Raw genomic sequence first — 253,074 nt, 5'->3', positions numbered from 1 at the left:
TTTGGCTGTAAAGCAAAAATATTAGTGTGTGACATCAAATTATGAATGTCAACTGCAAACTTTAATCAGACCAGACTGATTTAACATTTTTTTCTTCATGTTAGGTTTGCATATCAAATGCATGTTTTATCATTGTTTTTAATTTTGACTTTTTTTTTCAGGATGGTCTGATTGCCCTCTTTGTCAAGTCAATTGTTAAGGCAGCATTGCAGATCCAAGGTCAGTAAAGATTTTACATCCACATATGTTTTAAACGATTTTAAATCTATCAGAACACATTATTTTAATCCTTGTTCTCACACTTGCCCAGTTCATCAAATAAAAGAACACTTTTGCAAAACTGACCCGTAAAACAAAACCAAATTAAACTTTGTATGTTTAAACACATAATTGAAGCTAATGAGTCATTTAAAAAAATAATAATAATTTTCAAATAGCTGCCATTTTGACATACATGGAACAGCACAACATCCAAACAGAACAGAGAATACAATGACAAATGGAGCTTAGTTGGGGATCTTCTCTGCCTCTGCTGCTGCGGCACAACATGCTACTAAACAATGCAACTCTAAAATCAGACTGGTCTGCATGCTATTCAAACCCCAATAAAAAACTTCCCAAATTGAGCTATAGTAGGGGCGTGAACGATGAACCACACTACACTTTAGATATCATTATTTAAGAGTTATTACCGTTTATAACTAACAAAGCGGTGAATCCACAGAGATAAATCCAGGCTCATTATTCAGCGAGGAGTAACTCACTTTGCTTATTTAAAAATGTGTATAAGATTTTACAAGGTGTGTATAAAAAAAATTAACACATTTCTAAACCATTAATAAAAAAGGAGAGTAAAAAATTATAAAGGCTAAAAGGGACACCAAAACACACATGGAGGCTTAAGAATGAACACATGGATTTAAAAAGAGAAAAGAATGGAAAGATAGAGCCAAGCTGCGTGAGTTCTTGTGAGGGAGGGTGCCGCAGAAGGAACAGCCTTGCAGTGACTCAGCACGAAAATCTCTCTCTCTTTCTCTCTCTCTTTTTTTCTGTCTGTCTGTCTGTCTGTCTGTCTGTCTGTCTGTCTGTCTATCTGTCTGTCTGTCTGTCTGTCTGTCTGTCTGTCTGTCTGTTTCTCTCAACAACAAAAACAACAAAACCGAATGCTGTGATTCTAAGCACATTAGAAATATATATAATGTACAGTATATACAAAATTGATTAATTAAGGTGACACTATTCTTGTTATTTTAAGCCAATATATCATCATTTTTTATTTTATTTTTTATTTGCAAATTCTTTGGGTTTAAGATGTCCAAGGACAGAAATGATTGTAAAGCGTTAATTGGGTTTGCTAAAATGAGGCTATTTAAAAACATTTTTGTAACATGATGGACACTAAAATGCTAAGTAGGAAAATATTTTCATTGTTTTCGCAATTTTTTAATTGTAATTTAAGATGCTACTTTCACAAGAAAAAAAAATCATACAAATAGTTAAAATTCTAACAAATAAAAATAATAGACTTTATTTTTCTACTTTGGTTTTCAATATCTTAAAATCTTTTTTAAATACGTCTTAAATTATTTGACCTTTAAATGTGCGTTTTGTGTCCTGCTGTTAAATGTTTTTGTTTTGTCTGTAAAAAAATATTATTATAGCCTAAATAAAAGTGTCCAAGCAACTAAATACCTGCACCAACAAGACCTGAGACCTACATTTGTGTGCCGAAACAGTTTGCCTTCATCCCTCCTGTCACAATTGTGCACGTCACCGTCCATTCACCTCCAGGCCAATTGTGTTGTTTAGTCTTCTCAGGCTGAATTGCGTGAAGAATAACTTTGAATAAGCATATTCAATGCAATAATTGCAGTATTGAAAGATTCAGAATGAGTGACAACATCGATAAATTTGCCAATGACGCTTTGGCGTGATGACAGAAGGAACATTGCTCCATCTTTGCTTTCATTCTCACTTTTTGGTTCACTCATGGGTGTAAACCTGTTGGATAATTAGCAACTCACAGGTAACACTTCATTTAATTCTACATGTAACAGCGAGGAGGAGCTAAAGAGAATTTGTAACGGTGCACTGGCCCAGAATCTAACAACCCTCTTGGGCCAGCGCACATTACTGCTGACTGAACTCAAAATGTGCATACTCTCCAGCTCCCATATGTGCACACATGCGTGTTTAAAATTCTTCATAAACATGTGTCTGTTTGAACGTTTGAGCAGCTGAGATTTGCCTACCGCATGACTAGAATAAAGCCTCCTCAGAATAAACAAAAAGAAATTGAGTGAAGTTCATTTTTATTGCTCGGAGGGGTACAGAAGAGTAGAATGCACCCTGCCTTCAGGAAAATATATGAATGAATAGACTTGATAAGAAAATCGGGATCGCTACTACTGCAACTGTAATGATGTCTAAGCTGATAAAAACCTCCATTTTTTTTTGTTCTCCTCCCCACAACATTTTTTTTTTTTTTACCCTGTCCTCTTTCATCTCCTCCATCATAGATCACACCCCAGGTTGTCCTCCAACTCCCCTTCCCTACTCCTCTTGTCTCATTCTATTGCCCTCCTTTTCCCAAATCATAATCTTCCTCCTTTTAGCTTTTTTTTCTTTCCATGATACATTTCATCAGATTGTACGTCCTCCATATATCATATAGTCCTCCCCTGCTTTTGGATGTGTGCGCACGCCGCCATGTGCATGTAAATGCTTCACCTCCGCAAATCCAAAGCAAGAGCGACTCCCAATGCACCTGCCTGTTGCTATGGAAACTGGGGATCCTCTGTGCGTCACCTGTGCCCATGTTTGGTTCGGTTTCCGGCCGCCGTCTCTCAGTCTCACGCTCGCTCCCTGCTCTACGCTTACACAGTCACTTAATATCATCTCCTGACTATGCGTTGTGAATTAATGAGCATTTCTATATGTCAACACTAAACAGCATAATTAATTTTGCACACACACAGAATTTACAATACATTAACATTAATCGCCAGACTGACCTTATTTCGAATAAACTATATTTGTATGACGGGCTTACATGAGTTCATCGGGGGGAATGTTATATTACACTCCATATTATATAATATGCTGTACGCTAGTTTCTGGACTTACGCCCATTTACAGAGCGCCATAACATCAATTTCTCTTAAAATATGGATGAGTACAACTTGCATTTGCTTCCTCAGTCACCTTGCCTTGGACATGTATAATAAATCTTGTTGCTAAACACGTTTAAACACAAATACAAAGAAGGACGAAGGTCAACCTTCTTTTTGAGATTGTTAAAGGGTTTTTATTACCCAACTAAATCACTGAGGTTATTTACTCCTCGGTAAATATTTAACTATATTCACGTTTGTCTTTTTGGGGATAATATTTGAGTTCTCATTGAAAAATTTTTTTTTTCCTGTGAATTTGTTTATAATATGGATAAAAAAATATTTTAAATGGAGTAACACACAGTTAACATAAGGATCCACACCTTGTGCAAGTCATTTTTGAGGACCCCCCCTTGAAAAAAAAAAAAAAAATCAGATTTATTGTTTTTGATCAACTGCTATGTGCATCTCTATCCTAAGTACATCCTGGCTCAACATTGAACTGAACTGAACTTTCCTCATCAGGACAAAAAAATGCATGCTCCATTGGGTTAAGCTCTGGTTACTGACTTAGTCCAGTTTAAGTTGATTTAATCATGTCAATTCCAATATTTTTTTTTCACTTGAAAATAGGATGACTTCACATAAAAGGTGCTCTGGTCTAGATGTAAATAGTAGATGAAAAACTGAAACAAATTGAAATTTGGTCTCATATTCATCTTTTGATCCAAAATCCAAATACATACAATGGTGCAAAATGTATTCATGACAGACATTTCTAAAACCCAGCATTTCCACACAAAAAAAAAAAAAAAATCACAGACAGCTGTAATGTATCCAGCACAATATTTATTGCCTCTGTTTTTGGACGCAGGAATTGGTCTGCTCATCTGAGCCAAGAGCCAGCCGCCTGTGTTTACCACCCAACGTTATTGGTCTCGCTATGAAATTCAAATCGATATCCTCATAATAAAAGTCTCAGACCTGCAGCAAATTGGAATCTGTGGCATGGCGAGCTAAAGAAATCTATGAAGGTGCCATGGCTGCTCTAATGAATGATAAATCGCCGCAGCAAACAAACACACACAGAGGATGCACATTTCGGAACGTGTCCCTGAAACTTTAAGATTCTGAAAATGATAATATATTTTTAATGAATAAATAATAAATATCTTGCTACAGAGAGGAGCGGTTTAATCTACTTGTTGATAGGTAGGATTATATGGCCCTGTATTTACTCACGTAACAGTTGATGTGTTGTTCACATGAACAAATAAAGCCCTCACTTTAATTAAATTCCTTTTCTTCCCCTCAGGAAAATTACAGGGTAGCTGTAATTAACTTTTCATCAGGTGATTTGGTTGGCGTTTCCATTATGGTGCATTGGCGAGATGCTGATAACTGCGTGAGTTTACAAAATAGTGTGACAATGCAGCAGCAGGACACCAAGGAACTCACTTGCTGCTTGTTTGCAAAGTTGTAATTTAAGTCATGCTTCAAAAAAAAAATCCAGATACAGGGAAATTTGTAAAAACATTTTTATCAACATCTTCTCATATGAAAATATTATTTCAAATACCCTGACTAGTAGACCGGTTGCTATTTGAGGAAATATACAAGTGTGAGAGCTATCGGTATATAAAACCAATATAATGCAAGAAAACATCAATATTGTGAAAAGCATAAAACACACACACATATATTGTTCACAAGATCCAGTGAGCAGTTTTAGGATGGAATGCTGAGTAAGCGGTGCAGGGTGAGTGCTGGGAGACTGCAGTGCTTTTAGCAGCAACACACACTGATAGGCGCTCACACCGATACTCAGCAGAGAGAGAGAGAGAGAGAGAGAGAGAGAGAGAGAGGGGGGGGGGGGGGGGGGAACGAGGGAGGAGAGGAAGATGCGGTTTCATTTTTAACACAACATGAGCGCCCACTCATCCAGATAAACATGACAGTCACGTCATCTTTTCACCAAATGAAGCAGGCCTACATTTGGTGTTGACAAGGAAAAAAACATGACACATCAGGATATATATGGACAAGGAGACACACACACACACATTGCATGACTGTGTAAAATCCAAGGCCACGCCCTGACAGACACACTGCGTCACAGCCAGCCACAGGCCCCGGCAGTCTCGCTCTGACCTGTGCGCTACAAAAAGCCCTCACGCTCTCCAGCCCACCCACCCACCCACTTCTCCATCCCCACCATTTCCTCTGAGTCACCCTCCGATGCTTCATCATCGCCCCCCCCCCCCTCATCCATCTCCTCCTCTCGTGTCCTGTTCACTCCTTGTCGTTTCTCACTCCCTAAATTTCCGTACCTGTCATCAATGATATTGTGAGGATGTATTTTTAAAAAGCCAAGGGCTTGTATCACAAACCTCAACCCCCCCCCCCCCCCCCCCCCCACACACTTTAGATTTGATTATATAACTGCGTCCCCATGGACCTTGAGGACACTGCAATCTAATTTTATCTGGCGATAGTGATGATAGGAGCGTGTGTAGATGCTGCATTTTATAAAAAGAAATATCAGATTATCTCTGATGCTTTCCGATAGGGACATGGCCGACTAAAATGTCCTCATAAATTTTGTCGGTCGCACTGACACAATTCATTAAAAATAAATGATCATTTCATATTTTAGCATGCTACTTCAAAATTTACTGTCAATATTATTATTATCATTATTATTAATAATTATTATTGTATAGTGCTTGGTCATTTGTCTTTCTGTGCCAGAGAAATACCAGCAAACCCCTCCAAGTTTTTTAGCTGAATAACTGAATCGTAATTGGACGTTCGTCTAACAGCGCCACCCGTTGGTCAAAAAGTAGTACTGCTGCTCCTGTTCTTTCTTGCAAAATTGGTGCAGTCAGGTCAATGCCGACAGAATATATGAATTGCGTTTTGTTTTTTTTGGGCACTTAACCAGGAATTGTTTTAGTCTGTCTAAATATATAATCAGCTATAAAAAAAAGTATGTTTATTTTCATAAAATACAAACTCTGCTGAAGGAAATAAATTGTGCAACACACAGCTGGCCGTGACCCAAGACGAAGGGAAACACGGGTACAGAATGCCTTCCAAGACTGGCAGATGGAGAGTTATTTCTGTCACACAAACAAAAAACAGAAAAATATTTCAAGTTTTGTCACTTCAGACATCAATTTAGGAGTTGAACAGGGTACCTTTTTTTTGGGTTTTGCTTTCTCCTTTCCTTTGGTTTTGGGCTTAGGCGCAGCTTCATACTGTTCTTTGACAAACGTATATACTTCACCGTCACCAAACGCCGTGGCTACGTCAAGACAGTTTTGTTCTAGAAGGGAAAGAAATATTTAGTTCATTATTTTATCGAAATCTTTCATAATACTAAATTCATAAAGAATTCTGAAATGCAACTCAACCTGAAAACACAACTTATTTCACTCTACTTATAATTAAAAGTGAGAGTCACACCGTTCTTGTTCTCCGATAAGATATCGGCACCAGCCGTAAAGAAGAACTCGACACAAGGGAGATGAAGGTTCTGGATAGCCACCATAAGGGGTGTGGTCCCAGTGATGGTCTGAGCGTTTATGTTGGCACCGGCCGCAACCAGGAGTTTCAATATTTCCACATTGCCAGCTTGAGCAGCATGGTGAAGCGGCGTCCACAAGAACTGGTCACGTATATCCACAGCCGCGCTGTTTGGAATACAACCGTACCATGATTTCATTGTAGAAAAAAGTATTAGGGTCTTCAATTATCCGTTTGCCAAGTGATAGAAGACGAATGATCCTCACCTTTTTTTGAGAAGGTACTGAGCCACTTCGTAGTTTCCGATTGAGCAGGCCACCATCAGCGGGGTCTTGTAATACGGATCTTGAATATCGACAGGGATCCTTTGACTAAAAGCCTGTTCCAAAGCCTCGATGTCGCCATTTTTCACATGGTAGTTGATATTAACGTATATCTTGTCAGGCTTCTCTGTGTACCATGAAGTGTCATCAACTACGGGATGTTCTGGTGGAAGATCTTGGTCCAGTTGTCGGGTGTCTTCGGTATTGTAGGTCTCCATCATGTATTCCGGTGGGCCTCCATCCTCTCGCCGGAGCTTGAACTCCGGTGGGAGGGTACAAATAGGTATAGGGAGGACAAATTTTGGCTTCTTCTTCCCTTTACCTCGCTTCCTATCCTTTTTCTTTTTGGGGATATAGGAGAGGAGGAGGAACGGTTTCTTTATGTACTTGATACCTTTGATAAAGTCACTGATGTTAACTGTACGATCTCTCCCGGCCCCATGTAATGAAATGATTAACTCAAGTTGCTCTTCGGTGACTGGAGCACCTAATGATCTTAAAACTAAGGCAAATTCTTCTGCGGTAACCTTCGCAGAACCTTCAAAGGCTTCCATTAGTTCGGGTTCATATTCGTTCGACCAGTCATGGAGAGTCAGAGCCCATAAGTCTGTCAGGATAGTCGCATCAGCGGCGTCTTTGGGCTTCGGTTTCTCAGCTTTCTTCAGCTCCTTGACAGCTGCTTTGTGACCAGCATCTTTGGCAATCTGTCGTGGAAGTAAACCGTTCAGGTTCTTTATTTTGCCGTTGCAACCTGAACATAAAACATAGCATTACGTGTTTTTTTTTGTTTTTTTTTGTATCATTATTGTGAAATACCTCAGACAATTAGCTTCATTTTTTTTCTTGTCTTTATTTGGAATATATTTAAAACATAAAAGGAGGAAGAAAAAATTCAATTTAAACTGCCATATTTAATATTTAATAAACAAAAAAAATAAAATAATAATTGATTAATTAATTAATATCTGCATCGCAATGTGGAACACAAAATGATCAAATCTGTGACGTGTGTCTCTATACCTCTTTGAGCCAGGAACCTGCAGCAATTGACGTTGCCCGTCGCGGCGACAAGGTGGAGGGCCGTGCACTCATCCACATTAATCACACTCATGTCTGCTGAGAATGCAGACAGCAACACAATCACCTAGGAGACACACAACACCACACACAAACAAAAGAGCATGATTTAAATTAGAGTCTAACTACAGTAGAAGTTGACATTCACCTCAAAAAAGCCTCCCATGGCAGCATAGTGCACCGCTGACATGCGTTTCAGATCCAGGACGTTGGGGTTTGCCCCTCTTTTTAGAATTTCCCTGACAAGCTCCAAGGATCCAGATTTGCAAGCCTCCATCAATGCTGTCACGCCGGTTTTCTAAGGAAAGGAGATTATTAATGCAAACACCCCAAAACCCTCTAAATCTATGTTGTAGATTTTTAAGCAAGCCTTCTTATATGTTTGTACAGTCCAGTTAAGTCTAAATTTAGTTCCAATTTTCACTGTCGCATATTTGGTGGTTTTCCATGAGTTTTCACATGGCTTGATAAAAATTGGGAAATGCTGTTTTGAAAGTTTTTTGCCGGAACGTCCATGCTAATTTATTTGAGCCTCTCTATGCTGTTTTGAATTATGTTAGGATTAAGATAGCATACATTTTTGTTCAGATAAAATAACATGGCTTGGTTGAACAAATTGGTTTTAAAAATTACACTTCTTTTTTTGTGTCAATTTTACAAAAACAAACATGTAAAAGTGACATGTTTGAATATTTGTTCAAGAAAGCGGGAGAACAATTGCGAATGAAGACTTAAAAATGTGTTTCACTGTGATATGTTTAAGTGTGTTCTAAGAAGTTCAAATGTGTTATCAGCATGTCGGAAGAATATAACTATTAAAACCTGTTGATTTTTTTTGCAGATTTCAGCTATTGTTTGATTGTCTGGAACATATTCCTGAGCTAAACAAGAGAGTGCCGTCAACAATTAATGGTGAGTACAAAAAACATTTTTTTATGAATCCTGTGACTCCATCTAAATATGAACCTTATCTGTTGCGTTGGGATCGGCCCCTTTCTCCAACATCATTTGACACATGTGAGCGCAGTCTTCGGCATGTTGACACATCAGTTGAAAAACGTGATTCCCTTGCGAGGACACATTGTTGACGTCTGCCTGATACTCGAGCACCGTCTGGAGGCAACGTGTGTGGCGCTTTGTTGGGTACATGCAGTAGAACAGAACCCCTAAAGTAGAGGGCGAACGACAAACAGGTTCAGAAATGGACTTTTCACCTTTGGTAAATTGTCACTCACAAATCATTCACTGCCATTGACGGCTATAGCCGTCAATAACTAATTTACCGTATTTTCCGGACTATAAGGCACATCTAAAAACCTTAAATTTTCTCAAAAGCCTTATAGTCTGGTGCGCCCTATATATGAACGAAATTCCTAAATTTAAACTGGCCCGAAGCATTGTGTCATGAAATCAATCATAAATGGCCCGCTGAAGACTATGAATCATGAATCAAAAAGACTATGGATCATTATTTTGTGATTATATAGTAATTTGTTGCATCTGAAGTTGAAATAAAAAAAATAAAATGGAGAATGATTTGATTTGGATTAAAAATCTGACATGATGCTTTAATGGTGCGCCCCTTATAGTCCGGTGCGGCTTATATAAGGACAAAGTTTTAAAATGGGCCATTCATTGAAGGTGCGCCTTATAGTCCGGTGCACCTTTTAGTCCAGAAAATACGGTATTGTTCAACTATTAAAGTTTCGCAATACATGTAGATTTTCATGTTCATGTAGTCTCAGTGAAAACTGTAATACAATGCGACAAATAGAGGACATTCATTTTAGAAAAGAACAGGCCTAGCGATCAGGTTACTCCATGAGATTGATCTGTAATTACCTCTACCGATACTCATACGCTTACTCTGGATTTGATTCTGTTCTTCATCAGACACTTCAATAAAGTGTAATTTTCAGTCGTCATTAATAACACCAATGCTATTTTGATTCATCAAAGTGACAGATTATAAATGGTCCCAAAGATGAGCTTTAGGCTCTCTTACTGAAACCGTCTGGGTTGCCGCAGCCTCATCAATATCTAAAGCGACTCGGCATGCATTTTGATGAGCTGAATAGCCGGGAAGAGCCTTCAAATTAACCTATTGATCTCAGAAGATGGAAAATGCATCCATTTAGGAAACCGATCCTTTGTGATCAACCTCGAATTTAAATGCCGTGGCCTAATCCCAAACCAATTTATTAAATTTTGGTGTTAAAGACTAGCATTACAGGCCAGTTCATTAGGTACGCTAACAGTCTAATCGTGCACATATTTAGTACATTTTATTCAACTCCATCAGTTCGACCACTCAACCTTACTAGAAAGATTGAAGTAGTAAAAACAAATGTTAATCCAGCATTCCAAAGAAAAATCATTTATATCAATAAATTCATTGGAAGATAATTTTTATTAGTTTAAAAAAGAAGTTTTGACTGTCCAGTTGTGGAATTAACAGACTTTGAAAGCTACTGTACAAAAAAAGCTTTTTAGTGGACTGGACATTTTATATTTGTCAAATCTAGAGTCCATCTGTTGAGGTCCGTTAAATTGAGATTCTACTATTTGAGTATATTACTCACCTTGTCCTTCTTCATCTTGGAGGCTCATATCAGCATCGTGGTCTGCCAACATTTTCACGATGCCATCATTGCCCAGCTGCATTGCTAACATGACCGGCGTGTGACCCTTCTTATTCTGGATGTCAGGGTGCGCTCTCAGGGAGAGAAGAAACCTGGTCAAATCTGGGAAAATATTGGCGATATAAATTTGCCATGTGACATTTTGTAATGAAGTATGGATTTTGTTCAGATTATTCCAATATCAGAATAGAAAGTGTTACAGAATAATCCCAAAGTGTTAAAAGTGGTATAGTGAAATGCCAAGGTTGTAATGTGACAGAGCAAGAAATCATCACCTTGATTGTTGGATTCGACCGCCATGTGAAGTGCCCCAGTTCCATTCTGTGGCTCTGTGAGATTAATGAGGTTTTCCACCCCAAGGCTGACCATCTCCTCAATTTGTGCCTCATTATTTTCATGGATGTATTGCAACAAGCGATAGATCTGCAGCACCTGCAGGCGGTTGTCTACCTCACTTCCAGTCATGCTTGCGTTGAACACAAACGACCAGAAATGACAAGAGCCTCAAAACCTGTTGACGAGATGCAGAAAAGTAATGAGTTATTATCAAGCGACAATAATCAAGAGAAGGAAACATATCGTGATGCATTGTGGGGGGTTTAAATTGCTCTCTAATAGATCTGTCTTGGTACTACAACAGAAATGTGGTTTGGGGCAAAAGAATCGTGACTCTTACGTCGAGAAATATTGATCAAATAATCAAAAATTGAGTACTAATACCGCTATTGGTACCTAGACTTCCTCTAGTGGTAAACAAAAGAATTAAAAGCTCAATTAGCGTATAGTCGCTTAAATTTGTACTTTATATCTAGTACAGTATATTTTTAAGTACACTGCAGTCATATTTAACTTTTTACTTGGGTATGAATTGTATTATAGTCATCCACAATTATTTTTTTTAGGATTAAAATGTTTTCCTTATTTTTGACTAATGCTAACTAAGCTACTGTATTTTAATGTTGGCCATTGTGGTTAGTATTTTTAGTTTTATTTTATTAGGTGTAAAAAAAAAAAGGTTTGGGAACTACTGACTTATTATTATGTGCTGATTATGTAGTCTTACATAAAATAAATGACTGCTTTTAGAAATGCATATATGATCAGGTCATATAAAAAAAGCATTACACACATATAATGCACATAGTATAACTCAACTTTGACCTGCTGAAGTGGCAGTGATCAACTTGTTTAGAGGTAAAAGGGTCATTTCATTTTCTTTTCTGCATAATGAGTATATTTAAATCTAGCGGTATGAGGATCATTTTTATAGTGGAATTTAGACTAGAATTGTTTACTGGCCGAATAGACATTTCTGCACAATTGTTGTACGGAGAAATCGACGCAAGTCCGTGATACATTAGAAGGTGACGTCATGTTCATAAAACTCTATAACACAACTTTACTCTGCCGTAAATAACAGCGTGACGTCACCAACACGAGGCGAAGAAAATCCAGGGCAGTAATTTTAAATTTAGCGTCAATACAAATCAACTACCCATTTATTTGAACTTGTCTGCATGGGGCATATGCATCCCTTCAAATGGAACGCATTAACGAATAAAACAAAACAATATTGACATGTAATTTTAATAATAAGAACAGGTAAGCCTCAATCACGACTGCACTCACCTGCACTATGAACGCGCGAGTCCACACAACATAATCGACCACTCTTGACATTCGGACATTCCTTTAAAACCTTTCGCTGCTATAGACATGATAAACATGTTATATAACAAACACTGGGCTTTTGCTTATGTTTCAAACCGCCGTCTCTTTGTTTTCACGGGCGTAACTTGGCTCCATGGCAACGAAACGCGGCAAATCCAACAGTGCAATGTGGGACGTACTTTTAAAAGGTCATATTAAGTTGCAAAAATACTCACACCCTGAGAAGCATTTGTGTAAAAAAAAAAAAAGACAATTGTAAATTGATTCAACTCTATAATAAAATAATATTTCTGCACGGTTAAGACCTGTTAACATAATACGTATTTCTAAAACTTCTAAAACTTTCAACATAATGCTTTTAGAGAAATACCCCTTCACATATGTCTCATCTTACATGGTCAAGCAATTTAGGTAGGATTACAGGTTCTAAGCATGGTCGCAATGTGATCACTTTACCCGCTCAAGATGTGACTTGTTTCCACTACAGTGCCGACTTGAGACGGATCTGTCATTTATTATTGAAAGCGTGAAGTACCTCTTGACCCCAATACAATACATTGTCCCGTAGAACCTCTATGTAATAGGTGCAGTACAGAAGAGTATGTTCATTTGATTCACAGAAGAGCAGACAACCTGTACTTCTATTTTTGACCGCAGGGTGTCACTGTTGTATGAAGAAAGACCCGTTACATTGTAACCCCGTTGATACGACTCCTAGATAGGATAGGACAAACTGAAAGTCTTGTTGGATTCATTTGAACTTGCTTTAGAGCCCCTTCGAGGTTATAGATATAAAAAAACTGAAGTAGCTTGAGAAGTTTGATGACGTTCTTATAACCGCTGTGCAAAATAGTGAACAGAACAGACAGTAACTCATTGGTCATTTGTGACTTTGACACGCATGTCCAAAATAATAATTGTACAATCAAAGCGGCAAAATCTGAAAAAAAAAAACATATTATCAGAGCCTCTGTAGTTTGTATCTTGTATTCAGAACACATATTACAAAACATACAAAAACATACAGTACCTTGCAAGGTGAAGTGGTAGCGCATAAAAATATTCCATGATAAATTGTTTTGAAAAATATTTACATTCCTTCAAGAGTGTACAATTCTTTGGAAAAAGATGCCATTCTCGTCAATGACATGGGGATGTGTCTATTAAATCATTCATTGGTAACAGAATAATGCATTGATTGAAATGAATATTTGTACAGCATTTTACCCAACTTATTTATGAAAAACAATTATGAAGGCATTGCTGATCGTTCTCAATAGAACGCAAAAACTCTTTCCTTTGTCTCATCCTGCAGCCTCCGACACATGAATTGTGGACATTACTTTTGCTTTTCCTGCAAAGAATAGTGGTCTTAATCTGTCACACTCCCACTTATTTCCCTCCGCATTTTTCCAGGACAGTTGGCTTCTTGCATCGTGGTTCTCGGAATCTATTTGTGGTCAAATCGAAAACGTCAGCACAAAAACAATAGCGATCATTTGATAGAAAAATGTCTGAACATGGCAAAAACCTGCGCAAATTTTATTGTGGGGATGGATAACAGACACAAAGAACCACCATGTTGTTATTGATTCTCCCCCCGCCCTTTCATTAATAAGGCACCTGAGGGCTATAATACCACAAATTAATATTGCAGTTTTGGCAAGAAATATGAATTTAACCAAGAAGCTACTTTTGTAATTGATAACAAGATATCAATTGAAAAAAAAAAAAAGTGTCTCAAAGCTGTGAAGCAGGAATAATTGGTTCAAAAGTGAAAGCATTTTTATTTATGTTTGATGACTCAAGTTCAAATAATGCAATTCCCTGAAAGAACCTTTTGTATGCTCTCAAGAGACCCAATTCAGTCTCCATAACTGCCTGGTTGCGTTGTCTTTACACAAACAAACAAAAAGAGTCCATGCTCTAAAAAATGTCACCAGTGTTCATCCAATCAGATGTTCTCATAGAGTAACATCCCACTGAAGATGGTCAAAGGTTCTGATGAGTATGCCAGCTTGCCGGTGACCAGGTCGATACAGACCGTATCCCCCGCCTCCATAGGCAGGATGATGTTAAAGACTGCCAGAGCTCCTGGGATGTGTTTTGCTTCCGCCATGGGCTTTTCAAGGCCTTCAGGCTGATATCCTGCTGAGTCAACTCGAGCCACACCAGTGTTGGATTTGGACAATACTGCCTCAATCTTCACATTCTTATGGCCGGTTAGGATTCCACTGAAAAAGTACCTCCCTCTCACTGGAGCTGTGAAATAACCTGCGGGACAAAACAAAAATGATATCCAACACCATTTTCTAAATTTTAAAGCATTTTTTGATTTTATTTGGGTTGACTTTAGATGTTCCACTGTAGTGGAGTCCCCTTCAAAATGAAACAATTATTCAAACCTGTTCTGGGGTTATAGACGTTCTTTTCATTGACAAATACTTCGTTGAACACGATGGTTCCGACACCTCTCATCGGCCTGGTGAGTGCTGCAGAGAACGAAAGTCGTGGCACATGGGCATCAGACCCTGCGAGACCTGATGGTGGGCAGACAGGAATCAGGAGTTAAAACAGATGAAACAGTAATGGGAGCTTTCATGTGATGTTTACTTAGAACGACACGAACCCTGTTCACCTCTGAGACCTGGAAAATGAGATGAAAAACAAAAACAGCGAGTTACTACTTCAGGCTCCTATTAACGCAAACCATTTAACTTACAAATTATTGTATGTGTAGTCTACTGCACAAAGGATCATGACAATTTGGTTATCTACCTGGGGGTCCAGCTGGTCCTTGTTTGCCCTGTTCACCCTGAGCCCCCACCTTTCCTTGGGGTCCCATAACTCCCTGGGGTCCAGGCTGCCCTCGCTCACCTTTGGGGCCCGGTAGACCAGGTGGACCTAGGGCGGAAGAGCAAGTACTATACTAAAATGGTGGCATGGCAGCACAAAATACCTTAATAGAGAACCTTCAAATTGCTAACATTTAGTGTAATAATCAGTAATACTCCCTTGCAAATAATGATTGCTAGCAACATAGCAACCGTGGCTAGCTTTGGCAATTCATACTACCAATGGAGCAACTGTGGCTAACTTCTACACTTCTAGTGCTAGCTTAATATTGCTAGCGCTGCTTATTTGTTGAAGCAGGATATGCATTCTGGGGGACCTTATCACAAATATGCACTTTCGCATCCCATTATGAATCGCCCGTTAGTCACAGGCGCCTCTTTGGCCAGAGAATCAAGGCGGGGAGGAAATAGTAAAGTCTACATTTAAAATCTTGCTACACCCACTTGAAGTGAAAGAAGACAATCCCTCCTCTGAACATCTTTACTGATAAACGATGGCTCCAAGGAGATTTTTGAAACTGTCTACTATGAAACTATGCAAAATAAATTGTGAGCTTTGACCTGATGGGCTTAAGTAGTTACCCTGATGTTTACTAAACTCCTATTTAACACACTGCAGACTTTATAGCCTCTTAAGTGAATGCTTGACAGGCCAGATTCTTTCTTTGGTGTATTTCTTTTTATATTCTGACTTCCTCCCATTAACCAGGCTTTATATCTTGTCCAAATGTCACATCCCATGCTCTGCATTCTTTTGAGTCTTACCCATGAAATCCTGTCGTATGAAATCATGAAACTCCTTCGCCAAATCTAGCAGAGATGAGTTCAGCCTGTGGATTTTGGAGTGGACCTTCTCAAGCTGGACATTCTGGATATTGTCAATTACATGTCCTTGAGATCTGACTGTTACATTGAGTCCATTGACACAGCTCCACAATCCAGACACATGTTGGTTCAAGCCCTCCTTGATCCTCTGCAAACTATCCGAAAAAGAGTCGAAGCGTCCGCACAGTCCTTCAAGTTTGGCAAAACGACGTTCGAGGCCATCGTTTGCCCGTCGACACTCCCCGACTTCCGTCACATAGTTACTCCTGATGACTTCGATGTCTTTTCCAAGGTTGCCGAATCGACTGCTTGAGTCATCCTCATGCTCGGCCAGATCATCCTTTAAATTGTCCACCTTTAATAGAGAACAGACATACTAAGACTGTGGCTTCTGGATGATACATAGTCCATTATTTGATGATACCTTCGAGACGAATCTCAAAGCCAAAACAACTGTTACAGTTCATAAAGAAAAACATGTTTCAGTCCATACTCTTCAATTAAATAACACATAAAACATCCTTGCAGCTTTAGCCATAAATGGTAGCCGTGTGGCCCATTCTCAAAGGCTATTTAAAGTTTAATAAAACAGTGGTTCATCACAAGAATGATTTAGGTCTTACAGTACAAATTCTGACTCAGCAATGCTTTGCCAGTCCATAAGATTTAGTCCAAACTTAAGTAACAGCAGATTGTTTTAATGCTTTGAATTGGTCCTTGGCATTAACTTAAATTATATTTTGATCCTGTAATAATCGACAAGTATAGTCAAACTGTCAGTTTATTACCAATTCTTACCTCTGTATGGATCCTGTTGTTATTATCCGTCAGATCATCTAGTGTGTACCCATGTGTCCGTATGCTCGTATCCATGTTCTTCAGAGTGTCATTAATAGAGTGGAATGTGTCCATGACCTTAGATAGCTCTCCTTGGATAGACTTCAGATCCCCTCCTAATCTTCCATTGTGGTCAGTGTGACCGTCTAAACGATTCCTCACATCATTGATGTTGATTTGACACTGTTCACTGCGCTTCTCTACTTCCTCTCTGAGTCGCCCTACTTCTTCTTGGAGGTTTGAGCACACCTGAGAGCACATTGCTTCTCCCGAATCCATTTTCCTGCGTAGATCGTTCAGTTCTTTCTGACACGTGTTGAGGCCCGTTGTGGTGGAGTTGGCCAGCAAACGTAAATCTTCCTCCACACTGCTGCAAACAAAACAGTCTTCCCAATCCTGGCTTAGTGTTTCAACTTGCGAGACTATCTTGTTGAAGTTAGCACCATCCTTGCCTGTCACGGCAATTATCTTTTTGACATCATCTGTTAAATTAATAATCCTGTCTACCAGTGAGTCACCTGACACAGACAAATCATTTAATCTTGTGTTAAACTTCTGGATTTCCCCTTGGTTAGCCACAACTCTCCATTCTAAGGTTTTTACCGTGTCTTCAGTTTTATGGTCTTTTCCGTTGCTCCCGCAAGTGTCATTGCACATTTTTTTAGTTTCTATTAAACTTCTGTCCAAAAATGTTGTGACATTCTCTATCTGGCTTAAACGCCGACTGTGGTCAGTTACGGTGTCTCCAAGAACGGCCACATCGAGCTCTAGTTTTCCGATTTTGAAGCTATGATCATCCAACTGAGTCAGGACCATGTTCCGGAGCTGCGTGACATCTCTTTGGACACTGTCCTTTAGATTGTTGTTTGTGTTTGTACACCTTTGTTCTGTTTTTCTCACGGTGTTGTTCACCCTCTTCTCTAACTCTCTGAGTCTGACATTCATCCTGTCTTCTGTCACCCTTCCCTTTCCTCCTACACTTCCAGACAACTCCTTATCCAGTCGCCCTTTAATGGTGTCGCACTTGCTGGAAGTGGAGGTGACGTGGACATCCAGATCTGTCAATCTCTTCTCCAGCTCAGTTACTGTGTTGCAGCACGTCTGGGACTGTTCAGCCTCACTTTTAACGATTTGAAGGCTCTGTCGAAAATGTTGGTCCATGGAATTGATCAACTTCTCCAGGGATCGAATTCTTTCTCTGTCCTGTTCTTGCTGCTTTCTCAGATCTTCCACGCCAGTCTGAATACAAGAAAATGAGAGGATCTGTTATTTCTGTTGTCACTGTTTTGACTTTCATCATTTTTTCTTTAGGGAATTCTGCTTCATGTCACACTGTACAATATATAAAAAGAGCTAAATTACAGTAAGGGCAAGCTAACCTTAGCACTGGTTTCACTAAGCACCAAGAAGACTGCGGAACTATTCCAAAAATAGCTCTCGAGTGATAAGACATTGTGGTTTCCTAGGAATGTTGTAGGAGGGATAATTTGAACATTTATATTCTGTACTTGCAAAGATTTATCAAAATAAAGTGTTGATGACTCTGCCAGAATAAAGAATGGCCAACAGTGATTTATGTCACACATATGGTCTGTATAGTTTTCCACAGGAAACGCAATAATAGTGATAGAACTGTGCTATTCACTAAAAGAAATTCTGTTACTTTTTTAGGGTCAAATTGATTTCATTACCTCTAAAACTCAAACTTGCGAGTGGCACTCACAGGCAATTAACAGGCCTTTCGGTGAAGAACCGTGAAAGGTGAATGAGGGCAAAAGTGACTCAATGTTTATGGAAAGGAAAGTTATGACTTTAAATGGGTTTTTGCAGTCATCCTCACCCTCTGGGGAAAATGATAGCAGATCTTGATAATAGTTCTAAACACTACCTGATACCAGAACAAGTACTAATACTGCAGCAGAGAGGCACCTGGATCAATAAGCAGGTTCTAAAAAAAAAACCCATCTGATGTTAATCTGATCCTGGCATTTATTTATGTAGAGTCCATCAGGCTTCACCTGGCAGGAAGAGCAGGACAGAGTCACCCTTCTCTCCAGCTCTGTCAGGATTTGTTCCTTGAGTGTGTTCAGCTGGTTCCCCCGATGTCCTCCTCCTACAGCAGTTCCATCCAGGTCGTTACCCCCTCCGTTCTCTAAGTGGTTGTTGATGTTAAGCAGGGTCTGATCATGGACCTGAACAAACATAGCAAATCATCAAGTTTATGCTTTGCATTAAATATTCAGTGTCCTCTGCTCCCCGCCAAAAGCTTTGACATGATTTCAGACATCTTGACAATGACATCTATAAAGCTGAAGTATATAGTGGAGTTTGAAGGTATTTCAATTTTCCAGACTTTGAAATATTCCAACATTTTTTTTTTTTTTTACTACCTGTGTCCTATTATACAGATGATCCAGCTTGGTGTGGATGTTGTTGATGGTTTCCTTCATGTGTGGTTGGGCAGAATCGGCTGGCACAATCGCTCCGTTTAGAACTGAACTATACAGGACAACAGTTGACATTACTTCCCTTTACATGAATGAAATGGATAAAAAAAAAAACATTTACATACAATTTTTTGTTTAGATCATTAATGGAGGTCTGTAGGTTGTGAAGGTCTCTGGTAAGGCCATTGATTGTTTCTTCCAGCTGTTTGACTTTTTCATTGTCACCTGCGTACAAAGAAAAAGTAAAACAGATATTTGAAGTCTGGTTACATATTACTCCAAAAAATGTTTGTAAGATCATGGTGAGCCAGGACGTAATTTTGAACTTGAGATTGTGTGGTTTTGGCTGCGTCCAAATGTTGTTTGGCTATGTGTGATGGTTTCCAGTGGTTTTGATAATAGGCCAGAGGAAATGGAAAGTATTTCATCATGTCTATGCAAAACAAAAGGGTGCGTCATAAACCACAGCACTAAATTCACAATTATACTACTTGATTACTGATTTTTAAAGGACACTTAACCCTTGCTATCCATCCATCCCTCCCTATCCAAATAACGTTACATATTTGCCGTGATTTGTTTTGATGACTGATTTTACACAAGTGTGACATCATGCAGCTCATTACCATTTCCACTCTGTCCGCCGCCATGTGTGTGGCCTGTCTGTGTGACATGAGGTCGGCCGCCGTTGCCTGGCCCCTCGTGACAGTCCTCCCCCGAGTATCCATGGCAACATTTCCACTCCATTTCTGTCACCATCTTATAAGCCACCTTGTACCTTGGCCTCCTGTATGTCCGGTACCTGAGAAAAAAAATGCATGTGAAATGTTAATATTGTTGCCAATGTGCTTTAAAGGGAGAGATTTTGTTACACCTGTAGTTAAGTCATGGTATTCTGATTAATATTAGGTTTGTGGAGTAAGATTTGACTTTGCGGGCCACATTAAATAAAGTGCCGGGCCGTATCTGGCCCCTGGGCCTTGAGTTTGAAACCTATGCATTAGGTTGTGATTGGACCTTAAAGAAGAAAACATCAGCAATCCATTTGAACCTTTAAGAGGATGACATCATTTTTAACAAGGAAATCATCCTCTTGCTCACCTTTGTTTTTCCCGATCCCTTCTTAGGGGAACCGATAAGTGTTTGGGTTGTGGCTAATAACAGCTCACTCCACCCATTTAAGCTACACATTGCATTTGAATAAGTTGAACTATGACTGTTGTTCCACATCATTAAACCAGACTGAATAATAAAAATAGCCAAGGTTATCTGGAGCAGAACAGTTCTGCGTTCTCCATAAAGATAACAAGTGGCACTGTTCCGAGTTCAGAGTTGTAAACATTGCCTGCTATTCCTGTTCTACTCTCCCCCAAAAAAATCTGCTATATTTAGCCATTACGAAAACTCAACGTCTCGCTATTAGGAGTAAGTCGAATGCTTATCTTGGCAAGTTCTCCCCCTCATTAATGTGTCATTCCAATTTGTGATTCAGGGTCATACATGTGTAAATAACCAGAGGCCATAATGAGCCCAGATTTGGACAGAAGTCACAAAAAAGATTTATGACACATCTTTCACTGTAATTGTTTAGCAGGTTGCTCCCTTTTTATACCTCTTCATAGGCGGCACTCAATGCATAGCACTTTGGAAAAGATCTTCATCTTCCAACTCTCTGCACCAAGAGCGTGAGAAAAAGGCATACGCTGTGCTCTCAGAGGAAATATAAAAAGAACTAGAGAGGTGGCGGGTGGAAGAACAATTACAAAACGAATAAGTTAGGAAGATTGTTTTCCAGTGTGCTCGACAAGATGGTGATGGTCGAATGGATGAAGCCCCTGTCTGCTCCATTCTTGTCATAGCTCAGGGTTAGGCAGATGATTTAGGCAGGCACAAAGATCAACTTACGAAGCCAGTGTCCATAGCAACGTGGTTATTACTTTAATAGAACAAAAACATCAGGAGAGTTTGCCTAACATCCGTATTTGGAGAATATCATCAAATCCATCCCATCTATAGTCAATTTGTTCCTCGACTGAGGTCACCGGATATTCCCTGGTCAACACAGTAATGCATGTGTGGCTTTGAATACAGCACTTCATCAGTGAAATCAAACCCTTGTGGTATGAGCATGCACATTTTGGCAACATACCAGAATAACCACAAGTGAGCACCTCTCTAACCAGACGTTCTTGAAAGATGGCTCGGGAATAAAACAACGCTGAGTGAAATGAGTATCCTCAGACAGGAAGCGAGATGGAGCCAATAGACAAAATACAAGCCAGTGCAATAAAATCCAGGAAGTTAATGAGGAGATAGATAGTTGTTTGAGTGTGCTGAGAATACAGCGGAACACCCTTAAAGTCACACAAGTTGGAATTTTCAGGAAAAATGAGACTCTAAAGCAAACATTCCATTCACGCCTAAAGGTGAATGTGAAAACTAGAAATTCCCCCATGAAAGCTCAAAATCAGGAGTTTTTTTTCAGACAACTGAACAAAATATTCATTATTTTCTATATGTTCAAATCCTGCTTTTAAGATGGGAACAATTTTGTCTCTTGAAAAGACAATTTCTTGGTCTTATCATAAATTCCAATGCGAAAAAATTGGCATCTGTAATTACAGTCTTGACTACACGGCAAACTGATGAATAATTACTTTTGAAATCAGAGACTTGTCAAACTGTTCAACTTGTTTAAAAAGATGAAGAGTAGAAAAAAATGCTAGCAATATTTCTGTTTTTGAAAAGTAAAGACAATTTATAATTTTAGTAATGACACAAAGTCAATGCAAAATTTTTCTTAGCGGGCCATATAAAATGATGTGGCGGGCCGTATCTGGCCCCCTGGGCCTTGCGTTTGACACCGATGCTGTAATAGATGACTTGTTTGACTTTAAAGGTACCACTGTGTGCGCATGAGTGCGTTTGTGTGTCTTGTGTGTGTATGAGTAATAGGTACTCACGCCACTCGAGGACACTGGCCCCAGGTACAGCGTTGGTAGTCTGGTTTGATATATGTCTCCACGCCGTCCTCCATCACGCAGCTAACAGTGCGGGTCACCACATAAGCACACCAGTTCCTGTGATGTCACATACATAAACACACAAAAACACGTAGGCTGAAGGAAATGACAAATGATGAGTGGTCCTATTTACCATAAACGCAGTCAGACCTGATGACAAGGCAAATGGTTGTTTTCTAACAAAACAAGAATAAATTGAGATCAAATCTCAACCGTGATTATAATTTTCTACATTCAAGTCGACAACTAGTGAAAATGCCAGATCATATCACGATAACATCACAAATGTAACAATGGATTTCATTGTACGCTTTCTTCAGCAGACACAGGCGCAGAAGGGAACCTTAAGCATATTTTGGCTTCAGATGAGACTGGATTGGTTACATTCATTTCGCAACTCACTGGAACGCTATTCAATTCTTAGAACTACAGTCTGGCTTCGACCATCTTGCAAATCCATGCTGGTTTTGTAATATGAAGAGAAATATTGGGACACCTTGCCATAGCAAAACTATTCAAATGCTATTTTGAATTTGATTGAAGTAGTGCACTTACTATTTATTTTCTGTTGTATCAAATTTTCATTTCACTCACCTCCAGCTACGTTTTTTCTGAGCCAGCAATCTGCCACTTTGATTCTGGAATAATCAACGTTTGTCGCCTACCACAAACACAGCTGCCGCTCAACTTTGTTATCATGTTCTGTGGTTGGATTCTTTGTGTGTTTTTTGGACTTTCTTTGAGAGGGAGAAATTTCTCCATCAGGAGTTGAAATGGAACACAGACAAATGGAATAGGGAACATCTAAAATAAGACAGCTGTAATAAATCTCAAGTACTCTGTCTGGTCCCTCTGTAGTTCCACTGTGTTTTGGTCGTTGTGATTCAGTGAGCTGCCTCTGGCAATGTATTATCCCGTATTACGGACGCAGAAGCTCAGAGGCAGAAGATAAGCATCAAGTTTGCACCGTTATCCCGCTTGATGGAGAACAGACACTGACGTTCGTATAAATAATCACCTTTCCTTTCTCATTTTACAGATACGTGTCCATATATATGTATATATATATATAAACAGTCATGCAACTTTATCCATCTTTGGAGCGTTTACTATAGCACTGTTTTTGCTGACATTTATTTTTCCATCTTTCCATCAAGGCCCTTTAGAGCACAGGTGTCAAACATCTGGCCCGGGGGCCAGATATGGCCCGCCACATCATTTTATGTGGCCCGGGAAGACAAATTGTGCATCAAATTCGCATGTCATTACTAGAATTGCAAATTGTCTTCACTTTTAATATATATATTGTTTTAAATATTTGACCAGTTTTTACTCGTCTGATTTGTCAGTTTGTTTTGTAGCTTTTACTGTATATAATATGAGGTGACACCTCTGCTTTAGTGCAACCAAATTCACAAGAGGAGTATTTATTTGTAGGACGGTGATGAATGAATGCATTAAACTGGTGTGTCTGGCTTTGTGCACGTGTGTGTGTGTTTGTGTTGTGTGTGTCCTAGAAAGAACGTTTGTTTACGTGCACCCATGCAACTGTACTGGTTTGCTGCTTAACACCTTTGGCCTTATTCTCACTCTTAGAAGAGTGAGGTCAAGCATTCCGTACAGTAATCCACTAAAGCAACATTAATGCAAAAAGCTGGGAAAGAAAATCTGTCTGATGAAAGTCCTTGCAAAAAATCTTGGCGTCTATTCCACAAGTGTAAAAACGGAAAGTGGAAAGACGGTGAGGGCCAGCAAGGCCTTTTCTGCTGGCCTTAAGTATCGCAAGCACTGCCAGACTACATTTGCAGGTAAAACCTAAAAGTTTTGCATTTGCTCCATAAAACTGCACTAATTTATATCAAACAATCAATTCTCTTTATTTTGTAACATTATTCTTGGCTGCCAAAATTAATGGACAACAAATCGATTATCAAATTAATCGCCTTGTATTTTAATAATCAAGTAATCGTTTCTTAGTAATCCATTTCTTAACTAATAATTGTTCAAATCCTCAGTTTTTAGGCTCTCTAAACTAATAATTATCTTATTTCTCTGGTCCTTCATGAAATCAGAATGATTTATCTTTTGGATTAATCAAAATAAGACACTAGCAAACATCTGCTTTTAATTTAGAAAACAATGACCATCAAATCCTTCCTGTGTGATATTACTTAGCTGTTGTTTAGTTGTTTTGTTAACAAATAAATATGACCAAATATTCAAAAATAATTGGTTAATAAATAATAATGGGGGAGAAGTATTTTTTCAATGCACTTTAATGCAAATAAAATTGTATCTGATTACTTGATTGATCGACAGACTAATCAGTTCTGAAAATATTTGATAGTGACAGCCCTAATCTCATCAGGGTCATACATCTCCAAGATTTGTAACAATGACTGTTGATTTAGACAAACAAAACTCACAGTCTGAAGATACATTCTTTTAATTGGACAGTGAGAATATTTATACCTTTCATTAAAAAGTCTTGTCTCCTTTTTATGCATTCAAACAGCTCAATTGTGATCTGCGAAATGTCTCTCAGACAGACATCTTTTTTTATATTCACAAGGTCATAACTCAGCATGTGTCAAACAATTGCACCTGTCTGAGTATCTATAAAATCCACCTAGCTTGTTAAACAGCAGCCCGGCACTTTGACTGAGCACACCATGGCGCAGTCACAGTCTGACAAATCAACCCACACATAGCAGTCTCTCTTTTGGCGCCCCTTTTGCATGAAGAATTGTGGGTAAAGCCGAAACAGAGACACTGAAGGCAAGTGGGAGCGTAAATGAAATAGGAAAAAAAAACGGGAATGAGGCTTAATACTTAAACAAAGAAACGCCTAAGCGGTCCCTTTTGTTATAAGACCTTTCATTTGCCTTCAAGGAACGGCCTTGGAAAGCAACTTCAATGAACTCCTTTGGACCCTTGTGCCTCTATGGTTGAACTCTGACCTCAGGTCAAGCATCCCTCCAGTGTCGTTGTAAAGGTATATCCCTATACACACCGACATATACTCTTGAATGCACTCACTCATGCTTGAGCGATTGCATACGGGCGAACATAAAGGCAGAACACACATTCTTCCGATGTGACTGCAGTTCAAGAGTGCACAAACACACACGCACCATTCTCTGTTTGGATTTGTTCCAAAATGTAGGGACAGCGTGACTGAGTAAACGTTTCTTCGATTGTTTAGCCTGGCGGTCACTAAGATATACGGAGACGATCTATGATACCGTTATTTGCTTTAGCATTGTCCACACATGTATTGGGACATCTGTGGGGGAGGGGGGTAACTTTAACTTTAACCATTTATGGAAAAACTTACTTATAAATGCTAGTTTTGGTTGGGATGGTTCACTTTTTTGCAGAGGTCATATGACTTGGACTCGAGTCACTGATTTGATGACTTCCGGCTATTTGGTAAGGTAGTCTACGCTTGTAGAAATGAACTTTGTCGTGATGAACCAACGGTTAAGTTTGTGAATTTGTCAGATGAGCTATGCCTTACAGTGTATTTCCACCTCTCCCCTCAAAACTTGGTTTTAAAAAGTAGATGAGATTTTAGATTAACAAAAACAGGTCAAACTTATAGCGCAGGTGGTCTAACATGACTTTGGTAAAGTAGCTTGAGACTTGAAGGTTATGACTTGAGACTTGCCATATTTGTGACTTACTTTCAGTTACTTTCGTAAAGATAATCCAAACAACAACCCATATTGGAGTGATTGCTGGAAGCTTCTCCAATTCATTTACAATAGATGGAGCTGTAATGGATGCTTTTCCCACATTCGTACTCTCATACATAAGTGGATTTGTTAACTGACTTTATTTGCACAAAATCAAAGAGACTAAATTTGGATACTTTCCAAGGTTTGGCCAAGAACAGGAAAATCCTATTACACTCAAATTGCCTGGTAACATTGCAGTGCCTCCTGGTATGCTGTCCCTCTTGTCCAGTGGTCAGTAAAATAGCACACAACATTACACCGCGGTATTTATAGGTCGCGATTCAGAGATTAAAGCACTAACGCTTACAATGGTGAAGACTTCCGATACGTGAGCCCACTCACAGAGCAAAACGTTCGACACCAGTCGAATCAATCCACATCCAGTTCGAGAACTGTGTCAAATTGTCAATCAGCGTGCAAAATCTATACAGATTGTTGCTGTTGATTATTATCAGCTCCTTACTGGCCTCTAGTGGTACTCTAATGAGTCTACAAATTAAGCAGGCCTCCTCCAGATGGATTCAACCAGCCCCCCACAGTTCCACCCACACACTTCATCACCGTGACACTAACAAGAAGATGTCCAGTCCGACGCCTGCTGGACATCTTCACTTGATTCAAGCACCTAGTAGACGCAACTGTCAAAACACATCTTTTGAGTTCAAACAGATGTCAGCGGGTCAGTCTACATTGCATTCTTCTCTCTCATCTAAGTGTGCAAGTGGGTGTATTTTGTTCATAGTGACTCAGCCATGCAGATCCCCTCATGGCCTATTGGTTTCATGAAGAGGGGGCTGGCTAGTCTTTTCTGTGTCTCCTCCTTCCTTTTAGAACTTTTTTAACATCATGCCTACTTGTCTTCTACTAAATATTTTCCCAGACATTCTCCTTGCTTTTTTTCCAGTCTTCCTTTGGTCCTATCATAACCCCCCCACCCCTTCGGTTCTGCTTGGACTTCTGTATTCTGACTCACTCAGAATCAATGTTTATTTCGGCTTTGCTCATCTTTCAGGCGTCTCTATTTTAGTGCTTTACTTCCTTGGGCCGTATGCTAAACACTAACCACAGAAATGTTGTGTTTTCCAGATCTGATTTGGTTGATTTGAACTTTTCCTCCTGAAATACGATAACAGTTCAGATATTTTGCATTGTGACCGCAATTGGAATTCATCACAAAAGCAAATGCATGTGTTTTTACAATCCTAAAATTACGATTGGGCACTTGTCAACATTTTCATGTCTTGCTTGATTGATTGTGGAAAAGGAATCAATGTTTTTTTTTAATCTCTCTGGGAGCTCATGTGTCCTGTGAGATATATATATATATATCTATATCCCAACTGCTGTTCTTTAAATGCCACTGTCACACAAAGAAGAATAATACTGTCCAACATTAAGACTCACAGTGTGAGTGGGCAACTGGTGTCAGTTTCCCTTTCCATTCTCCATCTCCATTGTTTTCTCATTACATCACAAACATTTTACTCACCCTTTCAAGATCAATCCACACAGATTACTACGGACACTCAAAATGCAAGTTTGAGTCACAACATCGCCTGAAATACATATTTTGCAATTATGAAAGAAACTTCGAAGAGGCCAGAAAACTAACTAGCATCACTCAATGAATCAAAACAGAAGCAGTTGACTCCTGTGATGTTGAGAAAGAAACCTAATAGAAGCTCATATTGCAGGAGCACTTGTACACACAACACACACACACACATATACTAAGTGCAAACATATGGCAAGCATGAACACAGCTGTATGCCACATGTAACTCTGTAAACTGTCAGTCTTTTCGTTGCGGTTCATGTATACATTTTGTATGCACAAATACATACTTAGAGTGTAGCAGAATCCATGACCGCTTCAGCTAAAACCAATCAAGCCATTCATTCCATCTACAGACAAACACACAACAGGCTCCCGTCAGTCCCAAAACTTGAAGTCCTCACACAGAGCCTTTGGGAAACATGCTGATAAGTTACTACTGAACGGCAACAGCAAAACAAAAAGCATACGAGAGAGCTTAATGACGTGCCACAAGCGGGGGATTTGGTAGCCATTCGAAAATTGTAATGATTCTTGTCAAATTTAAACTGGAACTGTTAAGATAAACATTGAACTGAGTTGTTAGAAATCCAAACTATATTTGTGAACCCAGCAAACAGAAACAAAGCCATTCTTGAATAGTTCCCACTCACCCATACTTGTCGGTGTCTGTGGTGGGAGTTTCCAAATATACAAAGTAGATTTAACACGTGTGAAATATAAGCTAACCACAGTTAAATGTCAGGACTCTATTTTCATGATCAGCATGAATCCAAGCGACACGCAACATAAATCTGCAGAGGCGCTAGAGCAGGTGTTAGAAATTTTGTAGATGCATGGAAGTTAAACTAATATTTCTTTTTTTTTTTAAAGGGTGGTTTGCGCCATTGTGGGTGTAAACATTGGCTGGAAATCTAAGTGGGTCTTCTTATTCTGTTTCCACACACTCACATCTTCCATCCATCCATCCATCCATCCATCCATCCATCCATCCATCCATCCATCCATCCATCCATCCATCCATCCACTGCACACTCCATTTCATATAATCCATGTTTGAATTTCACCTTTCACCTCTTTGTAGCGTGTCATGTGCTTGTGTGGATTCACTCTTGGTACTCAATCAAAAAAAGAATACATATATCAATTTGAAGGCTACTCTCCATACCCCCGTCACATCAACAGGATAAGCAGTATAGAAAATTGATGATGTATTCATCAGCCCTGGAGATGAGTGATATAGTGATCTGTCTCACTTTTTACCTTAAGTCAGCAGGGTCAGACTCCAGCTTGCCCATAGTCCTGAACAGGATAAGCAATATTCACAATGGAGGGGAGATGGATGAATGGATGAATATTTCCTGAGAAAGTGACCCAGTCTGCTGGGTCATTTATACTCAACACAACTTTATCTCTAGATCACAAAAACCAAAGCTGTATCAAATAATAATAATAATAATTTTAGCCTCTGAAGTGGCACACATCGTGTGCAACTGATGAGAGAGAGAAGCAAGCTTGAAGTCTCCAATGACAATATGAGGGCGCCAGTATGGCCGGGAAGTTGAAATTGTAATCTCACAATCGCAGCGTGAATAATGACACTCACGTTTACTGTAAGCCAAGTATGAAAGTAAACAAACGAGGCAACTGTAGTTTTCTAACAGCTGATAGTTTGTGCAGTCACTCTAACAAAGGGGTCACTAATGTGACGCTGGCGGTCCCTCAAGAAATACATAAGTAGCCCACGTGCCTGTTCTAAAATTAGCACACCAGTCATAAAATGTTAATTGAATAATTAAGATTTTATTAGCACAGTCAGAAAGATAAATTGAATAATATTTTTGTTACTACATTTTAAATAGCTCAGTGATTCCCAACCACAATGCCACAGCTATGTCATGGGAAGTTTAACTTCATTGGTTCGAAAATAATTATTCATCTATTATTAAAAAAAATAAAAATCTTCCATGATAGTGATTTATAGTGAAAAACAATTAAATCCTCTTCCACAGGATAGAAAAAATAAATAACCTGGAGCCACCTGTTGCTATTGTATTGACAATAAATATTGATACAGCTTCAAGAGAGGGACAAACGATTAGGAACATATCTAAAATAAATACCAATACAAAACTTCATCAACATTTTAGTCATCATTTTATGGTAATCTCTATGAGAAATTTCTCATGATAATGATGGTGACGCAACTTCTTGCAGGTAACGCGCTTGTGAAACCGTCCAGCCACGCACATGCAATCGTTCTCAAGTACAACAAAACAATTTTAGGGTACACACACATTTTGCATGAATCTGATCCTACCTGTGTCTACTCGCCGCCCTCTGGCCACTAAGGACCCCCGGCTCCGCGTATCCAAGACCCCAAGAAATCCGTGCCAAAGCGAGCGCGATCAGGTAAAACAACATCTCCATCCTTGAGTCCAGTGTAGCAGCCTGTCAGTCTCTCTTCCTTGTAAAGTTAATCCAAAACAAAAACAAAAAAACACTCTGTCGTTATCGACAGCGGAATAACGATGACGTCATAAAATGAGAAGCGCTTCTGAAAATAGTCAAGTGCATTTTAAAACTTCTAACTGCTGTTCAATAGGTAGGATTGTTATAGTGTGGCGACTACTGCTCAGGCGCAGGGAAGCAAGAGGAAACTTTTGTGCGTCACTCTCTCTCTCTCTCTCTCTCTCTATCTCTCTATCTCTCTCTCTCTCTTTTTTTTTCTCTCCGTGGTCACGTGGGGTGTTTGACTGCGATCAGATTCATTAGCAGCATCACTTTCTATAAAATGTTGCCAAAACAACCCCCTCCTTCCATCAACAGAAAAATTATTTATGTTAAAGGCAAACACCAGGAGCACTGTACACGCAGTTCTACTAAATATTTGGCTATGTTTTAAACCCCCCCTCCCCCAGTCCCTTGCCAGCTACTCCAAGTCATTAAGGCTCACTCATTCACCACAACTGTTTTTACTGCATATGGAATTTATTTGCGTATACTTTGTTAATTTTGACATTGGAGTGTTTTTCTTCCCATTACATTACGAACTAAGAAATTCATTCAGTTGTAATTTTTTCTACAAGAGATAAATTACATGGAGTTTATTTGCCTATACGTTTAAGTACATTTATATCGGGAATTAATGCATCATGTCAGATTTTTCATCCAAATCAAATCATTCTCCATTTTATCTTTTTTATTTCAACTTCATATGCAACAAATTACTTTATAATCACAAAATAATGATCCATATTCTTTTTGATTCATGATTCATAGTCTTCAGCGGGCCACTCACGATTGATTTTATGACACAATGCTTCGAGCCAGTTTAAATTTAGGAATGTGGTCCATATATAAGGCGCACCGGACTATAAGGCGCACTGTCGGCCTTTGAGAAAATTTTAGGTTTTTAGGTGCGCCTTATAGTCCGGAAAATACGGTAATCATTTTTTTTGTTTGAAATCGCAAGTTTTTTCTGCTCTCTTTCATTGCTTATCTAAAATCTATTACTCATAAAAACAGTTTCCCTGCCTTTTGCACTGCATTTCAGTCTAAAAAAAGGAGGAGGACACATGCAAGCATAAACACATGCACGTAGTAGCACCTCCTTATCTTGCGGATAAGAAAGCTGTCTTCCGAGTGTGATTGATGCGGTTGTCCTTGCTGAAGCCGTGAGAGACTTTGGCTAAACCGTGGTTAACTCTTCATTTTATCCCACTGTCCACCTCCTTACTTTCATTATCAGAGTCCAAATTTAATACATATTCTCGAAACAACTTCCTCGGTTCCCTTCATAAAATAAACCACATGAGACCATTTCCCACTGCTGTTTCCCATTCATCTACCACGTTCCAATTTACGAGATGAATTACACTACCCTCACACTTAGTTCATCTCCCTGAGAACTTTATCTTTGACTCAGTTTTCCTTTGCTTTGTCAGTAATCCATGCTTATTCTATTTCTTTATAACTATCTTTGGTGAGAATCTTTGTAGGCAGTTGTTTACTCTGAGTACAGTTACGTAACGCGTTGCAAACTGCGCAACCTTCTGCGATTAAGGAGGAACGACCTGCTCGGCAGTCCTCCCCGTCGACCCGCTAATGAGATCAGTTGCTCTGTCACAGACACAGTGACTCCCCTCTCGGAGTTTTGCCAGGTTCGCTGAGGAGGATGAGGCCTTTTTTACACAAACATGTAGCAGGTAGCCCGGGTGATGTAAAGCAGAAGCGGTTAAAACTCGAGTCGGTTCTATAAATTGAACGGTGCGGAGATGTCAAGCCGTCAGGTTGTCCTGTTCTATGCAAATAGAATCGAACTGGCGGCTGAAAACAAAACCTGCATTTCAAGGGCTCATATAAAATGGTGCTTTAGTATTCAGTAAATCCTGCCAGATATGAAATTGTCCAACCCAACAGAGATAATTCACCCAAGTTTAGAGTTAAAAATGGTTTGTTGTTCTTTTTAAAAAAATATATACACGCAGATCGAGATAAAAAATATATGACTCGTGTACAGATATGAACTTTAAGGCCTGCTAACTCAAACATCATAAATTTGGTTAACAATATTAATAGGGCCTTCAAAACTGACACAGGCGGAGCACTGGTAAGAAACATTTATCTGGTAATTTGACCTCACTTGTTTGACAATCTTTGGTCACACATTTACTAAAAGCTTTTGGACTGTCATAGAAGAATAATTCCTGAAGGTTTGAAGAACATTGTTTGACATTTGTGATCTCTCGAGCACTGTCAAGAAAACTTCTATCTTGTATAAATAAAACCTCAATTCCAATGAAGTTCTGACATTGTGTAATATGTAAAAACAGAATACAATGTTGTGCGTATAAGAGTTTCTAATGTATATAAATAATTAAGAATTAAAATAAAAAATAAATAAAAATAAATGAAAAATAATTTCACAAATAGATTCCCCGCTACTCATTGCACTCAATAGTTAAAAAACAATTCTGCACAACTTGTGTGATCTGTTGGATGCCGGTGGCGCCAAAGTTCATTTGAAGTAACAAAAAAAAAAGAACTCTGATAAGGGCAGACAAAACAACAAAAACCTGAAACTCAGGAGGTGTCGGGGATGTTTGAAGATAAAGAGCAAAATCAGACGATCCAACAAGATTGGGCAGAAGACTAAATACTGTGTATTTAAGAGACTAGTTAATATCTGGGTAGAATATGGGGGCAATATGAAATACACAAAAACAGGTGAAACTCCTAATCCTAAAAAATAATTTTGCAAAATAAAACCCAATGCAAAGTCATATAACATCTCTGTGCCATGCTAGCATCAAAATACCTAAAGATCAAAATGATTGGCACACTTCACACCCGCATTTACTTCTTTGGTTGAAATTACTCTTTTTGAGAGTGCAACACTGACAGCCAGCCGGGCCAGAATTTTCTTACTGCGATGACCGAAGCAATGTTGTCTGATTCGTAGCCTCGTCTTAATCGTGTCTCAATTTCCTTGAATCTCGCAGCACTATGATTTTACACACATGGGTAATATTTACTTAAGAATGACATTTTTTCCCGATTAGCAGTTTGTGCTTTTGGACTTGTCAACTACATAACATTCATTGGCTTGTGTTTCTGGACTCTTGACCAAAGCCCCTTGGGAAGATTAACATTCCTCTGGGAGGGGACCACTGTATCTGTGTGCTTATAAATAGGCGGATTATACGATACACAATCAAACAGCAAGTCGCCATGCTATCGCTACATAATATTTGTTGTTGACGGCTTTATTTATCTTTTCTCTTGAATTTTATCATACGACTATTGTTCCCATTGTACCCCATTCCTTTCTCTATCCACTCCCACCGTTTCCGTTGCAACCTTTATCTCGACCTTTTGTGTCTGAGTGTCGTGTTTGAGCGGCGCATGTTTCCGATGCTTTGCATCTGCCGTGTTGACATTCTTGTGAGGCCTGGCCCGCATTTCACATTTGCACAGGTCAGGCCGTTTTGTTTGCGTTAACTATTATGGGAGACCCCCAGTTGTTATTTCGCACTTTGGAGGAACTTTTCAAAATGCCTATGCTGGTGTGGTATGCTGTGTTGTTCAAAAAAAAAAAAAAAGACTGCAAGTTCATGGGAGGTATCTTTGCTGTGTAGTTAAGCCAAGCTTCTGTCAAGCTTTTGGACTCATTTGACTGGTTCTTCTGAAGCTCGGCATACTTAGAAGACAACCTGCATTCATTAGTCTTAGTACAATGTGTGTAAACAAACAGTAGTGTTAAACAAACACAGACATCTTGTGTTTTCCTAGACTTAACACACACAGGAGTCACTTATTGTGAAATTTATCTTGAAATCATCAAACGAAAAAAAAAATGTCTGGCATAGAACAAACCGGAAGTAAAATGAGACAGTTTTATCGGAGCCAGTGTTAATCGGCATGGGTCATAAAGTGGTTGTGTTAATTAACAAACTGGGAGTACAACATTCTCAAAAAATGTAAATTAATTCTTGCTGTGACCCTCCTCCCGCTGAGTTCAATATCTTCAGTTATGAGAATCTTTGAGCTTCAGCATTTTGCCTCTGTCTTGCCACTGGATATATTCATGAAGCAGAAGGAATGTACAAAGCCCAAATACAGAAGTAAAAATGCACTCAAGCAAATGCCGAAAAGGTGCCAATGGGTACTAGTTAGCCCCAATGACTTGAGTCGCCCATTACTCTTAAAATACCTCACCAGTGATGGGACACTATGACTTACTAAGAAGAATTAACACTATGATATGCACAGTATTTATTTATTTATTTATTTATTTATTTATTTATTTATTATTATTTTTATTCATTTATTTATATTAAGATATACTACACGCGGTACGCATTTCTTCTGTACAGAATATTCTATATTTAGTTTACAAATAAATTACAGCAGATTGGGTTCGATGGGGAATATATTTTTATTCAACCGTTTTTAAAAGTCATTTTAATTATTAAACTCGCTCGCTCACTCACTCACTCACTCACTCACTCACTCACTCACTCACTCACTCACTCACTCACTCACTCACTCACTCACTCACTAAAAGTCGGCAAAAACTTAAGTCGGAAAAGCTCCTTTGGGGACATTATGTCAGTACGTCATGGTTCTGATAATGCAATATTGACTTTTACACATTATTAAGATCTGAATAATTGAATGTGAAAAGCTCTATAGGGCCCAACGGCTTGGAGCTAACTTTTCACTGCTGAGCAGGTATTGAGCTGACTGCTGCTTCAAGAAACACTTCTTAAGACATTATTGGCCGTCACCCAGAACAGTAAAGTTACAGGCAATGAAAAGGAAAGAATGGGCAAATAAAACACGAAAGCACTGCGGGAAATGTCAGAGATAATTTCTGTGCATCCATTACAAACAACATCGCACATAAATATGAAACCAAAGCTACTTGAAAAACATTTTACACTCGTTTCTTATACAACCGAATAGAATTTTGGCTAAAAACTTGAAAGCATGCATGATCTGATAGCCTCAAAAACTAACACAGGCACACTCGTGTTTATTTCCCCAAGATAATGTCCCCCTCCCTATCACACATGGAAATAAATAGACTGGCTCTTGCTATCTATTCTGCTTTCGTGAGGCTGATGTCCCAGTGATGCGGGCGGGGCACAGGACAAAACAATTTCTCTATCATTATAGTCATTATCCTTATCACCATACATTTTTTTCCAATCCTCCATTAGTACACTCCATTTTGTGTTTTGTGTTTCTCCATGAATGATTTGGGACACCATGGAAGGATTTTGTATGCAAGCCACCGTCTTATGCCAAGTTGAAAGCAATAAGCATTCTTCTCTTTTTTTATTGTCGCTCCTTCCTGAACCCTCTTTTGTTAATTGGATTTAGTGGCACTTAGTTTACAGTGAAAGATGCAAAACTGCTGTCGTCATCCAAGATGAAACCCGCCTCATGTGTGGGCTTTGTTTGAAGAGCCTGCGCCCTATAAAGAAACCACGCGATCTGGCAGCAGGAAGTTTATGGGGCAATGCACAAGCTTTCGCCACACAGCGATGTGCAGTAAAAGTGGAAAGCTATGCCCATCAAGACTCGTGGCACCACTAAAACACGGTCACTAAAACTCTATTATAATGACTCTGCATGATATAGTGAGTCAGTATTGTTTTTTGTTTTTTTTTTTCAATGAGGCATGTACAATATGCAGTAAATGAACCCGTACAGTGAGGAAAAGTGGTACAGAAAATTAATGAACTGTATTGTAGGTTCTGAAAGAAATTCGGCTAGAATATAATTTTTCATCAAAGCTGAGGTTCAGTACTCAATTTTTTTCTTGATTTTAATGTCTTTTTTATTATACCTCATTATGACTTCATTTTCTTCACTCATTGTTATTATTTGTTTGCATGCGTCATCCATTGTGCAAAAGAAAAAAAAAAAAAAGTCATTAAAAGTAGACATGGAATTTTTCACAATTTGAAATAGTTCCCAGGTTTCCTCGTTGGTCAAAATAGAAAAAAAAATAACAGATTAAAGCATCACTTTTAATAAATAAAGCTACATAATTTAATAGGGGGTGGCTTTCATTTCCATGACGACCGAGTTATTGAAGAAATGTTCGGATTCTCTCCTAATTATAGTGCATACATTTTTAACCATTATCAACAGCTTGTGAGTAACCAGTGACCTTGTTGCCTTGGGTTTCTGAGGTCAAAGCAAGAGCTGAAAGGTGTTTGTTTTTACTATCGTCAATAACATGCTTAAAGCGACAGCATTTTTATTTTTCTTATAATACATCGACAGCATCCTGCTCATGTGTTGCCGTCTGATAATACAAATCTGCAATTCCACCAAAACCCATTTTGGTGGAAAAACATTGACACAGTTGTATCTAAATGTAATGTCAGGTAGGTCCATCTCTGTGAAAATCCCCACAGGAAGTCATATGTTTCATGTTCCCAGCAGTAACAACAGTAGCCAGGACTGGATTACTGATTTTATTATGGCTGCCACTGCCAAAGAAAAAAAAAAAAAAAGAAATTAAATAAGAGTGAGATTCATTGTCACTAAATTGAGTTAATCCACTAATCCCACTTTTATAAGCGATCCCAAAATTGACCTTTCTCCCTAGAAGGGAATGTCCAGTATTGAAAATTTGCTTGACTGAATTCTGCTCAAGGTTTGCCAATCACCAGCCTCTCCTCTTGCTGCCGTATAATCCTGGCAGGAGGGAGCAGCTTTAATGAGAGTTAAAAAAGCAACAGGGAAGAAAGACCTTCTTTGTGTGTGTGTTCTGCTTCTAATAAAAAAAAAAAAAAAGAGGCAAAGACACAGAAGTATATTTGAATGTGCTGGTTGGAGGGAGGAGCGGACCGTCCCGGAAACCGCTAGCGGTGCCGCCCCGCGCTTGTAGCAATGAGCTCAGCCGGACCATGATAGTGAAACTTCATCCAAAGGCAACACAGCTACTGTATACACGTCAGCGTGTTGGATTTCCAAAGTCCGACAGGTTCTTGGATATGACAAAAACTTTACAGTCAAAATGGAATTGTTTGGAATTCCATGTGTTTTGAAGCACGTTCTTTCCTTTACCGGTGATGGCGTCCCACACATGGCAGTGCACAAAGCCCAGCATTCATCTTTAGGTCCTTCACGCCCACTGCCCTGACTGCATGGAGTGCAGCAGCCAACATGACGGAGCACGACATAGAACTGATATTTCATGGAATGGAAACATAAGTCCTGAATGAACAGTGCTACGAACACACCTAGACAGTTTTTTAGTATCTGAAAGGTTAGTATTTGCAGACAACATGCCAGTGTTCGGAACTTGTCCGTCTCAATGGGTCTACAGAAGCAAAATGACCAATACAGTGACCCTCCGTGAGGGCATAATACAAGTGACAAACGTGTATGCACTGAGAGGAAAAACGGAAAAAAACAAAATGGATTTTGGCTTGATACAGTTCCTGATATATTTTTTTAATAACAACTATTCTTAATTGTCACAAAAGTATGGAATCTTATTCTAGGATGGTCTATTTCAGTTTTATTTGCATGCAGCTTTAAAACTATATTCCACAATTTTCTTGCTGATAGTGTTTTTTATTTGATATTTAGTTTTAAAAAGTGTTGTAAACTTTACTTCCAATTCTTCTCTGTAGGTGGCAGTGATGTGTTTTACAAACTGATTAACAGTCAAATAACCGAGATGAAGAATAAGCAGCCATGTTATTTGCATAATATATATGTATACATATATACATATAATTTTATATTATTTTTATAATATAATATATTATATTTTTATTGATATAATTTTATATATTTTTTTTTTATTAAAAAACTTGACCAAGTACAGTAAGGCTTTTTACTATTAAAAAAAAAAATTTTAGTAGCAAACAAAAAACAAACATTTCTACAGTTATTCTAAATCTTGCTCTCACAGGCAAAATAAGATTGTTATTGAGTCATGATGATGATGATGATGATGATGGGATTTTCCATGAGTGAACGTGCCGGGAACATTGGCGAATGGTGAGCTCCGTGGTTGCCAACTGTGTGGGAAGAGCAGTCATCATTGACGGGAGCAAAAGTATCAGATACAGTGGGTGTTCTTTCTTTTATCCCTGAGAACTGGCGAACAAAGCTGTCAGAGTTATCACGGGCAGTGCTCGTTCGATGACATCACCTCCTTCGAATGATCAAACGCCAGTTCAAATAAATCTCCCGGCACGAGTGAATTTATCAGTGCTTCATTAAAATTGTTACAATAAAATGTTCCCTTTTAAGTCACACTATACATCATTCAATTATCTTTATTTCATTTCCTGCTTCACTGATTTTGTAAAATAATCCCAATACATCATTTACCCTTAACTTTTGTTAGGTCAAACATAATTTTAAAATATATTTGACACTATTAAGCTCTGTATTGTGGGTAGACCACCAAGTGTGGGTGGATGATAAAAACAACAACAAAGCAACATTGTGGAAGGTTTCGGAGTATCAGACACACATTTTCCTCTCCTCTGATAAACGTCAGCAAAGGTTTGATTATCGACACAGAACGTCATGGTTTTACATTTTCTCTTAGGCGTGTCTCTCCATGAATGTCTTAACCATTGTAGCATTTGAAGTTAAGATACCAGCAGGCACCTCGAGCAAGCCAGACATCACTTGGATCATCAAATGCTGTTTTTTTTTTTCGCTCTTTCTCATTCACTGTTATGTCTTCCTCATGCTTTTTAATAAATGCAGCAGCTGTGCAAAGTTTTTAAGATCTTCCGATTCCGACTTGCTTTCATTCGTTAGCTTCCTTTCAGATTGCGTTTGATTATTCTCACTTTGTTGTGTTGTCTGAGACTTCAACTTTATCTTTAGAAAATTCCTCTGCTCCGAAATTGGTACTTTACAGAAAAAGCTGACTGCTTGTTCTATCATGAGGGAAGGGCTCAAAGCAGCATCGTAGATAATAGTTTCCCTTGGAGGGCCATTTTGAATGTCAACATCTTCTATATACAGTATAGGCTACAAAACAAACTGATGAATAACTAGTTTTGAGATGAGAGACGAGTAAAAACTGTTCAAATATTTTAAAAAGACAAATGGTAATAAAAATTGCTAGCAAAGTCTCAATTTTTTTTCAAAAGTGGAGACAATTCGTAATTTTATTAATGACACAAACTCAATGCAAAATGTGTCTAAAATAAAAATAAAATAAAAAATCTGTATAAAATGATATGGCGGGCCGTATCTGGCCCCGGGGCCTCGGATTTGACACCCATGATTCTAGATTCTAAAGAGTACAGGAATAAATAAAGATTAGGAATAGCAGTAAAATTGAACCACAATATGTTAAATGACTTGCAAAATGTTACTCAACAAGAATGCACAGTTACGGGCTCGGGTTGCTCAGGGTTACCCGCAATCGTAGCTCACAGTGTGAGACTTGGCGAGTTAACAATTGACTTGATGACATGGAGCGACAACTGAGCAGGACCTCTTCACATTGGCTATTAAAACTTTGTGAGCACGACCTCGCCAGCTTCTCCTGCTGTGCACAGGAGAGGAACCCTGCTGGTTTGAGAACTTAGTGCTTAGAGCTGCCACTGAAATGTTATCGTGTATGTTTAGCTGGATACCTGACACTAAATAAATACAGACAGAAATTAAGTTACCAAACATGTCAGTGTTTATATCAAGATGCTGACCTTCCCCAAATGGTTGACGTCCACATAATGCAGTACAATCATGCTACACTTCCTCAATGCTGCTCTTGTGACATTTTGACAAACATTCACAAGGTATTTACGGGTTCTGTGAAGTGAAAACCTGGAATCTTCCATAATAAATATTTCAAGACCTTTTTTTGCTACCATGTAACATGAGATCATGGAAAAAAAATCAAAGAGGTCATTATTCATATGATTTAGGGCATCTGTGTCAAACTCAAGGCCCGGGGGCCAGATACGGCCCGCCACGTAATTTTATGTGGCCCACGAAGACAAATTGTGCATTGAATTTATATGTCAATACTAAAATAACACATTGTTTTCACTCTTATAAAATAGAGATATTGCGATAGCAATTTTTATTACGATTAATATTTTTTAAATATTTGAACAGTTTTTATTAGTCTCTGTTTTGAAAACTATCAGTTTGTTGTGTAGGCGATACTATCAAGAGTATGAGACATTCATATATTTATTTGGGTTGACAATTTTAATGGCCCCCCCCCGAAGGAAACTATGACTACAATGCGTCCCGCGTCAAAAATAAGTTAAATAATTAAAATAATTAGTGCCTCCAGAATTCATTCATATTTAGAAGTTTGCAATTGTAACAAATTGATAGTGTTTAAAAATTGACTTCTAAGATATAAATATCGGGGTACATATGCTTGTTTCTTGATTTTAATATAGGTTTAATAATAATAATAATATATGTCCCCCATAATAGCAAATGATACCAACTTTGGTGTTTTTTTTTTTTACTGGACTGAAAGTAGTTGTGCCACTACAACTCCTCTGTATTCTCATCCGCGACATGACCTTTTTGCCCACATAAATCAGACAGACTTAATATGTCTGGAAATATATTTCATGCTACACATTTGGAAAATGTGCAGCGCTCACTTTTGCCCTTTTCTTCCTTGCACGTGACTGAGTCTGTCTTCAGGGGTGGATGTTTGGAAAAAGGCTATACTGTATGTCTCCACATCATGCATCAATCAGTTTATCTGTGTGTTTTTACAGAGTAGTTTTGACACTTGTGTCATATTTCATGTCCCCCCCCTACGGCACCCCTGCAGATCCAGCTGCTGTGATGTAGAGCCAGAGGAGAAAGAGGCAGAGAGGTGTGTCATTACTAGAATTGCAAATTGTTTTCACTTTTAAAATCTTATTTTGAAAATATTTGACCAGTTTTTACTCATCTGATTTGAAAACCAGTTATTTGTCAGTTTGTTTTGTAGAAGCTATGACTACAATGCGGCCCGCGAAAAAAACGAGTTTGACACCCCTGATCTAGAGTAAATAAATAATAATAATTCAATGATGTAATATTAAATTCAAAGTACTTAAAATACCTCTGAAATTATCTTTTGTAAGTAATGATCACGATTTTCCAGCTTTAACATATTAGTTCCAATACATGTGTCCCAAATTTATATGGCACATGTGAGGAATGTAGCGCATCAGCTGAACTACCGAGCGTCTCTTTAAAGCGATGATTCATGGGACGCACTCTTTTAAGGTGTAAGATGATCAAAGCTGTGCAAGAGGTCTGCTTTTGTTTTATGAGTCTGCGTACGAGTGTGTGTGCACCCCGTGTGTGTTGGTCGATTGGCATGTTCCGATAGTGGGATTCTATTTTCCACAAGCTCACATCTGTGTTTGTTAATGACCCGAACCCATGCAAAATACTTTTTTCTGTATGCTTTACCCAATATATGTGGAGCAGAAGGAATAATATCGTTGTCAGTGACGTATGTAATTACTTTCACTACGGTCAAATAATTTTATTGCTGTTCTGTTCAGTCTAAATATGCCAAAATGTTAAATGTTACCTGGCTTGATGCCCGGGCAAGAAATCTGTTCTTATTTTAGAAGCTCAGTTACACAACAATTGAATTTGTAGCTCTTGTGTTTTTATTTATTTAGTTGTCCTTTTAGGATACAAGCACATGTTTTTTTTTTTTGTTGTTGCCAGAAGCCTTACTAATGGAAGATACATTTGGTTAAATGGACCATGACGGTTCCACCAAACAAATGTTGATCCGGGGAGGGAAACAAAAAAGGAAGCCCTTATGTATTCCCTGGAGAAAATATTCACCTTTTCTGGCACAGGGGTCAGAGGTCAGTTCATTGGTACCTAGGCTCCTGTTTGTTCAGTAGGTCACCACCTGGATCTGTTTTTAATGCTGAGGTTGACGTCACTTGTCAAAGATGTGACTGGAAAACAGAATCAGTTTTGTTTCTTTCTACATTCGTCATTTCAAATGTATTTTTTTTTTTTTTTTATTTCTTTATTTTAGTGTTGACGCTACATAGAACAATTTTCGTTATTGGTCTCTTGTTGCATTGATATTAATGGTGGGTAATCTGAGTCCAATAATATCTAATATGTTTTTCAAAATGCTCTTGAGAAGTTCAAGTAGCACTTTTTTTGTTATTACGCCAAATGCACTCTTGACTCATGGTCATAAACAGTAACTGAATAGTCGTCACCTTTCAGCAAAGTTTGCAGCTGACTCAGACATCTGCTATGAATTGATCCCTCTGTATTTCCTACTTTGCACTTGGAAGAGGATAAGCGTTCCTGAAAATGAAACTAAGTGCAGTCCAGCGGCTTTGGTACACAATTTGATCAAACAAGGGCTCGCTAGTCATAGCTTAGTTGACAGTGGCTGCTGAAACGGCAGAACATTGAAAGGAACCAAAAAAGTGTCAAGGGCACATTTGTATTCTGACCATCAGAGGGCGACTGAGAAAAAAAATATTATAATAATAATAATAATAATAATAATAATAATAGTAATAATAAATATAAATATATAAATTACAAAATATCTAACATAAATATATAATAATGATAATAATATATTATTATTATATAAATATAATATATATTAATATGTATTAATTATATTTATTATATATAATATGTTTTATATATAATATATATTAGTGGCCAAATAATTACAGATTTTTATGTCCAACCAAAACACTAAGGATGTGTACATTTACTCCATCTCTCCACATAACAGCATTGAAGACAATCAATCCAACCCCCAGTGGGAGTCTCGAGCAATACTTTGTCATGTAGGGAGGAAACCATATATATGTCTTTAAAGAATGCCTCGTCCTCGCTGACCTGTACATCCTGTTCTTGGCACCGGGAGACTCGTAACTGTCCTAACGTCACGTCACCGCGAAAGACCCCTGACACCTGCTGCAAACACTTTTTGTGTCTTTGCATATGTGGGTGGTGGCATCTGTACCACATTAGGATTCATGTTGTTAAATAGCACCACAAAGCTCATGGAAAAGTTAGAAAGTACAAAAATAAATTGATAGGTATAATCCATCATTGGTGTGTGTTTTAAATTCAACCAATCAGAGGATGAAAAAAAGTTTACTTGATTAGAAGTTGGTGAACTTGTCTCCCCTTGAAACTAGAACTTGATGCTCCAAATCAATTCCGGTAAAAGCCTTTCAGTTTCAATTAGGTCACACCAGTTTCTGACCAATAATCTGATTTGACTTCAATACTAGCCTAAACGCTTTGGATAGACTCTAGCTAGAACCAGATTTATTATACTATTAAAAGAAGTCATAACCTTAACATGATATTTGTTAAAATGAACTAAAGCGGATTCACACGGTGTACTGCACAAAAAAAAAAAAAAAAAAAAATAAGCACACACTTTCTGCGCATGGACACACGCTGATGTAACGCCTGGGATGATCTCATTTTAAGAGATGATGTCAGACTTCAGATTAAGACTTTTGCTACTGTAACTGTGTTTGCTAATTTAAAAGCCAGGAGGGCTTTGAGTGCGTGTGGGTCGATATCCAGTTTGATTTTTCTTACGTCAGCTCACAAAATCATTCAAGCATATCTATGCAGTCATTTATCTCTTTTCAAAATAACTGCTTTTGCTTTCTTCAAACACCACTTTGCTCCTCAAGGCTTTTTTTTCTTTATCCTTTCAAAATTCATCTCCTTGCATTTTCTATAAAGTGTGATTTTTTTTTATTATATTCTGCAACTCTGGGGCTTTTTTGGATGGGGGTGGGAGGGGTTATTCCCTCTCCCCCGAGAATCTTTTGTCTTCTGGGTGTTCCCTGACTAGCTTGCCTGCTTCACTGGGTCTTCCCCTCCTTTCGCTTTCATCTCAGCTCACTCCGAATCACTGAGACAATCATCTTGATCTTACTTCCTCCTACCCCCCCGCCCCCTCCATCCTATTCTCTCCTCTCACTCAGTATTCACTCTGTCATTGGTGGTAGTGAGCTCATTTCCAGGACATGCACACATGCACTTCCCATCAGTGACAGCGACGAGGGGGAGAGAAGAGAAGGGAGGCGGCGACGCGACACACCCTTATGTGACCTGGTGCCTCTCTCTCTTGCTCTCCCCCCCCCTCTCATTCTCTTGCAGCTCTTTCATCGTGTGTGTCAGTGCATGTTGTGGTGACATCATTTAGCTTGTGAGCGGAATACAGCATCAAAGGGTGTGACCTGCTTTCCTTTTCCTACACACACATTTTATTTGTTTGCAATTTTATATTTGCACATAAGGCCTAATTATTCGATATGAATTTTGCATTTGGAGTAGTGCAATTTAGTGGTAGTTGCATCATTATTGGAGGTGCAAACTGGTGTGGTGCAAAAATGTATTATCCAGATGTGATGAGACCAACAATGATAATGAAATAATGAGAGAGAGAAAAATAATTGCTTGTTGAGTGAAAAATATATTTTAATAGGTCCTTTATCTATTGTGCATTTGAAACAAGGGATCTTTGATTAATACAGTGAATTCTCCTTCAGGTGACTTTTTCACACTGCACTTAGTTTGCTGTTCACAATGATGCCCTTTGGTAAGCTAACTCATATTTGAAAGTAGGGCGAGAGGGCCTATCAGGAAGTAGAACTGTGCAAAACTTTAATAGTTGAATGCCTGCATCTTTGCACGCTGCAGTACATGCATCTTTTTTGTCGACTTTACTACTGCCCAACCTGAAAAGAAAGATCTTTTCTAAGTATTCTAAGGTCGCCAAGGTAATAACAAATGCTATTTTCTTTCTTTTAAAAATGACTATCAAAACTATTTCAAAGTTTGAAGCGAAACTTTTTTTTGAAATATGTAAGTTAATGTAGTATGTTGCAAGAACATCTTTAGGAGAATTACCCAACAGTAGTATTTATTTCTCTCTATAAACGCCTCCAAATTATTTCACTGTTTACAATTAGGAGTTGAATAATTGAGCATCCTGTGTGCATCTTCCTTACTGACCCACGTCCACGCTTGTCCATTTCCCGACATGCCGCCACCCATCTCCTGCATCCACGCAGCCTTGAAAATGCACACACCCCTGCGCTAGATGATAAAACACTGATTGTGCCACCCACCCATCATGACGACACAAAGAGCCGAGAGCCCTCCCTCTTGCATCCATATTCTCCTCTCTGATTGGCCGAGGACACTGGATGCTGGCAGAGTCTCTGACCAATAAGACTTCTCCAAGGTGATGTCATGGAAGCAGCAGTGAGGCTGTTGCTGATGCTGTTGCCCGGTGCCTGAATCTGTGCTGCCAGACGGGGGGGAAACCAAAGTCGCCAGTCCAGCATCAGCAAAGACTCAGCCAGCAAAGGGGGTGAGTCTCAAATCTTATATCATAAATGATTACATCTCTATTTTCATGAAGGATTTTTATTGAAGATTTTTTCATATAATGACTAAATATTGCAATTTCATTCATCAGTGCGATTGAATCGGGGTGTGGGTGATGGGGAGAATGATGAGAGCTCAATGTGCCCACAAAGTGTGTATGTCATTTATTATTGATAATCCATATGTGAGGATGTGGCTTTGTGTCTGATTTGGGGGAGTAAACGTAGAATGAGGGCGAACAACAGGAATGTGTGTGATGTATGTGTATGCAGCAAAAAGGGTGTGTGTATGTGTCTGTGGTCATGGTGGTTAAAAAGTTCACTCATTTGATATTTAATTTTGCTATTAAATTATGCAAACGTCTGTGATGGGAGTATATTTAATGAGAAAGGGGACATTTTTTGGTCAAATTAAAAAAATAAGAGCTGCACTCTAATTTGTCCCACTTTATGAGTGTCATGGGTTGTTTCTTCATAAAGGTTCACAATGGCTGGATTCTGTGCACTTAGGAACATATTGTAATTAAGTCATTGTGAAAATGATTTTTTTACACCAATAGACTATTAAATATAATATTTTTGTAGGCTTGATAGTAGGCTTTCAGTGTATATTAAATGTATACTTTCTTTTTGATTGTGAAAGGTTGAGCAAAATATTTAATTTCATCATTTTGTAATATTCATGAATAATTTGTTCTGAAGGAACTATACGTGGAAATGCTAAAAAGTATTTATTTAAAGGGACAATGCACAAACCTTTAGTATAAGGAACTCATGTGCTGCACACATCTGTATGGTTCACTTAAGGAATCTTTTACAACAGGAGCCAACTGTTCTTGAAAAACAAAATGGGAATTTTAAAAAGTTGCTTCAGTTGCCTGACTTCCATGCAGTCTGCTAGGTTTATTTCTCAAACAGTGATAATCTAAATATTAATGATATATAACAGTCACAAGAATGCAATACTGATTCCCGCTGCCAATCCAAGTGCTGCATCATAAATGTTCCCCTTTACATGTTTTTGATTCAATTGTCCAGGGTGTACCCCGCCTTAAATCCGCTGGGTATAACAAACGAATGGGTGATTATTATGGCTAGATTACATTGTCAAGGTGTACCTAATGAAGTGCCTTTTGTATTTATTGACAAACAAAAGATGAATGGTTTCCTTCTTGTCCACCAGGAAAGCAAGGCATTGATCTGAAACCTTGGATCTTATATCAGAGAGAAGCGGCTGTGTGATTCATGTCGACATGTGATAAAAAAATGTCGTTTTAGTTATTCCGGAAAATTACAGTCGCTTTGTTGTTTTCCTGAAGATTGGAGATATTGAAGCAGTAAATAACAAGTAATGATAGGAATAAAATTAGAATAAAACTATGGTCACTATCGTATGTGTTGTGATCATGGCAAATTGATCTGACAATTTATTTATTTTTCTTTCAAATTACAGTTCATTGTTTGTTGTTATGATAATTGTGAACAGACAATTGTGATCTAACAATTTTTTCTTTTCATTACATCATAATTTGTTAAGATTGAGAGTTGTGAACAGGTCATCATCTTCCTGTTACCTACTTTAAAAAGTCTCCAGGAAGTTCCCGGATGATGATTATTCAACATTTCTCCTAAAAACTCTCCTGCCAATAATTAGGAGTGGGTGTGTGAGTGAGTGTGTGTCTGTGTGTGTAAATGCAATTCATTATTCATTCTCACTTTCTCGGTTGGCTTCTCTCTGTCTTTAATTAAACTGTCAGAAGCTCCCTGGCAGGAGAACTAATATATCTCCCAGTTCTTCATCGACTTATCCTTTCCTTTACACTTTCTTTTATTGTTCAGATGAATCTTGTGGAACTGGAGAAAGTTGCAAAAAAATTTTTTAATTTTATGTTATAATTTGTTCCTCTGCAGACTGAAAAGGATCTCAGACATCCTTCAGAAATAACATAAGCACTGAGAAGATGACTCTTGCAGGTAAATTTGTTATACCCATCCAATCTGTTGGCATTACTGTAAAAAAAATAAAATAATGTGTTTGTTTCTGTGTATTCACCAGCCTACAAAGAGAAAGTGAAAGAGCTCCCCCTGGTGTCTCTGTTTTGCGCCTGCTTTAGACCACAGAATCTAGAGAAGGCCACATACAAGGCAGAAGGTAAAGCACATCTTCAACATAATCTGACATTAAATAAAGAATAAAATAAAAATCAAGAATCTATACATCTCAGATGCAGTGGATCTGGGATGGAGTGCCATTAAGGAGGTGGAGGTCAAAGAGTTGAACAAGAGGGCATCGGGTCAGGCCTTCGAGGTCATCCTGAAGCCGCCGTCATTTGACGGCTTACCAGAGCTCAACGCATCTATGCCTCAGCGCAGAGACCCATCCCTGGAGGAGATCCAGAAGAAGCTAGAAGCAGCCGAAGAGAGGCGAAAGGTGGGAAAGGCAAATTATACACATTGACATCTGTGTCAATGTGTATAAATACAACCATATACACATCAAAATAACAAAGTTTGCACAACTATTTACTATTTATTTTAGATTGACTTTGGTATGGCCACCCCTGGCCACCACGTAGCTCCGCCCCTGGCAGTATACTGGACAGCTGTTAATTTTATTTATTTTAAGTTTTCCATTCCACTGTCAGATGAAATAGGCTTTTAAATGTTTTTTTTATTTATTTATATATTATTATTTGAAACAAGTACAGCAATATTATGAAGTAAAATGAAAATTAGAATTATTTGATTACAAAAAAGGTTTGTCTGTGACAACAGCATTAACAAAGCCAGATGGACAAACTCAAACACTCAAGCGTAACCTTGGCATTGAACTGGCCTCTGTGTGTTGACTGATTTATAAAGGGAAACGGTTGGCAAGAGATAAGAGGAAATAGGGAGGGTGTGCTCAGGCGGATGGAAATAAAGGGAGGAAGAGGGAGAAAGGAATGATGAAGACAGACATAAAAAGGCCAGTGATACAATGAGACACACACACAGGTGCACAATGGTGGCACATTTCAATGAGCATTTTGGAAAGAGGAGGGGAAGGTGAGATAAATTATAGCCCCTTCCATTTTTATGTTTATGCGTTATGCAGCAAGACATTCATTGTTCTGTTTTGACGGTCACGGATAAATTGTACCAGTCACCATCAGTATGAATATTTTGTGACATGATCTGTTGGCTACATCTCATAAATTGTTCTTGCATCTGTAGTGTCAGGAAGCTGAGCTGCTGAAGCACCTGGCGGAGAAGCGGGAGCACGAACGAGAGGTGATCCAGAAGGCCTTTGAGGAGAATAACAATTTCATCAAGAATGCCAAGGAGAAGTTGGAGCAGAAGATGGAGGCAAACAAGGAGAACAGGGAGGCCTTGTTGGCTGCCATGTTGGAGAGGCTGCAGGAGAAGGTACGAGTGACTTCATTATTTGAATTGACTTTCTTTTCCTCAACAGTCAGTTTTATCTTGACATATTCATGAAGACATTTGCTCTTCTTTAATGTATTAATGAATGCAAAAGGTCTGATAATGTCACCAACCGGCTCTCTGTTTGCTCTGCAGGACAAACATGCGGAGGAGGTGAGGAAGAACAAGGAACTGAAGGAGGAGGCCTGCCGATAGAGAAGCGCAGAGAAAGACAGGCTGATGAGAGGAGGTCCACAAAAAGCAGATAGAGATGGTTTGTGTTTGATTTTTTTTCAAAATCAGCCGTGAAAAAGCGATCCAGGAGGGGGGAAAAAAAAGAACTCGTAAAGTGACTCAAAAGAAGAGAGAAGTAAGACTTTCATATTTGATGTATGTCAGAATGAGCTGTACAAAGAAGCTTAACTAACGCTTGATGTTGAACAAAATTCTCATTTTTTTTTCTCAAGATGATGGTGGATGGGGGCATTTTAAGCAACATCCAAAGGATTGCTGACTATTTGCATTTTTTAAAGAAGTCGCATCATCATTCATGATACACCAATTTTTTGCAGGCCTCGTGTGAACTGACATGAATCAGTAAAAAAAAAAAAAATTTGAATAATTAAATAAGAATAGAAATTAATCTACTTAATTCTTTGTTTTTTTTCATACCGCAGACTAACTAGCCAAGCTTGGGGCTAACTGCCTATTTAGTGAGTAGCAGGGTAAAGGAAATTAGCGAGCACACACGTTTAGCTTTTGCGCCTTCTGTATATAAAGTAAAAACATTCTTACCAGGGATATAAATGTGAAAATCAGAATTTGTCACCGTTTGGGATTTATCACGCTGTTTAGAATTTGGGAGTTTAAACTGCTGTATTTTGCAATTTTCAGGGTCTTCTAGCTGATTCAATGTAGTGTAGTTGCTAATTAGTCTCAAACATATACAGCACGGATTGCACTCTTATTTTATCAAGCACAACTCAGAAGCACACATACATACACGACAGATAAAATAAACACGTATTTGGATGCAAAGTTTGAGGGGCAGTTTTGTTGGCATTCCTCTTTGGCATGTGTCGCTGTGCTCTGTGAGTTTGTGAACGATACAAGAAAAAAAAAAGATCAGAAATGATTGATGTCATTTGCTTAAGTTGTCGAGTTATATGGCTTTTCTTGAAATGCTGAAAATGTTTGCACAGTAATTTGGAAAAACTGTGTTGATTTGCGTGTATCCATTTGGCATGGTCAGTAAAAAAATCAGCTTGACTAAATGCTATTTGGTGGTTGTCGTTATTTTTAGTTATATCATGTGATATGTGGAGTAAATTTTCATCTATATCATGATCATGCTAGAATATAAATATATATAAAAACTAATGAACAAATGGATGAATGAATTTTAAAAAATATCTATTTGTTTCAATTTTTTTATTTGATTTTTTGTTGTTGTTCTATCTCCTCCATTTTTTTGGACTGTTTAACCTGTCTAGGATCAACTTAGGTTAATTAGAGCAAGATTTAATAAAAGAAAATAAACACATGAAAGAGTGCCGTTAAAACCCTGTAAAATTTGGGTTAGGGTTAGTTCAAAGAATTGCAAACTAAGGAAAAAACTTCACCAAACCAAAGCAAAACAATTTCCAACTCAAAAAAACTTTTCATACGAGTATTTTTATTTTTGATTAAAAAAAATTTTTTTTCAAATTTCAAGTTCAACGCGTTTATTTTCAGGTTCAAGTTTTTCATCTTAAACAACTGGAGGGGAACACAACACATGCACACAGACATATGAACAAAATCACCCAATTTGATAACAATTTACAGATATCACCAATGATCTCTTACTAGTAGGTAGTCAAATGAAGGCTTTCTAGCAATATACTTACATTCATATAGGCTCGTTAACATTGCAAGAAAAGAGTACACAAAAAGTATCAAATAGACAAAATGTTTACAGCTTAGTAACAATGAAAGTGACAAGCAAGTCAAACAGCGCGCCTTATGCATGTACAACCCACTGTGATCGTTTCTATTTCTAGTCTGAACTTCATTTTCTTTCTCTTCTTCTTTGTCAAGTTGCTATTTGACTTTCGGTTTGGAACTCTGCAGTGAGATGGAGAAAAATGTGGGTCAAGTTAATATAACTAGAATTTTTTTTTGATAGCTGCCGGTAATATAAAGCCTCCATTACATCACATGGGCACTGTGTATGCAATACATGTAATATTTTAAATGAATGAATGAATGAATGAATAAATAAATAAATAAATAAATAAATAAATAAATAAATAAATAAAGAGGTTCCCACCTGTGCAGAACCAAGACCTGGTAGTCGATGGGTTTAACCTCCAAGGTCGCATCCTCCTCTCCACTGTCTTGGTTGAGACAAGCGGAAGTTAGACAATGCGCATTGGAGAGCACCCGAGGGAGACGGGATGGCACAAGGGACTCTCTGGAGAAAAAGATTGGTTGGAATAGCGCCATGAGAAAATAACCACGATCCAGAACTGGTAAGCAGAGCTGGCTCGTAGCATAAGCTGTTCAGCCATCATATATACAAAGATATAAGTGCTCTCCAAAGAACCAAACTATTCAAGTTGATTTATTTTAGAGAAACAACAAATCAGCCTGGCGATTTAGATGCACACTTTGACTATGACTATCTCATCGTATTGTATAGCATTTATATAATTTAAAAATGTATTTACAAAAAAACATCAGTTTTAACTTTAAATCCACCTGTTGCTGAACATTAATTAATTGCCATTAATTCAAAAATATTACTAAAGATATTATTATATTAGACGTTGTATTATTTATAATATTATTTGAAAATCCGATGTGCTAGAGAAAATAAATCTGCAGAATCTAGGCAAAATATTTTGAAAATTACGAGTAATTATATTTTTGAATTAAAAAAAATGCAATGTGTTGATCTGTGTTATTTATATTGAGTCGTGTCTTGCTCACTTGTAAGTCCAGGGTGAGAGAGAGATGTTGGCAAAATTCGGGACAGAATCAGCGACCATCAAATCGCTTGATTCATGCAGCAAATTTTCCACCACCAGTTTCACTGTCCTTCTCTTATGTCCACCTTTACGACCCAGCCGAACTTTGTTTGGTGGGCCTTCGTCGGTGGCGTGCAGTGCAGTAGCCAGACCCAGAAACAAGACAACTCTCAGCTAAAAAAAAAAATGTAAAAAATAAAATCTCAGGAACAATACTTACAAAAATGAACACAATAGTTGATAATCGAAAACAAAAAGACTTGACTTACTGCAATCATCATCGCACGGTCCAACTTCACAGAAAGCTTTTTTTATTGTCTTCTACAGTACTTTTATTGGCTCTTTTTTTTTTTTTTTTGTAATTTTAAAACCACTTGCTAGATGAGCAAACTAGATTAAACTTTGTTTGTTCTTCCCCCATCACAACGCTGCCAACACCCCACCTTATAATGTTTGTTGTGGTTGTGGTCATGAATTAGCCAAACAAGTTCAAAGACCATGTGACATATCAACGTGCATCTCGAAACAGAGGAAGCTGTAAAATGGAGCACTGCACCTTGCAACCTTTTAACAAGCGGCTGAGTCATAAAGTATTCAAATGTTTAAGATAATGAAAGTAGATAAGCGAGATTTTGGTGGAATGGCATGAGATTATTATTTTAGCAGGGATGAATATTTTTTAACAAATTAAAATAAGCAAATTCAAAATGGATATTTTTAACAAATTAAAATAAGATAATTCAAAACGGAGGACAGAATAATCTTACATTTCTAACCGAAATATAGTGTATGAAAAAAAAAAAAGGAAAAAAATATTTTTTTAATCTCCTAATTTATATTTTATAGTTCCTGGGAGATGCTACGTAGGTGTGACATGACATACACTTTCATATCCCACACACTTTATGACTCACGCGATAATTCTACATGACCTAGAAAAAACATTCATGTCATCTCAGGGGTTACAGAAATGACAGCAACACATTTAGATGGAAAAAAAAAAAAAAAAAGGGTTAGAGCTAGGTTTAGGGTTGGTTAGGGTTAGAGCTAGGGTTAGGGTTAGAGCTCATTGGGTCACCTTTATTTTATAACTTACAGTAGTTTTTTAATAACATGTATGCATATACACGCCTGTTATCCAATATATCTACTGCAATTTCACATTAGATTGGTGGTTTGAAATTTACTTTTATTATAGTTATTATTGTTGTTTTAATAAACATTTATGTTAAAACTTGTCTGGTGTTTTATTCCTTGTTTTACATCTCCTTCGTCATCTTCGTTTTCTCCATCCTCCTTCCCAGCGCCGTGTGGTACATGTTACATTCACGTAAACAATGATGAGCAGATCTCCGTTTGCTCATATCATTACAACTCGGTCATAAATTTGTAAGAAAGTCAGTCTATATGACAGAATATTATTTTTTGATAAGGCTGGTCTTTTTACAAGTGTTTGAGCATCTTGTTTACTTCATGATCCGAACTAGTGTTGTGTGCATAATGTGGTAGTGTCTTTAGTGCAATTTGCCAAAGAGGCGCTTTTGTGTGACTTGAATTGAGCTTTCTCGGCCACCGTACAAATCCACTTCAGCGAGCAGCTAGCTCTTCAGGTTGTTACCATTTGGGCCCAAATTTTACGCTGGGTTACAGACAAGAGAATGATTTTACTGATTGGCTGTTTGATCTGTGACGTCACTCAGACACTCCATTAGGTACATTGCCATTTTCAGGTGGAGTCATTCTCTCTACATATTTTTTAAAATATAAAATTTTGAGACTTCTATATTTGTGAGCAGGGATATATTTCATCTTACAGCCCTGATGACAAATAAGTGGTACTGTAAACAAATGAAAACAAAATCTCTAAAATTAGAAACAACTATGCAGAGTAGCAATTGAAATTAAAAAATAAACAATCACGGTGTACAAATGTATTTTTATTCTTTTTTTCTTTTCAAATTGCTTCCACTCTATTTACAGGATTCAAAGGGGGACATGTAAATGATTGTGTAAATATGAAAAATACGGAAGGAACAAACTGGTGAAACCCCAGAGATTCTTTTGAAGTCCATGGAACATAATTGACAGATTCAGAATTGACCTGTTCTCAGATGAGGAAGATGATGTCATCAGCCACCATGACCTGGTTATCATCCTGCATGCGAGTCAAAGCGGCCCGGACCTCCGCTTCCGTGAAGCGCACCTGACGCTCTTTGTTGATGCCGTCCATCAGCACCTGCATCTTTACCGACTGAGCGTGGCCAGACTGGAACACAGCCAACAGGGAGGACTTGAACTCCTTCAGCCTAGCGGGTGGAAACAAAAAAAGAATATTCTGTTGGAGTTCATGTTATTTTTCATAATTTCAAATTTAAGCCACTCACCTTTCAGTAGAGAGCTCAGCGACCTCAGCCGGTGAGGCGGTATCCATTTGTCCCTCCTGCTCCTGCGTCCGCTTGGCTTTTTTTCCTGCTTGAACTGAACAGCACAATGACAATGTGAGACTTCCCAGATCAAATAAAATTTAGAAAGTAAAGATAACAATTGAATATAAATTAATTCATAAAAATGGCTCCGGTATTAATTGAACTTCAGTTTGTGCACTTGTCATTTTATGTGAAGAAAATAAAAAAAAAACTAAGAATGTCCTTTGTGTCACCTTTGTTAATTAATTTAATACATTACTGTTACATATATCACAGATAATAGAATCGAGAGAGGATCAAAAGCATACACTTACTCTCAGGGACATCCTGGTCTTCACTGAAGTCATATGGACTGTAGGGCTCGCTGCCCTGTGACCCATGGCGCACCCTTCAGGACAAATTAGGTTATTGCTAGCGGCTGAAAAAAACAGATTGCAAAAAAACCCACTGGATTTTATGTGTACCTCTTTCTCTGAGATCTCTGTGACTGCTGAGTAGATGCCTCCTCTTCCGCTTCCTCTTCATCTGAGCCAGAAGCATGTTGCTTTCTGGAACGCTTCTTTTCTTTCTCGAGAACCTGCATAAAAGCATACATTTGTTACCTGCTGGTAAAAAAAAAAATAACACATTTCAACTTTGAGCTAACTTGATCTGCACAAACCTTCTTGAAGTAAGCGAACTGGACGAGCTCAACCGCAACTTCAGAGTCTTCAATCTCAACCACTTTGCTTATGCGGGCCTTGGCGTGAGCTGTGGACAGACGGATCAGGGTCTCCAACGTACGAGCTGTCACTGGGGACGTCTAAACAGAAAACAGGACATTTGAAAATTGCATTCACTTACTTTGGAATGCCAAATAGATGATGACTCAGCCTGACTGCTCACTCTGGCAATATCAGCACCCAGCTGCTCTTGGCTCCTCAGCCTCGAGTACTCTTCTGCGATATGATTGGCCGCCTCTTCCGTCAACACCGGCGTCACTCCCTTGGCGATGTGGATGTACTTCCTCATGAATTCCTTGCTGACAATCTTCTCTCTGAAAGATTCCATATCTGTCACATGAAGCCATTCAACAACTTGAGACAGAAATGAGAATGCTGAAAGACGATTCGATCCAATTGTCCGTCATCATCAATGGAAGCAAAATCAGCAATGGGCTCTTCTATAGTTACACCATGGCGGTAAATGAATATTATTGTTCTATTTTTCTTTTCCTGCAAAAAACGAGATGATTCTACCTCTTTTTTTTATTTCCATGCAGCAGGTTGTTGTGTTTCTCATAGACCTGCAGCTCTTCATGTTCCTGCGCCACAATATCCGGGTCGTCTGTGGCCAGGACGTCAACTGAGCCGCCTAGAGCCATTGCTATAAAAAGAAATAAATATATAAACGGAACCTTCATGTCAAAATGTTTCTTTTCTGGATGAAGCTGAGTCACAGTACCTGCACCCTCCTGCTCACGGGGGTCACGATAACGGTGCATCCTGAGGACGTGGTCAGAAATCTCCCGGTCCTGTTCCGGGTCCATCTGATCCAGCACGATGAAGAGGAGGTCGAAACGTGACAGCAAAGAGTCCTGCAGTCCGATATTCTCCATGGGGGTCTTATACTGGTCATACTACGAGAACAAAAAGAGGCACAAGGTGAGCGTGTACTGTTCAGGAGGTGACGTGGGATTCTTTTTCGAACTCACTCTCCCGTAGACGGGGTTGGCGGCCGCCAGAACAGAGCAACGGGCATTAAGGCGGGCGTGGATGCCGGCTTTAGCAATGGTGACTCGACCCTGCTCCATGACCTCGTGGATGGCCGTGCGGTCCATGTCGGACATCTTGTCAAACTCATCGATGCACACTACGCCGCGGTCAGCCAGCACCATGGCGCCGGCCTCCAGACGCCTCTCCCCTTTAAGCGGATTGAAAGATTCAATCAATCTGATTGGACAAACAGAAAATCAACTTGTGTATGATTGCCTACCGGTTTCCTGGTCAGTGGTGACAGCGGCGGTCAAGCCCACCCCAGAAGAGCCCCGTCCGGTGGTGGCGATTGCTCTCGGTGCGGTGTGCAGAACGTAACGCAGAAGCTGAGATTTGGCAACAGAAGGATCACCTGAAATAGATCAAAGCGCAACAATATATTATTTTTACTTAAAGGGTGAAAAAGTGGAAAAAAAAAATAATAATTTGCGGTAATTTGTTCTATGTGGCTCCAAAAGTGTAAACACAGTAATGTCTAATATTGTGTGTATGGAATTAATATTAATCCTCCTCTGAAGAAAGGCAACTTCTCGTACCAATGAGCAGGATGTTGATGTCTCCTCTGAGTCGCGAGCCATTTTCCAGGACCTTCTCGACCCCACCAAGCAACATGCAGAGAATTGCCTTCTTGATGTATTCGTGACCGTGGATGCTGGGGGCCAGTGAGCGAGCCAGCTGATCAAAAACATTCTGGAAGAAAGCAGAAAAGCAAGCCTGTTAATTGAAGACCACGAAAGAATGTAAAGTTGTCGATATTAATCGATTAGCAAATTCATCTACAACTACTTTAATGATCGAGGAATCATTTTACGTGTTGATCTATTTTCAGTTCATAAGAATAATTAAATGGAGTAATTATAAACGGCAGGATTGACATGTCAGTGACAGACTTACGGCAGAGCGACCGCGACTGAAGTTTCGAATTTTGCTGATGTCGTCAGCACTGAAGGTTGGGGACAATTCCTTAATCATCTGTTTGACATGACAGGCGATCATGATAGTCCTGGGCCCGGGGGGGAAAAAAAAAAAAAAAAGTAAACTTATGTGCACATTTACATGGAAAAAAAATAATAAAATAAATCAAATCAGAAGTGTTAGCAAGAAATATTAGATAAGATTTCACCTGAATGTCCCAGATGTGAAGCCTCCCTTCTTTCCAGGCAGGCAGCGGTACGTTCCAATGACCTGGACTCTGTCTCCTGGTTTGACCACGTCCACTAAGTCATTGTCCAGAATGATGTCCACAGAGCGAGGCAACTGGCCCGCCGGGGCTTTCTCCGGCATCTCCTGAACCGTGATGGTCTGGTGGTCCTTGTAGACAGACAGTCCGAACTCTGTTTCAAGAGGGTTGTTCTCTTCGTCCTATTAGGAAGAACCCGAGAGGGAAGATTGAGGATTGATACGAGTGTGTCCCACTGAGAGAAGAGAGCAAAAGTTAGCATGTGTTTATATACCTTGGTGGGGTAGATGGAATTTGAAGGGAAAGCATCCAAAGAAGTCATATCTGTGTACTTCCTCTCCATGGTCTTGTTGGTGGCGGGGCAATAGTGGACGCTGCGCACCACTTTGGGACGCACAAGAGAACCTAAGACAAATTGTGGGAGAACTTAGATGGGATGCTTCAAATTTGACAGGTATCAAAAAGACACTCACATTTAGTGATGATGCCCTCCACACAAACCATGCTGCCCAGCAGCCTGGAGGTGAGCGTCCTAGGGGTCACGTGCTTGGTGCCGAAGCTTCCCTCCAAGCCGATGTTGAACTCCTCGTACTGTTTGGCGTAGGTGGCATCCACCGAGGCCACCACGTCCTTCAGGGCCAGCTGGAAGGCCATTAACTCTTCAAAAGCATTGTTCATCAACCTGAAAGAAAAAGTCAAACACTGAGCAAGCTGCACGAGTCAATGAGCAAAAGTATTGGGACTGTTCTATTCCATGCACATTAATATTACAATTGCAATTTGATATACAAATATTTTATTAGTCTTCTAATTGTGTATCATTGGATTAACATGTATTACAATAAACAATGTCAATTAGATTTTATGAAATTGTTCAGCCTTAACAGAATTGTCCCATCAAGGGCCATTTGTGGATTAAGAATTTTGTGGAGAACATTTAAACTAACAAGGTTCCAACTGCTCTATATGACAACCATCAACCCATAATTCTGTCAGATACATACTTGACCAAAAAAAAATTATGTCACGTATGTTTTTTTATACTCACTTTGCAGCCCGTGCTTCATTGCGTCTCCTCAGGTCATTAATGTTGACGATGAGACGAGACTTGTTCTCGCTGATCATGTTATGGACTTTGCTTTGGTAAACGGCCTGGTCTTGCTAAATTACAAAAAAACAAAATGCACGTTTAAGTTTCCTCTTAAATATTGAAAAACAACCAAGACAGTTCGGACAGTCTAAAATGGGTCAATTATTTCTTAAACGGGGACCAATTGTCGATAACTTAATTTGAACATCTCGATTTATCTTAAGTCGACCTGTGAAAATATAACAACGTGAGCAACATTATGGTGATCGGGCTAATATAATGAAACTTACATCATCGTCCAGAAAGTCCAAATAATCTCTCTGTGCCTCCCTCATCGAAAGGTCATTTATAACATCGGTAGCCATGATGTGAGAATTTGAGTTTATTTAGCTGAGGGAGAGAAAACGCGATTAAATGCTACACAAATCCGACCGATGTGCAGCTTTCTAAAGTTTGTTCGCACAATGAAGAATTTTCGCGCCACGACGTCATGACGCAAGAAGAACGTAACATGGGATTGGTCGATACAGTTCCGTGTTCGCTTACGGGTTCATTACAGATGTCCAATGACAGTCCTTTGTGTGTCCATGTGACCCAGCCCGACAAAAAACTCCCGCGAAAATAAAACAGGAAGTGACTCCCGATGAGGAAAGAACCGTAAACTAGAAAATGTCCAGAATAGAGTGACCTGCTTAATTTCCTTATTGTTTACTTTTTACTGCATTGCAATGTCGATTTCGAAACTTTTGTTTGCGAAGATAATAATGCACGTACTTTAACTACACAACCACACACGCACTACTCTAAATCCCCGTCCCCACTGAGATTTATTCTTTCTAAATAAATATTATTCCTTTATATTGCATAATTATTTTTATTACTTTATATTATGCATGTGTTTTTTCTGATGCAAAATATCTGCCGTGGCTGAAGCACTTTTGGAGAAACACCTTATGATCTCCGCCTCCACGGGATTTCTGGGTAATGTAGTCAATATTTTTATTTGTTTGAGAATAAGCGACTCAGAAAATGTATGGATGGGTGGCTGGATGGATGTTTTTTTTTCTCATGTTCATTATTGTTGTTGTTTTTTTTAGCTGGAGTTGTGTTTAACTTCAATGTATTAACGTGGGACGTGTTTCTATTATTTCTGCTCATTCAGCAACACATTATTGCAAGCATCTCATATCCACATTCATAAATTTCTCCACTGATTCACGTTAATAATAAAATAATATTAATAAAAAAATTCAAACACTACAAAAGATGTCGCCATACATTAGAAGTCAGCATGCATTTGACATTTATGACAAAAAACTTTTTTTTTTTTTTTTTTAACTCTTAAACATGAACGCACAATTCTGATGATTCGTGGGAAGCTCAGGGGCGTTTCTGCATAGTCACTTTAACACCGCCTACAAACTTCCAGGTCAGCTGTTGTTATCCCTTTTCCTTCTCGAGCTTCATGAATAAAACCTCCACAGTCCACATGTCATGTTCCAGACTGTGGGACTTCTGCGTTAGGCGAGTAAAGTGTCGCTTCATTTGTGTTGACTAACTAACTTCCAGAGACGCGCATCTCCAGAAGGACAACAGGTTCGATCGTGACATTCAGGTGAGATACTCCGAGCTCACGTTTGAATTAGTGAAGTAAATTCTAGCGCATCTAACTTGTTTTGAAAAGCTTCATAGTTACTTGATGTTGCATAACCTTGGTTATTAGAGAACTCCATGAGATCACAGGGAGTTTAAACTAAGGCATGTGAAATGTTTGTCAAGCCAACAATTGTTTCCCAGGTACATATTTACCTTGCTGACAGCAGTAGATGAAATTATTGTGTGCATATATACCTTGCGTGATATTTAACTGTATATCTTTTGTCCTGTAGACATTTGTGAAGGAATGTATGTCACTGCAAATGACCTTACCTACAATGTGCCTCTCCAGTATTTGTTCATTGTTGGAATAAGCAAAGTTTTTTGGGAGAGGTTTAAGAAATACCACGTGCTGCGGATTCACTGGCCAACCTTTCTTTGCGCACTAATCTCATGAATAAGTTCCTTGTGGGGAAAAAAAAAATGTTTTGAGTTGAAGAGAAAAGCAAGTGTGATTTCAATTGTGGGGTAACTTTGCCATCCTTTAATTCGTTTCCTTCAACTTTTATCCTCAATTCTACTCGCCTTGTGTCAGTTTTTTTACTTGTACTACAGAAAACTGCAAGAAAAAAAAAAAGAATATTTTATGTCAACAAACAGAAGAAGAGAAATAAGCAGGTTTCTTTGAAGGGGACAAAAAAGATTGTCTCCTTAATACAGAGACTAGTCTGCATGACTACTGAACATTTATGTCAAATAAATCTGGGTTGATTTAAACACCTTCAATTCACAATTGATTTTTTATTTTTTTTTTCCCAGCGTTATCCACATTGTCCAGTTCCGTGTCTTCCATCCGCAAGACCCAGCGATGTCAGGAGAGTTTCTCCAGCGACTGAGAACCATCATCCCAAGCGTAAAGCAGATCGGCCAACTCCTTCACGACCTGGTAGCTTCTTCCTTGCAACTACCCAGCCCCACTGTCTCTTCCAGTCAAGTCCCCAGCTTGTTTCGGGAACCTTACATCTTGTCAGGATACCGTCCTATCCATCAAAAATGGCACTGTTACCTCTTCAGCCTCTTCCAGAGACACAACGAATCTCTCAACGTGTGGACTCACTTGCTAACAGCCCTTGTGCTCCTACATCAGTGGTGGGCTAAGATAGGAGCCGTGGGGTACACCTTTACGGCAGCATCTCTGCCATTATGCCTCTTCTTTGTGTCTTCGCTGACGTATTTGTTTTTCAGCGCAGCAGCTCATCTTTTTCAGTCTCACTCTGAGCATGCACATTATTTATTGTTCTTCCTGGACTATGTGGGTGTGGCTGTTTATCAGTACGGATGCTCCCTTGGACATTATTTTTATACATCTGAGCCAGCGTGGAGAGAAAGCTCCATTGGCTCTCTATTCTTGCCCGGCGCAGCTTTCTTAGGATGGCTTTCTTGCGCCAGCAGCTGTTTTGCCAAATCTAGATATCGGCGGCCATATCCCGTAGGTCGTAAAATATGTCAGCTGATCCCCGCCACCTTAGCATATTTGCTGGACATCAGTCCTGTGATGCACCGACTTTCAACTGCGACCTGGTTAGAGGAACCCTCACTGCCATTCCACGCCCTCCAGGTAGCTTCTTTCCTTTTGAGCGCCGTCTTCTTCTCCTGCCCCATACCTGAGCGCTTCTTCCCAGGCCGCTGTGACTTTCTGGGCCAAGGTCACCAAATTTTTCATATGTTTTTGTCCCTATGTACACTGTTTCAACTGGAGGCTCTCTTTTGGGACTATGTCAGGCGGAGGGATACAGTAGTGGAGACATTTGGGGAGACACAGCTGTGGTGTGCCTGTATATCCTTCCCCGCCCTGTTCCTGTTTTGCATTTTGACAGCACTTGTAACATTGAAGCACAAACAAAAACAACTAAAGGGTCAAAAACAGAGAGACAATTAAGAAATTTATGTGTAGAAATGAAGTCAGAAAAGCAGCAATAAAATGCAAATTAAATGTTAAGTATTCCAAATGACAGGTTATGGTTATTTTCAAGTATGCAAAATATTTCACAGCTGATCCACGGAAGAAATATTTGGAACATTGTGCAACACTTTCCTCGATGAATCATTGCTATTGCTGCTGCTGAAGGAATCTCAGCCGAGTTGCAAATAACAGTTTGTTGCTTTACAACGGCCATTTTTTTTTTTAAATCATGTATCATTAAAAAAAAATCCCCCTCTGTTGATAAAGATGGCATTTTAGGCCAAGAGATAGTACACAAGCATCTGATCGGACTAGTCAGGCCAAATGTGAGCCAGAATGCGGGTCTGGGTTCGTTTTTTTTTTTTTTTTTCCTTCAACCAATACGCTTCTCAAGCATGTAACCCTTCTATGTAGTCATGCAGACAAGCTGGCTTTGCAGAGTCATAGGGATGCCAGAGAACAATACCGCTAAACATTGGAAAAATGACAACAGCGTGACCGAAGCTGATTATTTCCAATGTGTCCTCCGCTGCAGTTGATTATTTGCATAAATTGTCCTGCTGTATTTTGTTAAGTTATACACCACAAGAGAATTGAGAGCAATACTGGTCACCCTTGAAATACTTTATTGTCTAAAATCGGCCTCTAAACAAATTGATTTGGGCAGATGTCTGCCCACTATATATTTTTTTCCTGATGTGCAACTTTTGATGCATAGAAACAATGAACTGAAGTTTAGTATGGTGTAGAGTATTATTAATGTGTATATATATATTTTAACAGTGTAGCGTTTAACATGTTTTACACATTTTGATTATTGGGACTAGGCCAGATGACCAAACAGGAAATAGCATTTTTATTTTTAAAACGTTAGCATTTTTTTTCCTTTATAATGTGTTATAAATTTACGATAATAAAGAAAGTTAATTAAATTATAATCCAACTCGCTATTGATAAGTTTGAATATCATTTTATTGACCCCCCCCCCCCCCCCCCCCAATATTGTAGCACCAGTTACCTTAGCATTATGTAATGGATGAACCTGCTTTGACATCTAGCAAAACACGCAGTCAGCGCAAATAAAACTGAAACAATGTAAAACTATGCTTGTGCGTCAGCTGTCTTCATCCTGTTTAATAAAGATTAACGTCACAATGCTATCTCTTAGTCAGGAACTCCTTATAAACCCATGAAAGTAGGATCCATTGCATTGTTTACCTATTCTACCTTTATCTTGGCTGCACCTAAAACATGCAAGGGTGTGTCTGCTCATTATCATATGACACGACAAATGAAAAATATTTAAGATTCTTCTTAGGAGTAAAACCATACATAAAGAATATGTAGCTTTAAGTGTTTTATGGTTGTTTTCACCTCATCATACAAGTCAAAGCACATGAGATGATACGTAGGTGGAAAAATGGACAAGTTATGCTCAATATAATTCATTCGTATAATTCTGAAGGTCCATCAAAAATGAGTTTTTATTTGTTGCAATTTGCAACCGTTTGTTCCATAAATGGACTGATAAAGCATGTTTATGGCAAACCTCTGAGAATGGTTCCAATTCTATCTAACTAGCAATGTTAAACTACTACTCCACTGTTACATTCTATTAGAATAAGAGATGAGTGTTGCAATGACCAAAAACAACCAGCAGATGTCGTTTCACCTACAGAAAAGAATGGAAATAAGATTTGGGAGTTTTTAAATGTTTTGCCTATGATGAGGTCAATACTATAATACAGGAACGAATACTTCTGTTTTGTGGTTTTGGAAAATTTGAAAAGAAATAGAAGAACAAAAGTAAAAATATAGAAAATAATAACTCCATAGTAACATTGAACACAAAAAAGAACAATATTGCATTATAATTTTCCCTTTATAATAAATTCATATTTGTTCGAAAGAGAGTAGAAGGAAGCCTACCTAAGCTTATCTGACTCTACCCCTTGTAACTACATGTTTCTGGTTAATTCTGTCAAACTTTGACCAATATATTTAAAAAAAAATTTTGGAAATAAACGCAAAAGCAACTTAAACAACTCCACAGCATATTACGGTATCCTGTCAATATTTTGTCCTTCTACATTTATTTAAACTTAGGTAAGGTACTATAGTTCTTTAGTTCTTCACTGCTGTTGTTCCATAATTCCACACCTTTGACTTTTATACAATCTAACTTTAAGTTTGTTCTTACCAAATCTCTTTGAAACATAAGTGTTCCTCTTAAATAATAGGTATTTTCCCACCCATTCAAACAACCTCTGGATACTGTTTGGCAATTGATCAATTTAATGATACACACGTTTACTTAAGTGATCATACTATTCAAATACCAGTTTAAGAAAACGCATGCAGCAGGTGCACAGGCGTTGCTCTGAGGTTGAGCTTAAGTACAATGGGCTGGTTATCAAGCTTGTGTGAGCACCTCCTTCAAGACAAGCAGGACACCAATGAAAATGAATCCCTCCTTCAAGAACCTGCCTGTTGCAACGCATAATACTGTGACATGAGCTGAATGACTGGCAGCAGTTGGTGACACACGGCAAGTGAGTCAAGCAGCGCACACTGGTAAGTGATATGTATTGTACTCGTGACACGTCATTTATGTGAGAGAAATGATCTTCCTGATTCATTTTCTCAATTGGTGATAAATCTTTTTTTTTTTGTTTGATTATATCAGAGCACGTCCACAATGGCTCCGATTCCAATGTTCGACATGATATCGTCTTTTTCGTCTGCTGAGGTGGGCATCGTCTCCCTCGTCATCTTTCTTATCGTCAGCATTAGTCTGGTGGCCCTCTGCACAAACTGTCAGAAGTAAGTCAAATCGTCAATGGTGATACCTCCATACATTGCCACACCATTTGAAGGATCATTGTATATAGAGGATTAATCATTATCAACAAATTTAAACTTTACTTGTGCTGTAATATGTTTAATTTTCGTCCATTCGCAAATGCAAGACTCTACATGTCTATTAATCTCCTTCCCATGACAAAGCTTAGACTTGTCAGACTTGATGGGTGGATTTTGTGGAAAGGTGTTGGCCTTTTCAAAAAGAGGAAATAAGGGGTTTAAAGTATTAAAATTGCCAAATGCCACAACACGGACCAATATAGGAACATCTTTACGGACGGACAAATGACCCAATTGTAGAAAAATATTTCGGACGCACCTTTTTGCGTGTTTCCACACCCACCACTGCCAAACATACCAGTGACGGAGGCCCGCTCTGACTGAGTCAATGAAAATGCACTCTTATCTGCTGTTGACGACATTCCTGGAGTTGTTTGTCACTCAAAAGAATGAAATTGCAACAGTGGCAGTAGAGATACATCAGAATCATTTTAGTTGTTACCTAATAAAAGAAGCAAAATGGCTTTGATTTGTTAACAAGATCACTGTGTATTTTATTTTATAACATCGTATTTGGTAGCTAATTCTTATAAGTTAATAGTAGAAGTGGTTGAACCATGTGATTTCAACCAACCAATCAGCAAATGAAGTGAATGATTTTACACATTTGCTGGTTTCTGTCTGCATGGTAGAATTCTTGCATCCCCAAAATCATTACTTTTCCAGAAAAAAAAAGTTGACCCATTAACATTGCGTTAGAGAGCAAACAATTTTCAACATTTTAGACGATATGAGCCGATGTATTTTAGACAATTTATTTGAATAGCAGATTCGAGTGAGGTCTGACAATTAAAATTGATTTGTGAAAAAAATTGGACTTTATGCCTAACATTGTTGATATATTTCTAATGATTGTCATTATTTATATGATTTTATATTATGATTATAGCATTTATATTTGTATAATATTTTTAATATTATTTTTTTACATCATTTTATACAGTGTCCACTTAATCAGAATGACACACACACACATCACATCACACATCACACATTCGGTCACACTCTTGGAACAAGCCCTAACTTTGTTTGTTGCCATCTTCAGGAAATCCAACACCGCATACGATGTGAACGGAGGAGGCACGGCGGTATGAACTTACTCGTTCTTCCTCTTCCTCTCGCGTGTCACTCTGAATTCCATTCATGATGCAGCGCCCTTTAAAGAGCAAGTTGTTACTCTGGAATTGCAACTATAGCCTAAATAGGTCCAGGGAAGCCATGAAACTTTGTGCAAATCAAGGCTCTAAATAATGTATTTTTAAGGGGCAAATTTATTGTTCAGTGACTACTTTTGAGACGCAAATTTGTAATTATGAATGAATGAATGTTATTTGTTTCAAATGAAGTGCATTCATTATGAAATTTTGAAGAGCAGGTAGCAGTAATTATTTTGCAGGGCCACATTTCTTTTTTAAAGCAATACAAAATATGACAAGGGAGGTTGAATGTAGGTCTGCAGATGTCAAATATGTCAGTACAAGAGTGTACTATGCTAACAATTATATGCTTTCAGCTAAACTACTTTTTTTCCTTTTTAATATATTTCACTTCATAGCAAACAATGTTTAAATAATTCACTTGTTAGATCACCCTCAAGATAGATTTTTAGGACTTTAGCTCAGGAAAAATGAGAATTCTTTTCAAATTTACCCTTTTTAAATAATGCGAAACAGTCATAATAAAGCTCTTTGGTCATAAAACAAAAGAAGATAAATGTGTGACATATTATGCTTTTCATATTACCGTACTTTTCGGACAATAAGGTGCACTTAAAATCTTTTCATTTTTGAATTTTGAAATTAACTTTCGAGTTGAATTTGTGAATAGGGAGATTTTGGTTGGATTGTAAATAGGAAAACATAATGGATGTTTGACTTCAGAGGTTCTACTCTCATGTGACCGTGTTCGTGGGAACACAATATTTTCATTGTGCATTTATTGTTCTTCTTTATCTTTATGACAGGTTGATGGCAGAGGTAAGTTAGTATCTCATGAAATCCAACATATTGTAAATTGTTCAAGTTTTTTTTTTAACTTGCTTGCATTTCCTTGCCAATTTACAGACTCAAATTATACAGCATGGAGAGATCATAAAAGCATGCCAAAGAGTACACTGGAAAGATCAGTCAACACAGCCAGCTAAGGCCCCTGCTTACCACACTCCTTTAAAGTTAAAGCAGCATTTGTTTTCAAGAGGCAGATATGAGGACAAATTAACACTTAACATTCCTTTCCAATGAAATCCAGTTTTCCACTGTTGGCTTTGTCCCGAATGGACGAATGGACACAAAGAGGGAGGCAGGTTACAGGGCAGCTTCATCTTACTGTACTGACTTCACCATGTCAGGGCTTAATGGCAGAAAACACATCAAATAGTCAAACAAAATGTTTTGTCAAAAAAAAAAAAAAAAGGAAAAAAAAGATCACATTGAAATAACATTAATATATTTGGACCTTATTGTGAATTGAGAAAACAATGAAGTAAAAATAATGTTGGAAGTAAATGTCATTAAAAATCCAGAGACAATCCAAAGTCGTCTATATGTTTGTTCTTGAGCGTAAAACAGATTTTACAGTGACCAATAAGGCAATCAAAATATTTTTTTTGCTGGAGTTAATTATCGCCATACACTCAGGAAACCGCAAAGATTCATGTATGACGATTTTTCACATAAAGCTTTTTGTTGTTTTTGTTTTTCCGTTTTCTATAACTTCTTTTGTGCGCACGTGTGCGAGTGAATGTGTTTGTGCGGAAAAGACATCAGCCGATAGCCATGCAATAATTCTGTGTCTTTTCCCCACAATGTTGGACTAGATTTTAAGGTGCATACTGACCAGCAAATTAAATGCACACATGGCAATTCATTTAACTTAAGCATTTTATGTTAATCGACTTTGTGTTTAGCGTGTGTAGAACAAATCATCCATAAAATAGTGCCTCAAATTTGATGACTAAAGAAGATTTGATCTCGAGGGGATCTGTTTTTATTTTTATTTAGTTCTAATATGAGTGTTTGGTGTTGTTTCATAAAATAATTTGTTTTTTTTATATATATGTTATGCCTGTGTGCAATTGTCTTAAGAGGGCATATTGTAAATTTTGGTGCAGGGTTGCTTTCTTTTAAGGGATACATCTGTTTGCATTTGTATTCTTTTTGTTATCATCTATCTAATATAATAAATTCCAATTTGATATTCACGTGTCTTTTGATGATTAGTTTGTTTTATTTGTCTTTTCAGGTTCTGAAAAATCTAGACAGTGCAGTTGATGGCCTCAGTTTAATTGTGAAAACTCGGGAGTGGCAACTTGGCTTGATGAGAATTTAAAGTGAGGGTGGGGTTGCAATTCTTGCAATGCCAGTTTTCATACCATGTGTGGTAGAGACACTCGTTTTACTCTCGTGTCGTAATACTACTACACACCCAAATGACAATCCTGAGGGCGTTGGTATGCCGAACAATGCTGACTCCTGCAATGTTGTTTTAGGCCGTTAGAGGGCAGCAAAAACAAGCATCACAAATAGGATGCAGCTCACCAGCAAATATGGAATGAAAATGCATAGAAATGTTTGAGTTTAAAGGATCTATAATTTGTGAAATTGTCTTTTGAATGTGTTTATGCAAAGTTGGGTCACTTGGGTGATTTTTTTTTTTTTTGTGAGATGACTGCGTGTAAGGCTCCATATTTCCAAAAATATGTCTGTCTGAACCACCTGGGCAAAGAGGCTGCCATTTTAAAGCAAAGACTAGTCTGCAAATAAATACGATGATGACGCACAGTACATCCGTCCCATTATTTTATTGCGAGACCAAAACCAATAGCCTACTTTTCTGCAAGAAAGTCAATGATGAAAAAAAGTTCGACCTTCGGTTATTTATTTTAGACTTATCTAGCTTTCCCGCTATCTATCTTGCTGGATTGCTAGCAAGCCATTTAACAAGGCTCTCCATATTACTCTTTTTTTTTGTGGCTGTCTTGGTTGACACACCTATGCAACATTTAGTTTATGATGCTTCTGAGTTGGCAGATCAGGAAGGTAGTTTTTTTTTTTAAAGTAGCGAACAGAGGGTGCGATACAACTATAGAGTCTCTTCAGTCTTTCCGTTAAGGTCTATGTGAGTGTAATGGAGTAGAAGGTCTGTCTTTAAATTGTACCTCTGATTCAGAAAGAGAAATGTGATTATTGTCCTAGTCATGGAATAGTGGACCTGCTCTACACTGTCAGCAGGGTCTTAAAATGTGCCTGTGTGCTCAAGCAATCTATATGTGCTATGTAGATTTGGACAAGGCGTTCAACTGTATCTGTGGGTTGAAATACACCATTTGTCCCAGATTCTGTTCATGAACCTTATGAATAGAATTTCCAGCCATATGCAAGACATTGAGACCTTGAGGGGTCAGAATTGGCCACCTGAGAGGTCCTTCTCTGCTTTTTTGCAGATAATAGGCTTCTGTTGGTTTCATCAAGTCGCAAACATCAATGCTCACTAAAGTTGTTTGCAGCCAAGTATGAAATGAAAATGATGTAACACAATCGACAAAAGACAACACCATAGAATGAGATTGTGTTAGTCTTTATTGTGTCTAATAAAGTAAGTATGTATGTTATTTCCTCACTTTATGTATATGGATATTCCAAATATAATGGCACCATTAATTTATATGGGGGGGGCATCACGGGATAAAAACAGATTTCCATTTCCCCCATTCAATAATTGATACTAAAATTGATGCTTACTTTATTACTCTATGTTGTTGAAATTATAACATCACTCTCAACCAAGTTTAATGTTGGTGGGTGTCATGATGGTGGCACTGAACCAAAGGAATTGTGTCTGGTTTAGGGATGAGATTGGGACTAGGATTGGTTTCCTCTACTACTTCTTTGTGAGAGCAGTGCTCAGACCAGAAAATCCCTGCTGACTGCATGTCTGGCAGAGAGGGTGCAGACAGTCGACACTAATCTGCTCTCTCTCTCTCTCTCTCTCTCTCTCTCTCTCTCTCTCTCTCTCTCTCTCTCTCTCTCTCTCTCTCTCTCTCTCTCTCTCTCTCTCTCTCTCTCTCTCTCTCCCTCTCTCACACACATACACACTCAGGTCAGTGTCGCATTTGATCTCCCTGTGGGCAACTCAGCATGCTGGGGTGAATAACGGGTCAGACAAAATACTTAATGTTCATTTAAAATGTGTACATTTGTTAACCTATTTGATCAAAATATGTCGCTGCGGAAAAATTCACAGTTTCCTTAAAATAAAGCTAAAAGGAAATGCTTTTTTAGATTAGCATTGATTTTAGAGGCATAAATAATCCTCATTGTTGCTGACATGCCACATTTCACTGACCACAACATAAATGCCATACAATTGGCTGCCAAGTAGTCCAGCATGTAGTCCAACCTCCAGCTCACTGACCATAAAAAGGATATAGAAAATGAATAGATGAATGGACCACAATACGTATATAAATAAAGATGTATTGTATTGTAGAAAGTACACCTTCACAGTCTAATGCAGGAATTCCCAAACACTGGACCATGAAAGAACACCAATGTGCCACAGAACATGATAAAAACAAATGTAAAAGTGTGATTAGTTGCAACATTACACTTTGATTAACTTTTTTTAATTGAATTTATTTTGATTGTTATAATATGGATGGGCCATCAAAAAAACTGCAGCTGGCTGCAAATGGCCCATAGACCAGACTTTGGACACCACTTTTCGTAAATGTAAATAGTTTGTACTATGTGTCCTCTCTGCATCCATTGTAGCCTGGTCATCCTGGACGAGGGACCCTCCCATCTTCTCAAGATTTCTCATTTCCCCTAGTTGGAGTTTTGAGTTTTTTCTTGAACTCCTGGGAGTTGAAGAATATTTGTCATTTTTCACATGTCCCGAGTGTTGTTCGTCACCTAAATGTTGAACAGAGGTTGTGATGTACCGAAGTCAAATTCCTTGTTTGGCACACTCAAACTCTTAAATCTTGAATAATATGTTTACATGGAAATTAAATTACCACTACTACTATACTACTATGGTGATAATAACAATTAAGTATTATAATGGTTTGTAGGTCCTGAATTAAATCATGTCTGATATGTAATGATGCCGGCTAAGCCCTCACGGCCATACTTTGTATGTTGCTATGAGGGCTGCGTGGCCGGCCAGCTGTCAGCCCGGCATTGCTCCAGCAATCAGACACACGTAGACGCACGTACCACGACAGACCAACCCCCTTCTTCCTTTCCTTCTCCCGGCACTCTGACGGCCGGCGAGCGGTGGGACAGGCACCGATCGCCGCTTCAGCAACAAAGGGGACGGTTATACTGTCCGCTTCGACCACGTAAGTACAAGAATGTTTTGTTTTCCCCCAATGCATACGCTTGATTGAACGCAGTGCATGCAAAATATTGTTTTGCTTAAGCAGTGCGTGGACGGAGAGGGGGTTGGGGTTGCGTCGCCCGGCGGAGATCAGTGATGTAGTACAACTTTGCTTCGCCTAATGCTAAATATTGTATAGTCATCGATTAGGCGTCGACTCGAGAAAACAACCGATGTAAACAAGGAAGGGTTGCAGGTAGTTGAACTTGCATTCGACATGATGATCCGATTTTTGCAACTGCGACGAAGGTGCCGCAGAATGTCAACAAACATGCACGTTTTTCGATAAGAATATTTATGCATTTTCTTTGAACTCATTTCTTGCGTATTTATAATTCCAGCCCCATTTGATCAGCCTAACCGTGTTTTTGACTGATGACGTTGACCCCATTCCGGTCAAAATATTGACACACACACTCGTTTGCTTTGTTATTTTATTCATGGTTTATTTGCTACCCTGTTGATTTAATGTGATGGGTCCCTTTTTATAAATGTGTTACTGTGAAAAAAACATTTATTTTCGGCATTACCCCCTCGTTCAGCACAGCGCCTCCCGGCGAAACTCGTGTCCGAACACGTTGTCAGAAAGGGGGTGTGTGCCGAAAAAGGAGCTGCCAGCCAATCAGCGGAGGCGCCCGCCCATATTTATGGCACTTGTTTACTACACAAACTCGAATGTGATTGGTGGAACGGCTTGGCAGGCTCGGGTTTAACGCTGCATTCAAGACCTCCCAGAGGGTGGGAAATTTGACCTGAAAGGTAGAAAGTAAACGACAAGCGTAAGATCTCCCCATGCTATTCAGTAGATTTTCGAGTCACAATTTCTTACAAATTTATAGAATCGACGAGTGATGATGATGAAACATGATCTATGACGTAGACTGACCATATTGGCTTTCTCTTCATAGAATTCCTTTGAGACTATTAGTTGCATGCAATGCATAATAAATAAAACGGTGCAGTGCACTGCAGATTACTTTATTGATTTTGATGTTGAGCTCCAAATAACAGGCATGCAAATTAACACTAACTTGGTCAGAAATTAATTCAAATACACGTTGTTTATTGTTTCTTACTTGTTGATTTGGAGCATGATTATGTAATAGCATCATAGAGTCTGTGTAGGGATGAAGCATGTTCTATGAAAAAAAAAAAAAAAAATTGGCTGGGAAAAATGTACTTTGTAAATGTAGTCAACCGCCACTATTCACGTGGTACATTTGATAAAAATAAAGAGATTGAGCATTTGAGCCCCCATATTGTACATATTGAACGGTGTACAACCCATTCAAAACAGAAAAGAAAATCACAGTTTTTAAATGGCTCTCATTAAACCTTCGATTATTCCTACTTCAGTAAATGCACCATTAGATACATTTTACCCTTGCACTGGTAGGTCATAATGAATCATCAGATGACATAAACTCATCATGCTGTCTGTCACGTATTTGGAGAAAGAACTACCCAAAGCTATTATTACATTTGGCCATGACATCTGAATAGTGGTTTTCTTCAGATTCGTGCAATAAAGTTACAATTTTGATGGAACGAGTGCTTTGGAAAATTTCACAAGGCCAAAGAAGCCAATTGTTTAGGTCAATAAACTTCAGCAGACCAAACTTAATACAATATTTATTAGATCATTCCAATAAAATCATATTCATTGCAGAAGGTTTTTGAGGACAATGAGGCCCGTATTTCCACAAATGTTTTATTACAAAACATTTGTGAATATAAGCTCAGCCAGAAAGAGCACACCATAAATCTTACACACGAATTTCTCATTATTTTTTTACACTACCTTTTGCCTTTTGTTGCTCGCAGCAGAACTTGAGTCAACCACTGAATTGTCGCACAACACAAAACGATTTGCCGTAGCAACTGTAAAAACTGATATATCAATTCAATAAATGTTGCCAGGATAAAACCTTCAATAACTGTACACTTAAGATAAGTTACATTTGAGCATTCTTAATACCCGTATGAATTAAAAAAAAAAGAAAAAAACAGACAATAAGTCCTAAAAACAAAAACTGTACAAGTACAGTATTAATGTTCAAAGCATGTGGTGGTGGTGGCGCAAGTCACTTTGCTTAATGATTACACACATCTCACTTAGCATTGTACATTCCGTTCTTTTAATATCGATGTGAATTTATTGTTCCATCAGCCACCCGAGCAAGAGACTTGTGTGCTAATTTAGATAAAGGGCATTGAAAGCGGCAAGTTGCGTTCGCAATTGAGGAATGTAGTTCTCAAATCTTGGCACATTTTCTTTTTTAATAACCATGTATAATCAAGGCTTTTTTTTTTTTTAAAGTAATTCTCATTGGTCTGCTTGGCTTAATCTATGTAATCATTCATGAAGATATTTTGTACATGAAAACAATTTTAACGTTCATCTTTTAAATGATAAATAACCTCTGAACCATTTTGATTGAAGCATAATCTGTGAAAGGTAATTCAGTAAATATTGATTAAAATGATTTATAATGGAGTTAATTGTGAGATAAAAACGTTTGGGGGTTTTCTGACACTGACTCTGAGTCTTGAGAAACAAACATAACGAGAGCGTTAATGCCTATAAATAAATGAGTGCCATAATTGTTTGGCTTCATAGTTAATGAGCTTTCTAAAATTAATGGGGACATTAGTGTAGACATTAAATTAACATGATGAGATATTTTCAATGTTCTGTATAAATCATTGTTCTTTGGGGTCAGTTTGACCCTTATGTCTTAAAAATCTACTTGGGTGGTCAGTAATCAAAGTACTCACTGGATGAACTGAAAAAAAATCAATTTACTTTGAAATTGGAAATATTTGATCTTATGCTTTCCATCACCCACAGGGAAGTTTGTGCTTGACTGCTGAGTCCCCACACTGCACAGCAGCAGCACCATGGCAGCTATGAGATCCAAGGACAGAGCACAATCCGAGCCAGGCGGGTCGGCAGCGGGACTGCAGGCGTGCGTCTCCAACTCGCAAACCGTCGGTAGACCTGAAATGCTGCACAGCAGTGTGGTGAGGAGACAGATTGAGATCAGTTTTCCATTTCAGTTAATGACAAACAATGTTAAATGGGACACATTATGAGTAAATGACTTTTTTATTGCTTGTATGCAAATAAATGGGTCTTTGGGGTGCCTAGCCATCCATCAAGTATAGATTTAAATAACCAACTAAAGCATTTCAGACTGTTTTTGAAAATATATCTATGAGCAGGTGTTTTGAAATTTAAATTAAATTGGCCCGTGCATAGAATTTTTTTTTTAATTAATAATGAACAGGTATATATTTTTCAATGCTGAGCCATTTTGTGGTTGTAGTTTTCCAGAGTGTTTAAATGCACATATGAGAAGCACCAAAAAAAAAAAAAAAAAATGCAATTGTATTGGCTTTCATTAGAGTGTGCGAGTGTGCAATAATTTTCTCTCTTTATTGCCTTCACGACATTATATTGGCAGTTATGATTCCTCTTATACAGAACGGAAGTGATCCCACACAAATGGGATCATCCTATCTAGGTCTTCTGTTAGAGGTTGGCACTCATTGCCCTTTTCATACTGCCTCCATTGTAAGCCATATTGTCCGCAGGCAGGATACCACAGATGGACAGGAACTATTTTCTCAACAGCTTTATTTGTGGCTATAGCAAAAACTCCACTTCTGACGTTTATGTAATCAGCTTAACTGAAATAACCGGTGTACGGCTCAGCTCATAGACGAGTTTAATAATTTTCTTCGCTGCTGGCATATATGCGTAGTGAATCGACATTAAAACAATAGCTCATCTGGAATTTAACCTTTGAACCTCCTATGAAGATATTCACACAGAACTGCATCCAGGATCCATTTGTGGACAGAAATGAGAATAAGATGGTTCAACTGCAGAATGAGCCGGAGAGAGGCTGGAGCATCGGGCCCGGTCCCCTGCAAACAAGGGCCCCTGCAATGGACCCACTCGTGGTATCAGCTAGAGAGCCTGCATACAGGTGAGAGATATGTTGCACTCGAAGAATGAGTGAGAGTAAGACTGCAACCTAAGCTCTGTCTATTGTCTCTAGTTTCCGTAGCCCAGAGTCAGTGGAGATGGATGAGATCATGGCGGCCATGGTCCTGACCAGTCTATCTTGTAACCCTGTGGTCCAGAGTCCTCCACAGACAGAAACTGGAACAGGTCTGTGTCACTTGATTTTTCAAAGTTGGAAATTGATGTCCATCGATCCATTTTTTATTACGCTTGTGCTCATTGGTGAGGAATTTAGAGACTTTTTTTTAATTCGCTGGTTTTGAAAGCAAGATGCATGGAGAACACGTAAATTGGGAAACATTGACATTACTTTTAATAATTTACATTAAAAAAATCTGGAGTGGAACAATAGCTAATTTGCATGGTTTTATAGACTACTATATAAAATCAGCTACTTACTGCTAGCTCAAGCATTTAACTAACTCACTTTGGGCTGAATTATTGCCACATTTGTATCAAATTACTTCAGTATAGGTTTATGACCCTGATCAAAGGGGAAGTCAACTAAAAAATTATTTTTAATAATATCCTCTATGCCGCCCCACTAGCCTAAACATGACGTTCTGATTAATATTGTGGATAATCAATTAAACAGGGTGGATTTTGCTGCTTAATTCATATTCCACAAATACAATAAAAATCAAAATACAATGATTAGAGTAGTGGAGCTGCATAGAACATATTGGAGAAAAAAAAAGTCCTTTTTAAATATTATTAAAGTAAAGTAAAAATAGATGTTGGCTATGTGGTGAATAAATTATAAATATTCAAGGAACAGTGGGACCAAAGAGAGAAAAATATAATCTTTTTGGACAAAGAGAAGAACATCAGAACCTTGGCGCCCATGTGGGACACCTGCTGTTCTCTGTAGGATGGGCAGAGAAGAAAGAGCATTTCCACAAGTGCAAATTTAACGTGGAGGATGTATTCTACATCCATAATAAGCTAAATTGTGAATTTTTTTCTCTTCTAGTTGGCCCCTCATCATCAGTTGACATGGAGTGCGGTGGCGGCGAGCTTTCAGACAGCGGCAGCAGCGGCTACTGGAGCTGGGATCACGGCAATGTGAGCCCGTCGCCTTCACCATCCGTCCCGGAGATGGATAGCAGCCCAGATGAGGGCTTGAACATGGAGCTGGATCAGGGGGAGGAGCTTAATGCCAAAAAGCCAAAGGTATGCACTTGTGCAGCAGCAATGATGCATATGATTCCATCCTGTACCTTTACTTAATTTCCATTTCCATGCTTTCTGTTCCAGAACTCTTTTAAAGGCTTCTATAAGTGTCTGTGGCCCAATTGTGGCAAGGTGCTCACGTCTTCCGTCGGAATAAAAAGACACATCCGAGTGCTGCATTTAGGGTAACTTTGATACATTTTGTATGAAACTGTGTCTGATTTTCCCCTCAAAGTATTTCAAGTTACACAATTTGTTTCCTTTTTAGTGTTAAAATGGATTATGTGTTGTTGTTTTTCCTTGTATGAAGGATGCTATACAGCCGTTGTTTTTATTATGACATTAATTTATTTATTTATTATTCTCTACTTGCTTTCTTTGGCAAACTCACAACTGTAGACTGATAAAAAAAAAAACAGTTGAGCTCTTAAGATTATTTCTGAGCAGGAAAACAGCATTAAAAAAACAAGAGGGAATAAAAATTTTAAGTGGAGGAGGACTTGGTAATTCAACCTGATGAAACTCTTTGAGATTTGATATCTGGGCCACAATGGTGATTTCTTTTCTTCTCTTTTATTTTTTTTTTGCTAACATAATAAAAAATGTTTTTCCTGGTAGCAGTGGGTCAGATCAGTCGCAGAGAGAAGAGGATTTCTACTACACTAAGATATCCTGTGAGGCGGCGGATACCAGCACTGCACTAGTTCCTGCCCAGCAGGCTCTGGGCCAAGCATCGCCTCTCAGCTGGGTCTCATGCAGCTCACCAACTGGTTTGGCAGTTCAGATCCCCCCTGGACACAGGCCAAGGTCCAACTCCAGCTCTGGCTTGAGCACCAACAGGCCCAGTCCGCTCAGTCAGTCAGCCCCCAGCAGTTTTTGGCAGATCCACTCAGAGCATCTTTATCAGGTCAGTTTAGAGGACACAACAGTACAATCTTTGCGAATGAGCTGAGACCTATCCCGGCATTGACATTATACTTAGTGAAAACAAATGCAATAACTAAAAGTTTGTTGATGTAATAAAATATAAGTAAAATGCTTAAAACTGGTTTATCAAACAAAAACTGTTCTCAGGCACCTGTGGCCCCAAGAAGTCCAGGGTGCCTCAATTTGACCACACCCACCGTGGCGTCGGGCAACCATAACGCTCAGGTGGGTCTTGGAACTTTTTCTATTTCTAAAGACAATGAAAAAAAGCAATGTCGTTTTTCTGGTTTGTAGTTGACCCACAGTTGAAAACAGATAATCTGTATTAGTTGCTCGAATGTATTTTTTATTTATTTTTTTGCCTACTGAAAAATGCAACAGACGCAGTCTTGCCTCATTATCTATTAAAGATTGCTTCTGTTTTCCGTCTTCTGTAGATGGCGAAACCTCGCTGCCGGTCTGTCAGCGTCGGGGAGCAATGGCTGCAACAGAACAGACTCCAGACAATCAGCGCGTCGCCCTCGCGCACTCACTGCTCCTTCAGGTGAGACGCCGCATATCTCTGTTACCCTCCGCCATTGCTCCATCGACATATCTCGCCTGCCATTTAAATTGAAACAATACTTACGCTGTCCAAACACATCTCACGTCAAATGACCACATACATAGACTCTACAAAAAAAAGTCAATACCCATTTTCTTTTTGGTAGCCACAAGGTATGTATTAAGCTTTCTTAGTTTATGAAAGGACGATCGATGCATCTTGAATTTGAGATGTGCTGTTCAAACTGCAAATAGCCTACAGCACATCTGATTTTAGAAACTATTTAAAATTCCCATTATTAGTAGGCAGTTATTGCTTTTGTAAACACGCCCCAACCCTTTTAATCGAGCCCTATTAATTATTTAATTTTTTTAAAACAGCAGCATATACAACTACAACTATTTATAAATAAAAATATGCAAATGCACGTAAATGACTTTTTACCACAGTGCTTGCTTTTAAATGTGATACGATATTCACTCGTGAGACCATATGTGAAAATCAATAGATCAAAGTATAATATTACTATTAGTGTTTTTTTTTCGATTTTTTTATTCTATTCTATATAAGAAATGCATCAAATTGATTGTTTGATATATCTATTTTGATTTTCCATTAGTTTACTTTACAAACCCGATCGCGAAACCAATTAAGTTCATAAATAGAGGTACAACTTTAATCTTCTGTTACGTTCTTTCATTTTAATCTTACTTTTCATTCAATTTTTCATTAGACTCACACGATGATTTTTATATGAATGCTCTTGTTTCATTAACAGGAAAAGTCGTGGGGAGGCCAAGAAATGTCGTAAGGTATACGGAGTGGAGCGAAAGGACCAGTGGTGCACCGCCTGCCGCTGGAAAAAAGCCTGCCAGCGTTTCCCTGACTAAACAGCACAATGAATGAATGACTGGGTGGATGAATGGATGGGTGGATGATAAAATACAATTTTATCAGAAAAGAGGATATAGTGTATATAACAGCCATTGAGAAAATGTTTGTTACTTTACTTTTATATCTTTTTGTTTTGTTGATGTGGTTGTTATTTTTTGGTTTTTGTAAAGAAGACAGACGGTTGATGAGTTGAATTCCACAAATAAATTACAGAAGAGGAGCTTCATTGGGAAACTAATGGCCGCAGCAACTATACTGATTTCGATTTCTCCAGCCTTTTATTATTTGTCTGTTTATTGTTCCCATTGGGTAATGAAGGTTTGTGTATGTTTTTACTTGTCGGTCTGCCAAGGTGCTAAGTGTTGACTGGCGTTGTTCATGTGACGTACTCGGCCTGCACTACTTTCCTATTTTAAAGGTCAAAGGTCATATAATTACAGCCCTTGTGACCCTACTGTACAGTATTAGACTGCTTAGATTGCTTGTTTGTTTAATCCAATCCTCTTCCAGTGATGTATATTACAGTATAATGTGTGCTTTGAGCTATGTATGAGTATTTTGTACCTTTTTTAATGTTAGGCTAAAATGCGTTTTTTTTTTCTCCCCCTCTCCATGTTTATAGCACTTTGGTGGATTCTAAAATCACAGGAATAAGCTACAAAATATTTGGTTTCACTTAAGCAGATTGAGTCCATGAAAATTTGGATTCACTTCCTGCCCATATGTGGGAAATAACCATTGTTGATGGTTGTTTGGAGTGATCATGGTGATGAGAGTTTGTAAAAGCAATAACAAGGAAATAAAGAAAGAAAAAGGAAATGCAGTATGTTGTCACACAAATAAAAACATAAAAACACTGAGAATTTGAGACATTGTTTTCTTTTCTGCATGACAGTCCACAAAAGATATAACAAACTATTCCATCCATTCATTTTCTGAACCGCTTTATCCTAATTTATTCTTAATTTTCTATACACATTTTGATATCGTCTTACAACAATGATTTTAAAAATTGTTGAAATTTACATTGTATCCACAAATGTGATGTAGCTGCAGAGAAACATACACACATGCAGGTGCAATGTTTCTCAAACACGCTCTACACACATACAGACACACACGCAAACACACACACACACTGTACAGACATCATTACATCTCAAAATACACTATAAAGATGTAAAACAATGAATGTGGCTGCGAGTGAAGGGAAATAAACTTTTTTTTCCCCACTTTTTTTGCACAATACTGACCATGGCTGATACGCACTGTTAATTTCTCCCCTCTGCTCTTAAACGATACATTAAGATAGTGTCATTTAAAACTCCTTTGCCCTTCCACGGTGTGCCACACACCCGATGACAAGCCGGGGCCATTTCTAGCTCCGTCGACCTCAATACAAACGAGTCTCTCCTCTCTTCAATGTTCCACACAACAATAAGTTAAACCTGTGATTTCATTTTTGTAATACTACAGGGTGGGAATTCGGCAATTACTAGCAGTTGGGCCAAATTCAATAGCTGAAAACATTAGAGGGTCATTTTGTGAGGGGTGGTTCAGGAGATAACTAAGTAATTTGGGTCTAATTACACAAATGAGAGACTTCAGAGCCAGTGGTTTGTGGTTCTAATTTCACCAAGGTTGATTTAAAAAATACAATTAAAATAAATCTACATTATTGCATGCTGTTGCTAGCATGTATCTTTCCCTGACACTAGAGGGCAGTATTATTTCATCTGTCAATGCTCCAGAGCACCATAAAGCATTTTTGGGTGAGTTGTCAGATATGACAAGAAGGGAAACAAAATCAAATTGCCCATCTGTACAAGTCCAATTAGAATATAGCATCAATGTAATTTTTTGGGGGTACATAAAAGCTTACCATAAAATATACAAATATGTAATTTAATGGTGACATTACTAGGATTGCAATAACTATTTGGTGATTTTAACTGTTCAAATTATTAGTTGCCCCTGTTTACATCACGTGGAAATTATTTAAAATGTATTTTAAATGTCACATCATTTGCATCTGTTTTCATTAAATAGATGCAATTTCAATTGCATTTTGTTTCTTCATTGTACCGAAGGTGAACCGAACTGTGATCTTAAAATCAAGGTGGGCTTACACTTCGGACCTGACTGTGGCTTTTTTAATATTTAATATTACAATTATACATTTATGTGGTTTCATGGTTAGAACCGGCCCCCCGAGGGGAACTTTAATTACGTGGCCCTTGTTAAAATCAAGTTTGACACTTATGAATTACAGACTGACTCCACTCGTCAGTAGTTTGGGAATAGCATGAAGTCCAGGAGAACCACCAGAATTTTAAACTTCCAAGTCGAGACAACTCAATGGATTCAACACAACTAATGAGAGCTGGCTGGGCTGTCAAGCTTTCCAAACTAAAGTGCAAATGACTTTTAAGTACCATTGAAGAAAGTGCAATCAAAAGTCACACCTTGTTTTTCCAATCTCATTTGGCCTGTCTCTCTGGTTGCACCGACACACAAAAATATATTCAATTGCACTTCTCTAAATTCTTTTATTTCACAGGACGGCATGATAAATATTGATCATGGTCATAGCATTCCTTGTTTTACTTGTTGGACACAAAGAGCCGACGACAATGGAGGAAGTCACAGTTCAGACTGTTGAAAAGATGATTGGTTGAGGTATGTGGATAGCAGGATTTTGGGCAACATGTTTACAGTTTGTTTTGCCTCCAGGCTCTTGTTACAGGGGAGAAATTGAAACGGCCGCTGCGGCTGCTCCTCATGCCGAGGTACTGCCTGAGCAGCTGGTTGACCCGTTTCTGACTGTTCCATTTTCGGGCAGATTTGCGGACGCCTATGAAGCCTCCATAGCGCTTCTGTAAGTGTCTCGCAGGGGAGCCAATCAACTTCCTGTAACTTTGGCGGCCCCGTTGAAAGCCGCCAAAGCGTTTGGATAAGCTAACGGCCTCTGAGCTTTCATCCAGCTCGCTGACATTCCCATCTTCCCTCTGCTCGCCGTCTCCTTCATCCAGATGGAGAGCCAGACTCTGCACGTCCTCCCCCGCCTCCGAGGATTCGAGGAGTGATGAGTCATAATGGACACGGCGCTGCTCAAAGGGGGTCTCAACCAGGTCCTCATCCTCTTCTTGGAAAGGTTGTGCAGCCGCTGATTGCAGTTCACTATCAGAGGTCAGATCCAGAGAGGTCATCTGCAGCCCTCCCGCAGTGCTTTTGAGAAGGGCGCCTTCCTGAGCAAATGGAGGATAGATGGCCAGCCTCAGGGTGCGCTCACATATCTCCCAGGTGAGCGAGGAGGAGACCTGACCCTTGCACTCTAACAAGCACACCTGCAGAGAGGATATGCAGATACAATTTGACATGGAGGGTAAAGTGGTACAAAGCATCCATCCATTTTCTTTAGCACCTTATTAGGGTCATGCATACTAATGTAAAAAAAAATAATAAAAAAATAAAAATAAAATAATAATAGCTAATTTTGCTCCTGATATACATACACACACGAGCCAGGACACAGCTCATGTTGTATTAGCATTAGCATTAGTGCTAATATTACTGATAAGGCTGATCAGGTGGTTCTGGAATTTCAGTCAATTCATCATTCATGTTGTAAAACTTCTCCTGTAGCCCAAACTGAGACAGACTTGATCTGGGTGGCCAACTTGTCAGGAAGTTAATGGGGCTCTCCCTCATGCAGCGTTCACATCATCGAAAAAGTCATGAACTAATTGAACACGTCCATCATGTGATAAATGTGACATCTACTTCAGTACAATGATTGACAGAAGCAAATTAACCCAAAATACCAATTATTTCTTATGTCATTGATGTGATTTTTTTTTTTTTTTGGATGGGCTCTTCAACTTGAGGAAATATTTTAGGAATGATGTATGATGTTTTCAAAGTCAAGTTTGTAGAGTGAACTTTCGCTGTGTGATTTTGTGCACTACATCTTACATCCCACAGCCACCTGACTTGAAAATTTTGATGTGAGAAGCCGAGCCCATACTTATCAAATCTTGCTTAAATTAAATGAATTGTTATCGGAAACCTGCAGACATCAAAGGAGATGAGCGCGGAGGGAGTTCCGCAGTGAATCTATCAACGGAAATTAATTATCCGTCCTAAATGAAATGAACGCACCAGGGGATTCTCCACATCAGATCAATGAAACAATCTAAAGGAGTTTATGACTGAGAGGCAACGTGTGTATTGGTCATATTTTCATTGTCTTGGATAGAAAAAAAAACAAAAAAACAACAGGTTAAGGACGTCCTTCACGATTTGATTTTAAAAGCGTGATTTGCTCTCTATAGCATGAAGGCTTAATGGGGAAAGTAAGCAATTGAATTTTCACAGCTGTCACTGTTCAGTGCCATTGCGCTAATGATATGATCCTTACATTGCTTAATGTCACTCTGTATTAATGTTATAGCCGAAATGTTCATTTTCTTGTAGTGGGTCAAACCAAAGACAAATTTCTTCTGTGTTTTTAACACATTTGGTCAGTGAAAATGATTTGGATTATGATTAACAACTACTCTGAGACTGTTCACAGTTGTTTCCATAGTATGTCATAAGATCTTCCAGTGTATTACTATAGGGCAGAAAGAAAAAATAATTATAGAATTTTTGTGTGCATTTTAGTTCTCTGGTCTGTTTTATATTGATTTTCTTATTTGAATTCAATGATGTACACAACTTGACTACTAAAGTTACCGAATTGCCATATCTTCAGTTTAAAGACAGCGGCGAGACACAAAGTGAGGCAGTCATTTATCTGCCTCACCTTAGATTGCGCAGTCCCTGACAAAAAAAAAAGTAAAAGAACCATCTATTGAGAAAATTACTGTATAATGACAGAGGATATATGCATTCTGATTTCTTATAGTCAGTTAAATGCGTTCTAAGAGTTTTTTGTCATTAGCTTTGGTGATTGTATAAAGAGCGAGGTGAGGCAGCTAGCGTTGTGCCTCCGCATTGTGACAGGCAGCCTACTTAAGTGTGGAAGTGGCTGCACTCAAAGGGACGGTTTATGATGGTGCTGTTCTTCTTCTACAGACTGTATATCATGGATGCCTTTAGCTAACCCAGGCTCTTCTGATTTGTGTTGTAAAGGATTTGATCCTTACTGTACAAGTGGCAGCAAAATTATATTATTTTGCACTCAACAGTGTCTGTGGAAAGACAAAGCACAAGGCTTACAAGTTTTAATAATGTGACATTATATTGTCATTATGTTTCATTATTATCATTATTGTGTGTCTCTGATTGAGAAGACCAAATCACTACAGTCTTACATTGCAACATGCTGGGTGCATTTTCAACATCAGCCTAGACCACCAAATATAGTTCCTAGGGCAATAAGGGATTAAAAATATAGAATTTTTGTATGCAAAAACTGCTGTGATACTTAATGCATGTTGATAATACTGCATTTTAATAGCAAAGCAATTTAGTTGCATAATAGCAAATCCTTTAACGAGTCCACGGGCACGCTGAGAGTGTATTTTGGCACAGCTGTGCTTTACACAGACAAAATGCAATTCCACCTTGAACTCAAGCAAAAGTAGCCCTGCGTACAATCTCATTTCCAAACAGCCGGAGTGAAAGAAACGCCACTGAGTCAAAACAGCCGGTGGGCAACCTTCAATTGTGGTTGGATGGCTAATTTAGTCAATAATGATGCTGAGGAAGACAGCTGGGGCCTTTATGGAAGATGTAATAGAACTATGTAATTGACTGCTGCTTAGTCTCATCGGGCTGGGTTTACACCGCTGACTGACACTTTTTATCAGTTCCTCATTGTGTTCGCTTTGAGCCAAAGATGGAATCCCCTGAGCCGTTCTTTGTTCCCCACTCCAGATGTGAGCGAGACTGACGGCAGTTTTGTGATATCAGGATTCACAGATTCACGAGGGGGGGCAAAAACCAACACAAGTGCACAGGACTATGCGAAAGACATTGATATGAGAAATGACCACGTGGTTTGTTAACTAATCATCCGTAGTCACCTCACGGTACCTACTCAGGTCTGATGGCATTGGTGTGGAGCAATCATTCCTGCTTCGATAATTGTGGGAAACTTCAAACATGCCTCACTGAATAATTGCATAATTGTGACATGGCGCCTTTAACTAAAAACGCTATCTTGAGTTTTTGTTATGTCGATTATATGCACAGACAGGCTCTTTGAACCGTAAAATGGATAGCGGGCTGCAGTCTGCTTAACTGGGCATTCACTGCAACTCACTTTTAAACACATATACGTCATGTCACACTTCCAATTCAAACCCGATGATGGAGGTTTGGTTCAAAGATTGTCTATTTTGGAAGTGGCTACTCCAGTATCGGGCAGTTTTACTATCTTTTGTGTACAGCTGTTTACATCATCAGCTGCAGGTTCCACATGATTAATTCTGTTTTTTGGGGGGGAGAAAAAAAAACCCAAACACACACACTGAGAGAACACACACATACCATGGTGTCAAAATTTTGTTGCTGTTGCTGCTGCAGGAGAAGACCACAGGCCACGCACTCCCCCTGGCAGTCACTGTGTCCAGGGGTGAAGAAACATGGAAGTAGAACCAGGAGGCACCACAGAGGAATCTTCATGGCTCTGCACAATCCACACAGGCAGGAACAAACAGGAGCCCAACAAGCAGAGGAGTCAAGAAGAAAAGCCAACAATAGCTGGATAAGGTCAGCCTAAAGGAAAAAAGCAGTTACACAGGATTGCATCAGGTTCTGTTTCAAGGAATTATTAGCTTCATTTTTTTTTTTTTTTTTGATCCAAGCGTTGGTGGAGAGAGAATGTCATGCCAAACACCAGGAATTAATTGGAGAATGCGACCAGAGGCAATGAATGAAAAAAAAAACATGAAGCAACATGCTTGAATTGAAGTATACAGGACATTTAAATTCATGCAGCAAAAAAAAGTGGACAAAAACAAACAAACAAACACTAGTAACTAGAAAAAAAAACCTCTACAAATATTTGAAGACAACCTATATGGGACGTAAAAGATTTAGAAGATTTACACCCATCACTCTTAAGTTCTGAAGCCTTTATTAGGATAAGCTGTAGCATATAATAATGCATTTTTGTCTTATTCTTCTTCACAGAAATCAAAATGTATTTACCAAAATGATAAATACACTCCTGAAAATATGAAAGAATGGTAACACTGGTCACTATGCAATGCTGCCTCTCCAAGACCCCATCTATCATGTAGGTGGCCCCCATATCTTCTAATATAACAGGTTACAGAGGAAAAAAAACAGCCACTCTGATCATTGTAAATTGCTTTTCCTCATACACAGCTGCCTGGCTTGTTGGTTTATGGATCACAAATAAGATAACCCACATGTGCCTGCTATACGCAGTAAATGTTGAGCTTTGGGTGTTTCAGTCTGCAAACACGTTAGTCTTTCCACTATATGATGCCTGCTAGCTTTTTTTTGACAAACAGATGCTATACGTTCAACCGTTAAACTGTCCTGAAGAAAAATACATTTAATTCCTCTATATAGATTCCACGTCATTCAAAAGAAATGCGTACAACAATTTTTATGTTTTTGTTGTATTATTAATTTTGTGGGTTCAATCAGTCATGAATGATAATTACATTTACTGATTAAAAATGAATTTACGACATGGGGTGCAGTGCACTTAAGTTCCTACTTGACTTAAAAATTCTTGAGAAGACAAAAAAGTATGGGAGCAGCAAAACTACCATCGAGGAGTAATACATTTTATTTATTTATTTATTATTATTATTATTATTATTATTATTATTATTATTACGAAAGTATGGAACTACCAATGTGGAGTAAAACGTTTGACTGCCATCTTGTTTGAATGTACTTTATTATCTTACTCGCTGTTTGCCAGTGAAAAATGTTTACTCCAAAGTGACAGTTCCACACTTTCATAGAGAAGTGCGCAAGCGATGACTCAATGTTATTGGACTCAATGTATCATATTGAGCGTGAGTGAAAATCTTTTACAAGCAACCGAGTGGGTGGAATATTGATGGATTCACTGGGGCGTATATTAGATAAAAAAATTAAAAAAAAGCAAAGGAGTAGCTCACTGTGACCATTCCCATGTAGTCACATTAAACATAGTCATGTGAAAGAGACCACTGGTCCATTTAGGAATACACATCCAAGGCTTCATGAGAAATCATCAGGTGGATGTTTGTTTGCCTTACAGAAATGTTTGGAATGATCACCACCTGCTTGCTGACTCAGTCCATTTTATACTGTTGTGTTCTCCCTTAAGTGGTTCTCTCTGATCAAGTTAATGAGCAAATCGGTGACCCAACTGCGTATTCATGCTGGTGCCGAGCTGAAATGTGTTTTAGCGATACAAAAAGAGCTTTTACTCACTTGTCCACCATGTCAATAAACAAAGCTATGTACTGTCTCTTCGGTGTTCTAGTTTGTATTTCACAAAAATGTCTGCAATATTCCATTCCATATTAATGTGCCTATATTATCTTCCTTTGTAGTTTAACTTTATTGTCAACTATATTTTCAGTGTGGGGTAATCACATCTATGAACAAATTAGAGTCTACCATTAGAGTAACTCGCATGTTTTGAGATGATAGAAAATCATCAGGAACACATATTCATCTAAGTGGATTGGTCTCATTTGTCAATGTAATAAGTATTGGGGGTTGGAAGCTCTACAATCAAAAACGAAAGCAGAGTGTGCCACTTGAGCGCTTTTACATGAGGAGTAACTCCAGGTCATTGTACAAAGTCTGATTGTCATCAAATCAGTCAGTGAGTTATTTGGCCTTGGCTCTCGTGGTACATTGAAATTATTTACAGTATTGTGTTGTTTGCAAGATCCAATTTGACCATTTGAACTCGCTTGGGTTACCATGATTGTTTTCACAAGACCTTTTCCTACCATTCAAAATGGTGTGTCATTTCCAAGATACAACTCCTCAGAGCTCCATGCATAAAAAGCCCATTTATATTAAAAGCATAGATGTTTAGATGACAAGTTTTCACATTTGTTCTTTCACAAAAAGCTATTTGGTAGCAAAATTACAGCATAATAGCATTTCTGTAGATGTAACCTTAAAGGTCTGATATCAGCAAACTCTTTTGTCAATTGTTAGTGTGCTGAGGCCCTTCTGACAACTGTGACAGCTTTTCCATATCTTCAACCATTTCCTATATCTGGAGAGTACGTACTTCAGTTTGATTTATTTGCTCGTTGTTGGGCTGACACTGAGACATCAACCCACAAAAACATTTTTTTTTCTGCTCTATGTGTGTGTGTGTGTGTGTGTGTGTGTGTGTGTGTGTGTGTGTGTGTGTGTGTGTGTGTGTGTGTGTGTGTGTGTGTGTATACATATGAACATACATACTAAAAACAGCAAATAAGTCAAACTATATTCGACTTAAATTCAACATCCATACATAAGACGCACCTGATTATAAGGACCACTGTCGACTTTTGAGAAAATTTACTAATTTTAAGTGCACCTAAAAGCCGGAAAAATATGACATTGTATCTTGCCAAGAACCCAGGAGCTCATTACTGGCATAGCTGCATTCGAAAAAAAGATCAAGAGCCACTAATAAAGCAAGCTTTTCCTTCTAAATCAAGGAAGGCACGGAAATAAAAAAAAGAAAAATGAAAATGGACCAGAGCAAAGAGGCAGACGTCCTTCAGCTCTCCAAAATTGTCCTTCCATCATCACCTTAATGCTTTTAGCCAGAATCGAAAAACAGCACACCACAACAACCGCACTTGTTTTTTTTGCTTCCATTAGTGTTAACGAAGACCCTGAAATTGTTGTTTTACCTTTGAAAACAGAAATCTCTCAGGGGATTCATACAAAGACCACTAGTGTGCTGCATTTCCTGAGTACAGGCCTAGTCTGAGTCTAAATATACATAAGAACATAGTCTGGTCCAACCACTTCTTTAAAAGGGAGCCTAATGGGATGTGGGACTTTTCAACAATACCAGAGCAGCTCTGTTATTAGTAAAGCTAATAATGATTGAAATTAGCATCGGCAGCTGTGATGATGAAGGGCGGCAATTGGATGGAAGGTGTGCAAAGTGATATTAATGATGGGGGGGGAAAAAGGGGGACGAGAAGAAAAAGCTTGGTGCTCTATCTCGTCCATTAGTCGCCGGCACGCAAGTGAAAGGCACAAAGGAGTCTGCTAATGCGCAGATAACCGAGAGGTCTCGCCATGTCTTTTTCTTTGTTACCTTGTTGCTCTTTCGTTTGCATCCACTTAGATGATCATGTTGCACCATTTCTATCTACCTTTCTCCATTCCTGTACCTATGAATTAATGACCAGGATCGCTCACCTCCATTGACATATTGTGAAGGTTCCAGGTTATTTCGAGAAGATATGGTTACTTTTCAAGACGGGAAATTACATCCCTTAGGGTCGTAAATGTTAGTCGATTAATTTCTTATGACCCGAGGAGATTCATTAGTGTTTTATTACCGTATATTTTGTGGCCGCTTGATCAAAATGCGTTAATCCAAGAAAGTACGCCAGTAAAGTTTGGTTTAATGTGTGAAAGGAGTGCAGACAAAGATTGTGATCATAATACTGATTAAGTAGTTGTATGGTCTACAAAAAAAAAAAAATTGGCTATTATTTTGTGCAACTAAAGAAATAAAGTTGAGTAAATTCAACAGAATATATTCAGTGCAGGACACTTTTTTTTTTCCTTTTCTCTACAAAGCAGAACATCTCAAGCTCCACAAGTACTGCTAAAAAAAAAAAAAGGATGAAGTAGAAAACTTAAGTATCACCCCTCATCTCATATTTATATAAAACGGCAAATTACATTTGTTTTGCTTATTGTAAATTTACTCTTCATCTGTATTAAGTCCTTATAATGTAAAAAATAAAAAATAAATACACAAGGCTTCCTCCCACATTCCCCCCAAAACATGCATGCTAAGGTCTAAATGTGCCGTGCGTTTGATTGAATCAGCTCACCCCTCCACCCAATGACATCAAGTTGTAGATAGAGTATAAAAATAAAGTAATGGAAATTTGTGGGTAAACCACATGAGAGATGTCCCACAGTGCCAAATCGCTCAATTACCTCTGTGGGGTACAAAACATTGTCCTCAAAAGAAAAATAGATCCCACTAGTTTGCCATCTGATCAAACCATATCTACTTGAGCAGCTGTAACATTTTCTGTAAAATATCCAGAGACATTTTTGACACATAGGGTCGATAAGAGTCGAATGTTCATTACAGGGCTATCATCTGGAAAGTCATGGTGATGACTTGTGTGCTGAGTTGGAGTTCGGTTTCATGCTGTCTTTTCATTTTAAGACTTTTATGTCTATCCATCCAGAGATGGAGGTAATCCTAGATTGTGTGTCGGCTTTTCTGTTTGACTCTTAAAGTAATAGAAAATGTACTTATTTTTCATACAAATATTTTAGGTGGCTCTCCAAAGTGCCTGCCTACCTTGAGTGCAAAATCAAACAACTAAGTAAATCCTTTATCGGCCTATTTGTGAAAAAGTGTTAGTGGGCAAGCTATTTTGCACTTGACTGCATGTAACAGTGGGGTTCATTTATATGATAACAACCTCTGCACCGAGTTATTCTTTGGAAAAGACAGGCAGGGTTAAGTTCCAGAGCAAAAGAGACACTTTTGGCCAAAGCAAAAGGTAAGCAGAGCTGCAGTATTCTCGTAGAATAGCATTAGCAAACAGTCTAACCAACATTAACTTCGGATAATTTGGGATTTTCTCCCCCCCATATTTCTCACATGAATGAATTTTGGGGGTTTGTAAAAAGATTTGTGAAAAAGGTATGATTAGGCGCCAGGTCATCTGTGGCTCAAGTAAAGACGAGCTCATTTAAAGATTTGACAGAAGGTATCAAAACCAGGGCAAACACTGGCAATGTCTATTCTGTAATGTTGGGGTGTTGCAACAGAACACTTTACCTCCTTTAATCTTGCTATTTGAAGTGTTTGTCATGAGTTTGATGATTCATCAGTTCACCCTACTGACACATGCGCTCTTTCAATGACAGGTCAATTATTGCTTTATAACAGATTTGAATCGAATTTAAATTGCCGTCCTGAAGGCACTACTCCCACTGGATAAAGTCACACATATTTTTTTTTTGTATAACCTCTGAATTAAATCTCACAATTCAATGTTATCGTCATTGTTGTATTTTATATAGATAAAAAAAAAAGCCACAGGTTGTAGACCTCTTTTCAAGATCTAATTCATTTCTTCTATGAGCAAAAATACATTTGTAAAAGAATGTCATGCATTTATAATGAGGAAGATTTATTGACTTTGATTCATTTATATACAGGTTGCACGATGTTGCATGTGTCTAGCCTTTGCTTCACAGTAGAGAGATTTTAAGTAATGGACTGTAACGTATATGTCAATAGACAAAAAAACGCCTCAACAAATGTAGCAAGCCATGTTAAACACAAAAGCTCAATAATAGACTAATGGAACACTTGACACACTCCATCAATTGATGAATGAATGTGGATTGTTTTTGTTTTGCTGGTGAGTTTCTTATAAAAGAACAAAATCACAAATAAAAGGCTATGGTGCTTTATGACCTTCTCAAAGCACTTAAAGAATGATCGACAATTTACCAAGGAACACGGTGACAGTGTTACGTATATGTCGTGTGGACAGTGCCGGACAAAAAAAAAAAAAAAGGGATTTTCATTTTCGTCAATGTCATATTTCTCATTTAAAATGATTCTGTTGTTTTAGCCTTAAAACAACAATGCTCAATCAGTAAACAGACAGCATGGTCCTGTAAAAACACAGATAAAAAAGACCAAACTCCAGGATGACCTCACTTAGCACTGTAATCCAGCCTGTGCAGCCACAGATAAACAGCGTGCACTTGTAACTGACCTTCCTCTCAGGAAGGATGCTGAAATGCTTAATCTGAAAGAATGCGCTAAATCCAATTAAGATGCTTTGCAGCGCCCGACACAATTATTTGTACTTATTACCTGCCCTGTTGCAGCGCTCAAGTCATCTTTTTGTCACTCAGAAGCAGAACTAACAATTTATGACGACCGTGACAGGAAAGAAATAAAGAGTTAAAGGTGCTGGCGTCATGATCGGACTATTAATAGCCACCTATTAAGAAATTTGTGATCATGTGCAATGCTATGCAATGGAGATGAAATTCCTGATTTGAATTTATGAGACTCCATACAACTAGGAAGGATCACAGCACTGGCTCACCCAACACTGCTTGTCTTGCATTGCCTTTTGTTCTTATCTATCTTATCTTCTGTGCTCCAACAGATAAAACAAATTGAGCTGAAATTCAATAAACCATGACTTTTCTCCTCCCATCCAAATCGACAAAACACAATGGCACTAAATTTAAGTGGAGATATTTCTTATATTCCAACTTGTTTCGTGCGTGGCACACCTATTAGATCAATTGAGCATATCATTAGTAATGTTTCCCTCAATTCTCCTAAATGAGAGCATAGCTTCCACCATGCTGATTAACTGCTTGATATCTCGTTTCCAGCAGCAGATATGTCCTTTATAGTTGGGGGGGGGACACACTGGAAGTCACGCACTAATAACACGTCTCTCATTTAGCCCCCGTGACACCACGTTAATGGCTTCAAAATAATATACTATGACTGAGAGAGAACAAAGAGCAGACATATTGTATTTAGCTCGATATGCCATCACGTTGAAGATGCTGCGAGGTTACGGGGGATGTGAGTTTAACGATGTAATGTTGTCACATTCCATTTCCGTGTTAAGTCACATTCAATTGGCGTTAAGATATAGAGGTATTACGTTTGAAAAAAAAAATGTCCGACTTCTATCAAGTGTGACAAGGTTTTCAGTGACAATACTTCAATGTCTGCAGTGTGACTTCGTAAACACACCGTATTGCAGACATCCTGCAGAACGTTAGGCAGCTGACATGGTTTCACCATTGATTCATTTGCTGTTAAACTGTGTTGACGCTTGCACAAATCCATTGGACATGCAGCCAAAAGAAAGCAATCGACCACTTGTGACTTTTACAATGGTGAGGAATGAGGCTGAAAAAGATGGACTAGCAAATTGTCTAGCAAACGGGTAGGGACGAGGGGAGAGGTTCATACTGTAATCAAACTTTTCCAAATCACCAGCAAGTCACACTTTTTTTTTCCCACTTTATGAGGCTCATCATTTTTTAATTTATTGTGGATTTGTAGTTTTCCCCTAGGAAAGCGTTAAAAGACATTAAAATGATGTGTTTTGTTTGAGTCAAACTGTCTCCATCATGAATCCTTTATCAATAGGACAAGTCAAGTTAATTCAACATTCCTGACTCACATAAGTGTATAAAAGAGGTCATCATTTTAAAGACTTAAAAAGCAACAAAAATACAGCACATGATGGACATGGTGACATTTGTATTTAGGGTCTTGAGGTTTTTACTTTCTGGACCTTGATTTAACATCTCTGGCTAGGATAGACACAAGTGTACCAATTACCTATATTAAATTATGTCTGGATCTATGGTTATCATCACACTTTTATGTAAACAGCAAAAAAAAAAAAAAAAAACACACTTGGGAAGTTAAACTTTTAAAAATGTTGTCATTTATTTAATTCAACCTTAATTTAACCTAGCAAGGCAAATTAGAACACATTATTATTTACAATACTGACCTGGCTAGAGATAGTAGAATCCAATACATCTTTCAAGGTTTTCTGATGTCTCATGTAACATCAAAATTCCGACATCAAAGTTCCTCAACTTTAGAGCCGTATTTTTTCCCCAGTCAATTTTGGATTACACGCTCAAGTAAGTAGAAATCCACCATAGAGAGAGGCAATTTTAGACTCAAACAGGTAAACAAAATTATTTACTTAAGCTGTTAAGTGCCGGTTTTGATGTGTAATCTTGAATTTTATTTTGCGCATGTATTTGAAGGAGAATTGTAGTAATAATCCACAGAAAAATGATATGAAAAAAAGCCTTTTAATTAATTTGGGTGTTTACAGTATATATCTCTCATCCCCTCTTTTTTTTTAACAAATTTGTGTTAGATTTTGTGCCTTGGAATTCAACTTTCCTCCAATTTAGCCATTAATATCCTTCACAGCACAGGCCCAACAACGATAAAGCACCACATGATTTTACACCGATACATTTTACAGCTGTCCGAAAAGCCGGATCATATACAGTATGTCCTGTAAACATGCTTCATCCGTCATGAAACAATTCCATGCTGCAGAGTCATTTATCTGTGAATGGCACATTAACCACCCATTTTCTCGCTCGTCTGCGCGACTAACGTCTTCACTGATAATGGCCCAAGATTATGCACATTCATTACCATTATCATTAAAATCATCATTGCCATGCGCTTAGCATAATAACAGCATTTGACTGATTCCTTTCTTGAGCTTCTTTCCTATATGTTGGAAGAAGATAGTCTCCTGCATAATTCTTTCAAGGTTTCCTTTGTCTTATGTTGTCTAATATTGTACGCAATATTTAACCACCAGTCAAAAGGAGCAAAGCTGCTTACGCACGCACTTAAACCAGTGTCCGGTATTTATCTTAAATTGCATAGTGGAGAAATATTTTCCAAATATTATTTTGTATTACCATAATTGGAATTCTTCAATTACTTTCAGTGTGTCACTAGTCAAGTGTGTCATTGTATATTCACCTTCAATCCCTATGTCCCATATTGCATATATCTCAGTGAATTTAATGAAAGACACAACTTTCTGAAAATCCTTTTTATATCATCATAATTGCCATTTCTTCATGAATCTTTATGACTGTTACATATTGCAAACACATAACTCTGAGGACTTAATATAGAAAGTACTAACAGATGGAATGTTTCGAAAGCGTAATTTTATATTAGCATAATCAGCATTTCATCGCTCCTTAGGAGGAATGAGCAAAATAATCAAACTGTGGATTAATTGTTCATTAAGAATTCTGTTGATAGTGTGGAGTTGATTGTTTATTCATCTCATTAGAGAGCAATGAGGCTAAATAGAGTGCATTTTTTGGGTGTAACCAATAGAGGCACTGTTAGCTACTTTTCAGAATGAAAAACTACTTTGATGCAGTCATAAATGTCAATAAATGAACATATTTATTACAATGAATCAAATTTGATTTATGCCTATCCTTACAGATTTTAGCTAAAAATTGTCCATTTTATTCTTCACTTTCTTTATAGAACAATTACTTCAGATGGATTTAAGTCAGCTACGCCTCAACTCATTACAAAGTGCTGTTAAGTGTGGTCTCAGCACAGCGTGGTACTATCTTGTTAATTAAGTAGTAATCAGTTGTGGTGTGGATGCTGATGAGGGTGAAGATGGTACCGCAGGAGCAACAGGGAGACGGAAAAAAAATAGTGATGGAAAAGAACACTCCCCAACAAAAGGATGATATGCCTCCAGGTGCAGATGGTTTTTATACAGAAGGATATCTGAGGACAAAATCCAAAATCACAAATCTTTACATTAATGGAGCAGAAATAAAAAAAAAAAACATAAGCGTGATATCTATCTGGGATTGATTCTCCACACAATTACATACATCCAGAAGACACCAAACTAAAAGTTTTTTGTTCCTCATCTCTAGGTGTGTTTTCTAAAACACCGTCTTGAGTCGACATCATAGAAAGCCTGCCAAAAAAAAAAAGGAAAATAAAGTTCCCTACCTTTATCTGTGACGTAGAGATATTCTCAGGGTGCTTCTTCAATGGCGACAAGGGAGTTTATAATCTCAGCTTGTATCCTTAGGCTAAGGGTTTCAACAACTGAACACATACCTCCTCTGAGGCTTCTTATAAAGGCACACCCCTTCCCTCCCGGCTCAGCACCAAACCTCCTCCCCCTCAAACATCATCATAGTGCGAGTGGGGTGATTCCCCCAATCTATTACGTATGAACCGGGTAGACACACACACACATATACACCCACACCCGGCATGGCCCGTGCTGACGTAGCGAGCAGTGCCTACGCCATCGTTTTCGTCTTCATTGAGCAACTAATGGAACTCTAAAAATATTCGAAGGTGTCCATAAAACCCCCAACCTAGACACCAGTCCTGCATCAAGGTTGAGGGAAAAACAATGCCACCTCATAATCACGTCACTACAATAGAAAGATGTAAAAAAAAAATCAAGAGATTGGCCAAAACATGAAAATCAATTCATTGACGTGATAGTAAGCAAAAGATGACGATTGTGTGTTTTATGAGTAGCAGCTAAAAGCGCACAGTCAATAATTAGAGCATATGCAGCCTGCCCGTGTATGGAGATGGCAGTTGACTCATGAAGGACATTTAGGAAACCAAATGCACTGCCAAGAGAAGTTTCAATGAAGTCTATTAAGAATCATATTAGTTACCTCTGGTACATCATGTTATATGAGCTCTGTTATGTTCTCTTCCCATCAATGTTGCTCATTTGGTTTTGCTGTGACACAATAACAAGTAAAACTATTAGGCCATCACTTCCTTCCATAACCGTTTTCACAGAAGTCATTTCAACACGGTGAATTGTAGGACGGATATGTTTAGCAATGTCGTTCATTATATCTTCATTGTGTTTAACTTTGAGAGGCAGACGCTTCCTGTTATAGCTCAAGTATAATGAGAGGTGACAAAAAAATCTTTTTTTTTCTCGAAAGGATATTATGGAAAAGACGTGGATACAATTAACGTAGTTGAGTTTCTGACTGTCTGCCAACGTAAGAGTGGAACTGTCGATGCGGAGTAATACGTTTTTGAGTAGTAAACTCGTGTGAATATATTTGTAAAGTATATTAAAAAATATAAGCCTTTTCCTCATTATACAAATAATATTAATCTCAAATCGACAGTTTCTTGCTTCCCCTGAATCAAGTCTGAAATTAACACATTCTACATTTCTTCCCCATTGTGACAAAATAGGGTGACTAATTTATTGCCTAAAAACAACAACAAAAAAGAGATTAGCATTATCTTGATTGCTAATCTTGATTGTTTGCTGATTGAGGTCAAGGTATTGGTAATTGTTATGATTGTGTATATTGCTTTATCCTAAAAAAGGTAATTTGCTCTATATATTTTTTTTTTGGACAAATAGGAAATGTGAGACTAGATAAAATATGACTAATCACTTTCAAAATTACTCACAATAACACAGGAAATTTCACTTGACATTACACGGCTGATCAATGGAGTTCATGATTCAGATGTTTTTTTGCAGACTCATTTACCTCGTCACAGAATGCAAATTGAATGTTTTGCTCTTCGTTTCAGAACATAAACCAGTAGTTAATGTTCCTTCTGGAAGCATGTCCACAACAACAGCTTGTTTCTGAGCTTCACTCACTACGTGACGTTATAGTATGCCCCCCCCCCTCAAAATCCTCAACAAAGAAGTCGCTTGAGCAAATCTCGCTATACACATGCCTTCCCTTTCCCTTTGCTTTTACACTCTCATCCGCACGTTTATTTTTTCTGCACCTTTCTGGATTTTGCGACATATCAGATGTGATTGTCTAGCTTTACGATTGATAATAAACACCCACAAACACACTTTAAATCCAAACAACCTCCAAATTTGGGAGAGATAAGGGAGAAATGTGACGCCAAGAGGACACAGGGAGAGGGCATTAAAATAAAGGAGTCTCTTAGGAAAAAAGGAGACTCTGCAAGTATGACTGGAACAAATAAACACCTCTCCCCAAATAGACTCCTCCATTTTCCTCCCTCGGGGGAAAAAACATGTGTTTCGCAGGCTGTGATTACCTTTACCATAGCCCCAAGCAGTACATTTACACACATAGGTTAACTTTTGTTGAACAACCCACAGTTGTCCCAAAAAAAAAAAGAAAATGACAAAAGAGCAATCAATAAAAATGCACAGAAAATAAACTAAAGAATGAAAATCTGGATAATTTTTTGTGGTCCGACAGAATTATCAAAGTATTTTTATTAAAAGCTTCTCTCAAAAAGATGCTTTCTTTCCATAAACGTGTAGTACGGTTTACAGGAAAGTAAATAAAGGGGAATACGGTAATCAACCTCAAGCAACAATTATGACCTCAGTTGTGTTACCAAAAACAGCAAACGTCAACTCCATTTTTAACCTGAGCTGACGTTAGAGCCCAGTAAAAGTGTGAATGCTCCATGTGTACCTGTTGGAGGTTGATAGTGATGGCTGAATCGCTTATAGACAAGAGCCCTCACTAAAGCTCAGATAAGAAGCACAGAGGAGCAAGCGGCCGTTTGGGGGTCTGCCTGTCATTGATATCGCCGGTGTCCACAGCCCGGACACTCAACGCTTCCTTTGGTGGCCAAGACAATGATTAGCTTGACAACGGTAAGAGTGAAGCTGAACTTGGCTCTGTGCCACACCAAGACCTTCTCAGTCTAGCCATTTGGCATGGTCACAATTAAGCATGACTGCAATAAGATATTTTTTCTACACATAAAATCTGTGGGAGGTTTCAAAACAGATTACTGTTTTGTCATTTATCTCATATACACAACTAACATTTTTTTTTTTTTTTTAGACAGGATAATATTATTTATATAATAATTCATTCATTCATCTTCCACTTAACCACTTATCCTCACGAGGGTCGCAGGCGTGTTGGAGCCAATCCCATAATGATTGAAAAATATATTCATTTGGGCATGAAGCCCAAGCAGTTGCAAACATGTTGCCTACAAACTAGAGCTGTCATAACATGTCATTTGTTTACACGGATTAGAAACACAAATAGCTTTGAATAGAAATGTGTAATTGCTTTTGCAGGCTGGCATGATTGCACACTAAAGCTCTAGAAAGTAGCACAGTATATGCTACAATAATGTGTTCACAGGTTATTATTAGGGTTGTGTGCATTTATTTCTTCAACATAGTATGACAAATTAAGTAGGAAAGCATATGATTACCGTATTTTCCGGTCTATAAGGCACCTAAAAACCAAAGAGTTTCTCAAAAGCCGACAGTGCGCCTTATATTCCGGTGCGCCTTGTATATGCCACCACTCAGCTTCCCAGTAGCCTTGAACAGGATAAGCAGTAGAGAAAACAGATTAGATGGAGAAGTATTTATAGTCTGTGTACATTTTTGATTACTTTTCTTGTAGAGTATGTTTATCTAGTTGCTGGATTAGAATGATATTTGGGAATGGGAAAAAAAAAATGAATTATATACTTCGGATAAGAACGAGCCAAAATCACACAATTACAGTTAATCCTAACCTGTGGTCATCTTTTGTAATTTCAAGTTTGAGGTCTTCGTGTGCTCTTCTTCTTGTCCAAGTGAGGTGGCATTTTCTTTAAAGGAGAAACATCGTTTTTTTTGGGAAAGAATAAAGTATGCAGCACATATTCAGCGTGTTTGCATTAAAGATTTTTTTTTCTCCCATTGCCAGCTGATAGTGGCCAGGGGGCATCTATTTCATTTGATAGAAATACATCCCAGCGGTCTTCCACTAAAAACATCAGGACTGTAATAGCGAAGAATAAGGACGTCATTGACACTGAAACCCTGCGTCCTATGGAGGGCAATTTTCATGTTCATATGGTGACTGCTGTGAAATGTATGACACCATAGTAGGAGGGTGATTATTGATGCTCACTCTATGTTGGAGGGAACTCAGGATAGACCTTTTCGGGATTAAACGGGAGGTCATTGACCTCAATCAAGGAAATAATTACTGTTGCCCTTCCTATATGAATGGACTCGTTAATTAGCCAACAAAGCTACCGTAGAAAAACTGTTTGTCAGAATCCAGAGGTGATAACAGTTTAAATTCTAATTGAATCCATTGACATCTTTTCAGAAAAGCTTCTAGTGTAATATTGCATTTTTTTTTTTAAACTGGAAATTCAATTTCAGCTTCTTGGTTTGTTTCCCCCGCAAAATATCACCCACCTAGAATGCGCATTTTGTATATTATGGCCACCATCTGCGTCTGTCAGTATGTGACATATGATAATAGAATAAAGGGCATTTGCTTCAAGATAAAAACAAGTCAAGTGTGACTGACTTCATTCTGCCTAAGTAATGAAGACTATTCAAGATTAGCATTGCTGATGGAGGCGATGGATCACACACACACACAAACAGTAGCCTACACACACTTTTTGTGTCTCTCAAGGCATCAGTTTCCTATTATATTTTCAAAAATACAAACATGCACACACATGCCCCATCTGTGATCAGTGTTTCTGCTGTTTCACCAACAACCCCCAATAATAATGTGGTGCCCACATTGTGTTTGTCAATGTGATTAACTGTGACTGCGGCAATGAAAATAACATTGCACCATGTGTATTTTTGTCAAATTGTTTTAAGGAGACTGTTGTGAGGGGTCGTGTTGATTCATGTCATGAATATTAGAACTATTATTGGTGAATTTAAGACTAAAAATGGAACCTATTTTATTATTTGGAACTGCGTGCATGTTTCCCCTGTGTTTGTGTGTTCTCTTGGTACTCAGGCTTTCTACCACATTCCCAAACCATGCATGTTGGATTCATTAAATTGTCATTTAGTGTTGCATGAGTGTGAATGTTTTTTTATTATTATTATTTTTTTTTTTGTCTGTATGTGCTTGCAAGTAGATGCCTACCTGGCCAGGAGGAGATAAGCAGTATAGAAAATCAATGAATGTATATGACAGGAAAGCTAACATTTTGCATAAAGTTTAATTTAAAATTCGATAAAAACGCCAGAATTTGCCAAAAGCCTCTACTCGAGGGGACTGGAAATCATTGTCGACTGATTTCGCCATAGACTTTAATCAATGTGATTGGCTGAAAGCAATTCAAATCTTATAACTGTACAATGGCCAATCAGAAAACAGTGCTGAACTTATGCAGCCAATCAAATGTGGCGTGTACTTCGGGCGGGACGGTCTGAATACGGAAGTACGCCTACGTAGTTTTGTGTTGTTGCTTTTTCCTTCCCATACGGAAATGTTCAACAAATTCGCAATGACAGGCGGGTTGTTTCCATTTTTTTCCCACTTTAATAGTTGCTGGTAATTTCAGTAAATTCGAAGGTAAGTTTGAAATGTGGTCATTGTTGGTGCGACTCGCATGGCGCATTGACAAATAAGGCCGCCGTGTCTATCGTCAGTTGTATTTTAGTCCGGTAAATGTAAACATTCGGTCAAGCGCTATGTTGTCTACTTTCTGACAAACGTATTCTGTTTTTTATTCAGAATAATGACTAAACCTGTGTTTGCGGAGGTTAGTGAAAGACGCCCGTTGACTTCTGTATACATTTGGTTACGTAGTCCTTTGAGACTTGTTTGTGATTTAGTGCTATATAAATAAATAATATTGTATTAGTCCAGCGTTTCAGTTTTTCACCATCCTCTCCGAATTTATGAGTGCAATTTGTTCATTAGCCACATTTACATGTATGCATAAAACTCTGTCATTAAAATGTATTTTACTTGTGTCATCCTGGTTCAACAGGCCTGTGAGACATGGAGGAGCTGTTCACTTTAGAAAAGGAGGTAGGACGAGGCAGTTATGGTGTGGTTTTTGAGGGTCATGTAGCCAAAACAGGACAAAAAGTGGCTATCAAGCGTCTTCCCTGCAAGGATCCGGAAAGCATTGAACTCTACTTACAAGAACTGTGGGCCATGAGAGTCACAGCGGAGAACCACATCAATGTTATTGCACTGCATAGCTCCCTTCTGCAGACAGGACAAAAGAGTTTGAAGCCCTTAAGGAAGGGGAAGCTACCTTTACATCTAGTCGAATGTGTGCTAAAAGGAAGTGTTGCTCAAAATAGAGGTTCTCAATCCAACACTCAAAGAAGGAGTAACTCTGTGTCCAGACTTCAAGACAGGACCAACAGTCTCTTATCTAACGTCTCCCCTTCACCTCCAAAAAGGCCTTCAAATCGATCAAGGAAGAGGCTTTCCCAGAGAGAGGACGAGGGGACAGGATCTCTGCACTGCTCTGCCCTCTGGCTCGTGATGGAATACTGTGATGGAGGTGACTTGAATCAGTACCTGCTCTCCAGACCACCGGACGACCATGGGAACCATAGTGTGGTGCAACAGCTCAGCAGTGCCATGGCCTTCCTGCATCGTCTTGGTATAATCCATCGAGACCTAAAGCCTGACAATGTGCTTGTCAGTGTTACATCGAATGGTCCTATTTTTAAGGTATGTCCTTCTGTAATTAGAACGTTTATCTTTAGCTTGTAGTTGAACTGTTTTACTCAAATGAACACTGTGGCTATCCAATGTAATGCAGAGAATTGTTATCACAAATTGAAATATATTTTTTTGTTTTGTCTGCATCTGGCTGGTTTGAAAAAGTGTGGAAACATATTTGCTCAAATCGTGCCAAGCTCCAGTTAAGAAGCTCAAAGAGATTGCTGTGATTGATGTCTTTTCCAGGTCGCTGACTTTGGTCTGAGCAAGATGAGTGAGGGTCGGGTGGATGGAAAGCTGACTAGGAAGTACTTTTCTTCCACCTGTGGCTCCGACTTTTACATGGCCCCAGAAGTTTGGGGTGGTCTCACCTACACAGCTCAGGCGGACATCTTCTCGTTAGGTGTGATGTTTTGGGCTGTCTTGGAGAGAATTACATTCCTAGAGGAAGGAACCACACAGGAACAACTAGGTGAGTCAATAATGGATAGAAATTGTCAGGAGAAATAGGAATAGCATTTCTTGACTTTTATTGGAAGAGAGAAAATTGATATGAGCATTCCCTGCTTTACCGGGTAGAGCCCCAACTGAGAGGTCAAAAAGGTTGAGTGTGTGCATGCGTGTGAAATCTTACAGGTTGGCGATGCGGCGCACTGAATCGAGTTTGACTCCATTAACTGGGACATATTAAAAGTGTCAGATACTATACATCATGTGTTCGTCAAGCATGGCCGATTAATCGTTCATGTAAATGGCAGCCAGATGAGGGACGGTTGGAAATTTTGTGAAGGAATTAAAGCGGCACTGTCCCTCTTAATTCAAGATGACATTTGCGTGCAAGTGTGCGTCTGCTTCATCTTTCCCAAAAGCACCGTTGCCGTGGAAATCACAGATAACAATTTGAATGTGGTAATAAAAATTCATTAATTCAAACGCTTGCCTTTTTGTCAGGGTTTTTCTATTAATGAAGATTAATTGAAACTTCATGTTAATGAAAAATGCGTTGGAGCTGTTTTTTTTTTTTTAATTAGCCTTGAGGCTGTATGACGTTCCAATGCAAGAGTTGAACCTTTCATTTTAATGTCGTATTCTTATGACACATTTTCTTTTTTCCCCTCCCAGAAAATATTTCCAGCCAAAGTCAACCTGGTAGCTGCGTGATATGAACCGTTATTCTTTAGTGTCTACATTAAAACATCCCAGGGTCAGCGATACTCTTAATACGCTGGCTCAAAACGGTGACGATGGGAGAGAGAAGAGAGATTTTTAGTAGCATCCCCAAAATGAACAGAGGCCAAATGGAATTTAGCAAAGCACAATCGTCTTTGTCAGGCAGATAATGGGAGAGGCGGCTGAAGGGCGTTTCACAGATGGCTAAAATGTGCAGCGACTTGACTCTTTCCTTTTTCAATAGTCACACATTTACTATATTTGACTTTGCAAAAGAAAGAAAGTGTAGTCATGGATATCGATATTAAGTGCTTGGCGCCTTCCCTTTCTGCGTCTCTTGACATGCAGGATCCTGTGCTGGAAAAGCGAGCACCTATGAAGAATTTGAAATCATCGCCATTTCAGCTTTTCCACTGATATTTCCACCTTTTTTTTAATTTTTATTATTTAACGAGGAAAACAGTAAAACAGTCTGCACACCATTTTATAACTGGGGATAGGTTTGAGAACATTCCAATCCATGTTGAATGGTGTTTAAAAATAAGTTCAGCTGTTCTAGTGGGCTTTTCCTGGCATTCCCTTCCAGGAAAAAACACAATTTTTGAGATCTTAAAGGATTTCACCCGATACCATCGATACCATTTGATGTATGTTTCCTTAGTTTTAGAAGGACGACAAGAATGATTCACTGCGGTTATGTGATCAGATGATGATGTTTTCTTCTAATGGTTCCCTTATAGGTGCTTATATGTGCAAGGGTCGCTGGTTAATGCCACTGGGCGAAGCTTTGTGGGAGAATGCTGACCTCCAGCTGTGTATTCCCATGAAGTGGAAAAGAGCAGCCCCGCTGCCCAGCCCTCCCGGGCCGGCCATGTGTGGCCTGCTTTTCGACATGCTTGCCTCCAACCCGGATTCCCGGCCCATAGCCGACCAGCTGGAGTCCAGAGTGCGAGCGGCTTTGAAAGAGGACTCCCACTGAGACAAAGCGCTCCTAATGGTCAGAGCCACCACGGAAAAAAAAAATTGCCCGTGGAGCCAGCTAACTGCGGCGTTTCCTCCACGAGTAAATAATAGCGGAGATTTGCAGAGAAAGCAAGGCCACATCAAACGATTCAAGGAGAGTGTGGCTGTCAAGTGGCTGCTCAATTTTTCTGTAAGAGAGCTGCTGTTGATCAGACTGGGAGTCGTCATCCTTCTCACCATGTGAGTATCTCCCCCTTTTGTCACCATGAGGTGTGAAATTTGGGGTAATGTTTATGTTAAATTTCCATTGGAATTCCAACAGAGGGCACTTTTTGAAATTTAATTGTGAGGATTCATTTACCATTGAGGGTAGATTAAAAGTATCCTATTCAAGCATGATGTAAACATATTGTTTCGTAAGCAGAGATCCTTTGAAGGAAAAAAACAGCTTCTCCAGCCCACATGCAAGGGAATTACAATGTCTTAATTGTTCCAACCCACTTCACTTGCGTGGTGGCATCTCTGAAGGTTTCTCAGATTCAGGCTGACAGCATAAAGCAAAAAAAAAATTGACCTACGAGTTTATAGTCAGGATTATGCTCATATATATATATATATTCCTGAGCTATATACGAATTTCCCATTTAAAGGCAACCTTTAATTTTGCGCAATCCTAATTTATTACCATTAATTTCCAATTTTAAATCAATCCCATAATTTCTCAACCCTATATCACTTGTAAACAAAACGTTCAAATACTATGATGATGTGATTATATCCTTAAATAATCTATAAACTGACAAATACAATTATATATGGATGTTTTAATGTGATTTAGTTATCTGAAATAGGCTGTACTTTTAAACATTTAATGGAATTTGACCCCCGACTGAGCTGTTGCCTGTACATACATCTATGTCCGTATACATTTATGTAGCATAGATCTTCTGGGAATTCCTGAAGTTGCGTTCGATGAAAGCGTCATGCTGTTGCCGCCGGCCCTTCATTAAAAGGAGCATGTTGGATGTAAAAGTTCTTTTGAATTGTAAGCGAATATAATGAAACCCGAGAGATTACTGCTGTTGCTTTATGTAAATGGATTACTACGTTGATTGCATTTCTTCTTTTTTTTTTTTTTCTTTCTGTTTTGGGTCGAAATTTAATTAAACTAGGTTTTCTTTTTAATTGCCTTAATGTAATGTGTAATCGCTTTGTTCATTGTACACATACAGCATTGCCACCACACAAATTGAGCTCTTAGATGTGCAACAAGAGAGACCACCAAAAAAATAGGTTATACAAGCTTTAAAGAAGTCATTAATACGTGAACGTGTTTGTGTATGGTGAAGTTCATGCGCCACAGTCACAATGAATAAACCGCTGCCAGCGCAACGGAAAATTCACATTTTAGGATTTTTAAAGAGCATAAATTCAGCTGCAAAATTAACTGGTCTAAATAAACTCATTGCAATCCTTGCAGTAATTTCATTAACATGTGTCTGAGTCAGCCCATTTGCCTTTCTAACAGCATGACTGGCTCTATGAATGACAACCATTTCATTGAGCTTTGGGGCTCAAACAGTTATGCTCCACAATTTGGACCGTTGCCGTGAGTGCTTGGATGGTTTATGTTAGCATCTTTACTGTGTATATTAAAAAGGTACATTGAGAGATTAAAAACAAGTACGTCAGACACAGTACTGTAATTTTTACTCATGGCTGCTTTACTGCCACAAATGTCATTTTTAAACAGCGCTGAAGCTGTTAAACACTAGTTCCACCTGTTTCTTTCTGTCAACAATGCAAGAAAAGTTTGAAATCTGTTTTCTACAATAAGCATAGGCATTTAATGACATGAGTAACATGCTTTAAGCTAATGTGGTACTGTAGGAAACGTGGAACATTTGCTGTGTATTTTAAGCAGATTGAATTTCTTTTACCCAAGGTCGGGTTAATGATTTTGCAGATTGGGTTGGAAATCAGAAGATACTCACCATTTCGGACAGGTTTGTGTACTGAAATTTAAGTAAATTCATGTAACATTCTTAAAAAATGTACCAACTAGCGTGGGTAGAGGTGTCAAAATTAATCAATTTGTCTGCAATAACAAAAAAAAATTGAATTGACTATTTTATCAGTCATCATTTAAAGCTATTGTTTCCAAGGGAAGGCAAATTAAGGAGACAAAACAACTTTCTACTTAGGGAGACTCATCAACACTTATTGTATGAGTGTTAAATGTTCTGTGCAACACCAAAGAAATATTAGAAACCACTGAAGTAGCAAAGACCTGCTCTAAGTTTGTGAGTGTTGCAGAGAAGATTAAACTAAAGTGGCTCCTGTACAAGAAAAAAAAGACTCAGCAAGACTGAGAGGGGTGGGAGGGAAAAGCCCTTTGCCATTTCACAGCTGATAAGCACAGTGCGAGCGGAGAGAGAAAATGTGAATGTGGCCGAAACCTCAATGCGTCAGGACTGCAACATCAGTCACGACACGAGCGCCGCATGCAGGAAATTACGCATGGCCCTTCTGATTCAAGCCCCCCCACCCCCAGTACGCTCTTTCAATTGGGACCTATATGAGACATACTGTTGGTGGACGTGTAAGGAATTAGTGCTTTATTGCTCATATGACAAAGGGCGTCTAAGAAATGTGGCTCCACACAGCATTCAGTCAATTTTCAATAGACAGAAAACAGATGGACTTGTAATTGCTGAGGCTGTGTCAAATGAGCCACTAAAACACTCTTATGGGGCAATCACTGACAATGTCCTGCAGGGGCTGGCATCCTCGTCATCGGCGGAGGAAATCATCTCAGAGGTGAATGACCTTTCGGAGGTAAAGTGGGGGGGGTGTTTTGATAATAACGTCAGCAAACTCACAATTATGATATTGACGCACTTTATTCTTAAAAAAAAAAATAAGGGTTACATTTACTTCTATGAAAAGCATTCATATACACCCCATGAAGTTGGATTAAAGGAATGACGGAAACCAATTTATATAACCTAAATAGTCACATATAAATCAAAATGGTGTAATTACACAACAGTTAGCAGGTCAGGACATCGTTCCCGTCTAAAATTAATAACCACTTGGCTCATAATGGGGATATCGTCCATTTGCAGTTTAACCTGGCTGCTCATTCTGGCTCAATGAAGAATATTCTAATTACGTGTCCGTATTACTGACTGAGTCACTGACACATAATTGGGTAGATGAAGCCATTCAATTGTCTGTTCGGAAAGCTTTTCTTAACATTCTGAAATATCAGACTGTCTGTAGATATCAGATACAGAATCATGTCATTTACACAACATAATTTAAAAAAAAAAAACAATCTCTGTCATTGCTTGGAAATTCATGATGAAATAAAACTAAAATATGTGTGTATGGGAGGGGTGATTAAAAATGACTCAAACTTGTTAAAAATGAATTAAAATTAAATTCTGTCTCCATGTGCCATTTGATTATGCTGAAAAAGTCCGGTTTTAGTTCATTTATAGTTCATGTAGAAGCTTCACCATATATGGTCCTTCCAGTTCATAGCCCATCTTCCTGTAGTAGTTTCTTGTTCCTACACCTGGAAAGGAGAAGAAAAACACAAATTTATCGAAGTAAGTGTTATTCATGAAACTGCCAGTAGCCGACAACCACCTAAAATTATTTGTAATTTTCTAAACTGTAGCAATAGACTAAGAAGTCTTATACTTCTAATTCTCACCTGAAATAACCGCCAATTTATTCGAGCCATGTTCATACGTGGCAATTCTCTCCGCTTCTTCCATCAACATCATCCCGAATCCCTATTGAAACCAAAATAAACAAGCTCAGTTAACCTACATTTTAACCACAGGAGTGTGGTATCCGTTTTTGACTAATGTACCTGATGTTGGAACTTGTTGGGGTCTCTGCTACTGACCGGGACCACGCTGCCATACACGTGCAACTCCCGGACAATGGACACGCCCCCTTTCAGTTCCGGCCGGAACGACTGCGGGGAGCAGCGGCGTAGACGCAGCAGTCCAATCAGAATATCCTGCTCGGGATCCTCATAGGAGAGGAAGGTCTCCCAGCTACCGTTGGCTACGTAGTCCCTTCTCACTAGCTCCACCTGAACACACCAGAAAACACTATAAGACCCTTTAATAGGAATCATTTCCGGACTCCTTTCACCTACCTGGTAGGGTCGAACTTTGTGGTGAATCTCTTGAATTCCCACTTCTCTGGTTCTAACATCTCGACACTGCACCCAAGGAAAAATGAAACTGAAGTAAGATAATAGGACGAGTTTGAGCATTCAGCATGTGTGCACATAGAAAGAACAACATTTTATGTTTGCACAAGTTTGCAGCATCATGTGGAAATATAATGCGAAGTTAAGGTAAAGTTGGCTGATAAATGTTGGAGGTTACCAGCAGGTCCGAGGGAGGATGATGATGCGGGTGTTATCAATCGGAATGAACTCAGGGGAGGTACTTCACTTCTATTCTATGCTCCATTGGTTCTGATCTATTCTCGGCAGCTTTATAAATCTGTCCTCTTCTCCTACCACTGCGGCTCAGGCAAATTCCGCAGTTAGCATCAATTTGATCTATGCTCTGAAGTCTTTGATGATCCCCGGTGAGTGTTTGGACTCCTTTTTTTAGTCTTTTGGTTTAATAGGGACGTCTCACCTCAGTGCCCATATCCTTCATTCTGGCTAAGGCCAACTCCCGTAGGTTTCCGTGCTCCACTCCGGAGCTCACCAATGGCATTGGGATGTCCCTAATGGGCGGAGACAGAGCAAATTATTTCAGAAAAGCAAGGACTCTTAAGAGGAATGAGATAACACACAAAAAAAACACACGCACAGCCTTACAGAAGTAAACTTGATGCACGTACCTCTGCACACGATAAACCCGTGTCCAGGGTGGCACCAGTGCAAGGATTCGGGCCACCAGGTCCACCAGGGTGCTGGGTGTGTAGCTCTTATAGCGGCCCGTCTTCCACAGCTCATATAAGCCTGTACCCCGAATAACCAAAGTCGGGTATAGCTTTAATCCATCGGGCCTGAATGCTGGATTCTCAAAAAACTCCTGAAAAACAAAACAGACGAATGTGTGTCAATGTTCTAATTCCTTTAATTGTATTTTAATTAGATACGTATCTTCCAAAATCAATGTTTTACATCTGTGTAATTTTAGATAATATTTTAACAAAAAATGTACAAACTGAACATATTCTATTCTGCTGCAGTAGAGTACAACTGGGGATTATACTGTAGAGTCTATCATTTTTCAAGCATTTACTATAGCTGTCAAGAAACGTTTTTCTCTGAGATTATGTCAGGAGAGATTAATTGAAAAGCATCTCGATATTACAAAAAAAATGGTCCGTGTGCAAAGTTCCTGACACAAACATCACGAGCAAGCAATCCATTGTGTAAAGCGGGCGTCAAAAACCGAGACCACTTGAAGACAGCTCTGACTTATTCAATATAACCAAACAGATGAAGCTATCTAGATCAGTGCAGTGAATCAATATCATTTCTTGTCATTTGACACATTGCTGACTCCTATGATCGGCAATGTTAAAGTTTTGACAAGAATCTTAAAAATAAGTTGTCATCATTGTTCTCACGCTGCCGGGCATAAAACCTATTTGGGGTAGGAATGCGACCAAACTGCAATAATATTACAGTCCTACCTATAAAGGTGTCTGAAGATTATTCGGGTGGCTTTTTAAATCTATATGATATTATTTAGTACTCGTATCATAGCTCTTGCTGCTCAAAGGAGAGAAACCCTGTTAAGGACGTCTCTCCCTGGACAGAGAGCATCTGTAAACGAGAGATAAGTGAGAGAGGTTCGCAAGCTAGAGGGGAATTGTAATCGAATTTCACTATCTGGACAACCACGGGAGACGCAAGGAGGATGCAGAGTTGGGCCACAGACAATTTCTGCCTGCAGTGACTGTCATCCGATTTGACGGCTGCCTCTCTATAAGATCACATTATGAACAAATTGATTACATTTGATTATTATTATGAGACAAAAAGGATATCCCGGCTTCTTCTGGGCTCATCACTACTGGAGCTATGCCAATGAGGCTAGAATTCAATTTGAAAGGATTCAAAATCTTTCCACTGAAATCTCATCTGATGCTTGCGTCATATCGTAAGCGTTTGATTTGTTCTCGCTATTTAGATGATAAAAATAAATAGGATTTCAAGACTGCACCGTGGTATGTCTGTAAGCTCTCCTGCCTTGCGCCATGAAGGTTCTGTTTGGGTTGATGGTCTGAATCTGCGTTCATAATAGTTCATTCACTTCGTAGTGAAGATTCAGGGATGGTTATCTTTTTTTTGTTTTTTATTATATGTAGGGACAAATCCAGGTTTTGAATGATTTTACAAAGTAGTGAAGCACAACTTTCAGGTATAATAGACACAGAGATGAAAGAACATTTGAAAAGTTCAAGAGACACTAAAAAAAAAGAGAACGTGTTTCCAAACGCAGAGTGCTCAGACACTGACTGACAAATTTCCATAAGAGCCGCAGGGGCGTGTCACAATTTCATGCTCAACGATTAGTTACACGTCTGTTTGGCATCGTGTTTCTTAATTACTTAATTTTTTTGAGTTGCTGAGCAAAAAAAGCAACCAAATAAGCAGAAATTGTTTAAGGTATCAAACTGAGTTGCTGATATCTTACAGTCACGCTCCGTTCTAATTCGTCACGTTCGCATTAAAGTCGCGTTTCCAATCAGAGCTGCGGTGAGCCTACTGTTGAGAGACATCTGACAGCCTCGTCTTTTGAGTCACCTCACAGTCGGGATTGACAGTGTGTTGCTATTTTGGATTCTACATGAAGGACTTCTTTGATACTACACCACTGTGCAATAAGTAGTTATGACGCACAGTGAGGTGGAGCAAAATAAGAACTGACGATGCCATGAACAACAAAGCTAATGACTGATACATCACCTTAATGACTGGATATCAACCTGAAAAAAAATACTAAACAATTCTGAGGGACCAGGGAGTAAACATTGCATTAGAAAAATAAGGCATTCTTGTCATCTAGTACTTTTTTTTTTTTTTTTTTTACTGGGAGCCCTAGGATGTAATTTCAGGGTTACAAGCAGAACATTTCGAGGAGTGCAATATAAAATCAACTTGCAGAAAAAATATTCCAATTTCCTCTTATTTATTTACTGTCATACTGATCAGACGCAGTCACTCATCCCCAAAACAAAATTTCTTGCTCCCGCTGCCATGATCTTTCCCCTGCAAAAACAATTTAGACTCATCATTAGCATTTGTCTCTTCAGGGAAAAGTAGGTTTATTGGGTCGAAAGTAATCACTGAAAGGCAATCAGAAATGATGATTTATGAGATAAATTGCTCACGTGAGATATCAATATACTTTTTTGTCAGGAAATATCACTTAAATAATGATACTTGTGTAACGTGAAAAAACATTTTCATGTCAAAACAAAAATATTTGAAAATGTACCTTATTTTGGTACAGTGGCACAATAACAACACACAAAGGCACACTAGTATTTAATCCAGATCGTAACACGACCCCAATATCAACCGCTGTCGCTAGTACCGATACCTTGAAACGAGACTGATAGCAGTACCAATACTGAAAATAATAATGTAGGTACTCACAATGAACTGCTCCACATCTCTCTCTATGCCGACATTGGGCAGGTCCGGCATCATGTGGGCCACAACTTTGAAGCCGGCGTCTTTTGCCAGGTGGAAAGACTCGCATACAGCTCGAACTGTGTGGCCCCTGTAGTACCATGCCCACAAAAAAACAAAAACAGTCTGGCTATGTCCGTGCAAACTCTTGCAGTTAGCCCACTGACCTGTTCGTATCCCTGGCCACATCTTCATACACACTCTGGACACCGATCTCCAGTCTTGTGCAGCCGTAGCCCAACATGTCGCTCAGGTGTCGTTTCAGGCAGTAGTCTGGGCGCGTCTCAATAGTGATTCCTACACACTTGGTGTTACTGCGCTCAGAGTACCTGTGGATGGATACATTTTTTTAAATATTCAAATCAACATAACTTGCATCTTTTACTTTGACATTTTATTTTACAAATTACCATAGTTTGACAGAGACAACATTATTGGGGTAATTTAGCAACATCAATTTACAAGCCGAAAGGGTGCAAGGCTCATTACTCGCAGAGTTAACATTAACCTCGCATTAAGGACATGCAAATGCAACAAAATTAATATGATAGCAAAAAAAATGTGATCGCAAAGCACATAATGTTAAATGAGATATTAATGAGTATTTGCTTTTTGTCAAAAGCAATCTAAATAAATTATTTCGAGAAAGTTTTGATTGTCAATGCATACATACTTTCGTAACATTAAATCAGTACCATCCTTTGGGTTATGATAACAATGAAGGTATATATGTACTGTGAAAGGTGCTTCTTGTAGTTAAACAGTAAGCCAAAAAGCATTATCAGCTAACTCAACATCTTTCAGCACATTATTTTGATTTAATTGCCCCTGACTTTACGGTTATGATGACTGTAATTGTTCTGGTCCCAGATTGTAGAAAAAAAAAGCTTGAATAAACCCATTAACAAGCTGCAGTTTAAAGAAAGTTGCATTGAATTCATTTCTAACTGATACCTAGGACAATTTTCATTGCATGTGGTTGGTATCCAGACCTCACATATTGTCAAATGAGAACATCATTGGGAAAAAAAACAACAACATTTGCTGGATATATTGTTAATACCACTATTGTTAATACCACTTTGAGCAGGTCTTTGTGAAAGATGGATATTTTTGGGGGTAATGATACAGCTCTTATTTTGGATGCTATAAGATTATAAAAGGGGAAGTTGTCGCTAGTCAAACCCAAAAGTTTTTTTTTTTTGGTTTGTTTTTTTGCTGCAACTTTTTGTGAGGTGAGACCTTGATTCGAAATAGGCGAACACAAATATCGCATCATCCTGCTTTGATTTTTCCAATGACCATTAGCTCCCCTCATGCCAGCTCACATTTCTTCTGATTCTGTAGGTGCCGGTAGTAAACATCCATCTTTTACAGTCTGCTGGTTGATCTACACCAATTATAGGAGTTTGTGCTGGCAAGAGGACAATCAGATTGTGTGAAATGAATCAATAAAAAGTCTATTATCTTGGGAGATTATCTCGCCGTATCTTGCTGATGTGAAAAGATTTGTAGAAGCGTGGCCGTGGTGAGAGGTGAGTGTCATAACATAGACACACACACACATCCTATAAACACAAACACACATCACCAACTTGCGGCTGAAACTCCATAGCAATTACTACAATCAAAGCATCTTAACAAGGCCTGCCGATAGCTGATAAGCTTTATATACGTATGTACACACACACACACACGGCAAACACATACATATGCTTGCAAAGTGACGCACAACCAAACCCCTTTTTGGTCTTATCAGTCTTTAGGGAAGTAAACAAACATAGTCTTGTGAAAAAGCTATTATTTGGTTCAAATCATCTGACGTCATCAGCTCCACAACAAAATGGGTAATTCTACTTTGACTTTGAATCTTCCCCAAGCCATCTTAAAAGTCGCTACTCATCCATTCCGAGCAGGCGTGGGCGCAATTTCATTCAAAGTTCAGCACCTCGGTAAGCGAGAAATCAATGGAGGCAGCCCCAAAACACTCCTAGAGACGGCCCTATTTCTCTTGAATTTTGGATCAGACCTCGAATGGAGACTGTGCTGACACAGGCATTAATTAACGTTTCATCTAATGGAATAGTTTCTGTTGTGGTGGGTTTGTGTCAAGAATCAAGGGGATCGGTTTTTGTCCATTGTGTGGTTAGAGTTCAGGGAACAATATATTTTAGACCAACTATGGCTAAGGTAGCATTCAGATAGTTAAACAGCTCTCTCTAGTGTACACATGGAATACTACATTCATTCACTGGGTCAACCGGGTGGCAATTTATGAAATTTATATCTAAAACAAAATGGTGAGGTTGGCTTTTCAATTCCAAGTCAACATCATGCATTGTTTTTAAACATCAATTTTCATCAAAATTGATCAAAAAATAAAAACAAAACATATATGTATTCATGTAATTGAGTGACTACAATATTCATGCAACTTTAGATAGAGGCATTTTCAAATAATTATTTTATTAATTTTTTTATCACATTGATATTGTGGTCGATTTTAGAGTTTCCATTTCCACTGTTATGACCACAAAAAAAAGAAAAAAATAATAATTTTAGGATAGTAATGGGGGAAAAAAATCCCCTGTGAAAGAGGCGTGATGAACATTTGTTACCTTACAGCCTCGGCCACATTGTTTGAAGTGTGTCCAGACAAAGCGTCGTGAAGATTCCTGATGAAGTAATCTCTGTACTCTTCAGGCAGAGCCATAAATGTTCCACCCATCACAATGAATTCCACTTTATCCACAGTATGGCCCAGTTGCTTTAGCTGGAAATCACATAAAATGCAATTAAGATTTGCAAAAGATAACAGTTACAGAATACCCCAAAAATTATTAAATTCATATTAGACGGTAAACCAAATAAAGTTTCACAGAGTCTTCCATTGCTCACATTGTGAATGAAAAATACGACTTCTGCATTGTTGTACTTTGGGAATTCAAAACAGCTCAACAAGCTGAATGGGAGGAAAATTTGTCAGGAAAGTAATTGGCAAACTGGGGCAATAAAGTTATGGCAACAGTGTCTGTTTACATGCCCCTCTTTGACCAGTTGCATCAACCACCACGCCAAACACGTTTGACTGACCTGCTCCACACGATGCCTGGTCTGAAGGTAGGGATCGTATCGCGCTCGAATGGCTCTCATTGACGTGGGCTAGGACAAAAAAAAAAAAACATCAATTAAAAAATGGTTAAAAAAATAATAATACCAAGACAAATAAAAATAATATGTAATAATAGTAACAAATAAAAGCACCCGTTTAGTAGCATTTATTTGTAAAACTATAAATACTGCTGTTACTACTGTGGCTCCTTATCATCAGCAGTTAAATACGGAAAATTAACGTTTGTAAAACTTCATCTTACCTCATAACCAGTGTAAGATTGTGTGGAGTATTCAAAGTCTGAGTCCGGCCCACCAGGGCAGTACCTACAAACGAGCATGACAGAACATGATGATAATAAAAAAGACTTCTCATCTAAAAAAAATGTGAGTTGAGGAATACATAATGGGTACAGTGCAACTAATTCTGTACAGAAGATTTACGGTGAAAAAGTATTTGACTTCTTTGGATTTTTGTATCACATAATTACCATATATTGCACGAATCCTACCTTCAGGTAAAATTATATAATACCTAGCCAAGGAATTGGTTGAATTTGTTTATGGATGTGAGAATAGTACAATTTGAAACGAGTTGAAGGCAGCTGTCACTTACACACAAATGTTTCCGGTGAAGCTGATGTGTGGACAACGATGTGGTTTGCACATAACAGCAACAACTGCAATCTGTCAAGAGACGGAAAAAACACCAACATCTCACTTTTGTACAGATTACAAGGAACTGTACATATGAGGTTAAAGTAATGTGAGAGCAATGTCAACATTGTTAATTACGATTCAGAGAGCTTCTTACCCCACTAGCAGTGCGGATCGGTTTGGCCTTTAGTTTGGGGACCAGAGCACGGCGATATTGTGGAGGAACGGCAGCTATAATATCCACTAAACGGGGTTGAGCCTCCAGGCCATATTTAGCAGAGGTCTTTGTTTTCAATCTGTTAGAAAATATTTGAATTGTGTCAATGGCTGCAATGGGTGATATTTGTTGAAAGTTGAAACTTCATGATTTTTTTTAAATTTATTATTCACAACACCTTTGCTCAGACTTAAAGAATATCTTAAGAGTCAGGTGTGATACATACTTGTTAAGGTTGATGTCTTTTCCCTCTTCGTGTGCTTCAACTAACTGTTTAATGACATCGGCGATGGTCATCATCATTAGTTCAGCTCGACTGAGGTCACCTGTCATGCAGAAATATCCAACCACAGTATAACAATTGACCAACTAATTACAAATTAAGACAACACGCCAACGCTCACTGTGCACATTTGAAGCGATATTTAAAACGATGTAATCTTGTGGCAACAAAACATTGACAACTTTTTATTGAAACTGTACAATTGGTAACCATGCTTCACTCGTTTTAATCATGTGGACCTGTTAGCATTATCAAAGAGCTCCGGGTAGCCCAAGCAAGAGAAATCCGGGTAGATACTTCAAACACTGACTTAAACTCACTCTTTTTCTTTGGCTTGCCCATTCTTTCGTATCGGTTATTTGGCTGTATTCAATTGTGAAAAGAAATTTACAGATGCATGTTGATCATGCTTGCTGGGAAAAAATAGTAAACAACACGTTGCATCAGAACACGGCTTGTCGTTCACCAAGTGGGACTGTCGTAAAAAGGCGTAAAAGAGCGTCACAGTAAACCCATTATGCACAACCAGCTAAACGGGTTGACTATACTTGAATAAGATAATAACGTTTTAAAATTGCAATCACTTAACTCCTTAATGCCTCTGATGTCTACAGTGTGAGTCGTTTTTTAAATAGTATATTAATAGAGGATGGAGGGGACACGCATTCATTTTTGCTATAGTCCACAGCAGTGACCAGCTCAAGTAAAAGTTGTTTTTTCTACAGTGTATTTATACAAATAAACAAACAAATCACAAGAGCTCCACTAACAACATATGTATTTATTTATTTATTTATTTATTTATTTGACAGGTACACCTTCAACCATGTAGGCAAAATAAATCTAACACATCTAACAAACTGTACAATTTGATATTGTTACATACTTGCACAAAGTATACATAGTAAATGTCTTAAACACACACGCTAAAACTCACATATAGAAAATACTTTATCTTAGTTGTTGAAGCAAAGTAAAAACATGTGGCTATTAGAATTAGAATCTTTCAAAAGTAAAGAACAGGACACAGACCAGAAATGATAGAGTTTTACATACCATTTCACCTGTAAGACACTATGTTTACATCTCTTCTATCAGACTCATTCTAGTAGGCATAGTGATAAAGACATTATAATTTAATTTTAACTTGCATTTTTTTCCTTAGAAATTGCTATGACGTGTGACGCACCCACAAATCCATCTCGTTTTTAAATCTCAAAACTGTCAGCTGTCTTGAAAAACTTTTTTTTTTTTCTTCATACCCAATGTATATATTTATATATATCCACATAAAATAAAACCATAACGTTTCTCTACATTATGGTGACTAGTTGCGTGTTTCTCACAGTTTGTGCGTCAACGTCGTTGAGAAGGTAAATAACAGATTTGTATATTATAAGGACCGACCGGGTTGTCGTGGAGTGATCCACGTGAAGCCGAACAGGTGGTTTATAGATCAGTTACTAACTGGCAACTTGTTCGCTGGCTAAATCTCACAGCAGTAATCCCTTGAGCTGCGAGGTGGGTGACATGGCTTGACGAAACTCTACGGGAATTTTCAGGAAATACAACAGGTGGACGAGCCCACGCAATACCCCGTGGACCACCGTAAGTGACTTTTGTCAAACTTTCAAATAGAAACAAAGGTATGGTTGCACAATAGAGTCAGTTTTGTTCAAACGAACTAATTAAGTGTAAAAATAGTTGCTTGTGTTTCTGTCAAGGAGCTGTCGTTAGCGTCTTTGGCTAACTGGAAATGGCTGATGAACTGTACTTCAACAATAGTCTTAAGTTATGTGCGCAAAATTGGTGACGCTTTTGTTTGATTAATTTAGTCTTTCGTGGGGTGTCATTTTTTTTTTTTTTTTTTAAATAACTGACAACGTGGTTTGACATACAGAAGAGCTCACAAGCATTTACCTGCCTGGTGGCAACCCTTAGAAAATTTCGTTGAACACGGAGATGAATGATTTCGGAATTGTCAAATAACTTTTTTGTCTAATAGGTTAGACGGCACCATGGAAGACAACAAGCTCAATGACTCTAACGTAAAAGTCGCTGTTCGTGTGCGACCAATGAGCAGAAGAGGTGAGCTATACTAAATGTCACACTGCCCATGTATGTATTCATGATTCAAAGTGCCCCTAAGATTTACAGGCATGTTTTGTACAGCTCCAGACGGCAATTTCAATTATTTTCTCTTCGTTTAAATTGAGGGATTTGTTTGTTTGCTTTCTTGTTCTTTGAAAAATGTTTGTAGACTGAATAAAAAAAAGAAGGTAAGTACAGAATGTTATTACAACACAATGTAACTACGTGACTTATTCACGTAGAACATGACAGAAATCTATACTGAACTCGGAAAACCAGCAAATTGAAACAAATAAACACGCATGAATGCATATTGCCGTTTGCTTAATCTGTTAGATCTCTCAATTCCTCGCTGTAGAAAATTAATCAACAACTTTCAACCTCTTAAAAGTAAATATTCTCAGATTTCTGTCATCCTTCCCTTCTTGAAGGCAGATTAATTACTGTTTGTTTTTGAAGCACAATAAGACTTTTGCAAACATCAGATTTCATTTTGGAAAACAATTATCCATATTTTTTGTCATATTTTCTGACATGTTATGCCCTAAGCACTAACTGCATCATAATTAATTTATGGAAGCAGTAGTGCTAAGTTGAACCTTTATAGTTATGTAGTAAATACACACTATTATGCAAAAGTCTTTAAAAAAATAATTTTGAAAACACCCATAATGTGTTTAAACTGCTCTTTTAATAAAATTGAGTTAAATAAAACAGCTGCACAAAGTGCACATGCAAGTGGCCAGGATGGTTTTCTTGTTCAGCGAAGTCACGATTTATGTGCATCTTTGAAGGCTCTTTAACAGAATATTAATATTAAGGTTGAAATCCTATACCTAAGGATTAAGGAATACCTCTTGTTTAAAAGTCACAGTAGTGCTTGTGACTGCAATGGAATGTTATGCTGACTTTTGACCTTGAGCAGTGGGCAGTTGATGTTATAAACAGTGTTACTGGCAAAATACTTTGTCACAGTTTTAAAATGTTCAATATGTATCTCTCCAGAAAAAGACCTCACGACAAAATGTGTGGTTGAAATGGAAGGGAACCAGACAATACTGAATCCTGCCATTGCAACTTTGAGCAAAGGAGACCCTCGGTAAGTGGGAAATAAATGCTTGGGATTTGAAACATTTGATTTCATTTAATGTATGTACATGTTGGTTTGATATACCTAACTCAAAAATGGATTCTTTCCTGAATACAAAAGGGATTCCACTTTTTCTTGGCACTGGCAGCACAACATACAGGCTGTAACCAGCCAGTCTGGTTAACAGCCAATGTTTGGTGGAGGAGACTCATATCCCCCACCTACACAAGTCCTTCCTAGTCATGCTACTCTTTACAAAGGGTGTGTCGCCTACTGCCCAGTCTTGTTTGTAAAGGAAATAGAAGATTATCTTCTCCCAATTAAATACCAAAGGATATATGGATCTGATCACTATTTTCATTTGTCTTTGTTTGATTTGAAAGCTCAAATTGTGCTTTGACAGACCTCATTCCCAATAGACCATTGAATAAGATAATTTTTTATGTGCACCCCTAAATATAACCTCATATACATATAGTAACATCTTAATGGGAATTGAAGGTTTTTCATGAATGTAGTTGACTTGACTTATAAAAACATTGTCAGCCATGCATGTCCATGGCAAATTATAAAAGAGCCAAAAGAGGGCGCTATAGCTACTGGTATCGGCAGCATTTGCGAAAATCGAGTTTGTGACACAATTTATCCACCAGATATCGAAACCTGGTATCATATTTTTGAACATTCATAGTGTGAATGATTCTCTGTTTGTGTGTGCCCTGTGATTGACTGGTCATCAGTCCAAATTACACCCACCTCTTCCCCCAAATCAGCTGGAATGGTCTTCAGTTACCGGCGATGCACATCCACGAAGTGAAAATGGAGCGAAAATATGGAGTTCATATCCCGTGCTCCCGTTTTTTCTTGGAAGTCTTCATGCATGATTTTGGAATGCATCTCAGTCATGCTCTTACATACTTTCCTGAACTGTTTCCCCAAAGTATAGAATTGATGATTTGCATTTCAACATTGTTGCAGTCATGATGTAGAGCACAACACTGCAAACTGTGTATGTGTACCTAATGCAGTGGCCACCAAAGTCTATTTTTTGTCTTCTATCACCAAGTTCCAGCCTGGCAGTTAATCAGAGTCAAATGGACGTTTCTGCAAGAGTTTGACAGGTTGTCGGGTACCTTGTTTGATAAACAAGCTTGCCGATGGGATATGAAAGCCCATTTTATTGAAAGAGAGATGCTTCTTGGAAAAATTGCCATGCAATGCATTTTTATTTGTGTGTCAGTGTGTCCCTTCTGCCCTAACATGCTTCAGCTCCATGTTTTCCCCTTCGGGCATTATGTGAACAGGTTTTACCAGCTCTCTTTTCCGATTTCCACAAAGGGTCATACAGAAACAGAACAGCAAGATTTTAATCAAAACATTGAATGGACCTCCTAATTAGCATCTCATTTATCATTCGTAGCAAAATGTGTGTCAAACAGATGCTTGGGTTATAAGGGAAGTGACTGAGTAGCCACTTTTCCAAGGTTTGTGCTTTGTCAGCTTGCTGCTTGACAGCTTGAGCTGAATTTGCTGCATAAGCCTCAGGGGATGTTAATATGTTACAGCACCCTTGGTACTCACAGCTAGCTACCAATATAGGTTTTCTCAGACGGGAGAGATTAATGAAGACCTTGTTACTGCTTTCATAACTTAGGAGGCCACCTATAAGTAGTGACGGTGATTCTGCATTTGCATTCTTTAACACTTTTCTTTTTCTTTTTTTTTTTTACTGGATGTCCTGGAAGCTGCCCTTGAAGTTAGGCTGTTATGTTTATCATCCCTTGAGGACAAGCGTATTGGAAATGGAACTGTAATTGTTATCTCTGTTTGCTTTTGATAATAACTTCTTTGAAGGATTTAAAAAATCTGTTTATTTTATCACAATCCAGTCATATCCAAATGTGGAAGTATGTTGTCATCCGCCAAAGTGGTCCTGGAATGTCCTGTTAGAGTAATCTTGGTTAGCCGAATTGATCATAATGTAGCATTGGCCTCCACTTGGTTAGTCACCACCCATACCTTCCTCCTCTTTGGTTACTCCTTGGAGCTGGGATTCGCTACAAGTTATCTTAGGAATGTCCTTGCCAGCCCAGGAGAGGACAGGACTTAATGTTGCTCTTTCACGGGCCAGCAAATCTCACACAGAGAGGCCTTGTGTTAGCCAATATGTGGCCAGGACTACTTTGGCCGTCAGTCTTTTAAACCCCTAAATTGATATGTCTGCTATCTTAAAGACTCTTTTTGTTGTAGTTTTTTTTTTTTTTGTTGAGCACTCAGAATGTGTTTAATGTACACCACTCGATGCTCACTTTATAAGGTGGGTTTGCACAATCAAATAGAATCTAAATTGGAATTCTGCTGTTGAAAAGTATGTTTAGTCTTAAAATATGTTTAAATTGTGATGATAATTGGTGTTTTACTGCAATGGCTTTTGACAAGACTTTTTTTTCCCCAGACTGATAATGTGAAACAAGCATGTCCCAAAGCGTTATCACATGTACAAGACAATCTTTTCAAATTTTGTTTGTCAACCATGTTTGTATAAAGTAGAAGCATTTTAAAATAATTCAATTCACTAGTCTGAATGGTTGTCAAAGTATAGATTAAAAATCACACAGTAACTGACATTTCAACAACCCAAACCATATTGCGACAGTTCAAAAGAAATTGACATGAAAATGAGTAACATTAATCAGGTTGAGCATTAATATGAAAGTTAGTTAAATCTAATCTGAGATCTAATCTTGTCTGTCTCTTCCTTTTTGTCTTTCAGGAATCAGCCAAAGGTTAGTATTAAATCAAAACATGTTCCCGTTCAATAACTAAGTAGTTATGAAAATGCTAATCCCTTCCGTGACGTTTTGTTTTCCCTCAGGTTTTTGCTTATGATCACTGTTTCTGGTCCATGGATGAATCCCAGAAAGACAAGTTTGCAGGTTTGCTTTTTATCAGACTGTTCTGTTTTTAGCTCGAGTGCCTGGTGACTCATTTCTTATACTTATCTCATCACAGAATGTTGGCTGAGCTCTGAACTATTTATGGAGTGAGGGAAAAGAAATGCACTGTTTTACTGCTAGGATGTAGTCACGTGGTTAACTGCAAAAATAAAGGGTAGAAAATGCACCATTTCTATTCTCAGCTGTCTTTGCATCATCAGGTCACAAAGATTTCAGACAAATTCTCTGGAAAACATACATGATCATTTTTGCTATGAGCGCTCCCCCCTTGTTGCCTTTGAAATGAACATGAAGTTGAAGTTTGTATTGTATTAAACGAAATACAAGTGACGGTTTTCCATGTTATTTGTTTCTTTACGTGCTTACAGGACAAGAAGTAGTGTTCCAGTGCCTTGGAGAGAGTTTGCTCGACAATGCCTTTATGGGTTACAATGCTTGCATCTTTGCTTATGGGCAAACAGGTACGTAGTTTATAACCCCATGAGCGAAAGTTGGGATTCATATTTTTATTTTTATTTTTTTAGATGAGGAAAAATGCAATTAAAGGTCGGTTAGGGTGTTTCCTTAAAATGTAAAGGCGAGTATGTAAATGTGCGAAATAAACTAAAAAGTACCTCACTTAATTGGCTATTAGAATTGATTCAGAGACAATTAATGTGTTGATAGTGGCAGAGGTTTTAGTGGAGTGTAATATAACTCCTGTAGGTTATTTTTGTATTACTTCTGCCTTTCTGTGCTGTCAGACTGGACGAGTGGTCTCATCATACTGAAGCATGGTTATGATGATAGAACTTTATTTTTCCCACAGCGGGGAAATTTACTTGTCACAGCAGTGTACAAGAGTGCAAGTGCCAAATGTAAAAATGATTAGACACATTTCCCCATTTCCCAGCCAGCAACTGCATTAAAGCAATGTTTTGTTTCATTTCAAATAACTAGTCCACATTGTGTAGCAATTATATGTGCCCATCCAATGTATAAAAGTCAAACATTACAAGTGGCAGTCATCAAGCATGCTTGAGCACAGCAAAGATGGCAAAATCGAACTGGTTCACTGGGCACACAGCAGCAGAAGCAATTCTGGCTTTTAACTGCATCTGAATGTGCATTCAAATGGCAAAATCAAATACCTTACTCCAGCTCCACCACGGTGGTCTTTTCATACTGCACATGACTGTAACTGCCGTTAAATGTATCTTCAGAAATGACTTTGCAGGCAACTATAAAAGTATGTAGTTCATTTCAATCTACAAAAAAAAACATCCAAATAAAATGCTGAAAAGACTAGTATAAAACATTTTCTTTACATTCCAAACTGTGTACGTTCAGGCTCCGGCAAGTCATACACCATGATGGGCTCAGCAGAGCAGCCTGGTCTGATCCCTCGCCTCTGCAGCTCCTTGTTCTCCAGGACCATGCAGGAGGCTCGAGAGGGAGAGAGCTTCACTGTGGAAGTCTCCTACATGGAGATTTACAATGAGAAAGTCCGAGACCTGCTCGACCCTAAAGGGTGAGGAAAACTAATGACTCCTGTACAGTACTTGAACACCACATCTTTTTCTCAAATACGTGTACATGGATCACTTAAGGTAGTGTGATATTGTATTTGGAATGATACTATTATTTGTATTTCTAGAAACCGGCAAGCACTAAGGGTAAGGGAGCACAACGTTTTAGGACCTTACGTTGATGGGCTGTCACGTCTGGCTGTGGCTAGCTACAAGGTAAAGCAGCGGTTAGCAAGTGTGGTTTCCTTTTAGATCCTTTCATTATCATGAGAATATTGTTTCTCTGAAGACGTACTGAAACAGTCATAGTTGTTTGTCTTGATTTTGGCAGGACGTTGAATCTCTGATGTCAGAGGGAAATAAATCTCGCACTGTGGCCTCCACAAACATGAATGAAGAGAGCAGCCGATCTCATGCTGTGTTTAACATCATACTCACTCATACTCTAATGGACCTACAGTCAGGGGTGAGACACACACACACTCTGCAAAACCAACCAATAAGTCAAACGTCCTCAATACTTCCTCCATTTCACTTTGCCCATGAATATACGTAAATGCTCATTTTTGATTATCCAGTATTGCACATAAGATTGATTCCCTTTTTCAAATGCTTGAATGTTTTAACAGTGCATTGTAACTGGTTTGTTTCCCTGTGCTGTTGTGTATTAATGTTAGACACGTGGAGAGAAGGTAAGCAAGCTCAGTCTGGTGGACCTTGCAGGAAGTGAGCGTGCAGCAAAGACTGGGGCAGCTGGTGAAAGGCTGAAAGAAGGCAGCAATATTAACAAGTGAGAGACCTGCAACAGCAGTGCCATTTATACTCTTATCTTAAATGGAATGGAATGATCTCATTTGCTTTTGAATTAAAACATTGTCATCTTCTGAAATGTATTCAGTCATGCTTAGTTTGATTGGCTTCAAAGTTCCCAATTTCTTCAAATTTTCAAATTTTTTCACGTTGTGACCCTCTCTTCCTTCTGTTGGCTTCCAGATCTCTTAGCACATTGGGTTTAGTTATCTCAGCCTTGGCGGATCAAGGTGCAGGAAGGAACAGGAGCAAGTTTGTTCCCTACAGGGACTCTGTGCTCACCTGGCTGCTCAAGGTATTTAGAGAAAAATCAAAAACAAATTCTTTACTTGTTTTAATGTACAGAATTTTTCTTTAAAACACGTTTTGCCATGAAATAACAGATTTTTTGTACTGCATGTGCATTTGGTTTTAATTTTTTTTCTTCTCTATTTGAAAATGCTGTTTGTTGTAGTTGGGTGATCTTGTTTTTCCATATTTGATTCATAAATGTTGCTACTGCCGTTGATCATGCGCTCGCTGTCTGTAACTGCAGGACAGTTTAGGGGGGAACAGCCGTACAGCCATGGTGGCCACGATCAGCCCTGCAGCAGACAATTATGACGAGACTCTGTCCACCCTGCGTTACGCCGACCGGGCCAAAAGCATCGTCAACCATGCTGTGGTCAACGAAGACCCCAATGCCAGAATTATCAGGGAGCTGCGAGAGGAAGTAGAGAAACTGAAGGAGCAGCTCACAGAGGCTGAGGTTTTATTGCTGTTTGACTTAAATTTAAGTGAAAACAAACCATTTGGTAACCAACTACAATGTTTTGTGAAATGTACACACATGGACAAAATTAGTGGCATCCTTCCATCAGCGAGAATTTTCCAAAACACATATTGACACACATTATGAAACATAAATTAAATTTCAAGGCATTCTGGAGGTAAATGTGGTGGTCAATGTAATAAAGCTTTTTTGGAGTTGAATATCAGAAGAAATTTTGAGACTACACCACAACTGTCTTTTTTTTTTTTTTTTTTTTTTTTTTTTTTTTTAAGCCTTGACCTAAATCCAATTCAACACTTGCACAAGGTGCTCAAACATGCTATAGTTGTCTCAAGTTTGTCTTAAGTACTTTCCACTTCAGACTAACTTGAGACAACTGGCACAGATTGCTCAGTATCTCTTCACAAGTACGGAGATTGCATGATTGCTCTGAAATATTATACAACAAAATATAAATAAGGCAGATGTGCTAAATGATTATTTATTTTATTTATTCTGCTAATAATTTTGTTTGTGTGTGTGTATATATAGCATCTTGATTTTTTTTCCCCTTAACAGACTACAATCAGAAAAATGAATTAAAATGAAATCAAATCATGTCGCTTTCAGTCTATGAAGGCCCCTGAGCTGAAGGAGCGGCTGGAGGAGTCTGAGAAACTAATCCAAGAGATGACGGTGACTTGGGAGGAGAAACTCAGGAAAACAGAGTCCATTGCGCAAGTACGCTCTAGTTACACAGGAAATAGGAAAATAAGAATTTGTATAATTCTGGCATTAATAAATATTTTCTTCTGTAGGAGCGTCAGAGGCAGCTGGAGAGTTTAGGTATTTCCCTGCAGTCGTCTGGCATCAGAGTAGTGGATGACAAGTGCTTCCTGGTCAACTTGAATGCTGACCCTGCCCTCAATGAACTGCTCGTCTACTACCTAAAGGTGCTAGAGACACGCACACATACAACATATAACCCTGAATAATATGTATTTCATGTTTGCTACACACTATGTAGGAGCACACGCGTGTGGGCTCCTCCAACTCACAGGACATCCAGCTGTGTGGGATGGCCATCCAAGCCGAGCACTGCATCATCGATATCACCCAAAACGACGGTGTGGTGCTCACACCTCATCGCAATGCTCGGTATGTAATATTTACTATCGAATTTTTTCTGGAATAGGTTATTCTATTGATTAATTTAATAATCAGATATAGTTTTAATGGCGTTTAAGTATTTATTTATTTACATCTTGTTTAATTGATTAGGACATGGGTGAATGGCACCATGGTCACTGGTCCAGTGCACCTTCATCACGGAGACCGGATCTTGTGGGGAAACAACCATTTCTTCAGGTTTGTTTAAAATAATTAATATACTTTACGAGTGTAATCATTAAATTTTATGCTAAATCTTCCTCTTGTTTTTTACCTGCTCACATCCACTTTGCACTCCAACAGAATCAATCTACCCAAGCATTTGGTCCATACTGGGGGTGAGGAGGAGGAAGGAAGAGCTAGAGTAAAAACTTACTTAAGTACAGAGCAACTGGAGGTGGACCTGGATGCATCCAGCGATGTTTCTAGTGAAGTGGGCTTTGAATTTGCTCAAGCTGAAGTCATGATGAAAGGAATGGCCATTAACGGTGAGTGACATGGCTCGGCTTCTGGTTAGATTTGGATCAGCATGAAACCACTACATCAAACTAAATACAACCTTATTAATTTATCGATAAAAAGTCATTTTGATTTATTACAACACAGACCGCCAACAGTAACTTAATTAGACTGAAGCTGCAGAAGCATTCAATACGCAATAGTAGTCTATACTGTACTCTGGATATAGCAATTGCAGTATCTGACATTTACATTGTACATTAAGTTATTAATAATGTCCTCAACTTTGGTTGTACCTTCTCAGACCCCTTGCAGTCGGTGTTACAGACCCTTGAGAGGCAGCATGAGGAAGAGAAACGCTGCGCCCTGGAGCGGCAGAGGCAAATGTACGAACAGGAGCTGCAGCAGCTTCGTCTGCGGCTCAATCCAGAGAAATCGTCCCATCTCCTCGACTTGACAAATAGTTCTGCTGCCACAGGAACATCACTAGTCCCCCACAAACGTTTGAGGCGCTGGAGTGAAGACAGGTGAGATCAGCTCAATGTGGATTTATTATTTTTTTTATTATTAATTGTGAATATTAATTGAATAAAATACTCAAATATTATATGCTTTTGTCATCAAGAGAGGCTATGATTACTCGAAGCCTTCGACGTCTAAAGGAGCAGATCGTTCGTGCCAACCTACTCGCTCAGGAGGCCTGCTTTATTGCAGAGGAACTCAACAAAAGGACAGAGTACCTAGTGACTTTGCAGATACCAGCTGCCAATCTGGATGCCAACAGGAAGGTATGATAATTTAATTTGTTACTTCATTAGAAAAATGTCCAAAATAGCCTTAAAATGTGGTGGTGCATCATAGACCAACATGAACTTTTTTTTTTTTTTTTTTTTTTAAATAGCGTGATGTGGTGCTGAGCGAGCCGGCCATTCAGGTTCGCCGTAAAGGGAGAGGGAAGCAGATCTGGGCAATGGAGAAGATGGAAAACAGGCTGGTGGACATGAGGGATCTTTACCAAGAATGGAAAGACTTTGATGAAGACAACCCTGTGAGTCAGAAGAGTGAATCCACGGTGGTTAGATGCACAGTACACATTGAAAGCTACAGCATTAGTTCAAGAGGCTCAATGAATCTCACTCTTGCGGTTCAAGTCCACGTAAAGTCAAAATGAAAACTATATAATACATTTTTACTCACAGCGGAGAAGAATGTTGTTTTAAAAAAAAAAAAATCAACTTTTTTTTTTTGACACAGGTGATGCGGTCTTATTTCAAACGAGCCGACCCATTTTTTGATGAGCAAGAAAACCACAGTCTGATTGGAGTGGCCAATGTTTTCCTGGCATGCCTGTTTTATGATGTAAAACTGCAGTATGCAGTTCCCATCATCAACCAGAAGGGAGAGGTAGGACACTCCTGATTGTGTTTTCTTATGTTCCAGGCAGACATTTAAATCTGTTCCCAAAAACAAGAAGTACAATATGTTACGTCTGTGTTTCAGGTGGCGGGCCGACTTCATGTGGAGGTATTGCGAGAAATAGAAAGCTCAGAGGAAGAAGGCTCAATACAAAGTAGCACTAATGGAGATGCACAAGAGCGTAAACTCAACTGTGTGGTGAGAACTTGAGAACTCTCTCACGTGGTGAGAGGTGTGTCTTGATGCAATTTGTTTGGAATGAGCAAATGAATAAACATCCTTTTGTCTCCTCAGGTGAAAGTCCTTCAGGCTACCGGTCTACCTCGTCACCTGTCTAACTTCGTCTTCTGTCAGTATCACTTCTGTGGACAGACAGAGCCCATGTTCATTCCTCCAGAATTAGGGCGGGCCCCCTCACCCTCTGCTTCCAAAGACCCTCAGTGCACTGTTATTTTTGACAGCTCCAAGGTGACTAAAGTGAAGCCTAAATCAAAATTGGAATTTATTATGAAATGGTTAATTTAAACTTTGTTTTGATATTTTTTTATTAATTTTTTTAGGAATTTTCAGTGCCAGTGTCAGAAGACTTTTTGGAGTATTTGTCTGAGGGTGCAGTGGCTATCGGAGTATATGGTCACAAACAGGACAGCCATCGGAGGAACCTGGCACTGTGGGATCTTGGTGTAATTCAAGCCAAAACCCGTTCACTCAGAGAGAGGTTTACAAACGCATCATTATTACATTCATTAAGAAATTACTTTGAGAAGTCCAAAATTCAGGAAAAGGATTACACTTGACAGTAATTTTAGTGTTCATATACCTACACACTTCTCATGTTGACGTAGAAAATGGATGGAGGATTACATTGATTAGAAAAGTTGTAATTTATTTAATTTTTTCCTCTTTTGCCCCCCCATCTTGGCAGATGGAGCGAGGTGACTCGACGAGTGGAGCTGTGGGTCCAGATCATGGAGCTCAATGATGCAGGGGAGTTCACACCCGTCGAAATTCTTCCTGCAAAAGACGTAAGGACTGGAGGAATTTTTCAGCTCAAGCAGGTATGTATTGTTTGAAAAGGTTCGTTTCGGTGTCGTAGTGGTCTGAACAATTCACCTCGGACATGTTTTTAATGCTCATTATGACAAAACTACTCCTGTGAAACCTTACCATTCAGGGTCAGTCTCGCCGAGTCCAGGTGGAGTTGCACTCCGTGCCAGACTCTGGCACGATGCCACTTATCTCCATCTCTATCCTCTCTGTGTCCATTGGAGACGTCAAGGTCCAAAATACACCAAAAGGCAGGGACTCAATGCTGGTAAGGGAAGATGATCATTTTAATAGCACAGTATTAGCATTATTTTAGGAAGGGGGCAACTGAGTTGATCTTTAGTGATATGCCAACCAACGTCCCTTCCATCTGCACTTCCATTGTTCATTATTTATATTTAAGAATTGATCTAAAAATATGTATTTTCAGGCTAGGGATGAAGAAATGGACAGTTACCAAGTAAGTACTCAACGTTTGCTCTTACATATTAGCTAATGTTTTTGGCTAACCTACGAAAGTTTTTCTTGGTGAGCACAACATCAAAAGGCTATTTCTGATGTATTTTTGTGAAGGAAGAGGATTTGGAAAGAATGCGGGAACAGTGGCTGGCCACACTCACTCAGCGTCAGGAGTATCTAGACCAGCAGTTACAGAAAATAATGTCCAAACAAGGTACTCATATAGTAAAACACTCCTTTGTTTTATAGAAGAATGAATCTTCCCACTTCTACTACCAGTGAGCAGCACATCAACATTTTTGTTGTTGTAATTATAATTGACAAGACATTTCAAGTTACTGGTAGAAACACTCACATTATCTCCGCTCTTTCATTACTGGTGATTTCTCTTGTGTCTGTGCATACAGATAAGTCAGAAGACGATTTAGAAAGGGAGTCTCAGCTGCTCGAGTGCCGTCTGACACTCACTGAAGAACGCAATGCCGTTTTGGTGCCGTCAGCTGGCAGTGGTATTCCTGGAGCACCGGTTGAAAGGTGTGTGTGTTTGTGTCCTATAGGTGGTATATTCAATTCAACCAAACAATGATACTTTTCTCTTATAGAGTTCCTGTACCAGGGATGGAAACACACATTCCTGTCCTGTTTCTGGATCTCAGTGGTTTGTGTCTTAAAATCTTTCAACAACAATGTCCTTCACTGAATCAATGGTGAATTCACTTCTTTAATGGTTTGGTTTGTAGCTGATGATTTCCAGTCAAACCTTTCTGCCCCTCTCGCCGGGGGTGTCGATGCATATCTTGCTGGGGAATATGAAGATGACTTCTTTGACCTTCACATTGTCAAACACGACAATTCAGAAGTAAGGTGACATGCACCAGTTCTGTTTTGCAAAACTGTTGGTTTTTCGTTGTGATAGAAGAGTAGTAAATTACTAAGGAGTTTATTTCATATTTGATGAAAGCATTTATACATTTTCCTCTGCTGTGTGGTCTAGGTAAAGGTGGAGGCATCCTGGGATTCAACAGTACACGATTGCCCTGAGCTCAGCCGTGTGGCATCTGGTGAGCAGAGGGTCTACCTCACGATCCGTGTCGTGGTTGAGTTGAGCCACCCTGCCCACATGCAACTGATTTTGAGGAAACGCATTTGTGTCAATGTCACTGGGAAAAAGGTAAGCTTTTTGTTGTTGTTGTGTTTTTTTTGTTTCTCAGCAGATTTACATCAACCTTTCTAATTTAAGGACCTTGGTAGAACCCTTATTCACTGTATTTGTGTTGTTGATGTAGGGTTTTGCACAGAGCCTTCTGAAGAGGATGTCCCAGCGCAGCACCATCCCAGGATGTGGCGTCACCTTTGAAATTGTCTCAAACATACCAGGAGTAAGTGTCTGCATTATAGCATTTTCTATAGACCCAGAATGTTATTCCCTCAAAATGTACAAAAAACACAGAACTTAATTGTTAAATAAATACAATTTTTTTTTTTTTTAACTTTGGCGACCCAATTAGAGCAAATGAAAATGCACAGTGTTATGTATTAACTAATGAGCGCTGATAACATATTAATATCACAAATAATACTGAACCTGGGGATACTACTTTTCCCCTTTACTGATTTGTACCTTTGCTCCCTCAGGATTTCCACGGGCCAGAAGACCGAGAGATGCTGGCCCGATTAGCCGCTAGCACAGATGATGACCAGTCAGGCGATAGTGAGGCAGCTATCGAGAAATATCTGCGTAGCGTCCTGGCTGTGGAGAACATCCTCACTCTCGACAGACTGCGACAGGTTGTGGCGTGGAGTAAATACACAACATAATAACGGACTGCCCGCCTAACTTAACATTTATGCATAGGAGGTAACAGTGAGGGAGCAACTAGCACTCAGAGGGAAAGTTCCCAGACGCTGCCTCAGCTCGCCAAACGTCAACCGGGTAAGTGAGTCATCTCTGAGTAACTAACATCTTAATGGCCCTCTTGTGGTTCTCCTCACCCCTGGCCTTAACCGCTGTCACTAACTCTACCACGTGCTGCGTCTGCAATTCTCCACCCAGCTCTCAGTCGGCAATCTGGATGTGTTCTCTTCAACTCATAAACTCGGTGACTTCAAGGTGAGAAGCATTGTACTCCAGCTTCACCTTGTATTTTTGTTGTTCTTAAAAGGCTTCAGCATTGGAAAAAATAGAAGCTTAAATCTCCTAAACACATTGATAAACATTCAATGCACAGAAAATGTAAGTGGAGCATTTATTTACAGCATAGCCCAAGAAAACTTGGGAGGAAGTGAAACAGGATAAAATCTGATTATTAATGATCGCAGCACAGAACATCCCTGTGGTGAAGGAGATCATGTTTGCTATAATGTCTTATTTCTGAATCTAATCAATTATGATGACATTAGAACCAATTGCAGATTTGGCTTAAAATGTAAAATATCTGCCAATCTGATATAAGTCTATAAATCTAGTTTTTAATACCCTAAATGCTATATAGTGAGACAGGTCCTTTTCTTTTCAAAGATCTTGGTATCAGCACAACATTGAGCAAGGGTAGCCAATGTGGTACTTGCAGACCACCCATAGCAAACTGTTTATGTCTGTGCAGGGTTGGGAGAGTCACCAGGACCTCTCCGCTGCTTCTGCTCAGTCCAGGCGCACGTTGCCCAGCTCCATATCGCACAGCCTGACCCCAGAAACAGGTGCGACTTAGCAAATGAGCTTCTTGTAATGGCAAATTGCCCTTCATTGGTTCTTATCACCTCTTCTCTACCAACCTTTTGTTAGCTTTTCTACAACACGTTTTTAGGCTCTGTTCTATCTTGTCTTCTTTCAGTGAAGGCTGTTCCTAATCTCCTGAAGTCATTGATTTCTGGTGGAAAAGAAGATAGTGGAGAACAGGTCATTGTAAATCAACAGGTAGTCTCCAGTTCGGGATTTATTTTACTCTTTAATTTGGGATTTCAAGTTCATCACCATATTCAAGATATAAAATATATTATGGAAATTTTACTTTGGAATTTACTGACCAATATCAAAGAGGGGAAAATTGATACTATAATTCACTCACTATAATTCTTGATCCTGGATATTTCGACCAAAAAAAATAAATAATAATGCAATGCATTAGATGGGGCCAAGGAAACACACTGTCAACCTGATGACTGAGTCATGTACAACCAAGTTTTGTAATTTAGCGTGAGCTGTTTAGAAATGCAAAGTAGCACCACTTACGGTGCAAATGATTGATGGGTTGCATAATGTGTTTTATGATGTGCTGTTCGCCATGAAAGCTTGTTCCAAACAGCCCCCAATGAGACAGGAGCACGCTGTGTAAAAGGAGCGGTAATTAGGAGCAGGTGAACCTTGTTATGTTTGTTCCATCGAGAAGCACGAGTCAAAGCTCTTCACTGCGATAAAAACACGACAGCACTCCTGTTGTCTGATGATCACCTTAAGCCACAATTTGTGGCTTCTCTCTACGGTCCACGGAGGGAAAGCTAATCAAGGAAATCGTGCAGTGGAAACACAGATTGCCGGTGCCGTGGTTGCGGCACCTAAGACTTTAACCAGGTTGTGTTGTAAAACACACAATAAAATAGTCTGTAAAGAAATAAACGTGTCTTATGAAATGTAATTAAGCCGTAAGTCACATTCCATATCGTACAACTTGAGAAGCATTTGAGTTTGGTTTTAATAAGCAGTAAATGGGAGGTGGAGGCTAATACATGCAAAATAAAATGTTGTCCGATTAATTAATTGAATAATCAATTCTACAAAATATTCAATATTGACAGCCTTAGCTGTACAGTATTTCAAAGTGGGATCTTGGATGTGTTGCATGTGTCAACTTTCAGGTTGGCTGTCCTGAGCCCCAGCAGGACAGGATAGATGTGTTTGACCTGCTCTCTACTGTCCATGTAGGTTGTGTTGCTTAGTTCTCATCTGCTGCATGGAAAATCATCGCTCAGATTGCCATGAATGCATTCAATTCATTTATCAGCTTGTGTGCTGCCTCAGAATATAACTTTTTAGGACTCTCACCCCCCCAAAAAGCTTCAGATTTGAGATTGTGATATTTTTCATGGTGCTCAGTGAGGGGAAATTTTTTTTTTTAAAAGCCAGTGGCACAATATTTCATCAGCTAACAACTCACGTCGAGTGGCAGTACAAGAGAACTGGATGAACGATCATGGGTGCAATTATAATTACACTGCTATTATCTTGATTGTTTTAGCGTGATTGTCTGTTTGAGGGATCTGATAAACAAATATTTGTCTCCTATCACCATCTTTATCGCTAATCAGTACACTAAATACATGTTGTTTCTCTTTTGTGAAACTTGAATATACAGACCTCATTACATGAAAAGCGCAGGGCTAAAATAATGAAACAGATGGCCTGGTTAGCTATCCCACTTTCAATTTCTTTGAGGCTGTGTGATTTCACTATCTGTCTTACGGATCACACATGAACTTTCTCCCTCAGGCTCTATTTTGGTATTACCAGCTCACTGATGCCTGATCTATGATTTTGTCACAGCGTTAAATTGCACGGGCATGCGCTTCGAAAGACATTTAGAACATGAGCAGGTGGACAGAGGTTAAAATAGAAGTCTACTCATAGGTCTAGCGTGAGACCTGTCGGAAAAACAGAAGTCTTTAAAACTGCTCTTCTGTTACAGAATGTGCCTCGTATCATGGTGCAGTCGGCCAGTGTTGAAGAGGGAATGAACACACATCGGCAAGTAAGTCAGAGTGTGCATTCACCACTGTACTATTTCAATTGTATGTGTCAATGCAGATTGGAGAATTCTGCTTGAATGCTTTCCAATAACGTTGATATTTCACCATGGTTACCCTTTAGGTTCCTACTGAGGAAGTCAGCCCTCCTGCCATCCACCAGGAGAGTCCCAGATTAGTGCCTCTCCCCCCACCAATCATCCCAGAGACAGAAGACTCCACCCAGAGCTCCATGAGCGAAGCGTCAAGTGGTTACATTTCAACGAGTATCTCCACAGCAACGCTTTCTGACGTCTACACGCTGAGCTGGGACCATCCTCCGTCGTCAGGCCAAAAAGTTGATAGTTTTGAGGCCATGACAGATGAAGAAGAAAATAAAGTGATACAGAGACTTTCCTTGCAATCTGACAGTGGCTCTGGATTTGAACCTCAAGAGTTTTTCCAGGCAGCTACGGAGAACACCAACCTACCGCAGTCCAAACCAAATCACAATTCATCTGATTTAAATCAACAGAAACCAAATCCTTCTCTTGCCCAAGAAGTCGAAGACCCTTCTCAATGCGTAGACTCCATCATTCCATCAACAACAGTGCATTTAGAACACCACTCACCGGAATCGGCACAATCAGACAGTGAGCTGTCACTCACAAATTCATTTATAGTGCAAGTGCAACAACCAACAGACTCAAAACCAAAGACCTCTGTGACAGGAACAGTTCAAATGAATACGAAAGAATCAACTAAAACAATTCAAGAAGTGTTAAAGAAGAATGAACAGTCCAAATTGGAAGAGCCTGCTTCCGTCTCAACCCAAATGTCCTGTGAACAGTCTATAGTCCCACTGGAGGATTCTGATCCACTAGCTTGTTCCCAGGAAAAATCCCCTTTGAAGAACACCAGTGGTTCTGCCATCTCAACATCCAGAGATGAGGTCCACCTAGAAAACCTAGATGCCTCAGCGGAACCCAATGTGCAACCCTCCGAATCTGCAGCAGCAGTCAAATCTTTCAAGATCCAGAAAGTCCAGTCATCAGACCTCAAATCCTTCCAACAGATACTCGGTGATTCGGAGGGGGAGCCTGTTCAGACTGACACCGGTGCCTCTTTAAAATTGGACTCTAATCTGGCAGAGCCCTTGGAGCTCATTTTAGATTGCGAGGAAGGCGAGGCAGCTTCCGCGGTCCCTCTACCCGACTGGATAAAAGAAGGGGAATTTGTCACTGTAGGAACCAATAAAAGAGGCATCGTGCGTTACGTGGGACCCGCAGACTTTGCTGAGGGCATGTGGGTGGGAGTGGAACTTGAGGTACCTGCAGGTGAGTAGAAAATGTCCCAAAGCCTCAAAATAAATTTGCCTTTTGTTTTATTGACCAGTTAGAATTCATAGAACCTCTAGAGGACAAGAGCGGTGCCTCGCAATACCCCACCCTTTCCAGAAAAAACAAAAGCACTGATCTTGACCTTGTAGTCATCATGTTTGTGTCATTTACCAGGAAAGAATGACGGCTCCGTAGGCGGGAAGCACTACTTCCACTGTAATCCAGGTTACGGAGTGCTAGTCCGGCCGGACAGGGTGACCCGGGGTGGCGGCAAACGCCGACGACAGCAACAGAAGCGCCGCAGCGCCAACTTGTCAGGATCAGCGCCGAACCTGGCGGCACTCACTGCTCTGGCTAAAGGTGCATCATCGTCTCGCAATATTGCAGAAGACCATAAAAATTCTTGACAAGGTAGAATGAGAAGCCTCAGAATTGTCTTGGAAGTGTTTTCTACGTCACATATTTGATGCTGTAAGCAAGATTTAACATGTTAAACGTCTTTCTGCATGTGGAGGTAGGACCCGTTTCTCCCAGTTTTCATTCAATGCTGGATGTGTTCACTTGAACACTTTGTAATGCTACATGCCAAGAAATGTAAGTAATTGTTTTTGCATTAACAGTTATATACTGAATTTAGAATCTTAAGGTGGCTTCATGGAAGAGATTTGCTGCTTTAGGGTTATGTTTTCTAATATTACTTTTAAGCATTTTTAATGTTTTTTTTTGGGGGGGATACTGATCCTTTGTGTGCCTTGATTGTTTGGAAGTCACCAACTGTGCAAAGCTTTTTAACATCATATAAAAAAAAATAAAAAAAAATAGTCTCAGATTTTGTGATATAACATAAATTGTCATTTTCTGATATAAAACAATCATGTCTTATCCACAGCGGGCAATTTAAAGATTTAAAAGCACAGAGCATCCAATTTGAAGTCAAATAAAAATCCATAAAAAACATTAAATTCACATCATCCAACACGGGATTATTTACACAAAATAGTAAATCCAAAGGTTTCTGTGATATAGCTTTATTCTCTTGTACAGTATATATATCATACTAAAAATAAACACAAGTTAAAAAAAATGAACAAAGAAACTGTACAAAAATGTATATATACTACATCTTAATTACAGAACAGTCTACTGTCCAAAAAAGGCACTAAATTTCAAAATGGGCAATACAATAAATTTGAACATAACATAGCTTTTGAGATTGAAACAACAGCATTCAGTCCTCTTTTTCTGAGCTATATTCGGATGAGGCGTTTTACAGGGGACACGGAGGAGGGACCTGTAACATGGAAACCCTGACGTACCACGAGAGGACATCCCTGGAGAAGAAGCACTACGACTGGAGTACGTATCGATGTTGGGGATTTTTTTTTTTTGTGTGCGTATGTGGGTGGGGGAAGATATCAGCGTCAGGGTTACAGCCTCTATTTCAGCACAGTCACCTTACTGGAAATGAAATACATCCAATTCAGTCCTTGAGCACTCATTTTGTCCATCCCGTACTGGCCTTTGCCAAGCTTGAACACTCAGGTTAAATACTACTGGATATAAATTTGTACTGCTATTTAATCTCTGAAACAATATAAACAATTTATTTGAAAGCAGCTTCAAGTGAGAATCTCCAGATGCACTCTTGTGTGCACGGCAAAGACAAAGTGAGCTTCAGATTTTTTGTGTGCCAAGGTCATCTTCCACAAGTTCATGGCAATTTATTCTCAAGTAACGATTTTATCATTTTGCACTCTTGGGTTTGGAAAAACTAACTACAGTCAAATGGATTTGGAAAAACATGACGTGATTGAATTAAATTCAGTTATGAATGGGAGAGAGAAAACAAAAGAAAAAAACGTTTTAGAATAACGTTTTTTTTTTTGACAGATAAATTATGAAGGCAACTCATGGCTTTTTTTGAAGGTAAAAAAAATCATATTTCTAAATGTCTTGATCAATCATATCTTGTTTTGAGCAAAATAAAAAATATATAATTAATCATCCTTAAATGGTGCAGTAAATGTACATTTCGTGAAGGTCCATAGACTTTCTAGCTTTAAGACCTTTCTGAAAAACAGTTCAACGTCTTCACAATTAAGGACGACTTAATTCTCAGTCTTTGCACATGTTTTCAGCAATTGGTATTTACAAACATGTACTGTCTAAACATAAAACACATGTTTTAATTCTCTAAACAGGGTCTTTAGGTCTACAATTCAATCACATCTTGTTTTATTTCAAATCCATTGTGGTGGTCTCAAGGCAAAACCAGGGAGGAGGGTTCAATTATTTTCAGTGATTTTCTGTGCCAGCTCCCACAATAGGAAACATCCAAACGCTCTCATTTCACAATGCAGTCTGGCTTCAGGGCAAGGGACAAGATCACATCAAGTTGAAGTCAAAAGCTTAACATTTTCCTCGTAAGGTGCATTGTTATTTGTCTTTCACAAAATAAGTCAGACACAAACGGGAAGACTGCCATTCAGTCTAATAATGAATGACACAATAGAAAATACATGTAAAAAAAAAAAATCTGGTGAACTTAAAAAGGCTTAATTTAACAACAAGCATGATTCTTTTCAAAACACTTTGTACATTAGCCATAAAAATGAGTATAAATACTTTTTTTTAACCTTAAAATCCTTTTTAAATCCTTTTTGAAATGCATGAAGGAGACCTTTGATAAACACTTTCAATGTTGTCATTAAAACCACAGGTTGTGATACGTCCAAATCAGTTAATTTCAACAGTTCTTAAGTATAACTATTATTTCATCACATATTATTTTCCTGGGCCTCTTGATAAGTAATAGTTTTACACTGGGAAAATGTCTTTAAATGTTATGTTAACAAGGATAACTCAACAATTAATCCAAATTATTTTTTTGTCCTTTGCTTTTAAATGTCTGCAAATTTGCAAAGGATTTTAAATGTTGTCATTGTACATTAGTTTCGTCATTTTAATAAGCTATATTTATTTGTTAGTATTTTCAGTTCTATGAATTTCTCTTAAGAATAATACATCACTTTTCACTGTGAATATAAGAACGCTAAGAGCAAATTATGTTCCACTAATTTTGTGTGAAACAAAATAACACAAACAAGCCTTTTCCCATGATGTAAATCTATTCCTTTGTCAAAAAGTGCCAAGCTCAGAGTGACTGAAAAGTTGCCTTGTCATCAAAACAATGACACTTCTGTCCTTTTTAGAGAGCTACACAGTGAGGAAAATCTGCATTTAAAAGTGGTGGTTGAACCTTTGAGCTAATTACATTGGCAAAGACCAAACCAATTCCACATAGGGTTTTAGTTTGCCGTACTTAATTATTATTAAAAATAATAATAATAATAAAATGCTCCGATCACATTCTTTTGGCCATTATAGAGGTGGACAAGTCACGCTTATACTTCATCCAGCCTCTGCCAGCAAGCATTACAACTTGCCCTATTTGGGTCAAACTGGCCCAAGAAAACATATGCCAAATGGCTTTAGATGTCCATGAAGATCGCTGTCAGACCAGTCTGTGGTGCAGAGAACCGACTTTGAGCCGGCCTCATCACAGCATCTTTTCCTTTGGCATGGATGGCGTTAACATAAAAACACAAATTCCATTAGTAGATAGCTTACGTTTGCTTGATTATCACATTAACTGATTCTTCATTGCCTCAAGCACTTAATTCATCAACGAGCTAAATATCACAATGATTGTAGACTTTCTGCTGCAGAATGGAAACTTTAAAAAAAATTACCATTTTTAAAGTACGTTTCATGATTCCTGACATGCAAAGTCGTCCTGTAGTGAGCGTGTTTGAACTTAAGGCTAACCATCTTCAGGTTTGCATTTGATAGCAGAAAACCTCAACGATTCCATCCGGCGAGGGGCTGAGAACATTCAGAGCGTTGGGATGGCCGGTAAAGAAACTGCCAATCAGATTTATTCTAACAGAGACGACGCACTCCACAAAACATCATCCAGAGGCTTCTCCTGTCGTTAATTGCACAATAACAAGGGTGAGTCGCGAGAGTAGGTAGGTAGCACACCGGTAGGTTCGGGTGACTGAGAACTAGAAGAACCTATCTATCATATATACAGTACACATTTATTGAGTATGTCTCTGAGGTTGAGTGAGACTGAGTGAGGATTGGCTCAGACGACCAGGCTGCAAGAGGTAAGGAGGAGTGTGGGGGAGGAAAAGAAGAGGAGAGTGTTCGGGACGAAGAGGACGGGAAACTGAGAGTACAACTGGAACTTGGTTTTGAGAAAAGGCCAGAACTTCTGTTATCTTTTTTTCAGGGATGGTAGGATCCTTTTTCTTTAGTTGTACGATAAGTTAATACATCAGGAAGTTGAGACGATTCATGTCGGTTCGCTTTGGGAAGGAATAAGGTCTCGGAAGGAACAAGGAACACCCTGGAATTAGGAAAACCTTGGAGGAACGTTGCTTGTTTGGACCATGGGACCCATTTCTTAAATTCAGTGCTTGGATATTTTTTCTTGAAAAAGTACTTTTATGAGGCCCAGGAACTTTTTTGTCTTTAAACCTGAAGTATGTAATACCTTTCAAGTAGGGGTCTTCTTCTAGCACTGAACTGAACTTAGATATACTTCCTGGGGTCCAAACACACAAGGGTCCTCTGAAAGCTCCTTGTTTCCAGGTAAGCTTCCTGCGGTGGAAATGCCCCTTAAATTTCCTCCTTCCCTTTGGCCTCTTGTTGTTTCCTCGCCGTTCAATCGTCCTCCAGGACTTCTGTCTTGATGTCACTGGGAACCCCTCCGGTTCTAGACAGGGCCAAAATGGTGTGATTGACGGCGGCCATCTCCACAGCCAAGGAGATGGGATCCTGGTGCTCGCTGTGAGCGGCGTTGTCATCCTGAGAGAGGATGAAGGGGAGAATATGAGTTTAAATTTGCCAGTTGCTACCCTTGTCCCAGAATTTGTTGAGTGAGTCAAGTTCTCCCTGGGGAAGTCTGAATTGAAGAATGACCTATTTGAATACATTGAGCAAATTGAGCTATTTATGATCTAGTAACGTCAACATTTTAAAGATTGTTCCAATGTTTCATCAGGACTAAATTATACCACACAAATATAAGATGATGTGCCAGCTGTCTTAATTCAGATGTGTTCACATTTGTCAGGTTGGTTCAGCTCATTGCTCTTCTCGCGCAGTTCGTTTGGTGGAGTGTGAATGGTATCATCCGAAGCCTTGTGGACGACAAACAAGTGAACCGAGACCACTTGACGAGGCTTTTGAAACATTTTTTTAGAAGCCTTCCTTGACATCTCAGGTAGTAAAAATAGCACAACATGAAATGTAAAAAAAAAAAAAAAAAAAAAAATGCACCGGCTGTATTTCTTTCTTTAGTTTCATCTCCAATATGTGTCAGACCGGTTTTGATTTTATGTTTGTATGTGCTTTTTACAGTGCAACTGTTTGTCCCAGAATATTAAGAGGGGTTTATTTTTTTTCCATTTTATTTCAACTGCAAGACGTCTGGAATGGACCACCAAACTACAGGTAGGCAACTTTAGACAAATCCTGTCGACCATGCCACTGTCAAAGATTGGAAAGGTGACAGATTTTATAATGCAGGTTGTGGACATTGCAAAAAACAAAAATGCGATCATGACTAATGTGACTAAATGTGAAGAGTTACCTGTGTAGGGGAGCTGGGCTCCAAGCGGTAAAGGCCAAATTGTCGGCTGAGAGGTCTCTTGTCAAAATATGGCAGATCACATGCCTAAAAGGAAAAGTAGTATAGTTTGAGAAGTAAAATAAATCTACCAATAATTACAATTAGGTCCAAGAAATATTTAGTCACTCAGCACCGCACCTCTTCAGATTTGTATCTTTTCAGAGTTAGATGACATACACTGTGTGGTATTAGTGTCAAGACGACAGTAGGTCCAGAAAGTTGTTGGAGATAAAGGAAGCTGCTGTACCTGGTCTGTGAAATCGTTCCCGTCAATGTCGTCGCTGTTGGAGTGTCCTCCTGGACTCTGCACGTCTATCCCATGACTCTCCAGGATTGTGGCTTCTTGGAGGAAAAGGACACAGTGTGACATTTACTGTCGATCAATTGCAAATGTTAGTAAAAACTGGAGTGCAGTAGTGACTTGCCACTTGGGGGTACTTTTAGCAATACAAACCAACATACAGATAGTTTCCGAAATAATTGTTTGATGTTGAAACAATTCAAGCGGAGTCAGACTTAACTGGAGCCTTTCTCTAACCAAGTTTGATAATACTTTTATTATTACCACTGAACTACATTTAAAGTAGTATTTTCAGCCAACCTCTCATCTATAAACCTTTTCTGTTGAATGAAAAATTCACAAAATATATATATTTTTTTTATTAAATAAGTAATAAGCCCATAAAGGCTTGTATTTAAAAAAAAAAAAAATCAATGCTTCGAATAAACTTTGTTCGCTCCCAAAGATACATTACCAATGTTAGCTCGCCTCTTGATTTCTTTGCGGCGGTTCGCGAACCAGTTGTAAACTTTGAGAGAAGTGACCCTCTCCAAATCAGATAGCTTCTTCCCTGAAAAAGATCACAGAGGTGAAATTCCACCGACTCAATACAATGCAAAGTCTACCAATCAATTAAAAGATGGCGTCATAGATATCCATTCTTTTTTTTTTTTACTTTCACATAGTACCATTATTGTGATTCACATATTTACTGATCCTGCAGTTTACCTGGTTTCTGAATAACAGCATTGCAGGCGTTGGCAATCTCCTCCCTTTTGGCTTCATCCGGGTATTGGTTGTCGTTGAAGTAGCTATAAATGGCACAAGGAGCAGGCTCGATGAATTATTTTACACATGAGCCAAGACAACCAAGTATAGTGTTTTTTAATTTCAACAATCAAGCCAGTGTTTTTATTGGTGGCTATTATGGGATATTGTTCAAACGTTTATCTCTCTTGTCTCTTCACCTCTCCATCACAGCCAGACACTCCTTCCTCCAAGTGAAGCGGCTTCCCCGCCGAAGTCGGAAAGTTCCCGGGGCTGTGGCCAGTGGAGGAGGGGTTTGCCTCCACTCCATCTCCTCCAGAGGCAATGGCGCCGGCCGCATGTTCAGAGTGGCACCTATCGTCGACAAAAAGAAATGAGCATTGCTCCGAGTAGAATACACAGGTATCATCACTTCTCAAGAACACTGGGAATATTTTGTATGGAATATTTCGATTTTCACAATTGTGTCTAAGCCAAAACCAACACACACCACTTGAAAGACTGGTGATTTATAAACAAATATAACATTTTGAACATGAAGCATTAAATTATCTTCAATCATATATCCATGATTACAAAAATTCCGACACAATTTTAACAACCAAAGTATTGCTGTGCGATATGGCCAAAATTGAATGTACCAATAATCACATATAATCCTGATAAGATTTTTACATAATTAAATTAAGGGAAATTGTTCTTTGGGCTTTTCTCTATTTGATTGACATGATAAAAACAAATAATTTTGCTGTGTACATTTAAAGTAGTTTAATGTTCAGAGTGGTTTACCTCCATGCTCTTCTCGTAATGATGTAAGCAAGCTACTACAAATCAGCAAATCTTTCCACAGTTACATTAACCGTCATTTATTGTTTGTACTATGTTAGTGTGGCATTTCAAGTCAGCCTTATCATACCAAACCCTTACTCTGACTCATTCAACTGCAACCATACTATTGACACCCACCTAAAAGGCAGGACACATTTGCAGAGTCATAACCCAACCCAAACTGGTTAACCCTGCAATAGTTCTTGCAATCAGCATTAAAAGGGCATCCATTTCCTCTGCAGCATTGATGGAAGTGTGCGCCGTGCTTGGCGAGGCTCACTGCGCCCATAAATTTCACAACGAAAGAGCAGTTTGCAGTGCTGATGGCGTTGGCAGACCTCCACCAAGGAGCATGCCGCAGAGGACAAGGCGTGGGATGTCTGCTGCCTGTCTAGAAGTTGATACAGCACACATTTACACTGAAGATGCCAAGTCAGCATGGCACTTGTTTAAGCAACCACATTGAAGTGTGGCTTTAAAAGTGTGCGTAAACCTCCTTTCAGTATTTAGGGCTTTGCCTCTTCCCATTCGAAAATATTAAAGCTTGTCTTTCAATATATTTTTAATATTTTAAAGGAAGCAGCATCACGTTTTTGTAAGATAAGTGCTCCTTTAGGTTGGCTGAAGTAAATTATAAAACAGGAATGTTTCACATTTCATCATAAACTTCACAATAGTATCCCGTCAATCACGTCAGAAGACCCATTTCAGGATGTTGAACACTTGAACGTCTCATCAATCATCTAAGAAGAAACTTGCTTGGTTTATTTTAGAAGTCTTCATCTTTACTTTAAAACTATAAATACAGCAGATTCTCTGCATTTGCTTCTTCTAGGTAAAGCCTTCAGCTGTACCTGGTGTAGTTTTCTCCAGCGCGTACCAACGGTAGAAGGCCCTTTTCTTCTGCTCACTCAGATCGGAGCCGTGCTGCAGCAGCCAATGGGAGATTCTGCTCTGGCTGATGCCTGGAAGGCAGCCAGACATCAAATTAGTGAGTGTTTTACATCAAGCCCTGGCACAGTTAGCAGACAAATCCCTTGAATAATAATTGTGCCAACAAAAGGGCAGACAAGAGAAGAATGCAGTGATATTTGTAATGCAGCTTCCTTGCATCACTAGTGTATTGTTGGGTTGTTCAAAATAATACATCTGCACTAGAAAGTACTTCAAGGCGTGAGTGTTGGTTGCTCCCGTCATCCATCGTACCTAAATGCACCCATTTAGAATTTTTCATTTCGTGAAAGTTAAAAGTCAAAATGTTCATACAGGACATCAATAAGTAACAATATAGAATATGTTTTGAATAAAATTTGAAAATGTGGTTGGTACTTACCAGTGACTTGTGCCACCACAGCCTGCGAGATTCGTCGGTTCCCCAGAAACGCTTTAATTTCCTCTTTTACCATGCTGCTATCCCTCCTGCAAAAAAAAAAAAAAAAAATCACCATTACTATCTACAAAAATACTGACACTGATGGAGGCGGAAGTACAAGCCGAAACATGTCAGGGAATTCAACCTAAATATCTTGTTTGTGATAAAAGAACCAGTAAAATAAAAATACTGACTGCCAAGAGCAACAAGCAGCAGAAGGGCAAGCAAAGCACCCACCAGTCTAAGCAATCAAATAAGATTTTTGACATTACACTTTACATTCAGTTATTCTTCCCGACTGTAAAAAATGACATTACTTGTTTTTATTCCACATAAGCATACTTATTTATGCCCCCCCCCCCCCCCCCCATACTGAATCATATCGGGCTCTTGTGAATTAAATCGAGTTTGAAACTCTAAATCAATACCCAGTCGAAAGCATGACGGCATCAGAGGTTTACGGTGGTAGGAGAGGGCTAATGTGTAAGTGCTTAGAGGCGGAGGAAAAGGTGGATAACGGGAGAATACGGATGGATCGTAATGGCCCTAAGTAACTACTACAATGCTACATTGAGCATGTGATTTCGAGCCCTAATGTTATTTGACATTTTGCAAAGTCAATCCAATAAAATTGCCTGAGGTGGGACCGAAAAGCTTTCCTGCACCCCAACATAAAGTATTGCAATTAAATAGTATGAATGCAGGTACATTGTAAATAACATTGTTACTTCTGCCCATGCTCTCTTGAAGCATCACAGAATGTATAAATTTGCAAGGGCAATGATTTTCAGCAAAATTAAACTGATTACTTTGATTGTGATCACGTCACATATTCTTCTTCGCCCTGATTTGGATCCTCAGTCAGTTCAGCAGCTGTAAACAAGTTAATACTGTACATTCATTTAATGTAATCTAAGATTAGCGCGAATCCGAGTAGTAAAACAAACTTTCAAATGAGTTCATCTGAATTTAAAAGAAAGCAAAGGTCTCAGTTTCGTAAAACTCCGTTTAATTGAATTGAGGGCCCTCAGTCTTTTTTCTACTGACCTCATCAGCTCCTCCACTTTATCGTCAACATCAAGGTCCTCTTCTATAGGCTCGAACCCAAAGGTTCTTACTGCTACGGCGCTGTTGACGGGGTAGCGAGGAGGAGACAGCTTTCCGTTGGGTGTGGCAGCTAGACTGTCACGCCCATTCTGTGACAACGCCACCAGTGAGACAGGTGAGGGCAAGATGGTGGAGGGTGGCGGCGGCGCTGGAGGTGGGGAGGTGTCGTAGTTGTTACTAAGAGAGGGGGAGAGCCCCCCGCCGTTGCTGCCAAACTGCGTCTGCGTGGCTATGGATATCTTGGAGGTCGTAGAGGAGGCAGTGGTTGCGGAGTGGTCGCCGACGCCGTCTTCGCCATTGTTGATGGCGCCGTTGCACGTCACGGAAGAGGTGGTGGTTGCGGAGGCAGTGTTGTTGGAGGCAGAGTTGTTGGTGCAGCTGTTTGTCCCGCCTACCATGTAGGCGGACGAGGAAGAGGAGGAGGATGAGGTGCGGCGACCAAACTTATCGCCGTGCTCCCGGTCCAGCCGGTCCAGAGTTTCCAGCGCGTGCAGGATCTCCTGCTTGGTCATGCCGGAGCGGCGCAGCCGCTGCAGCAGATCTATCTGCTCGATAGTGAAGCGAGGCTCCTCGCTGAAGTCAGACATCCTGATGCTGAACTAGGAGACAAATCGGAATGGTTAGGAGCCTAACGACAACGGGGGGGGGGGGAAATACAAAGGGAATCTGAGGCAAAGAACTGCAAGAAGACAGAAATAGACAGATGAAGGGGGATTGTCAAGGGGGAAATGAGAGGATTAAGTAGGAAAGAGTGGAAAAGAACGCAGCTGCAGATGGGCAGAGAAAATGAGACAGATGAGGCAGAGACAGGAAGCGGCGTGGCAAGATAGAAGGCAAAGTCGAGAGAAACTGTCGGGAAAGTGAGAGAACAAAAAAACGGCAAGATGAAAATAAAGCAGAAGCAGATAAGAAAATGAAGAGTGAGAGATAGAAGTGTGAAAAGAAAAAGGATGGGAGGGGCTAGGAATGGGAAAAAAAATATATATCAGCTATTTTTGGGAACCCAGCGAGCAACACGCGCAGAGTGCCAGAGTCACCTTGACAGCTGATTCGATCTTAACATTCTGACGGCCATTCTTTAACAGCTCCCGGACATGCGCACCACCCACGTTCAATGCTTTTCATAAGCAATTTGCTATGCTAAAAATCAATGTGTCTAGAATAAGACTGCAGTACACTTGGTGTTACGTTTGGATTTTCTGCGCACTTTGTTACTCTCAAAACAGACACTGAGTGATCATTAAGCCATCCGTGTTCAAGCATTTACAGAGTTAACTATTAACAGACTGCAACAAATTTAAATGATGGAATTTAAGACCTGCACACAAAACACAGAGGGAGGCTGTGCAACTAAAACTATAAAAAGTCTACACACCCTTGCTCAATTGCCTGGTTTGTGATATATAAAAGAAACCGACATATTTCGAATTCCAAAACTTTTTCCACCATTATTGTAATCTATAACCTGTTTAACTCGATTGAAATAACATGTTTAATGTCAGATCCCGGTTGATCTTTTTGGCCACAATTCGTAAGAGTCTGTTTAGCACAAACACAATATTGATCCTCACCAAAAGAACACTGACTGTTTTTTTGTTTTTTTTCCAGCTGAAAGTGGCACCTTTGTCGAATTGGAATGAATTATGAACAGTTCAAAATTGCTAGTCAGCATTAGCGTGAAACCTACAGGCTTCCGCGAGAAAACTAAAGATGAAGATGATTTCAGTAGAATAGAAAGATCAAGTAAAGAATGCTTTTAATATGGCCAACTCCAGCAGGAGAGGATTGTGCATAGGTGATGCCCTCCCAATTTGGAGCATTTGTTTTGCAAAGAGAGGGCAAAAATCATCACATTGAGATGTGCCACGCTGATAGACTGCCCAAAAAATATGCTGCCAATTTACAAATGTTTTGAACACAAAGGTGTGCATGCTTTATATGCACTGTAGTGGATGAAAATCCACTTGGGGAGCTTCTTTTTAATTGGAAGGTGCATTCAATGCAACTTTGCATTGAAGGAGAAAATATATTTGAACTCAGAGACAATGTTTATTAAACTGACAGGTTATAATCATCAATGTCATTAGATTACATTGTGTCTTTCACTATTGTTACCTAGTTTCTACTTAGTTTAAAACCTGCCCAACATGGATTTTAGTTGCAGTTTGCTTTAATCAAGAACAGCAAAGCAAACCTGACGGTGATGCCATTTTTCACGCCCTTTGCCCAAACAGCTAATGTTAGCAAATGTATAGCAGACAGATACTGTACGAGGTGACGTCAAAAAGGCAAGCTTCAAACCACTCAACACAAAAATTCCAACCATATTTTTGACAACCGCACAGGCCTGCGGGAACCATTAAAAAAAGTAATAGCAAATAAACGGGTTCAGCAACATGCATGCGGTATGCACTAGTTAGCAATACATGCTAGCCGTGCCAACGCGATGACTTGCTGACGTTAGACGCAGCGGCGGCGACTGTCGCTGCTGCTAGCGATGCTTTGATATTAATATTACAACATTTCCAGTGCATTATATGACAAACTACAACACTTACCTCGGTTTATATTGTCCACTTCACCATCTAACTTGAAGAAACGATCAAAAGATCACCTCGATTTAAACCGAGGCCCGGTATTAACGCAGTTTGATGTCAGTGCCCCGTTCGACTCTTTTTTTTTCTCCCAAGGATTTCTAATCAGAGGCGAATTATTTGCCTCTCCGCTTTGTCTGTCTGACAACAGCCATATTGACAAGCAGCACTTTCGAGGAGCTCTGAGGGAATTGTAGTTTTCTCTTCAAAAAAACTCTCCAACAGTTGACGGAGTTTCTTGGGAGTAAAAACTACAAATCCCCTAAAGGATGAAGAGGAGGGGTTGCTGGAGGCAGATCTACAGTTGGCACTGAGTGCGTCAATTTGCATTCTCTCAGTTTATTATTGAATCGTATTTGATCAAATGTTGCAAACGTGCTGCTAAAAAGTTCAAAGAAAAACTGATCCTCATCATTTGCTTTGCAATAATAATGATTCATAGTTCAATACTTATCTAATCCTAAGTGAACAAAACAAACATACATAATCTTGGAACCGTATAGTTGTGTAATGTGACACTGTATGTTGTATGTATGTTTGCAATCCTGGAAAATAATTCTTCTCTTTTGCAAAGCTTTGTTTTTTTTGTCTCATCACTGTTGATAAATATTTTTGCATGTATTTAGTCTGTCCTTTTTTGTGCGACCCTGCAAATAAACATGCACTCTCTCAAGTCAACTTTCATGCATACTCAAGTTCTGTATTTGAATGTTGTTATCAACAGCTCTCTTAATATCTGGTCATGACCCCAAGTCATGAAAGACACTGTTGGTGGTGGGTTGCACAATCTTTGAGAAAACAGCAGAGGGCAGCAACATCAAGTATATTAAAAAGGTGAGTAGCGTTTCCATTCACGAGCCAGTAAAGAGACAACATTTGTAAAATACTACATTTATTTTATAAAATGCAAATGTGCATATAGGTGGGGAAAATTTTTTGAGAAAACCTTTTTTATTCAAGAAAAATGTATGGAAGAGGATTAGGGCCAGTGAAGAAAAGGGGCTTACAGGATTCTGAATTTTCTCTTCAGAATTCTGACTTTAAAGTGAGAATTCCCACTTTAAAGTCAGAATTCTGTGAATAAAGTCAGAATTCTGACTTCAGTTTCTCATATTTTATTGTATATTTTAAAATAAAACCTAAAGAACGTCCCCACAAGTCAATCATGACAGAGTTTTCCTCACTCTACCATCTTTGCATGAACCACACTGAAGACAATTTATTCTTTTTAGCACTTGCAAGTGAAGAAAGCCTTCATTACCTTGTATGATTCAGAGGTGCTTGAAAGCAGTCTGACTTTCGCCTCTTGCAAGAGACTATTTATTCAGAGAAAGCAGGGTGGCGGTGAGAGTGATCAGGTTTCAGGGGTCACCTCTGCAAACTGGTTAATCATTACAGAGAGTCCTAGCTCTTTGTTTTACTAGGTTGTGGAAACAAATACTAGTGGAGCATTTTAGATAACTAACTATGCAAGAATGTTTCTACATCATTTGGAAAGTTTCAACAACTGCAGGGAATGTGGAAGGTTTTAACGAGTCACATAGTCATATGATCAAAATAATGTATCAACCCTAAAAAACTTCTTAGTCATCACGTGGACATTATATGATAATATTTAGTCGCCACAAATGTCAAAACATTTAACAGACTATATTTCACAATGGCATGAGCCCCTATCAAATCAATATGGAATCACCCAAATTACCTTGAAATATTTTCCCAGTTATAATCATTTTAAAAGCAGACCGGAACCAGTTATAAAAAAAAGCGTAAATAAAAGGATTCAGCATTGAATTAGATAACGTGAGCCAGTTCAACGTTTCAATCGCAGGAATCGACAGGGGATGAGAGAAGAGTGGCTGAAAGACAACACAAAAAAAGTAAGGAGACATGAATAATAAAAACACTCCCATAACAATGGCTAGGGTTTTGGTAGCTTTCCTCTCCACCTTACTCATAGTTTTTGAGATCTGGATGCTGCTCACCTGCCTCTGAGCTACAAAAAAAATCTTCAAATAAATGCAGCTCATAATGATTGCGGGTAGGTAAAAAGCCAAAACAGGTCCCATAATGTTTGACAAAATAACAGTAACGGAACACATTTCCTCACATGTTCCTTGGCTGTATCCTCCTATTATAATACAGAGTCCAATCACAACGGCAATAGCCCAGCACACTAGAATCATAGACAGTGCTACTTGAACAGTTATTTTTGATCTATATGCCAGAGGCTGACACACAGCATAATATCTGTCAATAGATATACAACATAAATTCAAAATCGATGACGTGCACAATGACACGTCGAATATATCTCGGATTTTACAGATGAAATTGTTGTCAAAAAAACACGAGGTCACAGTAAAAGCCATACTGAAGGGAAAAACCAAAAGACCAACGAGTAAGTCAGCCAAAGATAGAGACAGAATAAAATAGTTAGTAGGAGTGTGAAGTTGTTTGAAGTACACAACTGAGATTATTACAAGAAGATTTCCACATATTGTAGCAATAGACAAAAAAGAAAGTACACAATATCCTAAGATACATGTTATAGAAGGGTCACTTGTAAATATCAAGGATGAATTGGAAGACTCATAACAAGGATGTTTGGGATTTGTAGCATCAGTCTCGTTCCGGAACGAATCCGGTTCCATACTTTAAGATTTCTGCAATAATGATCAACATTATTAGCATTTAAAAGAAAAATGTTCCACAATATTAGCTTTTAAAAAAAAAGAAACTGCTGTTGAAACAGAGCGTTACCCCCTAGAAATACAATAAATCACATTTGAACACAGTATTAGCATTTAAAAGGACAATTCTGTTAAAATAGAATGTAACCCCAAAAAAATTCTTGACTGACTCATTAACAGATCATTTAAGAAAGAAGCACTTTCAGACATGTTCCTGTTATCTTACCTGTTAATTTAATGTGAATATTAGTTCTTGAAGCAGTGGTGCCTGCTTATAGTCAGTGCCATCTAGCTTCTAGCTTTTTATAAACCCACATCTCATTAACATAAACAAAACGGCCGACCCTCCGGTTACTGAGCCACGGTTAATGGTTGTTTGTCTATACAGCATGAAGCCTGTGATCAACGGGCAATCAGTTCAGGGTGTACTATGCTGCCTTGCCATAGGCGTAAATTACAGGGGTGCATGCGGGGGGGGGTCATATGCCCTGCATTTGTTGAAAATACAGAGTGCTCTGTACATGGAACAAAATTAACTTATACATAAACAAAACACAGGGAAAACAATAATTTTATAAAAAGAAAGAACAGTTAAAACACAATTACAGTCCAAGCAAAACCAAGTCTCAGCCAAAGAATATCGAAGTGTCTTAAGATGAATTTTAAAGTAGGCAGCAAGGCATTTTGATTAACATCATTCCAAAGAGTAACATCCAGGTCTTAATTTCTTTGAGACATGACAAAAATGGTCTCAGTGAAAAGTATCATTTTTGCTCAGCGGGACATAGATCTGACTGTCATCCGCAAAACAGTGGAAGGAAATATCTCGTTTCCTTAGGATGGTACCCAAAGGCAGCAGATACAATCAAAATAGAGAGGCTCAGAATTGAACCTTGTGGAACACCAGATGACAGTGGGGCAGTGTGGGATTCAGACCAACCAAGGCTAACAAAATTGTTTTGTCATTCAAATAGTCTCTTAACTACTCAAGGGCGCGACCTCTAATCCCCCCCACCCCAGAAAACAAATACTATCCACCGTATCAAATACTGCAGTTAAATCCAACAAAACCAGACACACATAGTCATCCAGTGCATGCCATTCGAAACTCGTAACAGGTCTGACTCTGTCCTGTGCCAAATCTTAAAACCTGACGAGAAAACCTCCTCGACATTAAGTTCATCCAAAAAAGGTTTGACAAGTGTTTTTGGCCTCTAGAACTGATCTGGTTGGTAATTATGCCAGCAGGCATTCCAGATTTGATAAGAACCTGCAGCTTCTCCTTTTCCCACCTACGTACATTCACCTTTGCGGCTCTCCTTTTTAGCGCGAGTTCTGTCATTAAACCAAGGGTCGAGTGTTTGACTCCATAGTTTTAATAAAGACACTGAATCCACAACATGAAAAACATCCATATTAAAGTGAAGCTGGAAGTTAGCATTAGCTGTAATCAGCGGCAATATTTTAATTATGGTTGACTAAAGATTAATTAATTATGATTATTATTATGAATATCACTATTATTCAATTAGCTTGCCGGTGCCGTGCACTGTGCAACGAGAAAGCAGAATTCTACATGCACGTTAGTCAACAATGCAAAGAATGCTGGCGCCTCTTAACACAGCGAGGTTTCCAGTTCAAGTTTTGAAATAGTCAACAAGTTCATAAGACTTCCGCCACCACGTAAAATCCAGCCTCCGACACTGCGATCACTATTATTTTCATAAATACCTTAATATGTAATAAAATAATTTTATTATTATTGAGAGAATAATAATTCTAATAATGAATAATAAATACATTATTTCAGTGTATAAAATAATTTTATTACATATTTATTTTGTTAATAAAACACAAGATACATAATTAGATGTAGATGATTAACTATTGAAAGCAAATGTGTTGTACTTAAAAGTTGAAGCCCCAGTAAAATTACGCCAAATTTGAATATTTAATTCAGATGCACTTTGAAAAGTACAAAAGTTCTATACTATTTTGTGCAGTGTGCTTTTTGTATGTATGAATGTCTTCTTTTGCATATTATTTTTGGACTTTCTGTATCCAAATGTATTTCTGTATGCAAATTCCCCCATTGTGGAGCAAACTCAAGTTATCTCAATTGTTCTTACCTTGACAGCTGAGTATGTGTGCTGTCATTTGTAATGTAACAACAACATACGATATAGATTGTGTTTTAGTCACCTATTCGTAAATACTGAACTATTTTCCAAAGTAAAATGAGACCTAAGGCAAGAGCAGGGGAAGTACCGAATGACATGTAACATGGGCGAGGCCGCATTACTGAGAATGACAGCAAAGCTTCAACAACATTGCTGAGATGGTGATGATGCCAATTAGGCTGCAAGAAAACTTGCGCTGCAACCAGCAAACTATCAAATTGCTTTTGTAACACAGGAGATATGCATGTGAACTGTATGATAAGTTGACTACGTGAGTTATTGTCACGAAAGAGGCAGACAAGCTGCAATAATGATAGCAAACAGACATAAGGGAATTGGTGAAACACCAGATCAAACTACAAGCAGTTATAGAACCAAAAGTAAACAACGTAAGTAACAACAAGACAATTTTACATATGCATAGTATAAATAGTAAATATTAGGTTTTGTTGCAAGATGTTATTAGATGGTGTTTTACAAACTACCATATAGATAAAAAAAATACTGTGTATAGATTAAAAAAAAAAAAAATGCATTACCGGGTCACGGGTTGGAGATAATACATTTACGGCAAAGGCAGTTCACAAACAAGCAAACAGCATGGCAATAAAAACTGCAAAGTTTTGGGCTCTTCAGTACATTTATTTGACATTCCAATCCTGCAGGGATACAAACTCCACATGACATTTACAGTTGTGCAGTTGCGAGAGGCACTTAGCACATCAGCTGGGACACATTACTTCCTTACTGCTCAAGTAGACACTAAGATTAATAAGAACAGGAGAGGAAAGATGCCAGAATGTCTGATTACATTTAAACATTGAGAATTGCAATAATATTTAAATTTAAAAAAAATTAAAAGAGTTGTGTGTGTGTAAAATCGCCTTGAAATATTTTCACAGTAATGATCAGTCGAAAAGCTGTTCTGAAGCGGCTGTAAAAGATAGCATAAATCAATGGGTTAAGCAATGAATTTGAAAGCGCAAGCCAATTTAGCATTTCCATCACATTTACATGATGTATTAAAGGCTGAAAGGTGAAGTAAATGAAGAATGGTGCCCAACATAAAATAAAAACTCCCATAACAGTAGCTAGAGTTTTGGTAGCTTTCCTCTCCATTTTACTGACACTTGATCCTGACATTGTACACGCTGTACTCTGGATGCTGCGTACTTGTTTCTGTGCAACAAGAAAAATCCTCAAGTAGATATTAAGCATTATGATAACTGGAATATAAAACACAAATATGCATACCACAGAGGTCGAAATCAATGCATCTATTAGGCAGTTTTCTTCACATTTCCCTAGACTAAATCCTACTACTGTAATTCCAATTCCTATTATTCCAGCAACACTCCAGCTTACTATGATCATGATGACAATAGCATGATCATTTATTTTAATTCTGTAGGTCAGAGGCTGGCACACTGCGTAATATCTGTCAATAGAAATAAAACAAAGATTTAAAATTGAAGCTATACTCAGTGTGATATCAAAACTGCTTCGTAATATACAAAACAGGTCTTCGTAATGCCAACAGGAGAATATGGTGAAAGTCATACTTAAAGGAAAAGCCAAAACTCCAACCAATATATCAGCCACAGCTAAAGACAAAACGAGATAGTTAGTACGTATGTGGAGCTGTTTAAAGTATATGATTGCAATTATTACAAGGAGGTTTCCACATATTATACAAATAGATAATAAACCAAGAAAAACATACAGCGAAACACATATAATTGACGGATTACTCGTAAATATGTATGTTATATTATCTAATACATAGCAGGGATGCATGTTAGTAAAAATGTCGGTCAGCTCTGGTTCCATTCTTCTGGATTCCTGTGAATAAACATTTAGTTAATTATCATTTGCATGAAAAGCATTGATCAACTTGCACATCAATTTAAAAAAAAAAAATCAACATTCATGAAAACAACAAAGCTTACCAAGTTAATAAGTGCATCAGTGTTACACTCACTTTGTGAGCAACACGTTTGAACTCCCTTCATCTTTATAATATTGAGGACAGATATTTCGTCCAATTAAAGTGCACGTTCTTGCATGACGTCATAGGGTTGTTTTGCGGCTTCCAGAAACATTGGCTATGCCTATGGCGACCCCTGTAAGACATCTTTGCCCTCGTCTGACTCCAAAAGTGCCTGACCACCGGTGTGGCCCCGTGTGTCCTCGCTGTGGTCTAAAAAGCGAACAAACAACTACCGTATTTTCCGGACTATAAGTAGAAGGTTTTTTTTTCATAGTTTGAGCGGGGGTGCGACTTATAATGAGGATCGACTTTTATGTGAAACTATTTGCACTCTCATTCACATTGGAGTGGTCAGTTGCCCTACCATGCATGTTTTTGGAATGTGGGAGTAAACCGGAGATCCCGGGGGAAACCCACAGAAGCACGGGGAGCACATGCACATCTCCACATAGGAAGGCCAGAGCCAAAATCGAACCCACAACATCTGCACTGTGAGGCAGACGTGCTAACCCACTGAAACACATTATTCAAAAAATAAATACATTGAAAATAAACCCAGAAATGATGGAATTGAAATGCTCTTTTGATAGTCCGTAAACCATTTTGGCTGTGAACATTTATATGCCAAATGAGCTTTTTGACAATCATTTTCAAGAAGATTGTAAAACAGGAGTGCTGCTAGGACGTGACCAATTCGACTTGTTCTTATATAAAATTCTTACATTCATTTATTACAGTGATTCCCAATCAGTGTGCCATGGGTCATTTATGAGTATTCATCATCTCGGACTATTGGTTAGCAATTTTGAGTGGAGGTTATATTTTTACTTTTTAATGAAGGATTCCAATTGCCCACAAGTGTGAATGTGACTGTGACTCAGTTTAATGTAATCCACCAATCTGGACATTTCCGATTAGTTGTGGTTATCACAGGGGCGGCTCGGTGGAGCAGTGGGTAGCACGTGCGCCTCACAGTTAAGAGGGTGCGGGTTCGATTCCACCTCCGGCCCTCCCTGTGTGGAGTTTGCATGTTCTCCCCGTGTCCGCGTGGGTTTTCTCCGGCACTCCGGTTTCCTCCCACATCCCAAAAACATGCTTGATAGGCCAATTGAGCACTCCAAATTGTCCCTAGGTGTGAGTGCGAGTGCGAATGGTTTTTCGTCTCTGTGTGCCCTGCGATTGGTTGGCAACCAGTTCAGGGTGTCCCCCGCCTACTGCCCGATGACGGCTGTGATAGGCTCCAGCACGTCCGCGACCCCCGTGGGGACTAAGCGGTTCAGAAAATGGATGGATGGATGGTTATCACAAGTAAAAATTATTTTTCTTGGAAGAAAACAAAAGACCACCGGTGTGGCCCCGTGTGTCCTCGCTGTGGTCTAAAAAGCGAACAAACAACTACCATATTTTCCGGACTATAAGTAGAAGGTTTTTTTTTCATAGTTTGAGCGGGGGTGCGACTTATAATGAGGATACTGTTCATAAGATAAATTGCAGATGTAAAATTTGTGTGTTTACTAATGATTGCCATATTTACAGTCAGATCTTGTAAGTCACAGCTGACTCTTCTCTATCATCTTTTTTTCCGGACAGGAGATCTTTGAGGGTTCTGAATGTTTAGTTTTGTTTGAATGAAATGATTACATCCAAATTGTGTCTAATGTCAATATAATCATGTTTATTTGGTGTGATGCAACAGACTCCAATTAAAGGTGTGAACTGTGTGGTGGCCTTGTATGTAGGTCCCAAGGCTGGCTTTGTTATGAAAACACTCACACACACATAGATACATTCACACACACACACACACACACACACACACACACACACACACACACACACACACACACACACACACACACACACACACACACACACACACACACACTTCACTAAAATACACTTGAACATAATCACCTTTTCCCAAGCATCTCACCTTTTCAACCAGGGTCCTCATTGTCCTTTGTTTAACAGAACTAATTGAGCAAAATATGAACACAACATTTTAATGATCCAAACGATGATTCATACGTTGCTAAATTGATCACAAACCTGTTAGATCTAGCAATGGAGAGCCCTGTGAATCCTCGGGGAAGTTTTTACTGTTTAGTCGCTGATTAAGCAAGCGTGGAAAAACCCAACTCAGTATCTTTAAATTTAAGTCTTAAAAGTCAGTGAAACGTAGACTACAATAAGAAAGTTTGGGGTCACTTAGAAGTGTCCTTACTTTTAAAATAAAATTGTTATTTTTTTCAATGAGGATAACAATAAACTAATCAGGATGTTGTAAATCTTGGAAATAACTATTCTAGCTGCAAACGTCTGGTTTTAATGCAACATCCACATAGTTGTAGAGGCCCATTTCCAGCAACCATGTCTCCAATGTTCTAATTGTGTTTGCTAATTGTGTTAGAAAGCTAGATTGGAAAACCCTTGTGCAATTATCTTAGTTTTCATGGAATTGCCTGGGTGACCTCAAACTTTTAAACGGTAGTGTACACAGTAGCAATACTAATTCTCATCAATACTGGCTGAATACAACCAGCATAAATCTTAATGATATTAATTTAAAATAAATGTACGAAACTGAATTTGAGTGATTCTATATTTTTTTACTGTCATATATCTGTGATCTGCTTTTTTATTATTATATATATTTTTTTTAATTAAACAACAGAATGAACAAAAGCTCATGGTCCTCACACTCACTCACCTCAAAAAGTGCAGCATTGTTTCTGACGTCTCTCCTTACCTGCCTGCACGTGTGTGATCTGTTTCACAATGTGATGTGCAACCCCAAAATACACTGCAAATATGTTTGGAGTTACCCTCGAGGGATTGTAATGAGTCAAATGAATCAAAAATGAAAAAAAAAAAGAAAAATGAAGAAATTCTTAGTTGGAAGTTGGAACTGGGAGTCACCTTAATAATTTTGTAGCCTGTGATTGTTCTTAACATCAATCAATGAAGAACCTACTGGGTAAATTCCAGTGAATGCTTAATGATTTTTATTGTTCTATCTCTGTGAAGCAGCTGAACCTGTCAGACTGGTGTGTATCTTGTACTCTTATTCCAGGAAACAAAGTGGATGGATGACTGCCTCAACTACACGTTTCTTCAGATAGTCAGTTAAACAAGTGGGTTTTTTTTTTTTCCAATGAATGGAAGACAAAAGGTAAATAGACACATCTCTCTTTCTTATGTTGTAAATTGTACATGGTACTTGAGATCTGTGGAAAAAAAACAACATATTTTACATTTGTTTTCGAGTTTTTATTGATTAGATTTTTTAAAAAAAACAGGCTAATCATAATTTAATTATAGCAGATGAATACAAATACATTGACTTATTGACTTTGATTGTTTTTCAGTGTATAACAATTCTTGAAATTTTATAATCATAGCACTGCATTCAAGTGAAAAGAAAAGTTGAAACCAGCACAGGTACCTCAATGAATCTATCCATTTCTGTCTTGTCTTATCTTATCTTGATCTATCTGGCCCTGTCCCAACTTTTTTGCTATCTGTTAGGGGTCTTCCTCACAGGATGTTCCATGTGTCAATACTGTAGAATTCTAATCCTATGTAATGTTAAAGTAGTCTTAATACCGTTTTATACTGTTATTATTTTTATATGTGTCTTTCTCACTCTTCTCTTCTGGTGGCACCTCTCAAAACTCCATGCAACACCATTCCCAATACTTTATTGATCCATTTAGGCAATTCCATGAAAAAGTGCATGATCAAAACTGCAGACTCAAAATTGTCCATAGATCTGGCTGTGAATATGATTGATTTTCTAAAGGTTTGCACATAAAAAAATAGGATCAACTCGATTGCGCAAGTCTGCAAACAGGATACAACCATGATACCAATAGTGCAAAACTGCCACATCCATAATCACAACTGGAAATTATTATGATGGGTGACTAATGCAAAGCGGTGCCATATTAGATACATATGGTAAGGGTCCACTCTGTTCGTCTTTAAAACTTGTCTAATAATACATTTTTATTCTTTCGTTTTCCATTTAGCACGACACTTCATTGTTTTAGTGTTTTATGATGTGGTAAGTGTTTTGGATTTTTTTGTTCTAATTTTAACTTTCTTTGTTTTTACCTGACTGGTTTTTATTTTGTTTACATCACCTTGTATGCAGCTGTGGTTGGTTTTAGTCATCTATTAACAAGTGCAGATGAACTGAGTTGAGTGTTTGAGGCAGGACAAGTCCACGACTGCCACCTTACAGTGTTCATATCCCAGGTCAGTGCTCGTAAATCCAGTAAATCTCTAGTTGTAAAACCTCAGATTGAACCGTTTACCTGATCCACTTTTAAATCTGGGCAGATTCTGAGCCATGATTCGCTATGAGCAACAAACAGTAGCCCTTGCCTGATTTTCTGAAATGTCTGAAAATTGGTTGGTTGGAGTGAATTCTCAAAAGATTTAAGATTATGACCCAATTTTTTTTCGACAGGGAGATGACAATACTAAAGGCAGTGAGATTCATCATTCTCCTTTTGTCTGCACACATCTTTTGGGAGAATAAGGGCTACACTCAACTCACAGATTTGGATTTGCAAGTAAGAATTTACAGCATTGCAACAAATTGCTAATTATTATTCAATGACAAAGGGACTATGGATTTACAACTGATTGAGAAGCCCTCAAATTACTTTTCAACTTGTGTGGTAAATACATAGGAGAGCAGTAGCCATGCTTTCCTTGGAAAGGGAATTCCAGTATATTTTTGAAAATAAAATATCAACTGTGTTTTTCGGATAAATGTTTATGAACAGCTCTTGGAAAGCCTTGTGGTTGACTGGTTCCAGGTCTTGGGTAATGGGATCAATTGTACTTGGGTGGTTTATGAGAAAATACCTAATGCCTAAGAATACTCAGAGGCATTGTTTCCTATTGTTTTCTGTCAAGTCAACTTTTTCAACTGCATTATGACTACAAACTGGCACTTTATGTGAATCAACCAGGTTTTTATATTTTCCAGGATGTGACACATAGACAACTATCTTATAAACATGTCAGAGAGAAAAGAGAAGGTGAGGCATGTTTTAATGGAATTGGTGTGGTAATGTCATGGAGCAGTGCTGAAGCCGAATCTATTGTTTTATTGTGATGTTGGTCCACAGAAAAATTTACCACAATATCAGTGGTCATCTTACTGGACATTCCAATTGGCCCAGAGCCAACAGAGTTCACTGATCTACTGAGGGATGCTGTGGGGGATGTCATTTTACCATTCAACATCACAGATGATTTAATCCTGGAAGGCATACATTTGACCACAGGTATACATTTGGTTACTCATAAATTACTAATTTAACGAATGATTTTAGTTAATGTTTTAGTTAATTAATCTACTAAGAGACGCTGTAGATAATTTATCCTTGTCATTAGATATAACAGAAGAAACAGCACTGACGAGCTGGAATTTGACCACGGGTGAGAATTCAGTTGATTGATGTTCAGGACAATTGTAAATCGCCATTCTAATTTTACACTTTTAAATAAAATACCAATAAATAATTTGGAACAATATGATTTTAAGCCTGCCTTCTAAATGCTACTGGACGACCTGAGTGCCGGTGCGAAGAGTCCTTTGGTTGGCCGTGTGACATGTGTTTGACGTATGGTGGATGCAGCGATGCCAGTACATTACCCTGTGACTGCATACATGAAGTCCCTCCACTTGGAGAGTCCTGTAAACCAATCTCAAGTAAGTCCAACAAGTGTTGAAACAACCATTTTTAAAAGTCAAATGTAGTTGGTGTCCATCCATCCATTTTGGAAAGATCGTTCTGGTTCCTGAACCTGCAGTCAAAAACGGGATACTTAAGCTTCCCCGTCTCAGACCACCTCCTCCACGTCCACTGAGGTGTTTGTAGGTCAGCTCTGAGACCTAGTCCCTCCAGCATAATGTAGGAACAATAGACTCTGGCTCATCTGAAACTTCTGTCAAGACAATGGAAAATATATGGATGGATACAATTTGACAAGGACAATCTTTTACCCCATTCTAGAATAATATTTTTCATTCTCCACAGCTATCATCACCCCATGTCCAACAACCATAGAAGGTATTGTATAAGGCTTTGTAGGTAATAACTGTTACAGGAACATGTAAAACAAGTCGTCCCTCTATTCTAGTGGACATTGTTCTTATTGTTGACACTCCAACCAACACTGAGCCATCAGAGATCTGGAATCAACTGAGAGATGCTGTAGACGATATATCCCTGCCATTAGCGATAGCAGAAGATTTAGCACTCAAAAGTTGGGATTTGACCACAGGTGAGGATATTTTTCAGTCCCCGGGGACAAATGTTGCGAGCCTCTCAACTCGTATGTTATGAAATAGGTAACTAAAGAATAATCTGGCGCAATATCATTTTTAGCCTGCCCTCTAAACGCTACTGGAGGACCTGAGTGCCGGTGCGAAGAGTCCTTTGGTTGGCCGTGTGACATGTGTTTGACGTATGGTGGATGCAGCGATGCCAGTACATTACCCTGTGACTGCATACATGAAGTCCCTCCACTTGGAGAGTCCTGTAAACCAATCTCAAGTAAGTCCAACAAGTGTTGAAACAACCATTTTTAAAAGTCAAATGTAGTTGGTGTCCATCCATACATTTTGGAAAGATCGTTCTGGTTCCTGAACCTGCAGTCAAAAACGGGATACTTAAGCTTCCCCGTCTCAGACCACCTCCTCCACGTCCACTGAGGTGTTTGTAGGTCAGCTCTGAGACCTAGTCCCTCCAGCATAATGTAGGAACAATAGACTCTGGCTCATCTGAAACTTCTGTCAAGACAATGGAAAATATATGGATGGATACAAATTGACAAGGACAATCTTTTACCCCATTCTAGAATAATATTTTTCATTCTCCACAGCTATCATCACCCCATGTCCAACAACCATAGAAGGTATTGTATAAGGCTTTGTAGGTAATAACTGTTACAGGAACATGTAAAACAAGTCGTCCCTCTATTCTAGTGGACATTGTTCTTATTGTTGACACTCCAACCAACACTGAGCCATCAGAGATCTGGAATCAACTGAGAGATGCTGTAGACGATATATCCCTCCCATTAGCGATAGCAGAAGATTTAGCACTCAAAAGTTGGGATTTGACCACAGGTGAGGATATTTTTCAGTCCCCGGGGACAAATGTTGCGAGCCTCTCAACTCATATGTTATGAAATAGGTAACTAAAGAATAATCTGGCGCAATATCATTTTTAGCCTGCCCTCTAAACGCTACTGGAGGACCTGAGTGCCGGTGCGAAGAGTCCTTTGGTTGGCTGTGTGACATGTGTTTGACGTATGGTGGATGCAGCGATGCCAGTACATTACCCTGTGACTGCATACATGAAGTCCCTCCACTTGGAGAGTCCTGTAAACCAATCTCAAGTAAGTCCAACAAGTGTTGAAACAACCATTTTTAAAAGTCAAATGTAGTTGGTGTCCATCCATACATTTTGGAAAGATCGTTCTGGTTCCTGAACCTGCAGTCAAAAACGGGATACTTAAGCTTCCCCGTCTCAGACCACCTCCTCCACGTCCACTGAGGTGTTTGTAAGTCAGCTCTGAGACCTAGTCCCTCCAGCATAATGTAGGAACAATAGACTCTGGCTCATCTGAAACTTCTGTCAAGACAATGGAAAATATATGGATGGATACAATTTGACAAGGACAATCTTTTACCCCATTCTAGAATAATATTTTTCATTCTCCACAGCTATCATCACCCCATGTCCAACAACCATAGAAGGTATTGTATAAGGCTTTGTAGGTAATAACTGTTACAGGAACATGTAAAACAAGTCGTCCCTCTATTCTAGTGGACATTGTTCTTATTGTTGACACTCCAACCAACACTGAGCCATCAGAGATCTGGAATCAACTGAGAGATGCTGTAGACGATATATCCCTCCCATTAGCGATAGCAGAAGATTTAGCACTCAAAAGTTGGGATTTGACCACAGGTGAGGATATTTTTCAGTCCCCGGGGACAAATGTTGCGAGCCTCTCAACTCGTATGTTATGAAATAGGTAACTAAAGAATAATCTGGCGCAATATCATTTTTAGCCTGCCCTCTAAACGCTACTGGAGGACCTGAGTGCCGGTGCGAAGAGTCCTTTGGTTGGCCATGTGACATGTGTTTGACGTATGGTGTATGCAGCGATGCCAGTACATTACCCTGTGACTGCATACATGAAGTCCCTCCACTTGGAGAGTCCTGTAAACCAATCTCAAGTAAGTCCAACAAGTGTTGAAACAACCATTTTTAAAAGTCAAATGTAGTTGGTGTCCATCCATACATTTTGGAAAGATCGTTCTGGTTCCTGAACCTGCAGTCAAAAACGGGATACTTAAGCTTCCCCGTCTCAGACCACCTCCTCCACGTCCACTGAGGTGTTTGTAGGTCAGCTCTGAGACCTAGTCCCTCCAGCATAATGTAGGAACAATAGACTCTGGCTCATCTGAAACTTCTGTCAAGACAATGGAAAATATATGGATGGATACAAATTGACAAGGACAATCTTTTACCCCATTCTAGAATAATATTTTTCATTCTCCACAGCTATCATCACCCCATGTCCAACAACCATAGAAGGTATTGTATAAGGCTTTGTAGGTAATAACTGTTACAGGAACATGTAAAACAAGTCGTCCCTCTATTCTAGTGGACATTGTTCTTATTGTTGACACTCCAACCAACACTGAGCCATCAGAGATCTGGAATCAACTGAGAGATGCTGTAGACGATATATCCCTCCCATTAGCGATAGCAGAAGATTTAGCACTCAAAAGTTGGGATTTGACCACAGGTGAGGATATTTTTCAGTCCCCGGGGACAAATGTTGCGAGCCTCTCAACTCATATGTTATGAAATAGGTAACTAAAGAATAATCTGGCGCAATATCATTTTTAGCCTGCCCTCTAAACGCTACTGGAGGACCTGAGTGCCGGTGCGAAGAGTCCTTTGGTTGGCCGTGTGACATGTGTTTGACGTATGGTGGATGCAGCGATGCCAGTACATTACCCTGTGACTGCATACATGAAGTCCCTCCACTTGGAGAGTCCTGTAAACCAATCTCAAGTAAGTCCAACAAGTGTTGAAACAACCATTTTTAAAAGTCAAATGTAGTTGGTGTCCATCCATACATTTTGGAAAGATCGTTCTGGTTCCTGAACCTGCAGTCAAAAACGGGATACTTAAGCTTCCCCGTCTCAGACCACCTCCTCCACGTCCACTGAGGTGTTTGTAAGTCAGCTCTGAGACCTAGTCCCTCCAGCATAATGTAGGAACAATAGACTCTGGCTCATCTGAAACTTCTGTCAAGACAATGGAAAATATATGGATGGATACAATTTGACAAGGACAATCTTTTACCCCATTCTAGAATAATATTTTTCATTCTCCACAGCTATCATCACCCCATGTCCAACAACCATAGAAGGTATTGTATAAGGCTTTGTAGGTAATAACTGTTACAGGAACATGTAAAACAAGTCGTCCCTCTATTCTAGTGGACATTGTTCTTATTGTTGACACTCCAACCAACACTGAGCCATCAGAGATCTGGAATCAACTGAGAGATGCTGTAGACGATATATCCCTCCCATTAGCGATAGCAGAAGATTTAGCACTCAAAAGTTGGGATTTGACCACAGGTGAGGATATTTTTCAGTCCCCGGGGACAAATGTTGCGAGCCTCTCAACTCGTATGTTATGAAATAGGTAACTAAAGAATAATCTGGCGCAATATCATTTTTAGCCTGCCCTCTAAACGCTACTGGAGGACCTGAGTGCCGGTGCGAAGAGTCCTTTGGTTGGCCGTGTGACATGTGTTTGACGTATGGTGGATGCAGCGATGCCAGTACATTACCCTGTGACTGCATACATGAAGTCCCTCCACTTGGAGAGTCCTGTAAACCAATCTCAAGTAAGTCCAACAAGTGTTGAAACAACCATTTTTAAAAGTCAAATGTAGTTGGTGTCCATCCATACATTTTGGAAAGATCGTTCTGGTTCCTGAACCTGCAGTCAAAAACGGGATACTTAAGCTTCCCCGTCTCAGACCACCTCCTCCACGTCCACTGAGGTGTTTGTAGGTCAGCTCTGAGACCTAGTCCCTCCAGCATAATGTAGGAACAATAGACTCTGGCTCATCTGAAACTTCTGTCAAGACAATGGAAAATATATGGATGGATACAAATTGACAAGGACAATCTTTTACCCCATTCTAGAATAATATTTTTCATTCTCCACAGCTATCATCACCCCATGTCCAACAACCATAGAAGGTATTGTATAAGGCTTTGTAGGTAATAACTGTTACAGGAACATGTAAAACAAGTCGTCCCTCTATTCTAGTGGACATTGTTCTTATTGTTGACACTCCAACCAACACTGAGCCATCAGAGATCTGGAATCAACTGAGAGATGCTGTAGACGATATATCCCTCCCATTAGCGATAGCAGAAGATTTAGCACTCAAAAGTTGGGATTTGACCACAGGTGAGGATATTTTTCAGTCCCCGGGGACAAATGTTGCGAGCCTCTCAACTCATATGTTATGAAATAGGTAACTAAAGAATAATCTGGCGCAATATCATTTTTAGCCTGCCCTCTAAACGCTACTGGAGGACCTGAGTGCCGGTGCGAAGAGTCCTTTGGTTGGCCGTGTGACATGTGTTTGACGTATGGTGGATGCAGCGATGCCAGTACATTACCCTGTGACTGCATACATGAAGTCCCTCCACTTGGAGAGTCCTGTAAACCAATCTCAAGTAAGTCCAACAAGTGTTGAAACAACCATTTTTAAAAGTCAAATGTAGTTGGTGTCCATCCATACATTTTGGAAAGATCGTTCTGGTTCCTGAACCTGCAGTCAAAAACGGGATACTTAAGCTTCCCCGTCTCAGACCACCTCCTCCACGTCCACTGAGGTGTTTGTAAGTCAGCTCTGAGACCTAGTCCCTCCAGCATAATGTAGGAACAATAGACTCTGGCTCATCTGAAACTTCTGTCAAGACAATGGAAAATATATGGATGGATACAATTTGACAAGGACAATCTTTTACCCCATTCTAGAATAATATTTTTCATTCTCCACAGCTATCATCACCCCATGTCCAACAACCATAGAAGGTATTGTATAAGGCTTTGTAGGTAATAACTGTTACAGGAACATGTAAAACAAGTCGTCCCTCTATTCTAGTGGACATTGTTCTTATTGTTGACACTCCAACCAACACTGAGCCATCAGAGATCTGGAATCAACTGAGAGATGCTGTAGACGATATATCCCTCCCATTAGCGATAGCAGAAGATTTAGCACTCAAAAGTTGGGATTTGACCACAGGTGAGGATATTTTTCAGTCCCCGGGGACAAATGTTGCGAGCCTCTCAACTCGTATGTTATGAAATAGGTAACTAAAGAATAATCTGGCGCAATATCATTTTTAGCCTGCCCTCTAAACGCTACTGGAGGACCTGAGTGCCGGTGCGAAGAGTCCTTTGGTTGGCCGTGTGACATGTGTTTGACGTATGGTGGATGCAGCGATGCCAGTACATTACCCTGTGACTGCATACATGAAGTCCCTCCACTTGGAGAGTCCTGTAAACCAATCTCAAGTAAGTCCAACAAGTGTTGAAACAACCATTTTTAAAAGTCAAATGTAGTTGGTGTCCATCCATACATTTTGGAAAGATCGTTCTGGTTCCTGAACCTGCAGTCAAAAACGGGATACTTAAGCTTCCCCGTCTCAGACCACCTCCTCCACGTCCACTGAGGTGTTTGTAGGTCAGCTCTGAGACCTAGTCCCTCCAGCATAATGTAGGAACAATAGACTCTGGCTCATCTGAAACTTCTGTCAAGACAATGGAAAATATATGGATGGATACAAATTGACAAGGACAATCTTTTACCCCATTCTAGAATAATATTTTTCATTCTCCACAGCTATCATCACCCCATGTCCAACAACCATAGAAGGTATTGTATAAGGCTTTGTAGGTAATAACTGTTACAGGAACATGTAAAACAAGTCGTCCCTCTATTCTAGTGGACATTGTTCTTATTGTTGACACTCCAACCAACACTGAGCCATCAGAGATCTGGAATCAACTGAGAGATGCTGTAGACGATATATCCCTCCCATTAGCGATAGCAGAAGATTTAGCACTCAAAAGTTGGGATTTGACCACAGGTGAGGATATTTTTCAGTCCCCGGGGACAAATGTTGCGAGCCTCTCAACTCGTATGTTATGAAATAGGTAACTAAAGAATAATCTGGCGCAATATCATTTTTAGCCTGCCCTCTAAACGCTACTGGAGGACCTGAGTGCCGGTGCGAAGAGTCCTTTGGTTGGCCGTGTGACATGTGTTTGACGTATGGTGGATGCAGCGATGCCAGTACATTACCCTGTGACTGCATACATGAAGTCCCTCCACTTGGAGAGTCCTGTAAACCAATCTCAAGTAAGTCCAACAAGTGTTGAAACAACCATTTTTAAAAGTCAAATGTAGTTGGTGTCCATCCATACATTTTGGAAAGATCGTTCTGGTTCCTGAACCTGCAGTCAAAAACGGGATACTTAAGCTTCCCCGTCTCAGACCACCTCCTCCACGTCCACTGAGGTGTTTGTAAGTCAGCTCTGAGACCTAGTCCCTCCAGCATAATGTAGGAACAATAGACTCTGGCTCATCTGAAACTTCTGTCAAGACAATGGAAAATATATGGATGGATACAATTTGACAAGGACAATCTTTTACCCCATTCTAGAATAATATTTTTCATTCTCCACAGCTATCATCACCCCATGTCCAACAACCATAGAAGGTATTGTATAAGGCTTTGTAGGTAATAACTGTTACAGGAACATGTAAAACAAGTCGTCCCTCTATTCTAGTGGACATTGTTCTTATTGTTGACACTCCAACCAACACTGAGCCATCAGAGATCTGGAATCAACTGAGAGATGCTGTAGACGATATATCCCTCCCATTAGCGATAGCAGAAGATTTAGCACTCAAAAGTTGGGATTTGACCACAGGTGAGGATATTTTTCAGTCCCCGGGGACAAATGTTGCGAGCCTCTCAACTCGTATGTTATGAAATAGGTAACTAAAGAATAATCTGGCGCAATATCATTTTTAGCCTGCCCTCTAAACGCTACTGGAGGACCTGAGTGCCGGTGCGAAGAGTCCTTTGGTTGGCCGTGTGACATGTGTTTGACGTATGGTGGATGCAGCGATGCCAGTACATTACCCTGTGACTGCATACATGAAGTCCCTCCACTTGGAGAGTCCTGTAAACCAATCTCAAGTAAGTCCAACAAGTGTTGAAACAACCATTTTTAAAAGTCAAATGTAGTTGGTGTCCATCCATACATTTTGGAAAGATCGTTCTGGTTCCTGAACCTGCAGTCAAAAACGGGATACTTAAGCTTCCCCGTCTCAGACCACCTCCTCCACGTCCACTGAGGTGTTTGTAGGTCAGCTCTGAGACCTAGTCCCTCCAGCATAATGTAGGAACAATAGACTCTGGCTCATCTGAAACTTCTGTCAAGACAATGGAAAATATATGGATGGATACAAATTGACAAGGACAATCTTTTACCCCATTCTAGAATAATATTTTTCATTCTCCACAGCTATCATCACCCCATGTCCAACAACCATAGAAGGTATTGTATAAGGCTTTGTAGGTAATAACTGTTACAGGAACATGTAAAACAAGTCGTCCCTCTATTCTAGTGGACATTGTTCTTATTGTTGACACTCCAACCAACACTGAGCCATCAGAGATCTGGAATCAACTGAGAGATGCTGTAGACGATATATCCCTCCCATTAGCGATAGCAGAAGATTTAGCACTCAAAAGTTGGGATTTGACCACAGGTGAGGATATTTTTCAGTCCCCGGGGACAAATGTTGCGAGCCTCTCAACTCGTATGTTATGAAATAGGTAACTAAAGAATAATCTGGCGCAATATCATTTTTAGCCTGCCCTCTAAACGCTACTGGAGGACCTGAGTGCCGGTGCGAAGAGTCCTTTGGTTGGCCGTGTGACATGTGTTTGACGTATGGTGGATGCAGCGATGCCAGTACATTACCCTGTGACTGCATACATGAAGTCCCTCCACTTGGAGAGTCCTGTAAACCAATCTCAAGTAAGTCCAACAAGTGTTGAAACAACCATTTTTAAAAGTCAAATGTAGTTGGTGTCCATCCATACATTTTGGAAAGATCGTTCTGGTTCCTGAACCTGCAGTCAAAAACGGGATACTTAAGCTTCCCCGTCTCAGACCACCTCCTCCACGTCCACTGAGGTGTTTGTAAGTCAGCTCTGAGACCTAGTCCCTCCAGCATAATGTAGGAACAATAGACTCTGGCTCATCTGAAACTTCTGTCAAGACAATGGAAAATATATGGATGGATACAATTTGACAAGGACAATCTTTTACCCCATTCTAGAATAATATTTTTCATTCTCCACAGCTATCATCACCCCATGTCCAACAACCATAGAAGGTATTGTATAAGGCTTTGTAGGTAATAACTGTTACAGGAACATGTAAAACAAGTCGTCCCTCTATTCTAGTGGACATTGTTCTTATTGTTGACACTCCAACCAACACTGAGCCATCAGAGATCTGGAATCAACTGAGAGATGCTGTAGACGATATATCCCTCCCATTAGCGATAGCAGAAGATTTAGCACTCAAAAGTTGGGATTTGACCACAGGTGAGGATATTTTTCAGTCCCCGGGGACAAATGTTGCGAGCCTCTCAACTCGTATGTTATGAAATAGGTAACTAAAGAATAATCTGGCGCAATATCATTTTTAGCCTGCCCTCTAAACGCTACTGGAGGACCTGAGTGCCGGTGCGAAGAGTCCTTTGGTTGGCCGTGTGACATGTGTTTGACGTATGGTGGATGCAGCGATGCCAGTACATTACCCTGTGACTGCATACATGAAGTCCCTCCACTTGGAGAGTCCTGTAAACCAATCTCAAGTAAGTCCAACAAGTGTTGAAACAACCATTTTTAAAAGTCAAATGTAGTTGGTGTCCATCCATACATTTTGGAAAGATCGTTCTGGTTCCTGAACCTGCAGTCAAAAACGGGATACTTAAGCTTCCCCGTCTCAGACCACCTCCTCCACGTCCACTGAGGTGTTTGTAGGTCAGCTCTGAGACCTAGTCCCTCCAGCATAATGTAGGAACAATAGACTCTGGCTCATCTGAAACTTCTGTCAAGACAATGGAAAATATATGGATGGATACAAATTGACAAGGACAATCTTTTACCCCATTCTAGAATAATATTTTTCATTCTCCACAGCTATCATCACCCCATGTCCAACAACCATAGAAGGTATTGTATAAGGCTTTGTAGGTAATAACTGTTACAGGAACATGTAAAACAAGTCGTCCCTCTATTCTAGTGGACATTGTTCTTATTGTTGACACTCCAACCAACACTGAGCCATCAGAGATCTGGAATCAACTGAGAGATGCTGTAGACGATATATCCCTCCCATTAGCGATAGCAGAAGATTTAGCACTCAAAAGTTGGGATTTGACCACAGGTGAGGATATTTTTCAGTCCCCGGGGACAAATGTTGCGAGCCTCTCAACTCATATGTTATGAAATAGGTAACTAAAGAATAATCTGGCGCAATATCATTTTTAGCCTGCCCTCTAAACGCTACTGGAGGACCTGAGTGCCGGTGCGAAGAGTCCTTTGGTTGGCCGTGTGACATGTGTTTGACGTATGGTGGATGCAGCGATGCCAGTACATTACCCTGTGACTGCATACATGAAGTCCCTCCACTTGGAGAGTCCTGTAAACCAATCTCAAGTAAGTCCAACAAGTGTTGAAACAACCATTTTTAAAAGTCAAATGTAGTTGGTGTCCATCCATACATTTTGGAAAGATCGTTCTGGTTCCTGAACCTGCAGTCAAAAACGGGATACTTAAGCTTCCCCGTCTCAGACCACCTCCTCCACGTCCACTGAGGTGTTTGTAGGTCAGCTCTGAGACCTAGTCCCTCCAGCATAATGTAGGAACAATAGACTCTGGCTCATCTGAAACTTCTGTCAAGACAATGGAAAATATATGGATGGGTACAAATTGACAAGGACAATCTTTTACCCCATTCTAGAATAATATTTTTCATTCTCCACAGCTATCATCACCCCATGTCCAACAACCATAGAAGGTATTGTATAAGGCTTTGTAGGTAATAACTGTTACAGGAACATGTAAAACAAGTCGTCCCTCTATTCTAGTGGACATTGTTCTTATTGTTGACACTCCAACCAACACTGAGCCATCAGAGATCTGGAATCAACTGAGAGATGCTGTAGACGATATATCCCTCCCATTAGCGATAGCAGAAGATTTAGCACTCAAAAGTTGGGATTTGACCACAGGTGAGGATATTTTTCAGTCCCCGGGGACAAATGTTGCGAGCCTCTCAACTCGTATGTTATGAAATAGGTAACTAAAGAATAATCTGGCGCAATATCATTTTTAGCCTGCCCTCTAAACGCTACTGGAGGACCTGAGTGCCGGTGCGAAGAGTCCTTTGGTTGGCCGTGTGACATGTGTTTGACGTATGGTGGATGCAGCGATGCCAGTACATTACCCTGTGACTGCATACATGAAGTCCCTCCACTTGGAGAGTCCTGTAAACCAATCTCAAGTAAGTCCAACAAGTGTTGAAACAACCATTTTTAAAAGTCAAATGTAGTTGGTGTCCATCCATACATTTTGGAAAGATCGTTCTGGTTCCTGAACCTGCAGTCAAAAACGGGATACTTAAGCTTCCCCGTCTCAGACCACCTCCTCCACGTCCACTGAGGTGTTTGTAGGTCAGCTCTGAGACCTAGTCCCTCCAGCATAATGTAGGAACAATAGACTCTGGCTCATCTGAAACTTCTGTCAAGACAATGGAAAATATATGGATGGATACAAATTGACAAGGACAATCTTTTACCCCATTCTAGAATAATATTTTTCATTCTCCACAGCTATCATCACCCCATGTCCAACAACCATAGAAGGTATTGTATAAGGCTTTGTAGGTAATAACTGTTACAGGAACATGTAAAACAAGTCGTCCCTCTATTCTAGTGGACATTGTTCTTATTGTTGACACTCCAACCAACACTGAGCCATCAGAGATCTGGAATCAACTGAGAGATGCTGTAGACGATATATCCCTCCCATTAGCGATAGCAGAAGATTTAGCACTCAAAAGTTGGGATTTGACCACAGGTGAGGATATTTTTCAGTCCCCGGGGACAAATGTTGCGAGCCTCTCAACTCATATGTTATGAAATAGGTAATTAAAGAATAATCTGGCGCAATATCATTTTTAGCCTGCCCTCTAAACGCTACTGGAGGACCTGAGTGCCGGTGCGAAGAGTCCTTTGGTTGGCCGTGTGACATGTGTTTGACGTATGGTGGATGCAGCGATGCCAGTACATTACCCTGTGACTGCATACATGAAGTCCCTCCACTTGGAGAGTCCTGTAAACCAATCTCAAGTAAGTCCAACAAGTGTTGAAACAACCATTTTTAAAAGTCAAATGTAGTTGGTGTCCATCCATACATTTTGGAAAGATCGTTCTGGTTCCTGAACCTGCAGTCAAAAACGGGATACTTAAGCTTCCCCGTCTCAGACCACCTCCTCCACGTCCACTGAGGTGTTTGTAGGTCAGCTCTGAGACCTAGTCCCTCCAGCATAATGTAGGAACAATAGACTCTGGCTCATCTGAAACTTCTGTCAAGACAATGGAAAATATATGGATGGATACAATTTGACAAGGACAATCTTTTACCCCATTCTAGAATAATATTTTTCATTCTCCACAGCTATCATCACCCCATGTCCAACAACCATAGAAGGTATTGTATAAGGCTTTGTAGGTAATAACTGTTACAGGAACATGTAAAACAAGTCGTCCCTCTATTCTAGTGGACATTGTTCTTATTGTTGACACTCCAACCAACACTGAGCCATCAGAGATCTGGAATCAACTGAGAGATGCTGTAGACGATATATCCCTCCCATTAGCGATAGCAGAAGATTTAGCACTCAAAAGTTGGGATTTGACCACAGGTGAGGATATTTTTCAGTCCCCGGGGACAAATGTTGCGAGCCTCTCAACTCGTATGTTATGAAATAGGTAACTAAAGAATAATCTGGCGCAATATCATTTTTAGCCTGCCCTCTAAACGCTACTGGAGGACCTGAGTGCCGGTGCGAAGAGTCCTTTGGTTGGCCGTGTGACATGTGTTTGACGTATGGTGGATGCAGCGATGCCAGTACATTACCCTGTGACTGCATACATGAAGTCCCTCCACTTGGAGAGTCCTGTAAACCAATCTCAAGTAAGTCCAACAAGTGTTGAAACAACCATTTTTAAAAGTCAAATGTAGTTGGTGTCCATCCATACATTTTGGAAAGATCGTTCTGGTTCCTGAACCTGCAGTCAAAAACGGGATACTTAAGCTTCCCCGTCTCAGACCACCTCCTCCACGTCCACTGAGGTGTTTGTAGGTCAGCTCTGAGACCTAGTCCCTCCAGCATAATGTAGGAACAATAGACTCTGGCTCATCTGAAACTTCTGTCAAGACAATGGAAAATATATGGATGGATACAAATTGACAAGGACAATCTTTTACCCCATTCTAGAATAATATTTTTCATTCTCCACAGCTATCATCACCCCATGTCCAACAACCATAGAAGGTATTGTATAAGGCTTTGTAGGTAATAACTGTTACAGGAACATGTAAAACAAGTCGTCCCTCTATTCTAGTGGACATTGTTCTTATTGTTGACACTCCAACCAACACTGAGCCATCAGAGATCTGGAATCAACTGAGAGATGCTGTAGACGATATATCCCTCCCATTAGCGATAGCAGAAGATTTAGCACTCAAAAGTTGGGATTTGACCACAGGTGAGGATATTTTTCAGTCCCCGGGGACAAATGTTGCGAGCCTCTCAACTCATATGTTATGAAATAGGTAACTAAAGAATAATCTGGCGCAATATCATTTTTAGCCTGCCCTCTAAACGCTACTGGAGGACCTGAGTGCCGGTGCGAAGAGTCCTTTGGTTGGCCGTGTGACATGTGTTTGACGTATGGTGGATGCAGCGATGCCAGTACATTACCCTGTGACTGCATACATGAAGTCCCTCCACTTGGAGAGTCCTGTAAACCAATCTCAAGTAAGTCCAACAAGTGTTGAAACAACCATTTTTAAAAGTCAAATGTAGTTGGTGTCCATCCATACATTTTGGAAAGATCGTTCTGGTTCCTGAACCTGCAGTCAAAAACGGGATACTTAAGCTTCCCCGTCTCAGACCACCTCCTCCACGTCCACTGAGGTGTTTGTAGGTCAGCTCTGAGACCTAGTCCCTCCAGCATAATGTAGGAACAATAGACTCTGGCTCATCTGAAACTTCTGTCAAGACAATGGAAAATATATGGATGGGTACAAATTGACAAGGACAATCTTTTACCCCATTCTAGAATAATATTTTTCATTCTCCACAGCTATCATCACCCCATGTCCAACAACCATAGAAGGTATTGTATAAGGCTTTGTAGGTAATAACTGTTACAGGAACATGTAAAACAAGTCGTCCCTCTATTCTAGTGGACATTGTTCTTATTGTTGACACTCCAACCAACACTGAGCCATCAGAGATCTGGAATCAACTGAGAGATGCTGTAGACGATATATCCCTCCCATTAGCGATAGCAGAAGATTTAGCACTCAAAAGTTGGGATTTGACCACAGGTGAGGATATTTTTCAGTCCCCGGGGACAAATGTTGCGAGCCTCTCAACTCGTATGTTATGAAATAGGTAACTAAAGAATAATCTGGCGCAATATCATTTTTAGCCTGCCCTCTAAACGCTACTGGAGGACCTGAGTGCCGGTGCGAAGAGTCCTTTGGTTGGCCGTGTGACATGTGTTTGACGTATGGTGGATGCAGCGATGCCAGTACATTACCCTGTGACTGCATACATGAAGTCCCTCCACTTGGAGAGTCTTGTAAACCAATCTCAAGTAAGTCCAACAAGTGTTGAAACAACCATTTTTAAAAGTCAAATGTAGTTGGTGTCCATCCATACATTTTGGAAAGATCGTTCTGGTTCCTGAACCTGCAGTCAAAAACGGGATACTTAAGCTTCCCCGTCTCAGACCACCTCCTCCACGTCCACTGAGGTGTTTGTAGGTCAGCTCTGAGACCTAGTCCCTCCAGCATAATGTAGGAACAATAGACTCTGGCTCATCTGAAACTTCTGTCAAGACAATGGAAAATATATGGATGGATACAAATTGACAAGGACAATCTTTTACCCCATTCTAGAATAATATTTTTCATTCTCCACAGCTATCATCACCCCATGTCCAACAACCATAGAAGGTATTGTATAAGGCTTTGTAGGTAATAACTGTTACAAGAACATGTAAAACAAGTCGTCCCTCTATTCTAGTGGACATTGTTCTTATTGTTGACACTCCAACCAACACTGAGCCATCAGAGATCTGGAATCAACTGAGAGATGCTGTAGACGATATATCCCTCCCATTAGCGATAGCAGAAGATTTAGCACTCAAAAGTTGGGATTTGACCACAGGTGAGGATATTTTTCAGTCCCCGGGGACAAATGTTGCGAGCCTCTCAACTCATATGTTATGAAATAGGTAACTAAAGAATAATCTGGCGCAATATCATTTTTAGCCTGCCCTCTAAACGCTACTGGAGGACCTGAGTGCCGGTGCGAAGAGTCCTTTGGTTGGCCGTGTGACATGTGTTTGACGTATGGTGGATGCAACGATGCCAGTACATTACCCTGTGACTGCATACATGAAGTCCCTCCACTTGGAGAGTCCTGTAAACCAATCTCAAGTAAGTCCAACAAGTGTTGAAACAACCATTTTTAAAAGTCAAATGTAGTTGGTGTCCATCCATACATTTTGGAAAGATCGTTCTGGTTCCTGAACCTGCAGTCAAAAACGGGATACTTAAGCTTCCCCGTCTCAGACCACCTCCTCCACGTCCACTGAGGTGTTTGTAGGTCAGCTCTGAGACCTAGTCCCTCCAGCATAATGTAGGAACAATAGACTCTGGCTCATCTGAAACTTCTGTCAAGACAATGGAAAATATATGGATGGATACAATTTGACAAGGACAATCTTTTACCCCATTCTAGAATAATATTTTTCATTCTCCACAGCTATCATCCCCCCATGTCCAACAACCATAGAAGGTATTGTATAAGGCTTTGTAGGTAATAACTGTTACAGGAACATGTAAAACAAGTCGTCCCTCTATTCTAGTGGACATTGTTCTTATTGTTGACACTCCAACCAACACTGAGCCATCAGAGATCTGGAATCAACTGAGAGATGCTGTAGACGATATATCCCTCCCATTAGCGATAGCAGAAGATTTAGCACTCAAAAGTTGGGATTTGACCACAGGTGAGGATATTTTTCAGTCCCCGGGGACAAATGTTGCGAGCCTCTCAACTCATATGTTATGAAATAGGTAATTAAAGAATAATCTGGCGCAATATCATTTTTAGCCTGCCCTCTAAACGCTACTGGAGGACCTGAGTGCCGGTGCGAAGAGTCCTTTGGTTGGCCGTGTGACATGTGTTTGACGTATGGTGGATGCAGCGATGCCAGTACATTACCCTGTGACTGCATACATGAAGTCCCTCCACTTGGAGAGTCCTGTAAACCAATCTCAAGTAAGTCCAACAAGTGTTGAAACAACCATTTTTAAAAGTCAAATGTAGTTGGTGTCCATCCATACATTTTGGAAAGATCGTTCTGGTTCCTGAACCTGCAGTCAAAAACGGGATACTTAAGCTTCCCCGTCTCAGACCACCTCCTCCACGTCCACTGAGGTGTTTGTAGGTCAGCTCTGAGACCTAGTCCCTCCAGCATAATGTAGGAACAATAGACTCTGGCTCATCTGAAACTTCTGTCAAGACAATGGAAAATATATGGATGGATACAAATTGACAAGGACAATCTTTTACCCCATTCTAGAATAATATTTTTCATTCTCCACAGCTATCATCACCCCATGTCCAACAACCATAGAAGGTATTGTATAAGGCTTTGTAGGTAATAACTGTTACAGGAACATGTAAAACAAGTCGTCCCTCTATTCTAGTGGACATTGTTCTTATTGTTGACACTCCAACCAACACTGAGCCATCAGAGATCTGGAATCAACTGAGAGATGCTGTAGACGATATATCCCTCCCATTAGCGATAGCAGAAGATTTAGCACTCAAAAGTTGGGATTTGACCACAGGTGAGGATATTTTTCAGTCCCCGGGGACAAATGTTGCGAGCCTCTCAACTCATATGTTATGAAATAGGTAATTAAAGAATAATCTGGCGCAATATCATTTTTAGCCTGCCCTCTAAACGCTACTGGAGGACCTGAGTGCCGGTGCGAAGAGTCCTTTGGTTGGCCGTGTGACATGTGTTTGACGTATGGTGGATGCAGCGATGCCAGTACATTACCCTGTGACTGCATACATGAAGTCCCTCCACTTGGAGAGTCCTGTAAACCAATCTCAAGTAAGTCCAACAAGTGTTGAAACAACCATTTTTAAAAGTCAAATGTAGTTGGTGTCCATCCATACATTTTGGAAAGATCGTTCTGGTTCCTGAACCTGCAGTCAAAAACGGGATACTTAAGCTTCCCCGTCTCAGACCACCTCCTCCACGTCCACTGAGGTGTTTGTAGGTCAGCTCTGAGACCTAGTCCCTCCAGCATAATGTAGGAACAATAGACTCTGGCTCATCTGAAACTTCTGTCAAGACAATGGAAAATATATGGATGGATACAATTTGACAAGGACAATCTTTTACCCCATTCTAGAATAATATTTTTCATTCTCCACAGCTATCATCACCCCATGTCCAACAACCATAGAAGGTATTGTATAAGGCTTTGTAGGTAATAACTGTTACAGGAACATGTAAAACAAGTCGTCCCTCTATTCTAGTGGACATTGTTCTTATTGTTGACACTCCAACCAACACTGAGCCATCAGAGATCTGGAATCAACTGAGAGATGCTGTAGACGATATATCCCTCCCATTAGCGATAGCAGAAGATTTAGCACTCAAAAGTTGGGATTTGACCACAGGTGAGGATATTTTTCAGTCCCCGGGGACAAATGTTGCGAGCCTCTCAACTCGTATGTTATGAAATAGGTAACTAAAGAATAATCTGGCGCAATATCATTTTTAGCCTGCCCTCTAAACGCTACTGGAGGACCTGAGTGCCGGTGCGAAGAGTCCTTTGGTTGGCCGTGTGACATGTGTTTGACGTATGGTGGATGCAGCGATGCCAGTACATTACCCTGTGACTGCATACATGAAGTCCCTCCACTTGGAGAGTCCTGTAAACCAATCTCAAGTAAGTCCAACAAGTGTTGAAACAACCATTTTTAAAAGTCAAATGTAGTTGGTGTCCATCCATACATTTTGGAAAGATCGTTCTGGTTCCTGAACCTGCAGTCAAAAACGGGATACTTAAGCTTCCCCGTCTCAGACCACCTCCTCCACGTCCACTGAGGTGTTTGTAGGTCAGCTCTGAGACCTAGTCCCTCCAGCATAATGTAGGAACAATAGACTCTGGCTCATCTGAAACTTCTGTCAAGACAATGGAAAATATATGGATGGATACAAATTGACAAGGACAATCTTTTACCCCATTCTAGAATAATATTTTTCATTCTCCACAGCTATCATCACCCCATGTCCAACAACCATAGAAGGTATTGTATAAGGCTTTGTAGGTAATAACTGTTACAGGAACATGTAAAACAAGTCGTCCCTCTATTCTAGTGGACATTATTCTTATTGTTGACACTCCAACCAACACTGAGCCATCAGAGATCTGGAATCAACTGAGAGATGCTGTAGACGATATATCCCTCCCATTAGTGATAGCAGAAGATTTAGCACTCAAAAGTTGGGATTTGACCACAGGTGAGGATATTTTTCAGTCCCCGGGGACAAATGTTGCGAGCCTCTCAACTCGTATGTTATGAAATAGGTAACTAAAGAATAATCTGGCGCAATATCATTTTTAGCCTGCCCTCTAAACGCTACTGGAGGACCTGAGTGCCGGTGCGAAGAGTCCTTTGGTTGGCCGTGTGACATGTGTTTGACGTATGGTGGATGCAGCGATGCCAGTACATTACCCTGTGACTGCATACATGAAGTCCCTCCACTTGGAGAGTCCTGTAAACCAATCTCAAGTAAGTCCAACAAGTGTTGAAACAACCATTTTTAAAAGTCAAATGTAGTTGGTGTCCATCCATACATTTTGGAAAGATCGTTCTGGTTCCTGAACCTGCAGTCAAAAACGGGATACTTAAGCTTCCCCGTCTCAGACCACCTCCTCCACGTCCACTGAGGTGTTTGTAGGTCACCTCTGAGACCTAGTCCCTCCAGCATAATGTAGGAACAATAGACTCTGGCTCATCTGAAACTTCTGTCAAGACAATGGAAAATATATGGATGGATACAATTTGACAAGGACAATCTTTTACCCCATTCTAGAATAATATTTTTCATTCTCCACAGCTATCATCACCCCATGTCCAACAACCATAGAAGGTATTGTATAAGGCTTTGTAGGTAATAACTGTTACAGGAACATGTAAAACAAGTCGTCCCTCTATTCTAGTGGACATTGTTCTTATTGTTGACACTCCAACCAACACTGAGCCATCAGAGATCTGGAATCAACTGAGAGATGCTGTAGACGATATATCCCTCCCATTAGCGATAGCAGAAGATTTAGCACTCAAAAGTTGGGATTTGACCACAGGTGAGGATATTTTTCAGTCCCCGGGGACAAATGTTGCGAGCCTCTCAACTCATATGTTATGAAATAGGTAATTAAAGAATAATCTGGCGCAATATCATTTTTAGCCTGCCCTCTAAATGCTACTGGAGGACCTGAGTGCCGGTGCGAAGAGTCCTTTGGTTGGCCGTGTGACATGTGTTTGACGTATGGTGGATGCAGCGATGCCAGTACATTACCCTGTGACTGCATACATGAAGTCCCTCCACTTGGAGAGTCCTGTAAACCAATCTCAAGTAAGTCCAACAAGTGTTGAAACAACCATTTTTAAAAGTCAAATGTAGTTGGTGTCCATCCATACATTTTGGAAAGGTCGTTCTGGTTCCTGAACCTGCAGTCAAAAACGGGATACTTAAGCTTCCCCGTCTCAGACCACCTCCTCCACGTCCACTGAGGTGTTTGTAGGTCAGCTCTGAGACCTAGTCCCTCCAGCATAATGTAGGAACAATAGACTCTGGCTCATCTGAAACTTCTGTCAAGACAATGGAAAATATATGGATGGATACAATTTGACAAGGACAATCTTTTACCCCATTCTAGAATAATATTTTTCATTCTCCACAGCTATCATCCCCCCATGTCCAACAACCATAGAAGGTATTGTATAAGGCTTTGTAGGTAATAACTGTTACAGGAACATGTAAAACAAGTCGTCCCTCTATTCTAGTGGACATTGTTCTTATTGTTGACACTCCAACCAACACTGAGCCATCAGAGATCTGGAATCAACTGAGAGATGCTGTAGACGATATATCCCTCCCATTAGCGATAGCAGAAGATTTAGCACTCAAAAGTTGGGATTTGACCACAGGTGAGGATATTTTTCAGTCCCCGGGGACAAATGTTGCGAGCCTCTCAACTCATATGTTATGAAATAGGTAACTAAAGAATAATCTGGCGCAATATCATTTTTAGCCTGCCCTCTAAACGCTACTGGAGGACCTGAGTGCCGGTGCGAAGAGTCCTTTGGTTGGCCGTGTGACATGTGTTTGACGTATGGTGGATGCAGCGATGCCAGTACATTACCCTGTGACTGCATACATGAAGTCCCTCCACTTGGAGAGTCCTGTAAACCAATCTCAAGTAAGTCCAACAAGTGTTGAAACAACCATTTTTAAAAGTCAAATGTAGTTGGTGTCCATCCATACATTTTGGAAAGATCGTTCTGGTTCCTGAACCTGCAGTCAAAAACGGGATACTTAAGCTTCCCCGTCTCAGACCACCTCCTCCACGTCCACTGAGGTGTTTGTAGGTCAGCTCTGAGACCTAGTCCCTCCAGCATAATGTAGGAACAATAGACTCTGGCTCATCTGAAACTTCTGTCAAGACAATGGAAAATATATGGATGGATACAAATTGACAAGGACAATCTTTTACCCCATTCTAGAATAATATTTTTCATTCTCCACAGCTATCATCACCCCATGTCCAACAACCATAGAAGGTATTGTATAAGGCTTTGTAGGTAATAACTGTTACAGGAACATGTAAAACAAGTCGTCCCTCTATTCTAGTGGACATTATTCTTATTGTTGACACTCCAACCAACACTGAGCCATCAGAGATCTGGAATCAACTGAGAGATGCTGTAGACGATATATCCCTCCCATTAGCAATAGCAGAAGATTTAGCACTCAAAAGTTGGGATTTGACCACAGGTGAGGATATTTTTCAGTCCCCGGGGACAAATGTTGCGAGCCTCTCAACTCGTATGTTATGAAATAGGTAACTAAAGAATAATCTGGCGCAATATCATTTTTAGCCTGCCCTCTAAACGCTACTGGAGGACCTGAGTGCCGGTGCGAAGAGTCCTTTGGTTGGCCGTGTGACATGTGTTTGACGTATGGTGGATGCAGCGATGCCAGTACATTACCCTGTGACTGCATACATGAAGTCCCTCCACTTGGAGAGTCCTGTAAACCAATCTCAAGTAAGTCCAACAAGTGTTGAAACAACCATTTTTAAAAGTCAAATGTAGTTGGTGTCCATCCATACATTTTGGAAAGATCGTTCTGGTTCCTGAACCTGCAGTCAAAAACGGGATACTTAAGCTTCCCCGTCTCAGACCACCTCCTCCACGTCCACTGAGGTGTTTGTAGGTCAGCTCTGAGACCTAGTCCCTCCAGCATAATGTAGGAACAATAGACTCTGGCTCATCTGAAACTTCTGTCAAGACAATGGAAAATATATGGATGGATACAATTTGACAAGGACAATCTTTTACCCCATTCTAGAATAATATTTTTCATTCTCCACAGTTATCATCACCCCATGTCCAACAACCATAGAAGGTATTGTATAAGGCTTTGTAGGTAATAACTGTTACAGGAACATGTAAAACAAGTCGTCCCTCTATTCTAGTGGACATTGTTCTTATTGTTGACACTCCAACCAACACTGAGCCATCAGAGATCTGGAATCAACTGAGAGATGCTGTAGACGATATATCCCTCCCATTAGCGATAGCAGAAGATTTAGCACTCAAAAGTTGGGATTTGACCACAGGTGAGGATATTTTTCAGTCCCCGGGGACAAATGTTGCGAGCCTCTCAACTCATATGTTATGAAATAGGTAACTAAAGAATAATCTGGCGCAATATCATTTTTAGCCTGCCCTCTAAACGCTACTGGAGGACCTGAGTGCCGGTGCGAAGAGTCCTTTGGTTGGCCGTGTGACATGTGTTTGACGTATGGTGGATGCAGCGATGCCAGTACATTACCCTGTGACTGCATACATGAAGTCCCTCCACTTGGAGAGTCCTGTAAACTAATCTCAAGTAAGTCCAACAAGTGTTGAAACAACCATTTTTAAAAGTCAAATGTAGTTGGTGTCCATCCATACATTTTGGAAAGATCGTTCTGGTTCCTGAACCTGCAGTCAAAAACGGGATACTTAAGCTTCCCCGTCTCAGACCACCTCCTCCACGTCCACTGAGGTGTTTGTAGGTCAGCTCTGAGACCTAGTCCCTCCAGCATAATGTAGGAACAATAGACTCTGGCTCATCTGAAACTTCTGTCAAGACAATGGAAAATATATGGATGGATACAAATTGACAAGGACAATCTTTTACCCCATTCTAGAATAATATTTTTCATTCTCCACAGCTATCATCACCCCATGTCCAACAACCATAGAAGGTATTGTATAAGGCTTTGTAGGTAATAACTGTTACAGGAACATGTAAAACAAGTCGTCCCTCTATTCTAGTGGACATTGTTCTTATTGTTGACACTCCAACCAACACTGAGCCATCAGAGATCTGGAATCAACTGAGAGATGCTGTAGACGATATATCCCTCCCATTAGCGATAGCAGAAGATTTAGCACTCAAAAGTTGGGATTTGACCACAGGTGAGGATATTTTTCAGTCCCCGGGGACAAATGTTGCGAGCCTCTCAACTCATATGTTATGAAATAGGTAATTAAAGAATAATCTGGCGCAATATCATTTTTAGCCTGCCCTCTAAACGCTACTGGAGGACCTGGATGCCGGTGCGAAGAGTCCTTTGGTTGGCCGTGTGACATGTGTTTGACGTATGGTGGATGCAGCGATGCCAGTACATTACCCTGTGACTGCATACATGAAGTCCCTCCACTTGGAGAGTCCTGTAAACCAATCTCAAGTAAGTCCAACAAGTGTTGAAACAACCATTTTTAAAAGTCAAATGTAGTTGGTGTCCATCCATACATTTTGGAAAGATCGTTCTGGTTCCTGAACCTGCAGTCAAAAACGGGATACTTAAGCTTCCCCGTCTCAGACCACCTCCTCCACGTCCACTGAGGTGTTTGTAGGTCAGCTCTGAGACCTAGTCCCTCCAGCATAATGTAGGAACAATAGACTCTGGCTCATCTGAAACTTCTGTCAAGACAATGGAAAATATATGGATGGATACAATTTGACAAGGACAATCTTTTACCCCATTCTAGAATAATATTTTTCATTCTCCACAGTTATCATCACCCCATGTCCAACAACCATAGAAGGTATTGTATAAGGCTTTGTAGGTAATAACTGTTACAGGAACATGTAAAACAAGTCGTCCCTCTATTCTAGTGGACATTGTTCTTATTGTTGACACTCCAACCAACACTGAGCCATCAGAGATCTGGAATCAACTGAGAGATGCTGTAGACGATATATCCCTCCCATTAGCGATAGCAGAAGATTTAGCACTCAAAAGTTGGGATTTGACCACAGGTGAGGATATTTTTCAGTCCCCGGGGACAAATGTTGCGAGCCTCTCAACTCGTATGTTATGAAATAGGTAACTAAAGAATAATCTGGCGCAATATCATTTTTAGCCTGCCCTCTAAACGCTACTGGAGGACCTGAGTGCCGGTGCGAAGAGTCCTTTGGTTGGCCGTGTGACATGTGTTTGACGTATGGTGGATGCAGCGATGCCAGTACATTACCCTGTGACTGCATACATGAAGTCCCTCCACTTGGAGAGTCCTGTAAACCAATCTCAAGTAAGTCCAACAAGTGTTGAAACAACCATTTTTAAAAGTCAAATGTAGTTGGTGTCCATCCATACATTTTGGAAAGATCGTTCTGGTTCCTGAACCTGCAGTCAAAAACGGGATACTTAAGCTTCCCCGTCTCAGACCACCTCCTCCACGTCCACTGAGGTGTTTGTAGGTCAGCTCTGAGACCTAGTCCCTCCAGCATAATGTAGGAACAATAGACTCTGGCTCATCTGAAACTTCTGTCAAGACAATGGAAAATATATGGATGGATACAATTTGACAAGGACAATCTTTTACCCCATTCTAGAATAATATTTTTCATTCTCCACAGCTATCATCCCCCCATGTCCAACAACCATAGAAGGTATTGTATAAGGCTTTGTAGGTAATAACTGTTACAGGAACATGTAAAACAAGTCGTCCCTCTATTCTAGTGGACATTGTTCTTATTGTTGACACTCCAACCAACACTGAGCCATCAGAGATCTGGAATCAACTGAGAGATGCTGTAGACGATATATCCCTCCCATTAGCGATAGCAGAAGATTTAGCACTCAAAAGTTGGGATTTGACCACAGGTGAGGATATTTTTCAGTCCCCGGGGACAAATGTTGCGAGCCTCTCAACTCATATGTTATGAAATAGGTAACTAAAAAATAATCTGGCGCAATATCATTTTTAGCCTGCCCTCTAAACGCTACTGGAGGACCTGAGTGCCGGTGCGAAGAGTCCTTTGGTTGGCCGTGTGACATGTGTTTGACGTATGGTGGATGCAGCGATGCCAGTACATTACCCTGTGACTGCATACATGAAGTCCCTCCACTTGGAGAGTCCTGTAAACCAATCTCAAGTAAGTCCAACAAGTGTTGAAACAACCATTTTTAAAAGTCAAATGTAGTTGGTGTCCATCCATACATTTTGGAAAGATCGTTCTGGTTCCTGAACCTGCAGTCAAAAACGGGATACTTAAGCTTCCCCGTCTCAGACCACCTCCTCCACGTCCACTGAGGTGTTTGTAGGTCAGCTCTGAGACCTAGTCCCTCCAGCATAATGTAGGAACAATAGACTCTGGCTCATCTGAAACTTCTGTCAAGACAATGGAAAATATATGGATGGATACAATTTGACAAGGACAATCTTTTACCCCATTCTAGAATAATATTTTTCATTCTCCACAGCTATCATCCCCCCATGTCCAACAACCATAGAAGGTATTGTATAAGGCTTTGTAGGTAATAACTGTTACAGGAACATGTAAAACAAGTCGTCCCTCTATTCTAGTGGACATTGTTCTTATTGTTGACACTCCAACCAACACTGAGCCATCAGAGATCTGGAATCAACTGAGAGATGCTGTAGACGATATATCCCTCCCATTAGCGATAGCAGAAGATTTAGCACTCAAAAGTTGGGATTTGACCACAGGTGAGGATATTTTTCAGTCCCCGGGGACAAATGTTGCGAGCCTCTCAACTCGTATGTTATGAAATAGGTAACTAAAGAATAATCTGGCGCAATATCATTTTTAGCCTGCCCTCTAAACGCTACTGGAGGACCTGAGTGCCGGTGCGAAGAGTCCTTTGGTTGGCCGTGTGACATGTGTTTGACGTATGGTGGATGCAGCGATGCCAGTACATTACCCTGTGACTGCATACATGAAGTCCCTCCACTTGGAGAGTCCTGTAAACCAATCTCAAGTAAGTCCAACAAGTGTTGAAACAACCATTTTTAAAAGTCAAATGTAGTTGGTGTCCATCCATACATTTTGGAAAGATCGTTCTGGTTCCTGAACCTGCAGTCAAAAACGGGATACTTAAGCTTCCCCGTCTCAGACCACCTCCTCCACGTCCACTGAGGTGTTTGTAGGTCAGCTCTGAGACCTAGTCCCTCCAGCATAATGTAGGAACAATAGACTCTGGCTCATCTGAAACTTCTGTCAAGACAATGGAAAATATATGGATGGATACAATTTGACAAGGACAATCTTTTACCCCATTCTAGAATAATATTTTTCATTCTCCACAGCTATCATCCCCCCATGTCCAACAACCATAGAAGGTATTGTATAAGGCTTTGTAGGTAATAACTGTTACAGGAACATGTAAAACAAGTCGTCCCTCTATTCTAGTGGACATTGTTCTTATTGTTGACACTCCAACCAACACTGAGCCATCAGAGATCTGGAATCAACTGAGAGATGCTGTAGACGATATATCCCTCCCATTAGCGATAGCAGAAGATTTAGCACTCAAAAGTTGGGATTTGACCACAGGTGAGGATATTTTTCAGTCCCCGGGGACAAATGTTGCGAGCCTCTCAACTCGTATGTTATGAAATAGGTAATTAAAGAATAATCTGGCGCAATATCATTTTTAGCCTGCCCTCTAAACGCTACTGGAGGACCTGAGTGCCGGTGCGAAGAGTCCTTTGGTTGGCCGTGTGACATGTGTTTGACGTATGGTGGATGCAGCGATGCCAGTACATTACCCTGTGACTGCATACATGAAGTCCCTCCACTTGGAGAGTCCTGTAAACCAATCTCAAGTAAGTCCAACAAGTGTTGAAACAACCATTTTTAAAAGTCAAATGTAGTTGGTGTCCATCCATACATTTTGGAAAGATCGTTCTGGTTCCTGAACCTGCAGTCAAAAACGGGATACTTAAGCTTCCCCGTCTCAGACCACCTCCTCCACGTCCACTGAGGTGTTTGTAGGTCAGCTCTGAGACCTAGTCCCTCCAGCATAATGTAGGAACAATAGACTCTGGCTCATCTGAAACTTCTGTCAAGACAATGGAAAATATATGGATGGATACAAATTGACAAGGACAATCTTTTACCCCATTCTAGAATAATATTTTTCATTCTCCACAGCTATCATCACCCCATGTCCAACAACCATGGAAGGTATTGTATAAGGCTTTGTAGGTAATAACTGTTACAGGAACATGTAAAACAAGTCGTCCCTCTATTCTAGTGGACATTGTTCTTATTGTTGACACTCCAACCAACACTGAGCCATCAGAGATCTGGAATCAACTGAGAGATGCTGTAGACGATATATCCCTCCCATTAGCGATAGCAGAAGATTTAGCACTCAAAAGTTGGGATTTGACCAGAGGTGAGGATATTTTTCAGTCCCCGGGGACAAATGTTGCGAGCCTCTCAACTCATATGTTATGAAATAGGTAATTAAAGAATAATCTGGCGCAATATCATTTTTAGCCTGCTCTCTAAATGCTACTGGAGGACCTGAGTGCCGGTGCGAAGAGTCCTTTGGTTGGCCGTGTGACATGTGTTTGACGTATGGTGGATGCAGCGATGCCAGTACATTACCCTGTGACTGCATACATGAAGTCCCTCCACTTGGAGAGTCCTGTAAACCAATCTCAAGTAAGTCCAACAAGTGTTGAAACAACCATTTTTAAAAGTCAAATGTAGTTGGTGTCCATCCATACATTTTGGAAAGATCGTTCTGGTTCCTGAACCTGCAGTCAAAAACGGGATACTTAAGCTTCCCCTTCTCAGACCACCTCCTCCACGTCCACTGAGGTGTTTGTAGGTCAGCTCTGAGACCTAGTCCCTCCAGCATAATGTAGGAACAATAGACTCTGGCTCATCTGAAACTTCTGTCAAGACAATGGAAAATATATGGATGGATACAATTTGACAAGGACAATCTTTTACCCCATTCTAGAATAATATTTTTCATTCTCCACAGCTATCATCACCCCATGTCCAACAACCATAGAAGGTATTGTATAAGGCTTTGTAGGTAATAACTGTTACAGGAACATGTAAAACAAGTCGTCCCTCTATTCTAGTGGACATTGTTCTTATTGTTGACACTCCAACCAACACTGAGCCATCAGAGATCTGGAATCAACTGAGAGATGCTGTAGACGATATATCCCTCCCATTAGCGATAGCAGAAGATTTAGCACTCAAAAGTTGGGATTTGACCACAGGTGAGGATATTTTTCAGTCCCCGGGGACAAATGTTGCGAGCCTCTCAACTCGTATGTTATGAAATAGGTAACTAAAGAATAATCTGGCGCAATATCATTTTTAGCCTGCCCTCTAAACGCTACTGGAGGACCTGAGTGCCGGTGCGAAGAGTCCTTTGGTTGGCCGTGTGACATGTGTTTGACGTATGGTGGATGCAGCGATGCCAGTACATTACCCTGTGACTGCATACATGAAGTCCCTCCACTTGGAGAGTCCTGTAAACCAATCTCAAGTAAGTCCAACAAGTGTTGAAACAACCATTTTTAAAAGTCAAATGTAGTTGGTGTCCATCCATACATTTTGGAAAGATCGTTCTGGTTCCTGAACCTGCAGTCAAAAACGGGATACTTAAGCTTCCCCGTCTCAGACCACCTCCTCCACGTCCACTGAGGTGTTTGTAGGTCAGCTCTGAGACCTAGTCCCTCCAGCATAATGTAGGAACAATAGACTCTGGCTCATCTGAAACTTCTGTCAAGACAATGGAAAATATATGGATGGATACAATTTGACAAGGACAATCTTTTACCCCATTCTAGAATAATATTTTTCATTCTCCACAGCTATCATCACCCCATGTCCAACAACCATAGAAGGTATTGTATAAGGCTTTGTAGGTAATAACTGTTACAGGAACATGTAAAACAAGTCGTCCCTCTATTCTAGTGGACATTGTTCTTATTGTTGACACTCCAACCAACACTGAGCCATCAGAGATCTGGAATCAACTGAGAGATGCTGTAGACGATATATCCCTCCCATTAGCGATAGCAGAAGATTTAGCACTCAAAAGTTGGGATTTGACCACAGGTGAGGATATTTTTCAGTCCCCGGGGACAAATGTTGCGAGCCTCTCAACTCATATGTTATGAAATAGGTAACTAAAGAATAATCTGGCGCAATATCATTTTTAGCCTGCCCTCTAAACGCTACTGGAGGACCTGAGTGCCGGTGCGAAGAGTCCTTTGGTTGGCCGTGTGACATGTGTTTGACGTATGGTGGATGCAACGATGCCAGTACATTACCCTGTGACTGCATACATGGAGTCCCTCCACTTGGAGAGTCCTGTAAACCAATCTCAAGTAAGTCCAACAAGTGTTGAAACAACCATTTTTAAAAGTCAAATGTAGTTGGTGTCCATCCATACATTTTGGAAAGATCGTTCTGGTTCCTGAACCTGCAGTCAAAAACGGGATACTTAAGCTTCCCCGTCTCAGACCACCTCCTCCACGTCCACTGAGGTGTTTGTAGGTCAGCTCTGAGACCTAGTCCCTCCAGCATAATGTAGGAACAATAGACTCTGGCTCATCTGAAACTTCTGTCAAGACAATGGAAAATATATGGATGGATACAAATTGACAAGGACAATCTTTTACCCCATTCTAGAATAATATTTTTCATTCTCCACAGCTATCATCACCCCATGTCCAACAACCATGGAAGGTATTGTATAAGGCTTTGTAGGTAATAACTGTTACAGGAACATGTAAAACAAGTCGTCCCTCTATTCTAGTGGACATTGTTCTTATTGTTGACACTCCAACCAACACTGAGCCATCAGAGATCTGGAATCAACTGAGAGATGCTGTAGACGATATATCCCTCCCATTAGCGATAGCAGAAGATTTAGCACTCAAAAGTTGGGATTTGACCACAGGTGAGGATATTTTTCAGTCCCCGGGGACAAATGTTGCGAGCCTCTCAACTCATATGTTATGAAATAGGTAATTAAAGAATAATCTGGCGCAATATCATTTTTAGCCTGCCCTCTAAATGCTACTGGAGGACCTGAGTGCCGGTGCGAAGAGTCCTTTGGTTGGCCGTGTGACATGTGTTTGACGTATGGTGGATGCAGCGATGCCAGTACATTACCCTGTGACTGCATACATGAAGTCCCTCCACTTGGAGAGTCCTGTAAACCAATCTCAAGTAAGTCCAACAAGTGTTGAAACAACCATTTTTAAAAGTCAAATGTAGTTGGTGTCCATCCATACATTTTGGAAAGATCGTTCTGGTTCCTGAACCTGCAGTCAAAAACGGGATACTTAAGCTTCCCCGTCTCAGACCACCTCCTCCACGTCCACTGAGGTGTTTGTAGGTCAGCTCTGAGACCTAGTCCCTCCAGCATAATGTAGGAACAATAGACTCTGGCTCATCTGAAACTTCTGTCAAGACAATGGAAAATATATGGATGGATACAATTTGACAAGGACAATCTTTTACCCCATTCTAGAATAATATTTTTTATTCTCCACAGCTATCATCACCCCATGTCCAACAACCATAGAATGTATTGTATAAGGCTTTGTAGGTAATAACTGTTACAGGAACATGTAAAACAAGTCGTCCCTCTATTCTAGTGGACATTGTTCTTATTGTTGACACTCCAACCAACACTGAGCCATCAGAGATCTGGAATCAACTGAGAGATGCTGTAGACGATATATCCCTCCCATTAGCGATAGCAGAAGATTTAGCACTCAAAAGTTGGGATTTGACCACAGGTGAGGATATTTTTCAGTCCCCGGGGACAAATGTTGCGAGCCTCTCAACTCGTATGTTATGAAATAGGTAACTAAAGAATAATCTGGCGCAATATCATTTTTAGCCTGCCCTCTAAACGCTACTGGAGGACCTGAGTGCCGGTGCGAAGAGTCCTTTGGTTGGCCGTGTGACATGTGTTTGACGTATGGTGGATGCAGCGATGCCAGTACATTACCCTGTGACTGCATACATGAAGTCCCTCCACTTGGAGAGTCCTGTAAACCAATCTCAAGTAAGTCCAACAAGTGTTGAAACAACCATTTTTAAAAGTCAAATGTAGTTGGTGTCCATCCATACATTTTGGAAAGATCGTTCTGGTTCCTGAACCTGCAGTCAAAAACGGGATACTTAAGCTTCCCCGTCTCAGACCACCTCCTCCACGTCCACTGAGGTGTTTGTAGGTCAGCTCTGAGACCTAGTCCCTCCAGCATAATGTAGGAACAATAGACTCTGGCTCATCTGAAACTTCTGTCAAGACAATGGAAAATATATGGATGGATACAATTTGACAAGGACAATCTTTTACCCCATTCTAGAATAATATTTTTCATTCTCCACAGCTATCATCACCCCATGTCCAACAACCATAGAAGGTATTGTATAAGGCTTTGTAGGTAATAACTGTTACAGGAACATGTAAAACAAGTCGTCCCTCTATTCTAGTGGACATTGTTCTTATTGTTGACACTCCAACCAACACTGAGCCATCAGAGATCTGGAATCAACTGAGAGATGCTGTAGACGATATATCCCTCCCATTAGCGATAGCAGAAGATTTAGCACTCAAAAGTTGGGATTTGACCACAGGTGAGGATATTTTTCAGTCCCCGGGGACAAATGTTGCGAGCCTCTCAACTCATATGTTATGAAATAGGTAACTAAAGAATAATCTGGCGCAATATCATTTTTAGCCTGCCCTCTAAACGCTACTGGAGGACCTGAGTGCCGGTGCGAAGAGTCCTTTGGTTGGCCGTGTGACATGTGTTTGACGTATGGTGGATGCAACGATGCCAGTACATTACCCTGTGACTGCATACATGGAGTCCCTCCACTTGGAGAGTCCTGTAAACCAATCTCAAGTAAGTCCAACAAGTGTTGAAACAACCATTTTTAAAAGTCAAATGTAGTTGGTGTCCATCCATACATTTTGGAAAGATCGTTCTGGTTCCTGAACCTGCAGTCAAAAACGGGATACTTAAGCTTCCCCGTCTCAGACCACCTCCTCCACGTCCACTGAGGTGTTTGTAGGTCAGCTCTGAGACCTAGTCCCTCCAGCATAATGTAGGAACAATAGACTCTGGCTCATCTGAAACTTCTGTCAAGACAATGGAAAATATATGGATGGATACAAATTGACAAGGACAATCTTTTACCCCATTCTAGAATAATATTTTTCATTCTCCACAGCTATCATCACCCCATGTCCAACAACCATGGAAGGTATTGTATAAGGCTTTGTAGGTAATAACTGTTACAGGAACATGTAAAACAAGTCGTCCCTCTATTCTAGTGGACATTGTTCTTATTGTTGACACTCCAACCAACACTGAGCCATCAGAGATCTGGAATCAACTGAGAGATGCTGTAGACGATATATCCCTCCCATTAGCGATAGCAGAAGATTTAGCACTCAAAAGTTGGGATTTGACCACAGGTGAGGATATTTTTCAGTCCCCGGGGACAAATGTTGCGAGCCTCTCAACTCATATGTTATGAAATAGGTAATTAAAGAATAATCTGGCGCAATATCATTTTTAGCCTGCCCTCTAAATGCTACTGGAGGACCTGAGTGCCGGTGCAAAGAGTCCTTTGGTTGGCCGTGTGACATGTGTTTGACGTATGGTGGATGCAGCGATGCCAGTACATTACCCTGTGACTGCATACATGAAGTCCCTCCACTTGGAGAGTCCTGTAAACCAATCTCAAGTAAGTCCAACAAGTGTTGAAACAACCATTTTTAAAAGTCAAATGTAGTTGGTGTCCATCCATACATTTTGGAAAGATCGTTCTGGTTCCTGAACCTGCAGTCAAAAACGGGATACTTAAGCTTCCCCGTCTCAGACCACCTCCTCCACGTCCACTGAGGTGTTTGTAGGTCAGCTCTGAGACCTAGTCCCTCCAGCATAATGTAGGAACAATAGACTCTGGCTCATCTGAAACTTCTGTCAAGACAATGGAAAATATATGGATGGATACAATTTGACAAGGACAATCTTTTACCCCATTCTAGAATAATATTTTTTATTCTCCACAGCTATCATCACCCCATGTCCAACAACCATAGAAGGTATTGTATAAGGCTTTGTAGGTAATAACTGTTACAGGAACATGTAAAACAAGTCGTCCCTCTATTCTAGTGGACATTGTTCTTATTGTTGACACTCCAACCAACACTGAGCCATCAGAGATCTGGAATCAACTGAGAGATGCTGTAGACGATATATCCCTCCCATTAGCGATAGCAGAAGATTTAGCACTCAAAAGTTGGGATTTGACCACAGGTGAGGATATTTTTCAGTCCCCGGGGACAAATGTTGCGAGCCTCTCAACTCGTATGTTATGAAATAGGTAATTAAAGAATAATCTGGCGCAATATCATTTTTAGCCTGCCCTCTAAACGCTACTGGAGGACCTGAGTGCCGGTGCGAAGAGTCCTTTGGTTGGCCGTGTGACATGTGTTTGACGTATGGTGGATGCAGCGATGCCAGTACATTACCCTGTGACTGCATACATGAAGTCCCTCCACTTGGAGAGTCCTGTAAACCAATCTCAAGTAAGTCCAACAAGTGTTGAAACAACCATTTTTAAAAGTCAAATGTAGTTGGTGTCCATCCATACATTTTGGAAAGATCGTTCTGGTTCCTGAACCTGCAGTCAAAAACGGGATACTTAAGCTTCCCCGTCTCAGACCACCTCCTCCACGTCCACTGAGGTGTTTGTAGGTCAGCTCTGAGACCTAGTCCCTCCAGCATAATGTAGGAACAATAGACTCTGGCTCATCTGAAACTTCTGTCAAGACAATGGAAAATATATGGATGGATACAAATTGACAAGGACAATCTTTTACTCCATTCTAGAATAATATTTTTCATTCTCCACAGCTATCATCACCCCATGTCCAACAACCATAGAAGGTATTGTATAAGGCTTTGTAGGTAATAACTGTTACAGGAACATGTAAAACAAGTCGTCCCTCTATTCTAGTGGACATTATTCTTATTGTTGACACTCCAACCAACACTGAGCCATCAGAGATCTGGAATCAACTGAGAGATGCTGTAGACGATATATCCCTCCCATTAGCGATAGCAGAAGATTTAGCACTCAAAAGTTGGGATTTGACCACAGGTGAGGATATTTTTCAGTCCCCGGGGACAAATGTTGCGAGCCTCTCAACTCGTATGTTATGAAATAGGTAACTAAAGAATAATCTGGCGCAATATCATTTTTAGCCTGCCCTCTAAACGCTACTGGAGGACCTGAGTGCCGGTGCGAAGAGTCCTTTGGTTGGCCGTGTGACATGTGTTTGACGTATGGTGGATGCAGCGATGCCAGTACATTACCCTGTGACTGCATACATGAAGTCCCTCCACTTGGAGAGTCCTGTAAACCAATCTCAAGTAAGTCCAACAAGTGTTGAAACAACCATTTTTAAAAGTCAAATGTAGTTGGTGTCCATCCATACATTTTGGAAAGATCGTTCTGGTTCCTGAACCTGCAGTCAAAAACGGGATACTTAAGCTTCCCCGTCTCAGACCACCTCCTCCACGTCCACTGAGGTGTTTGTAGGTCAGCTCTGAGACCTAGTCCCTCCAGCATAATGTAGGAACAATAGACTCTGGCTCATCTGAAACTTCTGTCAAGACAATGGAAAATATATGGATGGATACAAATTGACAAGGACAATCTTTTACCCCATTCTAGAATAATATTTTTCATTCTCCACAGCTATCATCACCCCATGTCCAACAACCATAGAAGGTATTGTATAAGGCTTTGTAGGTAATAACTGTTACAGGAACATGTAAAACAAGTCGTCCCTCTATTCTAGTGGACATTGTTCTTATTGTTGACACTCCAACCAACACTGAGCCATCAGAGATTTGGAATCAACTGAGAGATGCTGTAGACGATATATCCCTCCCATTAGCGATAGCAGAAGATTTAGCACTCAAAAGTTGGGATTTGACCACAGGTGAGGATATTTTTCAGTCCCCGGGGACAAATGTTGCGAGCCTCTCAAATCATATGTTATGAAATAGGTAATTAAAGAATAATCTGGCGCAATATCATTTTTAGCCTGCCCTCTAAATGCTACTGGAGGACCTGAGTGCCGGTGCGAAGAGTCCTTTGGTTGGCCGTGTGACATGTGTTTGACGTATGGTGGATGCAGCGATGCCAGTACATTACCCTGTGACTGCATACATGAAGTCCCTCCACTTGGAGAGTCCTGTAAACCAATCTCAAGTAAGTCCAACAAGTGTTGAAACAACCATTTTTAAAAGTCAAATGTAGTTGGTGTCCATCCATACATTTTGGAAAGATCGTTCTGGTTCCTGAACCTGCAGTCAAAAACGGGATACTTAAGCTTCCCCGTCTCAGACCACCTCCTCCACGTCCACTGAGGTGTTTGTAGGTCAGCTCTGAGACCTAGTCCCTCCAGCATAATGTAGGAACAATAGACTCTGGCTCATCTGAAACTTCTGTCAAGACAATGGAAAATATATGGATGGATACAATTTGACAAGGACAATCTTTTACCCCATTCTAGAATAATATTTTTCATTCTCCACAGCTATCATCACCCCATGTCCAACAACCATAGAAGGTATTGTATAAGGCTTTGTAGGTAATAACTGTTACAGGAACATGTAAAACAAGTCGTCCCTCTATTCTAGTGGACATTGTTCTTATTGTTGACACTCCAACCAACACTGAGCCATCAGAGATCTGGAATCAACTGAGAGATGCTGTAGACGATATATCCCTCCCATTAGCGATAGCAGAAGATTTAGCACTCAAAAGTTGGGATTTGACCACAGGTGAGGATATTTTTCAGTCCCCGGGGACAAATGTTGCGAGCCTCTCAACTCATATGTTATGAAATAGGTAATTAAAGAATAATCTGGCGCAATATCATTTTTAGCCTGCCCTCTAAACGCTACTGGAGGACCTGAGTGCCGGTGCGAAGAGTCATTTGGTTGGCCGTGTGACATGTGTTTGACGTATGGTGGATGCAGCGATGCCAGTACATTACCCTGTGACTGCATACATGAAGTCCCTCCACTTGGAGAGTCCTGTAAACCAATCTCAAGTAAGTCCAACAAGTGTTGAAACAACCATTTTTAAAAGTCAAATGTAGTTGGTGTCCATCCATACATTTTGGAAAGATCGTTCTGGTTCCTGAACCTGCAGTCAAAAACGGGATACTTAAGCTTCCCCGTCTCAGACCACCTCCTCCACGTCCACTGAGGTGTTTGTAGGTCAGCTCTGAGACCTAGTCCCTCCAGCATAATGTAGGAACAATAGACTCTGGCTCATCTGAAACTTCTGTCAAGACAATGGAAAATATATGGATGGATACAATTTGACAAGGACAATCTTTTACCCCATTCTAGAATAATATTTTTCATTCTCCACAGCTATCATCACCCCATGTCCAACAACCATAGAAGGTATTGTATAAGGCTTTGTAGGTAATAACTGTTACAGGAACATGTAAAACAAGTCGTCCCTCTATTCTAGTGGACATTGTTCTTATTGTTGACACTCCAACCAACACTGAGCCATCAGAGATCTGGAATCAACTGAGAGATGCTGTAGACGATATATCCCTCCCATTAGCGATAGCAGAAGATTTAGCACTCAAAAGTTGGGATTTGACCACAGGTGAGGATATTTTTCAGTCCCCGGGGACAAATGTTGCGAGCCTCTCAACTCGTATGTTATGAAATAGGTAACTAAAGAATAATCTGGCGCAATATCATTTTTAGCCTGCCCTCTAAACGCTACTGGAGGACCTGAGTGCCGGTGCGAAGAGTCCTTTGGTTGGCCGTGTGACATGTGTTTGACGTATGGTGGATGCAGCGATGCCAGTACATTACCCTGTGACTGCATACATGAAGTCCCTCCACTTGGAGAGTCCTGTAAACCAATCTCAAGTAAGTCCAACAAGTGTTGAAACAACCATTTTTAAAAGTCAAATGTAGTTGGTGTCTATCCATACATTTTGGAAAGATCGTTCTGGTTCCTGAATCTGCAGTCAAAAACGGGATACTTAAGCTTCCCCGTCTCAGACCACCTCCTCCACGTCCACTGAGGTGTTTGTAGGTCAGCTCTGAGACCTAGTCCCTCCAGCATAATGTAGGAACAATAGACTCTGGCTCATCTGAAACTTCTGTCAAGACAATGGAAAATATATGGATGGATACAAATTGACAAGGACAATCTTTTACCCCATTCTAGAATAATATTTTTCATTCTCCACAGCTATCATCACCCCATGTCCAACAACCATAGAAGGTATTGTATAAGGCTTTGTAGGTAATAACTGTTACAGGAACATGTAAAACAAGTCGTCCCTCTATTCTAGTGGACATTATTCTTATTGTTGACACTCCAACCAACACTGAGCCATCAGAGATCTGGAATCAACTGAGAGATGCTGTAGACGATATATCCCTCCCATTAGTGATAGCAGAAGATTTAGCACTCAAAAGTTGGGATTTGACCACAGGTGAGGATATTTTTCAGTCCCCGGGGACAAATGTTGCGAGCCTCTCAACTCGTATGTTATGAAATAGGTAACTAAAGAATAATCTGGCGCAATATCATTTTTAGCCTGCCCTCTAAACGCTACTGGAGGACCTGAGTGCCGGTGCGAAGAGTCCTTTGGTTGGCCGTGTGACATGTGTTTGACGTATAGTGGATGCAGCGATGCCAGTACATTACCCTGTGACTGCATACATGAAGTCCCTCCACTTGGAGAGTCCTGTAAACCAATCTCAAGTAAGTCCAACAAGTGTTGAAACAACCATTTTTAAAAGTCAAATGTAGTTGGTGTCCATCCATACATTTTGGAAAGATCGTTCTGGTTCCTGAACCTGCAGTCAAAAACGGGATACTTAAGCTTCCCCGTCTCAGACCACCTCCTCCACGTCCACTGAGGTGTTTGTAGGTCAGCTCTGAGACCTAGTCCCTCCAGCATAATGTAGGAACAATAGACTCTGGCTCATCTGAAACTTCTGTCAAGACAATGGAAAATATATGGATGGATACAATTTGACAAGGACAATCTTTTACCCCATTCTAGAATAATATATTTCATTCTCCACAGCTATCATCACCCCATGTCCAACAACCATAGAAGGTATTGTATAAGGCTTTGTAGGTAATAACTGTTACAGGAACATGTAAAACAAGTCGTCCCTCTATTCTAGTGGACATTGTTCTTATTGTTGACACTCCAACCAACGCTGAGCCACCAGAGATGTGGAATCAAATGAGGGATGCTGTAGACAATATATCCTTCCCATTAGCGATAGCAGAAGATCTAGCACTCAAAAGTTTGAATTTGATCAAAGGTGAGGATATTTTTGTGTGAAATGGTCTCCTGGACAAATGTTGCGAGCTGCTCAACTCATATGTTATGAAATAGGTAACTAAAGAAATCTTTGGCTTAATATAATTTTTAGCCTGCCTTCTATACGCTACTGGCGGACCTGAGTGCCAGTGCGAAGAGTCCTTAGGTTGGTCGTTTGACATGTGTTTGAGGCATGGTGGATGCAGCAATGCCCCTAAATTACCCTGTGACTGCATATATGAAGTCCCTCCACCTGGAGACTCTTGTAAACCAATTTCAAGTAAGTCTAAAAAGTGTTGAAACTACCATTTTATCTACCTTGTCGGTAATAACTGGAATGACTATATTGTACTTACAAGCTATTTTTGTACTTTAGGAAGGTCATTATCATTCATTATGGAAATTGACTTTGATAACGCATACAACAACGAAAATAACTCTTTTAATCAGAGGTGTTTAGATTCTGTAAGTCATTTTTTTTTTTTACGTCTTATCATTTCAAATAATGTTTGCAATTGTGGTTTTTCATTTAATCACTGAACCTTTGTATGCTGACTATTTCTAACAGATTGAAAAACAATCCGAGATCCATATTCCAGGTCTACTATTAGCGGGATTTTTGGCCTTCAGGTAGATTTAATTCTTTAACTTGAAAATGTTTACTTTCTTTACAATGATTTACCAACCTTATTTTACAGTGAACATACAATCTTCAGATAAAGCCCATTTTATACGCACGCACGTACACACACACGCATATATGTCTGTAATAATATATATATATATATATATATATATATATATATATATATATATATATATATATATATATATATATATATACGAATTAGACAAATATTGACATAATAAAATCAAGAGGGAAATGATTCAATACTGAAATAAAAATACCATTGAAATGACTATTAGACCATTTTAGACCTATTATTAAGTTTGCAAATAATGTTTCATATCTTTTTTATGTTTTATGTTAGGGCTGGTAGCACCATTGCTGACTTTGAAATTCTGGCAAATATGACAATTCAAGACCCAGATGTTGAGGCACTTCTCGTAGGAATATTCAAAGATCTGAAGAACACTTTTCCTCTAAGGTTTGAGAGTAAGTAGCTTTGATAATGTTTTCATCGGAAAAATCTCAGATACATTTTAATGTCATTGCACCATTAGGCCATTATTTGTCTGAAAAATCATCTGCAGAATAAAAAATGTTCACCCTTTTGTATTGTTTTCCATTAAAGGCAGAAGAAATTTGACATTTCAACCAAGTGTTGTATTCTTCGACGACACATTGAAGATAAAATGTGGCCCACCACCAAAGGAACTCGAGTTTCGTATCAACTCAACCAAATGGTCACGTGATGGCGTTTCAATAAATGAAGACATTCGACACAGATTTTCACAAGCTAATGGAACAGAAACGCTTACGATAACAAATTACAATCTTAATGACAATGGTAAGGAACAATTGAAGCATTCTCAATGCATATTGCTCTATCAAAATAAACACAAAATCAAGGTTACCTTACACTTGTAATGTTTTGATGGGGAAATTGAGGAAAAGCTATTTGCTTTTATGATTAAATTTGTTTCCCTTTACTGTCATTTAACCACTTGTTGAAATACTTGGTGGTTGGCAGTGAAGTCTTATTTTAATTTGCATCATTTTATTTCAGGGCGGTATGAATGTCAACTGTTTGATGGGATTTCAAGTTACTGGCAGGTCTCTAATGAAGCATTCAGTGCTTTGGAAACACCCCAAATCCAGATTAGTCCCCTCCAAAGCATACCGTGTAGGAGTGGGCAGCAAGTGTCAGTGCAATGCTCTGTCCAGGACCCCTACCAGGTGATGTTTCTACGCCTCCCAAATCCAGGTGAATCTAAATGATATTTTGCATTTCTTCTGAGGTTGTACAAATATTGTCGCCCAGAATTAATGTAGCTGTTAATTATTGTTAGGATCTTTTCGAAGAAAACAACACAAAAAAATGAAAAAGGGTATAATAAATCACACAACAATTGTCTGTGGAGTTTCCACATTATTTTGTGAGTCTCTCTAAATAAGAGAATTTCCCCCAAAAAATTACAAAGCAAAATTATGTTTTCAAATAGTTTTTTTACTCAATGATATTTTAATAATTATATCACTTTCACAGTGGTGGGTTTTGTTTGTGCATGTTTAGCTACAGGCCCTGTAATCCAACATCAGATCACGATCACACAGGAAGACTGTGATAACCAAGAATTAGTCATCACTTGTCAAGTGATTACATTTCCTCGATTCACACGGAATATAACATTGGTGTTTGTTCCAGAAGGTAACTATGGAAACGGCTATGACCAAACCATTTTCTAATACTTCGGTAATAGTTAGGTAAACATAAATCGTCTTTCCAGGTGGATTCACATGTGTTGGTGATCCAGAATTTGGAAATGGATTCTTAAACGACGTGGGAACAGCTCCTTGTGAAATGGGCGGAGTGATGACTGCTGTTTGCAGGGAAAGTGGAAAATGGGAAGATCGAGAAGACAACTGCACTTTGAGTATCGCAGAGATCCTCAATCAGTCTAGAGTAAGGTGGTAGATTTTTTGGCACACAATTAAAATTCCAAGCAGGATCAGAATCTGAGAAGAATTGATCCGAGCTATTTTCCCATAAAGATTTGTCTGGTCTTTTGTGTAGTCAGTCAAATCAAAACTGATTAATACTTGAGAGACATGGATTTTAACACAGTTTCTCCTATCTGAAAATTTAGGTTTTGACCGTTACGACTTTGCCACCGCTCTTGGAGGATTTACGCATCACTATTCTTCAACAAAGTGACGAAGTGGATGAATCTGTTGTAGACATCAACGACACTGTTACAATTCTCAACAATGTTGCCACCTTTGTAACAACATCTAATATCCAGATAAGTCAGGAATCTATGAAGGTATGTTTGTTACTTCATCCAACAATACAGTTGATGTTTAAAAAAAAAGTACTGATTGTTTTTCTTTTTCCCATTTTACTTTAGAATGTCCTTCTCGTTACTGATGTCCTCATTAGAGATCGGGCAAGAGAATCATGGGACATACTTAACTTTGAAGCTGAAACAAGAAATGAAAGCCTCAGCTCACTATTGTTGTTTTCAGTTGAGCGTATAACAAGTAGACTTATCAATGCCTCCCTTGTCATTGAAACACCTTTGATTCTCTTGAACAAAACTACGTTCATCGACAGTTTCAACGGGGATTTTAATTCCACAGTGGAGATAGACATAGAAGGGTCCAATGGAGCAACAAACCTTACCGTGATAACCTTTGAATCCTTGGATAATGTCCTTCCTCCAAGAGATGAGAACAACGCTACGGGCAGGGTCATCAATGGGAGAGTTGTACTTGTTCAGTCTGACACCATCGTCGACAATATCACTTTCACTTTTGACATTGTAGATGATAATCTGGGAAACCCTCAGTGTGTGTTCTGGAACTTTTCCCTCTTTGACGGTCTTGGGGGATGGGATGATGAAGGCTGTGAGCTCATTGAAAGAGAGGATGAAACTGTCACATGTCGGTGTGACCACCTGACCTCCTTTTCGATACTAATGTCTCCAGTTGATCTAAACAGCCGTGTGTTGGATTTTATAACTTACATTGGCGTCGGGATCTCTATGGCATCCTTAGTTATATGCCTCTTTATTGAGGCGTTTATATGGAAAAAAGTTAGAAAGAGCAGCACATCACACTTGCGCCATGTTTCCATTGTTAACATTGCATTGTCTCTCCTGATTGCAAACATTTGGTTCATTATTGGTGCAAATATCTCTGAAGGAGATAAAAAGAATCCGGATGCATGCACTGCTGCTACTTTTTTCATCCATTTCTTTTACTTGGCCCTCTTTTTCTGGATGTTGGCATCTGCCCTTTTGCTATTGTACCGCTCAGTCAGAGTCTTTGGTGGAGGACTTTCTAAAAATACTATGTTTGCTATTGGATACTCTCTTGGTTATGGCGCCCCACTGATTATCACCGTCATTACTATTGCTGTAACTGCACCGAACAATGCTTACATACGAGAAAATGTGATCTGCTGGCTCAATTGGCAAAGGTCAAGAGCGCTGCTGGCATTTGTGATCCCGGCGCTGCTCATCGTGTTTATAAACATTCTAATCCTAATTGTAGTGATAGTCAAAATATTACAGAGTCGAGGGATGTCCAGCACTCAACCAGAAGAGGAGAAGTATGTCCTGGTGGTCATTATTAGGAGTTTAGCCGTCTTAACACCCTTTTTTGGAATAACTTGGAGTCTTGGAGTTGGAATCTTAATTGACCCAAGTAATCTCGGAATCCACATTGCCTTCGCCTTCTTCAATTCCCTGCAGGTGAGTCCGTGATATTGTTTTGTATGTGTTTTTTATTTTTGTGCTTAAGTTTTTATGTTTCAGTCATATATTATTTCCCATATATTATTTCCATTTTTTCTGCTCACGGGGGTCGCGGCCATGCTGGAGCCTATCCCAGCAGCCATCAGGCAGTAGGCGGGGGACACCCTGTACTGGTTGCCAGATAATTGCAGGGAACACAGAGTCGAACAGCCATCCGCACTCGCATTCACACCTATGGGCAATTTGGAGTACTCAATCAGCCAAAACAATCCTAGAATAAAATAGAAAAGACAACTCAAGAAAAGAGAATGAAAAGCAGCATATGGTCCCAATCCAGAGTTGTCATTACAAGGTGATAAATTTGTGATGCGTCATAGACACGTGTGTCTGGTTCCATGTTTTACAGTACACTGCATTGTTCACCTAGAAGTGATGTTTTGTGTTGTCTAAATCTTCTCTTCTTATCTTCACATAGGGTTTCTTCATATTGGTTTTTGGAACCCTCTTAGACAGAAAGGTATGTGCCACTAATGTTAGAAAAAAAACAAAACTGCTCTCATTGGTATGCCAGTGATTTGGCTAAACCAACCCATATTTTGCTTCTTAATTGACTGAGTCTGATGAGTTGTTCATGCATCCTTAAAATGAGCATTGCGATTGTAATCATTGCATCTCAGAAGTTCTATTGTGATGTCCTTGTTTTGATGTTAGCTTTGCTTAGACTTCCTTAATTGTGCATAGAAATCAAGAGAAAATTGTGTAAAAATCATAAATATTTTCATAACGTCTGACAGCCTTTGAGTTTTACAGTCGAATGCTAATTTCCGTACGTTACATTTATTTCAGGTTCGGTCAGAAATTTCGTCGTTCAGACTCTCTAAGTCCCAGTCATCTGGCAGTGGGACAAGGGTAAGATTGAATTCATTCACACTTTGTTGGAAGAGCACATATTTTTTCTCCAATAACATACTAATGTGTTGTTTTGTCAATTATTTTAGACCACGAGTGCTTCATCAAGTGGATGGCAGATTTGGAGGAACATTGGAAGAAGAGGTATAGTGTCTTTTGAAAAGTGTGTAGTATACTGCTTGGAATCTTTTTTCTGCTGCAAGCTATGTTTAGACATATTCTGGGCTTTGTGCACGCGTGGTGGATGTCATCATATTTCATTCATAAATACGACAATGGTGTGCTTCAAACCTTCTGAGAAAGTTGTGAACCATCCCAGAAAACACTGGAGGTACTGTCCCAGAGACAACTTAAGTTCAAGGCTTTCCCACCAAACCCTTCTCACCAAATTATGTCAAAATGGAATGGGAAAGGATAACACAAGTCAAACAGAAAAAACAACGACAGCAACCAAGATGTATGAAAATATAGTCATATGTTCAAGTTTGGTTTTGAATTGAGTTTGTTTTGTTTGCATTTTTCAGGTGGTAACGGTTTATCTGAGTCTTCATCGTATTCGGCGATCAACACTTGATATCCACTGCCAACATCTCTGCTCACTGATCAAGCAACAAACTGTTCTCAAAAGCGTGTGAATGCTGAGCGATAAGTTATCACACTATTGCTTGAGTACCTGAATGCTACTTTCTTATTGTTGACCTTACTAGAATTTATTCATTCCAAAATCTCTTCTTTATAAATTTCTGAAATATACACACTTTAGTATTATAGTGAGAAAGTTGATTTTGCAAACGGTTATTTGTTCTCTCTGGCTTGTCCAGGCGAATTTCTGATTTTCCTTCACAGGTCAGTGAATTTCGTTTTCTTGCAGGTGCATTGCAATGATAAATTGTTTAGAATTGTTAGTCAAAGTTACTCTTGGTATGCTAGTAGATATCACAGCATGCAGGAGATACACTTTGGGACATCAGAGAAATTATTATTAAACATTGTTTTCATGTACAGTTATATCATTAAAAATGATAAACTTGCACTACACCATCACACGACATTTAAAGCACTTTACAATTATATTTGCGTTAAATTTGTCTAGTTCTTACATAGTGTTTATGCTTTCTCCAATAATCAAATGTACAGGAAAATAGCCACCTATTTACGAGTCACATAGGCTCAGATTTACAGAAATTGGTCGTTTCATAATTACCAGAGTATTGATCATAAAAGATAGAATCAAGTATTTTACTCCTCACGGACTTTGATTCGTCTCAAAATTAAAATGTATGATGTTCTGTAATAAGCTGTACAGTCGTCCTCCCTGCTTTTCGCGGGAATACAGACCAGACCTGCGCACGGCTAGCGAAAAGTCAACATTCAAAGAACATTTTCCACAAAAATGGGAGGGAATAGGGGAAAACCCTCTGATTATAGTTATTATTTTTTAACATTACAAAAAATAAATAAATCTGCAAGTGCCGAACAGCAAATATATGTCTGTCAACAGTACTGCATACATCACATAAAAAGTTGGGAATTTTATTTTTTTTATGCTTTTGAAATTTCAGGATCAATCTAAAACACCTTTACAGGTCATTTTAATTTAATTTTCTCTACTCTTTGTAACTGCTGGACATTCAAAAGATATTCAAAAGTTGAGAGGTCAGAATCAGTGGAATATAAACTATTGTGCAATTTAGGTTCATCCTGAAATTTCATCCGACAACCTTATCCTTTTATGTATTTATTAATTTAGATATTCTAATTGCACAAGCTATATTTTCTTACACTGTTTTTAAAGGGTATCACTTTTGCACATGTTTTCCCTGTATCTTAGCTCTTGTGTGTTTTTTGAATACTTGCGTTCGAGGAACTATATTGCTATGCAGTGTGTTCCACGGTTAAATGTTTAAACCTGATTAATTTAAGACATTTAAGACATTGACATGATGGATAATGAAGTACATTTAAGTGTGTGTATTAAATGTTAAACCCAATCATAAATCATGCCTGGAAATTGCCTTTGTCTTTGAGATACTCTTACTTGGCTAAATTGTTTGAGTGCTCTGAATGTGTTACATTCATTAGGCACATTTAGGATATTTACTTTCGTTAAATTAATTCAATAAATGTAGGCCTCTGAAGATGACGCCTTTGATTTAATGTTTTGCTCATTTTGTATTGATACATTTGTTTGTCATTTTGACATTTTTGTCATTTATATTTTAAATATTTTGTCATTTATTGTTATAATGACCTGTTGTTGACTGTTTTCAGAATTTGTGGCCATGGGATTCATTGAAGAAGAATATTTGTGCTTGCTGGCATTCTCAACGTTTTTGTTGAGGGGAATGTCAGCACTAGGTGTCTCCTAACGGCCACAGGGCATTTTTTGCACCTAAAAGGGCTGCATTTTTTGCAGTATCCCTATATTGTTCAACAGAGATACCGTTGCTGTTGGACTGTCTGCGATAGTAAAGCTGGATAGCTGATGAAGGTGAGAAGAATCTGTATTTTATTTTATATATATATATATATATATATATATATATATATATATATATATATATATATATATATATATTGTAATTGAACAGAAAATAAGCATTTTTTGCTCTTTCAATATTCAAACCATTTTAAAAATCATGGAAAGGTATAGCAATATTCATGGTCATAAATATCAATTTGTAATATGTGTGTCAAAAAAAGCTGTTGAAAGTAAAGGGAAGATTAAAGTCCGTTAAGTGAACAGCTGTCAATGTGCCAGTAAAGCTTGGCAAAAAATGACTGGCATGTTCCTTTTGTGCTGCCTTCTACCTCCTATCACAGGGGAGTAATAATGTGTGAGATTAATGACACCACCAGAGAGTTTCAGTAAGCATATCATAATATGTTTTAGGAAGGCAGCTTTATTTGTATAGTGCCACATACATACACAGAGGCAATTCCAGAAACCAAGGGAAAGGAATCAAATAGCATGTAAAAAAGAATTGAAGTCAGAAGTACAAACCTATGCGGGCAAATGAATATGCTCACTAGCAATTTATAGCACCCGACTATTAGTAGCTGAATACCAATAGAAGCAAAAACATTATTTTCACAGATTCACTTAGAACCACAAGACACAGACCAATGTTAAAATGACAGCTAGCACGTAAAAAAAACCCAACCAGCAATTACAGAAATGTGTGCTATTTGGAAGATTATTTCTCTGTTCTCCATCTCTCTACATAAAGTTTATAAGAACCTCACACACATGCATTTAGAAGATCAAAAACTTTTGTCTAAATGAAAGTGAGGAACTGTGAGTATCACACAATTAAGTGACAATGAGTAGCCAGAACGTCAAGGAAGAAGGAACATATTTCTCTCATTTGAACATAATGATGATGATTCTCATTGTTTCATTTGCGTGAAGCAACTGAACCTGTCGGACTGGTGCACAACGTGGAGACATGCCCTATAAAGCTGATGGATAGCAACTGAAGCACACATTTCTTAAAGTATCCAATCAAATGGATGCTTCCATCAATAAGCTCAAAGGTAAATGAAAACTTTTCAGCTCTTCTATGATATGCATTGTTTTACTTGATATATGAAGTAGCTGGTTGGATGGATCATTTTCTATGTTACAAGTTAGTATTTCAACATACAATGATTATGACGTGGTTTTCCTTTCTATTTCTCTCTACAGCCGGGGTGACACTGCTGAAGGCACTTCGATTTGGCGTTCTGCTTCTTCTGGGTGCCTACATCTTTTGCTGGACAAAGGACTGCACAGAGTCTCACCACTTGTTTTTTAAAGTAAGAATTCAAAGCCATTAATGCCTTGCAAACACAAAAAAAATATCATTAAATGCCAATGTTTATTTTTTCACCACTGTATTATATTGGTACTGAATAAAACCTTTTAATTACGTGGCAAAATATAAAAGCCATGCTTATTAACTATATTGACAAATATAGGGAAGAAAAGATTGTGTTTTCTTCAACAGATGGTAATTTATTTTGTTTTGTTAACAATGTTTCAGGATGTCTATATTGTTCTATCTGCCATCATCCTCATCTCTATTTCTTCTGCAATAGCTGACTAACATTAACTCTACCACAGTAAACATGACCGAAAAAAACAAGGACCACTAGGCTACATGTATTCAAGACCTATTCAAACAGAATCACTATTATTCTAAACTCTAATTTGGTATTTAAATAAACTTCACTTGACTTGGTATTTAATGTGATGCATGTTTTCATTCTTTTCAGGAGTTAACTCATAGAAAACAAACCCATAGTCATGGCAGAGAAAAAAGGAATGGTGAGTGGTTTATAGCACTTAACTAGGGTGGAGCATCCATCATTGAATGCGCTCATTAAAATGTGGCCCTAAACTGAAACTCATTTTTTTAATTGTGACTTAAGTTACAATATGTCTGTTTCAGCCATAGAAAACTGTTCTGCAGCAAATTGCTCCACAGAATCGGTGGACATATTCCTCTCAATTCACAGTCCAAGTATTAGACCAATAGAGTTAGTTTTTCAACTGAGGAATGCTTTGGAAAATGTTGTCATACCATTCAATATCACTGAAGAATTACTGCTGGTGGAAAGTTTAAATTTGACCACAGGTGAGCGTCTTGATCTTAAAGTTGCCACTTCATTTAAATTTCATAGTTTACTTAATCTATTTGCTAATATTGCTATGTCCATTTTTCAGCCTGCTATAAAAACTCTACTGGAGGATATCAGTGTCACTGTGAGGATGAATTATTATGGTCAGATGACATTTGTGACACTTTTGGTGCATGTGATGCTCAGACACAAACGTGTGACTGCGTTAATGGAATTCCATTTGGGCAGTTCTGTAAACCAAGTAAGTGCATGTTATATGAAACAGTTCCTCTACTAGTAGGAGCATGAAGGCCAAAGAGAAAATTTCAGCAATGATCCTCAAACATATGCAGTATGTTCTGAAAGTTGAGCTTTTAATTTCAATGCAGACAGTAAAAACAACCAAGAGCTGAAACTTGTGTCTTCAATGTTGAAATAAACGAGGCTCACTAAGATTCAGGTCATAATTTCATTTTAACATGTAATATTGGACCTTGAAAAACCTGTCTTTTTGTTCACCCGTAACTCAAGACAGGAGGAAGTCTATTAAGTTGTTTTTTTTTTAAATATACAGTCGCTACAAACAAAGAACAAGGAAGTAAACATTTATTTCTGTTGTTTTACTGTCCATGTGCCCATGTTGATTTTCATTCAAAATTTTTCCTTGAGCAGTGAAAGTGGTGTTTTTATGCAATCCTACAACTACCAAACTGAACTCCTAAAATAAAAGTAAAAGTTCAAAATTGCACTTGCAACAGTGAAGTACGACTGAGCCGGTAACAAGCTCCTTATTTTCCGGTGTTGCTAGGTGGAACTGCCTTGACGTCAACCACAACTGTTCAGCAGTGTAGAATCAAAAGCACCAGTCCAGTTCTTCTTATAAACCTGTCCGTCTGTGGTTTTACAAGTGCTAAAAACGAACCAAATACAGATTGAAATGAAGCCAAACATGTTATCAGTACTTTTTTTTTTTTTTCACTTTTTTCTTGGTTCTTTTATCACAAACAATTTTTTAATTTTAGGTTATATTACCTGACATGTTTCGGCATGTACTTCCGCCTTCATCAGTGTCACTGCTGTAGTTGGGACGCGTCTTTATCAGCTGTTGGATGAATGAAGGCGTGACTCATCACCTGTCAGATTTGACAGATGAGTCACGTCCTCTGCTGTCCCTTCACCTCTCCAAAATGCTGCTAGGTAATAACCTAAAATTAAAAAAATGTTTATGATAAAAGAACCAAAAAAAAGTGATTGACAAGGGAAACAAAATGAACTTAGTACAACTATGTTATCAGTACGAATCCCAAAACACGGAAACAAATGCCAAACTTGATGAACAGGTCTGCTAGCTAATCTAGAAACATTTACGCAGTTAACAAGCACTCCTCTATGTGTTCTTATTCTGAAAGACGATGTGCTCTTCTTTTAGTGGGGTTTTTTGAAAAAAGTGATTTAGCCATCAATATACTAAACAACCCATGAATTGAAATCACATAAAACACCAATAATACTTTCTGTTTTGTTTATTACTTCTGCCCATATCAATATTTCATTTCAGCGACCATTGTGAGTTCATCTTTCTTTCAACAAGTGTAACCACATTTTTTTCACATGGGGTATTTGGCCATTGTATACGCATGAGTTGAAATGTACCAGATCTAGCAACATTTAGCTGACTTTACATATTATTTTAACTGTCTGTGCTTCACAGGGATCACCATATCTCCAACACAACAAATTACAGGTACAATCTATTCTTAATTACACCTTTCAAGAGTCGTTTTTTTTATCACTCATGCCAAAAGGTCAGCTCCAACATTCACATGCAGGTGATATAATTTTTTTTTCATATATTTTCAAGCTATTGTAATTATCAATGTTCTAAACATACACATGCATCCACCAACATTATGTAAATTATCCTGAATTGTAGTATATTTGTCTTCCTTTCACCGTGTCTTTGGGACTATTTTATATTGTGCAACCACTTGTTTTGTTTTGTTTTTTGTCCACAAGAGAATGTTTTCGTGGAATGATTTGTTAATGTGTGAAACTGCTGTTTTGTTACATTAAGTACAAAAGGACCAAATTATCTGCAAGTTGTTGTCTTTGTGAAAATTAATTTAAATAATAAAATACGAATTTAATAATGAGTAAAGCCAGCAGCCCACACAGAAAATTCTGGTCTCGAAATGATGAATTCCCAAATATAAGGTAATACCTGTTGTTCTTTCTCCTGTGCTCTTCTCCAGCGACAGTGGACATTGTCCTCTGGGTGAACCCTCCACGATTCGACGACGATCTACAGCCATTCGATATCGTTGATCTTTTGAGGGCTGCTGTGGATGATGTCTCGGTACCATTTGAGATAGTGGATAATTTTACACTAAAAAGCTGGAATTTGACCACAGGTGAAAATTTCTTTCAATTTATTAATCCCATGGATAAATGAATGAATGAGTTTAATGTTTCTAAATAAATTTCTAATCAATTTGTGACGATGTCTTTTAAGCCTGCTATCCAAACTCTACGGGAGGACGACACAAGTGTCAGTGTGAGGATTTGTTTGGATGGCCATGTGACATCTGTAACAATTTTGAAACATGCAGCAATGTCAGTACACCAACGTGTGACTGCATTTTTGGTATTCCTCCATTTGGGCAGTTCTGTGAACCAACAATTTCAAGTAAGTGGGTCCTGTATAAAATTGTCGAATTAACAATTGCCAGATATTTTTCATTCTTTCGTTTCCCTCTGCTAAATAGGATTGGAGCAGCAAGAGAGTCATATTGCTAATATTATTAGGGTAATGTTATTGATGGTTTTGAATGTTCGGGGCATGACCCGATTGGTGGCCCAATTGCTTTGAGTAGTTTAGCAGTAGTTTGATATCTCATTGTACCTCTGCAACGTGTTTAATAGAATGTGTTTGTGCATGAATGAGCATAGATACATGCATGCATGAATGCTAAAGCTAGAACCAATGCATCACACCAGTTACCTTTCTTAAATGGGGCATCAAACCCCCAGTGCACCAATCCAAAAGTTCTGTCGGTGCCATAAATCCACAGATTGGTGTAAGGACATTTTTATAGCCCCAGAACAACCAAAGTATTTAAATATTCTGGTTTTGGGTTGACAATATTTTCTTTGAATATATGTTGTTGTATGTTATTCAACTTTTTTTTCCATTTTTTTGCCACAGTTCTTCCTCCGTGTCAACCAGAAATAATAGAAGGTATTGTCCTATTGTGAATTCTTTATTTTATGTTGATCTATTCTTTAATCCCACGTTGTATCTTGAAACTCACAACTGGCCTTTGACTTGTCCCATTATGGGCAAGGAACATTTTCTTGTTATAGTCTTTGTTGTAAGTTGATCTATACCGTAATTCTTTTTTGGTAAATCCTTTTTTGATTTTAATACAAATACACTGCAATGCCCAGGAGTCCATATATCTATTCTATATACAAAGGAAACTGTCTGTAGAAGTGGTGAAGGGTTCAAGTTGGCATAAAATGTTTTCTTCTTTCGAGAGAGGGTTGTAAAAAAAAAAAAGATTGAGGAAAACAGTTTTAGACAAACTTTTTGTTACCAATCTTCCAATGTACATAACTCTATCGTACATGAAAACAGAGCACCACAAAAGGTTTGATCAGGATAAACCAAAATCATGACAAATGGCCTTAATGTAATAAATTCATTTTGTTCGTTCTTCTATGCGCTTCTTCAGCGACAGTGGACATTGTCCTCTGGGTGAACCCTCCACCATTCGATGATGATCTACAGCCATTAGATATCGTTGATCTTTTGAGGGCTGCTGTGGATGATGTCTCGGTACCATTTGAGATAGTGGATAATTTTACACTAAAAAGCTGGAATTTGACCACAGGTGAAAATTTCTTTCAATTTATTAATCCCATGGATAAATGAATGAATGAGTTTAATGTTTCTAAATAAATTTCTAATCAATTTGTGACGATGTCTTTTAAGCCTGCTATCCAAACTCTACTGGAGGACGACACAAGTGTCAGTGTGAGGATTTGTTTGGATGGCCATGTGACATCTGTAACAATTTTGAAACATGCAGCAATGTCAGTACACCAACGTGTGACTGCATTTTTGGTATTCCTCCATTTGGGCAGTTCTGTGAACCAACAATTTCAAGTAAGTGGGTCCTGTATAAAATTGCCGAATTAACAATTGCCAGATATTTTTCATTCTTTCGTTTCCCTCTGCTAAATGGGATTGGAGCAGCAAGAGAGTCATATTGCTAATATTATTAGGGTTTTGAATGTTTGGGCCATGACCCGATTGGTGGCCCAATTGCTTTGAGTAGTTTAGCAGTAGTTTGATATCTCATTGTACCTCTGCAACGTGTTTAATAGAATGTGTTTGTGCATGAATGAGCATAGATACATGCATGCATGAATGCTAAAGCTAGAACCAATGCATCACACCAGTTACCTTTCTTAAATGGGGCATCAAACCCCCAGTGCACCAATCCAAAAGTTCTGTCGGTGCCATAAATCCACAGATTGGTGTAAGGACATTTTTATAGCCCCAGAACAACCAAAGTATTTAAATATTCTGGTTTTGGGTTGACAATATTTTCTTTGAATATATGTTGTTGTATGTTATTCAACTTTTTTTCCCATTTTTTTGCCACAGTTCTTCCTCCGTGTCAACCAGAAATAATAGAAGGTATTGTCCTATTGTGAATTCTTTATTTTATGTTGATCTATTCTTTAATCCCACGTTGTATCTTGAAACTCACAACTGGCCTTTGACTTGTCCCATTATGGGCAAGGAACATTTTCTTGTTATAGTCTTTGTTGTAAGTTGATCTATACCGTAATTCTTTTTTGGTAAATCCTTTTTTGATTTTAATACAAATACACTGCAATGCCCAGGAGTCCATATATCTATTCTATATACAAAGGAAACTGTCTGTAGAAGTGGTGAAGGGTTCAAGTTGGCATAAAATGTTTTCTTCTTTCGAGAGAGGGTTGTAAAAAAAAAAAAAGATTGAGGAAAACAGTTTTAGACAAACTTTTTGTTACCAATCTTCCAATGTACATAACTCTATCGTACATGAAAACAGAGCACCACAAAAGGTTTGATCAGGATAAACCAAAATCATGACAAATGGCCTTAATGTAATAAATTCATTTTGTTCAATCTTCTATGCGCTTCTTCAGCGACAGTGGACATTGTCCTCTGGGTGAACCCTCCACCATTCGATGATGATCTACAGCCATTAGATATCGTTGATCTTTTGAGGGCTGCTGTGGATGATGTCTCGGTACCATTTGAGATAGTGGATAATTTTACACTAAAAAGCTGGAATTTGACCACAGGTGAAAATTTCTTTCAATTTATTAATCCCATGGATAAATGAATGAATGAGTTTAATGTTTCTAAATAAATTTCTAATCAATTTGTGACGATGTCTTTTAAGCCTGCTATCCAAACTCTACTGGAGGACGACACAAGTGTCAGTGTGAGGATTTGTTTGGATGGCCATGTGACATCTGTAACAATTTTGAAACATGCAGCAATGTCAGTACACCAACGTGTGACTGCATTTTTGGTATTCCTCCATTTGGGCAGTTCTGTGAACCAACAATTTCAAGTAAGTGGGTCCTGTATAAAATTGTCGAATTAACAATTGCCAGATATTTTTCATTCTTTCGTTTCCCTCTGCTAAATGGGATTGGAGCAGCAAGAGAGTCATATTGCTAATATTATTAGGGTTTTGAATGTTTGGGCCATGACCCGATTGGTGGCCCAATTGCTTTGAGTAGTTTAGCAGTAGTTTGATATCTCATTGTACCTCTGCAACATGTTTAATAGAATGTGTTTGTGCATGAATGAGCATAGATACATGCATGCATGAATGCTAAAGCTAGAACCAATGCATCACACCAGTTACCTTTCTTAAATGGGGCATCAAACCCCCAGTGCACCAATCCAAAAGTTCTGTCGGTGCCATAAATCCACAGATTGGTGTAAGGACATTTTTATAGCCCCAGAACAACCAAAGTATTTAAATATTCTGGTTTTGGGTTGACAATATTTTCTTTGAATATATGTTGTTGTCTGTTATTCAACTTTTTTTCCCATTTTTTTGCCACAGTTCTTCCTCCGTGTCAACCAGAAATAATAGAAGGTATTGTCCTATTGTGAATTCTTTATTTTATGTTGATCTATTCTTTAATCCCACGTTGTATCTTGAAACTCACAACTGGCCTTTGACTTGTCCTATTATGGGCAAGGAACATTTTCTTGTTATAGTTTTTGTTGTAAGTTGATCTGTACTGTAATTCGTTTTTGGTAAATCCTTTTTTGATTTTAATACAAATACACTGAAATGCACAGGTGTCCATATATATTTTCTATATACAAAGTTGGCACAAAATGTTTTCTTCTTTCGAGAGGGGGTTGTAAAAAAAAAAAAATAATCGAGAAAAACAGTTTTAGACAAACTTTTTGTTACCAAATCTTCCAATGTACATAACCCTATCGTATATAAAAACAGAGCACCACAAAAGGTTTGATCAGGATAAGCCGAAATCATGACAAATGGCCTTAATGTAAATAAATTCCTTTTGTTCTTTCTCTTATGCGCTTCTCCAGCGACAGTCGACATTGTCCTCAGGGTGAACCCTCCACCATCCGACGATGATCTCCAGCCATTAGATATCATTGATCTTTTGAGGGCTGCTGTGGATAATGTCTCGGTACCATTTGAGATAGCGGATAATTTTACACTAGAAAGCTGGAATTTGACCACAGGTGAAAATTTCTTTCAATTTATTAATCCCATGGATAAATGAATGAGTTTAATGTTTCTAAATAAGTTACTAATAAATATGTGACGATGTCTTTTAAGCCTGCTATCCAAACTCTACGGGAGGACGACACAAGTGTCAGTGTGAGGATTTGTTTGGATGGTCATGTGACATCTGTAACAATTTTGAAACATGCAGCAATGTCAGTACACCAACGTGTGACTGCATATTTGGTATTCCTCCATTTGGGCAGTTCTGTGAACCAACAATTTCAAGTAAGTGGGTCCTGTATAAAATTGTCGAATTAACAATTGCCAGAGATTTTTCAATCTTCCATTTCCCTCTGCTAAATAGGATTGGAGCAGCAAGAGGGTCATATTGCTAATATTATTAGGGTGATGTTATTGATGGTTTTGATTGTTTGGAGCATGAGCCGATTGATGGCCCAATTGCTTTGAGTAGTTTAGCAGTAGTTTGATATCGCATTGTACCTCTGCAACGAGTTTAGTAGAATGTGTGTGTGCCTAGATGAGCATAGATGGCATTAAGTGTTGGAATTGGGGGGTTAGATCACCAAATGATTCCCGAGCGAGGCACCGCTGCTGCTCACTGCTCCCTTTTCCCCCGTGGGATGGATTAAAATCACATGGGAATGGGTTCAACGCAGAGGACAAATTTCATCACGCCCAGATGTGTGACGATCATTGGGACTTTAAAACTTTAGTCTTTAATCCATGCATGCATGCTAAAGTTACAACCAATGCACCACACCAGTCACCTTTCTTAAATGAGGCATCAAAACCCCAGTCCACCAATCCAAAAGTACGGTCGGTGCCAGAAATTCAGATTGGTGAAAAGACATTGCTACAGCCCCACAACAAAGTTTTGAAATATTCTGGTTTTGGGTGGACACTATTTTCTTTGACTATATGTTGTTGTATATTATTCAACTTTTTTTTTCTCTTTTTTTCTCCACAGGTCTCTCTTCGTGTCAACAAGAAAGAACAGGAGGTATTATCCTTGTAAATTCTTTGTTTGATGCTGATCTAGACTAAACCACAAAAGGTTTGATAAGTATAAGCCAAAATCATGACGAATGACTTTAATGTCAATAAATTCCTTTTGTTCTTTCTCCTATGCGCTTCTCCAGCGACAGTAGACATTTTCCTTGGGGTGAACCCTCCAATGATGAATGATGATCTACAGCCATTAGATATCATTGCTCTTTTGAGGGCTGCTGTGGCTAATGTCCCTGTACAATTTGAGATCACAGATAATTTAAGACTGACAAACTGGAATTTGACCACAGGTGGGAACTTTTTTCAATTTCTCAATCCCCAGGATAAATGGATGAGTTTAATGTTTCTAAATAGATTAATACATTTTTGACAATGCCTTTTAAGCCTGCTATCCAAACTCTACGGGAGGACGCAAGTGTCAGTGTGAAGATTTGTTTGGATGGTCATGTGATATCTGTGAAGCTTTTGATACATGCAGCGATGTCAGTCAACCAACCTGTGACTGCATTTTTGGCACTCCTCCATCTGGGGAGTACTGTGAACCAGTTTCAAGTAAGTGGTTCTGATATAAAACTATCGAAATAACAGTCGCCTTATGAATGTCAACTGATTCACATGCTTCATGTGAATAAGACGCATTTTTATCAAACTGTGAACCCCCGTCGTTTCTTCGGGTCTAAGAACAAGACTCCCCTCACCCCCCTGAGAAATTTAGTCCAGAAATGAAACGATCATAACTGGTAATAAAGGACAGATGTTATTGTCAATCCAATTTGTATTCTCGCTGTACCGGGTCTGAATGACCCCTGTAGTAGCTGCTACACCTGCTGTCCTTGAGAATTAGAAAATGACAGAGAAACGGACGAATGCTGGGTCCAAAAATGTGATGTGGGCTGGTCTGATTTACCCTGAGGCTGGAATTAACCCACCGCACCAGCTCCCTTTCTTAAATGGGGCGTCAAAGCCTGCCAATCCAAAAAATACAGTCTGTACCTGAAATTCACAGAATGGTGTATAGACATTGTTACAGTCCCACAACATACAAAGTTTTGAAATATTCTGGTCTTGGGTTGACAAGATTTTCGATGAATATATCTTGTATTTTATTTAAAAAAAAATTTTTTTTTCTCCACAGCTTCGTGTCCAAGAGAAGGTATTGTACTATTGTATAATATTCTTTGTAAATTGACCTATGTGCTGTACCTTGAAACTGGTAATTGGCCTAACTTGTCACATTATGGGCAGGAAAGTTATCTTGCTTTCACTTTCTCTCACTTTTCTTTCACCCCAATTTGGCTTTGAAGAGGGGTGTGTAGACTTTCTATGTCCATATACATGAAAAAAAAAATGTCTATAGATGTGCCCTCCTGAAAGTTGTTTTGAGAACATGAGTTAGATTTGTGAAAAAAATCATGTAATCTTTGACAATCATTGCTGATTCAATTTTGCTCCTCAGTTTACCTCTTTGGTCCATCTACAATTTTATCACACTTAAATAACTGGACCAATTTATACTGACACACTGTTGTTGTCATTCATCTTGAGTATTGACTTTGAATATGCATTCAACAATGAATATAAGATTGGTCTCCTGACATATAAAGGCATAATATAAAGATGGAATGTTTTATAACTCTCCTCTTCTTCAACTTTGCTCTCCATTTAACTCTTCAGATCCAACTCCAGAGCCACCTGAAAGTAAATGAGTTACACACAATTAGTTTTTATCTCACTATTATTGGACCAATTTGTACTGACAAGCTGCATCTGTATTTCAGGAAGAGAGTTGATGTTCATTCTGGAAATCGACTTTGATGATGCATTCAACCAAGAAAATAATTTTGTTTCCCAAATTGTTTCAAATTCTGTAAGTTATCATTGGTCATGATCACTTCAATGTGTACTTGTAATCCCTAATATTGAAATAACTGTTGAATCCACATGTTTGAGTGTGTTCACTGTCTCAAACAGATTGAAAGACAATCTAGGATACACATCCCAGGTCGACAATCATCTGATCTTTTACGCTTCAGGTACATCTAATTCTTTAATCCTCAGGCTTTTCACTAGTGGTGGGTGGATTGATTCATATATCAATAATATATCAATATTAAGTCAGTATTAATATCGAATCCATACAACCAAGCTGAGATTGATATTGTACTATCAGTTTTGCTCTTATATGCACAACCATGTTTAATCTTTTTTTTAATATTTTTACAAAGGGCTGGTAGCACCATTGTTGACTTTGAAATTACGGCAAATATGACAATTGAAGACTCAGCTGTTGATGCACTTCTAATAGGATTATTCAATGATCTGAAAGATACCTTTCCTGTCAGGATTGACAGTAAGTAGCTTTAATAATTTTCTCATAGAAACACAAAGTGTGACCTTTTATTGTCACCTCACCATTATTTGTCTGGAAAGTTTTCAATGGAGTTTTATTAATTGTTCATTCTTTGTATTGTTGTCCTTCAAAGGCCGCATTGACTTAGAACCTATGCCACCTGATGTATTTTTCAATCAGAGTGTGACTCTGACATGTGGCCCACTACCAGAGAATCTTGACTTTACTATCACTTCGTTCGTGTGGACACTTGATGGTGTTGTAATAATTGAAGATGAGCGACACAGATTTTTAGAAGTTGATGGAAATACAACGCTTCTGATCACAAATTACTTTAGCACTGACGAAGGTAAGAAACACATGAAATCTCTCTAGTACATTTGCAATCTGCTGGCACCAATTGAGAAAACACAATATTGAAACTATTTTTGTTATTTGAAATATTTGCCACTTGCTGGAATAATCCAATCTTTGAGTCACAAAACATTGTCATTTCAGGACGCTATCAATGTCGGCTGTTTGATGGGGAATCAGTTTTCGTGCAAGACTCGAATCGAATATTCCGTTTACTGGAAACACCTACAATCCGGGTAGTTCCCCGACAAAATACAATCCTCTGTGAGGTTGGGCAGCAAGTGCCAGTGCAGTGCTTTGTCCAGGACCCCTACCAGGTGGAGTTTCCAGAAGTCGCAGATTCAGGTAAAACTTACACAGAAAAGGAAGTCTCAAAACAATATTTAGCATTTGTGGAGTTATGCAAATTATCCACAACCAGTGATATTTTGATTTAAGGTGAAGGTGTGTTGAAAAGGTATAAAAAAGAAAAGAAAATTTGATTAGCCAATCACACACAAAAAATTTTTTACATTTGAATATATAGCCGTGCGTGTGTCTGTGTGTCTCCGATCCAATCTACTTTATTTTATAAAGCACAATTAAATTATTTCTTGCTGCCATTTTCGCATTGACATATAATAAGTGAGAGTAACAGTTGGAGTGTAAACAAAATGGCAGTTCCTGACGTCCACATCTCTTTTGAGTCCACAAATTATAAATCGATATTCGCACGTCAATTTCTGTAAATAATCACAGTATCACTTTCACATTGTTGGGTTTTGTTTGTGCATTTTTAGATACAGGCACTGCAATCCAAACTCAGATTACAATCACACAGGAAGACTGTGATAACCAAGAATTAATCGTCACCTGTCAAGAGATTGCATTTTCTCAATTCGCACAGAACATATCATTGATATTGGTCAGAAATGGTAAGTATGGAGCCAGAAATGACAACACATTTAATACTATTCTATACTTGATGTGCTTTGATTGTCCATCACTGATGTTAAAATTCATAATCTTTCCAGGTTCATTCACATGTGTTGGTGATCCCGAATTTGGAAATGGATTTTTAAATCAAGTGGGTAGAGCTTCTTGTGAAATAAATGAGGTGGGAGAGATAACTGCCATTTGCAGGGGAAGTGGAGAATGGGAAGATCGAGAAAACGAATGCATTCTTCAGAGAATTGCGGAACTACTCTTTCGATCTCAGGTGAACCGGTTATTCTTTTTATTTTTTTATCTTAGTTTCTCGCCTGATTTGTGTGCGGGCAGCTAAGTGGCGATGTGCATGTGGGTATGAGTCGTTGTTCGTATGTGCCCTGTGACTGGCTGGCGACCTGTCACAAAATCTAAGTTTGAGTTGGATCATTTCATTATTCAGTATAGAAGACCTTGAGCCAGATATGAATTATAATGCATGTTTTTCTACTGATATTTCAGTTTTTAGAAGAAAATATTTTGCCAGAGTTCCTGGATGACCTCAGCAATGCCACCATTGAGCTGAATGAGCCGGTGACTGAAAATCCTAACAACATTGAGGCCATCGTTAGAACTCTCAACAATGTAGGCATCTTTGTCACAGACACTGTAGTTGAGATAAGTCAAGTGTCTATGGAGGTATGTCCGTTCTTGTTTCATCGCAGGCAAACAATGTTAAAACAAGTATTGACTGTTTCTTTTCGTTCCCTTGTACTATAGGATGTCCTTTTAACTACAGGTGTCCTTACCACAGATCAGGCAATAGAAGCATGGAACACTCTTAACCTTGAAGCTGTCTCAGAGTTTGTAGTACCAAGAAACTTCACTCCCAGAAATGAAAGTTTCAGCTCATTGTTGTTATTTTCTCTTGAGGATATCACAAGTAGACTTACGAACGCCTCTTTCAACATTATAACACCTTTGATTCTCTTGAACAAAACTACATTCATCAACAATTTCAACGGGGATTTTAATTCAACAGTGGAGATAGACATAGAAGGGTCCAATGGAGCAACAAACCTCACCGTGATAACTTTTGAATCCTTGGATAACGTATTACCTCCAAGAGATGAGAACAACGCTACGGGCAGGGTCATCAATGGGAGAGTTGTACTTGTTCAGTCTGACACCATCGTCAACAATATCACCTTCACGTTTGACATTATAAATGATACTCTGGGAAACCCTCAGTGTGTGTTCTGGAACTTTTCCCTCTTCGATGGACTTGGAGGATGGGATGATGAAGGCTGCGAGCTCATTGAAAGAGTGGATCAAACAGTCACGTGTCGATGTGACCACCTGACGTCATTTTCGATGCTAATGTCACCTTTTTTTCCAAATAGTAGAATTTTGAGTTTTATAACCTTCATTGGTGTTGGGATTTCCATGGCGTCCCTAGTTCTATGCCTCCTCATTGAGGGGTACATGTTTTCGAGGCGTAGAGTTCGAGAAGACGACATAAAACTGTTGCGCAACATTTCCATTATGAACATTGCACTGTCTCTACTGATTGCAAACGTTTGGTTCATTATCGGTTCAAGTATCACTGAGGATGGAAGAACTAATCGACCCGCGTGCACCGCTGCTACCTTTTTTATCCATTTCTTCTACTTAGCCCTCTTTTTCTGGATGTTGAATTTCGCTATGTTGCTGTTGTATAACATGTTCAATCTTTTCGGTGGAGTTCTATCGAAAAGAGCCCAGTTGCTCATTGGATTCACTCTCGGCTATGGGACGCCACTGCTTATCGCAGCCATTACTATAGCTGTAACTGCCCCAAACGATACTTATATTCAAGAAAGTGCTATCTGCTGGCTCAATTGGAATCAGTCGAAAGCGCTGCTGGCATTTGTGATCCCGGCACTCATCATTGTGTTCATAAACATTCTAATTCTAATTGTGGTGATTATTAAATTCATCCAGAGTAGAAGGATGCAAATCTCTGTAAAAGACAACGCGAGGAATACTCTGGGCTCAATTGCTCGGACCTTGGCCATCCTCACACCGTTCTTTGGAGTAACTTGGAGCCTTGGTGTGGGAACCCTAGTTGACCCAAGGAATTTTGGAATCCATGTTGCCTTCGCCTTCTTCAATTCTCTGCAGGTGGGCTTTTGATACAATTTCTATATGCTATTCAGTATAGCATCAGTATATCCATATGTATATATAATAACACACACCTACAACAGACACAAGTGAGTCAGTTTGTAATTTTTTAATGTGGCACTGGACTTGTCTAACCTGTGAATCTCTGATTTTCTTCCAAATCTTCTCTCCTCTACTTTCATAGGGTTTCTTTGTATTGGTCTTTGGAACGCTCCTTGACAAAACGGTATGTGCCTCTAATACATCTAAAATAAAAAGCGTAAAAAACTCTATTGCTCTACCGCATACCAACCATGTTGTGTAGATACAGCTGAAATCAATTTCCAGACTATCGTACAATTTTAGACATTGAGTTTAGCTGGGAATTAAGTTTCTCTAAATTTTGTTTGCTAACATTTTTCAGGTGCGGGACGAAATTGCAAAACCGTTTTCAAGACTCTCTCAATCTTCTTCTGGAAGTGGGACAAGGGTAATAACACCGTTAATGAAACTTCTCATCACAGTTTACATATCGTTTCTCCAATAATGTGGTTCTGTCAATTCCTTTAGGTCACCTCTACTGGAACGTCATCAAATATATTCCAGGCTTTCAAGAACAGGATTGGTAGAGGAGGTATAACAACTTTTTATAAGCTATTTTCCAAACATATTCTTAATTTATGCAGGCAAGTTTTTTTCCCAAGCCCGTACTAGTTGTCACCATTATGGCTTGCTTGATGTTTATTTCTGGTTTTTGGATAGGCGTTTTTCTGCGGCAACACTACAAACAGTGAAACGAGTAGAAATTGTATTAGGCCAAAGTGAGCCTTAATTGCGCGATTAAAGAAAATTATGGCATTAAAAAGGGGTTGGATTAATGGTGTTAATAACTCGATTAACTGACACCAATATGATATATTTATATATAGAATTGTTTCTGTGTGTTTTTTTTCCAGGTGGTAATGACCCATTAATTAGTACCAGTGCATCATCTAATGCTACCTGATCTTGATGACCACTGCACCTATCTCTACTCAGGTTGACCAAGACACAAAGGATGTCCAAATACTGTTGATTGCTGAAAAATAATCTCATTCTAATGCTAGAGAATAAAAAGAATAGAAATTTCAATACGACTGTCCAAATGTCTTCTCGAAGGGGATATCAAATTTGCCTTACAACTATGTTCTATATTCAACTTGGTGTAAACATGGTATTCTGACTTAAACAGCACAATGTACCGTATTTTCCGGACTATAAGGCGTACCTAAAAACTTCCAATTTTCTCAAAAGCCGACAGTGCGCCTTATAGTCCGGTGCGCCTTATATATGGACCAAATTCCTACATTTAAACTGGCCCGAAGCATTGTGTCATGAAATCAATCATAACTGGCCCACTGAAGACTATGAATCATGGATCAAAAAGACTATGGATCATTATTTTGTGATTATAAAGTCATTTGTTGCGTCTGAAGTTGAAACAAAAAAGATAAAATGGAGAATGATTTGATTTGAATTAAAAATCTGACATGATGCATTAATGGTGCACCTTATAGTCTGGTGCGCCTTATCTAAGGACAAAGTTTTAAAATGGGCCATTCATTGAAGGTGCGCCGTATAGTCCGGTGCGCCTTATAGTCCGGGAAATACGGTACTTTTTTTTTTTTTTTTTAACCATCTCACTTTGGGTTGGCATTGCCACTCAATTCACAGTCCAAAATTACAAGATGTAAGAAATTATTGTAAAAAAACAAGATGTAGTTTTCACTTTGTAAACAAGCCTAAATTCCACACAGAGTCAATTTGTAAGGAAATTGAGACGAGGTCATTGTTATACTTTTTACGACACTCAGAAACAAAACAATCACAATATTCCACGATTTAAAAAAAAAAGAAAAGAGAAAAAATTAATCATGCAGGAAAGAGCTCAATAAAGGTGGCTGATCTCGAGATTACATTTTCTTCCCTGCATGTGGTTGATGTTGTATTTTTAATTCGCCTTTTGAATTCACCTGAGGAAATAAGCACAAGAGAGAAACCGCTTTATTTTCCTTTGCATGGTCTAATTCATAATCAATCGGATTTAAGTGTACCATTATAAGCTTCAACAGTTCGCCTCGAACCTGTGATAGAGACGCCCGCACACACACACGCACACACACACACACACACACACACACACACACACACACACACACACACACACACACACGGATTGATTAGGTCACCTTTGTGTACTAATTCTAATTCTATGGATTTACTGTCTATTTTAATGAGATACACCAACCTTCTGCTCCGCAAAACAGCCTGACAACAATATGGAAAGTCCCTGCAAGACATTTGATTAGAGACAAACATAAAACAACTACTACATTGCTAAGTACAAAGATGGTTTTTCATTAGTTTTAATGTTCATTTCAGTGAATAAATTGAAAAATTCAACTTTCTCATTTTCAGGCCAATCCAAACAAAATTGGACAAAAAGATCCCCCAGTGAAATACTATGAATTGTTTTTGCGCATTGTCTGATGGTTTCTATATATCACAGGACTTAGCATTGTGTTTGGGTTCGTGTGTGTGTTGAAAGTACCTGAAAGGAATTGAGGATGCTGAAACTGTAGTTCACAATGATAAAGAATTGTCCTTCCGGGTCTGCTGTGAAGAGAAAGAATCCTACGAACCATGTCAGTCCAAAGACTGGCGTCAAAAAAATGATCACTTTGAGGATACTTTTGGCTGTTTTCCTGTGGTCTGCATTTCTGTTATCGAGGACTGGAGACTTCACCAGAGTGACAATGACAACTACCACACAACAGAGATTTATCAGAGTGATGGCTCCAATTGGGATGAGAAAAGAAGACAAAGAGCTCTGGAAGACCTTTCCAGAAACAAGCCAACATTTTTTGTCGTGGTACCGCTTACCGCTATATTTACAATACATGTAGGTGGATCCCACTATGAGCATTGGGAAGACGTAGCCTACTATGCTGGAAAGAGATGTAAAAAAATGTTTGCTCATTGGGTTGAATACAAAAATCAGATGGTAGACTAGCATCACGCTCATACACAACATCCAGCAAAATGTGGCTAAGAAAAATAGATGTTTGCAGATGGTCGCAATTTCGCACCATGGAGGGTGCGTTGAGAGATCAGTTGTTAGAGTGGAAATCAAGAAACTGCTGTGGCCAAGCAAGAGGAAAACGGCAATATTTACCATGGCTGTGTAGTAAAAATGTGAAAGGTTTGTTTTGACCACTGCTGACCACACCAGACACTGAATGATAAGAAAGATAAGCAAGGAGCAAATGGATACGCTCAGACCAACTCTTGTAAGGTCAACAAGAGGTTGCGTCAAATCACTATTGTAGCCAAACATGGCAGAGAATGCAGTCAAGTGGTCGCACTCACAGAGGATGTTGTTACCACCACCTATTGCTCTGCATCCTTCTTCTGACCATCTCCCAGTGGTGCTCCAAAAAACACAGAAAGTGTTTCCATAGTTCCCCACCTCCTTGTTAAATTTCAAACGAATCTTTACAGATGCTTCATCTTGATCCTCCAGTGTTGCAGATATCAAAACTGGTGATGGCACCGCGTATGGAAAGTTGTTCTGTAATTTATCCGTCAGATTTTTCACAGCAAGTATTTTCAAAATTCCCGAGGACCTCTTTATAGCTACCGTGGTATTGTACAAAGTCACTTCACAGTTACCACCTGGGCAGACGGTGACCTCTAAATTTGGAGAGGTCAACCTTTGACCTCGGTTGATTTGTGTGTTCTTCACTAAACCTTCCACAGACCAAAGATAATTTGATGACAGGTCATGAATGGACTCGTTGAGTCCAGCCCAGGTTTGGGCCAACATTTTACTTGCTGCATCAATGAACACCTGAAATGCAAAAAAAAAAAACGTGTTACATTTCAAAGCACACTGTTGCCATCTACTGGTCAATATGAGAATGTCCTAAGTTTTGATTGAATGTTATTTTTCTTCATGGTTAAACCTGCTCGACTTAAAAGTCTGATTCCCCTTGTAGTTCGAATATACCCTCTGGTCCATATTTTTAAAAGTTAGTAAAAGAGGCCATAGAATATTACTTATAAGCTTACTTACCTGTAAGACACAGTTATCCAGGGTATTGATTTCTGATGCTTTAGCCATCAACTCAAGAATGTCGATAGAGACAGTAAGGTCATTCATCCTGCCTGTTGAATTACTATCCGACATCCAACTGTCCCGAAGTCCTTCAAAAATACATTTGGCCCTCTCTGGAGTTGCCCCTTGTCCTTTCATGTAGTTCTAGAAATGTGAAAAACAAATTGATCAATCTAGATGACTTTCATTCAAGATTCAAGAATTTTTATTACAATCATGTTTGATTGTGTGCAGTCACATTCACACACGCACCTCTGTGACTTGCAAAAGGTTAAACAAATGGTTGCTGACACATTTGGAGAACACTGGCTGCCACTTGTTTCCTTTACAAGTGCGTGACTCATAGCCAACTCTGCCCTTTGGACACTTTCGCTTAAACACTTTGCTTCCATCTGGGGTCCTGGGCCATAAATCATCTTCTTCGCAAAATTTCTTACCCACTTGAACGATAGAGAAGAATTAGGATGCAATTGTGGTAAAAACAAATATGTGGAAAGAAATACTGAAAAATCCACTGTTGCATACCATAAATTACTGGAATGTTCAGTGTTGCATTTTTTTCTTGATCCTTGCTGTTTTTAAAGGTGACTGTCACGTAATGTGGTTCACTGGTTTCCTGGCAACTGATAACAACTGTGAAATTGTAATCCCGTGAGTCCGCTGTGGATGCTAGAAGAAAAAAAAAAGCATGTAAAGTCTTTCTAACTAAAGGGGCTGGCAAAAAAGGAAATCTGAAAAATAAAAGTGTCATTATAAAGCAGTGATTTCCAACCACTGTCTCATGGCACATAAGAGTTTTAAATTTATTATTTATTTTACGTTGTATTTTATCTCCAACTTTGTAGCTCCACATGACTGTATAGGTCTCGTTGTTGTTTTGAACTGTGGCAGTTACTGTAACATTTTGAGTGCTTTGTCTTTTAGAGCAGTCCACAGTAACAGGTTCAGATGTCATGGTGATATCTTCGGGCAGGGTCGCCACTTTTAATTCTTTCCTTGCCCAATATCGGACTGACCCACTTGTGAATTCACATTCATACGTGCCTGCAGTGAACACAAGTAGTGGTTATGAATGACATCATGTAATCAATCATACAAAAACATTATTTTACACATTGAATATTTGATTAATTATCTATTAATCATGACCTAAATTTCTGACATAACGGTACGGATAGTTATTGAAAACAAAGTAAATATTTTTTAGAATTCTATTTGATATTTTATTTTATATTTTTATAATTATATAATTTTAATCTTCCAGAGGTTAATGACATAATGGTAAGAAATCTTCATACTCACCCGCCCAGATGTTTGTTACATTATGAAGAGTGACGGCAGTGCAAGATTTTTTTCTGGCACAGTTTGAGTCGAGTTTCACCACAGTGCCGTTGTTAAGCTCAAAACTCTCATTCCTCCTGATGATTTTCCAGCTAGACTTGTTCAATACCCCTTCTAAAGTACATTTCAGTGTTGCCTCTGACATGTAAGGTACACATGTTTCTGTTGATTCGATGGTGACAATGTCTATGTGAGAAAGAAAACACATGAGTGTGTTAGCTAAATATACGGCATGGTCCAGGAGTAAAGAACAATAAAAGTCATGGATCAACTTGACCTAAGTGGAAAATACCATGACTCGACAGAGGAGGCTTACTAAACAGAATTAGTATGGTTTCTTTGGTCATACGTGACTATAAAAATAGTAGGCATCATAGGTGATTTTTTTTCGCTTCACCTTGTGTAGTCTCTCGAATTTTAAAAATCAATAAAGATTAAAAAATAAAAAATCAATAAAAAATCTGTATGCCTACGTATACCCCACTTTTTGCATTTCGAGAGCTGAACTACCGTAATTTTTGGACTATAAGTCGTGGTTTTTTTTTTCATAGTTTGGGTGGGGGGCGACTTATATGTGAATAACTGCATAAAAGATATACATTTACAATGTCATCCTACAGCGTCATTACCGACATTTAATGCTTTGTGCATGCAGACATTAAAGATGATAACATAAAACATGAAACATAACAACGACCATACTATAGCACACATGCAGACATGAGGAGCGTAGAATTCAAATAACCTCTCAATTTTATTCCATCAGTATGGTGAAGAATTGAACTGCAAACATCCAAAATGAAAAACCATGTCACGTGTTGAGCTGCTATTTTAAACCTTATAGTGTACATTTCTTCTAATGCACACAGACGAGGGTTCCCTAGTGTGGTGGTTAGTCCTCTGAGCTCTCACCCCAGCAACTTGAGTTCAAATCACAGTATGACCAACAATTATTTTATCATGGAAAAAATTTGCAACACAGGGTTAGGGGTTGGAGGTGGAATTAGGATAAGTAATATAGGGAAGTAATGTCAGTAACAACAGGCAATTCATTTGAGAAAAATCATGGTCAAACTCAAATGAAAGTGAAAAGTGCCACACCCGCCCTCACCCCCACTTTCTGATTGGCTGTTTGATCTGTTACGTCACTCAATTAGGTACACCGCCATTTTCAGGTGTTTCTAATAACAGGCTACTTCTTTAGAGAAAAAGCATCCAAACCTCGCATTACAGCTGATGCTGAGCTCCCATCAGGCAATGGTAACCATTAGTGTTGGATTTTGTCAAATACATTTTCCCCAAAATGCGACTTATACTTCGGAGCGACTTATATATGTTTTTTTTTCACTTTATTGTGCATTTTATGGCTAATGCGACCTATATTCCGGAGCGACTTTTAGTCCAAAAAATACAGTAGTCTCTTTCCAGAAACTGATTTCAATTTATGATGATTGTTTTATGTCTTTATCACAGTGTGTGACCTCACCAAGCCCCTGCAAACAAAATTAGATACTAATTAGCATTATAAAACATCAAACATTTACTTGCCTGATGAGGTGATCCTGAAAGTAGCTCCAAGACTGGCTTCTAATGTCGACACAATGCTCTGGAGTCTCGACGTTGCAAATTTGACTTTAAGATCCACTTCAAAATCCAGAGAACGGTTGGACAGCCTTTAAGATTGAGATGTGTGATTGTGATTGCAGCAAAAGTTCTATTGTTTTGAAACGACTTTAAGATTTGTGCTAGCTACATCTATTATAAATCAAAACATAGAGATGATGACAGAAGTCTTTGCACATTAGAATTACAAAAAATAAATACAATTTCAGAAATCATAATCGATTTTTAATGATTTCTATAGATGTACGTACTCATACTGACATTTCTATTTCAATAAACATAACCTTTTTATTCAGTACAATACCTTAGACCGGTACTCTTCAGGTGTTGAAAACCATTAAGTCCTTCAAAGGCAGTTTTAAGCTTTAAAAAGAAAATGACCAAGAATGTGTTTAATTGAATTCAAATAAAACAAAAGAAGAAAGGTAATTTAAGGAATAGAATTAAAATTGTGCACCTGTTTAATTTTGTTTGAATCCCACATGGTTCTATTTAGTTTTGAAGTTCCAATAAGTTTGACTGTGGAGATGACAACAAGAATTTTGACCTCCTCATTTTACTCAAATGCAATAATTACATCACCTCAAATTAATTTCATATTTGTTTTCTTAGCAAATTCGATTTCTGGTAATCTCTTACCTTTGACCTTGGCAATGCAAGCTACTCTGTATACCAACACATTGTGTTGGCATATTGTTTCACTGCAGCAGTTGAAATTGTAGCACACTTCATTGTTCCAAGTGTACCCATCAGAGCAGTTACAAACGTGTCCTTTCTCGCAAATTATGCAATCTAAAATAAAAAACACGCTGCTTTTTGACATGTAATAAGCAAACTCTAAAATGAAGTCTGAAAGAAAACATATATTTTTCTATCTTAGTGCCAACAGATTTGCTACAGATGACATTCCAACAACAATATGTGCTTATTATTCCCAGTTTTATAATAGTCTAAGTTCTACCTCACTTTATGACAAAAGAAGCTAATCAGCAATTTGTATGATGTACCTCCAACTTTTTTATTTTGGGGATCAGTAATCAATGCCCCTCCTTGTACTTTATCGATCCCCTGGCAATATTCTGCTGCAGTCAAGACTGACGAGCCTGTGAGACAAACAAATTTGAGGGTGAGGCAATGATTATTTTTTTTTTAATTCAAACTTGGCAGTTAGACCAGAAAGGCATATCCAGCTTAATAAAAGCCTCAGTGTAGCAGTTAATAATGAGCATGGAAAAACAGAGGTGGTAGTTATACATTACCGGCAGCACAAGCCTGCAAATCACAACAACAGATTGAAATGAAACATGATTTCAATCACAACCACACAGCACAATGTGAAGAATCATTATTACCTGATAGTACATGTACAAAGAGCCCATCACGAACATGATAGAAAACATTTTGTTCCTGATGGAAAAAAATGTCACAATTCAATAACCACTACATTGAAATCCATTTTATTATGGAAAGTGGGGCTTGTTGTCACATGGCCAAGTTATCACGACCTCCACTAGAGGGCGATATTTAAATGTGTATTACTAATTTTCTTCCTTATATGGTCATAGGTCATAAGCACTGCTTGTGGTGCCTATTTTAACTTTAGAATTTGTCTTGATTGTTCTTAAAAATTTCTATTTTAAAAGTTTACTATATATTTTTTCCTCTCTTTACATTGAATGGTCTGCACTTCACCTTTCATTGGACTTGTTGTCATGACAATTAATTTGAATTTAAGTGAATGACACACACAGACTGGGCCAATTAAAAATGTACCTCTGGCAAATTGGTTTACGTATGGCAGAATTACCATTCCGATGATGTGAGTCATTTAGTGAGGAAATTTGTTTGTCTGGTTTAATAATTATAAATAGATCTTCCATCAGCCCTGAGCAACAATTATTCAATTTAAATTGAATTTAGTACTTACGTTGTTGAAGATAATAACTCAACTTTAATTCTATTACATTTAACAAAATACACTTTGTATTATTGCAAGTATAATGTCAGTCTGGTATAATATTTAAACCGAACAGTGATGATTTGTATTACTGCTCTTTGAAACAATGCCACATTTACTCCTCTCCATAGCTGTGATACCGCAAAGTTTGAATTTAGCAGTCCATACAGCCGACCAGCATCTTTGCATATTTTTTTTCTCATGAATTTTACAATGCTTTCATAATAGATGTGTCCTTATGTGCATTTACGTCAGAGTTATCACCCCACTGCAAACAAAAATCTCATAGAATAACACAATCATGTAGCGGACCACTAAAGTACATAATCAAATGGTGTAATTATCAAGTACCATTCATTTTTGTGTGATGGTTAATTGGAAAACAACTGTTGTTGATAAAGTAGTTTTGCAAGAATAAGATGATGACATTTCACATAATGCCATTTGTTGCCATTTTCTACATTTTAAATGAATGAAAGCATATTACTTTTCTGAAAACTAAATCAAAAATTGTTTAGCCCCATTCACATCAGCCAACATTGTTGTCAGAGATAAATAGGACAAATGGCATTCACAAAGAATGTTCGAGAAAAAAAATCGGTGGGACATTTCTTACCGTTCAGCTGCAACAGGTGACGAGAAACTTACTCTGGATGCATTGTGCATCCAAATTTGATACAAATTCATCAGGGGGTGGAACTCTCCATTCCTACCTTTGTACCAAAGCACCATTAAAAATTTGCATGTTTCATGACAGAAGACAGCATTTCATTTTTCTAAAGAACTAATCCACGACCAAACCGATATTTCTCTTTCAATATGTCACATAGATGTCAATCAAACGATGCAAGTTTTTGGTTGTCTCTTCCTAGGTTTTACAACAGCTTCCCCCAATGGCACATGCACAACAAAACAAGAAAGAGGAAGATGTGAAACACACAGAAACACAAAGGTTACTTCTTTACATGTGTATATATATATATATATATATATATATAGTAAAAATAAAAAGTATGTTGCATCAATTTATCTCAAAGGTTAAACTTAATGGCATATATGTGGTGCGTTACTACAAAAGTATGCATACTGTAGTTTTTCTTAATAAACTTCATCATATTGACTATGATTTTTCTGATCGCCAGATCACATCTGAAAAAAAGTGTTGTTTTTAAAGAAAATAAAGATATTAATTTTGAAATTCTGGGTTTATTTTCATAAGTAGAAGATATTTGGAACATGAGAAAGTAATTCAACACTTTAAAAAAAAATAGTACATAAAAAATCAATCAAATTTTTTTATGTGATCAAATTCAGTTAAATTTTCAAACAATTTCTAAAAATACTAATATTTTTACTATCAAATTACAGTAATCATATGAAGAAATTGATCCCCAGAATAGTTATAGTTTCAGGATGAGGACTCCTATACTTGACACTTTTTATGGACATTGGACATCTATCTTCTTTGAACACGATATATTGATCTGAAATTGGACTGGTGGTCTACATCAGTAAGACATTTGCTATCCAAACAGTTAAGACGACGAACAGACTTGGCGTTGTTGCTGGTGAATGGGAGGGCAGCTTTTTGATCATCGGCACGCCGAGTTCACGCTCAGCTTGCAGAATGCGTCTGCCTATATTCACATTCTCACACTTCATACCACTATAGAGAGAGGCCTGACTTGAAGCACACCTGAAAAGAAGCAGACGGCAAAGAAGTAATCCGGATCAAACATTTACCATCGCTCATAATAATAATTTGCATGATCATATTCGGTACATTTTTTTTTCTTTTCAAAACACTCCGTAAAATTGCTTACACACCTGCAGGAGGCTGTTCCATCTCTCTCCACACACACACCATCATTCAAACAAGGGTTGGGACGACAAGGGTCTGGGTGAGCAGATTTGGAAGCGTCCAAGCTCATTTCCGCTGGATTCTCAGCATCTTTGTTTACTGGGAGAGGTTTGACGGGCACTTCAGTCTTGATTAAATGTGTCAGATCTGTTGACACAAATGAATAAAATCGATATTAGTTTCTAAACACTTCAAATGTGATAATTTAGAGCGTCAAATAATAAAACAATGGACGGTTATCACCATTAAAATCAGCAAAAATGATGAGGTCATTGTTTTTAATGAAGCTCCTTTTGTGGATTTGCTTGTGAGAAATAAAAGTACTCCAGCCTCTTTCTCCACCCTGGTAACAGTTGCAATCAGCATTCCACACTGCACCGGATGTAGCTGTTGGTTTGCTCCAGCGCTCATCAACATCTTCAAATGGCAAGAAACAATTCATAGAAATGATAGAATCAATTGATAATCATTTGTAGTAATTTGGCATTGTCACATTAAATGCAAATGGATTCAAAATATTTGTCATCAACATTTGTAGACCAAGTCCTTGAAATAAAAAGTTTGTTTTTTTGAAAAGCCAACTAAGGACAACCCTATTATGTCCGTGAGTTTAACCTACCAGTGGTAAAACTCCTTGTGGACGACATCCTTATTTTAACATCAGGATCTTGATCCATAACGACAAATGTAACTTGTCGGTTCTGGGCCGGCCATTGCATCACTACGTCATTTTCACCGCTGCAAAGGTAGAAAAACAATCCCACGTAGTCTTTGTAGACATTGTCTTTTCCATTAGGATAAATACTTATCCCAAACGAGTAGCCCTCATTGTTGTAAAAGCATGGACTTTTTACTGGACTTCCAGGGGGGGTGCTGGAAAGAATTCCAGTAAAGTTGTGAATTTGCCAGATGGCATTGGGGCAAACAGTTTCACTAAGAGTGATATCATCGAGAGAGATGGCACCAGAGGAGCTTTTTGATCCTCTGATTCCTTGGAAGATATAGCGGAATTTTTGTGACATCTTGAGTGTTACATGGCTTATTTTCCAGGCATCGTTTCCATCACCTAAGAAGTAAACAAAGTTAAATCGATTCATGCATCATTTTCTATACCATAAAATCCAATACCTGTGATGGTGTGGATCTTTCTGACACTGCGAACAGTCCCGGTTCCATCGTCCATCCGAACCCAGATCACTAATTTATCTCCTGCTACTCCGCTCATTTTATAGAAGAACTGCAAGCACTGCTCATGTCTCTTGGGATAGAGAATGCGAGACTCCAGTAAGGCACTGTTTGCAGCATTACCAGTCAAAGTGTCAAACTTCATGAAGTAGCCAGAATCTTAAAGCAGACATATATAAAAAAAAAAAAAAAAGGTTGTGAGAACTTGGTAAATTTGAATTGAGATGAGCTAAAAAAAAAAAAAAAGTTTGTACCCTTGCACCGTCCTGCAAGCGTCTGATCGGGATCAGCAGGAGTGCTCAACGTCTGTACCCAGTCTGTATTGTCATTCTCGTTCTGGATCATTCCACAGATGTTGTTCAGTTCGAAAGAACATTGGTCCAGAAGTGTGTTTGTATTTGCTATTAAAACACAAATGAAAACATATAAATCTATACCAAGCCGGTCTAAGTCTGCTGCATCACATGACTCTTATCTCATCAAAAGGTTTATGAGTAGACATACCACAACTGTACATGTGGTTGAGCCTCGTGATATCCACCACACTAAAATCCAGTCGTTGTCCGATGACATCATTAAAAAACGGAATGGTGGTAGTGATTGTCGGGATACTCTCATTCTTGTTGAAGGAAAGCGGCCTGTAGTGCATGATGGACTCATAATCATATGGAGTGTTCAGATCAGTGATGAAGTCATCATCATACTTGTTGAAATTGTGTTCCTTTCCTGTGAAGTAGTAACATTAGTGATTTCATTTTCATTTTTTTACTCACCAATAATATAGGATGTAGTATAATCACAAACTGATGCATAACTGTGGTATTTATTTGGCTTATTGTAAATAAAGGTGTCAGGAAAAAAAACATTCAAAGCAATAATACTACAAAATAATTGATAAAAAAAAAAAAAAGTGCATAGTCGTTACCTTCTTCAATTTGGTCCCACCATATGTTGACATAATCGTCTCTGTCGGAACGTGACTGTTCATGGTAAAAGCCAAGAGCGTGCAGGAGCTCATGTTCTACAATGGCCTTAGTGTCACACCGTGCTCCAATAGAAACATTTTGTCCATATTTATCATCTCCAACAAACGACCAGCATCTGAATTTAGAAAATGGTGAAATCCTAAAAAAATCCTATTCTTACTGTAGTATTTTTTCCCAACATTCATCAATTAGATGATTGAATGCATGACCTAAACATTTTATAGTTTACCCAGTGAGCTTTGTAAAAGAGATGTAGCTTGCTTCTCCTTCATAAGGTTTGAAGTCCACACAAGATCTTAAACGGTATTCCTCAAAAGCCTGGAGTATTATCCCTTTAGCATTCAACTCTACAACATTGGAAATTATCATTATAATATTTCAAATCAGAAGAAATATTGCTAGTATTGATTTAATAGCCCAACATACCTAATGAATCTGTTAAAATGTAAGGTATAGGGAACTTCCATCTCCTTGTTTCATCAAGGATTGCATTTCTGGCCGACTGTAATGCCAAAAGTCAGAACACTTAATAATTATGGTTTCTGTTTTCATTTTAATTAGAGACAATATACTTACATCACCAGCAATGTCTCCCTCAAAAAGATGCCTCAAGTCTAAAATGTTTCGGAATGTTGTCAATCAACAACGCTTGCAGCCACAGAAATGATATTAAACAACTAGAGGTAATTACCTTTATTGATGTCTGGGATATCAACCCTAAGCTCACCATCATCTGCATTATCATCTGAAAAATTAATGTATGGTTAGTATCTTGTCGGTCAGAAAGCCATGGACATTGATGGGCTTGATCATTGTATTGTCATGAACCAACCTGTTGTTGCTGGAGCAGTCTGCACCTAGCATAAAAATAAAACAATTTAAGTTCAATATTGATGATTTTCTGGGTGCAACTCGATTTGTGATCAATTCACCTTTAAAACTGCCAAAATGACAATCAACGATCCAATCTTCATCCAGCGCTCTTCAAAGCCCATCGTTATCTACTGAGTTCTGTGACACTAGTGAAAATATTTTGTCCATAAAGAAATCTGCTGCGAAAGGAACTTTGCTCGCCATAACCGAGCTTAATGGATAACTACTACTTTCCGCCTTTTTCTCAGCCGAGTGTTTCTGTCGACATTGCATATCATCTGATATGATCTTAACTATCCTGCTTAAAAAAAAATAAAACAATAATGACCCTGTCCATGTGCATCTATAAAAGTTCCTTATCTAAGATTCCATGCATGTAAGAATAATGTTTTCCTTCATTGGAACAACATCAGCCATGTTTAGATTTATTTGTTTAGCTTTTTATATTCTTTATATTTCTTTATATTGTTAGATGTACAGCTGCAGCCATTGTGAAATGTGCGAATTGTATGGTATGGTATGGTATGGTATGGTATGGTATGGTATGGTATGGTATGGTATGGTATGGTATGGTATGGTATGGTATTTTATTTATTTATTTATTTATTATTTATATATTTTTGGCCTCTCATGCCAAACTCTTGTACCATACATTCTGAGAACCACCCATATACACGATCGTATACATTTGTTAAGCATCACAAGTTTGTATTGATTTCCATCTCATTATTTTTGTTGCCATATCATGAATCCAAGTGTTGTTGTCAACTGAGACATTTTATTGAATTTTGTTCCACACAAACAGCTGAAGAAGATCATGAATGTATGGTAACAGACGTGCACGTTACATTATAACTAATAGATTAACTTTAGCATAAACAAATCCCACCAATAATATAAAAATACTTTGCTGGAATGAGGCTTGATCATGTGTTACATGTTGTCGAAAATGTTCCGTTGAAGCCACTTTGCGCTTAGGTCTGACTTAAGACAGTAGTTCCACTAATAAATGAATATAACTGTATCCATTCTTTTGATCACCAAAATGTGTCCAATTCATATGACAAGGAAATTTTGGGGAAAAAATTAGGAAAGCATTCGCCTGTGTTATAAGTGATTATAATATGACAGAATATGCTCCTTCACCGCAGTGCACGTCATCATAGAAAGGGAAGCTTTCTATTCAAGGAATTTGTCACGGATACATTTGATGACAGGATAATTCCCTTCGCCACCAATTCCATTGAAGTCATCCATGTGCAGAGCATTGACAATGATACCTCCATAGTCATTGCTTTTGATGAACTGGGCCTGGATGGGTAGGAAATTAGAAAAAAAAGTACGTTTAACAGCAAAATGAGGGATTTAAAAAAAAAAAAGTCTCGATATTTGACTACCTTAGCCGCAATGGCCTCATAGTTGTCAAAGTAAACTGCCCCCACTGGATAATTGGATGCCTAAAATGATCAAATATATATGTATATATATATATGTATATATTAAAATTTTGACATCATGTTTTATTATAGGTTTGAATGGTCCAGTGTCACGTGATTTTACCTCATATCTGGGAATGATCACTTGTTTAGCGCCAAATCCAAAAGAAGGAACTCCCAAGAGAAGTTTTTGTTTTGGAGCACCTTCTTCGACAAAGCTCTGCATTACCAATTGCTAAAATAAAAGGAAAACAAACAAAGCCAGGGGAACAGAAATCAGAATTCTCCGCCAAGAGTTGTCCAAAAAAACATCCCGCTGCCCATTTTTTAGCAGTGATTTATATTAAAAAGGCGGAATGAAGGACAAACAGCTTTTCGATGTAATTGTATTTATACATTATTTTAAAATTTGACACAGGCCACAATGTTATGTAAAAAAAAGAAATGAATAGTCGTGCTTAATTACCGCATCAGGGAATTGTGCTGAACCTTGAATGGATGATTGTTGGTCAAGGCCGAAGGACATCACATTGAAGAAATCAACGTATCTGTGGGTAAAACACACACTTGAGTTATTGCCCGTCTTGGAATAAATGTAGCATTGCTAAAAATAATGATATTTGTGATTACTTGGAAAGCTCTGAGAAGTCATAACTCCTGCTGATGTCAGATTGTGCAGCGGAGACACTTAGACTGAGCTGTCGATTGCCCAGGATGCCTTTCAGTTCCTGCTCAGCAGAACACAGTCGTTAAGTCTTTGCTCCCATTTATAGAACAACAATATCAAGATCAAAAACCTGTATGAAGGTACTGAAGTCTTGTTTGATGTCCAGTTGACTGTGCATCTCAGCTGCCCACTTGATATTTAGGCCATCAAAATTCCCAGCTTCCAAACGCTCGATTACAGATGTGATGAAAATCTGCCGGTTTGCTGGTGTGAATCTGTGGAAAAAAAAAAAAATTCTATCTTAAAAATAGCACTTTATATTAGTGTACTTTCTAAAAACATACACTATTACATCATTTAAGTCTCGAGTCTCGAATACAAGAAGGCCTCGATCTGTTTTGTGACTTACATCTGGCTTCCAGCAGTAGACAGGTCAACTTCCAAAAAGGTTTGAAGCTCTGGATTGCTGTTGGAACCAAAATGTTTCTTTTCATTATTCAACATATTCAATAATAAAGCAAAAGGTGGTCAGATTCAGACCTTTGCTTTAGCTCACTGAAGGCTTGAAACTTGCTATCTTCACAAGAGCTCAGGGAAATGGGCGCAGGCTTAAGGGCGCTGTAGATGATTTGGCTGCACAGCTGAGGATCGATGTCACGTGCAATATCAAAGGGGTTTGCGCCAATTTGATCCGAGGTGCTCTCATACATGCACGCCAGTTTTTTGGTTCCCGCATCTAAAGCATGAAAATAACCAGCTGTTATTAGTTTGTACTATGATATAACATTTTCTGCTATGTACAAATCCTCACAAAACATGAACTTACGCGGGTGAGCGACGATGCTACACAGGCCTTGTAAAAAAAAAAAAAAAAATGACATTTTCAACAGGTAAAACATAAAAATAACCAGTTGTAAATTAGTTTGTAACAATGATATAAGATTTTCTGATATGTACAAATCATCACAAGATATGAACTTACATGAGTCAGCAATGATGGCACACAGCCCTTGTAAAAAAAAACAACAACAAATTGACATTTTTTTCAACAGTTAAAACTTTGAAGTAAAACAAGCTTGTAGAAACTTTTCCAAAATATTACTTTCATTGGTGCACCTTACCTGCTAGAAGAATAAACTTCTGCATCTTGTTGCTACAAAATCATAGAAAACAAAGAGGTCATTCCAAGTTGCATGAGATTTTGACCAGTCAATCAGAAACATCCTTACTTTAAATGGAACGGTGGGTGGAGAGTTACCAAAGAATCTGAAAGACTGAAAAACATACAAAGAAAAACAAGCAATGTGATGACAATATTCATTCTACAATTGCGTTTTTGGAGTATCTGAATTGTAAAATGCATCCCCCATCATTTCAGTTGGCAATATTAAACGGACACTGAAATTGTGTTCGCTTTTGAATTAAAGGTGGAGTGCCGACACCCTCATCCAATTGAATTGCCTAAAAAAAAATTAAAAAAAATCAACAGATTAAAAATGCATCCATTTACTTACCAGCTGGAAGAAAGCTGCAAGTGTTTCTCAGTGGAGAACTGATGCTTGAGTTGGAGATGTTGCAGAATTTATCTGATAGTGTCACAGGGTTGGGCCAAGGACTGTTTCCCAACAACATTGAAGGAGGAATTATAATTGGTTCATTATGGCAAATGGATCTTTTTCATTTTAAGTAGACTTGACGTTCAAAATTGTTTTAACCTTTGCTGACTCAGGAACATGCAACAAAATGAATGTTTCAGATGGAAGCAGACAGAACTTAATTAAAGGTGGGACTCATTGTCTCATGAAAGCCCTATAATAAATAAAAAAAAGAGGCCCATCCTGGTAGACGCCATGGCATCAGGCCTTGCACCTTTTTGAGGTTCAAGGTTACAATCCGGCGTCCTGTCTTCCTGGTTGGGTTTTGTTTATACATCAATATATAAAAAACATACAAAAAATACTACATTAGCATGTTTGCATCTCTGAAAATGTTTCGATGGTCAATGCACGGACAGGAATTGATTCATTTGAGTTACATCATTATACGGTATTAGCTCGAATATAAGAAGAGCCTGATTATAAGACAACCAACATCTTTGTTTGAAAAATGACTTTTTTTAACACCAAATTTAATTTTTACACAGAAAATAATTTACAGTACATCTGAAACAAAAGATTATAACAAGATATTCGAGAGATAAAGCATGTTATTTTGCCTCATTCAAATCATGCAAAAACGGTCGATCACGTCTTAATGTATGAACATTTAAATATGTAAACTAAAGTGCAATTACATTTGTAAATAAATGGCTTCTGGTTTTTGAAATGTAAATAAAAACCAATCTACTGTGATAAAACAACAAAATCACAATAAGTGCATTTACCATCAAAGTGAAGTCTAACTAACTGTATTCTTGAAACAAATCTGAATAAGATAAAATAATGCAATTTCCTACTGCTATTTTTATTTTTCTTCTTCGTGACAGGGGTTTGCTTTGGCCTGGGGAGTTAGGTTCAGCATTCACTTTAAATATATCTGGGGTCAGCGTTGTGAATGGGTATGTCTAGACCCCGAATGTAAAACGACCCTCACTTTTTCAGTCTTATTTCAATGCAAAAAACCCCATCTTATATTCGGGCCAATACGGTAATTATTATATTTTCTAACTCTTACGTTTTGGCGGTGCAAGGCTTGAGTGGTACCCAAACGAGCCACAGAATTAAATACAAATGACTAAGCTACGCATACTAACATTTTTTTTTTTATTGCATTTACCTTACAAGTAGAGTTGCGGAAAAAAATGTCATGAAATCATTAGTCAAGGAAAGAATGTTTCTATACTTAAAAGAGAAGTCAGCCTCCAAATTTTCTTTGGGATGCAGTCCAACTACAAATTGAGTGCACAAGTAAATAAGTAGGAATTCTCTTTTTAACATTGAAATACTTGTAACTGAACAGCATGTGATTACATTCGCTTTTGGGCTTAACGCCAGAGCAATCGAGTCCCAGAATGTTGCAAGCTCATGTTTGACATTTGAACATTTGTCCACCTTTGCCAGAAAATGCACAGAAGCAGCCAAGAAAAGAGTTCAAACTGAAAACAATCACTCTGAATGCAATCAACACACACCCATTTGGTCTTCCTCTTTAGTCCAAAATGTCAAGACATAATACAATTAACTTCATTTCCTGGAGTTAACGCCTCGTGGCAAACCAAAAATATTTTACAATGATCATTGTGCAACCCTTTGTTTTCTCTGCTTAGAAGATAGCAACAAGTCTGAGCAAAAAAGACCCTGGATTTTCAGAGTTTCTTACTATTGCAATGCCAAAGTTTGGATTGTATATTATAGAATACCTCATCCACCTTCACCTCAGATGCACCGACATCATTAATTGCCAAGTTATGTGAGCATTGCTATAAGGTGTAACTTGAACACACCCAACATACACCCAGTTACCCTGTCCTAACCCTTATGGCAAGCACATATTGAATTTTCTCATATCGAGATATTGTCAGGCTTTTTCACGATTTCTACATTTTTACGAACATTTCCCATACTCTTAAAAATCGGGCAACACGACATTGGAAAAAAACATACGCTATGCAATATGTTTGTTGAATACGGTATAGCGATATTCATCTTATTGCAAAATTTAATATGTATGACAAAATATGAATTGGAGGTGCTACTTGGGGCCTCCATCCTCACGTTGTACACCGTAGTATCGGCAACTTTGAAGATGGGTGGTTTTAAAAAGATGGTGAGTGATATGGGTTGGTCACACACGGACCACCCGTGGAGCGAACACATTTGGATTTGACAAGAGCTGGTACAGAATTTTGCTTATGATCGCGTAGGTGTGCGCTTGTGTAACTTGGGCCTCACGGACTGTTTTTTGAGTGTCAAATCATGCCAAGCTGCTCATAAAGGATCGATTGTGAATGACTGACACAGTGCTGATGTCACTTACATAATTATTAGGAGAACTTGCAACATTGTCTATATGGAAAAAGTGAAGGGCGATATGAATGTTGGTTTGTGATGTTTAAATAGAAAAATAATGTTGTTTGCATGCTTCTGTGCTTCTTCTCTTCACATCTCTTTATTTGATTTTTGCCAGAGGCGTGGAGAAAACTCTACTCGAAAAAACAGCAGCAGGACTGGGACGAAAAATTTGACAGATGAGTCACGCCCTCTCCTGCCCCTTCACCTCTCCGAAATGCTGCTCCAGGTGGTAGAGAGCATGTAGGCTCCCTCGTCCCTGTTGATGGTCCTCGGGCCTTGTTTTCGGATCTCAATGGCCTCCCTGATCCAACGCTGATGTTTATTTATTTATTTATTTTTTTCTTCATCATGTTCCGAAAGGAATGAAATGGCCTCAGAAGAAGAGAGGTGTTAATGGTGATTTTAAGCTCCAGCATAGTACCTTCTAGAAGCTGCAAACATTAAAACACAGACCCGGAAGTATGCAAAGTAAAAAATGATCACATTGCCAATTCTTGTCATCAACTTTGTCTCTATGAGTGAAAACAAGATAATAATCGTTTTATTCATTCATTTTCTGAACCGCTTTGTCCCCACGGGGGTCGCGGGCGTGCTGGAGCCTATCCCAGCCGTCATCGGGCAGTAGGCGGGGGACACCCTGAACCGGTTGCCAGCCAATTGCAGGGCACACAGAGACGAACAACCATCCGCACTCGCACTCATACCTAGGGACAATTTAGAGTCTTCAATTGGCCTACCAAGCATGTATTTGGGATGTGGGAGGAAACCGGAGCACCCGGAGAAAACCCACGCGGGCTCGGGGAGAACATGCAAACTCCACACAGGAAGGGCCGGAGGTGGAATCGAACCCGCGCCCTCCTAACTGTGAGGCGGACGTGCTACCCACTGCCCCACCGAGCCGCCATAATCGTTGTAATTATGTCTTAATTATACAGGCAAAACAACAATCTTAACATTTTTAATGGCTTGGCAGCACCAGTTTGAAAAGTTCAAACATCTATAATATCTGACACACACCCATTGACCTTTTTCTGTTTACACTGGGCCAAGAAAGAATGGCTTGATGAAACGCTGCAACTTCATAACCAAGAGAAATTTTATACATAAACACACACAGTACCGTATTTTTCTGACTATAAGTTGCAGGTTTTTTTTTTTCATAGTTTGGAGGCGACTTATATTGAGGAGCGACTTATATGTGAATTTTTTTCTCAAATTTTCAAAATTCTAAAATCTGCAATGTAGTGGAAACCGCAATAAACAAACCGCGATGTTGCAAGGGATTACTGTAATTTGAACTGCAAGTGACGTCAGCAGCAGTGGACAAAGAATTCGATCACGGGATGACAAAGATAAGGAAGGGCCCCACGTTTGAAAGATTTAATGATCTGGAGTGACACAAGGTTTGAAAAACTTATGTTACAGTTATTTGATATATTTTATTTTGTGTAGCAACTTGTATACGTTTTCATCGTTACAGTTCAGTAGTTGTTGGCTTGTTGAACTCTTGTTTTGTTAAATAAAGAGCCGTTTACCAAACCCACGTCTTTCCTGGTACTTTGTTAATGCTATAATATAATAGATCTGTGCGGCATAAAGGACGAGGAATTTGATCGATGGATTTAATGATTTGGAGTGACACAGATGGCTTGATATTATTGTTATGTGATAGTTATTTGATATATACTTTATATATCGTTATATGGGTCTGTGGAATAATAAGAACTCCAACTCGCGGCGCATACGTAAGGACGATCTATGGATTTAATGAATTGGAGTGATGCTCACCTAAACCAAAACACAAACACAAAATCACTTAACTGTGATTTAATATTGATTGTAGTACAGTTTACATAAATGACAACAGATACTTTACAATGATTTTGAATCGTGACAATGAACTCACCATACTGATGAACAAGCAGTTTGATCCAAATACAAAAAAAGCATCAGTCGGTTCCGAAGAGAATAATAATTGTTTTGCATTTATGTTTTGTAGAATTTTATCAGCAATTTATTTTTTCACTGTTACTGTTATCTACCCTGGCTGGACCAACTATGGATGCAAATGTTGAGCAGCATACAACACAAGTACAGATTATTAGTGTATACAATTTGGCTGGTTGCGCTTCAGCTCACGCAACTCGCAGTAGCCTATTTTTTTTTTTCTTAATTGTTCATTTTTAATTGTATTCACAAATCTCAGGAGCAAAACCTTGCAGTCCAAATAATGTTAACTAATAACAGCGCATTCTCAGCAATTAGAGTAAACATGAGTATGCAGTTTTTGTAAGGCAATTGTGATGTATCAAGAATATAAAAACAAAAAAGAAAAGACACTTTCTTTTTTTTTTGTCAAACTGAGTACTGAATACTGTTGATTAGAAGTTATCTATTAAAATATACATAAAATGAATAAATATGGAACTATGACTATGATTATAAGGGATAGAATCCCAATCTAGATATATTTGTTTTAAATTTAATAAGCAAACTGACAGATCCATGCTATGTCAGAACAATTTTGATTAACATTGAAACTGCTACGCCTAAACTAAAGTAGCTCATCATATTTATTTGTTTGCCCAGTATAGATTTAAATGAATGAATTAATTTAAAGCTAATAACATATATAACTAAAATGGATTTCTTCAAGTGAATTTGCAGATTTATATAACAAGAAAAAATCTCTACTGATATTTTCATAGTAGTATAATATACTTTGGGCCAGACCTCGAATCTTGTGGACCAAAAATGAAATATCACAAATACTTGGGCTTTACTATGAGCTCCATAAAAAAAGTGACCATAACCAGATATGACAATAATGATTGTGATACATTTAAATACACCAAAACATTCCAGCATACATGTAAAAGAAGATAGGATAAATTGGATACAGAATGCTGCTGCAGCATGAGAGGAATGACAAATATATTTAGGAAATGATGCAGCCGGTGTCTTTCTGGGGCTTTAAATCGGGTTCCTTCATTGGTTTTACTTCCTCCTCTTTAGGTTTTGCCTGACGAAATACACAATGAAGATGATTATTAGACATAATTAGAACCAAATATTTTCCAAACAATTGTGTCATCCCGTCATTAGTCGACAGAATATTTCTCTAAAAGTCTTGAGGGCCATCAAAATGTTTCTTCTCAAATGTAAGACGAGCCTAGTAGTTTTTTTTGTCAGAAGTGGTTTTCACCTTGGAACTTTCCTATGATGTCATTTCCTGTTTTTTCTCATTAAGTCATGAACACAGCCCATGTGTCATTCTTAATATAGGGTTTAAAATGTTTTAGTGTATCATACAATCCTAAATTCTAACAATATTTTTTAAAAAAACAACAACAAGGGAAGGAGGAAAGTATTTTTCTCAGCGAACATATAATAATAATAATAATAATACATTTTATTTATAAGGCGCCTTTCAAGGCACTCAAGGTCGTAATAATAGATAGTTGTGGTGGTTAATTTGATTTGTCAGAGACAATCACAGGATTAATTGATATCCCGAAAACAAAACATGCTTTAAGGCAAGTTCTACTACCTTGTCATTTTTAGCTCCTCTGGTCAGGTCAAAAGTGGCATAAACTTCCGGAGTACACTGCTCATTAGGAGATGGGAGCTCAAAGGGGATTGGCTCCACCAGGCCATAGTTGGCCTTCAACTCTAGCTGTGGAGGTTCAGTTGGGACCTTGTGGAAGTATCTGGAAAAAAATATTCAATCAATAAACGAGGCAAATTGTGCGAATGGTGACATCATTTTACAATGACTAAAACATAAAAAAAACCAGCTAAATAAAACCATATTACTTGACTCACATGAAGCCATTCTCTCTCTGACACTTCTCCAGTGTGTTCTTAACGAAGCCGCCCAATTTGCGAAAGAAAAGCTGCTCAGATGGTTTTGCTGTGGATCCCGGACCTTTGGTGTGACGATACTCTTTACACAATTCCTCAGCACGGTTATAAGCTGCAGAAAAATACGTCATTTTAATTCAATGAAGAAGGCAGCCAGTCAAGTAAATATGAGGGCTTGGACAGAAAAAAAAATGCTTCATAAACCATTATTTATTTAGTCCTCTGGGTGGCACTCTCCATTCAACATTGAAAGTAGCCTTGCCATTCCTTAAACCCCTAGAACCCAACAGTGCCATCTAGAGGAGTAAAAACACATAACAAATCCTTATTTTTTCCCATCACTAATGGTTCAGTAGCAATCTGAACTAATCAATTTAAATTCCTCAGTAAAAAAAAGCTGAAAAAAACTTAATTTATTCAGCTTTAAACATACCAATTGCATTAAAACAATTAAATTTTCTGCTATCATAGTTTCCACACGTCCCATTTCTTTTTGGCGACACGAAACTGCAGCCACTTTTGTATTTTCAACCTGCATATTTGTTTTTTATAGACTAAACCAGAGATACTGAAGAAGTAGCCTAACCTGCCTGACAACTACAATTAAACTGAGCTACGTTTACAAAAATCCATTATTTGCGCAAGACAATGCTGCTAAGATACATATCATCAAAACAAAGACATACCCTTCTCTGCTTCTTGGAGAGATCGTATGGCCTCGCCACACTTATCCTTCGCCAACAGTGTCTGTCCATGATAGCAGTACGCCTGTCAGGACAAAGCAACATATTGTTGAGCCGATGAGATCACACAATACTTTCCACCCTTACACAAGTAAACAAACTTACATAAGCCATGTAGAAGTAAAACTTCAACTGGAGATACTTCCTCCACTTGGTACTACACTCAGGCTCTAAAGTATTTAGAGTGTGATCTGGACACAAAATCAGAAGGTTTTAATAATATCTAACAGTTGCTTCAGTACTGCCTTGATTATGGTTTTAATTTACCTTAGAATAGATCTACTGTAATAAACAACTTTGCAAATGGCAACTAGAAAATAACTCTGGACTTGAAATAATCACCAGCTTTCTGATAAAAGTTTGCCGTCTCAGATGCCAACGCTGCGACAATTGAAGCGTTGTGCTTCAGTTCAATGGCTCTGGCGATTGTCACTGTGAATAAAGAAGATTGTTTGCATCTTCAAATATACTTGGCAGACTTGAGCATATTACACAACATTACACTAAAACATGACATTGAAGGTAAATGCACACAATTTTCCAGCTAGAAAGGAACATACCTTCTTGAGCTTCTGCCTGAGACTGGATGATGTATGCATCAATCACTCTGGGATCCAGGTCCCGACCTTTTTCTGCAGGCGTGATGAGACGAGGGATGTGGACCTCCTGGATAGATATTAAAAGCCATTTTCTCAATCATTAAATCACATAAAAAACAAAAACAGCTCTCTACTGATGAGACACTGGTTTCCGAGGAAAGACCGAATCTAAATTATATGATGGAAAAAATCTAAACTATAGCATGAGGTCATGGCAAAGTGTATAAATAGTCCCTATGTGTTATTTACTCGAAGATTTTTGAAGATTCCAGCAGCAACTTTCAAGCTGCGGTGAACATCTTTTGCTTCATCCTCTGTGACACTGTCAAAAAAAGAAAAACCTCGTAAAAAAAAAAAAAAAAAAAAAAAAAAAAAAAAAAACTGCACAAACCTTTACAGGATTTAAAGACAATGACATTAACACATACTTTTCTTTCCCAGCAAGTCTTGAGGCGAACTTGGTGTACCAAAGCGCTATATTGAAGGCCATGGAGACCAGCTCAAAGATTGCATCTTGTTGGGCGCTAAGATGACACAGTATGGAACAAAGGGAACGTTAAAACACGTCATCAGCGTTACAGATCAGGTCACAAGGTTTTCCAAAGCTGAGCCGTATTGGAAGAAGAAAGGCTTTAAACAATTGAACCATACCTTGGTGTATTCCCTTGTAAAGTATCAGTCCATTTGAAGTTCTGAATGTATCTCATCTTGTTGTCCTGTGTAGTTCCATCCAAGGATACAATGAAGCCTGTTGCATCAGAAACCAGAGTGCAGCATGTTTAAAGTGGGTGATATGATCAACCATGTTTATATTTTCTCAGAGTGGAAACATAACGACAGCACCAGACATGCACAATTCAGATAATCCGATTCGCAACAATTGCATAATTATATATTAGAATATATTTGTGTGATTGTAACAACTGACATTGTAGGAGAGAGAAGTATGCATCTGAGGCATTTTTCATCATCTCTGCATTGCAGGTGACATCTGTGAACATTTCCAGCAGCCTTGCCCTGGTTGTCCTTAGGTCACTGAATTTATGAACACAAATACAATCATTAGATAGTGTTGTTGTAGTATATAAAAGCATATGACAGATGGAAAGTGCATTTAAGACATTCATCAGGACACAACAGGCCATACAGTTTGACATCAAACTAACAGCTAATGTTTGATCATGATAAAAAAAAAAGATCAAAGTCCAGATATGATTACACAATCATTAATATATCAACACATCAGACATACTTGCAGATTTTATTTGCAGCGGGGCTCCCTGCAACACCATATAAATTGAAGGACACAGGCGCTGTAGCCTTAAGGGGATTTCGGTGAAACCAGTGTGCCATCTCCTGGGTGAGGGAACGCCTATAATGGCTTTAACAGTCAACATGACATCAGGTTAAGTTTAGCGTTACATAGAATGAGGAATTTTGACAACATGGATGAGTTTCGACGTGCTACTTCCAGTGAATGTAGTGCTAGCTAATAGCTAACAGCTAACCGATACTTGCTGTTACTATAAGACAACACAGAAACACAAATTCATTGGGTGTTCCACGTATTGACACTTGGGCTCAACTAGGTATTTTCACATTGTGTCTTAAAAAGAGGCGATTACGTTATGATTACATAATCTAGGAATAGCTATGTTAGTATTAACGCTGGTCTAATCAAAATGATTATAGCAATATAACAACCGATTCGTTACAACAAAAATATGTAATACAACACGTAACACGATGGGTCAAAACACTTACCAATCTTGTGACGTTTGTTACGGGTGATGCGACGGAAAGTCTGATTCTGTCAAGTTACTTCCGGAAATAAACCGAGACTGAGCGTTAGCCAATGAAATCACAGTGTTTAGTCACATGGCAAAAATCCAGGAAGTACCTTCAACCTGCTTATCAGGCTGCAGTACTTGATTTTCCAACACACTTGACAGGCCTTTAATCGCTATAAAAGAGTCAATATTTATATAACTAGTGTGTCTATTTGCAGAATTAGTCCTGTAATTAATGTTTTTAATATTTTCAGATAAAATAAAGGCTAAATTTCTTCCTAATATTTATGAAACAGCTCCCAGATTGTGTAAATCACATGCTTTCATCAAATGCTACAAGGATGAAAAGCAACACTTTACACACTATTTTTTACCTTGCTGAATTATTCTATTGGTTTGGGTGAGGGTGCTGTCTCATGCAATTATTAAGTACATTATTAATTGCAATGGCAAGAAGAGGGCATCTGTTTGCAGCCAGCAAAGCAGACAGTTCATTCAGTACGTGTTCCCATAAACACACAAGGCACACAGATTAAAAAGGAAAAATATATTTTTAAATTAGTTTCCCATTCTGAAAAATCATTAACCAGATATGACAAGTAACAGGCAGAAGAAAAAAAATCACATTGTCAATATCCCATTACATCAACAGAGCACATAGTCTTTGACCACATTTAACTCACAGGTCGTGATATACAGTATTGCATGTTTGGAATATTCTTCACCAAGAATGATTCTAATAAAGTTTATAATCTAAAGATGCACTATAAGTGCAGCATCCCGTGTTACTGATTGCATAACAAGCAAGATGTCACTGATAATTTCACATAAACATTTGGGTAAAAACATTTCATTCATTCCCCCCCTTTTTGTAGAAGTTAAAACTAATTCCAAGTGCTTTTCCTGACATTTAGGCCAAGGCTCAAAAGAACAATCAAAAGGCACTTATGGTCATCAGAACCTCATATTACTAATAGTACTGTGTTAAACTTCACTTTGACACTGCCAAAACAAAATTCACATTAAGATATTTTCCACTTTTGTTTATATCACAAATGTACATTTTGGGATCCCTCGAGACATATTTCTGCTGTTCCAAAAGCAAAGCCCAGGATTATGAAACCCAACAAAAACCAATAAATGAAGCTCTCATTGTTGACAAAGGGAACAATCGTTGGAGGGTGCAAACATAGAAGGTCCAATGAACAAACCTGATTCAAGACTTGTTATATATGATTAACGTATGCAGTATTCAGTAACCTCCATTATGTGCGTCAATGTAGCATTTCCATACCTTTCATCTGCACTTTAGATTGTACCAGTGAAAAGTGATTGACATAAAATGATATCTTTGGGTTGCAAGTAACTGGCACAGCTTGGTTTGGACAAGAGGCAGGGTTCGATCATACCCAAACATTCTTGAAGTACACTCACATTATTAACAAAGTCTTCGGCAACGATCAGTGTAAAAGTATGTACAACATGCTTGGACTTGATTTGCTTGTGATTTTGTTTTTTTAATCAAGGAGTGGGGGAACCTCCCAAATATTAAAACACACACTAAAGACTCTTTAGACTTTGTTTGAAAAATGTGCAGAATGGACATTGGAAAAAATTGTGACATTAAAGCACAGTTTAAAGGCGTTTGGCATAGTTATTGCATAGAATATGGTCCCGGACATCTCCCCACCCTCCATTTTTCACGTGGTCCTTGTGTTGAGCTGCTTCAGAAGCAGTAAGGACAAGGGAAGAAGGAAAAAGCCCATCTTTAGCTATATTAAGTGCCTCCTCGACCTTCTGTGAGGCCCATTCTGGCCTGCAGTTCTGCTTCTGGTGCAGCCCACAGTCTCCGGTATGAAGAACCCGAGAGCCCTGAGCCACAAGAACTTTTAGAGGTTTTGAAATGCAAGTACCAGAAAGATGCTGGAGCGTCCAGTCCCAGTTGTAATCGTCATACGTGCAGAAGTCGTTGCTGCAGCTCATCATCTTGTAGTACGCCTCTCTGGAGATGGCCATGCCAATATTGTGCTTTGTGGACATCCACCCAGTGGTCAGTACCTTGTTAGACAGTGTGAGGAAGTCTGCAAAGTCATTATGGTTTCCCAATGCCAGCATATCACAATCCTGACATTTGTTTTTCTTGAACTCAACTGTTGAATTATAGAAGTGAAAAATGTCTGGTAAAATAAAGTTGTCCTCCTCAAGAAATATGACAAATCCACTGTAGCCTTGCATTGCATTGACTCGCTCCCACACAAAATGTAACTTCCACCACCAGTGATGTTTGGTTTGAGTGATAGAAGCTTCTCTGTAGTGTCCATAGGAGTCCGGATGCTTTGCATTGAGGCATTCTGTTTTGATGGCATTTTCTTTGGAAATATCCCGTGGGCAATCCCGTGGATCCTGCCCAGGAAACTCACTGGGATACAGCTGAGTGCTGAAAGGGAAATAAATCTGCAATACTTTGCAAAAAGTGATCCCTTGCACAATGGTGTTGATTTCCGATGAAAAATAGTCATGACTGAAGATGAGGAGGAAGTTGTGGATCTCCGCAGCTTTCTCAAAAGATTTGATGAGAAGTTTAAGGTATTCCGGTCTGTTGTGGACCTGCACAACCAGTACCAGTTGAGGCTCCCCTAGAAACCGCTCAGCATTTAAAATATGTTGCTTGTAATTTGCCTTGTAGACGGATTGCATCAGTTCTGACAGTGACCCAGAAAAGTCAAACTTTACTCTGTCGCTTGAGCGTGTGCCCTGATTAGCTTGATTCTTGATATCACTTGTAACGTTCCCTGAATCTGACAGCACACGTGTGGAAACCAAAAGAGTCCAAAGGACAAAGGAAACACCCAAAAGTACCAGCAGATTCTTTTTAGCCAGCCTAATTCTCATTTTGGAAAGGTCAGATAAGCAACCTTTGGTCAACGGCAGCTCACATTATCTGGAAAGTACTTCTTTAGCGTTACGTGTGTTGATTCAAATCACTTTGTAACTTCTCTTCCCTGTGCCAGCTGCCACATACGTTGCTTCTTTCTTTTATCACCTATGAGGAGAAAATATGTGATTTAAGTATGACGGTAAGAATTGTGTTAATCGTTAGCTTGTCTGAGACTCACCCGTAGTGCAGTGTAACTTGACAGTGTGCACTGCTCGTAACAGGAAGAGAAAAGTCTGACGGGGGGCGTTACATCTCCACTTTACAACTCTTTGACTGCTGACGTGTACAATGTGGCCAAGTATCCAATAGTTTACACCCGGAGATTAAGCCCCGCCCCCTGTTTTACAGGCTATGGAAAGCTGCAGAGGTGTGTAATATAAGAACCAGGCTATCTGAATTCAATGAGCTGCATAGCCGCATAAACTAATTTCAGTTGGGTTTTTCGCCTAATTTTTGCCAACTTTTAAATGAGACTCATTTTTGAAAATTTTGATTGGATATAAATTGAATAATTTTGGTTTGAAATGTTCTACATAG

The 253,074-nt window shown here is 39.0% G+C and overlaps 21 protein-coding genes and 1 long non-coding RNA gene across 28 annotated transcripts; 8 read left to right on the top strand and 14 right to left on the bottom strand.

Annotated features, from left to right (window-relative positions):
* Positions 1 to 6,093: 6,093 nt before the first annotated feature.
* Positions 6,094 to 11,970, bottom strand: ankef1a (ankyrin repeat and EF-hand domain containing 1a). 2 transcript variants are annotated; one of them, XM_085937815.1, is made up of 10 exons: positions 11,839 to 11,970; positions 10,959 to 11,194; positions 10,624 to 10,785; positions 9,008 to 9,207; positions 8,190 to 8,339; positions 7,985 to 8,108; positions 6,908 to 7,715; positions 6,582 to 6,808; positions 6,314 to 6,441; positions 6,094 to 6,235 (listed from the first exon to the last, which is right to left on the bottom strand). In XM_085937815.1, exons 2-10 carry the CDS (start codon positions 11,146 to 11,148, stop codon positions 6,230 to 6,232), a joined length of 1,995 nt encoding a protein of 664 aa, XP_085793941.1. In that variant the 5' UTR covers positions 11,149 to 11,194; positions 11,839 to 11,970; the 3' UTR covers positions 6,094 to 6,229. The 2 variants fall into 2 exon arrangements, with proteins under 2 accessions (XP_085793941.1, XP_085793942.1); XM_085937816.1 differs by having other exon boundaries at positions 11,845 to 11,968.
* Positions 11,971 to 13,325: 1,355 nt separating this feature from the next.
* Positions 13,326 to 30,256, bottom strand: emilin1a (elastin microfibril interfacer 1a). The gene is made up of 12 exons (XM_085938049.1): positions 29,956 to 30,256; positions 22,282 to 22,398; positions 19,945 to 20,120; positions 19,444 to 19,543; positions 19,262 to 19,370; positions 18,890 to 19,063; positions 16,833 to 18,110; positions 15,975 to 16,389; positions 15,133 to 15,258; positions 14,984 to 15,001; positions 14,760 to 14,894; positions 13,326 to 14,628 (listed from the first exon to the last, which is right to left on the bottom strand). Exons 1-12 carry the CDS (start codon positions 30,063 to 30,065, stop codon positions 14,309 to 14,311), a joined length of 3,078 nt encoding a protein of 1,025 aa, XP_085794175.1. The 5' UTR covers positions 30,066 to 30,256; the 3' UTR covers positions 13,326 to 14,308.
* A 10,688-nt stretch (positions 30,257 to 40,944) lies between these two features.
* stmn4 (stathmin-like 4) lies at positions 40,945 to 50,178 on the top strand. The gene is made up of 7 exons (XM_085937498.1): positions 40,945 to 40,992; positions 45,345 to 45,519; positions 47,447 to 47,509; positions 47,592 to 47,687; positions 47,761 to 47,966; positions 48,752 to 48,943; positions 49,097 to 50,178. Exons 3-7 carry the CDS (start codon positions 47,497 to 47,499, stop codon positions 49,154 to 49,156), a joined length of 567 nt encoding a protein of 188 aa, XP_085793624.1. The 5' UTR covers positions 40,945 to 40,992; positions 45,345 to 45,519; positions 47,447 to 47,496; the 3' UTR covers positions 49,157 to 50,178.
* A 724-nt stretch (positions 50,179 to 50,902) lies between these two features.
* Positions 50,903 to 52,451, bottom strand: il17a/f3 (interleukin 17a/f3). Its single transcript, XM_085938090.1, has 4 exons — positions 52,437 to 52,451; positions 51,914 to 52,125; positions 51,252 to 51,395; positions 50,903 to 51,046 (listed from the first exon to the last, which is right to left on the bottom strand). The coding sequence occupies exons 1-4, from the start codon at positions 52,449 to 52,451 to the stop codon at positions 50,929 to 50,931; spliced, it is 489 nt and encodes a 162-aa protein (XP_085794216.1). The 3' UTR covers positions 50,903 to 50,928.
* A 1,416-nt stretch (positions 52,452 to 53,867) lies between these two features.
* mcm3 (minichromosome maintenance complex component 3) lies at positions 53,868 to 58,931 on the bottom strand. Its single transcript, XM_085938249.1, has 17 exons — positions 58,692 to 58,931; positions 58,360 to 58,472; positions 57,785 to 57,993; positions 57,586 to 57,716; positions 57,255 to 57,493; positions 57,026 to 57,134; positions 56,668 to 56,821; positions 56,352 to 56,483; positions 56,071 to 56,279; positions 55,821 to 55,995; positions 55,616 to 55,742; positions 55,263 to 55,413; positions 55,039 to 55,179; positions 54,842 to 54,954; positions 54,692 to 54,765; positions 54,336 to 54,429; positions 53,868 to 54,257 (listed from the first exon to the last, which is right to left on the bottom strand). The coding sequence occupies exons 1-17, from the start codon at positions 58,764 to 58,766 to the stop codon at positions 54,059 to 54,061; spliced, it is 2,445 nt and encodes an 814-aa protein (XP_085794375.1). The 5' UTR covers positions 58,767 to 58,931; the 3' UTR covers positions 53,868 to 54,058.
* Positions 58,932 to 59,790: 859 nt separating this feature from the next.
* On the top strand, positions 59,791 to 62,328 carry paqr8 (progestin and adipoQ receptor family member VIII). The gene is made up of 2 exons (XM_085938272.1): positions 59,791 to 60,016; positions 60,817 to 62,328. The coding sequence occupies exon 2, from the start codon at positions 60,866 to 60,868 to the stop codon at positions 61,934 to 61,936; it is 1,071 nt and encodes a 356-aa protein (XP_085794398.1). The 5' UTR covers positions 59,791 to 60,016; positions 60,817 to 60,865; the 3' UTR covers positions 61,937 to 62,328.
* Positions 62,329 to 64,390: 2,062 nt separating this feature from the next.
* On the top strand, positions 64,391 to 68,081 carry LOC147042582 (uncharacterized). Its single transcript, XR_015068965.1, has 5 exons — positions 64,391 to 64,534; positions 64,647 to 64,783; positions 65,928 to 65,970; positions 66,846 to 66,858; positions 66,946 to 68,081. It is a non-coding gene; the product is annotated as an uncharacterized LOC147042582 (long non-coding RNA).
* A 2,055-nt stretch (positions 68,082 to 70,136) lies between these two features.
* Positions 70,137 to 79,689, top strand: znf395b (zinc finger protein 395b). 2 transcript variants are annotated; one of them, XM_085938225.1, is made up of 10 exons: positions 70,137 to 71,225; positions 74,115 to 74,287; positions 75,089 to 75,258; positions 75,331 to 75,443; positions 76,270 to 76,469; positions 76,554 to 76,654; positions 77,091 to 77,376; positions 77,544 to 77,621; positions 77,834 to 77,940; positions 78,719 to 79,689. In XM_085938225.1, the coding sequence occupies exons 2-10, from the start codon at positions 74,165 to 74,167 to the stop codon at positions 78,828 to 78,830; spliced, it is 1,290 nt and encodes a 429-aa protein (XP_085794351.1). In that variant the 5' UTR covers positions 70,137 to 71,225; positions 74,115 to 74,164; the 3' UTR covers positions 78,831 to 79,689. The 2 variants fall into 2 exon arrangements, with proteins under 2 accessions (XP_085794351.1, XP_085794350.1); XM_085938224.1 differs by having other exon boundaries at positions 77,088 to 77,376.
* Positions 79,690 to 81,508: 1,819 nt separating this feature from the next.
* pnocb (prepronociceptin b) lies at positions 81,509 to 100,608 on the bottom strand. Its single transcript, XM_085937959.1, has 3 exons — positions 100,504 to 100,608; positions 85,333 to 85,560; positions 81,509 to 82,181 (listed from the first exon to the last, which is right to left on the bottom strand). The coding sequence occupies exons 1-3, from the start codon at positions 100,564 to 100,566 to the stop codon at positions 81,546 to 81,548; spliced, it is 927 nt and encodes a 308-aa protein (XP_085794085.1). The 5' UTR covers positions 100,567 to 100,608; the 3' UTR covers positions 81,509 to 81,545.
* A 157-nt stretch (positions 100,609 to 100,765) lies between these two features.
* LOC147042579 (serine/threonine-protein kinase PDIK1L) lies at positions 100,766 to 107,521 on the top strand. Of its 2 annotated transcripts, XR_015068909.1 has the most exons (5): positions 100,766 to 100,935; positions 101,357 to 102,057; positions 102,295 to 102,520; positions 103,959 to 104,421; positions 106,960 to 107,521. XR_015068909.1 is itself a non-coding variant. In XM_085937857.1 (4 exons), the coding sequence occupies exons 2-4, from the start codon at positions 101,368 to 101,370 to the stop codon at positions 104,195 to 104,197; spliced, it is 1,155 nt and encodes a 384-aa protein (XP_085793983.1). In that variant the 5' UTR covers positions 100,766 to 100,935; positions 101,357 to 101,367; the 3' UTR covers positions 104,198 to 105,375. The 2 variants fall into 2 exon arrangements, 1 of the variants encoding a protein (XP_085793983.1); XM_085937857.1 differs by lacking the exon at positions 106,960 to 107,521 and having other exon boundaries at positions 103,959 to 105,375.
* elp3 (elongator acetyltransferase complex subunit 3) lies at positions 107,072 to 116,630 on the bottom strand. The gene is made up of 15 exons (XM_085937853.1): positions 116,466 to 116,630; positions 116,089 to 116,188; positions 115,803 to 115,941; positions 115,605 to 115,675; positions 115,252 to 115,315; positions 114,971 to 115,039; positions 114,496 to 114,650; positions 112,045 to 112,206; positions 111,842 to 111,968; positions 109,066 to 109,259; positions 108,858 to 108,948; positions 108,362 to 108,427; positions 108,068 to 108,295; positions 107,906 to 107,987; positions 107,072 to 107,764 (listed from the first exon to the last, which is right to left on the bottom strand). The coding sequence occupies exons 1-15, from the start codon at positions 116,485 to 116,487 to the stop codon at positions 107,682 to 107,684; spliced, it is 1,653 nt and encodes a 550-aa protein (XP_085793979.1). The 5' UTR covers positions 116,488 to 116,630; the 3' UTR covers positions 107,072 to 107,681.
* LOC147042574 (kinesin-like protein KIF13B) lies at positions 113,398 to 160,526 on the top strand. Of its 3 annotated transcripts, none has more exons than XM_085937850.1 (51): positions 113,398 to 113,412; positions 117,645 to 117,753; positions 118,151 to 118,233; positions 119,242 to 119,335; positions 122,100 to 122,112; positions 122,202 to 122,262; positions 122,652 to 122,744; positions 123,613 to 123,793; positions 123,920 to 124,007; positions 124,123 to 124,257; positions 124,469 to 124,581; positions 124,785 to 124,896; positions 125,137 to 125,349; positions 125,983 to 126,093; positions 126,171 to 126,305; positions 126,380 to 126,510; positions 126,634 to 126,720; positions 126,826 to 127,010; positions 127,286 to 127,508; positions 127,607 to 127,769; positions 127,883 to 128,029; positions 128,236 to 128,385; positions 128,482 to 128,595; positions 128,692 to 128,865; positions 128,958 to 129,115; positions 129,323 to 129,455; positions 129,572 to 129,712; positions 129,875 to 129,904; positions 130,018 to 130,117; positions 130,311 to 130,437; positions 130,506 to 130,561; positions 130,644 to 130,762; positions 130,898 to 131,074; positions 131,190 to 131,282; positions 131,539 to 131,691; positions 131,759 to 131,836; positions 131,957 to 132,013; positions 132,507 to 132,600; positions 132,735 to 132,817; positions 134,583 to 134,645; positions 134,765 to 135,956; positions 136,134 to 141,482; positions 142,922 to 143,110; positions 144,372 to 148,923; positions 149,334 to 149,443; positions 158,546 to 158,644; positions 158,874 to 158,913; positions 159,504 to 159,538; positions 159,629 to 159,732; positions 159,947 to 160,052; positions 160,475 to 160,526. In XM_085937850.1, exons 3-42 carry the CDS (start codon positions 118,164 to 118,166, stop codon positions 136,364 to 136,366), a joined length of 5,880 nt encoding a protein of 1,959 aa, XP_085793976.1. In that variant the 5' UTR covers positions 113,398 to 113,412; positions 117,645 to 117,753; positions 118,151 to 118,163; the 3' UTR covers positions 136,367 to 141,482; positions 142,922 to 143,110; positions 144,372 to 148,923; positions 149,334 to 149,443; positions 158,546 to 158,644; positions 158,874 to 158,913; positions 159,504 to 159,538; positions 159,629 to 159,732; positions 159,947 to 160,052; positions 160,475 to 160,526. The 3 variants fall into 3 exon arrangements, with proteins under 3 accessions (XP_085793976.1, XP_085793978.1, XP_085793977.1); XM_085937852.1 differs by lacking the exon at positions 113,398 to 113,412 and adding an exon at positions 133,756 to 133,818 and having other exon boundaries at positions 117,674 to 117,753; XM_085937851.1 differs by lacking the exons at positions 113,398 to 113,412; positions 131,957 to 132,013 and having other exon boundaries at positions 117,674 to 117,753.
* Positions 139,796 to 148,862, bottom strand: hmbox1b (homeobox containing 1 b). 2 transcript variants are annotated; one of them, XM_085937856.1, is made up of 10 exons: positions 148,574 to 148,862; positions 145,956 to 146,614; positions 144,870 to 144,955; positions 144,391 to 144,501; positions 142,909 to 143,062; positions 142,670 to 142,752; positions 142,416 to 142,511; positions 141,908 to 141,999; positions 141,622 to 141,705; positions 139,796 to 140,834 (listed from the first exon to the last, which is right to left on the bottom strand). In XM_085937856.1, the coding sequence occupies exons 2-10, from the start codon at positions 146,600 to 146,602 to the stop codon at positions 140,691 to 140,693; spliced, it is 1,497 nt and encodes a 498-aa protein (XP_085793982.1). In that variant the 5' UTR covers positions 146,603 to 146,614; positions 148,574 to 148,862; the 3' UTR covers positions 139,796 to 140,690. The 2 variants fall into 2 exon arrangements, with proteins under 2 accessions (XP_085793982.1, XP_085793981.1); XM_085937855.1 differs by having other exon boundaries at positions 141,908 to 142,002; positions 148,574 to 148,861.
* LOC147042576 (trace amine-associated receptor 7g-like) lies at positions 149,873 to 151,263 on the bottom strand. Its single transcript, XM_085937858.1, has one exon. The coding sequence runs from the start codon at positions 151,261 to 151,263 to the stop codon at positions 150,286 to 150,288; it is 978 nt and encodes a 325-aa protein (XP_085793984.1). The 3' UTR covers positions 149,873 to 150,285.
* On the bottom strand, positions 154,338 to 155,364 carry LOC147042575 (trace amine-associated receptor 1-like). Its single transcript, XM_085937754.1, has one exon. It carries the CDS (start codon positions 155,310 to 155,312, stop codon positions 154,338 to 154,340), a length of 975 nt encoding a protein of 324 aa, XP_085793880.1. The 5' UTR covers positions 155,313 to 155,364.
* A 38,381-nt stretch (positions 160,527 to 198,907) lies between the features above and the next one.
* On the top strand, positions 198,908 to 206,373 carry LOC147042573 (adhesion G protein-coupled receptor F4-like). The gene is made up of 15 exons (XM_085938268.1): positions 198,908 to 199,046; positions 199,158 to 199,325; positions 199,422 to 199,510; positions 199,614 to 199,675; positions 200,038 to 200,162; positions 200,302 to 200,517; positions 200,737 to 200,934; positions 201,244 to 201,378; positions 201,458 to 201,633; positions 201,818 to 201,994; positions 202,079 to 203,425; positions 203,904 to 203,945; positions 204,275 to 204,337; positions 204,427 to 204,481; positions 204,862 to 206,373. The coding sequence occupies exons 1-15, from the start codon at positions 198,953 to 198,955 to the stop codon at positions 204,909 to 204,911; spliced, it is 2,997 nt and encodes a 998-aa protein (XP_085794394.1). The 5' UTR covers positions 198,908 to 198,952; the 3' UTR covers positions 204,912 to 206,373.
* Positions 206,374 to 207,772: 1,399 nt separating this feature from the next.
* LOC147042572 (uncharacterized) lies at positions 207,773 to 223,639 on the top strand. The gene is made up of 35 exons (XM_085937867.1): positions 207,773 to 207,874; positions 208,026 to 208,135; positions 208,595 to 208,646; positions 208,771 to 208,956; positions 209,046 to 209,201; positions 210,651 to 210,683; positions 211,192 to 211,350; positions 211,452 to 211,625; positions 212,145 to 212,177; positions 212,674 to 212,832; positions 212,934 to 213,107; positions 213,612 to 213,644; positions 214,142 to 214,300; positions 214,402 to 214,575; positions 215,080 to 215,112; positions 215,580 to 215,738; positions 215,836 to 216,009; positions 216,713 to 216,745; positions 216,885 to 217,043; positions 217,138 to 217,305; positions 217,889 to 217,906; positions 218,428 to 218,451; positions 218,532 to 218,620; positions 218,725 to 218,786; positions 218,979 to 219,103; positions 219,237 to 219,452; positions 219,602 to 219,802; positions 220,237 to 220,371; positions 220,471 to 220,655; positions 220,886 to 221,062; positions 221,144 to 222,526; positions 222,714 to 222,755; positions 222,933 to 222,998; positions 223,079 to 223,142; positions 223,465 to 223,639. The coding sequence occupies exons 1-35, from the start codon at positions 207,847 to 207,849 to the stop codon at positions 223,512 to 223,514; spliced, it is 5,193 nt and encodes a 1,730-aa protein (XP_085793993.1). The 5' UTR covers positions 207,773 to 207,846; the 3' UTR covers positions 223,515 to 223,639.
* A 725-nt stretch (positions 223,640 to 224,364) lies between these two features.
* Positions 224,365 to 232,251, bottom strand: adgrf3b (adhesion G protein-coupled receptor F3b). Its single transcript, XM_085938294.1, has 15 exons — positions 232,202 to 232,251; positions 230,981 to 231,035; positions 230,888 to 230,900; positions 230,268 to 230,420; positions 230,086 to 230,147; positions 229,933 to 229,991; positions 229,554 to 229,678; positions 227,967 to 228,191; positions 227,484 to 227,708; positions 227,190 to 227,333; positions 226,917 to 227,104; positions 226,623 to 226,808; positions 225,099 to 226,397; positions 224,796 to 224,837; positions 224,365 to 224,631 (listed from the first exon to the last, which is right to left on the bottom strand). Exons 1-15 carry the CDS (start codon positions 232,249 to 232,251, stop codon positions 224,461 to 224,463), a joined length of 2,997 nt encoding a protein of 998 aa, XP_085794420.1. The 3' UTR covers positions 224,365 to 224,460.
* Positions 232,252 to 233,088: 837 nt separating this feature from the next.
* On the bottom strand, positions 233,089 to 236,612 carry mep1a.2 (meprin A, alpha (PABA peptide hydrolase), tandem duplicate 2). The gene is made up of 14 exons (XM_085937454.1): positions 236,550 to 236,612; positions 236,450 to 236,474; positions 236,309 to 236,362; positions 236,194 to 236,231; positions 236,044 to 236,119; positions 235,847 to 235,964; positions 235,557 to 235,732; positions 235,136 to 235,357; positions 234,886 to 235,032; positions 234,575 to 234,790; positions 234,066 to 234,512; positions 233,690 to 233,863; positions 233,413 to 233,593; positions 233,089 to 233,281 (listed from the first exon to the last, which is right to left on the bottom strand). The coding sequence occupies exons 1-14, from the start codon at positions 236,610 to 236,612 to the stop codon at positions 233,089 to 233,091; spliced, it is 2,130 nt and encodes a 709-aa protein (XP_085793580.1).
* Positions 236,613 to 237,669: 1,057 nt separating this feature from the next.
* Positions 237,670 to 239,739, bottom strand: LOC147042569 (chitotriosidase-1-like). The gene is made up of 9 exons (XM_085938293.1): positions 239,715 to 239,739; positions 239,576 to 239,602; positions 239,134 to 239,329; positions 239,003 to 239,059; positions 238,724 to 238,868; positions 238,557 to 238,654; positions 238,393 to 238,474; positions 238,051 to 238,161; positions 237,670 to 237,801 (listed from the first exon to the last, which is right to left on the bottom strand). Exons 1-9 carry the CDS (start codon positions 239,737 to 239,739, stop codon positions 237,670 to 237,672), a joined length of 873 nt encoding a protein of 290 aa, XP_085794419.1.
* Positions 239,740 to 244,760: 5,021 nt separating this feature from the next.
* Positions 244,761 to 249,681, bottom strand: brox (BRO1 domain and CAAX motif containing). The gene is made up of 13 exons (XM_085938299.1): positions 249,574 to 249,681; positions 249,062 to 249,190; positions 248,738 to 248,844; positions 248,461 to 248,557; positions 248,238 to 248,333; positions 248,059 to 248,131; positions 247,771 to 247,876; positions 247,553 to 247,642; positions 247,316 to 247,401; positions 247,154 to 247,235; positions 246,429 to 246,579; positions 246,154 to 246,313; positions 244,761 to 245,625 (listed from the first exon to the last, which is right to left on the bottom strand). Exons 2-13 carry the CDS (start codon positions 249,160 to 249,162, stop codon positions 245,542 to 245,544), a joined length of 1,233 nt encoding a protein of 410 aa, XP_085794425.1. The 5' UTR covers positions 249,163 to 249,190; positions 249,574 to 249,681; the 3' UTR covers positions 244,761 to 245,541.
* Positions 249,682 to 251,106: 1,425 nt separating this feature from the next.
* Positions 251,107 to 252,849, bottom strand: LOC147042567 (alpha-1,6-mannosyl-glycoprotein 2-beta-N-acetylglucosaminyltransferase). The gene is made up of 2 exons (XM_085938189.1): positions 252,716 to 252,849; positions 251,107 to 252,642 (listed from the first exon to the last, which is right to left on the bottom strand). Exon 2 carries the CDS (start codon positions 252,489 to 252,491, stop codon positions 251,235 to 251,237), a length of 1,257 nt encoding a protein of 418 aa, XP_085794315.1. The 5' UTR covers positions 252,492 to 252,642; positions 252,716 to 252,849; the 3' UTR covers positions 251,107 to 251,234.
* Between the last annotated feature and the right edge of the window lie 225 nt (positions 252,850 to 253,074).

This window comes from Syngnathus leptorhynchus, chromosome 18 (genome assembly GCF_054491065.1).
Source record: "Syngnathus leptorhynchus isolate UIUO chromosome 18, UIUO_Slep, whole genome shotgun sequence".
In the NCBI taxonomy this organism is placed as follows: domain Eukaryota; kingdom Metazoa; phylum Chordata; class Actinopteri; order Syngnathiformes; family Syngnathidae; genus Syngnathus; species Syngnathus leptorhynchus.
This window is presented reverse-complemented; position numbering and strand designations above follow the sequence as displayed.

What these genes read in the sequence shown, in the direction of transcription:
- ankef1a (XM_085937815.1), bottom strand. Translation starts at nt 11,148, where the DNA reads ATGACTGGAAGTGAGGTAGACAACCGCCTGCAGGTGCTGCAGATCTAT. An exon ending in CCATGGGAGGCTTTTTTGAG is followed by an intron (nt 8,109 to 8,189) that starts GTGAATGTCAAC and finishes TGTGTCTCCTAG; the next exon opens with GTGATTGTGTTGCTGTCTGC. An exon ending in CTTATCGGAGAACAAGAACG is followed by an intron (nt 6,442 to 6,581) that starts GTGTGACTCTCA and finishes TTTCCCTTCTAG; the next exon opens with AACAAAACTGTCTTGACGTA.
- emilin1a (XM_085938049.1), bottom strand. Translation starts at nt 30,065, where the DNA reads ATGGAGATGTTGTTTTACCTGATCGCGCTCGCTTTGGCACGGATTTCT. An exon ending in CGGCGGACAGAGTGGAAATG is followed by an intron (nt 19,544 to 19,944) that starts GTAATGAGCTGC and finishes CTTTGTACGCAG; the next exon opens with GTGACAATGAAAAAGTCAAA. An exon ending in AATGATCTAAACAAAAAATT is followed by an intron (nt 19,371 to 19,443) that starts GTATGTAAATGT and finishes TGTCCTGTATAG; the next exon opens with TTCAGTTCTAAACGGAGCGA.
- stmn4 (XM_085937498.1), top strand. An exon ending in CAGCCGAAGAGAGGCGAAAG is followed by an intron (nt 47,967 to 48,751) that starts GTGGGAAAGGCA and finishes TTGCATCTGTAG; the next exon opens with TGTCAGGAAGCTGAGCTGCT. An exon ending in TGGAGAGGCTGCAGGAGAAG is followed by an intron (nt 48,944 to 49,096) that starts GTACGAGTGACT and finishes TTTGCTCTGCAG; the next exon opens with GACAAACATGCGGAGGAGGT.
- il17a/f3 (XM_085938090.1), bottom strand. An exon ending in CTCTCACCCTGGACTTACAA is followed by an intron (nt 51,396 to 51,913) that starts GTGAGCAAGACA and finishes CTTTTTCTCCAG; the next exon opens with AGAGTCCCTTGTGCCATCCC. An exon ending in CAGGTCTTGGTTCTGCACAG is followed by an intron (nt 51,047 to 51,251) that starts GTGGGAACCTCT and finishes ATCTCACTGCAG; the next exon opens with AGTTCCAAACCGAAAGTCAA.
- mcm3 (XM_085938249.1), bottom strand. Translation starts at nt 58,766, where the DNA reads ATGGCTACCGATGTTATAAATGACCTTTCGATGAGGGAGGCACAGAGA. An exon ending in AGTTCGCTTACTTCAAGAAG is followed by an intron (nt 54,955 to 55,038) that starts GTTTGTGCAGAT and finishes GCTTTTATGCAG; the next exon opens with GTTCTCGAGAAAGAAAAGAA. An exon ending in CAGAGATCTCAGAGAAAGAG is followed by an intron (nt 54,766 to 54,841) that starts GTACACATAAAA and finishes TTTGTCCTGAAG; the next exon opens with GGTGCGCCATGGGTCACAGG.
- paqr8 (XM_085938272.1), top strand. Translation starts at nt 60,866, where the DNA reads ATGTCAGGAGAGTTTCTCCAGCGACTGAGAACCATCATCCCAAGCGTA.
- znf395b (XM_085938224.1), top strand. Translation starts at nt 74,165, where the DNA reads ATGGCAGCTATGAGATCCAAGGACAGAGCACAATCCGAGCCAGGCGGG. An exon ending in TTAATGCCAAAAAGCCAAAG is followed by an intron (nt 76,470 to 76,553) that starts GTATGCACTTGT and finishes TTTCTGTTCCAG; the next exon opens with AACTCTTTTAAAGGCTTCTA. An exon ending in ACTCAGAGCATCTTTATCAG is followed by an intron (nt 77,377 to 77,543) that starts GTCAGTTTAGAG and finishes AACTGTTCTCAG; the next exon opens with GCACCTGTGGCCCCAAGAAG.
- pnocb (XM_085937959.1), bottom strand. Translation starts at nt 100,566, where the DNA reads ATGTTAGCTTTCCTGTCATATACATTCATTGATTTTCTATACTGCTTA. An exon ending in GCTTATCTCCTCCTGGCCAG is followed by an intron (nt 85,561 to 100,503) that starts GTAGGCATCTAC and finishes TTTTTCCTTTAG; the next exon opens with GCTGACCTTATCCAGCTATT. An exon ending in AACAAAATTTTGACACCATG is followed by an intron (nt 82,182 to 85,332) that starts GTATGTGTGTGT and finishes TCCTCTCTGCAG; the next exon opens with GTGTGCTTGTTAGAGTGCAA.
- LOC147042579 (XM_085937857.1), top strand. Translation starts at nt 101,368, where the DNA reads ATGGAGGAGCTGTTCACTTTAGAAAAGGAGGTAGGACGAGGCAGTTAT. An exon ending in CGAATGGTCCTATTTTTAAG is followed by an intron (nt 102,058 to 102,294) that starts GTATGTCCTTCT and finishes TGTCTTTTCCAG; the next exon opens with GTCGCTGACTTTGGTCTGAG. An exon ending in AACCACACAGGAACAACTAG is followed by an intron (nt 102,521 to 103,958) that starts GTGAGTCAATAA and finishes GTTCCCTTATAG; the next exon opens with GTGCTTATATGTGCAAGGGT.
- elp3 (XM_085937853.1), bottom strand. Translation starts at nt 116,487, where the DNA reads ATGGGCAAGCCAAAGAAAAAGA. An exon ending in AATGTGGCCGAGGCTGTAAG is followed by an intron (nt 112,207 to 114,495) that starts GTAACAAATGTT and finishes ATCCATCCACAG; the next exon opens with GTACTCTGAGCGCAGTAACA. An exon ending in CCAACAAGTTCCAACATCAG is followed by an intron (nt 107,988 to 108,067) that starts GTACATTAGTCA and finishes TGGTTTCAATAG; the next exon opens with GGATTCGGGATGATGTTGAT.
- LOC147042574 (XM_085937852.1), top strand. Translation starts at nt 118,164, where the DNA reads ATGGAAGACAACAAGCTCAATGACTCTAACGTAAAAGTCGCTGTTCGT. An exon ending in AAGGCAGGGACTCAATGCTG is followed by an intron (nt 129,713 to 129,874) that starts GTAAGGGAAGAT and finishes ATGTATTTTCAG; the next exon opens with GCTAGGGATGAAGAAATGGA. An exon ending in CCTGGAGCACCGGTTGAAAG is followed by an intron (nt 130,438 to 130,505) that starts GTGTGTGTGTTT and finishes TTTCTCTTATAG; the next exon opens with AGTTCCTGTACCAGGGATGG.
- hmbox1b (XM_085937855.1), bottom strand. Translation starts at nt 146,602, where the DNA reads ATGTCTGACTTCAGCGAGGAGCCTCGCTTCACTATCGAGCAGATAGAT. An exon ending in GCTGGAGAAAACTACACCAG is followed by an intron (nt 143,063 to 144,390) that starts GTACAGCTGAAG and finishes TGTCGACGATAG; the next exon opens with GTGCCACTCTGAACATGCGG. An exon ending in GGAACGATTTCACAGACCAG is followed by an intron (nt 141,706 to 141,907) that starts GTACAGCAGCTT and finishes TTTTCCTTTTAG; the next exon opens with GCATGTGATCTGCCATATTT.
- LOC147042576 (XM_085937858.1), bottom strand. Translation starts at nt 151,263, where the DNA reads ATGGAACCGGATTCGTTCCGGAACGAGACTGATGCTACAAATCCCAAA.
- LOC147042575 (XM_085937754.1), bottom strand. Translation starts at nt 155,312, where the DNA reads ATGGAACCAGAGCTGACCGACATTTTTACTAACATGCATCCCTGCTAT.
- LOC147042573 (XM_085938268.1), top strand. Translation starts at nt 198,953, where the DNA reads ATGTGGAATCAAATGAGGGATGCTGTAGACAATATATCCTTCCCATTA. An exon ending in TAAGTCAGGAATCTATGAAG is followed by an intron (nt 201,995 to 202,078) that starts GTATGTTTGTTA and finishes ATTTTACTTTAG; the next exon opens with AATGTCCTTCTCGTTACTGA. An exon ending in GAACCCTCTTAGACAGAAAG is followed by an intron (nt 203,946 to 204,274) that starts GTATGTGCCACT and finishes CATTTATTTCAG; the next exon opens with GTTCGGTCAGAAATTTCGTC.
- LOC147042572 (XM_085937867.1), top strand. Translation starts at nt 207,847, where the DNA reads ATGGATGCTTCCATCAATAAGCTCAAAG. An exon ending in CTGTGAACCAACAATTTCAA is followed by an intron (nt 213,108 to 213,611) that starts GTAAGTGGGTCC and finishes TTTTTGCCACAG; the next exon opens with TTCTTCCTCCGTGTCAACCA. An exon ending in CCTTCTTCAATTCTCTGCAG is followed by an intron (nt 222,527 to 222,713) that starts GTGGGCTTTTGA and finishes CTACTTTCATAG; the next exon opens with GGTTTCTTTGTATTGGTCTT.
- adgrf3b (XM_085938294.1), bottom strand. Translation starts at nt 232,251, where the DNA reads ATGCACAATGCATCCAGAGTAAGTTTCTCGTCACCTGTTGCAGCTGAA. An exon ending in CTGAAGAGTACCGGTCTAAG is followed by an intron (nt 229,679 to 229,932) that starts GTATTGTACTGA and finishes TCAATCTTAAAG; the next exon opens with GCTGTCCAACCGTTCTCTGG. An exon ending in TGTAACAAACATCTGGGCGG is followed by an intron (nt 227,709 to 227,966) that starts GTGAGTATGAAG and finishes TGTTCACTGCAG; the next exon opens with GCACGTATGAATGTGAATTC.
- mep1a.2 (XM_085937454.1), bottom strand. Translation starts at nt 236,612, where the DNA reads ATGGGCTTTGAAGAGCGCTGGATGAAGATTGGATCGTTGATTGTCATT. An exon ending in GTGGGACCAAATTGAAGAAG is followed by an intron (nt 235,358 to 235,556) that starts GTAACGACTATG and finishes ACTACTTCACAG; the next exon opens with GAAAGGAACACAATTTCAAC. An exon ending in GCTTGCAGGACGGTGCAAGG is followed by an intron (nt 234,791 to 234,885) that starts GTACAAACTTTT and finishes GTCTGCTTTAAG; the next exon opens with ATTCTGGCTACTTCATGAAG.
- LOC147042569 (XM_085938293.1), bottom strand. Translation starts at nt 239,739, where the DNA reads ATGCAGAAGTTTATTCTTCTAGCAG. An exon ending in TTCAGTGAGCTAAAGCAAAG is followed by an intron (nt 239,060 to 239,133) that starts GTCTGAATCTGA and finishes TGGTTCCAACAG; the next exon opens with CAATCCAGAGCTTCAAACCT. An exon ending in GACTTCTCAGAGCTTTCCAA is followed by an intron (nt 238,475 to 238,556) that starts GTAATCACAAAT and finishes TTTTACCCACAG; the next exon opens with ATACGTTGATTTCTTCAATG.
- brox (XM_085938299.1), bottom strand. Translation starts at nt 249,162, where the DNA reads ATGGCACACTGGTTTCACCGAAATCCCCTTAAGGCTACAGCGCCTGTG. An exon ending in GCTGCAAATAAAATCTGCAA is followed by an intron (nt 248,845 to 249,061) that starts GTATGTCTGATG and finishes TCATAAATTCAG; the next exon opens with TGACCTAAGGACAACCAGGG. An exon ending in CAGAGAGAGAATGGCTTCAT is followed by an intron (nt 246,314 to 246,428) that starts GTGAGTCAAGTA and finishes ATTTTTTTCCAG; the next exon opens with ATACTTCCACAAGGTCCCAA.
- LOC147042567 (XM_085938189.1), bottom strand. Translation starts at nt 252,491, where the DNA reads ATGAGAATTAGGCTGGCTAAAAAGAATCTGCTGGTACTTTTGGGTGTT.